Genomic DNA, 288,358 nt, shown 5'->3' with positions numbered 1-288,358 from the left:
CCAAGCATACAGAATTTTGATTTGTTCTATTTAACTCTGATCACTTGATTAAAGCGATGTCTGCCAAAATTCTCCACTTTACAGTTACTCTTTTTCCCTTTGTCATTAATAAGTAGTTTGTAAAGCAGTACTTTGAAACTAGGTAAAGTCTCACCAAACCTTCAAGGTATTCATTTATTAATTTATGTTAATAAGGACTCATGGAGTCATAACTTGTTACAAACATTATTTTGTTGTTCAAACAGTCCCTGTTTTGGCCAATGAGAACTCTCTTTAAATTGACTTCTGTGTCCTTTTAACATGTCCCCACCATTCTTTGAGTATTTCCTTTCTGTCTGGCAGAATAAAATATTCCAGGCTCATCTTTCACTTCCGCTGCACCAACTCTGGAATCAGCCATTTTTATAAGGAGTCCTGATTCCTTTTAGTGGAGAATGGCATGTAGAAGCCAACTTCTGCACCATTGGTGTGCTTGTTGCTATTGGGGAAAGGGGTGCTGCTCTCAGCCAGAATTAGGGAATGTATGTCTCCTATATCTATATTTATTTCCATACCCATCTATATACACTGAAATCCACAAGTTCACATGAATACTTCTAATTCCAATCCATTACAGTGTTCATTCTAGTTTACTCCTTTTCCATACCTGTAACTTCTTTCTCCAAAAAAATGGAAGAATCTGGCACCCATCATCAATAATATATTTCATTATTTTTATGTATTATATTTGTATTTTATGTATTATCTCCCATTGCCTCTGCTGCATGCTTAGCTTGGTCAGGGGATAGAAATAAATCCAGTAGAGCAGGAATGGGAGAATAAAAGGCAAAATGGTAGAAGATGAAATTAGCACTATATCACTAGTATCCTAATATTAAATTTTTGTTCTGATTCCATGATAAAACATAATAGGTATTATATAAAGTCAGTTAAGTTTAAGTTAAGTGAAGAGAGAACTTATACATGGACTCACACATCATCAGACATATACATTTCTTTCTTCCTGTATTTTATCTTTTAAATTATTTTTGTCCTGTCTTTGTATGCTTCATAATACTTACCTAGCACAAAGCAGGTGCCCCATATATTTTTATTATTTAATTTAAAATTTAAAACAATAAATTGAAATTTGTTTTTAAAAACATGATTGAATATTTTTATCTTCTAAATAGGTATTGACTGATTTTTTTTCATAAAGGAAATAATGATCTGCAGTATTTCAGAGGAAACTGGCTTATTTTTATATATTCTTAGCATTTTCTTTTTTAAGTGTTCTATTGTTTTAACTTAAACTCTGAAAAATAACATTTCCTTCCCCTAAATACCAATGTATTTAATTTTTTCCTATTTGGCAAACATTGATTTGGGGCTTCCAAATCAATTGGAAATGGTTATGTAGGTGATGGAGGCACTGATAAGCCTCACAGGGGTGAGGTGGCAGCGCAGGTATTAGCAGAGGCAATGGGATGGGGAGGGCCTACTAGGGCCTAGAGGCCTAGAGGCCAAGGCCAGGACCCCAGAGGACACAGTTGCTCCATAGGAGCTGCAGCTGTAGGAAAGGCACAGTGACTGCTGGAGATATCACCTGAAGCAGAGTGAAAAAGAGAAAAAGACCTTGGCTTCTCCCTTCCTCTTACCTTCCAATCTCTTACCAGTGCCACCTCTTTGGGTGAACCTAACAGGAGCGGTTAGCAAGGGAGCCTGGGAAATGTAATTCCTTGTGATACAGAGCAGAGCAGGGGAGTAGGGAAAAATGAATATGAGAACAAACAGCAAATGTGGCACAGAACACATTTCTTAGCTTTTATTTTCAGGAAAATAAATAAATAGTGACTTTATGAAACAATAATAATGCTTCATGGGATTTAAAAATATAGCTAAAATTAAATTATATAATGATAGCAGCACCATAAGGCAGTAAGAGGGACAATGGAGATCAAGTATTCTAAGGTCCTTCCACTCTTTGGGAAGAAGTAAAAGTTATGATTTGTATCAGATACTTTAAAAGGTCAACAGTGGCTTAACATCACTAATCATTAGGGAAATGCAAATCAAAAACCACAATAGGATACCACTTCACACCCATTAGGATGACTATTACCAAAACAAACAAACAAACAGAAAATAACAAGTATTATTAAGGATATGGAGAAATTGGAACCCTGAGCATTGTTGGTAGGAATGTAAAATGGTGCAGCTGCTATGGAAACAGTATAGTTTCCTCAAAGCATACATTGAAAATGAAGAAAAACTGAGCTAATTATTGGAGTAAACATCTCAAAAAAAATTTAAGGACAGCAAATTAACATCCCCCCCAAATTAGCAGAGGTAAAATAATAAAGATAAGAGCAAATTTTAGAGAAATAAAAAATAACACAGAATAGAGAAGTATCAATAGAGCCAAAGTTGGTTCTTTAAACAACAAATAAAATTAATAAATCTCAGCAAGACTGACAAAGAAAAAAAGACAAAAGTTAAAAGTTACCAAGACTAGAAAACTAAAAAGGACACCAGTATATGCTATGGACATTAAAAAGGCAATGAGAGAATATTAAGAATAATTTTATGACAATAAAATTTTAAATGTAGATGAACAAATTCCTAGAAAAACAATTTTTAAAAATGGATAGTTTTACATCTAATAAAAAAGCTGAATTCTTAATTATAAACCTTCCCACAAAGAAAATTCTAAGCCCCTTTGGTTTCACCAGTAAATTTTATGAAACATTTGGAGAAGAGATAACATATCTTACAAACACTTCCAGACAACAAAAACAGTATATACACTTCCCAACTTGTTTTATGAGGTCAGAAAACTTTCACATCCAAACTGAGAAGGACATATAAAGAAAACAAAAAACAGCCCACAGAATGTCTCTGATGAACTACAACAAAATCCTAAACAAAATATTAGCAAATGAATCCAGCAATATATAAAAAGGATAATACATTATGACCAAGTTGGAGTCATTCCAAGAATGCAAAAATGGTTTCACATTTGAAAATTTATATATGTACTCTACCATATTAATAGAATATAGGAGAAAATCAGATGTTCATGACAATAGATGTAAAAGAAAAACGTTTGGTAAAATTCAATACCCACTCACAATTTTAAAAAAGAGAAACTCCTACAAACTAGACTAGAAGAGAATTTTTTTTTTTTTTGGCTGCACTGTGAGACATGTGGAATCTTATTTCCTTGACCAGTGATCGAACCCATGCCCCTGTTCATGCCCCCTGCAGTGGAAGCGCAGAGTCTTAACCACTGGACCACCAGGGAAGTCCCCTGAGAATTTTCTTAATATGATAAAATATATCTACCAAGAGCATACAGCAAACACCTAACTTAATGGTGAAATGTTCAAAGCTTTTTCCCTGAGATTTGTAATAAATAAGGAAGCCATTCTCACAACTTCTATTTAGCATAGCCCTGAATCCATAACCAGTGGAGGAAGGCAAGAAAAAGAAATAAAAAGCAAAAAGTTTGGAAAGAAAGAAATAAAACACATTTAATTCAAAGATGCCATGACTGTGTATGTAAAAATATCCAAAAGAAACTGCTGATAAACTATTACAATTAATAAAAGAATTTCACAAGGTCTCTGGACACAAGGTCAATATGCATGAATCAATTATACTTCCATATGAGAACAATTAGAAAATGAATATTAAAAATGACACAATACCAAGAATATCATCAAACACACAGAATAAATCCTATGAAGGAAAGACTTTTACACAGAAAACTATAAAATATTCTTGAGAGAAATTAAAGAAAACCTAAATAAATGGAGAGATATGCCATGTTCATGGGTTAGAAGAATCAACATTGCAAAGTTATTTTTTTCCCAAAGAATCCAAAGATTCAGTGCAATCCCTTATCAGAAATCCCGATGGCTTTTTATTTCATGGAAATTGATGAGCCAATTCTAAAATATATGAAGGAATGCAAAGGGCTATTCTATAATAACCAAAAAAATCTTGAAGACAAATTTGGAAGATATATACCCTTGGATATCAAAATAAAGCTACAATAACAAAAACAATGTAGGGATTTCCCTGGTGGTCCAGTGGTTAAAAATCTGCTTTCCAATGCAGGGGACACAGGTTTGATACCTGGTTGGGGGACTAAGATCCCACATGTCGTGGAGCAACTAAGCTGGCGCACTACAGTTAGAGAGTCTGCACACCGCAGTGAAAGATCCTGCATGCCGCAACTAAGACCTGACGCAGTCAAATAAATAAATATATTTTTTAAAAAATGTAGCAATGACACAGAATAGACAAATAGACTGAACAGAACAGAGAATTCAAAAACAGACTCAAACATTTATAGATTCTTGATTTATGCCAAAGCAGCACTGCAGAGTAGTAGGGAAAGAATAGTATTTTCAATAAATGATCCTAGGATAGTGTCATTTAGGAAAAAGTAAATATTGACTTCTACCTCACATTATATACAAAATTAATTCTAGGTGGATTAAAAGTCTAACTATGAAAGGTGAAACAATAAAGTTTCAAGAAAATAACTTAGAAGAATATTTTCATAACCTTAAAGAAAGAGTTCTTGAGTGGGACAAAAAGTGCACTAATGATAAAGGAAACTTTATAATTGGAATACATTAAAATTAGGAACCTGTGTTCATCACCAAAGACAGCATTAAGACAGGGGGGAAAAAGCAAGCCACAAACTGGGAGGAGATATTTACAACTAATATACCAACTTGTATCCAGAATATATGAAGAACTATACAACAGTAAGAAAGAGGAAGAACCTAATAGAAAAATTGGAAAAAGATTTAAGATTTCAAAATGAAGATATTCAAATAGGCAATAAACATATGCAAAAGTGCTCAACATCATTAATCACCACAGAAATGCAAATTAAAACCATAATCAGATACCACTATCACCCATCAGAATGACTAAAATTAAAAGGACCAACAATACCAACAGTTGGGTGAGGATGTGTTGCTGAGAGTAAATTGGTGCAACTACTTTGTAAAATTATTTTGCCTTCTCTACTAAGGTTAAACATATGCATACCCCATGACCTAGCAAATCCACTCCTAGAAATAAATTGATAGGTACAGTAAAAAGACAACTATAAGAAAATTTAGAGGGCTTCCCTGGTGGCGAAGTGGTTAAGAATCTGCCTGCTAATGCAGGGGACACGGGTTTGAGCCCTGGCCCAGGAAGATCCCACATGCCGCGGAGCAACTAAGCCCGTGCGCCACAGCTACTGAGCCTGCGCTCTAGAGCCCTTGAGCCACAACTACTGAGCCCACGAACCACAACTACCGAAGCCCGAGTGCGTAGAGCCCATGCTCCGCAACAAGAGAAGCCACTGCAATGAGAAGCCTGTGCACCACAACGAAGAGTAGCCCCTGCTCGCCGCAACCAGAGAAAGCCTGCACACAGCAACGAAGACCCAACGCAGCCAAAAATAAAATAAATAAAAATTTAAAAAATGAAAACTTACAGCACCATTATTCTTTTTTTTTTAAATTTTTTTTAAATTTTTATTTATTTATTTATTTATTTATGGCTGTGTTGGGGCTTCGTTTCTGTGCGAGGGCTTTCTCTAGTTGTAGCAAGTGGGGGCCACTCTTCATCGCGGTGCGCGGGCCTCTCACTATCGCGACCTCTCTTGTTGCGGAGCACAGGCTCCAGACGCGCAGGCTCAGTAATTGTGGCTCACGGGCCCAGCCGCTCCGCAGCATGTGGGATCTTCCCAGACCAGGGCTCGAACCCGTGTCCCCTGCATTGGCAGGCAGATTCTCAACCACTGCGCCACCAGGGAAGCCCCATTATTCTTATTAGCCCTAATCTGTAAACAATCCAGATGTCCACAAAGATAATAAATTATAATAATAATTATACATTATAACATATATATTAAATATATTTAATATAATAAATTATATTCATCACACAACAGAATATTATATAAATATAACATAAAGAACCAAGCAGTTAAAAAGAACCAACCATTTCTACATGCAGCAACATGGATGAAACAAACATAATATTGACTAAGAGAAACGAGAGACAAAAGAAAACTGTTTAGTTACATTTACATAAAATTTAAAAACAGACCAACAATCTTTGGCTCTAGAAGGCAGGACAGTGATCCCATCTAGGAGAAAGAAGGCATTAGCAGTCAACGGTGGGGAGAGGAGGACACATATCACATATGTGTATTCTTGGGTGCTTTTTTCCTCTGGGTGGTGTTACAGGATGTATTCACTTTGTAATAATTCATTTACATGTGCCTATGTATAATGTAATAAGAAGTTATTAGTAAAAATATATTCAGGTGAAAAATATACTGAAGATGTTCACTAAAATAATAGTAAAGTAGTGTTAGGGCACTGATATTGTGGGTGATTTTTTGGCCTTAGTTTTCCAAATTTTCCATACTGCAGTTATCAGTTTATAATACACTGATTTGTCATAAAACTGTCTCTATTGTTTAAAAAATTATGCTTATAAAAGTGATTGTTTTTTCAAGTAGAGATCAGATTTGAGATATTTGTGAGACAATTTTTAAAAGAACCACTAATGGAAGTCATTAGTTCTATTAAATTTTGAAATCTTTCAAAACAAAAATATGTTTCTCCTAATCATGGTTTGATATATACTTCATTGTAGCAAGTTGCACTTAAGCATTTAAGATAAAAAGTTAAGTAACTCATCCAGATCATTTACTCATAATATGTTTACTTCCTACAAAAATAAACAATTAGGTGCAAAAGGGCAATTTCCTGTCTAGTATGAATTCTTTGTTCATTTTTAGTTGTAACACAAATTTCAGTTTGTTCCAGAACAAATTCTACTCTGCAAAAATTCATGTTGTTAACTCTCTAAAGACTAAAAATGACAATGAGACGTTATAAATGATTTAAAGTGTAGCATTTTATGGCCTTTTCCCCCCCTTCTCAATCTAATTCTGTTCTCTTCTAATAATGTTTTGATTTAACTTTAAAAAATAAAGCCTTCTTTTACTTCCCCAACTTATATCAAGATTCATTCTGATGCTATAGTAATTCAAACATAGGTGTAGGTAAAAGAAGCATAGGCAAAGGGACAGATAGGTCAATGAAACAGAACAGAAAAAACAAAAACAGATTAATGAGTATTTGGGAACTTGGTATGTGATAGAAAAAGCTATGTAGACTAATGGGGAAATTATGAACTATTCAATAAATGATCTTGGGACAATTGGATAATTCACATTTTTCAAAAAGCTATTAGATCTCTACTTCAAATCTTATACAAAAATCAGTTCCAGATGGATCAAGGATTTAAATATAAAAGGTAAAATTTTTAGGAGAAAATATAGGAAAAATCTTTATGGCCTCAGAAGGAGAAAGTTTTCTTAAACATGGTATAAAAACCATAAATCATAAAGGAAAATATCTATAGATTTGACTACTCAAAAATACCTATATGACAAAAGATATCATAAACAAAGTTAAAATACAAGTGACAGCCTCAGAGAAGATATTTGCAGCATACATGACCAGTAAAGGATTAGTTTTCAGAATATTTGAAAACAAACTACCCAATAGAAAATTATGCAAAATATATGAGCAACCAAATCACAAAAAAAGAAACTAAGTGGTCAATAACAAAGATGATCAACTTCACGCTTAATTAGGGAAATACAAATTAAAGTGATGAAACCAACATTCCCCAAGCTGAATGGTCCAAGGAAGCTTTCACTTAAATCCCTTTTTAGGTATATCCCACACTTACACGGACCTTGTGTCCCCAAGTCAAAAATTCTGTTGTTGTTTTTTTCCGTTTATCTTTTGTCCTTCTGGATTTAGGACTTTAAAGCTCATACATGTTTGTATACACTTTTCTATCACTGTAGCTTGTTTGGGAGGAAATGGCTGTAAAACTACATTCAATCAGCTATGTTATCTGTTTCTTTTCTTTATTTAACCTAATTTAGCTCTTTTTTATAATTAATTTTACCCCCAAACTAACCTCATTTTAGATGTAAAATTAATTTTCAAAAAACCATAATACCCTTATCAACTATTAAAATATTTAATAATTTCCTAATATCCTAATTAGTCACAGTATTCAAATTTCAAATTAAACTCATACATTTCTTGGAAATGTTTAATTGTTAGTTAAGCAAATCAGAATCCAATTAAGTTCCACATACTGGTATTGGTTGAGATATCTTTTAAATCTCTTTGAATCCATAGTTTCCTCCTCCACCTCTCATATTTCCTTTGCCAGTTTATGGTTGTTCTTGAAAAAACCAAGTTATTTTTCTTTAAGAATTTTTCATGGTATGGATTTTGCCGATTGCATCCTTGTAGTGTAGTTTAAAATATTCCTTTGTCCTCTGCATTTCCTGCAAATTGGTAGTTGGATCTAGAGGCTTGATCAAAGTCAGGTTTGATTTCTTTTGGCTAGACATCACAGTTTGGGTTGTGTCCTTCCATCAGGAGGCACATATGTCTGATTCCCTTTTTTTTTGTGATGTTAGCAGCAGTTGACGAGCAGCGCTAGTAATTTATCACAAATCACAAAATCATTATATTTTCTTCTTTCTTTTTCATTTATTACCTGGAATATGATAAAGAGAAACCTCCCTTATTTACCATTTAGGTAACCAACAGTAGTAGTTTACATAAGAAAAGTAGGTAAACATATATATTTGATGTGCTTTTCAATCCAGTGCAGTATTTATCTTTATGGATGCCTAAACTTTCCTATCTTTGTCAGTGGGAGCCTCTTCAGTTAGGCTTCTGGGTTCTTCTGACACAATCTTAGCAATCTCAAAACATTCCTTGCAGTCTAAGACAAGATTTTCAAGCCTGTCCTGTACATTCCCTGTCCTATACCCGAAATCAGTTCTTTTCCCAAAGTGTCCTTGTTCTTTTAGTACAAGATACTATTTGGAGATCACAGTCTGGGTGCTAGCAGCACTCATTGCTACTGGCTTGATAAATGCATTTAGGCCTATACAGTGGACAAAGCTAGGTAGCTATCTTTAGGCCACCAAAGTGTATATATAACACATATATAATCTTTGAGCATCCCTATATGTCCTATGTAACAGGATTTCTGAATTTTGTGTTATCATTTCCTTTTTTATGTATCTTTAAACAAGATATTATTTAGTTCTTCATTTTTTTTTAATTTTTTATTTTATTTTATTTATTTAGTTAGTTAGTTAGTTATGGCTGTGTTGGATCTTCGCCTCTGTGCGAGGGCTTCCTCTAGTTGCGGCAAGCGGGGGCCACTCTTCATCGCGGTGCGCGGGCCTCTCACTATCGCGGCCTCTCCTGTTGCGGAGCACAGGCTCCAGATGCGCAGGCTCAGTAACTGTGGCTCACGGGCCCATTCGCTCCGCGGCATGTGGGATCTTCCCAGACCAGGGCCCGAACCCGTGTGCCCTGCATTGGCAGGCAGACTCTCAACCACTGCGCCACCAGGGAAGCCCTAGTTCTTCATTTTTGAAACTTTATATAAATGGAATTATACTGCAGATATTTTGAGTCTTCCGGGAGTTTGTTTGGTCAACATTAAGTTTGTGAGATTTACTCATGTTAAAGCAGTCATCACTTTCATTACTCTATACCATTCCATTCTATGAATATAGCACAATTTATCTATTCTCCTAAGGATGCAAGTTTGGGTCATTTCCAGTAATTTGCTCCAGCAAACAAAGCAGTTATAACCATCTTGTGTATGAGTCTCTTGGTGCACTCATGCAAGAGTTTCTTGTTTCCAATAAGTGAGAAGTGAAATTTCTGGGTTATAGGGTCTACTCTCGCTTTTGTTCCTTCAACTAAAGTGAACACCCTTGTTCAGTTTACCAGAGACCTCCATAGTGCCAGATGGGTAATTTTCTGTTCTCATTGTGCTTGGTTCCTCAGCAGTTTTCAACTCAGCTTTTCCTTCCTTGGAATGCTCCGCCCAGGTCAGGACAGCACAGTCTGCAGACATTGCTCACATTCCAATGGTAGCTCCTTCTAGATCTATTCTGCCAGCTCCTCCTAATCCCCTCTACCCCACCTCTCAGCACTCGAGTTCCTTGGAATCCTTCCTGAGCCCTTTCTTCTTTTCCTCTCTATCCATACTTTCTCTAGGTGAACTCATCCATTTCCATGATTCTAAATGCTATTTATTTGTTCTGGACCCTGATTTTATTGGTCCTCAGCTTTCTTCTCTGAACTCCAGTTGTATGATTAACTGCCTAGATTACTCAGTCATCTCAAATTTAATATGTTTAAGGTGGAATTTTTTCTTTTCCCATATATCCTATTCTACTCCAGACTTCCTCATCCTAATAAATAGGTTACCAGTCTTCCAGTTATTACAACCAGAAGCACTGATGCCTATGAACGGCTGGTTCTACCTCTAAAATATATCCTGAATCTGAACATGTTTCTCTACCTTAATTGCCACCACCCTACCCAAGCTACTATCATCTTTCACCTGGGCCTCTGCAGTAATACCATAACTGATCATAAACATTTCCATTTTTGTAACCCTTCAATTCATTCTTCCTACAGCAGCTGGTCCTGATGCTTCAGTCACACAGGCCTCTGTCAGTTTTTTTACAACATGTCAAGCCTTTTGACTTGTAGGGCCTTTGCACTTGTAGTGCCTCTGCCTGTGTTGATCTTCTTGGGTTTCCCATGAATGGCTTCTTTTCATCATTTGGGTCTCATTTTAAAAGTCTCCAACTCAGAATGGCTATCATCAAAAAGAACACAAATAACAAATGTTGGCGAGGATGTGGAGAAAAGGGAACCCTCATTCACTGTTGGTGGGAATGTAAACTGGTACAGCCACTGTGGAAAACAGTATGGAGGTTTCTCAAAAGACTAAAAATAGAACTACCATATGACCCAGCAATTCCACTCCTGGGTATATATCTGAGAAAAATGAAAACACTAATTTGAAAAGATATATGCACCCACAATGTTCACAATTGCCAAGATATGGAAGCAAACTAAGTGTCCATCAACAGATGAATGGATAAAGAAGATGTGGTAAATATATAACAGAATATTACTCAGTAGTAAAAAAGAATGAAATGTTGCCATTTGCAGCAGCATGGATGGACTTAGAGGGCATTATGCTAAGTGAAATAAGTCAGACAGAGAAACACAAATACTGTATGATAGCACTTACAAGTGGAATCTAAAGAATACAACAAAAAAAAAAAAACAACAACAACAAAAAAAAAAAAAAAAAAAAAAAAGAATACAACAAAGTAGTGAATGTAACATAAAAGAAGCAGACTCACAGATATTGAGAACACACTAGTGGTTACCAGTCGGGAGAGGGGCAAAACAGGGGTAGGGGATTAAGAGACACAAACTATTATGTATAAAACAAGCTACAAGGATATATTGTACAACACAGGGAATAGAGCCAATATTCTATAACTATAAATGGAGTATAATCTTTAAAAATTGTGAATCACTATATTGTACACCTGTAACTTATATAATGTTGAACAGCAATTATACTTCAACTTAAAAAAATACAAGAAAAAAGAAAGTCCCCAACTCAGGACTTCTCTGACACCCTATTTAATTAGTTCCCCTCTGCTATTTTCTTCTCAGTACCCTATTTCTTTCAAAACACTAATCACAGTTTGTAAAAATATATTGTAGAAAGATGTTTACAGTCTGTCTCCACCACTAGAATATAAGGTTCAGGAGAAAGGAAGCTTTGCCAGTCATTTTTCTGTTGTACCCCGGCATCTTGGAAACTCAACCCTATTCTAGATACTAAAAACTTGACAGTTGTGAATAAGACCTCTATCACATCCTCAGATTTGCCAAAGTGAATAATATTTTTGTAAAATATTCATCAGCCTTGACTGTAGATGCCAAAAGAATTCTATGCACATTGTAGTAACAGAGGTGAATTTCCTCAATAAATTCCCGTCTGGCTCCATCTAACTCGTTACTTTGCTTGCTTAGTGGAGGATATTTGGTGGTGGCTTCCGAAATGCCATTAAAGCCTTGTTTAAAATCCTATCAAACTTTTTAGCTTGGCCACACAGCACTGATCAAAAGTTCAATCTTGAGGAAATGAGCAGTCCTTTTTCTTGTCCTGGAGTCCACCTGAACAGTCACCAAGAGTCTCTTTGTTTGGTTGGCTGGGTCCAGCTTGATGAATGAATAGCCCCTTTACCAAAGAACAATAGCATAGAGCTGGGCCACTAACTAGTTGAGAGGTGTTAATCTCCTTGCAGGTAATTATTTCCAGAAATCTAGCAACTATTAGAATGTTTCAATTCCTACCATGGTCCTAGAAATTTAACCAATACACTTAAAATATTTTTAAAACTTTTTAAAGATTTCGTAGTTTTATGCTTTTTAATTTCAGAAATCATGGTTTTGTATTGAAATTGTAAAGTTATAAACATTTTTCTTGAAATTGTTATGAATTTATAGTTTAGAATCTAAGAGATTGATTTCATTCATAAGTTTAATTCACTTTCAACTCTTAAACACAGGGAACAGGTACATTGATCAAATGTGTAGTTCGCCATTAATACCTTTACCTCTCCACCTGAAGTGATATGTAAAACCTACCAAGTCACTGCTGTGACCTGCAAATGTTTACTTCAAGAAGTTAAACATCAGACAGTGTGCAGGGGTTAATCAACAGTCTATTTCTAATAGCTTGCTGACAAAGGCAACCTTATTCTATGTGTTTCTAAAAACCACCATAGTTAGTTACTGTAACTTTACAGTGAAAACCAAAATATTCATGGCCTCAGTGCCCTGAGATGCATGGAGTCCTTAGAAACCAAAAGTAAACCTTGGACTTGATCTTCCTCTAAAATTTATGGTGGCAGGTAAACTGGGGCTCCTCCTCACACCTCCTTATGAATTGGAACATTTCATGCTGAGTAAATTGTGCTTGGTAACACACCATGCTGAATTTAGCTCATACCTGAAAAATACCACAACTGTACTCCATTGTTTGGCCGTATTTACTTTCTGGCTAGAAAGAACTTCCAAAGAGTATTCATTTCCTCTATCTCTTTAGGCCCTGGACCTTTGTTTATTGTGGTATAGCTTTGTGTGGTGGGACATAGGTTGTTTCAAATGCTGAGAAGGGATGATTAGATTTATCTTAAAAATACCTTTTGAAAATACTATCCATATCTTATTGTCTTACTGAATTCATCCCAATCCATTTTTACACAAGATTTCTAGATAAACTGATTTAATGTTTAAGACCTGAGACCTCAGACTCCAAAAAAAAAAAAAAAAAAAAAAACAGAACAGAAAAATCCAGCAGCTTGTCATTTCTTATTTAATTTTGTTATCGTTTAGATACCAGACTCTTCTATTGGATGGGACTCTTCATTCCTCTGTTGTATTGATACCTGTCAGTTTTCAATTAAAGGACTAAACCGCTTCAGGCTTCTAAGTTGGTCTTCAGTTTCCCTTTTGGTGATAAGCAAGGTACGTCCGTTGAGCAAACCAGCTTCCAACACAGATATAGGGACAGCCTTCGCTCTCTGATGAGGTACGCAGTACCTAATATATCACAAGGACATTAGGCAGGAGCAGCCTCCAAGAATGGGTTTCTTGATTGGTAACATTTCACTCTGACATTTCCATTAGTGTTTAAGTACACAGTTTAATTTTTTAAGTTACCTAAATCAATAAAATATAATAAAGAATGAAAAGAAAGAAAACTGTTTCTGTGAAACGTAACTTGAACGCCTTGGAAACACTCAATAAGATCGAATCACGTAAACCTGTCTAGTTGTCAAATTAGATGTAGGTTAAACAATAAAAAGTATAACTGACATTAAAAGGTCTGAGAACAAACACCTCAAGCATGATAGAGCGGCCACCTCGCCTTAAGAGTTAATGTTGTGAGCACCAGGTGAGTCAGTTAGGTGGAGGTCCTTAAAAGAGAGTCTACTTAAATGTTGACTTATGGGCTTCCCTGGTGGCGCAGTGGTTGAGAGTCTGCCTGCCAATGCAGGGGACACGGGTTCGAGCCCTGGTCTGGGAAGATCCCACGTGCCGCGGAGCAACTAGGCCCATGAGCCACAACTGCTGAGCCTGCACGTCTGGAGCCTGTGCTCCGCAACAAAAGAGGCCACAATAGTGAGAGGCCCGCGCACCACGATGAAGAGTAGCCCCCGCTTGCCGCAACTACAAGAAGCCCTAGCGCAGAAACGAAGACCCAACATAGTAATCAATCAATCAATAAATAAATCTTTTAAAAAAAAGGTCTGTTCCCCTTGGAAATGATGACTTTAAAAAAAAAATGTTGACTTATGCCATTTTTATGATATTCCTTATTTTTAAAATATATCATGGGTGTGATAAAGTGTGCCAAAGAAGTGCAGTTGAACAAAGACAGACTCATGAATAACTTAAGAATTGCGATAATAAAAGTGGCAATAAATCATCCCAAAGAAAATGCCATAATCATTTTATGATTATAGAAAACTCAATGAGTTTTTAGTTACAAACAATAGAAACTGAATCTGGATATTTAAGCAGTTTATTAAAAGAAGTTTTGAAAAGATATTGGGTTAAAGCAGATGAATTTTATGGTATGCAAACCATAGCTTGATAAAGCTGTAAAAGAGGATACTGGGTGTCTAACGTGTGTTTTTCAACATCACCAAGCAATTAACTCAATTCTGACACTGTCTACCTGGAGCTAGCATCAGACCCCACAGGTTAAGGGCTCAGTCCTACAAGACAGTCTCATCCTCCCCCACTTCAGACAGCAATCACAAGTCCAGGCTGTCACCTGTGCTTCTGACCAACCAGTTATAGATCAGAGGTTCCCATGCTCCCATCCTTGGGTTCGAGAGATTTGCTAGAATGGCTCACAGAACTCAGAGAAACAACTTCCTTACTAGATTACTAGATTATTATAAAAGAATATAACCCAGGCACAGCCAGGTGGAAGAAACACACGGGCAAGGTATGTGAGAAGTGGCACAGAGCTTTCATGCTCTCTGAGCATGCCATTTCCCCCACAGCTCCAAGTATTCACCAACCTGGAAGCTCTTCAAAGCTCATCCTTTTGGGTTTTTATGGAGGCTTCATTACATAAGCATGATTGATTAACTCACTAGCTGTTGGTGATGGAACTCAGTCTCCAGCCCTTCTCCGCTCCCTGGAAGTAGAGAGGGGACTAGGAGGGCCCCCAACCCTCTAATCACTTTGTTGGTTCCCCTAGCAACTAGCTCCCATCCTTAGGTTATCTTGGGGCTTTCCAAAAGAGTCACCTCATTAACATAATAAAAGGCATCTTTATTGCTGTCATCACTGAGACAAAGACCAAATATATATATTTCTTATTATAAATCACAATATCACAGGTTGGCTCACAGAATCAGTAGGAGGACTGGAGAAAACAGACTTAAGGCTCCACTTCCAGGAACAACCCTGAAAACCACGGTGCAGAACTGGTCTGATGAGCAACCTGCTGCTGCTGGCCCTGCTCTCCCCACTGTGGGAGGGCACATCCTGGCCCTTCTGCCAGGGATTGACCTTACGGTGCCCATACTGCTGGCAGCACAGGCTAACTCCTGGGTCAGAACTCAGCCTTACGGCCACAGCCATCCCTCTGCTTCTGCCCTTGGAGACAGAGCCTGCCTCCTCATGCAGCTTCTGAAATGAAGTCTCAAATGCCTATGCGCTAGCTGCACAGGATCCTGAGGAATTGAGTTTTCTGGGTTTCTATCTTAGAGAAACAGGACTCCTAAAGCCAGACACTCTTCCTAGACATAGCAAGAGTGATCAAAAGACGCTGGCAGCCTGAAAATGTAAGAAATGTCTATTTCAACAGCTTCTAATTTTCAATGGATTTACCCATGTTCAGTCAAATTCTCCTAATCTAATACTTATGATATCAGACCTCTAGAATTCCACATACAATGTGTGGCTTATCAAAGTCTCTGACTTATCCAAAAGAATACAATAATTAAGATTAAAGGTGATTATATGGTTGCCACAATAAGTTTAGTTAACATTCATCATCCCAGATACAAAAGAAAAAAAAAAGAAAAAAATAATGTTCTCACCATAACAACAACAACTATCACAGCATGGTAATTTTGTGAGTTAAAGAATGTGTTCCCTGTTGGTGGGAATGTAAATTGGTGCAGCCACTATGGAAAACAGTATGGCGGTTCCTCAAAAACCTAAAAATATAGTTGCCATATGATCCAGCAATCCCAGTCCTGGGCATATATCTGGACAAAATTCTAATTCAAAAAGATACATGCGCCCCTATGTTCATAGCAGCACTATTCACAATAGCCAAGACATGGAAACAACCTAAATGTCTATTGACAGGTGAATGGATAAAGAAGATGTGATATATATATATATATATATATATATATATATATTATATATATATATATAATGTAATATTACTCAGCCATAAAAAAGAGGGAAATAATGCCATTTGCAGCAACATAGATGGGCCTAGAGATGATCATACTAAGTGAAGTAAATCAGAAAGAGAAAGACAAATACTATATGCTATCACTTATATGTGGAATCTAAAATGACACAAATGGGGCTTCCCTGGTGGCGCAGTGGTTAAGAATCCACCTGCCAATGCAGGCGACACAGGTTTGAGCCTTGGTCTGGGAAGATCCCACATGCTGTGGAGCATCTAAGCCCATGCGCCACAACTACTGAGCCCATGTGCCACAACTAGTGAAGCCCGCGTGCCTAGAAGCCCATGCTCCTCAACAAGAGAAGCCACTGCAATGAGAAGCCTGCGCACGGCAACAAAGAGTAGCCCCGCTCACCGCAACTAGACAAAGCCCACGCACAGCAACAAAGACCCAACCCAGCCAAAAATAAATAAATAAAATAGATAAATTTATTATAAATAAATAAATAAATAAAATGACACAAAGGAACTTATCTACAAAACAGAAACAGACTTGCAGACATAGAGAACAGACTTGTGGTTGCTGGGAGGCAAAGCGGGGGAGGGCTGGATTGGGAATTTGGGATTAGCAGATGCAAAATATTATATATAGAATGAATAAACAACAAGGTCCTACTATATAGCACAGGGAGCTATATTCAATATCCTGTGATAAACCGTAATGGAAAAGAATATGAAAAAGAATGTAGATATATGTATAACCAAATCACTTTGCTGTACAGCAGAAACTAACACAACATTGTAAATCAACTATATGTCAATAAAATAAATTTTTTAAAAAAGAATGTGTTAACTAACCTTATTATGGTGATATGTAATATATATGTGTACCGAGTCATCACATTGTGCACCTTAAACTTACACAATGTTGTATGTCAATTAGTATCTCAACAAAGCTGGGAAAAATGTTGATTGTTGAATCTGGCTGATAGGTATACAGGGCCTCAGAAAAGTATTTACTGTTTTTGTGTGTATGTGTGTGTTTGAAAATTTTTATGATAAAATGTTTAACAAAAAACAATGAATTTATTTTTGAAACTTAAAAAAAGGATTGTTAGGTCCACATGAAAGAATGAAATACTTGTGACATGGACAATTGAAAATGTAGATTAATGAAAGGTAATGGGCACCACCAGTCACTAAAATGTATTGCAAAGCTACAATTACCAAAGCAATGATGGCACAAGAATAAACAGTCAATGAAGAAGAACAGAAACCCAAAACACAGCCCCTGTTACATATAAAACTTGAGTTTTTATAAAGTTCTGATTTCAAAAAAAAAAAAAAGATTAAAGGTGATATACAGACATCTCTTAGAGGTCAAGAGTATGACTGTGGAACCAGACTTACTGGATTCAAATCCCAGTTTTGCAATCAATTAGCTGTGTGACCTTGGGCGATTTATTGTAACATCTCAGTATCTTCAACTGTATACCGCAGATAATAATGGTAACCTACCTCATAGCAGTGTTGTGTGCTTTAAATGAGTCAATATATGTAGAGCTCTTAAAACAGTGCTTAAGTGAGTACAAGTGAGTTATTATTATAGGTAGTACATATGTACTGTAAGGAAATAGGAAGGTACTGAGTCTAGGAGCTATACAGTATGTGCAAAGCTCATAGATGGAGGCTCAAAGGTGAAAGGGACACATGGCCTTTGCATTCTGAGCTGGAAGCCAAGTGTGGAAGATAAACACATAAATAAATGTGATACAAGACAGCTGGCAATAAGTGTACAATATCGGTACACACAAAATACTATGGAAATATTAAGGACGGTGAGATTCTTTCCTGCTGGAAGACCCTTGCAAGGCACTTTGGAGCATGTCAGCTTTGAGCTTTGCTTTAAATAGAGTTTAAATTTGATGGGCAGATACTGGGGTGAGGGAGAGGAAGAGGGCATTCCAAGCAGAAATGGAGCAACTTGAACAAAAGCACAAAGCTAAGAAATGGTATGAAAGGAGTCACCTGTGTTTGTATGGGTTAAATAAAATTTAGCAGGAAACAAGGCTTGAAATAAGCACGGACCAATTTGTGGAGTGCTTTCAATTTTAGGCTAGGGAGATGCACTTGATTATGAACGCAATGGAATCTTCAATTGTTTTGTCTGGTGGGGCGGGGTGAGGTGGAGTTCCCAACCCATGCCAAATCATTCTGCCCCAGACCATTCCATTTTCTTCTCCTTCATTAGTTACCCTCCGATTCCAAGTTCTTTAGAAAGATATTAACTTTTCAAGACTACAAGATAAAATGAATTACATTTATAAGTCAAATTGGAACCTGCTTTGAACTGGCCTTGCTTGGAGTTTTCTAAATCCCCATTACTGTATTCTTCCCTGGGCTGCCTGAATATGGTTTTTGTTATCTAAACAGGCAAAAGCCAGTTAAAGGTATTCAGCGACTCAAGTTTTTCAGCATTTATAAGGTAAAAACATGACCGCTCTCCCATTCACCTCTTTACTAGCACATTATTTCCTTCTTACTCCCTTTGAGAGCAAAGAAAAGGAAATGGAGAAATTTTGCTTAGGTCAAGCAGTTCCTTATCTAAAACGTATTGATACCTCATTGCCCCTTGCCTCAGTGTTTGGTATGTTTCCTCCAGCAACAAATCCAGAAGAAAGATGGATGAGTGACTCCCTGGAACAGCGCTTCTTCACACACTTCCCTCGGGCCTTAAGTCGCTCCGTCAGCCCAGCACTCCGGCACCTCTCGTGCTGCAGCAATTCCTCCACTTGGTGAGCCTTCCAAACGTGCAAACGACAAGTTGACTTATGTAATGTGTTCCTCGGTAAAACATACTTATGGCTTAGACTTTCAATATATATGAGATGAATCTGAGTTTAAAAGTATTCCAAAAGAAATAGGATGTGGAATTCCTAGAGTTAGGGAACAAACATACTACTGTTAAAATGCTGGTGTGACTCTACGTAAGTCCATGCTCCACAAATTTGGTTCTATGACAGACGTGGGGTGTGTGTGTGTGTATGTGTGTGTATATATATATATACACACACAGTGGAATATTACTCAGCACAAAAGGGAATGAAATGTTGCCATTTGCAGCAACATGTATGAACATGGAGGACATTATGACAAGTGAAATGTCAGACAGAGAAAGACAAATACTGTATGATTTCACTTAGATGTGGAATCTAAAAAATAAAATGAATGAACAAACATAGCAAAATAGAAATAGGAGTTACAGATACAGAGAACAAATAGGTGGTTGCCACAGTGGGGAGCGGGGAGAGGAAAGAAATAGGTGAGGAAGATTAAGAGGGAGAAACTTCTAGTTGCAAAATAAATGAGTCATGAGTATGAAATGTACAACGTGGGGACTGTAGTTAAAAACTATGCAATATCTTTGTATGGTGACATCTTAGCTAGACTTATCATGATGATCATTTTGAAATGTACAGAAATATCAAATCATTATGTTGTGTAACAGGGACTAACATGGTGTTGTAGGTCAGTTATACTTCAAAAACAAACAAATATAGAAAAAGAGGTCAGATATGTGGTTACCAGAGGCAGGGGGCAAGGGAGGGGGACTGGATAAAGGCAAAAGGTACAAACTTCCAGATGTAAGATAAATAAGTACTAGGGATATAATGTACGACATGATAAATATAATTTAACACTGCTGTGTGTTATATATGAAAGCTGTTAAGAGAGTAAATCACAAGAATTTATTTAATTCAGTATCTATATTAGGTGATGGATGTTCACTAAATTTATTGTAATAATCATTTCATGATGTATGTATGTCAAATCATTATGCTGTGCACCTTAAACTTATACAAAGCTGTATGTCAGTTATAGCTCAATAAAACTGGAAGAAAAAAAATTTGGTTCTATGACTCAAAACCAGAATAAAAAACTCACTTGTTTCACCACTATTTATCCATTATAGGTCATTTTTTTTAAAGCATGAGGATTTATTGGCCCATAGAATTGAAGAGTCCAGAGGTAGTTCCAAGCTTCAAGCATTGTTGATTCAGGGCTCTGGTTTTCTTTCTTTCTGTCCTTATTCCTTCGTGGCTGTAAGAGGGATCTCAGCAGTAGGGTTACATGTTGGAAAATGATCTTATGATTTCACTGTAGCCTTACTGAATTTTTTTACTTTCCTTCAAAATCTAGCAGGTGCTGCATTATTACACAAATGGCATTTGTGTATTTGACAAATGGTTCTTCAAAGCATCAAAGTGCTGAAGCACCAACTTCTGGCTCTGGACAATGAATAAGGGTTAAGTCACCATGGGGGCTGTGGACATCCACATTGTCCAGGCGCATGTGGTCTCTTCAAGTTGGATAGCTCTGCTGGTCCCACGTCAGGGGAGCACCAAGCCTTTGTTTATTTGGGAGCTCTGGAATTCAGGGCTAAGCTGTCTTGCATTACAGTATGGCCAGTTTTCTTCAGAGTCCTTTCATTACTGGTTATTTTTAAGGGACTTAGGGACTTCCCTGGTGGTGCAGTGGTTAAGAATCCACCTGCTAATGCAGGGGACACGGGTTCGAGCCTTGGTCTGGGAAGATCCCACGTGCCGCGGAGCAACTAAGCCTGTGCGCCACAACCTGTGCTCCAGAGCCCGTGAGCCACAACTACTGAAGCCCGTGCATCTAGAGCCCATGCATCTAGAGCCCGTGCCCCGCAGCAAGAGAAGCCACTGCAGTGAGAAGCCCATGCACCGCAATGAAGAGTAGCCCCCGCTCGCTGCAACTAGAGAAAGCCCGCACACAGCAACAAAGACCCAACGTGGCCAAAAATAAAATAAATAAATAAAAATTTAAAATATATATGCTTTAAAAAAAAGAAAACATTATTTTTAAGGGACTTGGAAAATGAAGCAATGGATATTGTAAAATATTAAGACCTATTTCTATGGACATAGAGGAAGCTTAAGCAATAATGTGAAAATTTTCTTCTAATGTATCATTCTCTATTTATTATTATATTTTAATATTCAGGGCAATTCTCTTTCTGGTCCAATTGTTAAGTAGAGGAGCTAATTTGTATGATGGCCTAAAAGTGCACTAATGACATTTTCTCTATGGGTTAGCCTGTGTTTTTCAGTGTATGAGTCCATATATGTGTGTGGACTGTGTGTGGACGTCAGAGTCAGGGGGATGGTCAGGGAAGTGAGAATAAGCTCCTGCTGCTGAGCTTGGCAGCAGGTAACATAAACTAACCACAATTATGTGACAATCATGGTTTTGAGCATTTTACAGACATTATCTCATTTAATTCTCATAACCACCCAATGATATAATTTCTATCTTGCTCCCATTTACAGATGGAGAAACCGAAGTTCAGAAAGGCAAGTACATTTCTCGAAGTTGCATAGCTAGAAAGGGGCCGAGCTGAGCTGTCTTTCTCCAGAGCCTGAGGACTAAACCGCTAGCTTGAAGTGGTTCCCAGTGCTCTTTCTTCTGAAGTTTACGCTGATGTTCCCTAGTAATGCGACACAAGATGTCTCCCACCTCCATTCTGTGCCCTCTGAGAAGTCTGGAAATTCCATAGGTTTATGGTTTAGAGTCAGGAATAGAAGAGCTAGCCCAAGCCTTTTTTCCCCCAGGAAACATTTTATTTCCTCTAGTACAATGCCTTCTTCTCTTTTCATATAATTCAATATGTTTCAAAACTTAGACAAGGAGTTACTATTTGATTCTTTAAAGTATATTTTTCCGATTGTGACAGAAATACATGCAAATCGAAAACTTTTAAGAGAAAGAAAACATGGAAATATGTGAAGAACCACGTAACTCCTAAGATAACGCTGTTAACATTTCTGTGCATTTTCTTCCAGCATATACAGCTTCACATTTTGTTTTCTTCATGTATGGTAATGTGGTAAACATCTTCTCATAATTCTTGAGGGCAACAACTGTGTTTATTTGGATCAACGTTATATTTCCAGGGCCTAGCACCGTACCTGGCATATAGCAATTAGCATCTAATTAGTAATGTCTAATTATTTGATTTAACAAATATTAGTTGATTGAATGACTGACATTATATATCCTTCCAAAACTTTTTAAAGGCCACATAATTATGAATCTCTGAAATAAAGTGTAACTGTGAAATCACATTAAAATGGTACATAACTCATTTTCTAAAGTTTTACCAGGGAAAGACAAAATGATGTAACACAAAGAACCCTGGGGCAGGAGTCAGGCTGGCAGGCTCTAGCTTTGCTCAGCCATTGTACATATAACAGTACACACTCCATTTTACTTCTTAATGCCTCGGTTTCCTCATTTGTGATATGAAGGGGTTGATTGGACTGCTTGCTGAGATTCACTTCTATTTTTACACTATATCATTTTCTTTCTTTGAAAGGGTGTTACTGTAGTACATAAACATATATATATATATTTTTTAATTTATTTATTTTTGGCTGCATTGGGTCTCTGTTGCTGTGTGCAGGCTTTCTCTAGTTGAGGCGAGCGGGGGTTACTCTTCTTTGCGGTGCGCGGGCTTCTCATTGCAGTGGCTTCTCTTGTTGTGGAGCATGGGCTCTAGGCGCATGGGCTTCAGTAGTTGTGGCACGTGGTCTCAGTAGTTGTGCTTCGCGGGCTCTAGGGTGTAGGCTCAGTAGTTGTGGCACACGGGCTTAGTTGCTCCGCGGCAATGTGGGATCTTCCCAGACCAGGGCTCGAACCTGTGTCCCCTGCATCGGCAGGAGGATTCTTAACCAGGGCGCCACCAGGGAAGCCCTATTTTTTTTTTAAACATTTAAGTAATACAGAATTATATAGAGTAAAACATGAAATTTCCATTTTACAACCACCCCCATCCCCAGTACCACTCTCCTCCCCAAAGGCTACAACTAGTATAGTTTGATGTCTGTAGGTCCTTCCATCCTTTTACTATGCTTTTATATATGTCCAAATACAAATTTATAATTTAAAAACCCATAAATGGGATATTATGTGTATTATTCTGAGAATTGCTTCTCCCCCCTTTCCCCCATTTCCCTACAATATATCTTTAGGGCTCTTTCTGAGTCAGCATACCTAAACTGAATTTATTTTGATAAAATGGTTGTTATCATCAGTTATTTAACAATTCCACCAGCAATAGTCACAGGTTGTTTCCAGTTTTACACTATTGTAAACAGTGCAACGGTAAATACCCTGTACTGCGTGGCATAGCGGTTAAGAGCATGAACTTTGGACTCAGGCTACGTGCATTTGAATCCTGGCTCCACCACTTCATAGCTGTTACTTAACCTCTCTGTGCCTCAGTCTCCTCATTAATAAAGTGGGATTATTAATTTAGAATTAAATTAAATTAATTAATTTAGAATTAAATTATTCAGCATATGTAGAGTTCTTCAACTGTGTCTGGCACATAGTAAGCGCTAAACACTATTATCATTATTATAATTATTATATATAACATCTTTGTGCACATATACAAGGGAACTGATTGCTTTTTTTTTTTTAAATAACTATCTTGGTTTTTTTTTTTTTTTTAAAGACACCAATTGTACTTAAACATTTGTTGTTGTTGTTTTTTTTTTTGGCTGTGTTGGGTCTTCGCTTCTGTGCGAGGGCTTTCTCTAGTTGCGGCGAGCGGGGGCCACTCTTCATCGCGGTGCGCGGGCCTCTCTTGTTGCGGAGCACAGGCTCCAGACGCGCAGGCTCAGTAGTTGTGGCTCATGGGCCTAGTCGCTCCGCGGCATGTGGGATCTTCCCAGACCAGGGCTCGAACTCGTGTCCCCTGCATTAGCAGGCAGACTCTCAACCACTGCGCCACCAGGGAAGCCCCAGGGGACTGATTTCTAAAGATGGAATTACTGGGTTGAAGTTAAGCACATTTAAAATTTTGAAAGGTTTTGCCAAATTGCCTTCCTAAAAGTCTTTAACGATTTCTACTTTAATCCACAGTGGTTAAGAGTGCCTATCTTACATTGGTCACTATCAATTTTAAATATGTTTGCTCTACTATTAGACATCTGTGCACTTTTCAAAACTTAGGCTAATTACCTATTGTCATTCTTAGTGTCCTTTACTGTCAAGACTGAAATGTAAGACTTCTGATGGGTATCAAGGCAAGTTTAGGCCACCAGATTTTTACCAGAGGAGCTATAGTCAGCGGTTTTAGGCTGTGCATTGTTCATATCCTGTATTGCCTCTCTTTAGTGGAACGCATGTGCCCTGAAACATGTTTGGTGCTTCTTTTCTGTGGTTTATGTAAAATGAAATTAAAATCCTGTATTTACCTCAAAAAGAGCTAAAAACAAAAGCAGAACACAAAACAAGTATCAGGGGATAAGCACATATTGTCAAAGTCTGAAGATTTCACAGAACACCACACTTAAGGTTAAAGAAGTGTTAGACTTTAAAGAAATGTGTCTGAGCTTGTCCTTCAGCAAAGTGGTGTGTAGCCTGCTTCTGAGTCAGGGCTAGAGCTGGCGGGGCTAAAGGAATGCTTCAGGCTCCACCCAGCCCTTTGGGATTAAGCAGCCCCAAAGCTCTCTAGTGCCCTCTTCTGGCCAAAATGAGGAGATACATGCTAACCGGAGAACGTTTCCTGTATCCTCCCAATGTTCAGAGTATTTGTTTACAAAGTTAACGTCAAAGAGTTAAGGAAGAGGGAAAATTCAGTGTTTTAAGAGAGAAAAATTAAAGTATTTGGGAATAAATTGCTGACTGCAGTGTTTATTAATATTTATTTTTTCAATTGAGAAAGCCAAAAGAAAAAAAATACAGCTACATTTTACAGCATCCTACTGTGTGCACCTTCGAAACAGTAAAAACCAAATCTCCACCATACAAAACTTCTAAAATTCCTAAATCTTCAGATGCACTCACTTAGTGTTTTCTGACCAATGCCGGCCTTATTTAAATGCTTAACATGTAGAAAAATGTGAAAATAATATGCTAGCAATATTAAAAACTTTATAAAACTGTAGTTACTCCTTATTTACTAGTGTTCTTTATATCTGAACTGCCCTCTGGGAATGACTGAGTGATGGAAAAAACTTTCCTTCCCTTGCAGCTGTCAGAGTCTAAGGTTTTCCTCTGACCTCCTTTAGATCTTTACTCAAAAGTCACCAATGGGTGACTACCCTCCCAACTCTGTATAAAAATTGTATCCCAGCTCCACCCTCTGAAACTCCCCATGCCCTTCCCCCTTATTTTTTTAACATTCTCCATAGTACTTACCACCACTGAATGTACTATAAATTTTACTTTTTCAAATTGAGGTATAATTCACATACCATGAAATTCATTCATTTAAAGCATACAATTCAATGGTTTTTAGTATTATTTTCAGAGCTGTACAACCAACATAACAATCAATTATAGTTATTGATACATTTATACAATTATATACATTCTCACTGTCCCCAAACGAACTCCTGAACCCATTAGCAGTCAGTCCCCATTTCCCCTCAAACCATCCCACTGCCCCTACTCTTAAGCAGCCACTAACTTACTTTCTATCTCTATAGATTTGCCTGTTCTGGACATTTCATTTAAATGGAATCATATGTTATATGGACCTTAGTAACTGACTTTATCCACTTAGCATGTTTTCAAGGTTCTTCCATGTTGCAGCGTGCATCAGTACTTCATTTCTTTCAGTGGCCAAATAATATTCCTTTGTATGGCCATACCACATTTTCCTTTTCTGTTAATCAGCTAATGGACATTTGGGTTCTTTCCACTTTTTGGCTATTGTAAATAATGCTGCTATGAACATTCATGTATAAGTTTTTGTGAGGATGTATGTTTTCGTTTCTCTTGGGAATTTTACTTCCTTTTAAAAAATCATGTTTGTTGTCTGTCTCCCCAACAAGAATGCAAGCTCAGAGATTTTTGAATATTTTGCTATATCCCCTGCACCTAATACCATGCCAACATAAGGTAGATGCTCAATACATACCTGTAAAATGAATGAATTGTTTTCCTCTCTCCTTTTTGGAAGACAATATTTTGCAGCATGGGCTCCCTCAGTTCCTCTTAATTCTGGTTCCAACTTTTCGCCTAAAGTCAGGTGAGTCATCACTAGGAAGAAAGGAAGGTGACTCTGTAGACCTAAATTAACCTAGAAGGCAATAATCAGGCAAAATGTATTTATTTGGGATCAAAAAATTGCAAAGAATGGCAACCCACTCGGTGTCCCACTAGGGAGTAAACGTCAGGGGCTTTTAAAGGCAAAGAAGGGAGTTTTGCATTACAAATACTTTAATTGGTTTGTTAAATCTGCAGATGCAGAACTGTAGAGACAGAGGGTCTACTATAAAGTTAAAGGATTTTTGACTGTGTGGGAGTTGGTGCCCCTAACCCCCAACATTGTTCAGGGTCAAATGTATTTGTTGTTTGGCCCAGTTCAAGAGTTCATGGATCCACCAGGTGAGGATATGCGTAAGATCCACCTCCTTAATGGCCTCCTGGCTCCATTTAAAAAAATCCCTCGATATAAGTGGCTTCATTTTATTTCACATTTCACATTTCCCCCTCTTGATCAATATCTTTCTCTAAAACATTGTTAATCAACTTACAGATTTGCTTTGTCTCACATTGCTGGGATGGACCTGTCCCAGAAAGTCATGTCCTACATTGGGGGGAATTTTTAATCTTCCATGGTTATTTCAAGGAGTCAGTATCTTAAGGGTTAGGCCACATTTGAGCAACAGGGAGATGTTTAAGAAGTGATTCTTAGGCAGTTTCCTTGTCTGGGAATTTCATCAAGTTACATGAAGGTTCAGGTGAATAAGACTTATCTATCATTTCAATCTGTTGAGCAACCATAATCTTGGTTTTCATAGATGTTTTGGAGCAGAACAGAGTGAGGAGTAGCATAAGAAGTTTAAATCAAGCACCCATAGCAAAATTCCAGTAATAAAAGAATGAGCAAAATTTGAAGTCCTGATGTTAGCCAAGAGCCTGTACCTGAAGGAAACCAGCTGAAAACATCAATAGGGAACCAGAGGATATTGGACCAGAGAGGTCTTGTGCTATTTTTCTAATTTTTTTGAGGTCTAATTCAACTTCACCAGAAGCGTTGATTCGGGTGTAGCAGAAGGTGTTGGCTATGGCACAGATACCAACCTGTTCTGCAAGGAGATAATCGAGTGCTATTCGATTATCTAAATGTAACCCTTGTTAGGGAATCCAGGGATCATTGCCATTGAGCCAAGGCTCAAGCGGTAGAATTTTCTAATTTAGCTATGCTTAGGGATAAATTCTTTATCAGCAGGTCATTATGGACTGCACCAATCCAGGGAACAAGTCCTTTGGCAACAGTAATCAATGGAGAGTAGATTGGGTATAAAAAGGGGCTGCCAAGTCTCTCCTTGGATTTTTTCTTTAACAAAAACTTGAAACTAAATTTATGGTATTCCCAAAGGTATTGTCCTGTCATATGCCAGCTTCTAGATATTCATAAGCCCATGGTTCTCCTTTGTAACCACATACAAAGGTGTATACAGAAGAGGCACATAGTATGCTGCCAAGAGTGTGGTTATTCATGTTTTCAGTGACAGGTATGAACTTAGGGATACATTCTAGCCAAGGATCAGTGTGGCCTTTACAGACCATTAAGGGGTCGGCTGACAACCATCTGATCCCAGTATGACAAAAGGCTTGGCATACACTGATGGGATCACATTTCTTACAAATTTTGGTCAGTCATTTGCTTGATGCCAGAGGTAAAGGAAAAAGAGGGTACAGGTGGTAGGAACGTTAGAGGAATAGGGCTTTAGAGAAATGTTTTGTGTCAACTGAAAGCAAGGTGGAGACACCTTATCATATAGTTTTACTCTGTAGACAGTTTTAGGGGCTGGATGCTTAAAATCTACCAGAGTGTTGGAAACCAAGGAGAAATTAATTGGTGATGAGTATAACTACAAAGTCCTTAGATCTGGATGATTGTGGTCTTTGGAGACATACCAAAGCACTCAGAGAGAGGTCCCACAGTTGCTCTATTTTGGGAATAGTTCACTAGAATAATATCTTTCCCATTTTTCAAAAGAAGCACCCTCAGCAAAGGTAAAAACTTCAGCTAAGATTAAATAGATTCCAACAAAATGTCATCATCTTGGACATAATAAAGGAAGTCATTAAGTGATACTCCGAAACCACCAGTCAGTTGAGTGGGCCTTCCTTAGCAACAATGTTGAATTAGTATCATTAAACTCAGTAAATTATTCAGTGTGATAGAGCAGATCTAATATGAAAAGGATCAGTAATGAGGTTAGAGCAGTGTGTATGTATACACTAGCCTGGTCCTGAATCTTGGGAAAGCCGTTAGCATCAGATGTCGTCTGATGATAGTAATTTTTTAAATTAAATTTTAATTTAAAGTTTGCTATAACAGTTTCAGGTTGGGTGGCTTGTAAGGCAGCTGTCCTTGTGTCCTGATCAGCCAAATTATTTCCTTTGGTTCCATCTGAATTTAGTTTTGAACGTACAAGCACCTAAATGATGGCTAGAACAAATGGAAGTTGGATCATCCCAATTTCTATTCTTAATCTGGTTTCCCCCTGCCCCCCATACTTTCCAAAGCATGCCAAAGTCATGAATTATCCCAAAGACATAGTGACTATCTGTATAGATACTCAGTTTTGCCTTCTGCTAAGGTGCAAGCTCTAGTTAAAACATGGAGTTCTATGTGTTGTGCTGAAGTAGCAGTCATCAGCAGAGCTGCCTCAAAATAGCTTCAAAAGATGAGGTGATTGCATACTTAGCACAATATTTTCCTTTGCCATTTTTCAAATAAGAACCATCAATAAATCATAAAATCTCTGCATTAGCAATAGTGGTTTCTTGTAAGTCAGCTCTTAGGATTAATAACTGATCAGTCAGGGTCAGATAGTCATGAGGAGTTTCGTCAGTAGGTAAAAGGACACGGCTTGCAGTGTTAAGGTTGTTGCAGTGGGAAAGAGTTATGTGAGGAGAAGTTAGTCACAATATTTCGTGTGAGGTAAGACAGCTTGCAGAAAGGTGTTTAGTGAGATGAGAATTGAGCAAAGCTTTTATTGCATGGGGAACATAGATGATGAGTGGACAGCCCATAACTATTTCTTCAGTTGATTTTGTAAGCGCTGCTGCAGCTGAAATAGCTCTCATTCATGGGGGAAGACCTCTGGCTATAGGGTCTAATTGTTGACTGCAATAGCCAAGGGGTCGGTGTTGACCTCTGTGCCTTTTAATAAGCACTCCTAAGGCATTCTCCTCCCTTTCCTACACAAAGAGAAAAAAAGGAAGCTGGTAATTAGGATGTCCTAAAGCAGGGGGACTGAGAAGTCTGCTTTTCTGGTTCTGGAAAGCCATAAGGTGTTTTCTTCCCACTCTAAGGGATCTGGTCTTTCGGCTTTGAGCAATGCATAAAGAGACTGGGCAATTAAGAAAAAGTTAGGTATCCAGTTCCTGCAGTATCGGGCCAGACCCCCAAATCCTTGAAGTTGTCTTTTGGTCTGTGGAAAATTTGAGACATTTTGAATCTTTTTAGGGTCTAAAAGGAGTCCTTGATCTGAGATCAAGTGTCTTGGGTATTTGATCTGAATTTGAGTAAGCGGTAATCTCTTTAGAGACCTAAAGACCTTTAGTTACTAACAGCTTGAGGAGACGGATGCTATCTCGCTCACTTGCTTCCTTGGAAGAGGACCAGAAAAGAAGTTCATCAACATGTTGAAAGATGGTAGACCCTTGTGGAAAAACGACATCTGCTAAATCTGCTTTTAGGATCTGTGAAAAGTAGAAAAAGCTCTCAGTATAGTCAGGGGTATCGTTGTCCTTCCCACATGAAAGTGAACAAAAATTGACTTTCAGGATCCACAGGGTATGCTGAAAAATTCACTACAGAGATTTATTATGGTGAAAAATTTACTCTCTGTAGGTATTGCCGTTAAAACGGTATGAGGGTTGGAGACAACTGGATAACAAGAAGGAGATAACGATGTTATTAATAGCCCTCAAATCTTGGACAAATCTCTATCCTCTTCCTCGGGTTTCTTAATAGGGAGAATGGGTATAATACAAGGACTGGTGCAAGGGACTATGGGGTCTTGTGTCTTATATTCCTCTATGATTGGTTTAATCCCTGCTAAGGCCTCAAGATTTAAAGGATATTGTTTAATATTAGGAGAAGGCTTACCAGGGTCAATTTAAATTTGAATTGGGAGAGCTGAATGAATCCACCCAATGTTGGTTGTGGACTTTGCTTGCCCAGAGTTTCTCAGGGACTTCTTTGAGGAGTTTTAAGTTTATGTCATTTTTAGAAGCTTGTCTTAAGGGCAAAAACTGCTAATATGATTGAGGAGCTTGGAATGCCATTAGTTGTTGAGGGGGTTAAATCAATTTCAAGGATAATTTCCCTCTTTAGAGAAAAAAGGATGGCAGCATGATATTTTTTCAAAAAGTCTTTTCCTAGGAAGTTGACAGGAGCAGAATTGACCAATAGGAAGGAATAGCTGTCCTGGGGGGAGCCCAGTTGGAAAGGAAAGTTAAGGGACTTATAAGCTATCAGGGGTTTATTAGATACTGTCACCATTTGAATTTTCTCAGTGCTCTGAGGAAGGGGTTGTTTGAGGTTGGTGTGGTTGAGCATGAATAGTGGGGCTCCAGTGTCAATTAAGACAGTAAGGACTTCATTTCCAATCACAAGGGAAGTTTCGTCCAGATGACTAAAGGGAAGGATTGGAAAAACCCCTTGTTTGTCCTAGGAGCAGGCTCAGCCCATAAGAGGAGCTGAAGGCTTAACATGGGAGGATTGTTTAAAGTGTTTTAGTTTAAGGCAATCCTTTTTCTAATGGCCATGTTTCTTACAAAAATGGCAGACATTTTTAGAGTTTGAAGGCTTCGATTTAGTTTGTTGAAGCCCCTGGAAAGAGGCTGATACCTATTGAAGCTGTAAATTCACGATTTTAGTGGCTTTTCATTTATTTGAATTTTGAATTGTCCAGGTCAATTGATTTGCCAGATTAACCAAATTGGAAGTTACCATGGTTTCCCAATTAAGTTGTGTTCATTTTACTAGAATTGTGAGATCTTCATCTGGGCTGTTTATGAACATGGAATTACAGGCCACCTTAGTGACTCTGCATCTAAAGGGAGTCCAGAGTTTTCCTTAAAAACAGTTTTAGGTCGGTTGTAATAGTTATGCACAGGTTTGTCAGTCCTTGAGTGCATGCTTGGATTTTATTCCAATCAACTGGTTTTGGGAAGGCCTGGGGGATGGCTTCATATAAGGTTTTTGCTGCTTCTTGGGCTTTGGATCAGCTGCCATGATCCACTGAAGATACTCTAGAGGATGATTCCAGCTAGCATTAGCTATCTAGTGTTGGGCCTGACCTTCTCCCACAAGAATGTGGACTAATTATTAAAGATCAGGAAACGCAGGCTCATAGGTTTGAATGACAATGATAAATTCCTTTGCAAAATGGTGAGGGTCTTCAGTAACCTTGGGAAATTCTTTGGCTATAGCTCGAAATTCTGCCTTCGTTCAAAGTGTATAAATTACATTTAAAAGGGTGCCCTGGGAATTCCCTGGAGGTCCAGTAGTTGGGACTACATGCTTTCACTGTTGTCGGCCAGGGTTCAATCCCTGGTCAGGAAGCTAATATCCCACAAGCCATGTGGCATGGCCAAATAAATAAATGGGTGCCCTCATTATTGGGTTCCAATTTAAAGGGCAGAATTTGAAATGGTTTAAATGGAAGATGCTGGGGCTGGAAGATCAAGGGAGGCCTTGGGGTCTTCGGAATAAAATGAGAGTCCAGCAAGGGAAGGGTAAAGGGAAGCAGGAGAGGTGGAGGATGGGTGGGTGGAGGGCAGACTTGAGGAGCAGGAGGGGGTGAGAGAGAAGAATTATGAGTCTTTTGTAATTGAGAAACCTCTTCAGAAAGTTTAGAATTTGTATCTTGGAGGGAAGTGATTTTGGAATCTTGGACTCATTTAGAGGCCTCTAAATACCAATTAAAGTAAGTGCCCCATTCAATTTGCTTAGTTCTGCAGTTCTCAAGTTTATTGTGCCGAAAAATAAGTTTAGGGACTTCAAAAGAACCCCATTGTGGCCAACTGTAATTTTAAATCATACTTGGTGTTATCAGTCCATTGAAAGAGAAATTTATAAAATAAAGAACCAGAGGTTTTGGGGTTTTTTTGTTGTTGTTTTGCTTTGTTTTCTGTTTTTTGTTTGTTTGTTTCTTTTTGGATTTTGGCCATGCTGTGTGGCATGTGGGATGGTTCCCCGGCCAGGGATCAAACCTGGGCCTCTGCAGTGAAAGTGCCAAATCCTAACCACTAGGCCACCAGGGAACTCCCAGGACCATAGTTTTTAAACATAAAACCTGCTTGGGTCCCTGAGGGAAGATACTTGGGGGAACTTAGAAAAGGACAGTCCCATAATTAAATAAGCATGCAAAGAGATCAGAACATTCAGCAGAAGGGAAACCCCTCTAGCAGCACAGCAATGAACTGGCACAGTGAGACAATCATCCCCCAGGGCAACTGCCCACCTGATCCCAAAGAAAGGATCAACCTCAACTTAAAGAAGGGAGGTTGGAGCCTGAGATGACTCACAGATGAAGGAGATGGCAATTTGTGGAAACAGTGAACACAAAAGGGTCTGGGTGTACCACACTGATTCCAGGAAATATCAGTCCTGTGGCATTGAGAGCACTTCAGATCCCACTTCTGACACCCCTCGACCTAAACAAAACTAGAAGGGGATAATCAGGCAAAAAACCTTTATTTGGCATCAAAGAATTGCAATTCAAGGCATGCAAATTCAGGTAGCAACCCGAACAGTGTCCTGCTAGGGAGAAAAAGTCAGGGGCTTTTAAAGGCAAAGAAGGGAGGTTTTCATTACAAAGACTTTTAATTGGAGTTGGAGGCAGAAGCTAGTCTTGGCTAAACATGACTGAATGCCAAGGTTATCACTAGAGGGATGTAAAAGTCCATTACTCTGACAAGTTGCAGGTGTTTTTGCAGAGTCTTTGGACTACTTGTGGTTTGGCTCAGTTCAAAAGTTCATGGTTCTACCTGGTGAAGATATGCTTAACGTCCACTTCCTTAACAGCCTCCTGGCTCCATTTTGAAACCGCTTGACATTAGTGACTCTATTTTATTTCACATTTCACAAATCCTCCAGGTCTCTGCTATCTCTCCAGTACATTCCTCCAATCCCAAAGTTGGTTTTATTACACTCCAGCCCCTATTACATCTCTGTATTTATGTCAAGTGGCTCTGCACTGTTCCTGACTCCAAGTCCCTACTCTATATAATAATGAAATATCAAGAAAACTCTGAGTCTGGGTGGACCTCTGAAATGTCAGTGAGCCTTATCTATTCTTTGTTTTGCTTAGGGCTAGCTGTTATTACTCATCAGTGCTTTGTTCTTTCCCTCTAAGACCAAAAAAGAGAAAAGAAGATCCCAAGGAATTAATGTTCAGGGGCTGCAGGACTGAAAGAATTTACAAGCCTAATTTTTCTACTTCACAGTGACCTAGGAAGAAAAGAAGTTTCGATCAGAAATATTTTTCTGATAAAAAACAATGAGTTCTAAATTTTAAATAAAATTTTGTCATTTAGATGATTTGTATATTGGAAACAGTCTGTGGATTTAACCCAGAGTTCCCCCAGACAGCCCAACCCAAAGAGAATAATAGCATACAAATATTCATATTAATCTAAAAAATTTAAGCACACATGCACTAAGAACTGGCAATGTGAGACCACCGTGCTAAAAAAGTTCTGTAGTGAACATAAAGATGAGTAGAACCTGATCCTGGGCAGCATGGAGGTAATAACCTAAGGGAGACAGACACACATTTCACAATTCAGAAGTTGGAAAAATATTTATTGTACCCCTAGAGTGCTGTAATTCTTAAAACTTTTACTAGTTATGTGCCAAAACTGGGTTAAGTACTGGGGATAAAAACTATAAATGTCATTGTCTTTCCACATAAGTGTTTTCAGTGTATTACAATACTGTGCAAAAAGTGCTCTGAGAGCACAGAAGAGAGGAAGTTTAGTTCTGACAAGGGACATGTATTGGAACCTGGCTTAGAGGAATTTTGACAGGTAGAGGCAAGCAGGAAAGGTATTTCAGGTGAAGAAAAGAGCATGAGCAAGGTAGGACAATGGCTACTGATCAGATCCTTGGGAATGAGAGATAAAGAACGATATCCAGGACCTTAAATTTCTCGAATTCAATTATGCTATAGTCAGGTATCCCCTTCAAGGTCCTTGTGACAAACAAGACAAACCAGGAGGTTTTTGCAACAAAACCCAATGTGGAAACTAGCCCATATATGCAGGGTCCACAGATTCTCTCCTCATTTTTGGCAGACCTGAGCCCTAATCTCTACACAGGCCTGGGAACATCCTTTCCACCTTGGGGCACCACTCAACTATCAAAATCATGCATCTTACCACTACAATGGCAAGGAATATCCAATTCAAGGAAAAGTCTCCAAAAGAGAGGAACTATGCCCCTCCCCACACCCCTTCCCCATGCCCAGTATAGAATAGAGCTGGCCTCATTTAGCACACAAGGCCTTGCTAGTTAGAATTACTAATCAAATGCAAGAATTGTTTTAACTGTTGTAAGAAAGCACGGATCGATTTAACATGGATGGGGTGTACCTCAGGCACTAGCTAAACAGATAAACATATAACCTCATTACCATAAACTTTTTTTTTAAATTTTTATTGGTGTATAGTTGATTTACAATGTTGTGTTAGTTTCAGGTGTACAGCAAAGTGAATCAGTTATACATGTACATATAGGTCATTACAGAGTATTGAGTAGAGTTCCCTGTGCTATACAGGTAGGTCTTTATTAGTTATCTATTTTATATACAGTAGTGTGCATATGTCAGTCCCAATCTCCCAATTTATCCCTCCCCCTCCCTTTCCCCCCTGATAACCATAAGTTTGTTTTTTACACATCTGTGACTCTATTTCTGTTTTGTAAGTAAGTTCATTTGTACCATTTTTTTTTTAAATCACAAACTTATTTAAATCCCATTTTACTGGCAAGGAAACTAAGGCCTTAGAGAGGAGGAGAAACTTACCTTTACATCATAGCAAAGCCACTGAAACCAGGCAGTCTGGCCAGAGTCCATGCTCTTGACCATTCATTATATAATATAACTTTAGCAAAGAAATGAATTGAGAAAAAGTGCTGGAGGAAAGGAAATCTCAAAGACAGGAGATCAGCTTATATGGACATTCAAACTTTTCAAGTCCTTTGCATGTCTCCATTCCTTAAATCCCTTGAGTCCCAGCCTTAGGGAAAGGGTGACTAACACTGTGTAATCCAGTGTGGTTGCCTAATTTTCTATCAGTACCCAGAGCTAAAATTGATTGACTTCCAGACAATAATCTTAAGTGCTGGAACTAACTCTGTCTTTTAGACCAATAGCTCAGATGAGTCAGCATTGAGTCTAATCTTGTAGAGTTCTGTTCTATCTTATATCCCAATTCTGATAACTGCATGTAGTGAATGCTGGAGTGAGCTGCCCAACCCCTCTTTTAGGATGAAGACATTCATTTTCCCAGCTGCTTAGAGTGTTGCCTACTGAAGACACATCTGAATCCCTCTCTGGGAGTTGTCCTCAGCCAAAGGGAACTGCCACCACCACACATCCACTAGAATGGCCAAGATCCGGAATACTGAAAACACCCCATGCTAGAGAGGATGTGAAGCAATAGGAATTCTCATTCATTGCTGTTGGGAATGCAAAATAGTACGGCCACTTTGGAGGACAGCTTGGCAGTTTCTTACAAAGGGAGCTGCCACATCAAGGTGATGCCCCCTCTCTGTGCTCTTTGTGAACAGCTCACATCCAATGACTGGAAGATTCAGGGACACAAAAGGCCCACCCCTTGTCTCAAATCTAAAGGGCCACCCAGTCCAGAGCTGCCAGTGGGAATGGCTGAGGACTCTGTTCCAAATGTATCACAGTTCAGTAGCTCTCTTTGCCCATTCCCACTTCCTTCATTCCCTTACAGATGTTCTTCTCAAAAACACTTCCTCAAATTCTCTTTATGCAAATCATTCTCTCAGATCTTGAATCCCAGGAGACCCAACCTAAGAGAGTTGGTATGGAAGCAGATTATAAGATGATATTTTGGAGCTGGATCACCAGTTGTCAATGAGAACACTGTCATTGGTTGTAGGTGGAATACCGATAGCTCCCAGCAGGTGTATGCAATGGTTAAAACTTTCACTGTGGGTGAAAGGGAAGGGCTTCACTGGTGGTACAATATCAGGAGTTTGAGAAATTTGGTGGAAGAGGTAATTATAAGGACTCTTATGGCTCTTGCTGAGTCTTACTTATTCTATGCACTGGCATAAGACAAAGAAAGGCTGAGGTGATTAATCACCAATTACAGGTGAGAGGTGAGAGGCCTCCACTGCAGCAAATAAAAAGACTCATTTTCTGCAGAAGGGCAGGAAAAAACTGAGCTTCAGGTTTTTACAAAAGTAATGAAGTTTCAGAGAAGGTTGAGTTCTCAGTCAGAGCAAGATTGCTAAATCAAACTGAGGCTCTGATTGGAAAGGAGTGAGAACCTGAGACTTGGGGACATCTTAGTTGACACATTTGAAAATATTAAATCCCCAAGTTCCCCTGAACCTTCTGGGCATACATCAACCCATTAAAGGCTAGTCTCCCTGTGCTTGTAGATGACGCATAGGCTTCTGACTTACATGCACCACTCCTGATGATCTATACCATATTGCCTCCTGGCCACCAGTCCAATAAATAGGGTTAAGATACAACAAAACCCGACTCCCTCTTGCGAGAGCACTAGAATCACAACTAACTGCTGAACAATCATTGACAGGAAGACACTGGAACTCACCAAAAAGATACCCCACATCCAAAGACAAAGGAGAAGCCGCAATGAGACAGTAGGAGGGGCACAATCACAATAAAATCAAATCCAAAAACCACTGGGTGGGTGATACAAACTGGAGAACAATTATACCACAGAAGTCCGCCCACTGGAGTGAAGGTTCTGAGCCCCACGTCAGGCTTCCCAACCTGGGGGCCTGACAACGGGAGGAAGAATTCCCAGAGAATCAGACTTTGAAGATTAGCACGATTTGATTGCAGGACTTTGACAGGACTGGGGGAAAAAGAGACTCCACTCTTGGAGGGCACACGGAAAGTAGTGTGTGCAGCAGGACCCAGGAGGAAGGAGCAGTGACCTCATAAGAGACTGAACCAGACCTACTTGCTAGTGTTGGAGGGTCTCCTGCAGAGACAGAGGGTGGCTGTGGCTCATGGTGGGGACAAGGACACTGGCAGCAGAAGTTCTGGGAATTACTCCTTGGCATGAGCCCTCCCGGAGTCCGCCATTAGCCCCATCAAAGAGCCCAGGTAGGCTCCAGTGTTGGGTCGTCTCAGGCCAAACAACGAACAGGGAGGGAACTAAGCCCCACCCACCAGCAGACAAGTGGATTAAAGTTTTACTGAGCTCTGCCCACCAGAAAACACCCAGCTCTACCCATCACCAGTCTCTCCCATCAGGAAGCTTCCACAAACCTCTTAGATAGCCTCACCCACCAGAGGGCAGACAGCACAAGCAAGAAGAACTACAATCCTGCAGCCTGTGGAACAAAAACAACATTCAAAGAAAGACAGACAAAATGAAAAGGCACAGGACTTTGTACCAGATGAAGGAACAAGATAAAACCTCAGAAAAACAACTAAATGAAGTGGAGACAGGCAACCTTCCAGAAAAAAAATTCAGAATAATGATAGTGAAGATGATCCAGGACCTCAGAAAAAGAATGGAGGCAAAGATGGAGAAGATGCAAGAAATGTTTAACAAAGACCTAGAAGAATGAAAGAACAAACACCTAGAAGGATTAAAGAACACCTAGAAGAATTAAAGAACAACAAACAGAGATGAACAATACAATAACCAACATGAAATATACACTAGAAGGAATCAATAGCAGAATAACTGAGGCAGAAGAACGGATAAGAGACTTGGAAGACAAAATGGTGGAATTCACTGCCATGGAACAGAAGAAATGAAGACAGCCTAAGAGACCTCTGGGACAACATTAAATGCATCAACATTTGCATTATAGGGGTCCCAGAAGGAGAAGAGAGAGAGAAAGGACTCGAGAAAATATTTGAAGAGATTTTAGTCGAAAACTTCCCTAACATGGGAAAGGAAATAGTCACCCAAGTCCAGGAAGCGCAGCGAGTCCCAGGCAGGATAAACCCAAGGAGAAACATGCCGAGACACATAGTAATCAAATTGACAAAAATTAAAGACAAAGCAAAATTATTACAAGCAACAGGGGAAAAATGACAAATAACATACAAGGGAAGTCCCATAAGGTAAACAGCTGATTTCTCAGCAGAAACTCTACAAGCCAGAAGGGAGTAGCACAATATATTTAGAGTGATGAAAGGAAAGAACCTACAAACAAGATTACTCTACCTGGCAAGGATCTCATTCAGATTTGATGGAGAAATCAAAAGTTTACAGACAAGCAAAACCTAAGAGAATTCAGCACCGCCAAACCAGCTCTACAACAAATGCTAAAGGAACTTCTCTAAGTGGGAAACACAAGAGGAGAAAAGGACCTACCAAAAAAACCCCAACACAATTAAGAAAATGGTGATAGGAACATACATATCGATAATAACCTTAAATGTGAATAGATTAAATGCTCCAACCAAAAGACACAGGCTCGCTGAATGGTTACAAAAACAAGACCCGTCTATATGCTGTCTACAAGAGACCCACTTCAGACCTAGGGATACATACAGACTGAATGTGAGGGGATGGAAAAAGATATTCCATGCAAATGGAAATCAAAAGAAAGCTGAAGTAACAATACTCATATCAGATAAAATAGATTTTAAAATAAAGAATGTTACAAGAAACAAGGAAGGACACTACATAATGATCAACGGATCAATCCAAGAAGAAGATATAACAATTATAAATATATATGCACCTAACACAGGAGCACCTCCATATATAAGGCAAATGCTAACAGCTATAAAAAAGGAAATGAACAGTAATGCAATAATAGTGGGGGACTTTAACACTTCACTTACACCAATGGACAGATCATCCAAACAGAAAATTAATAAGGAAACACAAACTTTAAATGACACAATAGACCAGATAGATTTAATTGATATATATCGGACATTCCATGCAAAAACAGAAGATTACACTTTCTTCTCAAGTGCAAACAGAACATTCTCCAGGATAGATCACATCTTGGGTCACAAATCAAACCCTGGTAAATTTAAGAAAATTGAAATCATACCAAGTGTCTTTTCCAACCACAACCCTATGAGATTAGAAATCAATTACAGGGAAAAAAATGAAAAAAACACAAACACATGGAGGCTAAACAATATGTAATTAAATAACCAAGAGATCACTGAAGAAATCAAAGAGGAAATCAAAAAATGCCTAGAGACAAATGACAATGAACACACGACAATCCAAAACCTATGGGACGCAGAAAAAGCAGTTCTAAGAGGGAAGTTTATAGCAATACAATCCTACTTCAAGAAACAAGAAAAATCTCAAATAAACAATCTAACCTTACACCTAAAAGAACTAGAGAAAGAAGAACAAACAAAACCCAAAGTTAGCAGAAGGAAAGAAATCATAAAGATCAGAGCAGAAATAAATGAAATAGAAACAAAGAACACAATAGCAAAGATCAATAAAACTAAAAGCTGGTTCTCTGAGAAGATAAACAAAATTGAAAAACCTTTAGCCAGACTCATCAAGAAAAAGAGGGAGAGGACTCAAATCAATAAAATTAGAAATGAAAAAGGAGAAGTTACAACAGACACTGCAGAAATACAACGCATCCTAAGAGACTACTACAAGAAACTCTATGCCAATAAAATGGACAACCTGGAAGAAATGGACAAATTTTTAGAAAGGTATAACCTTCCAAGACTGAACCAGGAAGAAATAGAAAATATGAACAGACCAATCACAAGTAATGAAATTGAAACTGTGATTAAAAATCTCTGAACAAACAAAAGTCCAGGACCAGATGGCTTCACAGGCAAATTCTATCAACCATTTAGAGAAGAGCTAACACGCATCCTTCCCAAATTCTTCCAAAAAATTGCAGAGGAAGGAACACTCTCAAACTCATTCTACAAGGCCACAATTACCCTGACACCAAAACCAGACAAAGATAATACAAAAAAAGAAAATTACAGACCAATGTCACTGCTGAATATAGATGCAAAATCATCAACAAAATACTAACAAACAGAATCCAACAACACATTAAAAGGATCATACACCTTGATCAAGTGGGATTTATCCCAGGGATGCAAGGATTCTTCAATATATGCAAATCAATCAATGTGATACACCATATTAACAAACTGAAGAATAGAAACCATATGATCATCTCAATAGATGTAGAAAATACTTTTGACAAAATTCAACACCCATTTATGATAAAAACTCTCTAGAAAGTGGGCATAGAGGGAACCTACCTCAACATAATGAAGGCCATATACGACAAACCCACAGCAAATGATATTCTCAATGGTGAAAAACTGAAAGCATTTCCTCTAAGATCAGGAACAAGATAAGGATGTCCACTCTCGCCACTATTATTCAACATAGTTTTGGAAGTCCTAGCCATGGCAATCAGAGAAGAAAAAGAAATAAAAGGAATTCAAATCAGAAAAGAAGAAGTAAAGCTGTCACTGTTTGCAGATGACATGATACTAAACATAGATAATCCTAAAGATGCCACCAGAAAACTACTAGGGCTAATCAATGAATTTGGTAAAGTTGCAGGATACAAAATTAATGCACAGAAATCTCTTGCATTCCTATACACAAATAATGAAAGATCAGAAAGAGAAATTAAGGAAACAATACTATTCACCATTGCAACAAAAGGAATAAAATACCCAGGAATAAACCTACCTAAGGAGGTAAAAGACCTGTACTCAGAAAATTATAAGACACTGATGAAAGAAATCAAAGATGACACCAACAGATGGAGAGATATACCATGTTCTTGGATTGGAAGAATCAATATTGTGAAAATGACTATACTACCCAAAGCAATCTACAGATTCAATGCAATTCCTATCAAATTACCAGTGGTAGTTTTTACAGAACTAGAATGAAAACTCTTAAAATTTGTATGAAGGCACAAAAGACCCCGAATAGCCAAAGCAATCTTGAGAAAGAAAAATGGAGTTGGAGGAATTAGGCACCCCAACTTCAAACTATACCACAAAGCTACAGTAATCAAGACAGTATGGTACTGGCACAAAAACAGAAATATAGATCAATGGAACAAGATAGAAAGCCCAGAGATAAACCTACGCACCTATGGTCAACTAATCTATAACAAAGGAGGCGAGGATATACAGTGGAGAAAAGACAGTCTCGTCAATAAGTGGTGCTGGGAAAACTGGACAGTTACGTGTAAAAAATGAAATTAGAACACTCCCTAACACAATACACAAAAATAAACTCAAAATGGATTAAAGACCTAAATGTAAGACTGGACACAATAAAACTCTTAGAGGAAAACATAGGAAGAACACTCTTTGACATAAATCACAGCAAGATCTTTTTTGATCCACCTCCTAGAGTAATGAAAATAAAAACAAAAATAAACAAATGGGACCTAATGAAACTTCAAAGCTTTTGCACAGCAAAGGAAACCATAAACACAATGAAAAGACAACCCTCAGAATGGGAGAAAATATTTGCAAACGAATCAACGGACAAAGGATTAATCTCCAAAATATATAAACAGCTCATGCAGCTCAATATTAAAGAAACAAACAACCCAATCCAAAAATGGGCAGAAGACCTAAATAGACATTTCTCCAAAGAAGACATACGGATGGCCAAGAAGCACATGAAAAGCTGCTCAACATCACTAATTATTAGAGAAATGCAAATCAAAACTACAATGAGGTCTCACCACACACTGGTTAGAATGGGCATCATCAGAAAATCTACAAACAACAAATGCTGGAGAGGGTGTGGAGAAAGGGGAAACCTCTTGCACTGTTGGTAGGAATGTAAATTGATACAGCTACTATGGAGAACAGTATAGAGGTTGCTTAAAAAACTAAAAATAGAATTACCATATGACCCAGCAATCCCACTACTGGGCATATACCCTGAGAAGACCATAATTCAAAAAGACACATGCATCCCAGTGTTCACTGCAGCACTATTTACAATAGCCAGGTCATGGAAGCAACCTAAATGCCCATCGACAGACAAATGGATAAAGAAGATGTGGTACATATATACAATGCACTATTACTCAGCCATGAAATTGGGTCATTTGTAGAGATGCGGGTGGACCTAGAGAATGTCATACACAGTGAAGTAAGTCAGAAAGAGAAAAACAAGTATCGTATATGCATGCATATATGTGGAATCTAGAAAAATGGTACAGATGAACTGGTTTGCAAGGCAGAAATAGAGACACAGATGTAGAGAACAAACGTATGGACACCAAGGGGGGAAAGCGGGGGTGGGGGGTGGTGGTGGGATGAATTGGGAGATTGGGATTGACATGTATACACTAATATGCATAAAACAGATAACTCATAAGAACCTGCTGTATAAAAAAATTAAATTAAATTAAATTTTAAAAAAAGACTTTATATATTAATTCCAGTATCTGGGTCATCTCTAGGCATACTCCTATTAACTGTTTTTTTTTAAATTAATTAATTAATTTTTATTTTTTTATTTTTGGCTGCGTTGAGTCTTCATTGCTGCATGTGGGCTTTCTCTAGTTGTGGCGAGCAGGGGCTACTCTTCATTGTGGTGCATCTGCTTCTCATTGTGGTGGCTTCTCTTGTTGCAGAGCACGGGCTCTAGCCTCACTGACTTCAGTAGTTGTGGCACGTGTGCTCAGTAGTTGTGGCTCGCAGGCTCTAGAGCGCAGGCTCAGTAGTTGCAGCACACAGGCTTAGTTGCTCTGTGGCATGTGGGATCTTCCCAGACCAGGGCTCGAACGCGTGTCCCCTGCATTGGCAGGCGGATTCTTAACCAGTGCGCCACCAGGGAAGTCCCTGTTTTTTCTATGATGTGTGTGTGTGTGTGTGTGTGTGTGTGTGTGTGTACTTTAATCATATTCTATCTCTTTGCCTAAGAATTTTTTTTATTGGAGATCTTTTGGGTGATTAAAAAAAAAAAAAAAGATACAACATAACTCAGCCAGGGGAGTACTGGGTCTGCTAAGGGAAGACAAGGACACGGAAGGAGTGGCCCATATGTAATGGAAGGAGGTGGGAAAGTTTATATGGGAATGGATACTGAGGGTGCTGGATCAGAGAGTGGAATATAAAGTAGGATAAGGGACAGTTTATCAGTATGGTTAGAATTCAACTCCTTACAGTCATCATATATGTGACCCTTTGTGATATGGCTTTTGTGTGTCTTTCCAACCTGAGGTTTTGTTCAATTTGTCCCCTCTATTCCAGCAATACCAACCTAGTTAGGCCAAGTTATTTTACCCCTCTGTAAAACCATTAACAACTCTCTCTTCCTAGAATGTTCACCCTACTCCATCCCCCATTCTACCCCTGCCGTAGGCGCCTATAGTCTACTTCTATTTCATAACAGCCCGTCTGCGAATCTTATCTGCTAAGTGAAGTAGAAATTAATGCATCCTTTTTGGGAAACAATTTTGCAATACTGAGAGCCTTAAATTGGTTCAGGAATCCCACTTTTCCCTGGGGGTGGTGGGAGGGGATCTGAAATTTTCAAAAATTTATGCACAAAGATATTAAAAATGGCATATTTATTATTATAAAAATTAATGTAACCCAAATATCTGAAAGTATAGGTTTAAGGAAATTATATCCATACAAAAAAATTGTATGTAGCTATTGAAAATGATGTGTTTAAATAATTTGTAATGATAAGAAAATGCTTATGATACACTAAATAAAAAACAAAATGAAGTTAATAGGACCAAAACTTTGTAATAATGTGATAGGAAACAATACTGAAAGAAAATATTACCAAATTTAGCAGCTGTTATTGCCAGGCATTGCAATAAGAAGAAAAAGTTATTTAAAATTTCTTCTTTCTTATGCTTTTCTGTACTGCAAAATTGGCTCAGGGAACAGATATTGCTTTCATAATCAAGATTCAGCTTAAGTATCACTTCTGGGAAGAAAAGTCCCTTTTTCTCACAATGTGGAAAAAAAAATATATATATATACATATATTTGTATATATATATATGTATACTTATATATGTATATATATTTTTATCATGGTCCTTACCAAACACAATCATCTATTCACCTATGTGCACCCTTCACTAGGATTATGAGGATAAGAATTTTGTCTTTTATTTCTATGACTTGGCATTTATGCATTGCCTGGCACATAGCAGATTCCTAACAAATATTTGTTTTCTTTCTCTTTTTTTGGTGGGAGGTTGTTGTTATTTTCGAACTTCTGACTAAGACAAGTGGTCTCTATTATTCTGAACCTAAGAATAAAAAACCCAAATTTTATTCAAAACAAACTTTTTCAAGAGATGCTTGTGTAACTGATTTTACTTTTGGCGAGTAAAATCTACAGTGTGGGATCGTTTTTTTAAAAAATCCAGGACTTCTGACAAAAGAAATAAACTTAGAGTTAAACATGATGAATATTGTAATTATTTCCTGAACTATAGTTACACGATATTAATACTAATGTTTTCCTCAAAATAAACTCCAAGTTTAACACAGTGTCCTTCCAGATCAGGGGGAAGGCAGGCAGGTGTTTTCCCAATGGTGTTCCTCTCCGTGGGAGCTGTCAGCCCCAATGCAGTATTTCACAGCTAGACTGTAAACAAAAGTTATTCCAGTTGGCTCAACGTACATTCAATAGCAAAATCACAGAAACGAATGGTCTCTGTTCTCCAAAGTATTATCTTGAGCAGACTTTTATTGTGAAAGTGTTTATAGTTTGCGCACATTACTCCCAGCTGGAAATTTGCGTCCAGTTTAACAGTTACATAATATAATCTTTCACGTGAGAATTTTAAGCAACACAATAGGGGCATGAAAATAGACTAACCTATCCTTCTTGGCAGAAAGTGTCTTGCTTAAAATGTAAAAGAAATTTTATTTTGGGAATCCTGTGAATATGTTGGAGGAAACCTAGGTCGTTGGATTTGACACTGGAGTTTCCTCTAGTAATAACCAGAAAGTTGTAGTTACCGTCATCACCCAGTATAAAAATAAAGTTTCCTCCAGGCTGTGTTTGTGCAGACACGTGTGTGTAGAGGGTTAGGTCCCACCTACATTCGTTAGGTCATGAGGACCTGGAGGGTGACGCACAATCACCCTGAAAACGTGTGAGGACCCTATGAAAACCCTCCATGGGGAGAGAATTCTGTCTCTGGATGGTTCTGAGGTGAGCAGGGTGACGTTAGAGCCAGCGCCCGCGGAGTGGGCATCACCTAGTGGCGCCCCTCCCCCGCCCGCCAACAGCTGGCCCAGAACCTTCCTTCCCCCCCAGCCCCCGCCCCGTCGCGCCCCACAGTATCCCTACCCACCTCCAAGCCCCAGAACCACCCGCGACACCCGGACCCGCGCCCACCACCCCATCCCCCAACTCCCTCCGGGCGGGCTCCCCTCGAGCCGCCGCGCTCGTTGCTCACCCATTGGCTCGCGAGATCCGGGCGGGAAAAGCGACTAACGGCTGCCGCTGGCCCGCAGGGTGCTGAGGAGATGGCGTCGGGATCCAGAGCCACGGTGCCTGAAGACTCGGACCGAACCGTCAGCCCCGGCCGGCGAGGCGAGAAGGCTGTCTCCGCGCTCACCGGGGACTCGGTGGAGGCGGGGACCCTGAAGAGCGCCGCGTCTGCCGTGCGGTCGGTGGTGGCCTCCCCTCGCCCCGTGAAGGGGAAAGCCGGCCGGGAGGCGGCCCAGCGGCGGCTCCAGCTCCTGCCGGGCTCTCAGGCCGAGGGCCGGGGACAGGGGCCCGAGGAGGAGGAAGAGGAGCCCCTTCTCTCAGTGCCGGAAGAGAATGACGGGAAGGCGCAGCCACTGCCCCCAGTCTGCGTGTCCGCCATGAGGGGGATGTGGCGGGAGGAGAAGGTGGCGCTGTATTGCGACGAAGTGCTGCACGGCTGCAAGGTGAGGAGAAGGAGAAGAAAACGGACGGGAATCCAGCACCGAGGGACTCGGGGCCTCCTCCTGTGCTGACGGGGGTACAGAGGGCACAAAGAAACCCTGCGTTTCAAAAAGTAAATTTACTCCACACTTCCAGGGCTTCCACCTTGTTAGAGGTTCCCAGGCCCTGTTAAAGGAGTTCCAATTCGATTTTCCTTCAAACAGATCACACAGTGTTTTCTGGTTTTCTGAGAGGTTATCAGTGCCCAGGTGTGCATCTTTGTGTTTTCGTTAACAATCTGTGCCCAAGCATAAGGATAAGATTACTTAGCCTTGACTTTTACACTACAATAACTCAAAACGTTTACACTTTAAGGGTGGTTCCCAGCCATCAGTCTAGGATGTGGAATGAGGTTTTGTAAAGAAGATACATACCTGGTAACACTGAATAGAGCAAATATTGTTTTTTCTAACCTGTTTTATTTTTTTAAGTTATAGCAGAAGAATTTGTGTACAAGGATTTCATTGCACCGATGTTTATAAAATTTAAAAACTAGAAACTAAATTTCCAACTATGGGGGCTGTAAAGAACTTGTGGTGGCTTCATGTAATGGAAAATCATGCAGCTGTAAAAATTATGTTTTCAGAAACTATAGATATGCTTATGCTATAATGTTAAGGAAAAAAAATCAGAAGACAAAACATATGCTTCATATTATGGATGAATATATGCATAGAAAGAAGACTGGAAGGCAATGCACCAAAATATCAACAATGGTTATTCTGGCTGTCAGGATTAGGGGTGGTTTTTGTTTTCCTTATATTATCCGTACTTTGCAGATTTTCTGTAGGTTAACCATATTTTATAATCAGAAGAAAAAATTTAAAAATACTGTTACCATAAAACTAGAATGGTATTTAATGACCAACTTATATTTGATATTCAGGGTTGGAGAAGGCTAGACCTCTCAAAGGCAATTGAAAAACATTTATATAAATCACAGTGTCATTAATCAGTCAGGGTCTAATAACTGAGTTTCAAAATAGTTTAGATTATCATCCTGAGGTCGCTGAATTGAAATGTAGAAAATCAAATGGGCAGATATTTCTTGAATGCTTAATATGCTCATTTGTTTTATAGAGTGGATTTCTATTTTAAATTTTTATGTACTGAATAAATTTTAAATAAAGTCAATAAATCTTTAAAGTTCAGAAAAAATCATTACTAAGTTTTTTAACATGATAACTATGTTTTTATATGTATAATTACAGTATACTTTTTGCTCAGTGGATTAATAAAACAAATTACTTAAAACATAATAAGTAGATGTCTCGTCTCTGAATTACTCTATTGAGTGAATAGATCTCTTTTAAATTTATTTTAATTTTTTAATGTTTCTATTTTCCATTAAATATAGATTCAGTTAAAAGTCTATTATTTCCCAGGTTTTTCATTATTTAAGGTTATATTCGTTTCATATTTAAGTAGAAATCAGTAAAAATATATATAAATCTATAATTTCATATATTTATATGTATCTATTTTTTCTTTTGCTAGGCAGAAGATGCTGATGACGCTATGAGTAAATACCTATCAGAAAAATTAAAGTTGAAAGGCACATGGCTTGGAGTCTGGAAAACTAATCCTGAGTTATTCTTTGTGAAATATGAAGAAGCTTCTATTTCTTTTGTTGGTATACTGGTTGAGGTAAATAATTTTCACCTGATCCTTGTTCTTTGAGTGAAATTATCAGTTCTTTTTAAGACCAAAATGTAACCTTATTAATTTGAGGCTTTGATACTTAAAGGCTGACAAAAGTTTACTTCTATTTTAAGTTTCTAAGCAAATTAATAGTGTAAAAAGAAGGTAAGGAGGGATATTAGCACCCATTTACCTATAAACAGTTGTCATTAAATCAAATCTAGTAGTATTATATAATATTTATTAGCCTAGTTTCAATTGCTCAAATAACATAAAAATAACTAAAGTGCATTTCTTAAAATTTAGTAACTTAGGCTTTAATTAACTTGGGCCTTTTTTCCCCCGTCATTTCTCTTTAATCTTCATTTATCTGAATTATGAGGTTTAGTTACATTAGGAAAGAAAAAAATAGATCAGAAAACTATTGGTAAAATTTGAAATATTTTCCTGTGAAAAGTGCCCTTTTAGTATAATACATCCACTTCGAAACCTTTAGCTGATACAATTTTGCTTTTATAGGTCTATACGTTAAATATTGTAGCATATTTGACATCATAAATTCGATTCCCTTAAAGGTTAATTATCCTTGTATAGAAATCAATATTTACAATCACAAATGGTACCCCTTTTTCAGATAGATATTTCAAATCTGTGGTTTCGGTGACAAGAAAAATTTGTCTTTGAAACTCATTACATTGCACACTGCCTGAAAACAGTTCAATTCTGTGTTATATGGAAAAGTAAATTAGTGGTATTTTTACAGTAAAGGATGGCATATTTTCAGTCATAGATGCTACAAAAGAATATGAAAGTCTTGGGATTAATTTTCTAATAATACTCTATTTTTAGTGGTTCTTTGAGGTTTGACCAACTTCAGATTTTGAGTAGATTTTGCCTAGAACTTTCATAACTTCTTTGGACTTTTTTCATGTGGATAAAATAAGAGGAGGTGGACTCTATAGTATCTTAAAAATTTTTTTTAACAGTATAAGTTTGGGTTTTTTCAGTCAAGTTTTATGAGGAAGTCCCACATATACAACATATTAAAGTGGAACATTTCTGATTGAAATGAGGGATGGTATCATAGCAATTGCTTGGCTTCTCTCTCAACATCACATGATAGCCCCTACATTCCATAAAACTTTTCAAGATCCCTAAAGTTACATGGAAACTCACTGGATTAGGTTATCCAAAAATTCTGTCAAGTTCTAAGATTTTACATGCAATATATTTGCTCTCTTCCCTATTCCAAAAATAACAAACAAGATTACACATAATTAGATTGCTTTAAAATCCTCTAGGAAATGCTAAGGTCCTTTAAACATTAGAAAGGTGGGAAGAAAAGCGAGAACAGAAGAAAAGCAGAATAATGTATTGGCAGATTCTAATTCTTTGCATTACAAGGCATTGAGACTAGCTCTTGGGACCTCTTAAGATCGTGCTGCACAATTCAGATTTGGTGGTTTTGTCTGCCTCTACTTCTTTAGTCTTACTTGGATTGAAATATCAACAGTGCTAGATAATGCTCCTTGTTCTGAAGTCACAATAATTTATTCCTATGGACCTCAATCTCTGGCTTTAGCTTTAGATGCTATATTAGTTTTTCTATTGCTGCTGCAACAAATTACCACAAATTTGGTGGCTTAATATAAATTTGTTATTTTACAATTCTATAGGAAAGAAATCTGACATGGGACTAATTGGTCTAAAATCAAGGAGTAGACAGGGCTCATTCCTTTCTGGAAGCTCTAGGGGAAAATCTGTTTCCTTGTCTTTTCCAGCCTTTATAAGTTACCTGCATTCCATGACTTGTGGCCCCCTTTATCCATTTTCAAAGTCCTTCTCACACTATCTCTCCGGTTCCCTACAGTTTAGAAAGGTGCTTCCATTTTAAAAGACTCATGATTAGAATGAGCCCAACTGGGTAATCCAAGAGAACTTCCCCATCTCAATTCCTTAACCGTAATTACATCTGCAAAGTCCCTGTTGCCTTGTAAAGTAATATATTCACAGGTTCTAAGTATTAGGGGACCATTTGAGGGCCATTATTCTGCCTAATACAGATCCATACAACAAAGAAAAAAAGCTTGGAAATATAATATTTGATTGGAAGGAAATCTAGCATATCCTTCATCTTTGTTACAAAGTGGGCCAAATATTAAGGAAACTTTTTTATAACCTCTGTAGAAAGCAGTTTGGTAAAATATATTAAGAACTTTAAAACAGTTTATTTGTTGTAAGTCAGTTATTTCTCAATAAAGCTGGAAGAAATAAAAATAGTAATAAATAAATAGACCCCACTGCACAGAAAAATAAATAAAAATGTTCATTTTATTTCTAGAAATTGATTCTATAGAAATCATAAATGTAGAAAAAGATTTATGTATTTAAGGTAATCAAGTGATATTTATAAAATTAAAAATTGGGGGGCTTCCCTGGTGGCGCAGTGGTTGGGAGTCTGCCTGCCAGTGCAGGAGACACGGGTTCGAACGCTGGTCTGTGAGGATCCCACATGCCGTGGAGCGACTGGGCCCGTGAGCCACAATTACTGAGCCTGCGCGTCTGGAGCCTGTGCTCTGCAACAAGAGAGGCCGCGATAGTGAGAGGCCCGCGCACTGCGATGAAGAATGGCCCCCACTTGCTGCAAATGGAGAAAGCCCTCACACAGAAACGAAGACCCAACACAGCCATAAATAAATAAATAAATAAATAAATAATTTAAAAAAAAATTAAAAATTGGGAAGACCATAAAAGTTTAATAATAGGATATGGATCAAATAAATGATACTATATTCATAAGATAGAATATCATGTAGTTATAAAACTTATGATAACAAAAGAACTCTTAATGATTTAGAATGTGCTCATTGTGTACATAAAGTAAAACAGAAGACACAAAACTAAATATACAGTATGATCCAACGAAGTACATAGGAATAAAACTGGAAGATAAAGAGCAAAAGGTTAACTATGGTTATCTCTGATGACAGAATTTTGGTTGAGTTTTAAAAATTTTGTAAAAAAAGCATGTCTAGTCACCATCAATAAGCTTTCTTGGACAACATGCTTTAAAATTTTGTTTATATCCCTTGATGAAGGCTTAGAGAATCTTTAATTTGCAGATGTTTAAGGGAATTCTCAGTGGATTCTGGAAATTGTTTATTTACCTGATTCTGCTATATCATAGTTGTAAAGAGGAAATAGTAACTTTGAGCTGTGCTCAATATTCACAGCTTGCATCGTGGCTATTTCCACACACTCCCAACTCCAGTAATAGGCTCCTTGGTTTTAAAGCCTGTTTTAAAACTTGGTGATGTCTAGGCTTCCCTGGTGGCGCAGTGGTTGAGAATCTGCCTGCTAATGCAGGGGACGCGGGTTCGAGCCCTGGTCTGGGAAGATCCCACATGCCGCGGAGCGACTGGGCCCGTGAGCCACAACTACTGAGCCTGCGCGTCTGGAGCCTGTGCTCCGCAACAAGAGAGGCCGCGATAGTGAGAGGCCTGTGCAGCGCGATGAAGAGTAGCCCCCGCTTGCCGCAACTAGAGAAAGCCCTCGCACAGAAACGAAGACCCAACACAGCCATAAATAAATAAATAATTAAAAAAAACAAAAAAACAAAAAAAAACTTGGTGATGTCTAGACCTGCGGGACAGCTTTTGGGATCTCCCTCCATCATCATCCTAGAAATTTCTTTCATCATTCTCTTGTGTAAATAACCTATTTCCCCAAATTCCTTTTTTCTTAGTTTATTCTCTCATTTTGGCCAAGAATCTTATCCTAATAGCTTCACGGGTAAGGACACAAAGTAGATAAAATTTTTGTGATACTGTGTGCTTGAAAATATCTTTACAGATCTTCAAGTTTATTTGACAGATTAACTGGGTACACAAATTCTAGGTTTGATTTCATGCCCAGAATTTGTAAAATTCTATTCCATTGTCTTTAAACTTCCAGTGTTGCTGGTTGAGAATCCAGTGTCACTGATTCTTTGATGATATATATATATATATCTCTATATAATATAAATATATATATAGATATAAAATATATGTATATATTTTTGTGGCTGTGTTGAACCTTCGTTGCTGCGTGTGGGCTTTCTCTAGTTGCAGTGAGCAGGGGCTACTCTTCGTTATGGTGCACAGGCTTCTCATTGCAGTGGCTTCTCTTGTTGTGGAGCAACAGGCTCTAGGCTCGTGGGCTTCAGTAGTTGCGGTGCGTGGGCTCAGTAGTTGTGGCTTGCAGGCTCTAGAGTGCAGGCTCAGTAGTTGTGGCACATGGGCTTAGGTGCTCTGTGGCATGTGGGATCTTCCTGGACCAGCACTCGAACCCGTGTCCCCTGCATTGGCAGGCAGACTCTTAACCACTGTGCCACTAGGGAAGTCCAAATGATATATTTTTTTCTGTCTGAAAACTTGTAGTATCTTCTCTTATAGTATTGTCCCCAGAACCCTCCACCAAAATGATAGCAAAGGAATTTTTTAAAAGGTACCCAAGGACAAGAGATAGAAAAGGAGACAATAGCAACACAATTTAGAAGGAGTAAAACATATAAATAAATGACAACTGACTTAGTAGAGCTAAGAAAGTTGAATTCTGTTTACAGCAGGGAAAGCCGAAAAAAAAAAAAACCACTTGATTTACACTGAATTACTCCAAAGGCTTAGGAATTGACTGTACTTAGAACTTGAACTGGGTTGAAGATGGAGCTTGAATTCAAGAAGAATTGCTTGAAAGCTATTTAAGAAACAGAGACTTCCCTTCCAGGAAGATGGAGTAGACAAACTTTTCCCTATTCTTCCTATCAAGTACAGCTAAAAACCCTGGGTTATATGTATAAATAAACATAAGACTCTGAAAGTTGAAGAGAAGGCAGATTGTCTAGGTACCTTGTGACACAAGGAATGACATGATGATGAGTTCCCTGGGCTTTGCTTCTTATATCCTAGACTGTGTACCAGAGGAGCTGGAAATCTGGAAACACCAACAGGTGTAGGAAAAAAAATGAAAAATTCCCCTCAAAAGCCTGCTTTCTCTAGTCAAAGTCAGGAAAGGGACAGCCAAACAATACAGAAAAAAAACTGCTGCTCTTCACTCCCATCTTGCAAGAAAAGACAAAGTGAAGAACCTACACTTCCACCCTTGCCAAGTTGTAACAAGGCACACTAACCCCACTCCCAGAGTGTTGTTAGAGAAGATCTAGTGGGAAGAAAATGGGGAGCTGGGTGATAAGGAACTTTCCCTGCCTCCCATGGTGTCAGTGTAGACTACATGGGAAGCCCAGACTACCACCCCCACTGGTAAAGGGACTCCTTCCACTCCCTGCAAGGATGGTGTCAGAAAAGGTCTAGTGAAGAATCAGAACTTTCACTACCACCCCCATGATGTTAGTGGAGACAACGTAGGGAGCAGTAATGAGGTGCTCTCCTCTCTCTCAGCCAGGGTGGTATCAGTGGAGGCCTAATAGAGAACCTGAACTCCCACCCCTGAATAGCAGTAATGAACAACCCCCTCACCCTCCAGTGTCAACAGAGGCTGAGCAGAGAATCTGGACTTCCATCCCCATCTGGCAGTAACAAAGCCCCTTTTCCATGCCGGATTGGTGTCAGAAGAGGACTGATAAAATAAAAGATTTAAATAAAATCAATACTCTCACAATGTAATACACAAAATGTCCAGGTTTTAATAGAAAATTACTTGTCATCACTCTCAATCACTTCTAAGACCCAGGAAGATCTCAACTTGAATGAGATAAACCAATAGACGTCAACACCGAGATGACACAGATGTTAGAATTATCTGACAAGGATTTTAAAGCAGCCATCATAAAAATGCATCAATGAGCAATTATGAACACATGCGAAATGAAAAAATAGGTCTCGGCAAAGAAATAGAAAGTAAGTAAATGAAAGATATAAAGAAAATGAAATGAAAGACATAAAGGAAAACCAAAACAAAGTTTTAGAACTAAAACTAAAAAATATATAGTAACTGCAATTAAAAACTCAGTGGATGTGCTCGACAACAGAATGAAGACAGAGGAAACAATCAGTAAACTTGAAGGTAGAATAATAGAAATGACCTAACTGAACAACTGAGAGAAAATAGATGAAAAAAACCCCTAAAACCAAAAAAACAAACAAACAAACAAAAAATGGAGCCTCAGGGCCATGTTAGACTATAACAATTCATGTCTTCAGAGTCCTAGAAGAAAAGATTGGGCTGAAAAAAATATTCAGAGAAATAATGGCTGAAATTCCCCAAATTTAGCAAAAGACATAAACCTACAGATTTAAGAAGCTGGCTTGAGAAGCATGGTTAAAGATGGGAGTATCCCAGTGAAAAAAAGATTGTGATACTTCATTGGTACTGAATGTTAGGATCCTCTGCCTTCTACCCTGATTCTCCTTCTATAACACAGGCAGCTAAGGCATATGTCTCTAGGCATTAGAGTTGAAAGATTCTTCTATGATCAGTTCAAAAGAAAAGATCTAAAGATATTGATATATGAAGTTCCCATGGAAAGAGCCTGGGCAGAACATCTTACAGTGGATCCACAGTAGACTTGTTCCACACAGACCTTCCAATTACCTTTATAGTGCTCAACTCTTAAATATGAGCAGACAGCCAAGGGTCACCAGACATTTGAGGAAACTTTAATATCAAAACAGTGGTTAAAACAGCAGAAAAGAAGACATTTGGAAGAAACAGATGACAGGGAGAAGAAAAACACACACACATATATAAAACTATTACTATTCTCAGAAAGAAGAGACAAGCTAAAGCATTCATGAAACATGAACTGGATCCTGTATGATGGGAAAATTCCAAGAAAGAGAGAGCTTTTGGAAAATAAAAATACAACAGCAAGTGAAAAACTGAATAGAAGGATTAGAAGCCTTGGAAGATAAAGTGGAGTAAAATCTCCCATAAAGTAGAGCTGAAGGACTAAGAAATGGAAAGGAAAGAGAGGAGAGTAATTAGGGGATTGGGTCCAACATCCAATTAAATGTTCTAGAGAGAGAAAAGGAAGGAGGGAGGGAGGGAGGAAAGGAAGAGGAGAGGGAGAGAGAGAGAGAAATAGGAAGAGGAGAAAACAAGAACAACAGACAGAGGCAAGAAAATTGTCAAGTTGTGAAAGTTTCCTAGAACAAAAGGACATGAATTTCTAGATTGAAAAGGCCCACTGAATGTCTAGCACATAGTGAAATTTGAGAACACGAGGGCCAAAGAGAAGGTTGAGCAGGATTACAGAGAGAAAAACAATAAGTTCATATAAATGATCAAGAGGCAGAATAGCATTGGACTTCTCAAAAGTAAGTTCTTAACTTTAAAAGGCTATGTAAGTATATTGTCAACAACAGTGATATCCTAACCTAGAATTCTATACCCAGTCACACTATCAGTTAGGTAAAAGAGTAGAAAAAATTTTCTCTTTTCAAGGATGTCATATAGTATATAGCCTTTTCAGGTTGGTTTCTTTCACTTAGTAATATGCATTTAAGGTTCCTCCATGTCCTTTCATGGCTTGATGGCTCATTCCTTTTTAGCACTGAATAATATTCCATTGCCTGGATGTACCACAGTTTATTTATCCATTCATCTACTGAAGGGCATCTTGGTTGTTTCCAAGTTTTGGCAGTTATGAATAAAGCTGCTATAAGTAGCGTTAGGTAAATAAAATCTACTTAAAAATAAACAATTTTATTGGAGATGTACTTGAAAATGTTTAAAATTGATTATTGGAAGTGTATTTTTTTCAGCTTTATTGAGGTATAACTAACAAAATTGTAGGATAGGGTGTATAACATGATAATTTTATATATATATATATATATATATATATATATATATATATATATATATACCCATATACCTTGTGAAAGGATTCCCTTCATTAAGTTAATTAACATATCCATCACCTCACATATTTACCCCCCTCCCTTATTTGGTGAAAACATTTAAATTCTCTCTTAGGAAATTTCAAATATATACTACAGTGTTGTCAACTATAGTCACTATGCTATACATTAGATCCTCAGACCTTATTCACCTTATAGCTGAAAGTTTGTACCCTTTTACCAACTTATGTAATTTTAAATTTTGTGTTAATACTTAGCATAATTTATTAATTTTTAAAGCTACTGTCAACTCAGTGGTTCTCAAGAACTGATTTTCAGACGTGCTGGAGGTTATCACTCTATTGTGGTGAAATGAGACAAGTAAGCACAATATAGTGTGTTGTTTATGAAGCTAAATTTATTCAACCTAAGGACTTTACCTTTTTTTTTCAGGACTTCATTTTTTGATTATGTCCATTCTACTTTTTTTGGTACTTTATTAGCCTTTCTTTTAAAAATAATGTAATATAGATAGTAGGATTTTAAAAAACATACTTTTATGGCAAAATTAGTCCAAAAACTTTTTTTAATACTACTGTTTTATAAAATCCCAAAGTCTGGCAAGTCAAACTTAGAAATAATGTGGGAGATAGGCAATTCCTCTCATGAACCTTAAAATTAATGTTGTTTAAGAATTAGTTTGAAAAATTGTGTTGATATTTTATTCACTATTGATCTATTATTATTATGTATGTTGATTGTTAGAGAAGTCATAAAAATTTAAAAGAAGAAATTTTATGAGTAGGTCATATTTGAGAAAGAATTCTTGTGGTTTACTTTCATTTATAATTACAAATTTTGTAATATTTATCTTAGGTAACTTGTAAACTACGCCAAAGCTCATCATCTTGTTTCAAAGTTACTGTTTCTGTTGCTGAGCCCTTTTCTTCTAACATTGCAAATATTCCAAGGGATTTGGTCGATGAGATTTTGGAAGAACTTGAGCATAGTGTGCCTCTCTTGGAAGTGTACCCTGTTGAAGGCCAAGATTCTGATTTACATGATATTGCTTTGGCCTTGGAAGTTGTAAGGTATTAGAGGTTTTTTCTTCTGAAAGTTCAAGTTCTCATATTCAAAAAGTTAATTTAATATGTAAGTCTTGTTCATATAGGCACTTTATTTAACTTTTACTCACTGCTGAATTCAATTTTTCTATTTTTAATGAACATACTTGTAACTTTTACTTAAAACATTCTCTGTTGTGGAAGTATTATATATGGGCAGTAAGTTTGCTGTTTTTTGATCTTGCATTTTACAAAAATTGAATTTTAAACAGTTCTAGAGATAAGTAATGCTAAATTCTAGGGAATTCCCTGGCAGTTCAGTGGTTAGGACTCAGCGCTTTCATTGCTGGGGCCCAGGTTCAATCCCTGGTCGGGGAAGTAAGATCGGGGAAGCTGCACGGTGCAGCCAAAAAAAAACCAAAATCCAAAAAAAACCCCACTAAATTCTGTTCATATTTAAGCATCTTAAATATATTAGATTTCATTTTTCACATTTAAAGGCATTACAAATACCTGATGTCATCATCCCCATTGTGACTGCTTCTTACAAGTTGATACAATTTGAGAGAAGCTATACGTAAGCATAATACAGAATACTGGGGGCATGTTTTTGTTTTCCTAATGCTCCCCCCAATATAAAAATATGATGATATCTCAAGTATTATTTCTTTGGTAAGCAAAATCATAGCCACAATCTGTGAAATGTGGAACATGAATTTTACAATCCCACTTCAAGAAACATTATCTTATCTGTAGTAACTTGAAATAGAATGCAGATCATCTAATGTATAAAGTTTTACTTTTAATATTAGTTCACTGAAAGATCATTTTGAAATATTTTTCTTAACAATTAAGATTCATATAAAGATATCTGACATCAGAATGTCTTTTTAATTCTAAACATGTACTGGCTGATTTTGATCACTGTCATCTCAATTTGATTTATCATAGGTTTTTTTATGACTTTCTTTGGAGGGACTGGGATGATGAAGAAAGTTGTGAGAATTATACTGCTTTGATTGAAGAAAGAATTAATTTGTAAGTATAAATAGTTAAAAACATTCATCACATTATGTAAGATAAACATTGTAACTATACTGATACTTTTCAGGTGGTGTGATATACAAGATGGAACAATACCTGGTCCTATTGCACAACGTTTCAAAAAAACTTTGGAGAAGTATAAAAACAAGCGAATTGAGCTCATTGAGTATCAGAGCAATATTAAAGAAGATCCATCTGCAGCAGAGGCTGTTGAATGCTGGAAAAAGTACTATGAGATAGTAATGCTCTGCGGATTATTGAAAATGTGGGAAGATTTACGCCTCAGGTAGTAATTTGTTATATTTTAAATGGAAACAAAAAGATTGCATGGTCATTCTTTTATCATATCACTTGTCATATTTGTTAGCCTAATTGAAATGGATTATAAAAGTAGATGTCCAATTTATAAGCACAGGTGCAACTACCAATATTGGAAAATTATTTTTATATTAGCTGAATTCACTGAAATCATTGTTTTGGGTTTTTTGATGAAAAAAATCTCATAAATCGAGTCCTTTCCTTACCTTTCTTCTTTACCTTCTTAATTTTGGCCAAAGCATAAGAAAAGAGTAAGTAGATGTCATCCACATATAAAATGAAAAGTAGAGAGAGAGTTGACTAATTTGGCTGCCTCATAATTTCTTTTCTATCCAAAATAAGTTGATAAGTTTTTTTGATGTTAAATAAAATAATGCAGATTTAACCAGCATCATTCTCCAGAATACTTCAGAATGTATTAAAATATTTTTACATTACTGTGCAGTAAAGTATATATTTCTGTCTTTGTTTGAAATAGAGGGGAAAGAGGAATTCTTGCTCATGACCCCAAAATTAATGGAAAATCTTGATTGGAGCCAAAGGACTTTTGGCTATTTCATACTAAGTTGTTAAGCTCCTTCCTTTGTGTTCCACCTTTACTCATTCTTTGCCTTAGGAATTCTGAGCCATATTTTACTTGTCTAACAACTAATTATTAGCCTAAATATTTTCTTTTTCTATTTTCTTTCAAGTTTGACCTTTTTAAAAAAAAAAAAATTATTTATTTGTTTATTTATTTGATTGTGCCGGGTCTTAGTTGCGGCATGCAAACTCTTAGTTGTGGTGCGCATGTGGGATCTAGTTCCCTGACCAGGGATTGAACCCAGGCCCCTGCATTGGGAGCATGGAGTCTTAACCACTGCACCACCAGGGAAGTCCCCAAGTTTGCCCTTTTTAAAAATCACTAAGAATCTCATTCTAGTGCCCATTTTTGATGTTTCATTGTTATTGGGATTCCTGTGTAACAAAACCTTAGGATTACTTTGGGGAATCAATATAGATAAGATTTTTGAAATCTACTTATCTAGAAATCCAGATTCAATGAAAGTTGAATTTTAATACAAGTTATCATCACTAGACTTTATATTCTAATGGTATAGGGCAACACAGAGTCCTCTCATCTTAAAAGTTATAATCACAGAGAATCTTATTCCAGGGGTGGTGGAGTGAGTTAATTGGTCAAACCCTTCCATAGATAGCAATTATAGTATCTGGCAAAATATATTAAAAGTCTCCAAATATTTTAAGGCACTGTGAAATGGCCAAAAGCAGCAGCAACCAGAAAAGTTTATCCTTGGAATGGGTAAGAAATGGGAACTTGTGGCATTCTGGTCTGAGGGTCATCACCAGTTCTCATAGCCCAGGCAGCAAAAAAAATGGCATCTTACTTTCAAGGTGACAAAGGACAGTGCTGGCAGAGCCGCTGGAAATTTAGTTGGGATAGTCTGAAAGTGAGAGAGCTGCAAAAGGAGTGAGACCCAAAATTTGAGCATAAACTCTGCTCAGATCATTGGCTGTCCGCTAAACTTTGCTAGCAATGGCAGGGGAGAGAAATCTGGGAACTCTGCTAAATAAGGAAGTATAAGAGCGAAACATGGAAGTTGAGAGAACTGAGCAGAGATGTCAGCTGCTACATACCTCAAGGAAAACGTTTTACATTTTGAGGCCAGGCAAGTTAACTGCCTGCTAAAATACAAGACTAACAATCCTCAGAAGAACATAACACAGTTACCAGAATATATTATCCAAAATCTCCAGTGTTCAACCCAAAATTAATAGATATGCAAAGAAACCAGAAATTTAGATCTATCCTCAGGAAAAAAAGAAGTTAATAGAATCTGATTTTGGGTGGGCCCAGATGTTAGATTTGTCAGACAAAGACTTCAAAGCAGCTGTTATAACTATATCAGAGAACTAAAGGAAAGCATAGCGTTAATAAGTATACAGAGAATCTCAACACAGAAATGAAAACTATAAAATAGAACCAAGGATTTCCAGATTCAGCTCTGACATGCAAAGAGCTTGTGAGTTATCATTCCTATCCTTACAACAAGAAAGAAGCTGAACAAACTTGAAAATTACTTTCTTGGAACCATCAGAGAACTGAGGTCACAGGACAAACTGCCACCCTGAAATCTGGAGAAAGGTAAGAGTCACAGCTAAGACCTGCTTACCTTGAGCAGAACCCACTAGAGCCATAAATTGTAAAAGACTTAAATGGTAATTTTGATAGATTGCTGGAGGCTGAATGTTAACGAATATGAGAGAAACTCCTGGGGAGCTGCAGCTCTTAGGGAGACCTCATACCTTTGTGGGGTTTTACCTCCAGGAGTCTCACTATGTTCTCAGGTGAAGAGCCAAGAAAGATCCCATTATGACTGTGGCAGGGTGATGGGAAAAGTAACCATTGTGAAATATACCCTGAGCATTCTCCATAACAAAGATCTATTCTCCAGGGGAAAAGACTTTACCAGAGCTTTTTCCCACCGAGAGGAAGGGCATTTCCCTGACTCTAGCCCCATCTAGCCTTCTTGTCTGGGGAAAGAGGGGACTAAGGAACACTTGTGAAGGTCACAGTTTGGCGATATAGACTCAGTAAAAGCCTGATAATCAATCATAAGAATATAGAACACTTCCTCTCTGCCGAAACTTGAAACCACACCAACAGGATTCCAGTATAACAACTGGATTATAGTTAAAAGAGCTGTAAGACACAGACTCTTCCAAGAGTAGTTTTAAAGGAAGCCCAAAGATATATAGAAGAGACAGAAATATGGAAACTACAGGAATTTGAAGCCTCTGACACCTAAAGCTACAACAAACAAACACAGGCTACCTCCTGGTTGGATTAATATTAAAACCTCACACTAAAAGCCTATCTACCTCACTTCCTATTAGCCAATACATCATGCGTAGGTTTCAACAAAAAATTATAACATATGCTAAAAGGCAAGAAAAAACTAAGTCTGAAGAAGGAAAGCAAGCATCAGAACCAGACTCAAGTATGATTTTGGAATTAACCAAACAGGAAATTTAAAATAGCTACGATTGGGACTTCCCTGGCGGTCCAGTGGTTAGGACTGTGTGCTTCCACTGCAGGGGGCACAGGTTCAATCCCTGGTCAGGGAACTAAGATCCCGCATGCCATGCAGTACAGCCAAAAAAAAAAAAAAAAAAGAGCTATGATTAATATGTTAAGGACTTTAATGGAAAAAAGTACACAACCTTCAAGAACAGATGGATAATGTAAGCAGAAGATGGAATCTGTAAGAACAAATTAAAAGATCATGCTAGAAATCAAAGACACTGTAAATAGAAATGAAGAATACCTTTGAAGGGCTCACCAGTAGATGGGACACAACTGAGGAAAGAATTAGAAAGCTTGAAGATATGTCAATTGCATTGTCTCAAACTGAAATGCAAAGAGAAAAAATAATGAAAAAACAACAAAACATCCAAAAACTGTGGAACAGTTTCAAAGAATGTAGCATATGTGTAATTGGAATACCAGAAGAGAAAAAGGAAATGCAGCAGAAAAAAAATTTAAATTAATAATGGTGAAGTTTTTCCAAATTAAATGCAGACACCAAACCACAGATTCAGGAAGCTTAGAGAACACCAAGCAGGATAAATACCCCAAAATTGTATAAATAGGCATATTATATTTAAACTGAAGAAAACCACAGATAAAGAAAAAATCTTGAAAGAAGCCTAGGGGGGGTAAGAAAACCCTACCTATAGGTGAACAAGAATGAGAATTACAATGGGCTCCTTATAAGAAACCATGTAAACAAGATGATAGTGGAGTGAAATATTCAAAGTGTTGAAAGAAAACCACCATCCTAGAATTCTATGTCTAGTGAAATTATCCTTCAAAAGTGAAGGGGAATAGCTTCCTTAGACCAAAAAAAAAAAAAAAAGAAGAGCAAACTAACAAAAACCAAAGGAATCTGTCACCAATAGATTGGCCTTGCAAGAAAGGCTAAAGGAAGTTCTTCAGGGAGAAGAAAAATTATTAAAGGTCAGAAACTCAGATCTACTTATACAAAAGAAGAGCTTTGGAGGAGGAATAAATGAAGGTAAAATCTTTTCTTTTTCTTATTCTCAATAGATCTCTATCAATCTAAAAGATAACTATTTAAAGTAATAGTATTCATGATGGTATTGGGTGGTAATTGTGTATGGATTGGTTAAATAAGTGACAGTAATATCATAAGGGATGGGAGGGGAGAAATGGGAATACTCTGTTAAAAGGTACCTGTACTATACATGAAGTAGTATAGTGTTATTTGATGGTGGACTTAGTTTAAAATGTATATTGCCATCTATAGGGCAAACACTAAAAAAACTTTTAAAAATAATTGATATGTTAAGAGGGAAGATAAAATGGAATCACTAAATGCTCAACTAAAACTAGAGGAGGCAAAAAAGGAGGTACAACAAATAGAAAACTGTTGCAAGTGTAGTAGATATTAATTTAACAATATCAATAATTACTTTATTTTTAAAAATATTTATTTTTATTTATTTGGCTGTGCTGTGTCTTAGTTGTGGCACATGGGATCTTTTTAGTTGTGGCACATGGGGTCTTTAGTTGCAGCATGCGACCTCTTAGTTGCAGCGTGTGGGATCTAGTTCCCTGACCTGGCATTGAACCCAGGCCCCCAGCATTGGGAGCATGGAGTCTTAGCCACTGGATCACCAGGGAAGTCCCTCAATAATTACTTTAAATGTGAATGATCTAAATACATAAATCAAAAGATAAGAGATTGTCAAAGTGGATAAAAAGACAAGATTCAACCATATGTCATCTACAAGAAACTCACTTTAAACATAAAGGCTTAGAAATGTTCAAAGGAAAAGGTTAGAGAAAGATACTTCATGCTAACACAACCATTAAAAAGCTGGAGTAGCTATATTAATTTCAGACAAAGTAGGCTTTCAGAACCAGTAAAATTATCAGGAATTGCATAATGATAAATGGTTTGATTTTCCAAGAAGACATGGCAATCCTTAATGTGTGTATGCACCCAACAACAGAGAATCAAAGTATGTGAGGCAAAAACTGATAGAAATGCAAGCACAAATAGACAAATCCACTATTATAGTTGGAGACTTCAGCATTCCTTTTTCAATAGTTGATAGGTCAAGCAATAATAATAATAGATCTAGAGGAGAATTCCTCTTATTGAAAAAGAACATTACAAAAACCCTACAGCTAACATCATACTCACTGGTGAGAAACTGTATGCTTTCCCTCTAGGAATAAGGCAAGAATATTTTCTCTAATCACTTATATTCACCATCATACTAGAAGTCTTAGATAGTGCAATAGGACAAGAAATAGAAATGAAAGGTATACAGGCTGGGAAGGAATAAATAAAACTCTTTACAGATGACATGGCTGTCTACATAGAAAATCCTAAATAACAACCACAATAACAAAAAAGTCTGGAACAAAAAATGAGTATAGCAAGTTCACCGGATGCAAGGTTAATATTCAAAAGTCAATTTCTTCCACCCCAATGTCCATAGCAACATTATTTATAATAGCCAAGATATGTAAGCAACTTAAGTCCATATAGATTCAATGGAATAGTACTCAGCCGTATAAAGAATGAAATTTTGCAATTTGCAACAATATGGATGGACCTGGGGGTATTATGCTTAGTGAAATAAGTCAGACAGAGAAAAACAAATACTGTCTGTTATCACTTGTGTGTGGAATATAAAAAATAAAACAAACTGGTGACTATAACAAAAAAGAAACAAACCTACAGATATAGAGAGCAAACTAGTGGTTACCAGTGGGGAGAGGAAAAGGGGGAGACACAAGATAGGCGTAGGGGATTAAGAGGTACACACTACTATGTATAAAATAAATAAGCTACAAGGATATATTGTACAGCACAGGGAATATAGCCAATATCTTATAATAACTATAAGTGAAGTATAATCTATAAAAATTTTGAATCATGTTGTACACCTGAAACTAATATAATATTGTAAATCAATAAACCTCAATTAAAAAGTCAATTGCTTCTTTATATACCAGGAACAATTTAGAATTCTAAAAAATACCACTTACAGTAGAGCCAAAAAAATGAAATACTTAGGTATAAATCTAACAAAATATGTATAGGATCTATATGTGAAAAACTATAAAACTATGATGACAGAAAAGAAAAGGTGATGTAAATAAATGAAGAGATATTCCATGTTCATGGATTGGAAGACTCAGTGTTGTTAAGATGTCAATTCTTTCCAAATTGATCTATAGATTCAATGCAATCCTAATGAAAATCCCAGCAAGCTATTTTGTAGATACCAACTACTTCTAAAATTTGTATGGAAAGGCAACAGCCTAAGATAGCCAACACAGTACCAAAGAAGAATAAAGTGGGAGTATTCATACTACCCAATTTTAAGGTTTACTATAAAGCTACAGTAATCAGAGGAGCATGGTATTGGTGAAGGAATAGACATATAGGTCAATGGAACAGAATGGAGAGTCCATAAATGGATCTACACAAATATAGTTGACTGATTTTTGACAAAGGATATTAAATAGAAAAAGGATATTCTTTTCAACAAATGGTGTTAGAATAATTGAATGTCCTTGTGCAAAAACATGAACTTAGACACAGACCTTACACCTTTCACAAAAAATTAACTCACAGTGATCCGTAGACCTAAATGTAAACAAACTAAGACTTCTAGAATAAAACAGGAGAGGCTTCCCTGGTGGCGCAGTGGTTGAGAATCTGCCTGCGAATGCAGGGGACACGGGTTCGAGCCCTGGTCTGGGAGGATCCCACATGCCGCAGAGCAACTGGGCCCGTGAGCCACAATTGCTGAGCCTGCGCGTCTGGAGCCTGTGCTCCGCAACAATAGAGGCCGCGATAGTGAGAGGCCCGTGCACCGCGATGAAGAGTGACCCCCACTTGCCACAACTAGAGAAAGCCCTCGCACAGAAACGAAGACCCAACACAGCCATAAATAAATAAATTAAAAAAAAAAAGTTTAAAAAAAAAAAAACAGGAGAAAATCTATGTGACTTTGGGTTTGGCAATGAGTTTTTATATACAACACCAAAAGTACGATCCATGAGAGAAAAAGATGATGAATTAGACCTCATTAAAATGAAAAACTTCTGCTCTGTGAAAGACACTGTTAAGGGAATGAAAAGATTAGCGATAGATTTGGAGAAAATATTTGCAAAGCACATATCTTATAAAAGATTTGTATCTAGGGGAATTCCCTGGCAGTCAAGTGGTTAGGACTCTGCGCTTCCACTGCAGTGGGCACAGGTTTAATACCTGGTCAGGAACTAAGATCCTGCATGGCGTGTGGTGTGGCCAAAATAAAAAGAGACATATCTAATATATATATAGATAGATATAGATAGATCTCTTAAAATTCATTCATAAGTAGCAAATAACCCAATTAAAAATGGGAAAAGGACTTAAACAGACACCTTACCAAAGAAAATATATAGATGGTAAATGGTAAATAAGCATATAAAAAGATGCTCAAGGGACTTCCCTGGTGGCGCAGTGGTTAAGAATCTGCCTGCAAATGCAGGGGACACAGGTTCAATCCCTGGTCCAGGAAGATCTCACATGCCACGGAGCAACTAAGCCCGTGTGCCACAACTACTGATCCTGCGCTCTAGAGCCTGTGAGCCACAAATACTGAGCCCGCGTGCCACAACTACTGAAGCTTGCACACCCAGAGCCCATGCTCCACAACAAGAGAAGCCACCATGAGAAGCCCACGCACCGCAGCAAAGAGTAGACCCCACTCGCCGCAACAGGAGAAAGCCCACATGCAGCAATGAAGACCCAACACAGCCAAAAATCAATAAATCAATAAATTAAAAAAAAGATGCTCAACATCATTTGTCATTAGGAAATTACAAATTAAAATGAGATCTCATTATAACCTATTAGAATGGCTAAATAAACAAAACAAAGCAAAAACCTGACAATACCAATTGCTGAAAGGATGTGGAGCAATAGGAACTCTCGTTATTTGTGGGAATACAGAGTAGTACAGCCTCTTTTGAAGATGGTTTGATAGCTTCTTAAAAGCTAAACTTATTCAAACCGTTGGTATTTACCCAAATAAGTTGAAAATATGAACAGAAATAAAAAGGATTGTTAAGGAATAGTATGAGCAATTATATGCCAACAAATTAGATAACCTAGAGCAAATGGACACAGTCTACCAAAACTGACTCAAACAGAAACTGAAAATTTGAATGGACCTATAGCAAGTAGGGAGATTGAATTAGCAAACTTAAAAACTATCCACAAAGAAAAGCCAAGGACCAGATATCTTCACTGGTGAATTCTACCAAACATTTAAAGAAGAATTAACACCAATTTTTTTTTTTTTTCACAAACTCTTCCAGAAAATGAAAAGAGAAGGGAACACCTCCCCAACTCATTCTATGAGGCCACTATCAATCACCCTGATACTAAAACTATAGAAAGACATAACAAGAAAACTACATAAACTATCCCGTATAAATATAGATGCAAAATCCTCAGTAATACTTTAACAAACTGAGTCTAGCAACATATAAAAAGGATCATACATTATGACAAGTGGGGTTTATCCCAGGAGTGCAAGGTTGGTTTAACATATGAAAATAAATCAATGTAATACACAAAAAAGCCATATTATCATCTCAATTGTTATAGAAAAATCATTTGACAAAATTCAACACTCTTTCATGATAAAAATTCTCAAAAAGCTTGGAATAGCACGGATCTTTCTCAACCTGTTTGAGACCATCTATGAAAAACCTATAATTAACATTATACTTACTGATGAAAGAATGGATATTTCCCCACCTAAGATCAGGAACAAGACAAGGATGTCCATTCTTGTATTCAATTGTACTAGAGTTTCTAGCCAGAGCAGTAGGCAAGAAAAAGAAATAAAAGTCATCCAGATCAGAAAGGGAAAAGTAAAATTATCTGTACTTGCAGATGACATGCTTGTATATAGAAAATCCTATAATGAAATACTGTTCCATGTTATAAAGAAATAAATTGCTGATACACAAAATAACATGATGGATCTCAAAATAGTCTGACTGAAAAAAGCCAGACACAAGAGAGTACATAGCATATTCCATTTTAAAATTCCATTTAAAAATTCCAAGAAAGGGAAATCTATGACCGAAAGCAGATCAGTGGTTTTCTGAGAGTGGGTGTGGAGGATTGACTGCAAAGATGCATGAAGGAACTTATCAGTATGATGGGAATGTTCTGTATCTTTATTATGATTGAGTTAAATGGGTGTATACATTTGTGAAACCTCATAGAATGGTTCATTTAAAATGAGTGTCTGTTATGTAAATTATACCTTAATAAAGGTATACTTTTAAAAATCACATATACCTTTAATTTCAAAACTAGGATTGTATGATGAACTACTTATTTCCTGCATGTAGGATGCTTTACTCTTTGAGCAACTAGTAATTAGCTATACGGTGAAAAAAATGTATGAGTAGTTCTCTCAAAATCAAAACCAATTGCTTAAAAAGGTATAAAAATGCTGAATGGGTTTGATTTTGAAATGTTAAATGAAACTTTTGCTTTGGAGGACATTGCTAGTATCTTAAAATTCAAAATTTAATAATTGGTGTCATAAATTCTTAGAAACAGTTTTCTGAAATTTTAAGCTTTACAAAAATATTAACAATTGAAATATAAGCTGAAAAATATTGGTATTAATGCTGCATCCCATTAGCATCAAGCAATAATCAAAGTGCTGCAGAGAACCCAAAAGATTACACCTAAGGAGACTACTGGTAAATATGTTGAAAAAGGAGTATCCCTTTTGGCTGACAGTAATGGTAAAAGTTATACTCAATTTTTTTTTTCTTTCTTTTGATGACACTTAAATGATTGATAGGAACCAGGAACTGTAAAGAAAAGCAGAAAGAAGAGAAAGAATGGAATTAACTAAAAGTGCTGAACATCAAACAGTTAAAAAGCAATGAAGAGGGAAGCTAGAATTGTTCTGCTGGGAGGCCAGCAGCCAACTATATCTATGGAGAACTTAACCTTTGAAACAAAAACAATCTGTTAAATGAACATAGTATCTCAAATTAGGCATGTCCCAAAACATTCTTATACCTCAGTATCACAGACATAACCTATCGCTGCTTCAAGTGTCTACAATTCAGTGGATTATGAAAGTACAATCAAGAAAATTTCTACTGTATTGAAAAGTTGAGATGATTGTAGTGGGTTGCACGCAGATTTTCATTAAAATGAAAAGATTTTAGAATTCAAAGGTTTAAACACTCAGTTATCTAAAAGATTTCAATTGTTCCATTGCTCTCAAGTTGCTCATTGCTCTCAAGAAGCTTAAAATTAGTGAAACCTATTTCTCAAAGATGCTTAGTACCAAGTTTTAATTTTCTAAGTAAGTGTATGTTGAGTCTTCTTCATGTTAATTTAATCATAAATAAATGTTTTCAACTTCAGAGTTCATGGGCCTTTCTTTCCAAGAATTCTGAGGCGTAGGAAAGGAAAAAGAGACTTTGGAAAGACTATAACACATATTGTAGCAAAAGTGATGACTACTGACATGGTAAGAAATACACTATTATTATTTGTTCATTTATATAGCTGCATATAATCAGAAAAGAAGCTCTTTGAAGGTTGGATTCTTATCTGACAGTAATGCCTTATTTCCTCCATTACGTCCAGCTCAGAGATTGGCAATTAATAGGTACTAAATAAATATATGTCAGCAACTATTTACAGAGTACTAGTCTTGTTGCCAGGTGCTGTGCTAGTAGCTACGGGAGACAAATATGACAAATACTGCATTTGAGGGAGATACAGTTTTGAACCAGACCCACAGTCTTGCTTCTTCCATACATTTGACAAGTTTGAATTTATGGTGGAGATATGGACAAGTAAATAGGCTATTACAATTACAACACAAAATGATAAATGCTATGATAGGAGTATGTACAGAAGGCATATAAGATGGGTACATAAGCCAGAGTTAGGAATTCTGGCAGTGCTGGCTGGAAGAAATAACCAGATGAAACCTGAAGGATGAGTGTAAATTTAACCAGCCCAAGAGGGGCAAGTGTTCTAAGTCACAGTAAATATTTCTATCTCATTTGACCTCTCAGTAGCATTTCACAGCTCTCTCCTTGGAATACTCTTTTTCACTGTCTTCTGTTACAATACTTTGCTGGTTTCAGTCACTCTAGTTTTTTATCCTTCTGTCCTCTAAATGCTTGGAACTTATCTTTTTTCTGCACTATAATATCCCTAAGTGATTTATCTGATCTCTCCCCATGACTTCAGTTATATACACTGATAATCTAAAATGTGTATCCACAGCCCACATTTTCGTTCTGAGCCCCAAACCTATATGTCTAGCTGCCTATTACTCATCACCCCTTGATTACCTCACGAGTACTTCAACTCAGATGTCCACGATTAAATTCATGATCTTATCCATTGACTTGTTTCTATTCTGGAGTTCTCTGTTTCAGTAAATGGCACCACTATCTACCCAGCTGATAATTACAATCTTCTGAGAGTTAGCCTAATCCTATCCCTCATCACCTTCATGTACCCTCTTTTATTCCTCATTAATACCATATCCTGGTGTACACCATGTTGTTTCAGAGAGCTACTGCACATCCTTTAGGTCTCAATTTAAATGTCATTTCCGTAGAAAAAGGCTTTCTCAACCTTCCAGAATACATTATACTACATATTCCCATGTACCCTGCACTTTCCCTTATTGGCACTTTTCCTTATCATGACTGTATTAAATACTTTTGTGGCTATCTATTGCATGTCTGTCTCTTTTACTAGAATATGAGCTTCTGGAGAGCAAGGGGTGTATGTTTACCATTCATCCAATCACCTAGCATGATGCTTAGCACGAGGTAGGTGCTGAGCATTTTTTGTTGAATTAGTAAATGAGTGCATGTTTGACAAGAGAGTATGGGGTATATGTGAACAACTAAAAGAAGTCCAGCAAGGATGGTGTTAAATACCTAGGAGGAGAGTGGTTAGAGATAAAGCTGGACTACTAGACTGGTCTTATCTGCTATTCTACCCATTTTTATTATTTTCAACAAAATTTAACTTTCCTTTGATTTGCTTATTAGATCAGATTTTCAATAACATTAATTATTCCACCAATTATATTTGTAAATATCTTTTAAAACATCATTGTAAAGTAAGGTATAGATTTTGCTTTTATCTCCAGCCTTTTAAAATATTTTTATTTTTACTTACCATTTTTTTGGTTTTAAATCTGTTTTTGGCTTTATTTTCCTATATGGCAGTAAGAAATTTCTTTGATTTTTATTCAGTGCTTTGCAACCCTGTCTTCATTTGTGTAAGTAAATATCCATGAACTTCAGAGGACAGGATAATGAGAGGAAGGCTACTCTGAGAAGGCAGTATCATCAACTTCCACTTTGCTTAGATCTTTGATTTTAGATTTACCTTTGAGGTTGACAAAATATTTTAATTTGACGGTAGTCACAGCTATGTACATAAGCCTTTAACAATTTTCTCAACTTTGAAGATTCTTTACTTGGTGTTTTTCCTCCTCTATACTCTCTCCTTAAACAGTTTTATCCATGCCCATCATCTTTATGCTGGTGATCTTCACAAGTAGTATAGCCAAAAGGCATGGACTTTGTAGTCAGGTAAATAGCCTGTCTTGGGCAAGCTGCCTAACCTCTGAACCTCAATTTCTATTTGCAGAGTGCTTTAAAAAGAGAAAAAACTGTGTACTGTGCTGATGAGGAGGATGATCTCTGGAGCCAAACTGCCTGGATTCAGATTCTGGCTTTGGCACTTACTACTTATGTGATTTTCAACAAGTTATTTACCCATTTGTGCTTTAGTTCCTCATTTGTAAAATGGGGATAATACCTCATTTCCTTATTTCTAGAGCTATGAGTGTTCCTTATTTATAGAGCTATGAAGATTAAATGAGTTCATATTTGTGATGTGCTTAGAATAATGGCCAGCACATAGTAAGTACTAAATAAATGTTTTATTACTATTACGGCTACCACCACCACTGACACCTTATAGGGTTTTTTGAGGATGAAGTGAGATGCTATGTATAAAATACCTAGCAGTGTCTGGCACACAGTGGTTTTTCAGTAAATTCATTCCCTTTTCTCTTTCCCTTCTTGCTTGTATTCTTTGCTGGCCAACATTACAACAAGTTCTTCTCAGCATCTTTACCTTATTTCTCACAAACATACAACAATCCTACATTTGAACTTATTAATTTTTTTTAATTTTTGAATTTTATTTTATTTATTTTTTTATACAGCAGGTTCTTATTAGTCATCAATTTTATACACAGCAGTGTATACATGTCAATCCCAATCACCCAATTCAGCACACCACCATCCCCGTCCCCCCGTGGCCTTTCCCCCTTGGTGTCAATAGGTTTGTTCTCTACATCTGTGTCTCAACTTCTGCCCTGCAAACTGGTTCATCTGTACCATTTTTCTAGGTTCCACATACATGCATTAAAATACATTTGTTTTTCTCTTTCTGACTTACTTCACTCTGTATGACAGTCTCTAGATCCATCCACGTCTCAACAAATGACTCAATTTCATTCCTTTTTGTGGCTAGGTAATATTCCATTGTATATATGTATCACATCTTCTTTATCCATTCATATGTCTTTGGGCATTTAGGTGGCTTCCATGACCTGCCTGTTGTAAATAGTGCTGCAATGAACATTGGGGAGCATGTGTCTTTTTGAATTATGGTCTTCTCTGGGTATATATGCCCAGTAGTGGGATTGCTGGGTCATATGGTAATTCTATTTTTAGTTTTTTAAGGAACCTCCATACTGTTCTCCATAGTGGCTGTATCAATTTACATTCCCACCAACAGTGCAAGAGGCTTACCTTTTCTCCACATCCTCTCCAGCATTTGTTGTTTGTAGATTTTCTGTTGATGCCCATTCTAACTGGTGTGAGGTGATACCTCATTGTAGTTTTGATTTGCATTTCTCTAATAGTTAGTGATGTTGAGCAGCTTTTCATGTGCTTCTAGGCCATCCGTATGTCTTCTTTGGAGAAATGTCTATTTAGGTCTTCTGCCCATTTTTGGATTGGGTTGTTTGTTTCTTTAATATTGAGCTGCATGAGCTGTTTATATATTTTGGAGATTAATCCTTTGTCTGTTGATTCATTTGCGAATATTTTCTCCCATTCTGAGGGTTGTCTTTTCATCTTGTTTATGGTCTCCTTTGCTGTGCAAAAGCTTTTAAGTTTCATTAGGTCCCATTTGTTTATTTTTGTTTTTATTTCCATTACTCTAGGGGGTGGATCAAAAAAGATCTTGCTGTGATTTATGTCAAAGAGTGTTCTTCCTATGTTTTCCTCTAAGAGTTTTATAGTGTCCAGTCTTACATTTAGGTCTCAAATCCATTTTGAGTTTATTTTTGTGTATGGTGTTAGGGAGTGATCTAATTTCATTCTTTTACATGTAGCTGTCCAGTTTTCCCAGTACCACTTATTAAAGAGACTGTCTTTTCTCCATTGTATATCTTTGCCTCCTTTGTCATAGATTAGTTGACCATAGGTCCATGGGTTTATCTCTGGGCTTTCTATCTTGTTCCATTGATCTATGTTTCTGTTTTTGTGCCAGTACCATATTGTCTTGATTACTGTAGCTTTGTAGTATAGTCTGAAGTCAGGGAGTCTGATTCCCCCAGCTCCGTTTTTTTCCCTCAAGACTGCTTTGGCTATTCAGGGTCTTTTGTGTCTCCATACAAATTTTAATATTTTCTGTTCTAGTTCTGTAAAAAATGCCATTGGTAATTTGATAGGGATTGCATTGAATCTGTAGATGACTTTGGGTACTGTAGTCATTTTCACAGTACTGATTCTTCCAATCCAAGAACACGGTATATCTCTCCATCTGTTGGTATCATCTTTAATTTCTTTCATCAGTGTCTTATAGTTTTCTGCATACAGGTCTTTTGTCTCCCTAGGTAGGTTTATTCCTAGGTATTTTATTCTTTTTGTTGCAATGGTAAATGGGAGTGTTTCCATAATTTCTCTTTCAGATTTTTCATCATTAGTGTATAGGAATGCAAGAGATTTCTGTGCATTAATTTTGTATCCTGCAACTTTACCAAATTCATTGATTAGCTCTAGTAGTTTTCTGGGGGCATTTTTAGGATTCTCTATGTATAGTATCATGTCATCTGCAAACAGTGACAGTTTTACCCCTTCTTTTCCAATATGTATTCCTTTTATTTCTTTTTCTTCTCTGATTGCCATGGCTAGGACTTCCAAAACTATGTTGAATAAGAGTGGTGAGAGTGGACATCCTTGTCTCATTCCTGATCTTCGAGGAAATGCTTTCAGTTTTTCACCATTGAGAATGATGTTTGCTGTGGGTTTGTCATATATGGCCTTTATTATGTTGAGGTAGGTTCCCTCTATGCCCCCTTTTGGAGAGTTTTTATCATGAATGGGTGTTGAATTTTGTCAAAAGCTTTTTCTGCATCTATTGAGATGATCATATGGTTTTTATTCTTCAATTTGTTAATATGGTGTATCACATTGATTGATTTGCGTATATTGAAGAATCCTTGCATCCCTGGGATAAATCCCACTTGATCATGGTGTATGATCCTTTTAATGTGTTGTTGGATTCTGTTTGCTAGTATTTTGTTGAGGATTTTTGCATCTATATTCATCAGTGATATTGGTCTGTAATTTTCTTGTTTTGTAGTATCTTTGTCTGGTTTTGGTATCAGGGTGATGGTGGCCTCATAGAATGAGTTTGGGAGTGTTCCTTCCTTTGCAATTTTTTGGAAGAGTTTGAGAAGGATGGGTGTTTTCTCTTCTCTAAATGGTTGATGGAATTCACCTGTGAAGCCATCTGGTCCTGGACTTTTGTTTGTTCAAGATTTTAAATCACAGTTTCAATTTCATTACTTGTGATTGGTCTGTTCATATTTTCTGTTTCTTCCTGGTTCAGTCTTGGAAGGTTATACCTTTCTAAGAATTTGTCCATTTCTTCCAGGTTTTCCATTTTGTTGGCATAGAGTTGCTTGTAGTAGTCTCTCAGGATGCTTTGTATTTCTGTGGTGTCTGTTGTAACTTCTCCTTTTTCATTTCTAATTTTATTGATTTGAGTCCTCTCCCTCTTTTTCTTGATGAGTCTGGCTAAAGGTTTATCAATTTTGTTTATCTTCTCAAAGAACCAGCTTTTAGTTTTATTGATCTTTGCTATTGTGTTCTTTGTTTCTATTTCATTTATTTCTGCTCTGATCTTTATGATTTCTTTCCTTCTGCTAACTTTGGGTTTTGTTTGTTCTTCTTTCTCTAGTTCCTTTAGGTGTAAGGTTAGATTGTTTATTTGAGATTTTTCTTGTTTCTTGAGGTAGGCTTATATAGCTATAAACTTCCCTCTTAGAACTGCTTTTGCTGCATCCCATAGGTTTTGGATCGTCGTGTTTTCATTGTCATTTGTCTCTAGGTATTTTTTGATTTTCCCTTTGATTTCTTCAGGGATCTCTTGGTTATTTAGTAACGTATTGTTTAGCCTCCATGTGTTTGTGTTTTTTATGTTTTTTTCCCTGTAATTCATTTCTAATCTCACAGCGTTGTGGTTGGAAAGACGCTTGATATGATTTCAATTTTCTTAAATTTACTGAGGCTTGATTTGTGACCCAAGATGTGATCTATCCTGGAGAATGTTCCGTTTGCACTTGAGAAGAAAGTGTAATGTGCTGTTTTTGGATGGAATGTCCTATAAATATCAATTAAATCTATCTGGTCTATTGTGTCATTTAAAGCTTGTGTTTCCTTATTAATTTTCTGTTTGGATGATCTGTCCATTGGTGTAAGTGAGGTGTTAAAATCCCCCACTATTATTGTGTTACTGTCGATTTCCTCTTTTAGAGCTGTTAGCAGTTGCCTTATGTATTGAGGTGCTCCTATGTTGGGTGCATATATATTTATAATTGTTATATCTTCTTCTTGGATTGATCACTTGATCCTTATGTAGTGTCCTTCCTTGTCTCTTGTAACATTCTTTATTTTAAAGTCTATTTTATCTGATATGAGTATAGCTACTCCACTTTCTTTTGATTTCCATTTGCATGGAATATCTTTTTCCATCCCCTCTCTTTCAGTCTGTATGTGTCCCTTGGTCTGAAGTGGGTCTCTTGTAGACAGCATATAGATGGGTCTTGTTTTTGTATCCATTCGGCAAGCCTGTGTCTTTTGGTTGGAGCATTTAATCCATTCACGTTTAAGGTAATTATCTATATGTATGTTCCTATGACCATTCTCTTAATTGTTTTGGGTTTGTTTTTGTAGGTCCTTTTATTCTCTTGTGTTTCCCACTTAGAGAAGTTCCTTTAGCATTTGTTGTAGAGGTGGTTTGGTGGTGCTGAATTCTCGTAGCTTTTGCTTGTCTGTAAAGCTTTTGATTTCTCCATCGAATCTGAATGAGATCCTTGCCGGGTAGAGTAATCTTGGTTGTAGGTTCTTCCCTTTCATCACTTTAACTATATCATTCCACTCCCTTCTGGCTTGTAGAGTTTCTGCTGAGAAATCAGCTGTTAACCTTATGGGACTTCCCTTGTATGTTATTTGTCGTTTTTCCCTTGCTGCTTTCAGTAATTTTGCTTTGTCTTTAATTTTTGCCAATTTGATTACTGTGTGTCTCGGCGTGTTTCTCCTTGGGTTTATCCTGTATGGGACTCGCTGCGCTTCCTGGACTTGGGTGGCTATTTCCTTTCCCATGTTAGGGAAGTTTTCCACTATAATCTCTTCAGATATTTTCTCTGGTCCTTTCTCTCTCTCTTCTCCTTCTGGGACCCCTATAATGCGAATGTTGTTGCGTTTAATGTTGTCCCAGAGGTCTCTTAGGCTGTCTTCATTTCTTTTCATTCTTTTTTGTTTATTCTGTTCCGCAGCAGTGAATTCCACCATTCTCTCTTTCACTTATCTGTTCTTCTGCCTCAGTTATTCTGCTATTGATTCCTTCTAGTGTAGTTTTCATTTCAGTTATTGTATTGTTCATCTCTGTTTGTTTGTTCTTTAATTCTTCTAGGTCTTTGTTAAACATTTCTTGCGTCTTCTCCATCTTTGCCTCCATTCTTTTTCTGAGGTCCTGAATCATCTTCACTATCATTATTCTGAATTCTTTTTCTGGAAGGTTGCCTATCTCTGCTTCATTTAGTTGTTTTTCTGGGGCTTTATCTTGTTCCTTCCTCTGGTACATAGCCCTCTGCCTTTTTGTCTTGTCTATCTGTCTGTGAATGTGGTTTTTGTTCCACAGGCTGCAGGACTGTAGTTCTTCTTGCTTCTGCTGTCTGCCCTCTAGTGGATGAGGCTATCTAAGAGGCTTGTGTAAGTTTCCTGATGGGAGGACTGGTGGTGGGTAGAGCTGACTGTTGCTCTGGTGGGCAGAGCTCAGTAAAAGTTTAATCTGCTTGACTGTTGATGGGTGGGGCTGGTTCCCTCCCTGTTGGTTGTTTGGCCTGAGGCAACCCAACACTGGAGCCTACCTGAGCTCTTTGGTGGGGCTAATGACAGACTCTGGGAGGGCTCACGCCAAGGAGTACTTCCCAGAACTTCTGCTGCCAGTGCCCCTGTCCCCGCAGTGAGCCACAGCTGCCCCCTGCCTCTGCAGGAGACCCTCCAACACTAGCAGGTAGGTCTGGTTCAGTCTCCCCTGGGGTCACTGCTCCTTCCCCCTGGGTCCCACTGCACACACTACTGTGTGTGTGTCCTTCAAGAGTGGAGTCTCTGTTTCCCCCAGTCCTATCGAAGTCCTGCAATCAATTCCCACTAGGCTTCAAAGTCTGATTCTCTAGGAATTCCTCCTCCCGTTGCCGGACCCCCAGGTTGGGAAGCCTGAAGTGGGGCTCAGAACCTTCACTCCAGTGGGTGGACTTCTGTGGTATAAGTATTCTCCAGTCTGTGAGTCACCCACCCAGCAGTTATGGGATTTGATTTTACTGTGATTGTGCCCCTCCTACCATCTCATTGTGGCTTCTCCTTTGTCTTTGTATGTGGGGTATCTTTTTTGGTGAGTTCCAGTGTCTTCCTGTCGATGATTGTCCAGCAGCTTGTTGTGATTCTGGTGTTCTCTCAAGAGGGAGTGAGAGCACCTCCTTCTACTCTGCCATGGTGGTTCCTCGACCTGAACTTATTAATTTTTTGTACATATCCCGTCCCTAGTCCTCCTGTATTCTCTATTGAGTTAATGTGCTAAATATCCTTCCAGTCAACTACATATGTTAAACCATATATGTTTAACTTTTTAAAGAACCACTAAACTGTTTTCCACAGTGGCTGAACCATTTTACATTCCCACCAGCAATGTTTGAGGGTTCTGATTTCTCCACATCTTTATCAACATTTATCTGTCTCTTTCATTACAGTCATCCTAGTGGATATGAAGTGGTATCTTATTGTAATTTTGATTTTCATTTCGTCTTTTCATGTGCTTGTTGGCCATTTGTATCTCTGGTTTGGAGAGATATCTCTTCAAGTCCTATGCCCATTTTTGATTGGGTTGTTTGTCTTTTTGTTATTGATTATGAATTCCTTGTATATTCTGGATACTAGATTCATATTAGATGTATGTTTACGTATGTTTTCTCCCATTTCATAGTTGTCTTTTCACTTTCTTAATAATGTTCTTTGATGCACAGAAGTTTTAAAGTTTGGTGAAGTTCAATTTATCTATTTCTTCTTTTATTACTCATGCTTTTGGTATCATACCAAAGAATCCATTGCCAAATCCAAGGTCATAAAAATTTAACCTTATGTTTTCTTTTAAGAGTTTTATAGTTTTAGCTCTTATATTTAGGTCATTGATCCATTTCGAGTTAATTTTTGTATATGGTGTGAGTGAGGAGTCCAATTCTATTTCTTTGCATGTAGATATCCAGTTGTCCCAACACCATTGTTTAGGAGACTGTTCTTTCCTCCACTGAATAGTCTTGGCACCCTTGTTGAAAATCAGTTGGCCTTGGTTGTATGGGTTTATTTCTGGACTTTCAGTTCTGTTTCAGATAGTGTCTATCCTTGTGACAGTATCACACAGTTCAATTACTATAGCTTTGTAGTAAGTTTTGAAATCAGAGGTGTGAGTTCTCCAACTTTTTTTTCAATACTGTCTTGGATATTCAGGGTCCCTTGCAATTCCATATAAATTTGAGGATAAGATCTTCCATTTCTGCTAAAAAGGCTATTGGAATTTTTACAGGAATTACATTGAATCTGTAGATCCATTAGGGTAGTATTGCCATCTTAGCAATATGAAAATCTTCCAATCCATAAAAATGGAGACTTTCAATTTACTTAGGCGTTCTTTAATTTCTTTCAGCAAAGTTTTGTAGTTTTTACATAAAGACTTTCACCTTATATGTATGTAAAAATTATTCCTAGATATTTTATTATTTTGGATGCTCTTGTAAATAGAATTATTTCCTTAATTTTCTTTTCAGGTTGTTCATTGCTGGTATATAGAAACAAAACTGACTTGTGTGTTGATCTTGTGTCCTGCAACTTTGCTGAATTTATTAGCTATCATACTTTTTTGGTGAATTCTTTTGGGATTTTCTATGTATATGATATGTAGAATCATGTTGTCTGCAAACAGAAATAGTTTTACTTCTTCCTTTCCAGTCTAGATGCCTTTTATTTATTTTTACCTAGTTGCTCAGGCTAGAACTTCTAGCTAGTACAGTGTTGAATAGCAGTGGTAAAAATGGGTGTCTTTGTTTTGTTCCTGATCATAGGGAAGTGTTACAGGATGAACTGTGTCTCTCCAGAATTCATATGTTGAAGTCTTAATCCCCATACCTCCAAATATAACTACATGTATTTGGAGATGGGTATTTAAAGAAATGATTAAGTTAAAATGAAGTCCTTATGGTGGGTCCTAACCCAAACTGCCTGATGTCCTTATAAGAAGACAAAATTTGGACACACAAAGAGATACCAGGGTGCACATGCACAGAGGGACAACCATGTGAAAAGGAAGCAAGAGGGTGGCCATCTGCAAGCCAAGGAGAGAGGTCTCAAAAGAAACCAAACTTACTGACACCTTGATCTAGGATTTGCAGCCTCCAGACTGTGAGAAAATAAATTTCTGTTGTTTAGCTAATTAAGTTTGTGGTATTTTGTTACCCTAGGAAACTAATACAGGGAGAAAGTTTTCAGTCTTTTATGATTGAGTATGATGTTAACTGTGAGCTTTTTGTAAATTATGTTTATTGTGTTGAGGAAGTTCCCCTCTATTCCTAATTTTTGAGTGGTTTTTATAATGAAAAGGTATTGGATTTTGTCAAATGCTTTTTATACATCAATTGAGATGATCCTGTAGTTTCTTTCCCCCCTTCATTTTATTAATGTAGCATTGATTGATTTTTATATGTTAAACTACCCCTGAATTCCTGGGATAAATCCCACTTGGTCATGGTGTATAACTCCTAAAATACTGTTGGGTTTGGCTTGCTAGAATATGTTGAGGATTTTTGCATTTATATTCATAAGGGAAATTGGTCTGTAGTTTTCTTCTGGTGTCTTTGGCTTTGTTATCAGAGGATGCTGGCGTCATAGAAGGAGTTAGGAGTTGTTCTCTCCTGTTTTTGGAAGAATTGGAGAGAAGAATTGGTGTTAATTCTTTAAATGTTTTGTAGTCGTTACTAATGGAGCCATCTGGTCCTAGATTTTTCTTTGTTCTGAGGTTTTTGATTACTGATTCAATCTCTTTACTTCTTCTAGGTCTGTTCAGATTTTCTATTTCTTCTTGACTCAGTTTTGGTAATTTGTGTATTTCTAGAAATTTGTACACTTCATTTTGTTGGTATGAGACTGGAGCATTTGTTGGTGTACATTTGTTCATAATATTCTCTTATAATCCTTTTTATTTCTAGAAGTTCAGTAGTAATGTCTCCACTTTCATTTCTGATGTTAGTTATTTTTTGCCTTCTCCCTTTTTTCTTAGTTTAGCTAAAGGTTTGTCAATTTCATAGATCATTTCAAAGAATCAACTTTTGATTTCATTAATTCTATTGTTTTTCTGTTCTCCATTTCATTTATCTCTGCTCTAATCTTTATTATTTTCTTTCTTCTGGTGACTTTGGATTTAGTTTGTTCTTCTTTTTCTAGTTCCATAAGATATAAAGTTAGGTTACTGATTTGAGATCTTTCTTTTTTTAAATTTATTTATTTTATTTTTGGCTGCATTGGGTCTTCATTGCTGCGCGCGGGCTTTCTCTAGTTGTGGTGAGTGGGGGCTACTCTTCGTTGTGGTGCGCGGGCTTCTCATTGCGGTGGCTTCTCTTGTTGCAGAGCACGGGCTCTAGGCACGAGGGCTTCAGTAGTTGTGGCACACGGGCTCAGTAGTTGTGGCTCGCAGGCTCTAGAGCGCAGGCTCAGCAGCTGTGGTGCACGGGCCTTGTTGGTCCGCGGCATGTGGGATCTTCCCAGACCAGGGCTCGAACCTGTGTCCCCTGCAATGGCAGGTGGATTCCCAACCACTGCACCAACAAGGAAGTCCCCAAGATCTTTCTTTTTTAATGTAAGCATTTATAACTATAAATTTCACTCTAAACTCTGCTTTGAGCATCCCATAAGTTTTGGTATGTTGTGTTTTTGTTTTCATTCACCTCAAAGCATTTTCTCATTTTTTCTTTGGGTTTCCTTTGACCCATTTGTTGTTTAAGAATGTTGTTTAATTTCCACATATTTGTAAATTTTCCAGTTTTTCCTGCTGTTATTCTTTTTTAAATCAATTCCGTTGTGGTCAGAGAGGATACATTTATTGAAACTTGTTTTGTAGCTTATCATATGGTGTATTCTGGAGAATGTTCCATGTGCAGTTAAGAAGAATATGTATTCTTCTGTGTTGAGTTCTGTGTGTATTAGGTCTAGCTGAATTATAGTGTTGTTCAAATCCTGTTTCCTTATTGATCTTCTGTAGATGTACTAGTCATTATTGCAAGTGGAGTATGGAAGTCTTCAACTATTATATTATTGTAGAAATGTCTAGTTCTCCCCTCAGCTCTGCCAGTGTTTGCTTCATATATCCTGGGGCCTCATTGTTTCCTGCATACGTGCTTATTATGTCTTCTTGATGAATAAATTCTTTTTGGTCAATATATAATGTCCTTCTTTGTCTCTGGTAAAAACTTTTGACTTAAAGTCTATTTTGTTTAATATTAGTATAGTCACTGCAGTTCTCTTCTGGTTACTATTTGTATGGAATGTCTTTTTCTATCCTTTTACTATTAATTTATTTGTGTCTTTGGATCTAAAGTGAGTCCCTTGTAGACATTATATAATTGGATCATGTTTATCCATTCTACTAGTCTCTATCTTTTAATTGGTGATCTTAATCCATTTACATTTGAAGTGATTACTGATAAGAAAGGACTTCTGCCATTTGCCATTTGATTTCTATATGTCATATTCTTTTGTATTTGATGAGTTTTTTCTAGTGTTTTGTTTGACTCACTCCTCATTTCCTTTCCGTATATTTTTAGTTATCGTCTTAGTGGTTACCATGGAGATTACAATTAACATTCTAAATTTATAACAATCTAGTCTGGATTGATACCAACTTAGCTTCAATAGCACATAAACACTCTGCTCTTTTACAGCTCCATTCCTACTTTATGTTGCTATTGTCACAAATTACATCTTTATACATTGTCTGCCCATTAACATGGATTTATAATTGTTTTATGCATTGCTCTTTTAAATCGTACAGGAAACAAAGAAAAGGAGTTACAAACCAAGATTATAATAATACTGGCTTTATATTTACCCATGTATTTGCTGCCTTTGCTGGAGTTACTTCTTCATATGGCTTTGAGTTACTATCTAGTGTTCTTTTCCTTCAGTCTGAAGGACTCCCTTTAGCACAGGGAAGATCCAGCCTTTGTTTATCTGGGAATGTCTTAAGTTTTTCTTTATTTTGAAGGATAGTTTTGCCAGATATAGAATTCTTGGTTGATAGTTTTTTTTCCCCCTTTCAGCACTTTAAATATGTCATCTCATTGGTTTCTGGCTTCCATGGTTTCTGATGAGAAATCATGTTAATCTTACTGCCAATCCTTTGTTCATATTGAATTGCTTCTCTCTTGCTGCTTTCAAGATTCTCTGTTTTGGCTTTCAACAGTTTGATTATAATGTATGTTGGTGTGGATCTCTTTGTATTTATTCTGCATCCATTAAGCTTCTTGGATGTGTTGATTCACATCTTTCAACAAATTTGGAAAGTTTCCAACCATTATTTTTTTCAAATATTCTTTCTGCTCTTTTCTTTCTCTCTTCTTCTGGGATTCCTATAATATCGGTGTTCTTGATGGAATACCACTGGTCCTTTCAACTTTGTTCATTTTTCTTCCTGCTCCTTAGATTCGATAATTGCAATTGTTCTATCTTCAAGTTTGTTATTCTTCTGCCTGCTCAGATCTGATATTGAACCTCTCTAGTGAGTTTTTCATTTCAACTATTGTACTTTTTTGTACTTTTACTGTACAGCTATAGAATTTCTATTTGGTTCCATTTTATAAGTTTTATCCCTTTATGGATATGCTCTATTTATTCATCTGTTGTTCTCTTGGTTTCCTCTAATTATTTATCCATGGTTTCCTTGAGCTCTTTGAGGCTATTTAAGACAGTTGATTTAAAGTTTTGTCTGGTAAGTCCAAAGTCTTTACTGGACTTCCTCAGAGATGGTTTCTGTCAATTTCTTTTTTGCCTGTGAATGGGCCATAGTTTCCTGTTTCTTTGTATGTCTTATAATTTTTGTTGAAAACTGGGTATTTTTAATATTATAATGTGGTAACTCTGGAAATTGGATTCTACCCCATCCCCAGGGTTTGCTGTATTGGTTGTTTAGGACTGCAGTTGTCCATATGTTTAGTGAATTTTCCAAACTGTTTTTGCAAAGGCTCTATTCTTTTTCATGTGTGGCTGCTGAAGTCTCTGTTATCTCAGCAGTTAGTCAGTGACCTGACAGAAATTTCCCTAAACACCTGCAGCTAAAAAGAAAAAAAAAAACCCAAAAAACTCCTTATCTTTGCAGATTAGCTCTGAGTTGAGGCACTCCTTCAAACTAAGCCAGGCTGCCTACAACTCTGCCTTAGTTTTCACCTCCTGCTTGCACAGGGCCCAGTGATCAGCCAGAAGCACAAGCCTAAGGTCTTTACAGATCTCTTCTGAGTATGCATCCATCCCTGAGATTGTGCATTTTACTGTAGATTCCCCAGTATATAACGTAGCTCTTATTCCCCCAAGAATCTTCCTCCTCAGCCTCCTCATTTGTAGGCTTTTCCTTGCCCTTCCTTCATCCTTTGTCCCAGGTAGCTTTGGGTAGAGTATGTCTTTAAATGCTTTCATCAGATGCTACTTATAAAGCTGCTCCATCCTGAGGGAGGTGAAACAAAGGTCAGTTTCTTTGCCAGTCCCTCTCCTGAGATACTGATCATCAGACAGGTCAAAATGCACAGTCACAATTTTTTGAGAATAAGGTCCCTATTTCCCCCACCCCTCACCCATCCCAGTGCCAGCAAAAACAGAATTGAAATATGGGCTGTTGCTATTCACTCAACTGCTGCCAGTCTGGAGAATGGGGTATGGTTAGGCAAGTAAGTAAAAACACCAGAACACTTTCTTACTGAATTTTAACAACCTCTTCATCTAGCACTTCCTTGGCTGCTATGTTTAATTAGATTTCAGAGTTACAAAAAACATTGATTCTGTCAATTTTTGCCAATTTGTTTGCTTTAGAAGAAGAACTAATTCTTGGAGCTGTTTACTCCACTATTTCCAGGATGTCACCTCTTTCTTGTATCTTTCTCTCTGCTCTGTCCTTCCTGAATGCATTGAGAGATGCTCAATTCTGTTTTATCTTAAATAACAAAACAATATCTACCCTAAATACCACATCTTTGTCTCTTCCCTTGCAGAGCCAAACTTCTTGAAATATTTGGCTGCACTTGTCTTTCCTTCTTTCCCATTCATGCCTCTACTCACTGTGATCTGGTTTCTGCCTCCAGAATACCAGTGAAAATGCTCTTGTGGTCATGTGGGACCAAGCTGTGGCAAAATGTAGTAGGAATTACCATCTCTTTTAATCTTTCAGCAGCATTTGACATGATCAACTACTTCCTCCTTTCATGACATCTTGATCTGATTTTCTTACCACCTCTTTGGCCACTCCTCAGTTTTCTTTGTAACATCTTGTTTTTGCCTGTCCTTTAAATGTTATTCCTCAGTGTTCTGTACAAGGGTGCTACCTTTTCCTTTTTATACATTCTTATAGCTAATCTCACCCATTCCCATGCTTGAATTATCATACAAGTAACCAATTCTAGGATCTTTATACCTTGTCAGATTTCAGTCCTGTATTCTAGATCCTTATATAGATGGTCTACTGGATATCTCTGAGTGACTCCACTGGTACCTCAATTTAACTGGCACCAAAATTAAACTCATTATCTTCCCCCATCAAACATTTTTCTCGTGTTTCCTGTTTCAGTGAATAAGGCAAATATAAATGATGGGAATTCCCTGGCAGTCCAGTGGTTAGGACTCTGCGCTTCCACTGCAGGGGGCATGGGTTCGATCCCTGGTCAGGGAACAAATATCCCGCAAGCCGCACACATGGCACGGCCAAAAAAAATTTATATATATATATATATATATAAATGACATGTATTCTAGAGTTCTTCCAAAGTATTTACAGAGGTAGTCCTTGTACTGTCTGCTACAGAAGTATTTAGAGTATGTAAGATGTAATACAAGCACAAATGACTGTATTGGTTTGCTGATTTAGTGAGGATTATAAGAGTTTCATATCTATATCTGGAAAAAAATGTTCACTCCTGCTTATCAAAGAAAATTAAAATGAAGCAGTGAGCCTATTAAAATGGCAAATATTTTTATACATTTAAAAGATACCCCATGATGAACTTGCAGAAAAGTGAGTTCTCAGACCAAGTTTCAATTGGTTAAACTTTCTTGGAGGGTGGTTTAGCAATATGTATCCAAGAGGCTTAAAATGTTTTATACCTTTTGACTTAGTAATTCTCAATCTAGTTTATCCTAAAGAAATAACTAGAGATGTGCATAATTTATTTGTGGTATTATTTTTGTAATATTGAAAAAAATTGTAAGCTATCTAAATGAGGGTAAGAAGATCATAATATAAATTATGACACATCTGTATGATGTATTATTATGTAACTCATAAAAATTAGGCTTTGGAGACACAGACGTAGAGAACAAACATATGGACACCAAGGGGGGAAGGGGGTGGGTGGGATGAACTGGGAGATTGGGATTGACATATATATACACTAATATGTATAAAACAGATAACTAATGAGAACCTGCTATGTGACACAGGGAACTCCACCTCACTTCGCTGTACAGTAGAAACTAACACAACATTGTAAAACAACTATACCCCCAATTAAAAAAAAAAATTTAGGCTTTGAAAAAATATTTAAAGACATGGGGAAATGTGATATAATGTAATAAGAAAAATCAGGATTCAAAACCATATGCATCTATGGTATGATACATTGGTATTATGAATAAATGAATATACACATGGGAAAAAGACAAGAAGAAAATATCTATATAAATATATTTTATTTAGGTTAAAATTTCCATTCTTGTTATGCTTTGTTTCATTTTCTGTTTTTTATAATAAGTGCCTCTTATATAATAAGAAAAAAATATATGAATGATGATGCCATTTCTATTGGGATAAAAGAATAGGCATTTTTTCAGAGTATATTTTTAGTTACCAGATTTTATTTTTAAAGTTCCTCATTCTTCATGGCACTAATAATGAAGTTCTCTCCCCTTTCCTACTCCCAGTGCAAATTTCTGGTACTTTTTTGATTTTAGTTCTAGAATCTTTAATATATAAATTTTTGTTGGTTTACCAAAATTTTAGGGTCAGTTTGAGTTAAAACAAAGTAGTAGTTTCCAGTAGGAAAGAGATCTGGTGTCATCAAGACCTAGATCTAAAACTTAGCTTCACCACCCACTAACTCCGTGTCCGTGGGCAAATCATTTACTCTCACCGAGTTTCAATTTCTTAACATTACAAGGGTATAATAATACTTTACCTCAAAGAACTGTTGTGAGGCTTAGGAGGTAATATGTAAAGGTCAAAATATGACTTCTGGCTGTATTTAATAGCTGTAAAATTACTAGTGATTGTAATCATTCACTAGTGAATATAATTGTAATGAGAAAATCCCTTTTCATCATTCCTTAATTGATGGACTGATACTTTGAGCATTTAATGAACATAAATACATACAGTATTTACAGAGCACTACCTATAAAAAGTAAGTCTTTGGGAAAAGCACATGTTACCAATGAGTTAACTGATTAAAATGACCTGTTTCAGTTTGACCTATTGTTTTATTTCTTTTTTTCAGGTAAAGGACTTATCTTCAGACACACTTCTCCAACAGCATGATGATTTGGATTTGGCTTTGGATAGCTGTTATAGTGGAGATACAGTAGTTATTTTTCCAGGAGAATATCAAGCTGTAAATCTTGCTTTATTGACTGATGACATCATTATAAAGGGTTAGCAAGGCATCCTTTGCAATTTTTTAACAGCAATGTATGCTGGACAAACTGTATATTATAAACATGGTTAATCAGATTACTAGAAATTAGAACAGGGTTTTATGTTTCACGAAAATCCCTTATGTGCCTTTTACAATTAAGATTTTCTCACCTGTTCAGTAGTATATTATCTGTACAGGTGACCTCGTTTGGACATACTGTGCCAGAGCAAATCAATCAATGAGACCACTTTTTCCCCATGATAATGTAGCACTACAAGCAGAGATTCTAAATAAATAATCAAAATCAGAAAAAAAAAATCAGTTCACAATATCTTCTATTAGCTCTATATTTTTATCTAAACTACTTTTTTCTCCTCTGTCTCCATAGCACTTCATAGCACTCTAGTAGGAAAACCTAAATGTGAGGCTATATTAAAATATCCTCAGCATTTTCTCAAAAAGTTTAATTCACATGCAAACTCACTAAAATAGAAGTAAAAAGCAGAGTTTACTAAATTTCTTTTAGGTTCTGAACATATTTAGTGACTTTAATTTTGCCCTTTTACATTAAAGTAAGGTTATTCCCCTTGTCTAGCCAAAAGAAAAGACAGATGACTTAAACTTTGCTATCAATTCAAAAATTGAGCAAAATTTGCACTAGATTTTGATGACTGTAATCAGTTATATTTTGCTGAACTATATGTGTAATAAGGATCATATTTGTAATTTTAAAAATTGGTAGTCTTCTTAAAGATCCAACCCCTTATTTTTGGACTGATGTTAAGTTTAGATGATTGCTCAGACTACTCTAGAACAAAATTATGGATATGATTACATTAATCTTGTAACCTAATTCAAGTCTCTGCCTGTCTTTTTCGTTATGGTAATTTATAATGGTTTTGAAACCAGGTTTTGGTAAGATACTTTTTGTATCTTACACATTTTGTAGATGACTGCTCACTATATAATATAGGGAAATATAAAGTGGAAGGAGTATGTTGAATAAGTACCATAGGTACATTTAGATTGATTATAAACCCAGATTCTTGCATCATGGCATCAAATAAGGACAAAAGACTACATTATAGTTAAGTATCTAATTGGTTGACTGAATAATTACAGATGTTACTTATTAAAAATGTGTGAAAAGAAAAACTTAGTAAGAGCAAGTATTATTGAATGACTAAAGGGCTTTAAGCTTTGGGAGTACTGATTTAATTATGTATTTTTGTCTTTATACATCAGGAATTGGAAAGAGAGAGGAAATTATGATTACTTCTGAACCTTCTTATGACAGTTTTGTGGTGTCCAAAGCTGATAATGTGAAATTAATGCATCTATCTTTGATACAACAAGGGACAGTTGATGGTATTGTGGTGGTGGAGTCTGGTCACATGACCCTAGAAAACTGTGTATTAAAATGTGAAGGAACAGGAGTGTGTGTTCTTACAGGAGCTGCTTTGACAATTACAGACAGTGAAATAACTGGTGCCCAGGTATTTTATTTTATAAAACTTATGGGTTTATTTGGCTATTGATAACTTTGAGTGATCTTAATTTGGAAACAAAGGGTAACAATTATTTTATCTTTGAATTGAATTATAATTAAACTTAGAAACTGATAAAAGTAAATAAAATGAGGACAAGTATAAGTGTGTCATTATACACTTAGTACACTTAGGAAAAGTAAACTGCCTAAGTCCAAAGTAAGAAATTGCTAGTTTTGGTTTATGTGTGATTTTTTTAAAAATCTAGGCATCAGTGGCTGTAAAACAGATCATGAGTCAGTTACTTGATGGTTTACTTAAAAAGATATAAGTACTTATAAGCTATCAGACATTGCTGTAAGGTATTGTGATTAGTTCTGACAGCTTGAGTCTAAAGATAACAATCACAAAGACCATTAAAGGACTAGAAAATTAAATGAAAAAAAGATTAAAGGAAGCAAAAAAATAAGACCTTTTTATAGAATGACTTTTTCTTAGTTCCCACTAAAATGAGGAAATACTTAAGCAGAATTATGAGGGATTTAGAGTATATATAAATGAATTTTTATAACTATTGAAAATAATTGCTTAAAGAGATCTTTGACTCCCTTCTAAGACTTGATTTGGGTAGGAGAGCAATGTTATACGCCATGTGACTTCAACCTTCTAGGCCTAATGATTCTCTGACACAGTTTGTTTTAAACATTATCTCCACAAAATTGTTGTTTGCACTATCATGTATTTTCATATAACTTAGTGTGTTTAGATTGCTAATACAGAATTACAGTTTTCAAATCTAAAGAAAATTTTGGAGAGGTGCATGTGTTTTATAGATTGTTTTATTTGCTTTTAATTTACAGGGTGCTGGTGTTGAACTGTATCCTGGAAGCATAGCTATTTTGGAAAGGAATGAAATTCATCACTGTAATAACCTCAGAACAACTGACAGTTCAAAAAGCACCTTAGGTGGCGTTAATATGAAGGTATTTTCATATTTTTTAACATAGAATTGTTGTAAGAATTATAAATAATTATTAGAAAGATACCGTCAGTCTTAAATTTTAGTCTAAATGTTATTGTTGATTTGGAAAAGTATGGTACAAGTAATTAAAATATGGTTTAAATGATGGTTGATAGGAAACAAGTTTAGTCTTATTTAATAATTTCAACTTAAATTCTTAGTAAATAACTTTGAATATGAGAAAGTAGGGAAGTTCTCTTATAAATGTTTTTTCATTGAGCAGACTTGTAATACATTTTCCAAGGTAAAGCAAATTAAGAGGATAAATATATTAAATATTTTAAGTCTTACTTTCAAACTTTGTAAAATAATTTAAGTTAACCAATTAAAACATTAATAGCAATAATTTATAAGTGAAATGCCTTCCCATTCCTTTCTACTTCTATAAATTCTACCTTTCTAGGTCCCTCTCTAGACTCGTATAGTTAATGAAGTTTTCCCTAGAACACTAATTTACATATCATTAAATTATTTTCATCTTTAGCATTTTCATTATCTGAAATTATTTTCATATTTATCATGTTATATTAAAAGTCAACTTCATGGGATATTGCTGTATCCCCATCTAGAATCAGTTGTCTTTATCAATAATGGATAAAATTGAAAACTCCATTTTTAAAAAAAAATTTTTTTTTAATTAATTTATTTATGGCTGTGTTGGGTCTTCGTTTCTGTGCAAGGGCTTTCTCTAATTGTGGCAAGTGGGGGCCACTCTTCGTCGTGGTGCGCGGGCCTCTCACTATCGCGGCCTCTCTTGTTGCGGAGCACAGGCTCCAGACGCACAGGCTCAGTAGTTGTGGCTCACGGGCCTAGTTGCTCCGTGGCATGTGGTATCTTCCCAGACCAGGGCTCGAACCCGTGTCCCCTGCATTAGCAGGCAGATTCTCAACCACTGCGCCACCAGGGAAGCCCGAAAACTCCATTTAATATTAAAACTTTTTGTAGTTAGTATTACATTAATCCAGTGTGAGGAAAATAATACTTGTTCAAAACTGAGAGATTCAGTTGTTCTAAAGAAATGTGTAAACTCAAGAATAAGTTCTAGAGTTTATGAGATGTTCATTAGTTCATATTTTATTTTTATAGAAATTGAAAAACTAATTTCCTTGAATAATTTAACAGGTTCTTCCAGCACCCAAGTTGAAGATGACCAATAATCATATTTACAACAACAATGGCTATGGAGTAAGCATTCTTCAACCAACTGAACAGTTTTTTATTGTAGCAGAAGAAGCCCTCAGCAAAGGGGCTGCTTCAGGAGATAAAAAAGATGATAATATGCTCTCCAAAGTAATGCAAAATCTGAATCTGGAAATGAATAATAATAAAATAGAAGCAAACTTAAAGGGGGATATCAGAATAGTAACAAGTTAAAGCATCTGGATCTATGTTAAAGTTTTATGTTTCAGATATTTAATAAATAATTCTTGTATCCCACAGAAATGGTAGTTTTAATTAAATTTGAAACTTAATTTAAAAATTTAAATATTTAATGCTCTTTAACTGAATGATTTATTTTAACATGTTTCTTTAAATAAGTTTGAGATATAATTCACATATCATAAAATTCACACTTTTAAAGTATATAATTCAGTGGTATTTAGTATATTTTTAGTATATGGTAACACCATCATCACTAATTCCAAAAACAAATGTGGTTTTTTTTTTTAAATTAATTAATTAATTAATTAATGGCTGTGTTGGGTCTTCGTTTCTGTGCAAGGGCTTTCTCTAGTTGTGGCGAGTGGGGGCCACTCTTCATCACGGTGTGCGGGCCTCTCACTGTCGCGGCCTTTCTTGTTGCGGAGCACAGGCTCCAGACGCGCAGGCTCAGTAGTTGTGGCTCACGGGCCTAGCTGCTCCGCAGCATGTGGGATCTTCCCAGACCAGGGCTCGAACCCGTGTCCCCTGCATTGGCAGGCAGATTCTCAACCACTGCGCCACCAGGGAAGCCCCAACAAATGTGGTTTTAAATATTGTTTTATGTAGTCTTAGTCCAATAAGAAGCTTTAGGTGTTTTATGTAGAGAATTGAAAAAAAAAAAAAAGTTTATGGCCAATATCTGATTCATTCCCATTTATCTGTGCAGGTAACTGGAATAAGATAAGATAGCACTATGTTTAGGCTTAACTATAGGAAACAAGAAAATTCAAAATAAGAGAGGCAAAAAACAAAGAAATGTATTTCTCCCTCAAAGTCACACACATTATTTCAAGTTTCATGCCTCTCTCCAGCTAGAATCTGATCACATGGCTACATCTAACTGCAAATGAAGCTAGGAAATATAATCTTTAAATTGGATGGCCATGTGTCCTCTAAAATAGGGTGTTTGTTTTGTAAGAAACTGGTCTTTTTCACAAAGCTTAGCTTACATTGACTTTAGGATGTAAAAGGAAATAAGCACTCAGGCTTCAGCCCCTAATCTTTCCTTCCACAATTTGACTTTTATTCAATACTTTGTGTTATCTGTAACTTAGCAAAGGTGACCCTGTGTTGCTATAGAGAATCTCTTGAGGCTGAGAGTTGAATAAAGTATAGTAGCTGTTCTTCAGTGTTTCATTGAATAGCTTTTTTTTTTTTAAACACAAGGTCTTCTTAGCCAGGTGACATATAATTCCAGGGAGGAGGCCTTAACAAGAACAATCTCCCTATAATGAATTTGATAAGCTGTAAAAGTGGGGATTTTCCTTCACAATCCTCTTCCTCTACTTCCCTGTTTTTGGCTTTAGGAAGAGTATGTGATGGACAAAGATTGGCTCTTTTGAGTAAGCAGAAAGCAATAGCCTCACATGAGCAAACTTCTCATTCATTGGTTACTTGCCTCCTTTCTGTTGCTGCCATTGGTTTCCAACCAATTACTTTTTTCCCCAGGCCCACTTCAGAATACAGGGTTTTTTTTGTTTTTTTTTTTTTTTTTTCTCCTATTCTCATATCTCTAAAGCATGCACAAAGCATTTTTAAGATTTTCTAAGAAATCTGAACTTTGATAAAGTTATTTTTCTCCCTCCTTCACCCTCCCACCCTTATATTTTTCTCTCCATCATAACGAACTACCACAAATTTAGAGGTTTAAACATCACCAATTTATCATCAAACAGTTCTGTAGGTTGCAGTTTTGGCATGGGTCCCACCAGCCTAAAATCAGTGTTGACAGGGGTTTGTTTCTTTCTGGAGGCTTTAGGGGAGGATTTGTTTCCTTGCTCATTTGGGTTGTTGGCAGAATTCAGTTCCTTGCAGTTGTAGGACTGTTTTCTTGATGGTTGTCAGCTGAGGGCTGTTCCCAGCTTCTGGTGACCAACTGCATTTGGGTTACGTCCTCCTTCCTCCATCTTCAAAGCCAGCAACAATGGATTGAGTCCTTTTTCTGGTTTTAATTTCTTCTGCCTCGTCTTCAGTCTTCTCTCTCTGAGCCAACTCTTCTGCCCCCCCCCTTCCACTTTTAGGGACTCATGATTAGATTGAGCCCACTTGGATAATCCAGGATAATTTCCCCATCTCAAGGTCCTTAACTTGAATTACATCTGCAGAGTCCCTTTTGCCATGTAAGATATGCATTCACAGGCTCTGGGAATTAGCATGTGGACATCTTTGAGGAGCCATTATTCTGCTTACCACTTGTCTTAACCAATTTTCTAGGTCAAGGGAAGACAAATCCTAATTCTACTCCTCAAATGGGATTTAAGAAGTTTCCTCCACCAGGACCAACCAATGCATAGCTTTTATACATTTAAAAGAGATTCTAATTTAGAACAATGGCATACGCCCTGAGAAAACCATAATTCAAAAAGAAACATGCACCACAATGTTCACTGCAGCACTATTTACAATAGCCAGGACACGGAAGCAACCTAAATGTCCCATCGACAGATGAATGGATAAAGAAGATGTGGCACATATATACAATGGAATATTACTCAGCCATAAAAAGAAATGAAATTGAGTTATTTGTAGTGAGGTGGATGGACCTCTGTCATACAGAGTGAAGTAAGTCAGAAAGAGAAAAACAAATACTGTATGCTAATGCATATATATGGAATTAAAAACAAGTGGTACTGATGAACCTGGTGGCAGGGCAGGAATAAAGCCACAGACATAGAGAATGTACTTGAGGACGGGGTGGGGGGCGAGTGGGGAGCTGGGACGAAGTGAGAGAGTGGCATGGACATATATACACTACCACATGCAAAATAGATAGTTGGTGGGAAGCAGCGGCCCAGCACAGGGAGATCAGCTCCATGCTTTGCAACGACCTAGAGGGGTGGGATAGGGAGGGTGGGAGGGAGACGCAAGAGAGGGGATATGGGGATACATGTATGCATATGGATGATTCACTTTGTTATACAGCAGAAACTAACGCAGCATTGTAAAGCAATTATACTCCAATAAAGATGTATAAAAATAAAATAAGAGATTCTAATTTAGAATCTAAAGAAGAGGTGGTTCTGTATTTCTGCTCTGTCCTTCCCATTTGTGCACATATCTGGCTTGCCTACTGGACAGTAATTTTATAGTATAGGCATTGGGTCTTAGTAACCATTATATTCCCCACTGTACTGTGCATTCCAAGTAATAACTGCTGACAGTTTTAAAAGAGACCAATGGGTCTCTGCTTATGCAAAAGACTGAAATGAGATTTACAATCTAGGACTTTTAAGGATATTTCATCACAGTTGCTGGGGATGGAAATGTTAGGATTCTGGAGGTGAGGACTGGACAAATCAAGATTAGAAGAGTGGCCTTGGTGTGGAATGAAAAGGGATGAATTAGAACCCCTTTCTGCCTTTTTGTAAGGAACTGGCAGTAGGAGTGGAGATTTCCTTTGCTCCACTGCAATGCCAGTAGCAGCTATGGTAAAGTCTCAACTGAAGAAAAGAATGGGAACTATAATGCTAGAGCCTCTTGTCAGTTTATTAGAAGCAGTGAAAGTGGCAGGTGGCTACAAACCAAGGGACTGAAGCACTCCTCAGCAGCACAAGGTACAGAGAAGTTGCTAATACAATAGGAGCACTTCCCTGGTGGTTCAGTGGTTAAGAATCTGTGCTTCCACTGCAGGGGGCATGGGTTCAATCCCTGGTCAGGGAACTAAGATCCCACATGCTGCCCGGCATGGCCAAAAAAAAAAAAAAAAAAAATAGGAGCAAGTTACTATTCTTTGTGAGACACCCAAGATGCATGTTATCTTATAGATTTAACAGTTATAATCAGAAAGCAATAAACTTGATGACAGGGGTCTAATTCTTCCAAAGTATTAAAGTAGAAAATGAGAAAATCATACAAATATACTATATTTTCAGTGATTGAATCAAATCAGCCATTCTTAAACTGAAGTACAGGCTCCAAGAGTCTGTGAACTACCTGAAATTTTAAGTAAAAAACTTTGTGTACATGCCCTTTGCTGGAGAGAGTCCGTAACTTTCACACTCTCAAAGGAGCCTCTCAGTCCCCAAAAGCTTAAGCCAACTGAACTAGATAGTATTTAAGTTTCCTTTTACATATTCTTTATTACTACTCAATTGAGGCCTAAAACAGCTTTTAACAAAATGTGTTGCTTTGTCTACAGAATACTCTGATTTATTCTGTAGAAAATTCAGGCAACTTTATATCATTATTTTAATACTAAACATTATGCCATGTGTTTTTTTGTAATTTGGTATTTTTCAGATTTTGCAGTTGCACAGATAAATTTACTATTTCCTAATAAAATTCTGAAGCCATTGGCAGGTATCATTAGAATACTAGGTTAATTTGGAAATGCTTAGAACAACTACTAATGCCCTAAAACTTAGATTTTGTTTAGGTCAGCAGGTTAACCTAAGCCTCTTATGCTTCCTGTTATTTTAAAAAGAGCTAAAATTTTCAATTATTTAAGTTAAAATTACTATAGTATTAAAAATAACCACCAAGTATATATTTCACATTTTTTACAGGTTAACATGAAAAGTATTATACAGGTTTACCAGTTGAGAAACATTAAAATACTGGATTTGTAGCCAAATCCTTTGTTGCCTTTACCCTAAATTTATTTCTATGTTTGAAAGAAATATGCAATTTCAAAGTCTTGAAATTTCTGAAGGATTCCCCCATTAAGGTTAATGTGACTAACTCATCCTAGTTTGCCTACAACTTTCTTTGTTTTAGCATTTCCCATGTCTCAGAAAACCAGTCTGGGTAAACTGGGAACATCTGGTCACCCTAATTAGTTCCTAGGAAATAGATTCTTAAAAGTTAAATTATCACTAAAGTAGTCTGATAAATTCAGGTGACCTCAATCAGTTAATTTTGAGAGATTCAATAGTGCGGGCATACTTCCTTTCATTGCGCTTAGCTTTAACACACTTCACAGATGGGTTTTATACAAATTGAAGGTTTGTGGCAAATCTGCATCAAACAAGTCTACTGCCACCATTTTCCAAAAGCATTTGCTCACTTCATGTCTCTGTGTCACATTTTGGTAAGCCGCGAAATACTTCAAACTTTTTCATTATTATTATATTTGTTATGGAGATCTGTGATCAGTGATCTTTATGTTTCTGTTCTAATTGTTTTAGAGCACCACAAACCATGCCCATAAAAGATGGTGAACTGATAAATGAGTTCAATAACTGAACTGATAAATGCTCCACTGATGGGCCATTCCCCTCTCTTTCCCTTCTCCTTGGGCCTAACCTATTCTCTGAAACACAATATTGAAATGAGGGCAATTAATAAGCCTAAAATGGCCTGCCTCTAAGTGTTCAAGTGAAAGGAAGAGTCACATGTCTCACTTTAAATCAAAAGCTAGAAATGATTAAGCTTAGTGAATAAGGCATGTCAAAAACCAAAAGAGGCTGAAAGCTAGGCCTCCAGCGCCAGTTAGCCAAGTTGTGAATGTAAAGTTCTTTTCTAAAATAAATTACTTAACATATGAGTGTATTCAATGGGAGGGCTTTTTCTTTTTAATTTTTAAAATTAATTTTTGGCTGCGTTGGGTCTTCGTTGCTGCGCACGGGCTTTCTTCAGTTGCGGCGAGCGGGGGCTACTGTTCGTTGCAGTGCGTGGGCTTCTCATTGCAGTGGCTTCTCTTGTTGTAGAGCACGGGCTCTAGGCTCATGGGCTTCAGTAGTTGTGGCTCGAGGGCTCTAGAGCGCAGGCTCAGTAGTTGTGGCGCACGAGCTTAGTTGCTCCGCAGCATGTGGGATCTTCCTGGACCAGGGCTCGAATCCATGTCCCCTGCATTGGCAGGCGGATTCTTAACCACTGCGCCACCAGGGAAGCCCCAAGATAAAGTTCTTGAAGGAAATTAAAAGTGCTACTCCAATGAATGCATGAAACAGTCTCACTGCTAAGGAGAGTTTACTGGTCTTGATAGAAGATCAAAGCAGCCACATTCCCTCAAACCAAAGCCTAATCAACAGCAAGGCTCTAACTCTCTTCAATTCTACGAAGATTGAGAGAGGTGAGAAAGCTAAAGAAAAGTTTGAATCTAGCAGAGGTTGGTTCATGAGGTTTAAGAAAAGTAGCTGTCTCTGTAAGAGTGCAAGGTGAAGCAGCAACTGCTGACATAGAAGCTGCAGCAAGTTATCCAGAAGTCTAGCTAAGATAATGAGGGTGGCTACGCTGAACAAGACTTTCAATGTAGACAGAACAGCCTTATGTTGGAGGAAGATGCTAGAGGAGGAGCCAATGCCTGGCTTCAAAGCTTCAAAGGACTAACTCTCTTATTAGGGGATAATGCAGTTGAAGACAATGCTCATCTACTATTCTGCAAATCCAAGGGCCCTTAACAATTATGCTAAATCTACTTTGCCTGTGCTCTAAAAACAGAACAAAGCCTGGGTGATAGCACATCTGTTTACAATGGTCTACTGAATGTTTTGAGACCTACTGCTCAGAAAAAGATTCCTTTCAAAATACTACTGCTCACTGACAATGGACCTGGGGACCCAAGATCTCTGATGGAGATGTGCAAAAAGTTAATATTGTTTTCATGTCTGCTAACACAACATCCAGTCTCCAGACCACAGATCAAGGAGTAATTTCAACAAGTCTTACAGATAGTGATTCCTCTGACGGATCTGGGCAAAATAAGTTGGTATCCTTCTGGAAAGGATTCACCAATCTAGACACCATTAAGAACATTTGTGGGGCTTACCTGGTGGCGCGGTGGTTAAGAGTCCGCCTGCCAATGCAGGGGACGTGGGTTCAAGCCCTGGTCCGGTAAGATCCCACATGCCACGGAGCAACTAAGCTCGTGCGCCACAACTACTGAGCCTGCGCTCTAGAGCCCACGAGCCACAACTACTGAAGCCCGTGAGCCTAGAGCCTGTGCTCCGCAACAAAGAGAAGCCAACTGCAATGAGAAGCCCGCACACCGCAACAAAGAGTGGCCCCCGCTCACCGCAACTGGAGAAAGCCCGTGTACAGCAACAAAGACCCAATGCAGCCAAAAAAATAAATAAATAAATTGATATATATAAAAAAACATTTGTGATTCATGGGAAGAGGCCAAAATATCAACACTAACAAGAGTTTGGAAGAAGTTCATTCCAACCCTCATGGATGACTTTGAAGGGTTCAAGACTTCAGTGGAGGAAGTAACTGCAGCTGTGGTGAAAACAGCACGAAAACTAGAAGTGGAGCCTGAAGGTGTGACTGGATTGCTGCGATATCATGATAAAACTTGAACAGAGGAGGAGCTCCTTCTTATGGATGAGCAAAGAAAGTGGCTTCTTAAGATGGAATTTACTCCTGGTTGGTGAAGATGCTGTGAAGATTGTTGAAATGACAACAAAATATTATATATATGAGTCAACTGCTTTCAGACATTGGACAACAGGCAATGTAGAACTGTGATCCCCAAAATAAGGGAAAAAATTAGATGAGCCTAAGACCAGCCTGACTTTGTGTGGAGGCACTCTGGATCATGACAGAGCGAGAAAGGAACAAGCAGAGAAGAGCAGTCTCAATGAGTTAAAAGACAGACACTGGAGTTTGAGGAGGGTAGTTAAAATTTGTGGGGCAGAATATAGGACACAGGTGCAGAGAGAAGAGTTCTAGAAACCTGCATAGCAACTGCCTTAGGTTTCTTCCTAAATTCTGAGGTAGAATTTAGAATTTTCTGAGTTTAAACTATGCCTCCCTGAGTGGTTCTTTCAAGCTTCAGAGAATGTAATTTGATACCTCTTCTGGCCATTTTTGATTTCCCATTTCTAGTTGAAGAAGTTGGAGGAATACGTTATCAGTCAGGTGAGGCATTACTAAATTTATACGTTTTATGGAGTTTTCACAACATGTGCAAAGGACACAAGAAAGCCATTGATAGAGGCTGGAAATTCGGTGTGGCTACTGAATGGAACTGAGTGTAGGGTAGGAGTGAGGGGATAAGAAGGGAGCTTAGCCTTTACCCCAAAGGCAATAGGAACCACTGGCTTAAGCAAAGAGGGGCGTGGTGGTGACCTTAGATTTGTATGGGAATGTTAATCTAACTGCAGTGTGGAGAATGGACTGTAGACAGGCAGGACTAAACAAGCAGGAAGATCAGTTAAGAGGCTGCATCAGTGTACATCCAAGTTAATGACAGCCTGAATAGAACACAGGCAGCTCGTTTAGAATAGCACAACTGGAAGGTGTTCTGGAAGAAGAATTGACTAGATGTGGTGATATTTATGGCTTTGGCTGAAACTCCTATCTGTGTTTAAACAAACAAACAAAAACCAGTTGAACAGTGAACAGAGTATATACAGCATAGGATGAGTTAGGGGGTTTTCTTCAGTTTGTATAGTACTTAAGTTTTTTTATTTCTGGACAGAAATGTATGTCCAGTAAGTAGTTGTTTACATAGGTCTGATGCTCAGAAAGAAAATCTCAGCTGGAGATATAGATTTGAGAGTCTGTAAACTGGACTAATCAGCTTATCAACAGTAACTGCTAAAGGTGATCTAAAGAACATACGTATAATGAGAAGAGGATTTTGAAAAGGACATTAACACAAAATATAAGTTGCCCAAGATCATTCACGTGTCAGCAGTATTAAGATATGAGCTCAGTCCCGTCTCATCCAAAAACTTTGTAATCTCTACTATACTGTGCTATTTCTGAAATTAGAAATGTGAAAATTCATTGGAAACTATGAAGTGTTATAAGCGTATAAACATCTCCACTAAAATAAACCAGCTTAACAAATATCCTTTGAAATACATGTTAATGTAGAGTTACTTGTCAAATATCTAAACTTTATGCATTGGTGAAGCTTCTTTGCCTAAATATAATCTTTATTCAAGGGTTACGTAGATTAATTTTTAATTTTGATTAAAATTTTAAAATAATTTTTACACTGGAAACTAACTTAAGAAAAGAGAATGCTGACCTTGGTCTTAGATTTTTCAAAGACAAAGCTTGGGAAAAAGTAAAAACGTTCAGCCTTAGGTCAAAAGTTTTATTCAGATACAGAGGCCCATGTCAATTGTGTACTGGCCAGTATTTACTGCAAGAATAACAACTGCAGTTCAAGGCTATTTATTCTAACTACTGTAAGTAATAACCATCAATTGGTATACTTGTGAAACAAAGTACAGTTTTTCCTCTAATGTTTAAAACTAACAGATGTAATTAAGTGCCATTGTAAAATTTTTCTAATGTGTAAGATCAACAATTAACTACACAGCCAGTATTCAATGTAATACTTTATTTCTATTGTATTAAACTAAAATCAAGAAAATATCAAGTTCATTTTAAAGGCAAATCTTTACTCCTTAAAGAAAAAATACAAACTGTAGTACTTTTATAATAGAGCATGATATTTTACATAATATAAACAAAATCACTAATATACCTAATATGTTTAGTTTCCTTAAACTACAACAAACCACAGAATGGGTGGAATGGGTTTACTTACTGGCAGCACATAAACAACTAGGGAAAAGGGGTAGCATGCATTTTTTTTTTTTTACCTGTCTATGCACAGGCACTGACATAAGCAAGCTTTAATAGCCACCACCTCCTCTTCCTTGTCCAAAGTAGCCACTCCCATAGCCCCCTCTGCCACCTCCTCGCTGGAATCCCCCAGATCCTCTGTAGCCTCCTCCACTAGACCCTCTGTAGTCACCTCCATAGCCACCTCGGGAACCCCCTCTATAGCCTCCCCAGTAGGAGCTGGAGCCGCCACCATAGCCACTGCCACCGTAGCTTCCACTACCCCCGTAGCCTCCACCACCATAACTTGAACCTCCCCTTCTATATCCACTTCCATTGTCATATCGAGCCATCTTGGGAGGACGTGGACCATCTCCATACCTAGCAAAAGCACAAAACCACCACTTTAGCAAAGCATCCTTAGTACTTCTCAACTAGTCACAAAATATAAACATTTAGTCACATTCGAAAATTTAATGCATAAAGGGAACGAAGCCAAATGCACAAATACTGAATACATCATAGACAGATTAAATATTAAAATGAGTTAGTATCAGAAAAGCACTTAACACAGTGTGGCACACCCTAAGTACTACGTTTCATTAGTTTAAAGAAGTCGTTAACTCAGTTATAGGCAAAATGGGAAGCCAGAATCCACAAAGCACACAGCACTTCTATACATTAAGATAACAGTTTATAACCAAATGCAGTAAGCGAATCTTGATGGGAGATTAAAGAATATTTTTGAGTGACTAAAAAAAATTTTAATAATTGTATATTAGATAGTGTTATTGTAACACATTTTTGGGGTGTGAACTAGTATTGTTTATGCTATGTTCTCAAAAGATACATGAAGCATACTGATGTAAAATGCAACTTAATCACCACAAACGATTAAGCAAAAGAAGTGTGTAATATTTATATGAAAGCAAGTGTCACAAAATGCTGACAGTCAGTGAAACCTAAGAGACTATATGGGAGTTCACTGTTCTGCATTTTCTGCAGGCATCAAGTATTTCCAAAGAAAAAGCTGTGGGCAAAGAAACTTTTTGAAGGTGAAAAAAACTGAAGCAGATAAAACATTTTAAGAATTAAGAGGAACTACATACTTCTTTACTTTTAGATACCCATGTTCCTGTACTTCCCTAAGATAAACCCGGATGCTTTTCACCTAAGAACGAATTTAGCACCTCATCATTTTTTCTTTGGAGACGGCAAGGCAGTACTGTGGGAAGAGGACTGTCTGGGGTCTCTCACTTTCCTGTCATGTGACCTATCCTGGACTCTATATGTACTTTTAAGATCTCTTTCTATCTCTAGCACGCACTGGTGTAATAGATCATTAACACAAAAGTAACACCCTTTTTTCTCAGTGTGCTAACCAGAACTAGACTTCATATTCAGCATTTGTCTAGAACTGTAACTTAAATAACAAGGCCTCTATTAACTAACTGTGGAAATTTTAGGCCAGTATAAGATTACTGTACTCTGCTTAGTTCAAAGAGAAGTTACTGTGGTACTCACCGTGTACTGCCAATCATAAGGTTGATACCAGCAGCTGAGGGCCTAGAGATTTGGCGGATTGTGTTTAGCATATGTTCATTAACGGGGTCCAACTGGCTGATGATATCAGGCTGCTGGGTTACTTCAACAACCAGAGCCTCCATGGCTGCCCGGAGAGCAGTGATACAGGCAGCAGCTTCATGAGATATTTGCAGTCTGATCCTAAAATAGAGAAAAATGACTAAAAATGAGAGGTGGTACACACAGAAAAAGACTATTATCTTTCAATTTCACACATGGCAAGTGACGGGACAAATTTAACTTCTTTCCAAGTACCAATACTTTCAACTAATGTAATGGCCCCAGAATTAGGCAAACACAGGTAGGAAGAATAATCATCTAAGGTAACTTCTTGAAATTCACTGCTAGCTATTGGCAGGAGTTGTGAACCACAAAGTCTATCGAGCAAAATACTCTTAACAATACAGATCACTCAGCCTCCAACAAAAGAATGAAATAAGACACTAAGATTGTTAGTTTTGCAAGTTTTCAAGAATATGACTGAGCCTACTAACCATTCATTAAAAATTCTATCAATTTCTGCCAAGTGCTTACTATCCACTCACCACTAGTCTCTAAGTACTATAAAGTATACAGAAAAAAGAGGTGCCCAAGCTCCAATTAGACTCTAATTCCTTAGTGTAGTATTCATGGTAGTGGATGCAGCTCCAATGCCTAATGCATCTGCTTCTGCTGGTATAATCAATTTAAGACTTTACTACCAACTATGAACCATACTCCTAAGATATACTACTCGCCAAGAAAAGACAGTGTTATACAGCATCTCGTTTGTGCCATCAAATTTTGCCATGTTTCACAAATTAAGTTAGATTAACAGCTGAATCCCATTACATTTCAATTTAAGAATTCAGTTGAGTTCACATATGAAAATCCATACCAGTCATCTACCAGCACAATCTGTCCATCAGATTGGACTTTCTTGGAGGCAAAGAGAAGCAGCTGCAAGGGGGTGACTAAGGTCATGCCTTTAGCAGAGATGGCCCGGGTTCGAATCTGAAGACAGAGAAAGAGGCAAGAAGAAATAGTTGACATTCCAACTGTCAATCAACTACCATATAATGATAATGAACTATGCTTTGACAATTAAAACTCATGTTCCCACTGCACATTAATAAGTAAAGATAATTTGGATTTTAAATGTAAACTTTTCTAAACTAATCTTTTCTTACCTTTTCACCAAAAACAAAGAAGGGAGATGGGTACTTCATGTCTTGGCTGCTAAAAGGACAATTAACAGATGACTTGTGGATAAGCGCATTACGCCCTTCAGTGGTGAGAATCTTTCTCTTTTCCTTATGATAGCACACATTGGGGTACACGCCAAAGGCCAGGAGAGAGATAACAACATCCAGATTATTGTCTGGTCCAGTGTTAGTAAACACTTGTGTCAATAAACACTCTGTTAAGAGGAAGGAGATTAAAAAAAAAAAAAAATCAGGTATCTGGTTAATCCTCACATTGCATGTAAAGTATTTACCGGAATTACATGACAATTAGAAGAATTAACTCCTCCTCCACCCTCCTTTTTCAAATAACCTGTCTAACTTCCTCTCTTCTCAGAACTCTTGCACTCAGATTAAGTGCAAGGAGAAATTCTGCTGAGTAGCCACAATAAGAAAATTAAAATGTCTATATTCTCATACAGACTCAACAAAATATAAGCTTGGAGTAAGTATTTTAAAAAATCGCCCAAAAACCATCTACTCTCAGTATAAGAGCTAGACTGATATGACCACAGTGTTCCATATGCTGTTTTTAAAAAGCTGTTCCTTCTACAGAAGATGGAATGACAACTTAAGAGGAACCCACTAGAAGGTGGCGGATGTCTTCACCCAAACTATGCTTTAGGCACATGGAAAGTATGACGGTAAGAGAGCGGATATACTTTGTTCTAAAAAACCTGAATCCTAGTCTTATAAACTTCCTAATTGAGTCTGGACACGTAACTTAAGCTTCTGTGTCAGTTTCCTCATCTATAAAATGGGGTAGTAATATGTGCATCTCAGGACTGTTGTGAAGAGTCTATCACACAAAAATGTTTTTCTCTTTTCCTTTGATTTTGATTAAAAAGCTACGAATTGGGAAATCCCTGGTGGCGCAGCAGTTAAGAATCCGCCTGCCAATGCAGGGGACACGGGTTCGAGCCCTGATCCAGGAAGATCGCACATGCCACGGAGCAACTAAACCTGTGCGCCACAACTACTGAGCCTGCGCTCTAGAGCCTGCGAGCCACAACTACTGAAGCCTGTGCGCCTAGAGCCTGTGCTCCGCAACAAGAGAAGCCACCGCAATGAGAAGCCCACACGCTGCAAAGAAGAGTAGCCCCCACTCGCCACAGCTAGAGAAAGCCTGCGTGCAGCAACGAAGACCCAAAACAGCCAAAATAAATAAATTAAAAAAAAATAAAAATAAAAATTTAGTCAGTTTACAACAGAAGAGAATTACTTTAGTTATCTAGATACTGCCCAACTACCTTCTGTCTCTCAACTAAACAGCTCTTTCTGGTTATGTGTTCCAATTTTCAATGTTTCAGGAAATAACTCTGTCTCTTAATCTAATTGGAGAAAAGTACAATAGTTCAAATTCACACAAGAAATGAACAGCTGGATTACTATTCCTATATCAGATATCAAAGTCCTCTGTAATTGTCCACTAAAACCTTATTTAAAGCCAATTAAAATTTAACACGGTAGAGTTTACTTTATATCTAAAACTGAACAGATGGGCAAATTAATAAATCACTTCACAAACCACTACTTGAGGTATTTCAACAAACTGTTCATTCAAAAGATGCTAAAAGCTAGACCTGTGTTCTTCACAAGTGGATGGATTTAAAAAATCCTCCCATCTAAAAGAGTGGGTATGTGTATAACTGATTCACTCTGCTGTACAGCAGAAACTAACACAACATTGTAAATCACCTATACTCCAATAAAAATTAGTAAAAACAAAAACAAAAAATCCTCCCAAAGTAGCACAATTCTCAAAAGGTCTATTAATCATCTCTGTACTAAATTACAATTTGAACATTATAACCTTTTGCATCCTGTAAAAGACTGAATTAATGTGAAAAACTGATTATCACCAGAGTTCAAAGAACTAAGAAATAGCCAGGAACATAGAAAAAGCAAAGGGTCTAATGTTTGAAGCTAAAATATACTGCACTGTCAATGTGCATGTATTACATTAAGGTTACTTCAGATATGTCTTAAGAATGTGAGAATCTTACCTTCTGGAAATCCAGAATTAATCAGAATCTCTTTGAGCTGAACTTTGGCTTCCCAGGTCATTCTAAGTGTAGCCATATTGAGTCTTTTGTGCTCACAAAAACGTATCTCTGCTTCTTCTCCACCCATTCTAAAACAAATAGGTTGTTAAGAGTCATTCCCAAAGCCTAAAGAACTAGATACAGATTACAAACTAGAGACAGTTCACCAGAATCTTGTAACTCTCCTCTTTCAAGCCCATACCTAGCATCATCCCAAGCTTGGAATACTGATAAAAGGGCCACATGATCAGAAAATCTGTTTCCAGCAAAATTTCGATGGATATAACCCAGTCGCTTTCCTTCACTGATGAAAGGCTCCGGAAAGCAGGTGGCAGCAGAGATGGTACAAACAGCATCTCCCACACTGAAACAGAAAGGAAAATTCAGTCTAGATCACATTCTTGTTCCAGCAACTTGGGCAGTACTGTCAACTGTGGGTCAGTCTTTATTGGCTATGATATTGTTTTAATAGCACTGAAACGGGCTGAACAAAAAAAATTTTACAGCTGCTCTCCAGAGGCAAAAAGGGGAAAAAAAAATGAGTTCTGATATTAATGGAAGCATATTTACCATAAACTGACCAAGTATTATATTTTTCCTTTCCCATTCTCCCTCATCTTACAAAATCTCTTAATCTTCAAAACCTTCTAATAACATATACCTGTTTTCCTCATCTTTCTCTTTCAAGGAAAACTACTTAACCTACTTAACTGCACTTCTCTTTTGAGAAGTCTGTATACTCTTTCCCCCAGAAAGTTGGGCCCAGGTGTCCATCCACTGGAACTGTTTGTTCTTCTCATTTCACACTTTTCTCAGTATCTAAAGTATGCCACTTCTCTACTGAAGAATATTTAGTTTTTTCTTCTATTCGAGCCCATCCTGTTTTTATTGGGAGGGGGATAAAATTCTAAAACTGTTTTACCATTTAACTATCAGCAATAAAACAAAGCACTTACTAGAAAATACACCCCATTATCATCATTTTGCCAAGACGAGGCTCAATGGGGAGTTTAGCCAGGATTCGTCCCAGAGGAGTCAACTCATCATTGGTATCTAATGCATCAAGCTCTGTGGGGAGATATTTCTTCGTTAGCAGAAACAGTAATGAACACCCCTTTAACCTAGGCAAAGATGAAACATTTGTTTATAGATTAAGGTTCAGATACTGCACTTAAGTTTTCCTCATCTGTCAAGTCAACTGCCAGCACCATGCCCATAGCCAACAATTCTCTTCACTCAAAAACAGAACAAAACCAAATTCTAGAGCACCTAACATGAAGAAGGTACTAGAATTAGGCCCTGTAGGCTGTAAAGCTGAGTACAGTCCATGAGAAGTCTATAAATACAGTAATAACTGTAATAGCAGCATAAACAGCTACATGCTCTAACAAGTCTGACAGCATCCGTTGATAATTTCTAGAAAGAAATGAAATCTGGAGAATAAAAGTCTGAAGTTCACACAGCAGGTGAGCACGAGATTCAAAATTCAAATTCAGATCCCCCTGGACTCCAACGCCCTTATTTTTTTCCACTATACTACACTGCCTCTGTAAATGTGATAAGAAAATGCAAATAGATGTTCTATGAAATGTACATGAAACACTGTGGGTATCATGAATAATTCACGTTCCAATCGTTAACCACTGGTTAAGAGAGAACGTGTGCCTTTTCTCCATTTTTTCCCCCAAATAAGACTCACATCATCCCTTTCTTACCTTACGTTGCTCATTTTATACACTGACCACACTAAGTACAATTAAGCAACACTGGAAGCTTTGCTGTCACAGCCCTGTGGACTAGATCCTCTTCTTGACTCATCTGTTAAGTGTTACTTGCCAGGACAAGACAGATGGTATAACTAGCATGTGTTAGGCAGGTCTGTATTTGTAGGTACCTCTAAGTGTGTGCTCTGCTTCAATCACAGCATCCAAAGGCGGAGGTTCAATTGCCTTGGCCAGGAATTGGCCAATTCCTCCCAGACGCAGAAGTTTTATGCTCAAAGCAATTTCATGCAATGGTGTTCGGAACATCTCTGGGGTCATGTGGGTTTCGAGTCTAAGAGAAAATAAGCATAAAATAACCATCTTCTCTTGTGTACACACACGTTTATTTAACAAAAAACGTCGCAGAGAGATAATCAGGAATATATAGAGCTGCCCTTCCCTCATCCTTTTACAATTACAAAAGAACGTTTTATATTTACTACAAAGACTCTCTGGACAAGACCTTCTTAAGTGGTTGAGTAGTGGCTTACGACTTTACCCTTATAGCTTGAAGGCATTTTCAGCTGAGTGAAGGAGGATGAAAAATTATCCCAAATCTCTAATGTTATTACCCCCACCCATGGCTTCTTCAGGTCTGGCTGCTGACAAACATGGGTTAAAAATGGTAGCAAGACCTTCTGTGGGAGATGCAGGCTAATACTAATATTTCCCTGCCACCTCTTCCCCCACTTCCTGGTCTGTATAAATTTAGTGCCACTGGAAAGGATCTTACAGATTATCTAACCCTTTAAAATTTTAGTAATAAAAACTATTAATATAAATCAATATTAACAATAATAATAATAGTTAACATTTACTGAGAGTTTACTATGTGCCAAGTATTGTTCTCAGTATTTTCCATTACTGACTCACTTAATTCGCAAACAAATCCTATGGGATTAGTATTGCATTACCTTCTTTTTTCAACTGAGGAAAGAGACACAGAAAGGTTAAGTAACTCAATTTCATTTTGTAGAATGGGGAAACAAAGGCCTAAAGAGTGTAAATGTTGGGCTTCCCTGGTGGCGCAGTGGTTGGGAGTCTGCCTGCTAGTGCAGGGGACACGGGTTCGAGCCCTGGTCTGGGAAGATCCCACATGCTGTGGAGCAACTAGGCCCGTGAGCCACAACTACTGAGCCTGCGCATCTGGAGCCTGTGCTCCGCAACAAGAGAGGCCACGATAGTGAGGGGCCCGCGCACCGCGATGAAGAGTGGTCCCCACTTGCCACAACTAGAGAAAGCCCTCGCACAGAAACGAAGACCCAACACAGCAATCAATCAATAAATAAATCTTTAAAAAAAAAAAAAAGAGTGTAAATGTTTAAGATTATGTGATACATTAGGCACAAATAGTATTAAAATCCAGGTCTCTACATTTCCAATTCAGGCTTATTCTATATAAACTACTTATAATGAAGACTCATAGCAACCATTTAGAGGTGAATTCCAACACTGCTGGTAAGACCTAGATCAGCTTTAATCAGGTTTACATAGATGCATATAGCATATCTATTCCTCATCCTACAGAGAAAAGAACAAAAATCCCTTACAGATCTATTCATGCTGTTAATTAATTAGGAGCTGGTTTTACTCTAAAATGTTAGAGTATAGTACTTGTTTATTCAGGTCAAGGGACAAGCCAACCTTTAAAAAGAAATAAGTGTCTTCCAAATGTTGCAGCCAGTCTCCTGCATTAACTTCTGATGCTCAAATAAACCAACATTTGTAATTACTAGGGAGCCATATGTTACCAGTATAAAAGCAAATCAAAGCTTTGACCTTTCTTCAGTGTGCTATATACATCTGGTCACCTAAATTAGTCTGTCCCACAATCCTTCATTGTGGTACACACACACAAACACACCTCCTAACTCCACCTTTATTATCAACTGGTTAAAGCTAATGTACACCACACTGATTTCCAGAAACATACAACTAAATACATATAACTTAAGTCTGTAATTCAGAGAGAGAAGTATTTTTTATTTTTTAAATTGGGGGGTGAGTGGGAGGCAAGGAATAATGACTTTATTTGGAAAGCTAGCAAACCGAGAAGATGGTGAGCTAGCACCCCAGAGAAGTATTTTTTAAACCAATTGGTCTCATCCACATTCTCCAAAAGGATCTGTGGTATAAACGGAAATGGCCAAGGTATTAACAGACTTGGATTTCAGTCCTGGAGAAGTCAGCTAAGCTTCTTAAGCTTTGGTTTCCTTACCTAAATAATGCCCTCTGTTTCTCAGGCACATAAGGAGGATCATATGACAGAGGTGATGTGCTAATGGGGGTGGAGGTGGGGGAGGGTGTCTATAAATACAAAAGTATTGTTATTTTAACGTTATTTTTCAGAAACGTTAACCATTCCATAAATATCAGTAATCCCAAAGTGATAAAGATGTGTGGTATAGAAAACATATGTTATGCTTTTAAAAGATTATTAGTAAATAGTTAATCGGTATCAAACATGCCACCATTGATAATTTCTGATTTCATCCTTACCACAATCTCACTATCTAAGCTAAGTTTCCTCCAATTAACTGGAAGCACTTACGTTCTGAGTTCATTAAGTTTATGTCAGGGCAGAGAGGTGTGGGGAGGGGGGTGTGTGTGTGTGTAAAAGGCTAAAAAAAACCCAACTTCATTCTTTACTCAAGAATTGGTCTTACCTCTCAAAACGAGCTCGGCTACAGAGGTGAAAGCAGAATCCAGGCCGTACGCGGCCAGCTCGTCCTTTCCGCTGCTCGAGGTTTGTTTTGGATGCCCAGACTGTAGCGTAATTGGTCATATTGTTGTGAGCAGTGAACAGCTTCACTTTTTGCCTGAATAGGAAAGAGTGGTTAATTCTAAAACTCACGTGTACTATCAATACATAACTGTTACATTTCCACTAAGTGGCAGACGCTTTCCAGTCATGCCTACTTGTGATGTCTGTTTGTAAACAGCACCGATAAGAATTTGACTGTGCACTCTTTAGGCTGCCAACCTGCTAGGAGGCAATATAATATACATGTGCCACTTGCCAGATGGATGATCTTGGCCAAGTTACTAATCTTTCTGTGCCTCATTTTCCTCATCTGAAAATGAGTATAATACTATCACCTACCTTGTAGTGTTTTTATTTATAAACATTATGTGAATTAATGAACGTATAGCACTTAAACAGGATCTGGCACGTGCAGGTAAGTGAGTGATAATTATTCAAAGCCAACTCTATTCCGAAGTTTAGTTTAACTTTTAGGCAATCTATGATCTAAAGGCTATGTGCTAAACTGGAACATGTGGCACTTCTGAAGACCTCACCAAGTGGTGTTGGCATGGTCCTCTTGAACCCCTAAGCAACCTCAGAATTTGTCAATGTTACACTAGGCAGCTGGCACTAAATGACTGGGACTGGCACAAAAGAGGGGCATGCTATTCACCATTCCCTAAAGTGGGCATTGGCAAATCTTCTTCAACTGCCAGGAAAGGCTTAGGGACTACAGAGAAGACATGGGGCACAAACTGGCTAGACAGAACAAAGTTTCGACGTTTCTGTCCTCTCTGTGTATCAATTAGCGTGTAATTACTTTACCTATACACAATGCCTCCCTGTGTATTTCCCAGGGTATCTCATACCAAATATGAAGTCTTAATTCTTAAGTAGTGTCCTACAAATAGGACACTTCTCATGAGCTAAATATTGGACATCTTTATACACCAAAGAGCATGCCATTGTATGGCAGTGGTCAATGGAAACACCCAACGGGAAATGAGCAGAACACCAGCAGACAAGAATAAGTGGGAAGCAGTCAGTAGTGTTAAGCTTCGTCACTTTCTACCATAACTGATATGATGATCAACACCAAGAATCATTAATTACACTATAACTCAGTACATACAGATGCAGCACAGTAATTCTGACGGTAAGAGAACACAAGAGTTTTAAAAATTTAAAAATAAGGTGTTTTTGATTCTGTTAATTGATTCTAGACACTACATGGAGTATTCTAAAGATTTACTGTATTCAAGGCAATGGGTTCCTTGGGAACTTACTTGCAGGAGTCAATGACATAAACAACATCATTTATGGTAATGCTTGTCTCAGCAATATTTGTGGACAAAATAACCTGTGAAGAAATGGTATTAAGAAAAATTACACTTCAGAAAATATTTTCCTATTACGTACTTAAAAGGAATGATCTGCTTATGTAACAAATGACAACAGAATTACAGAAATCTTCAAATAAATCACTCATTCACTGACTGGATAATTGAAAAACGTACTAAGCTCATGAAGAAAGGACCCCTTTTTTCTTCTTCAATTCAGATGGATTACAATTTTTTTGGATAGCTCTTTGAAGGTCTGTAATAGTTGTCTAATATCTTCGTTAATTCCAACCCCGTAACTGTAATGTTTACTACTTACCTTGGTTACTCCACCTGGTACTGGATCAAATACTTTGCGCTGTTCCTCTCGAGGAATCTGAGAATGCAGAGGTAGAATCTGATACCTATGGCTTCCTATAAAAATATGGAAAAGTTAAGGTCTAAAAATAGGAGTCGAGTTTAAAACTTTTCTACATTATGCATATTTTTAATCAAAAATTGATACAACACTAAATTTTATTTTCATATATTGGCTAGGGTGCAAGCAAAATCATTCATTTTTCACTCTCAAATAGTTGAGAATTCAAAAAAGACTCATACCAAAATGTGGATTCATTTCCAAATGCTTCTGCATAGTATAAATCAAATTCCAGCCAGGCAGAAAAACCAACACAGCTCCAGGAACATTAAGGGTCTCGATGTACTTAAGTAGAGCCTCGATGAGTTCAAAAGGAGTTTCTTTCTCATTCAGTTGAGCCATGCTCACCTTTGTTTCTGGACCATATTCATCACCACAGATCAGGTTGCAATTTGCCTGCAAAAAACAGGGAGACATATTTTGGACTGTCTCAATTAGTACAGCTCATGAGTTAAGTCTCCTACATTTGTTCTTAATGTTCACATGACACCTAATATCCTTATTGATTCTAGCTGATTAGTCGTATCTGGCATATAGAAGAAATTTAATTTTCAAAAACGTAAAACCACTGCACGTTGACATACTGAATTTTTCTACTGAACAATACTTCCCATAGGATGTGACTAAAATTCAAGCACAAACGTTTAAATTTGACTCTAAAACTTCTAACGGCTCCTTCTACAAAGCTTATTTCTCTCTTATGACTATAAACTCTTGATTTTTCAAAAATATTTTCCTTACTGATTAATAAACTGCTCCTATGATCCTCTCTTTGTATCAATTATCATATAATTATATATACACAATGTCTTCCTGCGTAATTCCCAGGCTCACTCATACCGGAAGACAGGGTATTTGACCACCTTCATCTACATCTGAAATAATCCAAAAAGTCTGCCTGAGAACCAATGATAAACCAAACCTTCAGTAATGAGAAATGAAGTTGTTACAATTGATTTTTTCCCCCCAATAAACTTTGTAATTCATCGGATTTGAGGATATAATTCATAATATAATTCATTTATATCCTCAAATCTGATTAAAAATACCCTTTAAATAAAAAAAAAAAACCCAATCCTAGGTTATGTTTATCATATTCTGCATTGCTGGCTGCCTTGTAACATTCATTCTGTTCATGCTTCCAGATTCAAGATGCATTTTTAAATATCACTGGTCCAACTCTGAAGCACTACGAAATAAGTGTCACTTTTCTTTCCTGTTTCTTAGGAAATCCCTCATCATCCCCCACTTCAATACTCTCTCCATCTGCTAATGTCATTACCATACAGTCTCTGTAACCTAGGACTGTAGCTGCTGTTGCTTAAACTTTATTGTACATATGGGTCACCTGGAGATCTTGTTAAAGTGTGGATTCTGATTTAGGAGATGTGGGGTGGGGCACAAGATTCCACCTCTCTACCAGTTTCCCAGGTGTTGTGGCTCATGGAAAACACTCTGAGCAGCAAGGCCTTACAAAATGGGAGTTATTAATTATCTTACTCCTTCCTCTTTTTTTTTTATAAATTAGATTTTTTTTTTTAAGAGCTCCTGACTTACTTATTTATTTATTTTATTTTTTGGGGCTGTGTTGGGTCTTCGTTTCTGTGCGAGGGCTTTCTCTAGTTGCGGCGAGCGGGGGCCACTCTTCATCGCGGTGCGCAGGCCTCTCACTATCGTGGCCTCTCTTGTTGCGGAGCACAGGCTCCAGATGCGCAGGCTCAGTAGTTGTGGCTCACGGGCCTAGTTGCTCCGTGGAATGTTCCCAGACCAGGGCTCGAACCCATGTCCCCTGCATTGGCAGGCAGATTCCCAACCACTGCGCAACCAGGGAAGCCCCTTCCTCTTTTTTTTTAACCTTTATGCCAGAGATGATTTAACTCATGGTATGAAAAGCGCTTTTCACTGAACATCGAATTCTTTGGAGTGAAATATATCAATTAATTCAAAGATAGACATTACAGTCAATTTTTAGAAGTTTTTTGTAATGCTAACTTATTGCATGTTTTTACTAAAATCATTCCCTGCGATAACAATTTTGCCCACAATGAAAATTCTTCACGAAACTCACTTACATCATCGTCTTCACCACTATCATCATCCTTATCCTTCTTCTTCTTGTCCTTCGGTGGAGGAACAAAGTGGGTCATCTGAATACAGTCTTCCAAAAAATATTCTGCCAGGACAATCCAGTCAGGTAAGTACTATCAACTTGCAGAATGGAGCAGTCTTTAAAACTCATCTTCTAACTCATAATTCAAAACTACCTTCATACCCTTCAATCTGATTCTTCACAACTGCCAAGAAACTTCAGTGTCAATAACCTCTTTTTCCAATCAAACTCAGTGTGTTTCCATCTCTTGGACCTTGGAGGAGGGTGAGGTATCTCTTATATATGTTCCCACAAAGCCAGTCAGGGTATCCGCTATATACAATATTCAATCAAACATTCATGGGATGCATATTGTGCTCTATGCTGTATACTCCCACAGTGTGGGTGTTATATATGGGGAGAAATTACTATCAATACAATAATATACCATAGTCCATCCTTCCTCTATTAGGATGTACAGATAAAAATGGGTTCCTTTTAGTTATTACTCTTAAAAAAGGACTTCAATGCGAAGGTTGGAACATCTACTGATCAATTATGCTCCTGAGGTTCTTTGAAGTGTTCCAGAAGTTTCAGAAGTATCTCATAATCTAAACACTTCCCCTCTATACCCTTAGAGCCCCAAAGTACCATTCTCATCTCATTATATCAAAGGTACACACTATCAACATGACTCATCACTGATGATATTAAACTTGATCAACCTGAGGTAGTGTTTGCCAAGTTAACTCCATCGTAAAGTGACTCGTTTCCCACTTTCCATACTCTACTCTTTGGAAGCAAATCATTAAGCACAGCACACTAAAGTAGTTAAGCATCACTTTTCTGAGGTAAGAGAGAGTATCTACATAATTTTTTTCTAGTTCTTCCATATGACAGCTTTGTCTTTATTACCCACTTATTTATTCAACCACCATATAAATTCATGGGTATCTGTTTTATACTTCAGGTTATAATCCAATACTATGTTTTCTATTTTTTTGTTCCAACTATTCCATTTTTGGCCACTGAGAGCTTTCATGTTGACTCCTATGTCCCTTTGTCCCCTTCACTGTTTTTTTTTTTTTTAAAAGCACTTCCTTACTTTCTGTCACTACAAGATGTTTCAGGCTCATCTTGTATATTCCCTGCCTCAGCTTCAGAATCAGTCATTTCTTCAAGGGCGTCTGGTTCCTTTAACTGGAGAATGGTATTGGAAACATGATCTGGGTGTTGGGCATGATCCTTGCTACTGGGATGTCATTACTTCTAGGCCCGCTCAGCAGACAGAGCTAGGAAATATATCTATGTATGCAAATCCATGGATCCATACACATGTATATTTAGTTTTGTATCTATCCATTTCTATCTAAACACGAGTTCAACTGTAATCCAGTACCACAGGGTTCATTCAAGCCTTCCCTCATACTTACCTGTAACCTCCCACTCCAGCAGTAAACCTGGTTCCCACTGTCTGTCATCCATTTAATTATCTTTTTCAACGCCAGTATGCATGCAAAGCAGCTGCAGGATTATTAACCTGCATCCTCGTGAGATATGAGTGCACTGATTTTTATTTCAGAGCTACCCTCAACTTCTGAATTTCAAGTTAGCATCCTGACATAGCCATTCATTTCATATGTACACTGAAAAACTTTTAGCTTATTTTCATGCCCTCAATTAGACTGTGCTGTAATTAATTTTTAAAACCAAACTATTAGATGACTATTCTAGAAAACGGTGATGACAAAATCTTCTAAACAAACTCTTAACAATCAGAAATATTTGACCTTGAAACACTCACCTTAATCTCATTTCAAAATCTGCCTGCTCTGGCTCTAGGAAAGATTGATTCTCTAGTTAATTTGACCCTGGCTGCTTAAACTTTTAACAGTATTTCCCCATGAACATCTATAGGCATATTAATTAACACTTGACTGTAAAATCTTAAAAGTTAACTTTACCTGTAAGGACAGGAAATTTACTGGATATGCAAACTCCTCAAGTTGTAAATGAAACTCACTACTGCTTGACTAAAACCCCAAGAATGCTATGATGCATTTGATACCCTGATTTGGATTTTATTTTAAATATCCTTTAAACTATTACTCCAATCTCTAGGATTAAGAAAATCCACACACTACAAAAAATGTTCACCCTCCCATCCCACCCCCACGATATTTACCTTGAACTGGGTAAGTCCTCCCATAAACTTCAATGATTGGGCAACTGAAGAAATATTCACAGAACATGCTCGTATCAATAGTAGCAGACATGAGGACAATGCGAACTTCAGGATATGCCTGAACGACATCACGCAACACTACCAAAAGGAAGTCAGTCTATTAAAACACAAACACAAATGGAAAAATAAATGCATTGAAAAGTCCTTGCTCACAAGGTACAGCTAAAAGATTTCTTGTGTTAATAAGCCACAAGATATCAGTGAAATTCAGTTTCTTGGGCAGCTTGTAGAAGTAAGATGAAGGATTACAGTGGGATACGGTAACAGTATTTTTAAGAACAGTTGTAGCCTACTCGTTGTGGGAATTAGAAATGAGCGCTACTAGGGTAGGGGAAGGGAAGGGAAGAGAAAAAAAAAAACATTAACGAGAGGAAATTTTCAGTGAAATTTATATTTTCAGTTGCACAAACTACTAGAGAAAAGGGGAAAGCCATGATGAGCCAAAAATCAGTTTTCCAATCACCTGTAAAGTGAATCTTACAAATGCTGAAAAGGCTATATTTAGTCCATTCAAACAAAATAATGGTCGAGACATTTATTATTTAATAATGTAAAGTTTCCATCAACCCACCAAACAACAACATGAAAGCTAGAACTCTGATAAAACTTTTCTCTGGCTATGGGGTCTTCAAGTCCATCACTCTGCCTCCCCAAACAGAGAAATCCACCATCCTGAATCTTTTATTAGTCCTTTTCATATACCTTTCCTCTGATCTATATGTGTATCTAACTAGACACACATACATATATATGCATGCATACATATATTTTAAAATTTACCTATTCTTAACTTTATGAGAAGGTATGATATTTTATGTAATCTTTGGGGATTTCCTTTTTCACATCCTATAGCACTGCTAAGACTCACCCACGTGTGAATCACCAGAGTTATTCTTTCTGATGACTATTTAAATATCCCAATGTGTGTATGTACCCATTAATTCACCAGTAGATTTCTGGTGGTAACTACTGCAGGTATCTGGGTTGTTTCTGGGATTTTACTCTTCCAAACATTTGCTACTCTGAACATCCTAGTTCATGTCTCCTACGGTACATACGCAAGTTTCTGTGGGTAAGTGTAGGTATGGAACTGTACTCATAGGGTGTGTAAATGTTGAACTTTTGCAGATAATGCTCAACTATTTTCCTAAGGCATTTCACCAGTTCATAAACCACTATGAGCAATGGATAAGAGATCCTGCTGATATCTATATTCTCCAATACTTGGTATCATCACTTAAAATTCTATTAATCAAATGGATATAAAGTAGACGTACCTTATTATGGTCTTGGTGTGTACTTTCCTATTCACCAATGAGACTGAACACCCCATCATGTGTACTAGCCAAATATAATTGCTCTTTTGTAAAATGCCTATTTGTATTTTTCCTTGTTTTTCTACTGAGTCATCTGTACTTTGCTTACTGACTTGTAGGAGGTGTTTGTATTTTCTATACTAATCCTTTGTTGGCTATATTGGCATCTTCTAGCTTGTGGTTTTCCTGAAAGTATCTTTTGAATGAATACATGCTCTTAATCTTAATATAGATGAATACCTCAAGTCTTTTGTTTCATGGTTAATGCATTTCATGTTCTAAGAAATTCTTCCAGAAGGCCTAGAACTATGTTGCCCAATATAGTTGTGGCTACTGAGCACATAAAATGTGCCTGGTCTAAACTGAGATGTGCTCTAAGTGTAAAATACACAGACAGATTTTGAAGACTTAATATGAAAAAAAAAAACGTAAAAAACGTTGATATATTTTTATATTGACTACATGATGAAAATATTTTAGATATACTGAGTTAATTTTACCTGTTTCTTTTCACCTTTTAAAATATGATGCTAGAAATTTAAAAACTGCATGTGTAGGCCACATTATATTTCTACTGGATAGTGCTGTCTAGATGTCTACTTATATATTCTACTCAAGAGTTTTAAAACTGCTTTGGCATTTAAGTCCTTATCTATCTGGAGTTGATTTCTGTATCTGGTTATAAGGTAAGGATCCAAGTTCAAGTATTTCCTTATGGATGACCAATTGTTTCCAGCTCCATTTACTGAATAGTACATTCTCTTTCCACTGATCTGACATGCCATCTATCACTCACTCTATTATACCGAAGCTGCACGCAACACACAATCTGTTTCTACACTCTGTATTATTGTTGGTCAAACTGTCATCTCATGTACTATACTGTCTAATTATTATAGGTTCAAATTAAGTCCTGAGATCTATAAAGCAAGACCCTTCATTCTGCTCTTCTACAGGAGTCCTTGTTATTTTTGGCCATAAATCTTCCCTATAGGTTTTTATAATCAGCCTATTAACAAAACCTACTGGGAATGGATTAGAATTCTATTCAGATGTGGATCAACTTCAGGCAATCTGACATCTATATTATATTAGCCGTGAACACAATCTGGTCTTTTTTAGTGTTTTGTAATGAAGTTTTATTTTTCCTGTATAGGTTCTGCATGTCTTTTTGTTGGACTTAAGTCTTAGGTGTTTGACATTCTGACTAGTGCAGTGGTGGTGTTTGACATTCTGACTAGTGCAGTGGTATCTTTAGTTGTTTTCTAGCTGTTTGTAATGTACACAATGCAACAGACTTTTGTATATTAACTTTTTTTCCCAGCCATACTGCTAAATGTTTCTTTCTTTTGGCCGTGCGGCATGTGGGATCCTTATTCCCCGACCAGGGATTGAACCCATGCCCCCTGCAGTGGAAGTGCACAGTCCCAATCACTGGACTGCCATGGAAGTCCCCTATTCTATTTTTCTAATAATTGGTCTTTTAAGTTCTCTTGGGTTTTCCCCGTAAAGTGACGTTTAGATAAGGTTCATCTGAAAGAGAACATATGTTTCTGCAAAGGTGTTTTTCCATTTTTACTGTGAATAATACATTAATATAGACCTGACAATCTTTCAAGAAAAGTTGACCAAAGCCACTTATTTTGGGGGAAAATAGTAATGATGACCTATGATGTTTCTAGTGTGACCTGGAATAATTTAAACTCTAAGAACATTGGTATGTTACCATGCTAGTAAAGAAAATACTGAAACATTTATTTTGATTAAGTTAATTGCGGGGGGGGGGAACATTAGTTTTCAAAAGATTCTGAATGACAAAAGCAGCAAAAATTTTATCCTATGGAATAGATTTGATTTAAAAAGGTCATCTGAAAGACCATGCAAACTTTCTTACTTGCTTTAGCTCAACCATAAAGATCAAAATTTTGCTAAAACTAAGTATGATGAACAACAACGGCTACAGAATTATTTTCTAAAGAGGAGGAGCTCCAACGAATGTTTTAAGTAACAGGAGCTTGGAAACAGTTTGAATGACATACTGTCCACCCACTAATACCTTTGTTTGGATATGTAAAACAGTGCCATAAAAACAAGTCACTGATTTATGGTATCATTCTTTGAATTATACAATTGTATAATAAGTTAATTCTATACAAGTTTTGCCAAGGACCAAATGAGGATAGGGTGTGAAAAAAATTCTAGTTTTTTCTTAATTCTGGCATGATTACCATTAACGTTGGAAAAGACTAAAGCTGCAAACATCCGAAAACACACCATTAACTATATTAAATTTAAAATTGTGGAAATTCCCTGGCTGTCCAGTGGTTAGGACTCGGCGCTTTCACTGCCATGGGCCCGGGTTTGATCCCTGGTCAGGGAACTGAGATCCTGCAAGCCAGGCGGCGGGAGGAAAACAATGTAAAATTTATCACAGATAAATTTTCAATTCAAAGAAAAACTGATTATTAAAATTCCATCAGCTATTCAGTGATAAATCATTAGTTCAGTTGCTGAATTATGCTAACTTAATGATCACTGCAATTATACTTACTTTACAATAAGAGGTCTTTCAGAACTCTGTGCTTTAACAAAGGAAAAAAAAGGGTTTAATGGCTTTGCTAAAAAAGGTGTCCAATATCTTAGTGACTGAAGTTCATAATTTTGATAGAAGTTGTAAGCTATGGGAAAATGGAAATAAAATAAAGACATTCTACTTCATTTCTCTTTATTCAGAATTTTAGCACTGGTACCTTACCATCACTCTCAAGTTACTTACATTTATGTCTCTTTCATGTATTTCATCTACAATTACATGACTGATTCCTCGAATGCCTGCTTCTAATTTTCTTAGGAGTACACCTTGAAAAGAAAATCAGAGTAAACACTGGCGATGAGTTTCTATGTTAAAGTAGGGAGGTAAGGAAAAGTGCAAAGAAACCAATTTCTAGACAATCAACTATGCTTCAACTACTATAACCCCAGCGTTTTAGGAAAGAAATCATCACTGGTATATTTAAATTATTAAAGAAGTGATCATGTAGTCTATAACACATTTGTCTAATGAAAACATTTTTAACAGTTCCAGCAACCTAAGCTGATTTCATTTGCTCTGCACTACAAAAGCCAGCAGGTACATAACACTCTCCATGAAGAAAAAAACTGCCAAAAGTTCTATTTAAACAAGAATTCTGAAACTGGGTTCTTGATTTATTATTTCCAGTCACTCTGTGCTATTATCAAGTTTTCTTCACAAACAAAATGTAAACCCCAAGTGAAAGGCCAAAATAAAACAGATTACTGACCCACAGTACAAAACATTATACTGGCATGAGGGCGGGGAAGTACAGACTCAAATCGAACACTATAGCCACAACTTTTTCCAGGCTCTTCTCCTCTCTCATATGCAACTCGCTCTGCCACAGAAACTGCACTGATTCTCCTGGGCTGAGACAAAAAAAAAAAAAAAAAGTGATTTAAAAGCTACAAAATTAGTTACACTTGTTTATTAGGGTTATTAAATGACTGTAGTAAATCTGACCCATTGCCAGCTCAGTAATCAACAGAAACAATAATAGTAGTGATAACATTTAGGAAGCGCCAAAGTTTATTAAAAAAACAAAAAAAATTACCACTTAATTCTATGGTAGACAGTTAAAAATGCTGTTTTTCACTTTGTATATAAAGTGATTCCAAGGTTTTTATAGAAAATAAAATTTCTTCAACATTGGCCCTAACTCTTAATGGCATCAAGTGATTTTCCAGTAGGGAAGCAGACAGATCACACGTGGACAGCTTGTTCTGGTAACTTCCTACCACAGCACAGGCACATGTTTAAAGAACTATTTAACTGAGATGTACGGGTTATTAGGAAGGTGAACAACCTCTTTTGCCGTATCTACGATTCATTCACTTACTAACTCATAAAGTAAGCAGTCATAGCATATCTGTATTGATATCAGGTGCCACAAAAGGTGCTAGAGATAAAAAAACAAAACACAACACCTCAATGAAATCACTCCTGGTTTTGATGAGCTTATGTAGCTGAGAAAACTGAGTGTATATTACCTTTTCCAGCAATATACATGCTGCTAGCAATAAATATGCTGAACCCTAAGGACAATTATGGGTTAAAATTTTAAGTGTTGGACCTTAACTTTTATGAAAACTTCCAAAGTGTCCCCTGTCTTCTAAGTACACAAAACAGCATTTACTTGGTGGATACCATGGCTATTACGATACCCTGAATGTATAGCTATGGGGTACATGCAGATTTAGACTAAATGCTTCCAGGTTGCCTTGTATTTGACTTTGTCAAAAAGTTCCTGATGATAGATTGTACTTTAGTTCCTAGACTGAGAAATTTTTTTCCGAGTTCCATATTTAGTTAAGTACCTGTATGATTATACCCCAGGTTATATGACATGACCATTTAGGAAATCAGAGGCTAATACAATCTTAAAAAACAAAAACCAACCAAACAAAAAAAACCCCAAACCAAAAAACCAGTAGCTTCACTAGAGCTATCAACATCCTTTGAATTAATATAAAACACGATTTATTAATTTCTATATCCCCTAACACAAGAGTCCTTTATGCTATGTGGCTAGTAACACATATAGGTGAAGTGTACAATCACCTAGTTCATATTTATCCTGTCCAGCAAGGTAAGGGATTAAAGGATGCCATCTTGAACATACTGTACATTTTCCTGAGCTTATATTCTTTCTGGTTTATATGCCTTGTTTCGCTGAACAATGCTAGCTTTTAATGACCACTGCTGACCAGTTCTCTGTACCTCACTAACTCTGAATAAAAGTGTTACATGAAGGACTGAGTTATGCATTTGTCCATAAAGAGAAGAGTTCTGCTATATACTTATGTCAGGGAATGTGAAGATGATATTCCACTAAAGGTATAAAATATAAAGTATTTTGGGCATTTTCAAGAAGTTCTTTGTATTCTACAAAGAACAGGTAAATGCTCAACACTATTATCGCTTTTCTCTCCTTTTGTCTTTCCTACAGTTTTCAACATTTCTACTAAATAGCTGGCTTCTAGAAAAACGTCAACTCAATTAGGATATCTGACTCTTCTGAGGTGTATTCCTATGCTACTGGATACTCAAGGATTGCTTTTACCAGCTTGAGGCTACTTTCAGGTCAATCACCTTTGTAGTTTCCAGCCTTTTAAAGTGAATATGGACAGGAGACGGCATATTCCGTAAGCAGCACTTACTGTAGTTCTTAACAGTACAGCCCTCACCTCCCAAGCCATCCATGACAGAGGCTGTTACAAATTAACACAAGAAGTGCTAAAACAACCATCTTCAGAAGCCCTACTGGCCAAATTTCCTTGAGTAAAAGCAGAAAACCTCAATATCAAGATGACTATTCAAACAGCAAAGAAACAAATGACCCTACAATCTCCTTTCCATGTTTTGTATGCTTCTCTAACTTATCGCCTTCCTATTTCAACAGCCCTGACTTCAAAAAAAACATTTAAAATACATATTAAAAAGAGAAGTGCTTCTTTTATTTGTAACTGATCCAACTGGAAATCAGTATGATTTTTCCTGAGGGGAGTACGGCAAAATGCATAAAACTTAAAATATGCATACCCTTCGACCCAACAATTCCATGTCTAGGAATTTATTCCAATGAAATAATCCAATGAGAGTATAAAATGTATGTACAAGTATATTCATCCCAGCATACATAAATACCAAAATATTAGAAACAATCTTAAAGTATCTCCACCATTTAAGAATAAAATAAACGTATATGCATAAAATGGAAAATTATGAAGTCATTAGAAAATGATTCCGTTGCTTTAATAGCAGGTGTGCTGTTACACAAAGGGGACAGGTTAGGATGGTGTACATACGGTATATGTACACGAAGTCTGAAAGGATAAAGGCCAAAAGTAAAAATGATTACTTCCGGATGGTGGGATTCTGTGTGGGCTTTGGTTTCTTTTAAAATTTACTTTATTTTCTAATTTTTTTCCCAATGGGTATATAATACTTTTAGAGTCAGACAAAAGCAACTAAAAATAAAATCTTATTCTCAGTATAATTCTTAGCTCATTATAAATATCCACAGGATAGGCATTTTGTGTGGGAGAACAATGCTTAATGTAAAAGACTATTAATGTTTAAACACTTCTCAGACTGCATGCTACCTGATAACCTATAAATAGGTTGCTCTATTTATCCCCTGAATAATTTCTCTCTTTTCCCTTGGATAGTCAATAACTGTTTTACATACTGCCCTACAATGAATACATACAAAGCAAGGTCCACCTTCTTTCTACACCCGCAGAACTACCTCTCCACATATGGTTTAACTTATCCTCTCTTAAATATTCTATAGTATATAGAAATATTCTATGTTCTATAAATAAAGATTCAAGACTATAGAGACCCCACAGAACAATCATAATTAACATCTGCGTAACAATAGTAAAAACCATGACTGCATGTACTATTTTATTTGTGCTTCAGAATAACAGTGAGATTTTTTTTTCCATTCTAACAGATAAAAACACAAGTTCACAGGTAAAGGTATTTTGCCTAAATTCATATACATGACTTTAGATGTAATACAAATTTTCTTTACTCCCAACTAAGCCTTTTCCCAATTACTCTGCCTCTTGTTGTAATTTTATGTTGTATTTGGATTAAATAACAGAATAACCCGTTTAAGTGAAACTAGTTAAAAAGTAGTGGTGATGAAAGCAAGGGATAATGTTAAGTCATTCCAACAGAATACTTCAAATTATCCTCCAGCATATGAGCTTTTCTTTACATTTTCATTGCATATTTATCTGCTCTCATTTGCTCTGTAGAATCTTATTACTCTTACCTGGAGACCAGCCATAGTAGTAGTTAGTTCTAAGTGATTACCTCTTCTTCACAATTCTATGTTCACTTTAATTAATTAAAACAGCTAATATTACCGGTAAAACTTTCCATACCACAAGCAGCTAAAGACCTGTCTCAAAGTGTTCTTTTGCAGTATTCTAAAATCTGGGGGCTTCCCTGGTGGCACAGTGGTTGAGAATCTGTCTGCCAATGCAGGGCACACGGGTTCGAGCCCTGGTCTGGGAAGATCCCACATGCCGCAGAGCAACTGGGCCCGTGAGCCACAACTACTGAGCCTGCGCATCTGGAGCCTGTGCTCCGCAACAAGAGAGGCCGCGATAGTGAGAGGCCTGCACACCGCGATGAAGAGTGGCCCCCACTTGCCACAACTAGAGAAAGCCCGCGCACAGAAACGAAGACCCAACACAGCCAAAAATAAATAAATAAATAATATTAAAAAAAAAAAAGAGTAGCCCCCACTCGCCGCAACTAGAGAAAGCCCACACGCAGCAACGAAGACCCAACTCAGCCATAAATAAATAAATAAATAAATAAATAAAATCGAAAGATGATACAACAGTGATATTACTACAAAAATTATTAATGCTGTCTCAGACTGCCTTAACAGAAGTACTATATAATATCACAATTATTAAGAACTGTATTCTACAATGACCAATCAGTATGTTCAGGCCTACCTTCTCAGGTAGGATGCTGATGCTTCAAATGTGCTTAACAACCTTAGACTCTATCTTCATGGCTGAACCATAGCTGTTTATATAAAACAAAGGAGATACACTAGGACACTATACAAACTTTTGAAGACTTATTATAGGTAAGAGAAATCAGAGACTGATTTGGGGACAAGCACTAGGACAAAAACATGGAAGCCACAGAATGTTGATTTCATGTGACAGGTCAGTCATCTGTCCAAAATCAGAAGACACAGGCTGCACCTCCACACAACGGGAAATTTTCAAGCGGAAGTTAGGTAACCATCTATTATAAACATTCCACCCTGAGTAGAAGGATGGAATAATTCTGAAGTATCTTTCGATTTCATGAATCTATCACTTTATGAAGGAATATAAATAAAGAACTAGTGGATAAGTGAAAGCTGTTTTATACGCAAAAGAAGTAGAATAACATTTGATCCACGCTTCCACACTGTAGCTTCACCGCTCTTACGTTTGTTACAGCCTACATATAGAAATCTGTTCATTTTACAGATGAAACCACCAGAAATGTCCAAATTATTTGGGAAGGGACACAAGTTAGTAAGCAAATTATACAAAGTTGAAGACCACAGTATAAAAACTATTTTTGTCTGGAACAAACAGAAGCCATTTTTGTCTGGAACAATCTGGATTTGATAAGTCAGACAGCAGGCGAAAAAAATCACTTCTCAGTTGGGCGGGAGTTAGTTTTTTTCATACTCATGACATGCAAACAACTTTTTTTTTTAATTTATTTAATTTACTTATTTTCGTCTGCGTTGGGTCTTCCTTGCTGAGCGCGGGCTCCCTCCAGCTGTGGCAAGCGGGGGCCACTCTCGGCTATGGCGCACGGGCTTCTCATTGCGGTGGCCCCCCTCGTTGCGGAGCACGGGCTCCAGGCGCGCGGGCCCCAGCAGCCGCGGCATGCGGGCTCCAGAGCGCAGACTCAGCAGCTGTGGCGCAAGGGCTCAGCCGCTCCGCGACATGCGGGATCCTCCCAGACCAGGACTCAAACCCGCGTCCCCCGCATTGGCAGGCGGACTCCCAACCACTGCGCCACCAGGGAAGCCCCGCAAACAACTTCTGAGTGAGACCACAGGTGTTCAGCTCATTTGCTGAATTCAGCATTTCTGCCTATATGGCTGAACTGTTTTGAATTTAAAAATGGCGAGTGGTAGTAAGGAAGGAGGGCAGAGCTCAAAGTTCTTCTGTAAAATGGCGCCCTCCTGAACAATACACCTCCTGAAAAATCAGATAAGCATTAAGAGCAAGTATATTTTATTGATGTACTTGAGGTTGGAACTTCTGCTGCGAGACAAAGAAATCATAGCCAGTTTTGGGAGTGAGAAGGGCAATCGAAGAACATTTTGAGAAGAAAGCTAAGGGTCCTATCCCAGAAAAATGGAGATCTATCATATTTGTTTCAAGCTTAAAATATCATCCATTTTAAATGCATTCCTTCAGTCATTTTTTGAAGGCCCCCCCCCAAACCCAACTCTCCTATAAAATATAGAGGCCAATTTTTAAGACATACTTCATTTCAGACATGTTAAAAAAATATGGTTTGCACATGTCCACATAAATGCATGTGTACAAACATCTTTTGCTATTTCAAGATTCATGACTCTCCCCTGAGTATCAATTAAGCTTCCCCGGTTAAGAATCCCTAAGTCAAGGTCTGGGCCAGCCTGAGAGGTAGTATCTGGCTACTTGCAATGCTCTCCTTTCAAGTGCCAGAAGTACAGGGTTAGAGCTGACAGGAACTGCTTTAACCTAAGAAGACTGCTCTTCCCTAAGCACTGCGACAAACTTGCAGGCACTGCTTATTGCTAGCAAGGTAACAACAGAATGTAGCAGTCAAAAGGGGGAATACTGAAGGCCGACTGTTTGGTTATGAATCCTAGTTTCAACAACTTCCTGTGTTAACCTTGGACAATTTTTAAGTCTCTTTGTGCCCTAAGTTACTAAAAGAGAAATATTAAATAATATAGTACTTACATCTTAGCGTCATAAACTTTAAATGAGTTAAAAAAAAATCAACTGTTTAAAACAGAAGCTGGTGTATAGTAAGCATTCAGCTGAAGTCAACCATTTATCTGTTTTTCTATCTTGTCTACTCTTGCGCTGACTGGTTTTTATTGAACATTAAGGTGATAAGATAGAGAGAACCAAGGTTTGGATGTAAACTTAAGGAGAAAGTACTCTGTTTTGTTCAATTCTAGGCCCAAAGACTCCCTCTAGCCCAGACAAAAAGAATCCTCCACATGGTTGTTTAGCTTATTGGTGAGTTATACTGGAGATTAACATAGACTTAAATTCCTTTCATGCCTTTCTTTTCCTTTTTTTTTTATTTAAAAGGGCCTAATGCTCTACCACTTTCAGAATTTTATGTCACTACAAAGGGGAGTTGATCAAAGAATTAGGAATGGTCAGGCTTCTAGGTGTTTCCACCTCTCAAACCCTATCCACACCAGGCACGTACCTCGTAAGCTGGCTTGCTACTTACCTGAGTTACTACAATATTACATCCTGCTGCTCGGTCATTCTGGATAAAGTCATCTAGAATAAACTGGGGAACTTGTGTGGTTTTACCACATCCAGTAGCGCCTCGGATAATAACAACTGGATTTTGACTAATTGCTTCCAGGATTTCACTTTCAAATTTCTTCACAGGCAGTAACTCTCTCTCTTGTAAGATCTGTATTAGAAAAGTTACACCTCAAATTTCTACCAATATACATATTAGAAACAACTATCTTAATTCTAAAAAAAATTTGCCATCTCTATAAAAAGTTATTCCTTTCCACTGGCTGAGTACTCAAAATATACTTTTTCATAAAAGAATGTATATATTTATACCTCTAGTTGAACGGTCTCTTTCCATTAAATTTCTGAAGAATCTATCTTTTGGCCTTATCCACCCCCTTATTTTCCTCCTTTTCTCCCTAGACATTACATATACATTCCCTTTCTTCTAACATTTTAAGTTGTTTCATTCAGAAAATACCAAAAAACTACCAAAAAAGAAAAAAAGTTATTATCCCACATCTTCCACTTTAAGAATTACAGGCCCTTAACTCACAACAACAACCCTCAGAGGTAACTAGGATTAGCAGTTAGGTTAGTATCTTTGCTCTACCTTCCTAGAAAGGGCAAAAACATTATTCGCTGTCTTTCTGCCCATACCTAGAAAGTTCTCAGACTGTGAGCACCTTACGTCTAAATACTTCACAGACTTACTGCTTGCAAATCATGATCCTGTTCCAGCTGATACATTAATTCACTCTTGAGGTCCATGCTTATTTGTTCTGGAGTAGCCTGTAAAATGAGAAGGCAACAGTCACACAAAAGCATAATTCAGCTTCAAAATGAATCCATTTTTAATCTAGATATCCTAATTAAATATATTCAAAAGTAAAACACAAGAGTCTGATCTCAAAAACAATGTTGCACTCACGTAAGCCAGGGGCCCCTCATCAATGTTGCTACTGGTCCAAGGATTCCAGTTGGACTGTGGAGGTGACCAAGGAACCACGCCCACTTGGTTCTGCCTCTGAGACGGCTCAAAATGAGCCAGTTTGCCAAGGTTGAGTACAACAGGCACAGAAGGATCATCAGGCTATTAAAAATAACAGAAAACAAAACAAAACCAAAAACCAATACCAGTTGCTTGTCTGGCTAGAGAAGTTCAATACAAAGGTAAACTAAATAGCTGTATGCTTACTAGGGGCACGATCTCAAGATTTAGCTCTTGAATGATGTTCTGCAGCTGATGCTCCAAATCTTGAGAAAGGTTAACTTTGTAAGGCTCCACCTACAGAAAAGGGATGGCCATGAAAATCATGTAACATACACACGAACACTACTCAAATCTACTACAGCAGGGTTAAGAGTATGCAGTCGACGCTAGGTCTACAATAGCCCTAAAGCCAACAAGTCAGTTCCCTTGTGAAAGAATTACTTAATGATGATTAGTAGGGCCATTTCCATTTCTTGAGGCGAGAGTCCTAGAACTACCAAACTTCTTTAGCCAAATATTAAACAGAAGCTAAATTGAATCTTACAATATCTCTTTGGGCTACTAAGTCTAAAGACTCACTGTCTCTCCTTCTTTCTTCTTTGTAAGTCCAGAGTAAGCTTCAATCACTCCAAGGTGGTAGAGCTGTCTGACAAGTGACAGCGCACAGGACTGTGCTGCCAATTTTTTATTGGATCCATGTTCGCGTGCAAAAATCCCTACAATTTAAGGTCAGGATTACCAAAGACAGAAGAATAAATCGTCTAAGTAAAGAAAACATCTCAACATAAGCAACTAGGAGGCTAGGTACAAAAGCTGCCCTAAAATACAGAGTACGTTATGAGTTCTAAGTTCCTTTTCATTCTAACTGCTAACCAAAAGCCATACTTTAACAGCTTATCAACTAAATAGCCAACCATCTTGATTACAGGCACACACTAAGACACATACAAATCATTATAAAAGCAAATAACCTATTTCAGCAAAGCTGTCATTATTAACATCATTTGGCATTAAAACAGGGGAAGAAAAGAGAGTTTAACTTCTGAAAAGTAAAGGATCAAAAAGCAAATCAAAGGAAAGAAAATGGGCCAAAGGGCCTAGACCAGGAGACACCAATCTTCTTCTATAAAGGGTCAGATAATAAATATTTTAGGCTTTGCAGGCCACGTGGTCTCTGTCACAATTACTCAGCTCTGTCTCTCAAGTGTGAAAGCATTCACTGACAATACTTAAACTAGGGTTTGACAAACCTATGGGCCCAGGAACTAAAAATGTTGTAAAATTTTTAAAGAGTCATAAATATAAGACAGAAATAATGTGTGATATATGTGACCCACCAAGCTTAAAATATTTATCTGGACTTTTACAGAAGTTTGCTGTTCCCTGACATAAACAAATGACTGTAGCTGTGTTCCAATAAGTTTAAAATAAACTCCCATTTACTCAGAGTAACTTATCTTTAAGGTCTAGGATAAAAAAAATCAACATCATCTCCTCATGATTCATTCAAAGGCTTGATTCTATTAGAAGTCTTTGATATACTAAATTTAAGTCATCAGAGTTAGTTGCAGAATTCTCAAGCTGCAAAGAATCTTTAGCCATTTCTCCCAATTTTTAGTGAAGTAAATTGAGTCCCAGCAATGTAGGTGTGATTTATTCAGAGTCACAATACTTGCTAGTAACGAAAAGGGCTATTCCTTACTTTCAAGCATGACACACCACCTGCTTTAAACTTACTAAGAATAAAGGTAATATATCTTTACCTTTCTACTTCCTTTATGAATAACCCCAACCTATTCCTTAAGTGCTTCCTCAGGGTAACCTTCGCACCTTTTCTTCTTGACTCTGTGACTCTTAAATGCTTACATTCACTTTTAGGCCTCCAATCCTATCATCTGATTAACTCCTTTCTAAATGTCACCTAGCTAGCCTTACCCAAAGGATTGTATCTTTTATGTAGAAAGATAAAAAAAAACATTTTAGGGCTTCCCTGGTGGCGCAGTGGTTGAGTCTGCCTGCCAATGCAGGGGACATGGGTTCGAGCCCTGGTCCAGGAAGATCCCACATGCCGCGGAGCAACTGGGCCCGTGAGCTACAATTACTGAGCCTGCGCGTCTGGAGCCTGTGCTCCGCAACAAGAGAGGCCGCGACAGTGAGAGGCCCGCGCACCGCGATGAAGAGTGGCCCCCGCTTGCCACAACTAGAGAAAGCCCTCGCACAGAAACGAAGACCCAACACAGCCAAAGATAAATAAAATAATTAAATTAAAAAAAATTTTTTTAAATTCTTTGACAGTGGCAGATTCTTCAGTAGTGTACCACCTCTTACCCTTTGAAATGTACACTAGCACAATCTTTCTTTTCACATGCAAAAATGGGAAACTGGGCCTTCTAATATTCTAAAATACCCTAAATGCTACCTTATATCATGGACTCCATCAAATTAATAAAGCTTACATATATGTGGCTCAAGACTTTAAAGCGAATACTACTCCACTATACAAGGCAAGGCTCAGAGTATCAGGGAAGCACTTACTTCTGCCCAGCTGCTTGATATAAATGGTCATTTCTGCAATAAAGCTCCTGTAACAACATATATAAACAAGGTTAGAAATTTCGCTCTTAGAAATTATTAAAACCAGGACTCCCAAATCAGGCAGGCTTTCCAACTGCTTAGGCAAATCAAAGCAAAAAACCACTGTAAACATTTATGTCTGTTCAATCCTAGAACAAATGAAGTACATAAACTTCAAATAATGCACAACATGGCACGAGACAGCTGTAATCAAAGTTGATGAGCCAAATGTTCAAGAAAAGAAAATGTTAGGGTTTTTGGTCCTATATTTACTTACTTTTAACTCTTATTTCACAGGTTGCAGTCTGAATAGTTAGAATACATTCAGTAAAAAGGAATTTTCCACTCAGCTTGAGGCCGAGAAATAAAATAGGCCTAAAACTCCTTAAATTATAATTGTGATTGTTCTAAGATTCCTTTGCATGGGCCACCCACTAATGATTTCAATCTGCTAAGATAAGCTAAATATACGCAGGTACGCACACATACACGTGGGTGTACAAACACTGTGCACATGTCAGTGGTTCCTGAGGCGGGGGTCTGATATCTGCCTGCAGTTGGAAGCAGCCCTTGATAACAAAACATTTAGCTTATTTATATCACACTTTATTTAAATCAGGTCCTGGAGAACAAAATATTTTTGAAAATTATAGCTAAAATTGCTAGCAGATTCTAGGGAATAAATTTAGGTTTTAACAAGGGCAAAACTGCCCTTTGAAAACTATGCTCTCTGATCCTTCCACTACTCATGTACATTCTAACCTCGACTTCGTGCTGTGAATAAAAGGTTAGGTGAGACTTTAGAAAAAAAATAAATGTTAGATTCCTTCCTATACCTCTTGTGAACTGACCTTCAGGCACAGCGGCTTCAGGGGTCAAAGGCCACTGGCTTTCAAGGGAACAACATCCACCCTTTCATTAATGACACCGATGCCAGTATGTTTCTCAGCCAGGCTTAAAGTCAGCACTCAATCTCATTCTCCTCCACCTAGGGGGAACAGCAACACCAGAAATCAGTTTACAATAGTTTCCCATGTGATTGCTTAGTTCAGCCTAAGCAGCAGCACATGTGTGTATGAACACAGACCTCTGGTGTTGCTGTCTGTTATGCCTTTAAATAAAGGACATATAAGGAGCAATGCTGTCCTAGCTCCCCCAACTGTCTCTGCCTTCCTGGTCATAGCCTGAATTCTTCAACTTTGTATCAGAAGTCAATTAAGACACTTAAAAAAAAAAAAAAGTTTACAATAAGCTTCAGGCATACTTAAATTATCTAACTGTTCTTAAAGTCAACAAGTGCTACTAAGCCCAATCAGTGCAGAAAAACAAAATATTAAAAAAAAAATCATCAACAAATCAATCTTTTCCTTTATGATCTTTGAGGGTTTAAAAAAGTCTGACGTCAAAATTAAGTATTTGAGAATTCAGGATAGAACAAAACAGTGGGAAGCAGGGGGAACCATGCTCTGAACACCATTTTGACCAGTGTCAAAGTTTTTCGTTAGTTATAATTATTGTAGGGCTGCTAGATGCAACCAAAGAACCCTTTGACTTTCAAGGGAAAAACTTTTGATGTATTTTGAATAATTTATTTCATATAAGGACAGCAAATTAAATCATCCAGATTTCCATTATAACATTCCCTCCCTTCCAATAAAATACAGTGCCCCCAGAAGAGTCTAATCCATATGAGCCTTCCTGGGAGTAATAACTACTACACCCTGGAATGCTCTCAGGAAGAACAGCAAGCAGGCTGAGAAACATACTGTCACTGTTAGAACAACCTCCTCCCTTTATGTGCAGTTTTATACATTATACAGAATAAAAGTGTGCTAATTTGACTCACATACAAAGACTGAGGCTCTCCTTCAGCTTTACAATAAGCCCTTAAAACTTCAATAATAGGACTCAAGAGCTGGCAACTTTCCAAGCTGATGGGAAATTTGGATCTAGATGCAATGCCATCTACCTCTGAAGACTCTAAACTTAAGTGTCTAACTTGACGCATTGAAGAAATAAACATTATAACTGCCTCTAATATCACAGTGAACAATAAACTCACTACCTCTGGCTGATTTCTAAGTCAATTATGGACAAACCACTACTTGTGGCTACGAGTTTTGCCTCTCAGATTCATACGAGAACCTGAAAGTCTAGCAACACAAACAGCAGATTTTTGCAGAACTTCTTACACAGCTAAAATCACACTCCTAAGTGAAAACCATGGTAAACTGCACATTACAAATCAATGACAATTTTTCTTGGGCAAAGTAACATATCTTTTCACAATCTGCTGCTAATCCACAAACTGAACCAGATAGCACATACAAAAATAGAACAATGACTATATAAAACCCTAACTTACTACAGAAGGCAAAGAGTGAAACAAGCAAACCTGTTGTGATCAGGACCCACTTGGGTGTACTTATATTCTCCTTGGATCTTTTCTTTTTGGAAATATTGGTTCAGACGAGCCTTAGCATTTTCCAAGGTCCAGTTTCCATGTAGCCCAGCATTTAAATCCACTTCTTCGGATTCAAGGGTCTGTTGAATCAATGATAATTAAATTTGGCTGCACTAAGTTTAGTTTAGTTATGTACACTTAAGGCACAAAAATTTATAACAATAACTTTTTTGTACCATGCTTTATAATGCAGAAGTTGTTTTTTTTAATAGTTTCTAATCCTAGTCGAAATTGAGCCAGAATTTAGTCTTTACTCCATGTGGTGGCCCTATTGTATAAACAATCTATTAGTTAATGTACTGTATTTAAACTGTTCCAAAGAAACCTTTGACAAAACTTTTCACGCTGGTTTTAACACTTGCATACATCAAGTGGAAAAGTAAGTGTTCTGTCTTATCAAAACGCTTTTACTATGAGTGCTCATGAAATGAGGTTTACTGAGGCAACTACATTTCCTACAAAGCAGATGAAGAGATCTTTTATTAACAACATGAAAAACTGTTTTATTTCACAGGCAATTCTAATGACCAGATTTAACAGGCAGCTTAGGTTTATGGTGTTTTGGGTGAACAATCAGTCTCAAATAACTACTTAAAACAATCACCAAATTATTAAGTTGCAAATATCTTAAACCTTGCCATGAACCAAGTCTTAAATCACATTCCAGGAGGTGTAACACAGGGTTACAGCCTTACCGCTTGTACTTCTTGTTCTTCTTTTCTTGAGTAATAATCCTTCAAGTTGGCTCCTCGATCCCAGGTGGGCCCAGGAGCACCATAGCCAGAGGCCCCAATTCCAGAATTATTTTCTATTACGGGAAGAAAATGATTGTTCCCTTGATAAATCAAACTGTACGAGGATCCTAAATATTTTAAGAAAATACTCCTAATTTAGATTTTAGCACTCCATTATTAGAAATCCAACGTTTCAGTTATTTGGAAGTGGGCCTGAAACCTCTATGACTTACCTGAAAAGTGTTACGTGACTGAATACAGGTCTAAATTGCTAATTCCAAAGATGGTATACAGGGGGGTGCTACAAGTAATGATCATAAGTGACTGATAACCCAGCATACGTTATCAATGTAGCTTTAAGTTGTTGCATATGTATTGGGTTGGCCAAAAGGTTCGTTCAAGTTTTTCCTGTAAGATGGCTCTAGTAGCACTTAAGTTGTCTTTAACTTCATTTAAAACAATTTTGTTAGACTGTGACAGCTGTCATATCAGCGAGCATTTAATAAAAGACTTATCAAAATTGGTGAATTTTTGTGTAGCCATTTTAATATTGAAGATGGAAGGAAAAAAGCAACATTTTCGGCATATTATGCTTTATTTCAAGAAAGGTGAAAACGCTACCGAAATGCAAAAAAAGATTTGTGCAGTGTATGGAGAAGGTGCTGTGAGTGATCGAACGTGTCAGAAGTGGTTTGTGAAGTTTCGTGCTGGAGATTTCTCCATGGTCAGGCAGGTTGAAGTTGATAGCAATCAAATCGAGACATTAATTGAGAACATTCAATGTTATACCACATGGGAAATAGCTGACATGCTCAAAATATCCAAATCAACTGCTGAAAATCATTTGCACCAGCTTGGTTATGTTCATCACTTTGATGTTTGGGTTCCACGTAAGTTAAGCAGAAACAGCCTTCTTGACCGTACTTCCACGTGTGATTCTCTACTTAAACGTAATGAAAATGTTCCGTTTTTATTTATTTTTTAATTATTACTTTAAAATTTATTTTATTTATTTATTTTTGGCTGCACTGGGTCTTCGTTGCTGCGCACAGGCTTTCTCTAGTTGTGGTGAGTGGGGGCTACTCTTAGTTGCAGTGTGCGGGCTCTAGGCGCATGGGCTCAGTAGTTGTGGCTTGCTGGGTACAGAGCACAGGCTCAGCAGTTGTGGCGCACGGGCTTAGTTGCTCCATGGCATGTTGGACCTTCCCGGACTAGGGCTCAAACCCATGTCCCCTGCACTGGCAGGCTGATTCTTAACCACTGTACCATGAGGGTGGTACAGGGTTTAAAAATTTGTTTTTAAAACAAATTGTGACAGGTGATGAAAAGTGGGTACTGTACAATAATGTGGAACGGAAGAGATCATGGGGCAAGTGAAATGAACCACTACCAACCACAACAAAGGCCTGTCTTCATCCAAAGAAGGTGATGTTGTGTATATGGTGGGATTGGAAGGGAGTCCTCTATTATGAGCTCCTTCCAGAAAACCAAACCATTAATTCCAACAAGTACTGCTCCCAATTAGACCAACTGAAAGCAGCACTCGATGAAAAGCATCTGGAATTAGCCAACAGAAAACGCATAACCTTCCACCAGGATAATGCAAGACCACATGTTTCTTTGATGACCAGGCAAAAACTGCTACAGCTTGGCTGGGAAGTTCTGATTCATCCGCCATATTCACTAGACATTGCACCTTCAGATTTCCAATTATTTAGGTCTTTACAAAATTCTATTAATGGAAAAAATTTCAATTCCCTGGAAGACTGTAAAAGGCATCTGGAACAGTTTTTTGCTCAAAAAGCTAAAAAGTTTTGGGAAGATGGAATTATGAAGTTGCCTAAAAAATGGCAGAAGGTAGTGGAACAAAAAGGTGGATACGTTGTTCAATAAAGTTCTTGGTGAAAATGAAAAATGTGTCTTTTAATTTTACTTAAAAACCAAAGGCACTTTTTGGCCAACCCCGTAATAGCTGATAAAATGATAAAACGGTTTCTTTGCTAAGTATGATCCTGAAAGAAAGCTAACTACTAGTGCTAGAGACGGAAATAAGGAGAAGCTTGAAAGGTGTTGAAAAGTGATGAATCTTGATGAGAAAGCAGAATAACTAAAAATAATAGTTAATACTGACTGAAACTCTACCAAGTTTATTATATGCTTTTTAAAAGTTTACTCTTCATAATAATCTTATAAGTAAATACTACTGCTATTCTTGTTTCATAAACACTGGATCTGAGACTTAGGTAATTTGACAAATATTCCACTTAATCTACCCTACAGTGGACACACTAATAAAGTTTTGGTATACATAGAATTCAGCAATGACTGGGATACATAAGGCAAACAAACAAGCCGACAATATATTTGGTAGAAATAAGTTAGAAACAAGAAAGGGCAGTGAATAAGACCCCTTTAACCAAATGTTCTAGCCTGTGCAAAATCTATCCAGAGATCAAAAACTAGTAAAAGCTAATGACAGCAAGGAATTGAGCTGTACCACTTTATAAAAGAGATTAAATAATCTGGTGGTATTTGCAAGCTTATGTAGTTCTTGGGTTCTCTGAAAATTATGAGTTTACTATAGTTATTTCTATCTATCCAAGTGAGAAAGAAAGATGATGACCATGCAAGATCGTGTATCTTATTCTCAGTCATGTGCACACATTCAAGTCCCTTACCTGCCTTGAGAGCCAGATGTGGAAGAGGTCCTCCTTCACCAGTATCTGCTGTGCTGTCAGGTGCATCAGTAGCTGGGGGCCGAGGGGGTGCTACCTGCAAGAGGAAAAGTCAAGGCAGTGTCAGTAATTTTGCCTTCAGAGACTATTAAATTCTTTTATTCTTAGAGGAGGTCCACGTGTCACCCCTCCTCTCCTCATAATATTAACATCTTTGTTTTTTCAGTATTATAAAACTATTATGCTCTCATTTCAGGCAGAAAAGGATAGGGTAGTAAAAATATTCATAATTTTCCATCTGGAGATTACATAATTATGTAGATGAATACAGTTTTTCCACAAAAAGTGGTATCAGTTTATGCTGTATAGTTAATTTACCTTTTCCACTTAATATCTTTTTTAAAATAAAATATTTATTTATTTATTTATTTGGCTGTGTCAGGTCTCAGTTGCAGCACATGGGCCGTTCTCTAGTTGTGGTGCTCGGGCTCTAGAGCGCGCAGGCTCAGTAGTTGTGGAGTGCATGGGCTTAGCTGCCCCGCAGCACGGGGGATCTTAGTTCCCCGACCAGGGATCGAACCTGCATCCCCTGCACTGGAAGGCAGATTCTTAATCCCTGGACCACCAGGAAGTCCCTCCACTTAATATCTTTATAAATATGTTCAACTTCCAAGAAGCATCTGTTAAGAGACGTCTACGTGGTAGACATTGTTATGGGTACTGAGGATAAAATAATGAAACAACCACATGCTCTGTACTTACAGAGCTACATTCAAACAGCTATATTCTAATTCTGTATTCTTACAGAGCTAAATAAACAACAAATAAATACACGGTATGTCAAGTATAATACAATACTACCAGAAATGAAAAATAGGGATTGTGGGAGATCAGTCTCCATGTTAACAGACATTCAGATTGTAGCCAATCTTAAATCATAAAACAGCATTGCCATAAACTCTTTGTATTTTGGCTTATTTCTTTTGGGAAAAATTCATGAAAGGGAACTCCTGGGTTAAAAGGCATCAAGATTTAAAAAAGCACCACAGCGCTCTACAGAAAGGCTGACTTCCACGCTTGCACTCTATATGAGAACCTACTTCCCCACAGCCTCACCAATCCTCGGAATTACAGCATATGTCTTACAGCTTTACCAGTTATTAGTTTTGTTTTGTTGTTATGGCGACCGGTTATTTTCATTTACATTTTCTTTGCCCATTATTCTATCTGGATAATTCATCATTCCCACTAATCTCTAAGAATTTAATATTTCAGTGCTATTCACTGTGTCATACAAGTTGCAAAATAATTTGTCCTTTTCCTTTTAACTTTGTTAAACGCTGCTTAACGTTATTTTGTTTTTGTTTCCGCAGTCAAATCTAGTTTCTGCTGTGACACCTCAGTAAAATGGCCTTTCCTATCCTGAGACCGTTGTACGTTATTTGCATACACACGTAGGCACATGTATGCATATACCACCCCTCTCCATCTTGAAACTAGTATCATGCAAATTTAGTTTCTGCAAATTAAAAATAATTAAAAATCTTTATTAATATATTATTAATTCTTTATTAAATCTTTATTAATATATTATTAATATATATTATTAATATATTATTAATATATATAAATATATATTTATTAATATTATTAATATATAGTAGGAATGGCTAATACTTTGAACTTCTTCAAATTCTTCAGCAATAATTTTTCCTAATTACCCTTTTCCTCTAATTTACGAAATATTATGTTAAATTTATAGAACTTACGCAGGGAGAACGGACTTCCTGACAATGAGCTGGCTGCTGTCTTACAGTAACAGCCCCACCGGCAGACAACTTCCAGCAACACGCCCGCCCAAATACATGGCTCTACATTTCATCACTCTTCTATCTGCTGAGACGGTTCCCCACAGGTATCTCATGCTTCTTCAGGTTTTATTTAAACATTTTTTCAAGGATGCTTGGAGACCAAATATACTTGCAAGATGAAGACAATATCTTCCTCCAGGGTAGGACGCAGGTTTGTTTCCTAACAAGGATGATAAAGATAGCTGGCAGGTTTGCCAGCAGCCCCCCAACACTGGGGGCTTTCCTAAGCTCAAGTGCCTCAGCTGTGACACAGACCCACTGTGTCCTCAGCATCCACCTGGACCTACTCCACACCGTCCCCCAAGGGGTTCAGGGACAAGGGGGAACTGAGGCAAACATGAAGAGTATGGTGCCTACTATCCCATGAGTAACAACATCCTTTGTCTCTGACTCAGAAGTCATGTATCTTCTGCCAGTATCTATGAAACTGTGGCAGTCTGAATTGTTAGCTTGCAAGTATGGTAAAATCTCAGACTCTTAAAAGAGTTCTTGATTCTATCCTTCAGTGAAAATCCACTGCACTGTTCTTACAGGTCTTACAAACTACATATGCACAAGTTCTTTATAATTTTTACTATTATAGTAAGATATTTGTCCAATTAAATTCTTTATAACACTTACACCTCATTTCTTTCTACATATTCCTTTTATTCCTTTCTATTTACTGCATTACACTGAGTAATGGTGGTGACAGTGGACACCTTGGTCTTGTTTTAACTTTACAGAAGTTCCCCTAGCGCAGGGCATCTCGAACTATCCGTGATGAAGAACTGGCTTTGAGTTTTTTCCCCTAATCCACTGGGAACAATATTTTCGTAAAATATACCAAAAATAAATTCCTAGAAATATGAAATAGAAAAACATAAAACACAAGCCCAAGTTTTCTAATTATTAGATTCAACAAATACAAGTTTACTGTCAAAACATCATTAAGTATTTCTAAATTCTTACTCATTTCTGTATTTACCTCCTCACAAACTGTAACAAACACTTTGAGCAGCACTTTGTTTTTAGTACAGTGTTCACTATTATTTTTTGATGATACCTTTTAGCATGTCTAGGAAGTATTTTTCTACTCCATTTCCTAAGTACCTTATTGGTAATAAGCACTTAATTGTGTCAAATGTGTCTTTTAAAACCTCTATTAAGTTGATCACTGAGTAGATATTTCTTCTAGACTCATCAATGTGATATAGTAAAAAAGTCGGATTACAGGGTTCTGACTCAGATCTGCTAGAGGTGTCATAAAATATGGTATGTGCACCAAATTACTTTTCTCAAATATGAAACATGCTGCATTCTCAAACCCATCTAACCACGTGAGTTTTTGATAAAGGACTGTGAATCTATTTACTTTTTTCTTAATTAGACTTGGGATGGACTATTTATCTTACAAAGAACATCAAAAATTCTTACTTATCACTTTTTTTTTAAATCAGGTCTTTTTTTAAAATTTTTTATTTATTTATATTTATTTTTGGCTGTGTTGGGTCTTCGTTTCTGTGGGAGGGCTTTCTCTAGTTGCGGCAAGCGGGGGCCACTCTTCATCGCGGTGCGCGGGCCTCTCACTATCGCGGCCTCTCTTGTTGCGGAGCACAGGCTCCAGACGCGCACAGGCTCAGCAGTTGTGGCTCACGGGCCTAGTTGCTCCGCGGCATGTGGGATCTTCCCAGACCAGGGCTCGAACCCGTGTCCCCTGCATTGGCAGGCAGATTCTCAACCACTGCGCCACCAGGGAAGCCCCACTTATCACTTTTATTGATACTTTTTTCCTTTCTAATTCAGCAATTTCTGATTTTGCCTTTATTAATTTCTTCCTGTTTTATCTGGTGTATCTTCCTGAATTGAAACTTATTAGCCCATTCATTTAAAAAACTATTCCTTGTATAAAAATAAAAGCATTCGATGACGTTCCTTTGAATAGAATATTCCTCTGGCACTCCAGAGTTTTGATAGACAATGTTATCTAAACAGTCTGTAATTGTAATTTTAAATTTTCACTTAGAACTAAGAATTCAAATTTCCAAGTGTTTGGAATTTTTTGGTCCCTTTGCCACTGTCTCCCATTACCATCTTGGTTTTACCAATACATACATTAGTATTTCTAATGCTAGACAGACTGATACACTGTGAATTGATGTTTCTTTGTCTTTGCTGCTTCCTTCCTTAAAGTTTGCTCTGATATTAATATTGCTACTCCTACTTTATTTTGTACTTCATTTGCCTGGTACAGCTTTATTTATGTCTTTATTTTCAATCTTTTTGACTGAAAGATTCCTTTATACAGATAGCATAGGGCTTGAGGCAAAGTACAGCCTACTCCTGGGACACCGTTAATAGCCAGGTCCCAGCAAAAAACCAGTGAGCAGCACTGGTGCCACAATGTTCACTTGTCTTTCCTCTTTCCACCACCTTGCCCACTCCAGGGCCACAATTCCATTCTACCTCGCTCTCTATCTACATCAACTTAAGAAAAAATTTCTTCAAGATTGAGGTTTTCTTAGTGGGACAACTTCCTACCTTCCAGTGATGGGGAGTATTATGGATTAAACGCCTGTGTCTCCCCAAAATTCATATATTGAAATCCTAACCTCCAATGTGATAGTTACCAGGAGTCGGGGCCTATGGGAGGTGATAAGGCCATGAGAGTGGAGCCTTCCTGAAAGGGTACAGTGCCCTTATTAAAAAAAAAAAAAGCAAAGCAGAGAGCTCTTTCACCAGACACTGAATCAGACAGAACCTTTATCTTAACACTTCCCAGCTTAAGTGTGATAAGTAAGCCACTCAGTCTATGGTACTTTGTTATAGCAGCACTAAGACAGGAAGGATTTCCTTTTTTACATTTACTGATCAATTAAGATTAAGATGCAGAAAAGGGTATTAAAAGGCGTGTCACCGTGCATAAACTTGGCTCTGCCCTAAGGAAGGTTTAATGACACGAGAAAATGTTTATTATATTAAGATAAGCGAAAAAACGAGGTTATAAAATAGTATACGCAAATTGTATTCTATCATGTTAAAATACACATTTAAATATCTAAATAAAAATACATAGATTTTAGCGACACTGGAAATACTATGGTTTATTTATGTTGTCTTTTTTATAATCTTTATGTTTTCTAAAATTTCTGCAATGAACATGTATTACACACTGTAAAAAAATGTTATTTTTTTACTTGTAGAACTGATAGTAAAACATGAACTACCAATAGATAAGCAAATAGACAATTCAAATAAAGAAGTTAGAAATAATTAACATTTAGAACAAATGGTCTACTTATTAATAACGAAAGAAACACAAATTAAAACACTATCATTTTTTCTCTTAAATTAAATAATTTTTAAAAAGACTACCAAAACTACTAAATCTATTGATATAGGTGATACATTGAAATGTACAAGGGTTCAAGCATTCTGATAATCTTGCAATATTACATTAAGAATTCAACATAGACTCACCTACAGATTGATGTGACCAACCCCCCACCCAACACAGGTGACAAAATAGGTTCATTATTTCAGAGGGCATATTGTTCCTATGAATAAATCAAACAAAATCCCCATTAAAAACCAGTAAGATTTTCATCTAATAGAAGGAAGCAAGGCCAGAAAAACTGTTCACTGTACATAATTTAAAAATTCAAGTTCAGGAAAAGAGACAAGTTGTACAGGGAAGTTTCATAAATTCTCACTGCAGTCACTTTCTTGGGGAATGCCTGTTTGTTTAAAGTTGATCTATTGAGGTGAAAGGTTTTGTTCAAGATAAAGAAATATACAGCTCCATGTCAAGTGATATCAAAAGATTAATTATGGTTTAGTCTAAGTAAAAGTTAAGGATTGATGCATTCATTACAAAAAGATTCAAGTACCAATACCTGATAGAATGCAAAGCTGACAGAGTAGTATGAACAAAGGATGGGATAACTATGGTATGGAACACTTAAGGGTATGGGACCATACCCTACTAAGTGAGGGAATGATAGAACACAAAATTAAGGAGCAGTTGGAGAGACAGGAAGAAAATCACGAAGACTGGGTAATAGAGAAGACAAAGGAAGAGTGTGTTGAGATGGAGGATGTGAACAATAAAGCTGAACACCGATTCGGTAAAAAAAGGGAGGGGTGGGGGAGTATTAGTTTACATTAAGAACATTTTTTTTGGTATGGCAGAAAATACCACATGCAAAATCAAAGATATAAAGGACAAACTGGAAAAAAAAATATTTGTAACATATCACAGATAAAGGATTACTATTGCTAATATGCAAATAACTTAAAAAATAACAGAAAAATGGGTAAAATATATGAGCAAGTTCATTGAAAAAGAAATGCAAATGGCCCTTAAATGCCAAAAGATCTTCAACTTCACTAAAAATAAAAGGAAGGCAAATTAAAGGTATACTGAGATATCTACCACAGACTGACAAAAATAGAGCAGTGGTGAGGTGGTAGACTGAGGTTTCTCTACCCTGACACTACTGACATTTTGGATAGTTAATTCTTTGTTGTCGGGGACTGTCCCTGGCCTCTACCCACTAGATGCCAGTAGCAGCCTACCCCCGCCCCCTTGGTCAAAAATGTTATCTATATATTGCCAATGACACCCCACCCCGGTGGGGGGCAGCTGCCCCTGTTGAGAACCACTGGAAATGACTGAAATGGTGAAAATTGCAAAATAATACAATTCCTATCCTATGGAGAGAGAAAACTGTAATAGCTTGCAAAATCACACGGGCATATATCCTTTGACCCAGCAATTCCATTTCAAGGAATCTCTCCCACAGACAGATTAGCAAAACTACAAAAATTCATATGCATACATATGCATAATACATAGGCTATTCATGTCAGCATTATAAGTAACAGTAAAAAGATAGTACAAAATTCCATCAATAGAGGCTAGTTGAATAAACTATGGTACTATGGAAGTGAAAAACACGTAGGCAAAGAAAAAGAAAAGTGTACACAATAAGATAGTGTTAATTTAATAAAGAGTTGCGGTAAGGGATATTAATATATATACATTTTTTTCTTTGCTTATAGTTAGAAAAAGGTTGACCAAAAACTATATAACAAAAACAAAAAACTGGAAGACAGGAAAAAGGATGGAGGAGGCAGGAACAGAAGCCAGACTTTTCTAAATATACTTCTTTTGTTAATTTAACATCAAAACTATGTAACTATTTAATTTGGTTCTCCAATTTTAAAAAGGTGATCCCTAAAAATCAAAAGCAAAATGAAACAGATGAACCTGAGTATAGAGATGACAGTATGATCACAAACAGGAATTATTTCAAACTTTAAAGTGCAGTAATTTGTATGTCTACAGTAGGATACACCCTAAATATGAAAAGAATTGCAAAAAATGTTAAACTTTTCAGTAATCGTATTATTGGTGGTAGCAGTGGAATTTATAGTGTGAGACTGTTGTACATGTATTACTGAATAAAGCAACAGAGTAATTATGTTGGGGCACTGCAAGGAACCATGATTTTTGGATTGGGGGAAAATGGACATACAGGTCTACACTAAAGTTAAGCAAAAGCCCTGCAATTCTGAATTTAAACTGGAAGCATCAGGTGGAACTCAAAATATATCTTGTCTTGGAAAAATTTTTCCCAAGCTGTGTACACTGAAAAAGCTAAAACAATGACCAATTTAGCAGTAAATTCTGGCACTCAGTTTGTGGCCTCTAAAAATCAACCCCCAGTGAAAAGAACCAGGGATCTTAAGAAATGGCTGATTCCAGATCTGAGATAGGAAAATTCAAGTTGAGCCAAACATATGGCATGCCACAAAGCATGAAAGTGATCAAAGACTAAGGGGTAAGGTTAAATGAACTTAGAAATCAATGTGAAGAGGGACCTACTGGTCCAAAATGGGACAACTTAAAATAAACATCAACAATAAAAATAATGGATTAAAATATGTTATATATTTGAACCAATGAGTTCATAATAATTTTGGGAAAAAACCTAGCTGGTAATAACCTTTGGAAGATGCTAGGGACAAACTTATTTCTTTTCATTGTTAAAGGGAAAGAATCATAACATTTATCTTGCTTTTTCTGTATAAATTATACCTCAGAGTGACTAAATTATTGATAAGGAGAGGTTCTGTTTTTGTTTTTTTAAGGCAGTTTCTTGTTATAAAAGTATTCCAGCTAAAAATCAAAGGAATGTGCTAATGAAATAAATCTACACGGTGATATCAATGGCTGCTAACATCACATCATGCACCTCCTCCTGATGGAAGTACAGACCATCATCTTTGGAAATTTCTTGCTCCTGCCCCTCTACCCCAATCAAATCTGAATCTGATCAAGTCTCTAATCTAACTACCAAATATGGGAAATAGAGGAACAGAGAAACATGTTTTATGATACCAGAGGGATATAGCTGCACAATCTAAACTGTGGGAAACTAAAGAATAAATAACATGCTTTCTTCAATAAACAAATTCCAAAGAAAAATTAGAGACAAAGGAAGAGGGAGAGAGAATCTAATGATTAAAAGACTAGATATCAATCAATTGTAGTATATGAACATCATTTGGAGCATGATTTAAATAACCTATTAAAAATGGATTTATGAAACAATCAGGAAAATCTGAATACTGAGGGTATTTGGGAATATTAAGAAACTATTCTTCAATTTTTTTTTTTAGGTTTGAAAATGGAATTGCTATGTTTTTTAAAGGATTATCTTTTAGGGATACAAACTGAAACAGTAACAGATGAATGACAGGATGTTTGGGATTTGCTACAAAATAATCCAGAAGGAAGAATATAGATAGAAATTATAGAGATAAATCATGATTGGCCATGCTGAAAAGTGTTACAACTGGATTATGGGAACATAGGGGTTCATATCATTCCTATACTTGCTTTGATACACATTTGACATTTTCCGCAATAAAAAATTTAAGTATCCTTTGCATTTAGAAATAGGTCATTTTTGGCAAGTGCATTCTGTTGAGTGAAAAGGCAAGTGAAGTGACACAAACAGGGTTTGGCAGGGATGGGGAGGTGAAATAAAGATGGTATCTAAAAGTAAAGACTGGCTTGTGATATAATATTTTTCCAAATTCATCCATTCATCATTCATTCATTCATCTAACCAAAAAATATTAAATGCCTGCTATATGGGCCAGAAACTATTCTAGATGCTAGAGACACAGCAATGAACTAAAAACAGACAAAAAAATCCTCTGCTCTCATGAATTTAATTCTAATATGAGGATCTAGGGGAAAAAATTAGGTTAGAAGCGGGTTTTTCAATCTCAGTATAACTGACATTTTGGGCTGGATAATTCTTTGTTGTAGGATGCTCTCCTGTGCATTGTAGGATATTTGGCAGCGCCCCTGGCCTCTACCTACTAGATGTCAGTGTCACCACCACTCCCTTCCAGTTGTAACAACAAAAATGTCTCCGTAAATTGCCAAACATCCCTGCGGGACAAGATGACTTCCAGTTGAGAAGCAGCGGGCTAGAAGTTAGTAAGTGCTATGAAGAAAAATGCAACAGTGAAAGGAAATAAGAAGTACCAGGGTAACAGCAGATTTGCAATTTTAAACAGGATGGCTGGGGAAGAGCACTACAGGCAGAAAGAATAGTTAAGTACAAAAGTCTTGAGGTGGAAAAGATGCCGGCATATTTGAGGAACTGCAAGAAGGCCAGTGTAGCTGGAAGAAGTGAGGGAGAAAGCAGAAAATGCATATTCAGAGCATTTAATGGGAAAAATCTGAATGTGCCAAAATGCTAACAAGAAAAAACTGTAAGTAGGATATTGTTTATGGTATGACCAAGTAAGCTCCTACTAGACTGACTCCTGCAGATAACATGAGCTCTAGGAAAATAAAAACAAGAACTAGAACACCCCTAAAACCCCCTCGACTATACACAGGCACTAAAAAGTAAACAAAAGCTGGCAGATTCTGGAAGGATTTTGAAAGGAGAAAGCAAGAAATAGCAAGGGTATAATTCCTGTTTATTATGCCTTTTAGCTCTAGGGAAGACCATGTGAGGCAGCTAAAACTCAATAGAAAACCTAGTCTTCCTGGCCTGACATATCAGAGGATAAGAATTTGGGGAAACCAAAGCTGCTAAAAAGTGGGAAAGGAATCCTGGAAAGGAAAGGAGGAATCTCAAATTCTGTGTATAAACTCTCCCCAAATCTCTGGCTAACCCCTGAACTACATATATACAGGAAAGACTCCAAGCCTCCTAGCGTAGGATAAGAAAACTGAAGTGAGATTTGAGCTATCACTCAAAAGACAGTGTTTGCAGTTTGAGTCCAACTAAATTAATTGCTTAACAACACAATAACAAAATAAATACTCTTTGGAGGAATAACATTATTTAGAGTCTCCACAGCATAATATTCACAATGCCCAGGATATAATCCAAAATTACTTGACATACAAAGAGGAGAAATCTCAAGAGAAAGCACAATCAACAGAGCCCAAACCTGAGATGGCCCGATGTTAGAATTAGCAGTCAAGGTTTTTAAAGCAGATATTATAACTATGGTCAATGACATAAAGGAAATTCACAGTCATATTATGAACATATGGTTATAATGAATGAAAAGGTAAGAAATGCTACCAGAAAAATAAAATCTGTTAAAAAAAAAAAAAGTGATAATTCTAGAAATGAAAAACATATCTGAAAAAAAAAATCACTGATGGACTTAACAGCAAAATGGAACTGAGAAAGCAATCAGTGAACCTGAATACACTGATTATCTTCAACATATATTGAACATACATATATATGAAATCATCTAATCTGAAGAGTAGAGAGAAAGGAGGAGAAAAAGAAGAGAGCCTCCAGGACCTTTGGGATAATATTGAAAGTTTAACATATACGTTAACATAAGAGTCCCAGAAAAAGAAGACAAAAAAATGAGGCAGAAAAAAAATTTTTTTAAATAATAGCCAAAAGCTTCCCAAATTGGGTGAAAGACATAAATTTACAGATTCAAGAATTTCAGCAAACCCCAAGCAGGATAAGTACAAAGAAAACCATGCCTAGTTATATCACAGTGAAATTGCTACAAACCAAAGATAAAAAAATGAAAGCAACCAAAGAAAACATTACATATAGGGGGAAATGATTTGATTACTGCTGACTTCTCATCAGACAACAATGGAAGTAAGACAACAACAGAATGTTATCTTTAAAGTGCTGAAAGAAAAGAAAACTGGCACCTCAGAATTGTATATCCAGTGAAAATATTCAAGAAAGAAGGTAAAATAAAAATATTTTTACATAAAAGAATTAAAGAGAATTTGCCACAGGCAGATCTACACTACAAGAGGGAGGAAAAGGCTAAAAAAAAACAGAATAGGTCATAACAGATGGAGCAAAGGCCAATAGCCTCCAACATTTGAAAGATATTTGCAACATTCTTTTCATAGCCAGAAAGAGCCTTCAAGGTCATCTTGTCCAACCCCTTCATTTTATAGATGGCTCAACCAATCTAATTAAAAATCCTGTAATTATCTAGTGGTACAGTAGACTAGAAAGTAAGACTCAATTTCTGGGTAAAAGCAATGGAAGGAAAAACACCATGTATTTTTACCTTTATAACCAAGTCAGAATACAAAAACTCAGTGAAAAGTGTTAAAATTGATAGATTATTCCTAAAGGTTTTATAAAAACTGGACCTTTCATGTACTACCTAAGGCATCTACTTAAATCATAATGTGAATCTTTTATAATATCAACAATACCTGAATTTTTGTGAAAATTCAAGTTTTCATTTTTTAATTAAATGACAAAGTTTCTTTTTTTTTTTTAATTTTATTTATTTATTTATTTATATTTTTGGCTGTGTTTGGTCTTCGTTTCTGTGAGAGGGCTTTCTCTAGTTGCAACGAGTGGGGGCCACTCTTCATCGCGGTGCGCGGGCCTCTCACTATCGCGGCCTCTCTTGTTGTGGAGCACAGGCTCCAGACGCGCAGGCTCAGTAGTTGTGGCTCACGGGCCTAGCCGCTCCGCGGCATGTGGGATCTTCCCAGACCAGGGCTCGAACCCCTGTCCCCTGCATTGGCAGGCAGATTCTCAACCACTGTGCCACCAGGGAAGCCCCAAAGTTTATTTCTTAAAAACAGTACTAGAAAGGGGTTTTTGCTGCATACTCCCAATATAATTAAAATGATCGTGGTATCAAAAACACAAGAATGATATTCCATTGCACCAAATACTAATTTGTCTCTACTATCTAAGGGAATGTCAATAGGAGGAAACGTATCGTAAAATGTTACTGACTTGGGGCTTCCCTGGTGGCGCAGCGGTTGAGAGTCCGCCTGCCAATGCAGGGGACACGGGTTCGAGCCCTGGTCCGGGAAGATCCCACGTGCCGCGGAGCAACTGGGCCCGTGAGCCATGATTACTGAGCCTGCGCGTCTGGAGCCTGTGCTCCGCAACAAGAGAGGCCGCGACAGTGAGATGCCCGCGCACCGCGATGAAGAGTGGCCCCCACTTGCCACAACCGGAGAAAGCCCTCGCGTAGAAACGAAGACCCAACACAGCCATAAATAAATAAATAAATAAAAATTAAAAAAAAAAAATGTTACTGACTTTGGGACTTCCCTGGTGGTCCAGTGGTTAAGGCTCCAAGATCCCAATGCAGGGGGCCCGGGTTCGATCCCTGGTCAGGGAACTAGATCCCGCATGCCCAACTAAGGATCCTGCATGTTGCAACTAAAGATCCCACATGCTGCAATTAAGACCCGCACAGCCAATTAATAAATATTAAAAAAAAAGTTACTGATTTTTATATTCTGTTTAAAATGTTGTCTTTGTAAGTGCACAGAATACAACAGGCTCTGAAAAATCAGTTTTGAATGAATGAAATACATAAAACCTTAAGACATACAGATTAAAGGGATCTCCCAAGCCCACAAGTCAGGTACATAATGAGAATAAAATCCAAATCTTCAGGAAATCATCCTAGTTCTCTGAGAAAACAAAATGCCAAGGTTCACTCTGGAACACATTAATATACTATTTGAAAACAACACTGAAAAATTTATCACCCTGGGCCTCCATACATACTGGATTAGCATAACCTTATAACATATGTCTCAAGTGCTTGGCCATACTTACCCCAATAGCTGGAACTTCTTCACTCTTCACTTCATTTATTCGAACCAAATAGTTAACAAAGTCTCTGGCAGCATTGCTCTGTGCATCCTTTTTATTGGTGGAATTACCCATGCCAGTGTAATTATATCCTTCCACTCGAACCTTTAACAGTCAAGAAAAAAATACCTTGAGAGACTGACCTGCGTAATTCTGGTATTTAAAAAATTCATAATGCACTAGTCCATTAAGAGACTACAGTTAACTGTTGGAAATATACTCTATAAACACACTGAAAATAACACACTTAAGAGAATTCACCAGTTGTCTTATTAAAAAAAGCTTAATTCATGTTGTCTAGTAATAAACTAATTCAAAAACAAGAATGTTAACTTATGTGGCTCAGATATTCTCTTCTCACGTAACAGAATGTTCCAGTCTATGGCCATTACCATCCTGAATGCGCCCAATCTCGTCTCATGTAACAGAATGTTCCACATTAAAATCTGACTTTGTAAGACCCAAGAACAAGCTCTCTATTTGTATTTATTTTAAAGTACTCTGACTTGAAGCAATCAAGAATTGATCTACTTTCCATGGAAGCAACCTAAATGCCCACTGACAGATGAATGGATAAAGAAGATGTGGTACATATATACGATGGAATATTACTCAGCCATAAAAAGGAATGAAATTGGGTCATTTGTAGAGACGTGGATGGATCTAGAGACTGTCATACAGAGTGAAGTAAGTCAGAAAGAGGAAAACAAATATCACATATTAACACATATATGCGGAACCTAGAAAAATGGTACAGATGAACTGGTTTGCCAGGCAGAAACAGAGACACAGATGTAGAGAACAAACGTATGGACACCAAGGGGGGAAAGTGGGGAGGGGCGTGGTGGTGGTGGGATGAACTGGGAGATTGGGATTGATATGTATACACTGATGTGTATAAAATGGATAACTAATAAGAACCTGCTGTATAAAAAAATAAATAAAATAAAATTCAAAAAAAAAGAATTGATATACTTTCTACTGGAATTAGTAAAACTACAAACAGCTGGTCCAACTTTTCTAATCTGCACTACTGGTACTGTGGAAGCTGTGGAAGATTCACGTTCTAATTAGAATAACTTACCTATCAGATTGTTTTAAAAGTAATGCTCAGGGAATTCTCTGGAGGTCCAGTGGTTAGGACTCTGCACTATCACTGCCAGGGGCCCAGGTTTAATACCTGGTCGGGGAACTAAGATCCCACAAACTGCGTGGTGCAGCCACAAAAAACCCAAAAAACAGTAATGCTCACTTGAAAATGATTCATAATGAAGCAGACGTAACAGGCAAGTCACAGTAAAGAAGATTCCTCAACGTACAACACATTAACATTTTCAAACAGAAAACATTGTTCTTTTAATAATAAAATAAGCCTCAAAAGTCACATAAATGTAAACTGTATTTTTTTAGTACCTCACACATGAATTTCTGCCTGTTTTTGTTCCCCACTGCTCTGATTTCATAGGTTGGGGTCATCTTCCTTTTGCCACACCAGGCATACAGAAAATTTTTAACGTCACCCATGATTCAAGTGTCTTCTTCAGACCTAAGAAACAAGTTAGTTAAAAACAGCATTATTTATAAGAACAAACACTGGAAATTACCAACCTGGAATTTACTGAAAATCTAGGTTAAGTACAGGCTATTCTATCATGCTGCTATTAACACTGCCTATGAAGAAATTTTAATGACATAATTGGAAAGTCTATGACATGTTATAAGAAAAAGCAGGATACTAAAGTATGATCTGAACTACACAAAAAGTATGCATAGGTAAATCAAGACTGGAAAAGACATATCCCCCCAAGCGTTATCTTCAGGTAACTACAATCGGTTTTTATCTTTTCTTGAAAGACATTTTATGTAACGTCCTACTTTTTACAAGAGGCACTTTATGTGTTTTATCTAATTTAATCCTTACAACAATGGTAGATAACATTATACACAGTAGATCCTACTATATCATCTTTTTACAGAGGAAGAAACTAGGGCATAGAAAGTTTTAGTAACTTTTCTAAGTTATCCACTGTGGAGGCCTAAATTCAAACCCAAACTACTATATTAAAAAATGGTCATCAATCATTTTGTATATAAATCCAATAGTTTATCCTCATTTGGATTATGTCTCGTAACAGACTGCCCTCAAAGTTGTAGGCAATATATTATGTTACTAAGTCCAAACACAGCACTTAAACTGGAAACAGTAATCAACGAACTTAAATATTCTGTGCCAAATCTCTCCTTTAGGCCTTGTTATTCATTAAAATTTGAGAATATTATGTCTTCTTTAAGTGCAACATACCATACTTGTTGGCATTCTCCCTCTACTCCAGGTTATAAGATAGCAAAAGAGGGCTTCCCTGGTGGCGCAGTGGTTGAGAATCTGCCTGCTAATGCAGGGGACACGGGTTCGAGCCCTGGTCTGGGAAGATCCCACATGCCGCAGAGCAACTAGGCCCATGAGCCACAATTACTGAGCCTGCGCGTCTGGAGCCTGTGCTCCGCAACAAGAGAGGCCGCGATAGCGAGAGGCCCGCGCACTGCGATGAAGAGTGGCCCCCACTTGCCACAACTAGAGAAAGCCCTCGCACAGAAACGAAGACTGAACGCAACCAAAAATAAAAATAAATAAAAAACAAGGGTATCTTTAAAGAAAAAAAAAAAAAAAAGATAGCAAAAGACATGGAGCCTGAGTCTAAAATCTGAGTCTGAGTTACAAGCAAGGTATGTGAGACTAAATTAAGAACCAGAGAAAATATGCTACGAATTTAGTTTGCTGTGATGTGAGAAGAAACCCCACTGCTAGCACTGTCTCTGTCTTCTGTTAATGTTTAGTGCATTTTGTTAGCACCTAAGTCTTGTGTCATCCAACCTGACCCTAGTATAAAAAACTTATTCTGTAGTCACAGGTTAACCCTGGGGACATTCTATTAATGAAAAGCTGTGGAACACTGATGATGTCTATCTACAAATTCCAACCATGAATAATTACAAAACAAGCCCTCAGCGTGAATGAGTAGCACGAAGTATGAAGGACTACACTATCAAATTCCTTCCTCCCTCGGTAGTCTCATCTAACTCCATAATATTAAATATCAACTATATGCTAATGATGCCCAAATATATATTGAAAGTTCAGTCTTTTCTCTTTAAGCTCCAAAATGAAGCTCATCCAACTGCAGCACTAACGGACCCCATCTGAATGCTAACTTGGCATCTCAGTTAAAACAGAATTTTAAATTTCCTCCCAAACCTGTTCCTCTTCCCGCCAATCCCAGTGTTCCCATCTCCCTAAATGGCACGGCCATCCACCAAGTTACTCACGTCACCATTTGGGAATTTCCCCGTCCCTCAAGATCCTCCATAGCTATCCCTTGTAGAGCCCTTATTATGTGCCAGTCGGCATCCTTAAAGGAGCATCTATGTGAACTATTTTACTTAACCCTTACAACACTGTATAGATAAACATTACTATTATTCCCTTTTTTACAGGTGAGTAAACTGAGCCAAAGAATAACCTGCCCCGGGAGACAGAGCTCCTAACTGGGGGACCCAGGATTCCAAGCCAGGTAGTCCTGATCTACTACTGATTCACTGCGCACTTCTGCCTCCAAAACATGTCTCCAATCCATTCGCTTCTCTCCCTTCTCCCTGCTACCACTACTGCCCACCTGGAGTAGAGCAAGAACGTCCTAAATGATGCCCATTTCCACTCTGGCTACCCCTAAATCCATTCTTCTCTTAAATTCTCACCATACTCCAGTCACATGGCCTTCTTTCAGTTTCTTTCCAATCCCTGCCAGTAAACACTAACTAATCCCTTCTGCCTCTGCAGTTCTGCTTTTCCTCCGCGTCTTCATAGCTGACGCATTCTCCGCCCGATGGCCGAGATATCGGCTCAGAGGTCTACCTCCTCCGAAAAGCCTGCCCTTGCCACCCTATCTAAAGTAGCTCCCTCCCTTTACACTAATTCCTCATGATCTTTTTACCGAAACCTGCAGACATTTGTTTCCCTACTGCCACCCCCGCGCCACGACCGCAACCTCTGGGAGGGAAGGGCAAGGACTGTGCCTAACCTGTTTACTCTCTGTCTACAGCACCCGCAGGACAGCACCCAGTATTTGTAGCATGGGCCCTAGGCATGGGTGGCGCCTCGACGGGCTCACCCTCAGACGATTCATCCCCTTTCACTCTGCGGCGACGGCGACAGCGCCACCACCACGAGCAGGGCGGAGGAGGAAGTGGGGTCTGGCTGCTCCGGAGACGGGACCGTGACCAGCTGCGCGGAGAACCGGGGGCCACCTCGCGGCCCCGAACAGCGCAAGCGCGGCGCGGCTAGCAGCACGCAACGCGCAATCCGGGAACCCGGCGGGGCGGCTCCCCCTCCCCCTCCCCCTCCCCGCCCCCGGCAACAAAGCCCGGCTGCAGAGCCGCGGGGCCCACCGGGTGACAAGGATGTCTTTCCCTTACCGGCGTCCGCTTCCTGGTACCCGAGAGCACAGCCCTCTTAGGACCGTCCGTGGCTTCGGCCTTAGCGACGGACACACAGCGAACGCAAAGCCACACGCACGAAGTCGGAGGCTGCAGCGGCGGCGGCGGCGAAATGGCTCCGATCGCGGCGCCAAGGAAGGCGGGGTCAGTGCGCTAAGCATGCGCAGAAAGCGAGCTTGGGACAATGGGCGCCCAGAGGGAGGAGCGGGGCTGCAGCTACCAAGTGGCGGGTAGCGTCTCGTCGCCTGGGAGATCCGCTGTGCCTGGCCCCGGGCGCCCCGGCCCTGCTTCCTTCTGTAGTGCAATACCTACTTCTGAAAGTTTTTTGCGAGTTGGGGACCTGTAGCATTTTAATGCAGCAAAATGTTTTGCAGCTTCTGTCGTAGGGACCTGTGGTAGATGAGGTGCCCTTCGAAGACAGAACTGGAAATCTCAGGTGCTAACTTTATAGGGTTGTTGAGGCAATTAAACAGGATGGCATGTGAAGGGAGCTTATCATGTGTATGTGGCACACAATAGGTGTTCAGTAGGTGGTGGTGTAGTGAGTCAGATACTCTAACGTGAACGTCTCCTGAAAGACATAAACTCAGTGAAGGCAGGAACCCTGCCTGGCTAGCTCGCTGCAGTGCTTGGTACATCCAGAGCTCAGTAAAAACTAGTTTAATGAATAGACAAAAACTGCAAGGTTGTTTTTGCTCACATTGGATAGCCTCTTGTCTTCAGAGTCTTTGGAATAATTTGGATTCTTAACTATTGTAGTAGTCACTGTTAAGTTTTTGAACTCTAGTGCTTCCCACGGAGGCAACAATACAACACATTTCAAACTGGGGTTGTTCCACAGAATCCAGACTAATCAATTATCTGGCCCCATCATACCTACCATCCTTATATTTCACCTCTTCCACTACGTTTTTTCCCAACTCTTCTACCTTACTGTGATTAATCCCTTTAAAACTCTGTTGCTCCTATGATCAGAATAACACAGCATTCTCGAGCATTACTCATTCTTTTATTTTCTCCATGTGTTTGCTCTCTTCAACTAGGAACAAAATCATTTGGGGAAACACGTTAATCTTTCGTTTCTTTGTCCCTTCCAGGGTGCTTAAAGCAGCAGGGTTTTTTTTATGATAAGTGAAACCCAACTAGCATAAGTGAATTGCAAGTGTTTTGTAGCAGATAATGAACACAGCATTTTTATTACCAACTTTTTGAATTGTCTGGTAGACTGATTACATGTTTCATTATTTTTTCTGGGGTTTTCTCTTGCTCTTTCAATTGAGAGTAGTTCCTCTGTCTTTCCATTTTACTTAACTTTCTCTGTCTCTATGAATTTAGGTGAAACAGTTATCTGTTGTGGTCTTGAACAGGTGTTTTTATGTGGGAGCATCCCTATGTAGACTGTGTGCCCAGTGTCTCTGGTGCGAGGACTGGATTTCACGTGGACACCAGCCACATCTTTTCTCAGCGTGTGCTGGCCACGATCACCTTGATAGGGGGTGTGACTGGTGCTGGAGGAGCTAGAGCCTGTGCACGGTGTGAGGTGGGACTTCCTCTCTGTTCAGTGGCTGTCACCACACTATCAGGGGTGGGGTCTGCTCCCAGTTGCTGGAGCGGAAGCCCTGAGGGTCAGCCTCAGGCTGGCTTTGTTCTCTTTATGTTTTTACTCCTCCCCGCACTGAAGCCTTTGCCTCAAAGGAGGGGAGTGGTGAAGTAAATGGGGCTCGTGTGCTTACAGAGGTTCAATGTGCTGCCTTTGTAGGCATCTACAGCTCTGCTCAGAAGCAGCCCAAAGTCATGTCTTTTCCCCAGTTGTGGCCATCCCACATCTAATGCTAAGTTACAGTATGGAGTGGTTGGGGCCAGTGCATTCGCCAGGCTGGGACTGAGGGTCATAGTGGTTTAAGTGGCTGGGCTGCCATGAGAAGTCTGGACTGCTTCTGTGGTGCTGTTTGAGTGAGTGCCAACAATGGCCACTGCTGCCCCACCTGGACCACACCCCAGGCCCCTGGGTTACCTATGCATCCCTAGATCAAGTCTTTTCCCAGGTCCTGGCTGCCCTAGGTCCATTGCCAAGCTGTGGTGTGGAATAAGTGGGGCCAGGGTGTTCTCTTAGCTCAGACTGGGGAGCATAGCAAGGAGGCAGCCGCTAGGGCAGACCTCTCTCCACCGTGTCTGATGGCAAACCAGCACCTGCACACTCCTCACGAGTGGAGTCTAGGCTCCTCCAGCCTTTGTATCTGTCCCAGTGGTCCTCCAAGCAGCCAAAGGGGCTTATCCTTCTGCGTAGGACCCCAGGACTGGAACGCCCAGTGTGTGGCTCGACCTGAGCCACTCCTCAGGGCTAGTGTCCACCTGTGCGATCTCCCTTTTCCTTAGTCCCCTCCCAAAGTCACAGGTCCCCACCCGATGCCTTTCTTCCCATCCTACTGTAACAGGGAAGCGCCAACCCTGACTCCACGTTGGATCTGCTTCTTTACTTTAACCTTTGCTTTTTGTTGCTAATTGTTCACTAAAAGGATACTGTCTATACATAATGGCCTGCCTCTGGGAACCCTGCCCCTCTGCCTGAATGTTAAACCAAAATGCCTTTGTTCAGGGAAACATCCGGACCCTGTGCACCTGTGAATGGCTGCTAGAAAGAAGAAATTACGCACCCCCTCCCCGAGGCTGGCCATTCCAGGGGATATTTGCAAAACTTATGGCCTTTTTACTTTACTTCCTCACCTCCTCCCCTTCTCTGTTCTATAAAAGAAACTGGCATCCAGACCCCGATAAGATGGTTTTTTGAGACACTAGTCTGCCATCTTCTCGGTCTGCCGGCTTTCCGAATAAAGTCGTAATTCCTTGCCTCAGCACCTCATCTCCCGATTTATTGCCGTGTCGTGCGACAAGCAGAGCGAGCTTGGACGCAGTAACACTACCTGATTACATGGGAATCTTTCTTGCCGCCTTAGTTGTACAGGAGTTCTTCTGCCAGTTCCGGTTAGTTTTCTGTGAGCCTTGTTCCACATGTAGATGTGTTTTTGATGTATTTGTAGGGGGAGGTCAGCTCCACATCCTCTTACTCTGCCATCTTGATCCTCATCCCATGGTGGGAGTATCTAACCATAGAAATAGGCAAATGCTACAAGTCTGGGCCCTTTCCCCCGCATCCTCTGCCAGAGCCAGTTGTTAACCATTTACCAGCTCACCACTGGCCTTGGTCTGGGCGGGTGCTTCAGCTGCCCTGGGTTTAGTCTTCCCTTCCCTTGAGCCAGGGGTGGGGTGGATGCTGGTCTTCCAGCTCCAGTCTCCTGCCCTGCAGCTTGGGAAGTCGATGGTGAGTTGTGCTGCTTCTGAGCTGCCCTAGAGTCTGTGTCCTGAGCAACAAGGTGGTTGGGAATGGAACCTACATAGTACCCAACTGCTGAGGTTCCAGGGCTTTCCACACTTCAGAGAGGCCTTCAGCGGTGGCTGGGAGACCCTGGTCCTTTGGGGCTGGTGACATTTGCCAGCTGCCCATTTTCCTCTGAGCTTTGCATTCTCCTCTAAGGATAAGACTCCTGAAGCAAATCTTCTCTGAGCATCACCACCCCTCACATTTGAGGACTTTGGAGTTCCTCCGAGCACAGCTCTGCTCTCATGTCTCCGATCAGTCCATCTCAGACTCCTATGCAACTTCCTCTGTAAGCACACCAAATGCCAGTCATGCCCAGGTTCTGTTCTTAGCACTCTATATATGCTCTGCCTGGACAATCTTATTCTTCCCATGGTTTCAACTACCATCTATGTGTTGATACCCTCTAAACCTCTATCTCCTATCCAAACTTTTTGAACTTCAGATCAATATATATAAACGCTTGGTAGGCCTCTCTACATGATGTCCCACAGGCTTTGATTCCTGGGTGTCGATTCTGATTCTTTTATTTTTGTGGTAGGCAACGTTCAACGCGGCCAACAATGATCCTCTCCTCCTGGAATTCATTCCCTGTGTAGTCCCATCCTACACTGTACTAGGGTTGTCCTTTTTGACTAATAGCATACAGAAGGGGAAGGTAGGCTCCTTCTGAGATTGCTTTAAAAGACTGTGGCTTCTATTTTGAGCTCTGGCTCACTTGTGTGCAATCTCTCTCTCTCTCTCTCTCTCGGATCTCTCTCTCAGATCTCCCTTTCTGGGCTAAGAAAGCTGCCATAATGTTGTGAGAAACTGAAGCCTCTGGCCAAGAGCCAGCACGGAACAGAGGCCTGCCCACAACTATAGGTAAGTGAATCTAGAAGCAGATTCTCCAGCTCCAATTGAACCTTGAGATGAGTAAAGCTCTAGCCAATAGCTTGACTGCAACCTTGTGACAAACTCTGTGCCACAATCACCCAGTTAAGCTGCTCCTCGTTCCTAACCCTCAGAAATTGTGTGGATTTATAAATGTTTCCAGGTTTAAGCTGCTAAGTTTAGGGGTGTTTTGTTACATGAAATAAAGAACAAAGGCGGGCTTCCCTGGTGGCGCAGTGGTTGAGAATCTGCCTGCTAATGCAGGGGACACGGGTTCGAGCCCTGGTCTGGGAAGATCCCACATGCCGCGGAGCAACTAGGCCCGTGAGCCACAACTACTGAGCCTGCGCTTCTGGAGCCTGTGCTCCGCAACAAGAGAGGCCACGATAGTGAGAGGCCCGCGCACCGCAATGAAGAGGGGCCCCCGCTTGCCGCAACTAGAGGAAGCCCTCACACAGAAACAAAGACCCAACACAGCCAAATAAATAAATAAATAATAAGTAAAGGTGCTAATAATTAAAAAAAAAAAAAAAAAAGAACAAAGGCAAGTACAATCGTCCCTCAGTATCCACAGGGGATTGGTCCCAGGACCCTTGCAGATACCAAACTACACAGATGCTCAAGTTCCTTAAATAAAATGGCATAGTATTTGCATATAACCTATAGGATATCCTTCTGTATACCTTAAATCATCTCTAGATTTCTTATAATATCTACAATGTAAATGTTATGTAAATACTTACCAGTATGTGGCATATTCAAGTTTTGCTTTTTGGAACATTTTGGAATTTTTTTTTTTTTTTTTAATATTTTCCTTCTGTAGTTGGTTGAATTCTTGGATGTGGAACCCGCGCATACAGAGGGCCAACTGTATCTTCCATATCTAGGTTCTGTTGATCCTTTCTAAATATTTTTCGTTCCATTCCCTCCCCTCCATCCCTGCTGCCACTTCCTTAGTGGCTCTACCATTGGTTACCTATCATAATAGGCCACCTAACGGTTTACCTGTTCCCAGTCTGTCTTCCAATCTACTCATCACACTGCTTCAAGAGTGACATTTTTAAAACAAGAAGTCATGTCACATACCTTCCTATCCCATACACACATAAATACTTCAAATCTTTCAATGATGGTGACTTTTTTCATCTATGCCTCTTTGACCTGCTTGTTCCTCTGAAATCACTTAGCGAAAGTCATTCTCTCATTTTGTTTGTTCCAAATAGTGATACATGGATCATTCAAGAACCCACAGATATTTTCCATTCCCCATCCTCTGCTGTTAGAAGCACAGTCAGAAATTCCCAACCTACGAAAAAATCTTTGAGGGTGGCACTATGATCTGGACTCCAGTAATAATAAATGCAAACTTCAATTTCAATTCTTGGGTTTCATATCATTTTCGACTTTATTTTGGCACCTATTGAGTTAAAAGGTTTAGCAGCAATGTAATGCTTCCCTCTGTTGTATAAAGAACACACACCGAATGCCTTGGACAGCTATAAAAACTAACAATAACTAACACTTCACTCTGCCTAAGATGTGCCAGACGCTATTCTAAGACCGTCTTCATACGTGTGACCCTCATAATAAGCCCAGAGGATAGATGTTATCATTCTCATGCTATCAACGCGATAAATGAATGGCTGAGAAGTTAAATAACACGTTGTAGGGACCTCCCTGCTGGCGCAGTGGTTGAGAATCTGCCTGCCAATGCAGGGGACACGGGTTCGAGCCCTGGTCCGGGAAGATCCCACATGCCGCGGAGCAACTAGGCCCGTGAGCCACAACTACTGAGCCTGCGCGTCTGGAGCCTGTGCTCCGCAACCAGAGAGGCCGCGATAGTGAGAGGCCCGCGCACCGCGATGAAGAGTGGCCCCCGCTTGCCACAACTAGAGAAAGCCCTCGCACAGAAACGAAGACCCAACGCAGCCAAAAATAAATAAATAAATTAATTAATAAAAAAAAAAAAAATTTTCTCTAAAAAAAAAAAAAAGAATCCGCCTGCCAATGCAGGGAACACGGGTTCGAGCCCTGGTCCGGGAAGATCCCACATGCTGCGGAGCAACTGGGCCCGTGAGCCACAACTACTGAGCCTACGCGTCTGGAGCCTGTGCTCCGCAACCAGAGAGGCCGCGATAGTGAGAGGCCCGCGCACCGCGATGAAGAGTGGCCCCCGCTTGCCGCAACTAGAGAAAGCCCTCGCACAGAAACGAAGACCCAACGCAGCCAAAAATAAATAAATTAATTAATTAATAATAAAAAAAAAAATTTTCTCTAAAAAAGAAAAAAGAATCTGCCTGCCAATGCAGGGAACACGGGTTCGAGCCCTGATCCGGGAAGATCCCACATGCCGCGGAGCAACTAAGCCTGTGCGCCACGACTACTGAGCCCGTGTGCCACAACTACTGAAGCCCACACGCCTAGAGCCCGTGCTCCACAACAAGAGAATCCACAACAATGAGAAGCCCGTGCGCCGCAGCGAAGAGTAGCCCCCGCTCGACACAACTAGAGAAAGCCCGCGCGCAGCAACAAAGACCCAACTCAGCCAAAAGAAAGTAAATGAAATAAAATAATAAAATAAATAAATTTATATTAAAAAAAATAATGCTGTAGTCACACAGATAGTAAGTGGTGGAGCTGGGACTTGAACCCACACAGCCTGAGGTCAGACATAGACGCATAAGGCCAACCCTGCCTCCCACAAAACCATGTTATACTGTTTGCTATTTCATACTATATTGAACCCAACTCTCTACTACTCCTTGGACTGGGATCTTATGGATAACACTGGCTAAGAGGTGCTGCTGGACTCAGTAACAAAACCAGTCCCTGAAATCACTTTGACCTCCCAACCACCTCCAATGAACTAATCTCAGATTTCCACCTTGGAAAAGATGTTAAAAATCAGCTTTTAGTATTGTGATAAATAAGATATTTCACGTCATTACTTTAGTTTTAACATTAAAAGCTAAATTCAAAGATAACAATGAATTCATAATATTCCAAAATTTTACTTTTGTTTAAAGGCATTATTAGCAACCCACTGCTGTATAAATAACACTCATTCGTTTCTTTTTTTTTTTTTTTTTTAAACCAAAGGCACTTTTTTTAAAAAAATTTATTTATTTATTTATGGCTGTGCTGGGTCTTCGTTGCTGCGTGCGGGCTTTCTCTAGCTGCGGCAAGCGGGGGCCACTCTTCATCGCGGTGCGCGGGCCTCTCACCGTCGCGGCCTCCTCTTGTTGCGGAGCACAGGCTCCAGACGCGCAGGCTCAGTAGTTGTGGCTCTCGGGCCCAGTTGCTCCGCGGCATGTGGGATCTTCCCAGACCAGGGCTCGAACCCGTGTCCCCCGCATCGGCAGGCAGATTCTCAACCACGGCGCCCCCAGGGAAGCCCCCTTTTTTTTTTTTTTTTAAAAAAAAAAAAACCTGAAAGTTTTCTAATGGTTTTCCTTCCTCTAGAAGGCCAACACAAACAAATTAGGGTGACGTGGCTTGCATTTAGGTGCACTCCGCACAGGCTTCCCAGTAATGTTGCCGAACACCTTTCCCTATTTTCCATTTATACCTTCTTCAAGGTGTGCTGAAGTGTTGTTTAATAAGGGACCCTAAACAGAGGGTGTCCTTTCCTGAGCTTCTGGCACATCCGTATGTTCAGGTTCAAGGTCATCCAGGTAACCAGGTGGCTAAGGGAACCACTAAAGAAATGAAATACGTGCTGGGCCAACTTGTTGGCCTGAATTCTCCTAACTCCATTTTGAAAGCTGCTAAAACTTTATCTGCGCACTACCTACAGTGGTGGTGAAAGTCATGATTCCTGTTCATCATCCAAGACTTTGGGGAAAAAAATGGGGAAAAAAATGATTTGCAGCTACTCATAAACTGTCAGGTATCACCTGTAAAATATACTGGACTGTTAGACTCTTGAGTCTCTGTGGAAATCTACTCCTGAAGACAACTTCACTCTGAAATGTCATTGGCAGAAGAATTCAGTGGATTATCCTCAAAAGAAAACTGTAAAAAACCACTCATGGCACTGTATGTATTAAACTGTAGAATGGTTTTCTCTTTTGCGCTTCCCTGATTGGTTGCGCTGGGTCTTAGTTGCAGCAGGCCGGCTCCTTATTTGCGGCTCGCAGGCTCCTTAGTTGCGGCATGCATGTGGGATCTAATTCCCAGACCGGGGATTGAACCCAGGCCCCCTGCACTGGGAGCACGGAGTCCCAAACACTGCGCCACCAGAGAAGTCCCTTGTTTCTACGGAGTTGGATGTTAAAATACATAGAGCTAAACTCAGCCCTTGGTCATTTTGTTTAACTATCTTTGTGTTCACAAGATCTCATTAATCATGATAAAAGCTCTCCAAGCACTAATTTCAGAAGAGCAAAAAAGGAAAAGCAGAGTTCATTGCTTAGTGGATATACAATATTTATCTTCACTGAAAAATTAATTTGTCTTTAGTATCATTAAGTAGGGATATGACATCCTCAGAACCAAAGACTAACAAAAACCTCACTTTTATTCTTTCAGGAAATTAATGGCTATAGAGAAAAGTTTCAGTGAGGTAGAATATAACCTCACATAAGCCATTGTGGTTCATTTTCTAATTCAGATACCTTACTCCTAAAGGTGAGAGAAATATGAGAAAACAGTGTGTGTTATTCCTGGGCAAAAAAGGAGTGAGGAGATATAAAGAGAAGGGTAGCAAAGATAATTAAATCCACTGATCATTTCAAATTCTCATTTTGCAAACATTTTCTTTTTGATTTTTAAAAATTAAAAAATAGAGTAAACTGATATGAATTTCAAATACTTTCCCTCTGCCAATGAGCAGACTAATTAGATAAGAAACAAAATAAAATCTTAGGTAGTCATTAGACTGGATAGTCCAGTTTAAAATCACTAAGGATTGACCATCAGTACACTTTGTTACTAGAAGGCATGCACCAGGGTTTGTTAGAGAGGAGAAACTGAGCAGCCAGTTATATAGTGCAGAGAAAGAAAAAAGTAAAGAAGGTGTGTAGAGAAAGTTAAAGTTAAATCTTGGGGTCCTCCCTAAATCTCTTATCACTGAAAAGTGACTGTGTGAAAATGTGACTGGGAAATAACAGGAAGTAGCCCCTGGGCTCACGGCAGAAGGGACGCTGGCTTTCACTTCCAATAATTCAGGGCACTGTTGAGGGACACTTTCTTCTCAGTGAGGAAAGGGGAAGTTTGTGGTGCCCAGAGCAGAGAGCTCTTTGGTTCTTTGAAACTTTGAGAAGTTCTCTATAGCAACAATTAGAGACTTGAATTCATTCTTTGGGGAAGACCTTTCCTTTGTTATGTGAAAACCACCCTAATGGCCCTTTAGTTATAGTAACTGAAGCAAGTCTTCACCTAACCCAATGTTTTTGGGGAAAATTGCGACATCGCACTCAATTAATCCGAAAGCAGATATCCTAGAGTTAGACTGAGCAGCCAAGTGAACTGGTTTGTTAACAGTTGTGCATAGTTGAGTCACACTGTAATTTGGCATTGAAGTTAGTATGTCTGCCTAAATGCAATAGCTCAGAGTTGTCCTAGATTCCAAATGAACATTTATTAAAATGAAAGTACATTATGGTGGTTTAAAATTAGAAAACTTTAAAATAGGATTAACAACCAGAAATCAAGACAATTCGAGCTCCCAAAGGCAGATGGAATTAATCAATTACAATTCTCCTCTTGATTCCATCTTATCCATTTATGCAAAAACTCCTCCACCAAAATTCTGTGAAATATTGAATGACTTAGGGCTCATAACTCCTTTTAGAGTTTTTGCCCCTTCACAAATTAAAACTTTTAAAAGATCATAGTAGGTATTTAAATACTTGTTGATTGATGCAAGATTTCATTTGCTAGGAAAGTTTAGTTCAAACTCATTTAAAAAGTTTTTGAGAAATGAATGCACTATTCAAAGTGGATTATATCTCAACGTACACACCCTGATTTGATAGAGAGAGGCGCTAGCTACAAGCTTCCAAGTTTCCATCCTTTAAATCAGTGAAAGAAAGGAAATCTAGGCTTTTCAGTTTAGCTTCTGCATTATCAGTAAACTCCCTGGAGGCTTTCTGTAGTGGAAGCCGGGGTGGGCCCATTGGAATCCCAGAGACAAGAGTCATGATGGCTTTGGTCTGCGACACTCCAAAACCTAGACAGGAAAAAATAAATGAGGAAACATGGCTGGCACTGTCCACTTTGCCACAAACACTCAAAAGAAGAGATCATATTCTTACAGTGATTACTATAACAGGATAAAGTGGAACTAAAAGATGGGAACATTTCTTGTCAATATGGCAGACTGAGCAGATGCAGGAAATCCCCATTCCTGCTTTAAACATATAGAAATGCTGGAAACTTTTTAACAAATTGACAAACTGTAAAACAAAACAAAGTGAGACTCAAAGTCAACCTCAGAAGCAAGAAGGAGGAACGACAAGTATCAGGAATAAAGAGGTCAGAGTGGTAAGGAGGAGCTGAAGCCAATGGTCCATGAGGATAATCTGATTCAGGGATACACTGTCGTGGATTGAATGATGTAGGACTTGGTCACTAGGTCACAATTTAGTTCAAACACATCTAAGAAGTCCCTGAGAAATGCACTATTTAAGGTAGTTTATGACTCAATGCTGCTGTTTTAGACTAGGGCAGGAATGCAAGATGAAGCCTTGAGTCTGTACACAGCAAGGAGCTGGAATTAAACTCCCCATATAAAATTGGTAGCCAGCCTTCTACGAAAATCAATAGAAAAAAAACTGGCCCACTGGCCTGAGAGGCAAGGAAGCATGACTTCTGCCAGGGTGTGGAAGGAAAAAGATCATATAAATGAAATCCCAAGCCTGTGTCATATATGAATGCTGGATCCGTATTTGCATTATGTGCTTGGTACAGGAACCATACTAAGAAATATACCTAAAGACTGGTTAGAACTGATGAAACGATAGTGTCCTAGCAGAGGCAAATGTAAAATCATTTGATAGGACACCTCACAACCTAGAGTACAATGGATTCTCCAGAAAACAGCTGTCTCTGAAGATGAAATCAGAGTTAAAAATTACAAAGCACACGAGGAAAAAGAAGCTGCATGAGAGACAGCAAATGCACAACTGACAAATTTTACATCCTGAGAAAAGATGATACAAAATTCTGAAAGAGGCTTCACAGAAATAAACGTAAGAATAGCAGCCATAGGCTAAGAGAAGGGCATATAAATAAAGAACAGGAAGATCTGGAAGAAAAAGCCAAAAAGAAATGCTGGAAATTAAAAATACATAATCAGTAAAACTAAACAGTGGAAAACATAAAGATAGAATTAGTGATTTTGAAGGTAGATCTAAGGAAATAATCCAGAATATAGCACAGGAAGATATTTGTTTTCTTAACTGGCTATTGCTCTTGGATCAAAGGTACGAGAAGTAACTTTCTTTTACTAAGGTAATTTGGTTACAGTAACAATTGAGCATTGGGAAGAAAAATACTAGCTTGGCTAAATATATAGAATATACTTTGCTAAATGCAAAATGGCCCTCCTAGGCTTATTATGAATGGTGGAAGACTGAGAGCTACCTTCATGATAAGGCTTTATCATGTTTATTAAGATTAAGTCTCTCTTATATACAATGGAATATTACTCAGCCATAAAGAAAAATGAAATCTTGCTGTTTGTGACAACACAAATGGACTTAGAGGGTATTATGCTAAGTGAAATAAGTCAGATAGAAAAAGACAAATACTGTATGATTTCACTTATATGTGGAATCTAAAAAACAAAAAATGAACAAACATAATAAAACAGAAACAGAGTTATACAGTGCTGTGTGTCAATTTTATCTCAAAAAAACTGAAAGAAAAAAAAAAGTCTTTCTTTGACTAAACCATGGAAACTCCAACCCCCAAGGAAGTCTGAAATGAGCTCTCTAAAGATACATTCTTTTAGATCATAAAAACTGTCTTCAAGAGGCCTCTTTTAAAATGCCAAAAATCTGGCAAAAGAGTAAATCCTGGCAAAAGAGTAAACCCTCAGAGAAAGTCTATTTCCTTTACACTCTCCAGTAGGAGACAAAGTGGGAAACTTACCTAGTTTGACCACAAAGTTGATAAATCTCTGAATACAAAACTGGAAAGGAACAAACAAATCTATAGTCAGTATTACTAAACTGTGATAATTTAAAGAATTTAGAGGTCAAATTGCAGAAGCCCCAAACTAAAAAGTCCACACACCTTAGTTTTCTGAAGGTCTGTTGGAGTGGAGAAGAACAGCCAAGTGAGGATGGCTGAGATCTACCCAGGATAAGGTAGGATCTTTTCATATATATAAGCTTTATGAAATGAGCCCATGAAGAAAAGAAGCTCCAATGAAGGAATTGTACAATAGAGAGTTAGGATGAGGAAGGTAACCTTTACCCACCTAGGTTACAGAGGTAAACTTATCAGCTAGTGCAGTTTCCAAACTGGGGTACTCTAACCTCTAGGGTACTTTCCAAGATACCTCAGGGGCACTTGGTCAAGGCTAAGATATATGGCAATTTCTAGACCCTCAACTTCCATAAGTGCTATTTCTAAAATTGATCAGAATAAGAATTTGCACATAATGGAGGTGTAGCTTGTCCTTTTATATTTCCCTTTTCACAGTCCTTCTCCTACTTTTGAAAAAATAAAGACATACCTCTTATATCGCTGCCTTGGGACACCTCTGGGAACCAAATAAAGGAGCAAATCAAAATGTTGGTATTGGCATTAACAAAGAGAGCTAACAGAGTGATTCCTTTAATTAATGGATAACAAGTCCTCTGAAGAATCATAGGGTTTTCAATTTTTTCCTTTCAACTTTGCTTTTAATGTTGTGATTCAGGTTGTCAGTTGAAAATCATTAAATGATCAAGCATATGACTCAAAAACTGCTCAAAGAACTGAGTGACATTGCTATACCTAAGTTTCTTCCATTCTTATCTACTAATATATATAAACAGGGTTTCACAGCACTTATTTCTATAAAAACAAAAAAACAGAAATAGTATTGATGCTGAACTTTAACTCATCTTAGCATTAAAGGATATTCATCCACAAATTCATGAAGCAATTCTTAAAAAAAAGATTCCCATTCATCTCATCAAGAGATGCATTTTCAATAACATTTTACTTTTATGTTGTTTTAATCAATTGTATACTAGTAATAAAAAAGTCAATGCAGAATAGAATTTTGATATCAAGCCTTACAAACATATATGCACATGTTCTTTTTCTCCCTAACACACAAAGTATAGCACATTACATTCAGAAGTCTCTACTTCGTTGCTTTTTTTACACTTAATATATCATTGAGATCTCTCCAGATGTGTGCATATAAAAGTATCTCATCCTTTTAAAGGACTGTATATAATTCCATTAAATAACTCAGACATAATGTATTTAACCATTTCCTTATGGGTGGATATCTGGGCTGTTTCTGTCTTTTGCTAGTATAAACAATGCTATGAGGAATATCTCTGTACATGTGTCATTTCACTTTGTAAATATAACAGATGGCATTTAAGTCCATGAGAATGATGGACTTCCCTGGTGGCACAGTGGTTAAGAATCTGCCTGTCAATGAAGGGGACACGGGTTCGAGCCCTGGTCCGGGAAGATCCCACATGCCACGGAGCAACTAAGCCCGTGCGCCACAACTACTGAGCCCGTGTGCCACAACTACTGAAGCCCGCGCACCTAGAGCCTGTGCTCCGCAACAAGAGAAGCCACTGCAATGAGAAGCCCGTGCACCGCAACAAACAGGAGCTCCCGCTCGCCGCAACAACGAAGACCCAACACAGCCAAAAATAAAGTCCATGAGAATGAGTAAGTTTAGCCCTAACTTTTTACTTATATGTTTCTTCACTTGACTGCAAACTCCTTTAGGGCAGAGACCAGTTTTATTGAAATTATACATTCAGTTTAGCCCATGGTATATTAATAAGTGAGTAAATGAGACCTGCTCACACTTGCTTTCTGTAAGAACAACCAGAATGTGGTAAACTAAACTGCTTACCAATACTGTTTTGGGTGCGATGATTTATTTAAGTAGGACTAAAAGAAAAAAAAGAAAAAGAGATGGAAATTGAATCAGCCAGTAAAAGAAACCACTAAGTGGAAGGTTCCGTATCACAGCTGTTTCACAGTTTACTCTATCCTATGATTTTCACATCATTCAGCTCAGAACAGGTTGAAATGTTCAGAAATAATTTTTTCTGGGAAACTTAGGAAAAAGAAAATCGTATATGAAAAGAGATGGCAGGGACTTCCCTGGTGGCGCAGTGGTTAAAAATCCACCTGCCAATGCCGGGGACACAGATTCAAGCCCTGGTCCGGGAAGATCCCACGTGCCGCAGAGCAACTAAGCCTGTGCACCACAACTACTGAGCCTGCGCTCTAGAGCCACGAGCCACAACTACTGAGCCCGTGTGCCACAGCTACTGAAGCCCGCATGCCTAGAGCCTGTGCTCCGCAACAAGAGACGCCACCACAATGAAAAGCCCGCACAGCGCAACAAAGAGTAGCCCCCGCTTGTCACAACTAGAGAAAAGCCCACGCACAGCAATGAAAACCCAAGGCAGCCAAAAATAAATAAATAAATAAATAAATAAATAAATAAATTAACTAATTAAAAAAAAAGAAAAGAGATGGCAGAGTCCACACAATTCAGACTTCATATCTTAATTTAAACCAAAGTCTTGCCAAAGTTTAATCTAGTTGACATAGCTTCCTAAGTCCTTACGCTGTTCGTGCTTTCAGCTTCACCTGGTCTGGGGCTGAATAAAGGTGAATATTAAATAAGCTATTTAAACTTTAAGTTAAGTAGGAAGTAGATTTAGGCTTGCTCAGTGTTCAGGGCTAAAGAGTAGGGATGTATTTAATCACTCCTGGCAACTGCTTCCTCCTGTTCTCTTCTTGGTTGGAGCTCAGGTTACTCCCTCAAACCTCCAGGATGCTTTGTGGCTTCTGCTCTGTAATTTCTGATTGCCCTGATGGTGGCCTGTCCTGTTCAAAAGATCCCTTATCTAAACTTACTGGGACTGACCACCTGCTCTGATCTTCCTTATGCCTTTCATTCTCACTCATTTTCTTGGGACACTCCTCTCAGTCACTTTTTTTTGTTGTTGTTTATTTATTTATTTATGGCTGTGTTGGGTCCTCGTTTCTGCACGAGGGCTTTCTCTAGTTGTGGCAAGCGGGGGCCACTCTTCATCGCGGTGTGCGGGCCTCTCACTATCGCGGCCTCTCTTGTTGTGGAGCACAGGCTCCAGACGCGCAGGCTCAGTAATTGTGGCTCACGGGCCTAGCTGTTCTACGGCATGTGGGATCTTCCCAGACCAGGGCTCGAACCCGTGTCCCCTGCATTGGCAGGCAGATTCTCAGCCACTGCGCCACCAGGGAAGCCCCTTTTTTTTAAATTTTTATTTATTTATTTTTGGCTGTGCTGGGTCTTCGTTTCTGTGCGAGGGCTTTCTCTAGCTGTGGCAAGCGGGGGCCACTCTTCATCGCGGTGCGCGGGCCTCTCACTATCGCGGCCTCTCTTGTTGCGGAGCACAGGCTCCAGACACGCAGGCTCAGTAGCTGTGGCTCATGGGCCTAGTTGCTCCACGGCATGTGGGATCCTCCCGGACCAGGGCTCGAACCCGTGTCCCCTGCATCGGCAGGCAGACTCTCAACCACCGCGCCACCAGGGAAGCCCTCAGTCACTTTTATGATCCTGAAAGTTCCTGGGCCTCTCGGCCTCCAGAAGTCTCTCTGTAGTGCCTACCCTATTTCTTTCCACCTTATTCTGTTTACCTAATGTATACACACTACCAGCTGTGGGACTGGTTCTACCCTTCGGTGAGGCTCTTCCTTCTCTGGACAGCTAGGCTGTCCTCCCTGTAACATTAGCAACAGCCACCGTTTCCCCCAGGGGTCTTCCCTGGAACACTTCAGATCCTGCTGCTTTTCCCTTCCTGTTTCAAAGCCATTGTCTCCTTTTGGATCACCTACTCGGCTCTTGTTTCCTGCCTGGTGAATGTTTTCAGTTCTCAGCACATTTCCAGGGCAAAGAGGACTGACCTGCTCTGACTTTGGATTAAGTCTTCCCTTTTTAGATCACTAGCCTCATAGCTTCTTTATATACTCTGGTGACTCAGGTGTGAAGTTCTCAAGGGGATGGCATGTGGTCATTTCCCCAAAAGTCTATCACCATTATTTCCCAGTCATAAAAATACTTTGAATGTAGACTAAAAATAAGATCATTTCTAGGAGGAACAGAAAGGAGTCATTCCTGTATGGGGCCTGTCCTGATGAGACATGCAGGAAACATGGATAATGGGGACAGGTTTGGTTTTAAACAAGAAAAGTAAGAAAAAGAAGGAAAATACAGAAAGCAGCAGCTAGGCAATCTTAAGGAGGGCAGGTGTGGTAGGAATGCTGATGAGAGAAAATAAGAATTCTCAAGTGGGAAAGAAAAAAGGCTGTGATTTATGTGAAGGGAAAAGAAAGCTAACCTGATGGTTCAGGGCCGAGGAGAAGTCCTTCCGTTCAAAAGCCTCCAACATCTGGTTTGTCTTTTTTCCCAGGTAGTTATAGGTACTGGAAAGAAAACAGCACATCTGCAGGATCAATAACTTAGCGAGAAGGTCCAGCTCTTCAAACCCCTCTAATGCTCAAAAGGGAAAAATCTACCAAGCCTTCCAGAAGTCTATTTTTAGGCCCTAATCTATTAAAGGATCAGGTGTCTTCAGTTCTGAGTTTTCCAGCAACACTAAGCAGTGCAGAGGAGGCAGAGAACATCAAAGGGAATAAAGAAAAGGGAGAAAAATAGAAAAAGGGTAAAGTTAGAAAAAAGAAAAAAAGTGAAAGACAGAGGTGTATATGCCAAGGAGTGATTGAGGGTAACATCTGGCCCAGGGCACACACAGAGGTGCAATGCTAGGTCAGAACTGTGGATAAAATGTAGTATCTGAGGTGGGTCCTAAAAACCCTATGCTGAGAAACTGGGTGAATGTAGCACCACAGTAAGAGAGGCAAATACTAGCAGATAACCTAAATTGTTTGCCAAGTTATATGTTACCCAGAGACTAGTTTCTAATAATAATATTAATACTGATAATAATAATACGAGGACCATTTATTGACTATTGTATTCCGGGTGCCTGACATAAACCATGCCTAAATCCTCTCAAAGCCCTGTGAGGTAGGTGTGGTTTCCATTTTGCTGTGAAGAAACTATGTCTCAAAGAAGGGCTACAGAGTTGTCGAGAAGCTTTCCATCCCTTCATACTGCTTATTCTATTACATTTCAACAAAAATGGAGATAAGAATGTTATTTGATCTCATAAAGTGTTCTTGCTGACTTAGAAAAGAATCTCTAACTCTACCAATAAAGATAAATATTTTAGACTAATCACTGAATTGTTAGAGAAACCAGCAAGGTAGAAGGTTCTAGAAATTCAGAACAAAGATGTTTCCCCAGTTTCTAATGACTTCTCCTACAGTAACTCAGGATCAGAAGAGTTTTATCTTGGTGTACCAGGAACAGAATATTGTTGGTACTTCATAAATGTAGTCCCTGGAGTCAATACAAGGCATTCCGAGAATGTGAAGTTCACATTATCTTCTGGTAAAAAAGTAGGGAAGAATAAAGTATAATCATTGAGATAAGTTACCTGCAGATGTGAAACACCCAAAGTCGCAATATGTGCGTGAATGTCTAAGGGGTTTCAGAATACTCTGATTTGAATCCAGGGGTCTCAGATGTATCCTCATTTAGAGAGGAATGTGATCATAATTAAGGAGAAATGAAGTGTAATCAAATGTATTTTGCTTTCAGATTCTGTTGACAGAATAAAAATGCCTAGTATGGAGGCCAGAAAAAAAAAAGTCTAAAAAGTAAGAATTTCCAAGGTCAGCAGATCCAGGCATTCAGGTTTCCTTGGCGGAAATGGCCTGTAGTGATGATGGATGTTGCAGGCATCCTGGCTCAGTGAACAAACCATTACTTACCATTACATCTAACCCAACTACTCTTCATCAAAGCCATGCTCACCAAGATATGCTATATTACTTTGCTTCCCCTGTACTTTTCCCACAGGGAGGAAATACACTTTCAGTTAATGTAAATAGTTCAGTCAATCTGCTTGCAGGCACACTGCTACTGAACTAGGTTAACATGTGCAGTGGACGTGCTAAATTGAACGTCCCTAGGCCTTCTGCTGAGTAGACATCAGGCCACATGATTCTACCTTCCTAGCTGCAGCTGATTGGACCTTGCATGCACACCTGACTTGGCAGTGCTATCTAGTGATATCCTGAGATGCCCCATTTGGGCACCATGACTGGCCACGTGCATGCTGAAGAAGAGAAAGCCCATCTGGAGAGAAAGGCAAATAAAGAGATGTCCAAAGGACCACAGGTGGAGAATGATCTGCCTTGGCTGTTGAGAGCTTTGCAGTTTTAGGTTCTCATCTTCTCTGAGACCTCACTGCACTTCCTCCCCTTGGGTTTTATGAAATTTCCCAGTATTTTATAATAACTGACCTTCTTTCCCATAAGCTAGTTTGAATGGCTTTCTGTTATTTGTAACCAAATAATTTCTGATAAAGAAGTTCTGTGCATGCTCTCAGCTTCTGTGCCTCACCCCTAACTGCAACAGATGCTTCTTATAAGAGTGACTGAGTTGCTAACAAATTGCTAAGCCCTAGTTCATTCCTTTTCACTACGAGAATGTGGCAAAGAAAGGCAATTTCTATTAGAAAAGGTGTACTTGGAAGAAATACAACTGCGCAGGCGATGATTGCCTCTGTGGGGGATTTTACACTAATAAGCATTGGGGAAAATGAGTCCTGCTTACCTGCCCACTGCTCCAGTTGCTCCCATCACCAGAGCACTCAACAGTTGCTGATCGGAAACAGACAAAGAGTATTAACTTTGATGAAAAAGAGAAAAGATGCTACTATATAAGCGGCTACATCAATTGTTGCAGAGGGAAACTAACCTGCTGGGATATGCCAGGGGGAAACTTACCTCATCCACCCCAAAAAGGAAAGCAAACTGCTGCTGGCGATTCTGATCAACACATTGCCCGAAGTCTAAGAGATCTGTGTCACTGAATTTCAGCCCTTGGAAGGTGGGGATCTTATCCTGAATTCCATCCAACAACTCCTCAGCACGAACTGTTCAAAACAATAAATGTCTCATTCACCTGTACACCCCCAGAAAATATCAGAGAACATCTCATCCAGCGCCACACATCTGCACTGAGCTGCCAGGGGTTGCTCTCAGCTGCAACTGGCTGCAGATTGAACATATTGAACATAATCACTTGCCCTTGCCTCCTAGTTCCTCTGTACTTGTCAAATTGTAACCCTAAATCTTCTGTTCCTTGAAGACAATAGATGGATATTTATAAAGCACAACTCCTATTTTTTCTTCTAAGGAAGTTAGAAAGGAATGGGATTTAAAAAATAACCTCCTAAGAAATTTCATCTAACTGTAACAATCTTCTTGCTGGAGAAGTACGATAATGATAAAAGAAAACCTAAAAGAAAAGTGAGAAGAGATCGGAGTACCTTCCTGCGTGCCAGGTGCTGAGAACACAGTAGGGTACAAGGTAGACCCAATCCCTGTCTTAGTGGGGCTTACAGGCTATGTCTTCCCACGTAAGACGGAGGGGTGTGTGTGACAGACACAAGTTGTCTGCTACAAGTACGAAGGGGTCAACTCGTCTTTCATACTTAAAAATCTTCCATTATAAGGTGGTGTCAATGACTGATAAGGGCTGACTTATTTTTGATAAGAGTGACTTATTTTGGAGCTGTTGGAACCATCTAGTCAACAGTCTTATGCTTTCATGATACAGGGTGAGGTGGGGTGGAGTCTGGGTTTCTTAGTGAAACAGGGTATGATGTGAGAGGTGAAGGTGAAGGAACATGAAAAGAAGCGGTACTTACTCTTCACCCCTGTCAAGGCAGGAATGTGATAGTAGTAAAACGGCAGCGCAGGGGCCGCTGCGGCCACCTCCTTTAGGAAGTTAATCAGGACATCTGAAAGAACAGCAGGAAAAGTCATGGTGTGAACAAGTGTAAAACACTGGCTTTGCCCAGTAAAAACTGAACCTTGGCACTTCCCTGGCGGTCCAGTGCTTAAGACTCCGCGCTTCCAATGTAGGGGGCGTGGGTTTGATCCCTGGTCGGGGAACTGAGACCCCACAGGCCGCGCAGGCAAAAAAAAAAAAAAAAAGAGAGAGAACCATCTAATGAAATGCAACCATCCTTTTGGGAAGCCAAACATTCTTGACCACTCTTACCACCTCTGAGACTGCTACTGCAATGTCTTTGCAATTCACTTTATTCAAAGTTTTATTTTCCTCTCTGTACAAAGGCCAAAATAAAGAGGATCACTTTCCTACCATACTAAAGAACTATTAAAAAACTGGTGCAAATCTTCCCACATATTAAGAGAAGCTCATGAAATACTCTTACAAAAATCAGAAGCCCGGGCTTCCCTGGTGGCGCAGCGGTTGAGAATCCGCCCGCCCATGCAGGGGACACGGGTTCGAGCCCTGGTCTGGGAAGATCCCACATGCCGCGGAGCAACTAAGCCCGTGCGCCACAACTACTGAGCCTGCGCGTCTGGAGCCTGTGCTCCGCAACAAGAGAGGCCATGATAGTGAGAAGTCCGCGCACCGCGATGAAGAGTGGCCCCCGCTTGCCGCAGCTAGAGAAAGCCCTCGCACGGCAACGAAGACCCAACATAGCAATCAATCAATCAATCCATCAATCTTTAAAAAAAAAAAAAAAATCAGAAGCCCATCAGGCAGGATCCTCTTCCTCTCACCCGGAAGGGTAAGTGTGGTCAGTGAACAGCAAAGACTTTGCATTAAGATCAGAATAAAGTTGTAACAGTAAATTCTACAACAAACAGATAAACAACGTCTGCTCAAAATGGGAAGTCATAAAAGTAGTAGCACATCTCGACCGGAGTTTGGCACCTTTCCCTTTCGGACAGAAATTCAGATATATCAGAAGAGGGTTCACTCTGGTTTACTGAGGAATTGGGATTGTCTACATCATCCAATTTGAGCTTCAGCAGCAACATTACTACAGATGATAAATAAATCCAGCAGAACTGCTTACAGCTGGATGCCACTGAATAGTGGGAGAGAAGCTTATGAACACATTTGAATACTGTGATAATAAATATTGTGACAAAGTTATTGTGTATTATTTGTTATTTTTCCCTTGTCTTATGCAAAACATATTTATGCAAAATTTTTTAAAACCGTGTGAAAAACACTTTAAAAATGTTCACTCTAAATTTCCCAAATAGCAGTATTTAAATTATTTACCAATATTAACAACTATTTTACTGATAACAGGTCATATTTCATGATAATTTTGACCTGTTACGCATTTAGCTATGGATTTATTTAATCATGCATACGAATAACATCTTGTCTGTTTTTAATCCTTTTAAAATTTGTACTGCATTTTTGCTAATCAAAAGGATTAAAAAGACTCAGTATACCTGGAAACCAAAAATAGTTTCCATAGAGAAAACAATAATTTGATATTTTGGAAGACAATGGATATTTCTGTGAAGTCTCTTTTCAAATTCATCACTTACTAAAATTTGAAGAGTACATGTAGTCTCAAAATGCCCATTATTCCTCTTTTTTTGAGAAAAATGGTCTCATGCTTTGCCATGTGACTCTGACACACTATGCAACTGACTGGCCAAAAGTGGACACCTGACCCAAACACGGCACCTGTAGGTTGATCCGGGACTTGGTGGATGACCTAATCAGATTACTTGACAAAAGAGCTGAAGTCCTTTAATGGAGTCTTTTCTTCTCTTTTATGGGTCCAGGGAGGCTGAATATTCCGGAGAACTACTGTACCATTGCAACTTCATGCCTCCAGTCCCTAAGACTTTACTTTCATGAGTTAAATACAACCATTTGGAATGGAGGCATAAAGAAGTGGACCATGTACAGCACCGTGCGTTTTGACCTATCTACCTACCTTTGTTCCACGGCTTGAGGAAGAAAGGTGCAATGACAGCGATGCCATCGGCTCCTATTTTTGCTGCATGTTGGGCCTTTAAAAGAAGAAAGAAGACCATTGGTCACAATTCTGATGTGTGTGAATGTGGGTTTTTCTCCACCTCAAAAGGCAATTCTCAAGCACCAGCTGGGTTTCCTACAATTCAACTCAACTCTGACACTATCTAACTGGAGATACAGGTTAAGGGCTCAGTCCTACAAGACTAGCTCCCTACCCCCATTTCAAATGCCAGGTTATATCACCTGTGCTCCTGACCTATGGGCTATAAATTAGAGGTTCCAACAACCCCCTCCTTGGGTCAATTAGTTTGTTGGGGGGTGCTCACAGAACTCAGGGAAACATTTTACTTAACGAGATCACTGGCTTTTTATAAAAGGATATGACTCAGGAACAGCCAGATAGAAGAGGTGCATAGGGCAAGGCATGGGGAAAGGGCACAATGCTTCCATGTAAGCAGGACTCATTTTTCTTCTCCCAGTGTGAGTGCACCACCCTCCCCAAATCGCCACATGTTCACAAAACTGGAAGCTCTTTGAAATCCGTCCTTTGGCGTTTTCATGGAGGCTTTACTACATAGGCATGATTGATTATATCATTGGCGATGGGGGATTGGTTAAAATAGGGTTGATTATATCAACCCTAACTGAAAGTTCCAACCCCCTAATTCTCATGCCTGGTACTCTTGGCAACCAGCCCCCATCCTTAGGTGCTTTCTAAAAGTCACCTCATTAACATAACAAGAGACACCTTTATTGTTCTCATCTCCGGGAATTCCAAGGGTTTTGGAGCTCTGTGCCAGAAATGGGACAAAGACCAAATATCTATTTCTTGTTATAGATCACAATTTCACAACCATCCTGGAGTAAACGATTTGTTATATTCACCTACAGCTTAGATACTAGAGGTTAACAACAAACTCTTCAAATTTGCCAACAGATGTACCACTAGAGAGTGGAAAATTACCACATTTAATGATAAATGTCATTACCAGGAAAATCCCAGGTTGCAAAGTAGAGACCCCTGGTGGAAGTGAGCTGTGTACTTAATCTTATTCTTCTGCAGACTTTGTCAGTACAAAAAAAACTTGCTAAGGAGACATGAGCAGTTCATTTTGATAAACTATAACTGTTAAATATAGAGAAACTTGCAGATGTCATTTCTCTTCTAGTGTTCAGCCCACTGGATGATACTGTCTTTCCTCTCCAAAGATATAACAGTCATATTTTAAAATTTATATTACAGATTGGAAATGCAGTTGAGAAAGGCTGAGAAGAAAAAGATTATACATATCACAGAAGATACATTGCACTACTCTTCTGATATTTACTCACACTCCTTCAGAAAAAATGAACATTTCCTCCCACTGGGCCCTCATAATATTTTTTATCTATTTCAAGTAGAGTACTTAAACCTAACACATTGTGAGGTAGTTGTGTATCGTTACTGGTCTCCAACTAGAGTGACTTCCCTGAGGGCAGAGGTCAGATCTTATTCACTCTTGTGTTCAGGTCAATCATGGTGCTGAGCACATAGCAGGACTCAGTAGATGTTGTTGATTGCTTTGAAACATGCCCCGCTACCTAAAAGGGAAAAACGGCTTTCCTCTGAGACTTAAGCTAGTGATATCTATATCTAATAGATGTGATTAACTTTCTGCAGAACTAAAGTAGGAGAGTCAAAAAGAGATTGGGATATAGCCCAAAGAACAATCAAGACATTGGATAGGATTTTATTGACACAGGATTGGAATGTGATATATTTGAATCATTTATTTAGCACCTTGTTTAGGACAAGAGTAGTAGGGTAACCTTAGCTGAAAGGAAGGAAAAAAACCCACTTCAGAGACAGTTGATGGCAGTGCCCATTCAGCATCATCCAATGGAGAGTTATGTCTAAGCAGATATCAATATTACTGTCTCCTTGGCAAGATTATCCCACAGCAGGGGATTATCCCTAGAGCAGGGGATTATCTCTATATTAAGATTATCTTTATACTATTCTAGTGTTGAGCCCCATGGTTGACACTGTCTGTCATGTCATGACACAACAATATTTTAAAACTCACATTATGCATAGAAGAAAGCAACTGAAAAGAGAAGGGGAAAAAAAAAAGATTTCCTCCATTACGCTACCATAGTTGAAAGACCTACTGTTAAGAAGAACAAATCAAGTATACAAAGGATAAATCAAGTTTCCAAGTTCTGATTCTAGGCTTACTAAGCAATCATCTAGTAACGTCTTCCCTAGTGGCTTGCCTAACAGTGTTGAATTGCAGTTTTGCAAGCATACCGTATACATTCCATTTCTAAATTCAATTAATAGGAAACAGAATCAAACAAAACCCACAAGAAGATGTTGGGGTTAGATCAAGTCACTGCGCTCTTTGGAATTAGAATATCTAAATTCTGAGGACATGGTTATGTGGACAAAGAACGTCCCTGCCAGTTCAGTAAACAGAGGATGCTTCGGCCAAACAGCCATCAGCCACTGCAGGCACCAGGTCGGTGTGACCTAAGGGGAACTCAGGATGGAGAAAAACATGCATATCAAAGGAATGCTTTCAATAAGCCCGATCTCTTGCCCTTTCCCATACAAGAAAACACTAAAATCATTAACCTGAGATGCACGTTTTTGTGATTAGCAATAATCTTTTGATGTTCAACTACATTTTTTTTTTTTCCAGCCAAAAACTCCTACACATCCAGGCTCCTCCCTTACCTCTTTGGAACAGTCCCTCAGAGCTCGCTGAGTGGCTGTATCCCAGGCTTAAGTCCTCAGTAAGTCTGCTGAATAAAACATAATTCTCAACTTTTAGGTTGCACATTTTTTTTCAGTCGACAGTCCAGGCTACAAGATCTTTGTGCTTTCTTTTCTTACTTGATCCACAAAGACCTCAAAACCACCACATGGTTTACTTTTCTGCTAGCAACTTTAACTCCTTCCTCCCTCGCCACAATATTACTCCACCTAACCTGCTCACCTCTAAACCCAGAGCAATCCAGTCTTTGCGTTCTTGTTCCTATGTTCTGGTTGAAGAGTGTACCTAGAAGAAAATCTCCACACCTGTGTGGAGTGGTGGTATGACAAATTTATGACTTACAACTTTGGTTGGTTTTTAGCACCACTGGGGCAATCCTTTTAAAAAAATTAATTACTTTTAAATTTATTTTTCAAAATTGTGACCAAGAAAAACACAACATTGGGAGTTCCCTGGTGGCCTAGTGGTTAGGATTCCGGGCTTTCACTGCCGTGGCCTGGGTTCAGTCCCTGGTCGGGGAACTGAGATCCCGCAAGCCACGCGGTGCGGCCAAAAAATAAAAATTAAAAAAAAAAAATCACCATCTTAGCCATTTTTAAGTGTACAGTTCACTGCTGTTAAGTATATTCACATTGTTGTGAAACAGATCTCCAGAACTTTTTCATCTTGCAGATCTGAAAGTTTTGGAAGGAGCTGTCAGCAGGAACTCCACTTTATACTTTAGGGCTCCATCCTGTTAAACTGTGAACTGTGCTGACCCCGCTGACTTAAAAAAAAAAAAAAAAAGAAGAAGCTATCTGTTGAGAAAGGCATCCTGCGGAACTGTGCAGAAGTGTGCCTTTACTGATAATAAGTGAAACACACTTGATGAGTCAATAAATTGTAACAGGAAAAAAAAAAAGAATACATACCTTCCAGTCACAACTCTTCACAAAAAACTTTTGGAAACTAAGTGTGCTTCTCTGTTTTCCTTTAAAAACTCCTGCCTTTTGTTTCCCAGAGGGGACACTGTTCTGGTGGCTGCTGGAATCTGTGCTCCCTGAATTGTAATTCTAAGACTCCAAATAACCATAAATTTGTTTTGTATGTCTGTGAGTCTGTTTCTGCTTTCTAAATAAGTTCATTTGTATCATTTTTTTAGATTCCACATATAAGTGATATCATATGGTATTTGTCTTTCTCTGCCTGACTTACTTCACTTAGTATGATATTCTCTAGGTCCATCCATGCTGAATTAACAGATACACACTACTTTATACAAAATAAACAACAAGGACTTACTATACAGCACAGAGAACTATATTCAATTATATATATATATATATACACACACACACACATATCTGAAAAGAGAAAACACTGTTGCATCACTTGAAGTTTATAGTAACACAAAGGGCTGCACTATTGTGCTTTACGCTGGTTTTAATAGTTAGCTAATATCTAATCTCAATCTCGGCGACTTCCCCGGCGGCGCAGTGATTAAGAATCCGCCTGCCAATGCAGGGGACACGGGGTCGATCCCTCATCTGGGAAGATCCCACACGCCCCGGAGCAACTAAGCCCATGCACCACAACTCTTGAGCCTGTGCTCTAGAGTCCACGAGCCACAACTACTGAAGCCTGCGCACCTAGAGCCCGTGCTCTGCAACAAGAGAAGCCACCACAACGAGAAGCCCATGCACAGCAGCAAAGAGTAGCCCCCGCTCGCCACAACTAGAGAAAGCCCACGAAGCAACGAAGACCCAATGCAGCCAAAAAAAAAAAAAAAAAAAACTCAGTCTCAAGACTACTAAATTCTACAGTGGTCTACTAAAAATTAATCTAATCAGGGATTTAAAAAAATGTCCAGGGAATAAAATTTAAGGTTCAACCAAGCAATAGAATTTTGAAGGCAATAACTGCTTAATCTATATATCTATATATCTGTATCTATATACATATATATCAATATAAAACTGAATCACTGCTGTACACCAGAAACTAACACAACACTGTAAATCAACTATACTTCAATTTTTTAAAAAAGACCCCAAATAAATGCATTTCTTTGTTTTACAGCCTGCTTCTTTTTCGCAGACAACAAACTCTATTCCCATTAAACAACTCTTCTTTCCCTCTCCCCCTAGTCCCTAGCGGGACTAACTCTAATTCTGTTTTTATGAATTTGACTACTTTAGATACCTCATAGTATAAGAATATAGTATTTGTCTTTTAGTGACTGGCTTACTTCACTTAACATAATGTTCTCAAGGAGATTCATCCCTATTGTAGCATGTGACAAGATGGATTTGCTTCCTTAAGGCTGAATAACATTCCATTGTATGTATATACCACCCTTTCTTTATCCATTCATCTGTCCATGGGCATTTGGGTTGCTTAGACCTCATGAATAGTGCTGCTATAAACATGGGTGGGGACAATCTTTTTCTGTTTAAGTTTTTTCTTCCATTCTCCAGGCAGCGATTCTCAGTTTTTACCACTTCTCATTTTCTGAACCCCATTTCCATCTCCTTTATGCCCAGCAGATGGCCTTGCCTTTTACTTCCTAGAGAAAACTTAGGTTGGCTCAAGTTCTGTTCCTTACCTGCAAACTAGGTAGCTCTATACCCATCCTTACTTTGCCCAAAAGAAGAGGTGCCTCTGTCTCCTATTCAACGCTCTGCTACAGCAGTTATCACCTTGGGCTACTCTTTATGGCTCTGTGTCGGCTTCCCTGCAGTCCTACACCTTATACTCTCCAGCATCCAATATTTAGCAAAAATGATATTGATTTTAACTCCAGCATGAAGATGGAGGCCCCTCAAGTGGTCTCTCCCAGATGCACCCACATACATACCAGTTCTTGTGACTCCTTCAAGCTCAGTGCTCCCACATGAATTACTATCTGATCCAACCTGCAAAAGAGAAAACACTGTTGCATCACTTGAAGTTCATAGTAACACGGAAGAGCTGTGCTACCTTGGTTTGTGCTGGTTTTAGCAATTAGCTAATATCTGACTAATCTCAATCTCAAGACTACTGAATTCTACAGTGGTATACTTAAAATTAATCTAATCAGGGATTTAAAAAAAATGTCCAGGGAATAAAATTTAAGGTTCAACTAAGCAATAGGATTTTTTTTTAACATCTTTATTGGAGTATAATTGCTTTACGATGTTGTGTTAGTTTCTGCTGTATATAAGCAATAGGATTTTGAAAGCAATAACTGGTTAATCAATCAATACTCAAGTACCTTACTTTGACTATGCATTGTTAGAGATGCTGCATTTGATGGTGACCATGTGCATGAAGATAGGTGTAAAGCTGAGATACTTTTGGTTGGAGATAAAAATAAAGAGGTTCCTCAAAGAGTACAACCAGGAACCAGCCATACGAGAAAGGAATTCACTGTGAAAAGTTTTTTCCTATCTCTTATGTCCTCAGAATTTGGCCATGAGTGAGGTTTTCTCTGAGACCTCAGTGTTCATCTTTGGAGGTGCTCCACGGGGCCCCGTGGGAAGAGGCCACACTTAGACTGGTTTGCTGAGAGTAGGATCAATAAAACTCAGCTGTGAATGCAGTCATGCTGGCGAGTCTTCCAGGGACTCGGAGTGACACACATGCTGCCCTCATGGGATGGACACACCACATCCCCGTTAAGGCCCGAGCACTGAGTCCTCCTGTGATTCTTGACTTGTTCTGGCTTCGGTAAAATGGGACCTAGCTGGGAAGCGCTACGATCAGGTCTGCATTTGTTAAGGATAACAGAAGACTTCTGAAAGGAGAAAAGGTGGCTGGCTGGTCTGCTTTACCCTCACCAGCAGCTTTATTGCATGACCTCCTTAAACCTTTCACTACCCCTGTCTCCTGGCTTAGGTTAAAACAATCATGCATCCCCTCCTCCTCTCCACCCGGCTGCTGGGTCTGTGGCTTTAGTACAAACTCGTGATTTCCCAATTCAGGAGGACGAGGCCACCAAAAGCCTTCTGGTCCCCATGACTTACTTTCCTCTCCAAGTCACTGCAGCAGCTGCTCCAAATCTTGCCTCTTCTCCCCAAGCTCTGAATTCCACCCAAACCCTTGTTCTTGGCAGATGTCCTCGCTTCCAAGACACCAAAGATAAAGATTCTTCCACACACAGACTCCCTCCCTTCACCTCCTCCTCACCTCTGTGCTTAGCTGTGTTACCTTCTATGCGTTCCTCCCAGCTTCTTAGCTGTCTCCTAAAGCTACTCTGCTTACATTTGGGTTTATTTCAAGCCCCCGCCGAGACCTGCCATCAAAGGCATCAGTTCTCCACTCTCTTTAATCTCTTCTCCAATGGCAGTGTCCTTTCAGCGAGGAAACGTGCTCATTACTTCCCTGCTTTAAGAGAAAAAACTACCCTTCTTTTAATCTTGCTTCCTCTGCTCTAATCCATGATTCCTTCTCTCCTTCTCCTCAGCAGCAAATCTTTGTGTGAGAATAAGCTACCTTCACTGGTTCCCCTGCCATGTGTCTGCTGCATTCTAACCTCACTGCAGCTGCTTCTGTGACAATGACCCGACTGGCTCTGCTCTCTCTGAGGTTAGCTGGTCATTTCCTACTTTCTCAATCCTACTGACTCTCACAGCATCTAATAATTATTATAACACATGTTATAATGAACACAGCATCCACTGCAAATAACTACAGTGAATTCTTATATAATACTTAGTACTATATGTGTGGCACTGCTTGAATCCTCACCACCGCCTCACAAGATAGGTACTATTAGTATTCCTATTTTACAGACAAAGCACAGGGCATTTAAGACCTGCCTGAGTTTACAGAGCTAGAGGCAGACTCAGGACCCAACTCAGGCAGTCCAGCTCTCCAGGCCCTGCTCTTAATTTCCACGCTCCCCTGACGATCTCTGAAGCCATCCTTCCTTCCACGACAGGATTCACACCTCACCTCCCTCTGACCCTTCTGACGGTTTTCTGTCTGTGCCCACTTCACTATCCCTCCCGGTTCTGGTGCTTTTCTTGATGTTTACCCTTAGCCTTTTTCTTTCCTCACTCTGCCCGTGGTCTTTAATCTTTTGGGGCCCAGGATCTGACTGAAAATCAGCTGAAAACTGAAGGTCACCAGAAAGTGCATACGTGGACACGCATTCACATTTGGCGTATAATTTCAGAGTATCCAAGTTGCTCTAAAGCCATTTAAGGGTCCCCAAAGTGGGCAGGGGCTTTGCACTGACAACCTCTGCTCCAGGCTCACTTGAGACTAACCTCCGATCTTTGCCTCCACCTAAGGCACCGTCAATCACCCTTCTCTGATCCCTGTTTACACTATTTATCGGAAGGATCAGTGTTAGTTTTCATGGTCTGACATCTCCATTGGATGGTAAGCAACCTGAGGGCAGAGATCCTGTTTTGTATCTCCAGTGCCAGCGCAGTGCATAACACACGATGCATAACAGGGCAGAAGAGACCACAAATCAAGCTTGGTTAATTGCCGTGCTTATTGAACGGATGCTGTCCTATTTGTTTCACCGTGGCACAAATTGAGTGTTATAACCAAATACATTAACTCACTGAAGTGTAGCGGGTGCAGAAAGCTCCCTAAGACTACAAGAGGAAACACCACAAAGAGCATGCTGAGTCACACGCGGAGAGACTTGTAAGGAGGCAACAGGCTGACGTAACCACCAGGAGCCACCCTACGACCGGAAGGAGTAGGAGCTGCTCAGCAGAAGGGCCAGGAGCCCAGCAGCCAGGCACCAGGGCCCTCCTCCACATCCCTTCGGGCCCGGGACAGGGAACCGGAGGGACTGGCCTGGTAGATAACACAAGAGGCGGTTTCCAGTTTCCCGATGGGATCTCTGGGAGCCGGCTGCGTCTGGCCGCCCTGCCACACGGAAAGGAAGGGCGCTCCTCTGCCTCAGCTCCTCTTCCCACGAGCTGCCCTCAGGCCTGGCGTGTGGTCGGAGAGCGGGGAGGCTGCGTCCTCTGGGGTAGAGCTGTGGTCTACGCGGCTCTTGCAGACGTGCGTGTTTATCTTGATGCAGCCACTCACTTGTTCCTCCCTTCTGTCACCCACTCCTCCGCGACCCGGCAGCGCTCTGAGATGCTCAGGGACAGGCCTTCTCCTGTCGTGCCATTCACTGTTCCGAACAGAGAGTCAGTCAGTGGGACCAACCGATACCTTTCGTTCTTCCAGCACCAACGCTGGCAGTGCAGGGGCAGAAATCCCTGCTCAGGAGGAAGGGACACGGAGAAACACCAGAGGACAGAATCTGGGTGGGTGGGGTGATGCCACGTTTCCATTTCCACCTCAGACTCAGCCTTTTTTCCATCCTCACCTCGTCAAAAGGAGTGGGAAGGTTAAGTATGACTTGCAATTTACCAATCTCGTTTTCAGGGATAGAGAGTATTTTAAATGGAGACAGAGGTAACTGCCCATGTTTCAGGCGAATCTCCGAGCACGCCAGCCAGTTCTGTATTTGGGCTTGAATGGCAGGAAAACCAATACCATTCAGTACTGGGATGTCAAGGTGGTCATAAGTGGCGGTTACTTATGAAGACAATGGTGTGTACTACAGATCTAAAATGACCTCTGTCTATAGACCTGGGTCCCCGGACTCTTTAATCAATAGAAATTGATAAGAGGCCAGATGAGAATTCAGGCAAGGCTTTACTGAAGCTCCTGCTGCGGCATGAGGGAGGGGAGAAAAGAAAGAGGTGTCCTTGCTCGCTCCCCAAGGTGGCGAGCTGGTTCCTTAAAAGGGGTAACAACAGGGGCGGGTCTGTGGGTTGGGCAGGAGGTGTAGCTTAGGTGGTCTACCCACCCCCTCGGTGCTGCTGGGTGCAGGAATCCTGCGCGGTACCCTGCATGCTCCCAGTACCTTAGAAGTGGCAGTTGGCTTGTGGCCTTTTTGAATCTTATTGTTCATAATTGCCCCCACTGCTCATGTGTGTAGTGATTTTTACTCCCTAATAGTTTCTTTGTAGTCTGTTGCTCTCAGAGATGTTTGTCCAGGTGTAAGCACTCCGGTAAAGGGTCCCAGGTCCCAGCCTATCTCAGGTACGCTACCAAATTATATAATCTCCTGATCATCTTTTAGGTCTGAAATTGATGAGACTAAAAATCCACAAATTTTACATGGCTTAGCCAGGCTCAACCATAACCTGTGACACAATAACACTGTGACCTCCTAGCTAGTAATCTGGTGACAGCTACTTTCTAAGGACTGAGCTAGAGATATGTAGAGATATGTATATCTCTAAAGATGACTTACCAAAGATATTCTTCACTCCCTGTTCTTCTACAAGATAATCCACATACCGACCAATGACTGAGAAGTTGATTTCTCTGAAAGACATAAAGAAAAAAAATTAGAAAAAAAATGCGTATTTATTCTTTTCTAGATTATTCAATTCATCCCCACAATTATAAACTGCTCTCTCTAGTTAATAGTTATTCAAATCCACCTAAGCAGTCTGAAATTCTTAGCCTGCTCTGAATAATGCTTGGGTTTTTTTCTTCCCTTGAGTCTGGTGGTTTCTCTACTCAGCCATACGTGCCTCACTTATGTGAGAAAAGCACTATTAGTTATCCACAAAGGTTTTATGTTTAAACTTCATCACAAGTAATACTTAAAAAGTAGTTAATTATCTTTTGCCCTTTGGGGGCGGAGTGATGGCTGGGGGCATGGTTAAATGAGAACTTAACATTTTCCATGTGGTGAGAAGCAATCATTTCTTAGGCTTACAAAATAAGAAAATTCAAACTTAGTAATTTAAGAATTTTAGCACTTAATATTTGTCACAATAAATGAAGGCTTAAAGCCATTTATATGTGTTAGTGTTAAACTGAAGAGGGATAACAGTTGAAAAGGAACTTTGTCATCACTTTGCCTTTCAAAGTGTTATCTGCGGAACAGCAGCATCAGCATCTGGGGGAATTTGTTGGAAATGAAGAGTCCCAGGCCGCACACAGTTCTCCTGGTCAGAATCTGCACTGTAACAAGACATCCATGTGATCTGCATGCACTTTGCCGTTTGAAGAGTACTGACCTTGCAAAGATCTGATGCTTAAAATCATATTGAGTTTAAAAACCTAGAAACTAACTCACAGACAGATCAGATAAAGTGACCTGTTCTCAATCAAAATAGAGGTGGGGGGACTTCCCTGGTGGCGCTGTGGTTAAGAATCCGCCTGCCAATGCAGGGGACACAGGTTCGAGCCCTGGTCCAGGAAGATCCCACATGCCGCGAAGCCACTAAGTCCATGTGCCACAACTACTGAGCCTACGCTCTAGAGCCTGCGAGCCACAACTACTGAAGCCCGCGTGCCTAGAGCCCATGCTCCGCAACAAGAGAAGCCACTGCAATGAGAAGCCCGTGCACCGCAACGAAGAGTAGTCCCCGCTCGCCGCAACTAGAGAAAGCCTGCGCGCAGCAACGAAGACTCAACGCAGCCAAAAATAAATAAATTAAAAAAATTTATAAAATAAAAATACAGGTGGGGAGGATGGAGGATGGAGAAGGAAAATACAAAGGAAAATGGTGGGGCAAGTGTGTGTTAAATGTTGCCGAATGCATGGTTGCCAAGAACACTAAGTACTAGTTGGCTAGTACTTCTGTATTTTCGTCAGCGGGGCCAGAGAATCCTAATGTAAGTTTAACCTTATTAACATTCTTTTCATCTTTACTAATTGTATTCCTTAAAAAACAAAATGGAACCAAAATATCAGATGCATATAGAAAACAAAGACATCAAAGCATATATGTCAAAGGGAATAGGAACAATAGAGATAAAAACAAAGAATGCATAGGCAACCACTGCCCACAAACCTCAAAAGACAACTAGTCCAAGCTGCCACTTGGGGAAAGGTAGGTTTTAATGTAGTTAAAAGGCCTGCAAGGGGAGCAAACTCTCTCCACAACGGCTCATGCCTGAAATATCATAACACTGCCCCTCCCTGTCCCACTTGCTCAAATGCCAAATCTTTGCTTATCAGTCTCACTGAGCAAGACTCCAAGATGGGGGAGTTAGCTGCCTAGACAATCATCTCAGGACCTTCAGTTAGGTCAGCTTGAGCCGCTCAACTTCTTGAAATCTCTCTGCCTCAGATATATATATCTGACCACTTGGGACCACACCTTTACACCACACTAGCCCCCTGCTGCTTCCATCAGCTCTTCCCCACTTGGGACAAGCCCTGAGATGCAGGAACAATTAGCTGGGGCTTTGTTTGTGTGACACCAACTTTGGTTTTGACCAATGATGTCCATCTACTCGTGCAAGTAACTTTCCAATCACAGATTGGAAACTGGGAATAAAGTCTCTGGGCGATAGCTTGTGTTGGGGTCACAGATTCAAACACAGTGGCTCCTGCACACTTTCACTGATGTCTTGACACTTTCCCAGTCCCACTCTGGCCACATACTCAGACACTGAGAGCAGGCCTGGCCTTTTCAGCAAGGAGGAGCCTGCAGAGCTCCAGATGACTGAGGCCTGGTAGGCACTGTACTCACTTTGATGTGCTTTCTTTTGGTTTAATCGAATGTTTTCTTATTTGGAAAGGGAAGCTAGAGAGCTTGTTTCCATTGCCAGAAGTGCTTAAGGAAGAAATTTAGTCTTTTAGGGTGCATGTGTGTATCCCCAAAGTGGACTCTAAACTCAGCAAGGACCCCCACTACCAAGGGGCCCCTCTATCGGCCAGTCCAGCACAAGTGCTCAGCACTGCACCTGGCTTCAATTAAAGGCTCAATCATTATTGCTGTTATTATTCCTCAGTGACAAGTTCCTCACAGCCTCAGCAAAGTTCATCTCTCTATTATCATGAACATCACTTTGTAAATTGTTTATGCCCACCCTCCAGTCTGGAGCAAGAACCTCCTGAAGGCAAGAACTGTGCCTTTTATACCTTACAATCTCTCATCCGCACCTGGTACAGCACAGACACTCCACAAAGGCTAGCGAAGGAGCCGTGATGCAGGAATTCACAATGATGATGAAACAGCCATAATCTCTGCTTTAAAAGCAGATTATCTCCACACTTGCAGGATGTGTTTACATTTCACTACCATATTAACTGAGCAAAGAAAATAGCATATATAAATAACTAAAATATTGAGAAAAATACAACCAAGGCTGTGATTGGTTAGAAGGTGTATAGAGGTTCAGCAGGGGACTGATAATTCCACTTAGGGAGGCTGGGAAGGAGACTTCAAGGACGAGGTGGATCTGGAATAAATAGGGTGAAATCCTATGATCCTCTTTCCCTCTGACTGTGTTGAGAGCTGCTATTTGTCTGGCCCTACTCTGGTGTCCTCCTTCTAGAGAGCTGGCCACACCCTCAGGCAGATCTAGGCCAGCATGTGAACCCTCCAGCTCCTTCTCCTTCCTCAGAGAACTCCACGCTGTTTTATGGCATCAATGTAGCAGTACTTTTGTCTACACTCCCCCCCTCTCCCCCACTCCTTTAGGCCTTGCTGGATGACAGCTACGATAATTCCACTCAGGTTAGGGGTGCTAATGGGTGATACATCATCTATTCCTTCAAGAAAGCAGTTTGCTTTTTCTTATAAAATGTCCCTAGCCTATAGGAGTGACACTAATGGTGGAATTCAGGGGCAGTGGCAGAGCCCCCCACAATGTCCTTGGACTTATGGCCTTTTGGAACTACCAAATCTCCTTAGAGAGATCAGAGGTTGAAGAGGGATGGCTCCTATACATGTTTCGTTTGACTTTCACAACGTTAACATTTCTTTTCATGTTAAAAAAAAAAACAAAACCTTTGTTTGAAAAGCCAGACAAGGGAAATGCAAATATAAACCACAATGAGATATCGCCTCACACCTGTCAGAATGGCTATCATCAATAAGAACACAAATGTTGGCAAGGATGTGGAGAAAAAGGAACCCTTGTACACTGTTGGTGGGAATGTAAATTCGCACATCCACTATGGAAAACAGTATGGGGTTTCTCAAAAAAACTAAAAATAGAACTACCATATGACCTAGCAATTCCACTCCTGGGTATATACCTGAAAAAGACAAAAACACTAATTTGAAAAGATGCACGCACCCCAATGTTCATAGCAGCATTATTTACAATTGCCAAGATACGGAAGCAACCTAAGTGTCCATTAACAGATGAATGGATAAAGAAGATGTGGTATATATACGATGGAATACCACTCAGCCATAAAAAAGAACGAAATGTTGCCATTTGCAGCAACACAGATGGACTTGGAGGGCATTAGGCTAAGTGAAATAAGTCAGGCAGAGAAAGACAAATACTGTATGATAGCACTTACATGTGGAATCTAAAAAATATAACAGACTAGTGAATATAACCAAAAAAAAAAGAATACTCGCAGATACAGAAAACAAACTAGTGGTTACCGGTTGGAAGAGGGAAGGGGAGAGGGGCAATTTAGGGTTAGGGGATTAAGAGGTACAAACTATTAGGTATAAAATAAGCTATAAGGATACACTGTACAACAAGGGGAATATAGCCAATATTTTATAATAACTATAAATGGAGTATGACCTTTAAAAACTGTGAATCACTATATTGTATACCTGTAACTTAGATAATAAAAAAAAGAAAACCCGGATGATCTAACAAGGCCAGGCCCACATTTCCATACAGCACCAACTGGCTGGGAAGAGCAGTGGCTGTCTGCTTTGGAGGCACAGAAGCCCCCCAGGTCACCTCAGAGATTTCAGATACCTGCCTGACTGTAGGTGCGAGGTTTGCAGCCCTTGACAGAAGATGCTCAGGGCTCCAGTCACAAATGGGCCCAGGGAAATCACCCAGCGGTGTTACCATATTTGTCACAAAGGCACCCCAAATAGCAGGGCTAGGGTGGCAAGAGGATGATAATTCTCTCTGGGGACTCTGTTCCCTTCCCTATTTTCCCACCCTACGCTACCTCCCTAGGGTGCCTGGGTTTATATTCATTATTGCAGGCACTGAACCCGTTATTGCGCAGTCACTACAGAGAGTGGAAAGAATGAGACTGGGTAATTATTCTCCCCACTGGCTGGCCGTTTGGGGCTCGTTGCTCCTGGAAGGTGAGAGATAGGCCAGTTCACTGGGAAAGGCTCCACTGGCTCTCCACTGCCTCATCTCTTCCGTCATGAGCCCTACAAACACCTCTTAGCACCTACGGGGAGAGTGGCCCAGAACCAAACTCCATGCTTGCTGTAGACATTCTCATACTTGTTGTTTTGTAAACGTGAACAGATTTTTAACGCTTTAGTTTTGTTTGGTTTTTTGTTGTTGTTCTTCTTCTTTGGCCATGCCACATGGCACATGGGATCTTAGTTCCCCCACCAGGGGTTGAACCTGCGCCCCCTGCACTGGAAGCGCAAAGTCTTAACTATGGGACCATCAGGGAAGTCTTAACTACGGGACCATCACACTTAACTCCAATGTAATGTCTTAATTTCAGTTCTCATGGGTTCAGATTCTGTCTTAGGACCACGATTTTTTAAAAATAAAAGTACTTGACTTTTTTCATATTACAGAAGCTATATATTTTAGAAAGTACACACAATAAAAGAGAAAAAAAAAACCACTCAGGATCTCCCTAGAGATTATTACTCTCATTAGTTTGATATTTTTCTATTCACAAATACACAATATAGTATTTTCTTAAATAAATGTAGTCATATTGTACATAGTACTGTAATATTTTTTTCACTTAGCATTCCAAATTGGATATTTTCCCACATTCTCAGATATTGTTACTATACTGGCTGCACAGCATTTCATTGTATGGAAGAAGATAATTAATTTAGCTAAGCCTCTATTCTTGGACATTTAGTTTACTTCCAAACTATGTTAAGAGGGCGGAACATTTATCAAATGATTTTTGCCACAAATTGAGGCCTAGAGTAGGTGAATTGTGAAACTGCATGTAGATTATATTTCTTCTCTTAGCGTATAAGGATAATAGAATTTTTCCGAAGCAGCTTTTCAGAGAAAAATCCCTACTGCTATACATTTCTTCTCCTGGTGCATCACACACGGTGAAAGACTTTCACTTTATTTGAGAACGCGAATCAACAGGACAGGTTCTTTTCATAACTGGCATGAGCTGGCATGCGTATCAGAAAATCTGACGTTCTGTCTCTTCGCCCATTATATGTATACTTCAGCATTCAAAATCAGATGGAAGTTATGTGCCCTTTTTGGCAAAATAACTACTTGGTTACTTCAAAATTCCTTTGGCAGAGAAGCATGCAGGGACGATAAGTACCCCACCTTGCCAGAGGTAGAAAACATCCTGTTCTGGAAATCTGGGTCGTTTAGTCTCCCAGAACAGTTACAAAGACAATAATCTATACAACTCCGAATCCAGCAGGCCAGGCCCTTTCTGACTGGTTGGGTAACAGGCTTGTTGTTACTAGAGGGTGTTGTGAAGATTCCCATGGTGAAGTCAAGGGCATTTGAGGGAGAAAACACAACTTTTTTCTAGACATTTTGGCCAATCTGAAATGGACTTTCTGTTCTAATGACTGTGAATGTACCCAAAGGAAAGTGATTTCTTGAAACAACTAAGGAATGCAGAAGTCTTTCACTCTAGTGTAGAAAAAGATGGGAGTTGGGATGGGTAGAGACAGACCTTCCTTTCCAGCTATGTGTTAATCTTTAGGATCTTGGTTTCATCAACTGCAAAAATAGAGATAACAGCTCTTTCTCACTGAGTTGCTGTCAAGATTTAAGTGGAATATGTCCATGAAAATGCCCAGCATGAAGACTGACACGTAGTCTTTAGCCAATCAGTATTAGCTTCCTTTCCTCATGAAATAACAAAATTATTCACTCATGAAATAACCAAATTTACCACACACTGTGCGAGATGCTGAAGATAAATAAGAAGATAAATAAGATATGTGCTCAGTCCCCATGTATGGTCTGCATAAGGTTAAGCAGCTCATAGCCTGTTGGGAGAGACAGGCATGTAACAAACAGTTATTGTAACAATTATCATAAATAATTGTGATGTAATGTGAAAAGGTAGGCACAGGATACTATGGGACCACAGAGGAAGGACTCTATACTGCTTTCTATGGAAAGTGGGGAAGAATCATCAGAGGATGGTTTTGATGGATGAATAGATGTATTCAATTGGAGCAGAGAATGGAGAGGGTGATGGCAGAAAAAGGCAGAAGAAACAATGTGTAAAGGCAGAGGGAAGAAAGGGGATGAGGTGTTTGGGGAAATAGAAACGTAGCAGGAAAGGTAGACTGTAAAGGACTTCCTATGTCAGCCCAGGCTCCTGGGCTTTAACCTTCAGACCAGTTCATCCCAGACTTTTATGTGCTAAAGAATCATCCAGGGACACCATTAAAAGGCAGGTTCTGGTTCAGTGGTATGTAGCAGCGCCTGGGTTTCTGCATTTCTAGCAAGTTCCTATGTGATGCTGGAGCTAATGGTCCATGGTCTGTACGAGTAGCAAGGCTTAGACAAAAGGGAATTCAGATTCTTAAAGAGTAAATCTAACAAATGATTAGATTTATTTAGGAGGACTGGACTACAGTGTGGAGGACAGATTGGAGTTGCAGGTACTCAGGCATTCTTACTTAATGGAGATCACCACAATATCCCTAATAATATTTAACATCAGAGGACTTCAGACTCTTAGCGTTTGAATGGGCCTTAGAGATAATGTGGTTGAACTCTGTCTCTTCATAAAATATGAGAGAATTTACAAGGTGACAAGAGCTCCCCAGGGTCAGACAGCTAGTGGTATCAAAGCTGGGGGTCAAGAACCCAGATACTCTAACTAAAATCTATTTAACCATGTTTTTGCTGACAACTTCCCCACTCTAGGACATCAACTTATATTCAGAGTTGAATCATTAGAATTATGAAGAAAAAATGTTCAGCCATTCTGAATTACGGAGGCCATGGTTTACTCTAAGAGCCAGGTTAGGAAAACTCCTGTGATGTCTGGTCACCAGGCAGAATTTCCAGGTGTTAGATTCCATGTGGCTCTTCTTTCTGTCCTGTCTCTTAGAAACATGTCAGAAATGCAGATTCCCTTGTGGGCGAGTGGGTTAATGGCCACCTGCTATTGGTGGGTGCTCCAAACCTGCTTCATACCTATAGGAATGTTTGGATGGAGCAGAAAGATGGAGAGAAAAGGGAACTAACAAAACTTACATGTCTACTATGTGCCATGTACTGACACACATTTTGATTTAATTTAAATTCTTACAAGGCCCTTATTAAAAAAATGCATTTTTATTTTTATTTCACACCTTAGGAAAGTGAGGGTCCTAGAAAAGAATTCATGAAAAAAGAGGAAATTGTGTAATGGAGGCAACAGGGCCAGAGGTATTTGGGAAACAGAGAAGGATCCGGAAAAGCAGAGTCACTTCAGTTATATCTAATATGCGTGGGTCCTGGTGTCCCAGGAAAATGGCAGGATAGAGAAAGCACAGTGACACTCCGCAGGTCCCAGATGAACAAACAAGACTTAGAAGAAGCCACTTCTAGGCTAAGACGGGTCTGATTAAAACGGTTAAAGTAGTATCAACCAGATGTAATGTTTTGAGCTTGCAAACAGGATCTTACTCCATAACAGGAAGTAAATCCTGTCTGCTCACACAATCACATGCCTTCTGTTTTATCTGCCCAACAAGTAGCTGACACATTGAGGAAGAGCTGACTTCAGTCTTTCTTAGGGCTTGTGGAAATGGAGAAGCAACAGAAAAAAAAAAATTGCTATTAACCATTGAATAATTTACATGCCATCTCAGCAAGAATTTTATTTAGACCGAGTAAAGATGTGATTTTTCAAGAATCTTAGAAGCCAGAAGTCTTGAACTCCAATGATCTAAGGGAAAACTGTGATATGGTCAACTTTGAATGAGAATGGTAAAAGTCATAAGAAATTTCATCTACTTTAAAGGGGTAGGGTTAAGGTTTACAAAATTCAGTAACAGAAGACCAAAAATGTAAAAGCCTTATTTAAAGATACCTTAAATACCTCATCTTCCGTTTACTTCTTATGCCACAATAGCAATTCAAACTTATTGACCTAAGCACATACTGACCCTGTGCTAAGCACTGTTATATGGATTATCCCATTTTAATACTCATAACTCCATGATGTAGGTATGACTCCGTTTAAGTTTTACAGAGGAAGAAAGGAGAAGCTTAAAGAAGCCAGAATTCTGACTGTTTTGGCAAACTGACTCCTCTAACAGGTTAAAACACTTAGATCCAGATGGTGGATAAATCCCCAACTTATTAATGGCAATGTCCAGGGGGGGAGTTACATATTGCTCATGGATGCCCGGGGCACATGACCACTAACTGCTAGTACCAGCAAAGGGACTGCCATAACATTCACTGGAAAATGCTTGCTTGGGTAACAATTTCTCAGCAATCATCTGTTGTTACCTCCCTCTTGCAAGCTCCCCAACATTTAACCAATGTTGAAACGTGACTGTAAGACATGCCTAAGGGGGCCGTCTGGCAGCTATCTTCCCCACTTCCCTCAGGGTAGGACATTTTCATCACTTCCATGGACAGTCTAGAGACAGGATCTAGAGGCCAGAACTCGATATCAAATCCTGCTAAAATGAGATTCTCCTCACCCAACTCCACTGGCCTTATTTGGGAAGGCCAGGGCTCTGCTGAAATGCAAGGAGAATTTGCTTTGTGGGGCTACAGACACTGGGAGGAAGGCAAGCTGCCATATCTTACCTCTTCTCCTTCTGCACTGTTTGTGATATAGAGACCTCTTCTCTGACTTGGGGTCAGAGACAGTGCAGGGGCAGAAGCTGCAGAGTCTAATCGACCGCTGCTATAGAGACCTTCTGACCATTGGGGTGGAGGGAGATCCCTTTAGTCCCAAACCATAGTTACCCATGCTCAGTCATTGGCGTGATGGTCGCAGCAACAAGACCTTGAAGTTTCTTCTTCGGGGAGGCCATTGAGCTGCTGAAAAAGTCTGGAAAACATACAGCGTAATTCCTCTCCTTCTTCTAGGAATGTCAATTAATGATAAAACTCGGGGGCAAAGTCTGTTCCCACAAAGTTTAGAACTGTGAAAAATGCTTACAAGTATACAAACACACAGAGCAAATGAGAAGAATGTAAAATGTGACAGCTTCATTTTTATAGAGGAGGAAACTATATTTTAAAGACAGGAGATTTGGAGACAAGAAGAGCAATGTTCTGGGAAAACACCATTGGAAAGGCCTCCTGTTTTATCTATATGGATGACTGAGGCAATCTGAAACCTCAGAGAGCAGGGGTGAATAGCAGCAGAAGAAAGAATATGAACCTAACTCAGTGAGGTCGAATATATAAAAAATTACTTATTGCTCAAGTTGAAATATGGTCAGGAGAAAAGGGACATTCTTATCTCTTTCTATATCTTCATACTGTTAAGCAAGAATCTCCTCTAAAATCAGTACTTAAGTCTTAAGGCTTCAGTGTGATCTACAAGACTATCTTCAGATTTGCCTAACTATCCTTTCATATGCTGGTTTTGACCAGTTTTTCCCTGTTTTCCTAGCTCTAGTAAATCGCATCACAAACATTTATTCACCTCTCCCCCACTAGACCAAGCCCCCCCCCAGGACAGGAAACAGATTTCATTTGCCTTTGCTTTCTCTGCACTGAGTGCTTTGCTGGACATCTCATGTTCAATTAAAAGGTGATGAATATATGGGTGATTGAATGAGGTGTTCAGACTGTAGCTCGATGATGACTTCCACAGATGGGGAGATCGCTGCTGAAACAGTGAACCTGGCAACACTCATTTGAGGCAAAAGCATCCCTCACCACCTGGCGAGTGTACCTGTCCACAACCAGCGTAAAAAAAGCCAAGAAGTTGCCCAAAACAGGCAATGAGAGGCAACAGAGCATCCTGGTTAGTAGCCTGCATTCCATAGGTAGACTGCCTGATTCAACCCACAGCTCTGCCACTTAAGTAGTTATAGAAGCATTGTTATTTTTTGAGCTGTAGGACATGAAAATTCGAAGCCACAAATGCAAAGTCTAACAATTGAAGAAGAAAATAAAATATAATCAGACAGTATTTGGTGACAATTGTACAAAAGATGTTTGGCTTAGAGAAAATACAAGAGAGGGTATATTATAGTTCTGAGGTCACTGGCACATTTAAAAACACAAATGCCCACTAGCAACTTACATCTTACCCACATAATGTAATAATTATGAACTATCTCATTTTGTTTGTTCTTTATAACTGTTAATCTCATCTCCCCACATAGGAGTATAAACTTCCAGAGTACAGAGATCATTCCTTCTACTTTTTCTGCATCTCCCAAGAGTCCTGGCTCAGGTGAGCCCTTGAAGCTAGAAACAGGGCAGAACAAGGACAAAAACATGAAAGGGTACAGTGTGGCAAAACTTATTGCTTTTGTGAAAGGCCAACGGTGATACCTCCCCTTATAAACAGATACGTCCCTGGGGAGGCTTGCTCCTGAAATTAAGCCCAAATCCTTCAAGTAGCTTTGCTCTGTACTGAAGGGCAATAAAGGGGAACCTTATCAGATATATAGGATACTAGGGTTTCTCTGACTTTTCGTAGTTTGAAGATGAGACTAACTCCTGTTGGAAGTTTTGGAAGAGAAATGTAATCACCTGGCCCAATGGGGGGAAATGCAAGGCCAATAACACAGGCCCAGTCTACCCCAGAGGAAGGTCTGAGCATCAAATGAGGTTGATGTTGTGCCCGCTGCACATCTTCACCTGGCCTTCCTGCATGCATCTCAACTCGATAGCCCAAAGCGAACCTGCCACCTGGCCTTCTCAACAATTTCTTCCTTTGCTCCTGACAGTACAGGGGTTAGAGCACCAGCTCTGGAGTCAGACTTCCTGGGCCTGCATCCTGGCTCCATCACTCACCAGCTGCGTGACTTTGGGACTGTTATTTAACCTCTCTGTGCTTCAGTTTCCCCTTCTGTAAATGGGGATAACAAGCATCATATTTCACAGGGTTGTTGAGAGAATTAAATTACTTAATTCTTGCAGAGTGATTAACAGCAGTGCCAGGCACATAGTAAGTACAGGTTCAGTCCCCTCCATGAAGTCTTGTCTGCTGACCACAGGACATTAGCAAGTAGCATTCCTTTATCAGCACACTCTTTCCTGTCATCTCAGCTCCACTGGTACCCCCCTCCCCAACCCTGGCTACTCTTTCCTGTTCAGAGACTAAGTCATTTCAGTTCCAACTGTTATCTTCTTTCCCTGCAATCCTCCTCTCCCACCTTACTGCCCCTCTCCTAACTTACCCTTTGTTACTTCTTATCTAGACCAATGGGCACAACTCCATGTCCAAGGGGCCCGTAGGGACTCAAGAAGGTTCAAGTGATAAGAGTCCAGAGAGCTAGGTTCCACATTAAAAGTCTCCTATATTGAAAAGTACTAGGCTGTACACCCTAGATTTCCATATTCTTGTGCTTTGGGCTGCATTTATTTCATATTTAGAGCAGTTATAAGAATATTCTTAGGATGGTCAAAAGCTTGGACTGGCAGATAGATAGATAGATATAGATATCCATATATCTCAAATTAAGTGCACTTAAATACAGTTTGATTGGTTAAAGATATGGGGCCTGGGAATCACTGTCCTAATCCCAACTCTCTTCTTCAAAATAGTCAGGCTGCCAGAGTAACCTTCCAGTAGCTCAGACATTTCTGATCTTGCTTTTGCCCTGCTGGAAAAAGGCCAATTAACTTCTTCCTGGCTTCCACAGGACAAATACCAAATTTCATGGTCTGGGTCTCCGTACAGATGTCTTCACACCTGAAGTGCACTAGCCCAACTGGTCCCCACTGCTACCTACCTTGTGCTGGCTTGTCCGGCTCTGCCACCCGGAATGGCAACATCTCCCACTTCAGCTCCTTCAGTATAACCAACTTTCAGAACTCACTTTAAAAACTAGAGAACATTCTCTGATGCCCTAAATGAAAATAACTTCTTACTCTTCAGAATTCCCTCAAACATTTGCTTTTCATTAAAAACTTTACATCAGAGATATTAGCAAGGTAGTTTTGGCTCGTCTAGAGTGTAAGCCATCAGGGGGCAAGAACAGCTTCAAAAATCTATCTTTGCACAGAGCAATACACTAAGTAAACGAGCAAAGACTGCTGGCTTTGTAAACTGTGAAACTGCTACAGGAAGAGATGGGTTAAAAAATCACAACAACCGTAACTGAGAATGATCCAGATTTTGTAAATTCGAGTTTTAAATAAAAACTGGGCAACGTGATGCTTTCAAATTCTTCATAGCTTGTATCAAAAACAAATAGAATGTTCTCCAGCCTAAGGCTTAATGTGAATTTAGAATGTTACTACTGAAACACTTGGGCAGGGCCTATTACTCTCGAAATCTTACACCTTTATCCACAGACAAGAACCCTTAGTGCAAAGAATTCAGGTTGCCTAAGTCAAATTCTCTTAAAAGGGAAAAGTTAAAAAAAAAAAATCTCTGGGGAAGGTGGAGGAGGAGGATGCAGCTCTGGGCATGAGGAATCACTCGAGAGAGAAATATTAATACTTGGAAAGGAAGAAACAAATAGAGAACCTAAACAAACAAACAAAAATGCAGAAATACAATTTCCCATCAAATGAAGGGATTGTATCACACTTAATCACTAAACTCTCTTCCCCCCAGTGGCTGCCTCTGATCATTTTGAAAAAAGGATCCTTAGGGCCCGGCTCTGTGGTCTGGACAGAATCCAGGGGAGTGGGTCCCTCTGCTCCGTCCGTACAGAGACACTCGCCCGGGCCGGGAAGGTGTCGCGTTCACACTTCCTCTGGCTCCATTTCCCAGCTCCCCTGCCTTGCCCTTTGCGTCCGGCCGTCAGCGCCTCGCCCACCCCCGAGTCCAGTGCCCCGGCCCTCTACCCCCGTTCCCTGACTGTCGGTCAGTGTCCATCCGCCCGTCCGTCAGTCCACGCCTGCGCGGCCGCGCTCACCCACTCGCCGCGGGTCCACCTCTGCCGCTCCGCGCAGCGCTCCCAAGCGCGCTTTTTATCGCCGGGGCCGCGCACCACGTGCCCGCCCCGCCCCGGGGCCTTGGGGCTGTAGCGCCGCCCCGCGCCGCCCCGCGCCGCCCCGAGCCCCAAAGCGTTAGGCAAAGGTGGAGTTCCCTCTTTCTGCGGGGTCCCCCGAACACCGGGGCCTGAATGAACGTGGGCGCGCAGTCCCAGCTTCCTGACAGCTGGGAGCATCTGAACTTGCACTTGGGTGCCCGCAGCGCGTGCTCACCCGCGGCGCGGCTCTGCTGCAGCCCCACTTACTCTGCTTGGCCTTTCCTAGCACTTCCGCGTCCTGGGCTCCTTTCCGTCTTAACTTTTCTTCTGTCCACGGCCCTGCAACAACAGGTATTTTGTGGTCCACTTGCAGGAACGTCAAGAGTTTATTTTCTAATAGCAAGTGCTGTGTTAATCAGAAACACAGCCATAAACAAGTCCTCAGCTTTCTCTTGCTGATGTGAATTAACCTCAATTTTCCATACAAGGCAATGGCTGATGCTTGTTTCATTTAGAAAAAAATGAATTTCTCAAAGTGCTTTCTGGTTTGCAAAGTGCTTTTATATCCATTAGGATAATTCTTTCATTGCACACAGCACCAGAAATTAATTCATTAATGAATTCGTAAAACAGTTCTGTGTGGTGGGTACTATTTTTTTAATTCATATTTTACAGATGAAGAATTCTCCCATTTTATAGATCAGAAACCGATGTTTAGAGAGTTAAGTGATTTGCCAAAGGCCGTAGAGCCAGTGAGTGGTTGAGCCGTACTTTGATTTCAAGTAGTCTGGGAGCTGTTACTATTAACTGCTATTCTGTTATCCTGCAAAAAAGGAAGGAAGGAAGAAAGAGTCCTAGTTACATCTGTTTGTTTTGTAGTGTTAAGAATATTATATTCCAATGGAACAATGTTAGTATTTTTTTCAGTCACACTTTAATATATGCAAAATTAAGTATTTCAACACCCCAAAGATATAAGCCATTAGGGTTAATATTGTCAGCAAATAAGCCAGTATTCTGAATATATTTTATATAATATTTTATAAATAAATACATGTTTATATAAATGTTTATATAAATTTGGTAGTACGCAGCAGTTCCTTATTATAATGTGTTAGGATTTGCTAAGAAGCAGATGCTAAAATGGGAGTTGATGTGCAGGAGATTTTTGGGGAGAGGGAGCCGGAAAAGGCAGGGAGAGCCTTTAGGTTGTCATAGAGGGCTGACACCTGTGGAAGGAGAGATGGAAAGAAAGAGGGGAGGGTAGAAAGAGTCTCATTAGAGTGGGGGGCGGTGCACATCCCAGTATCCACTATCTGCCCTGAAGAAACTCACAGCCTCTACTGTGAATTGTGGGAAAGGCATTTATTTTAAAAAATATATATAGACCTGTGCAAAGATGCTAAGAAACCCTGAGGGGAGAGTCACAGTGGGCTAGTTGAGTGGGTGTGTGTTTATGTGTAAGTGTGTGCATGATGAGGCAAGAGAGTGTTTCAGGAAAGTCTTCCTGTGGGGGGAGGTGACACCTGAGTTAAGTCTTAGACAATTGAGTAAGCCTTAGAAGAAGGGAGAGCCAACAAAAGGCTCACTGCTGACCTAAAGTCCTCTGACACTTTTCTGATGAGTGGCAAGGGCTCTGTGACAGTTCATCTCTTGTTAGCCAGTATTATTTAATCACCTTTATTAACTTTTCATGCTTTTGTTTCCTGCCCCCTCACACCACTGTGAGGTGCTCCAAGCAGGCACCGGCTCCTATTTCTTTGTTTTTCCCACAGTGCAGAGAGCACAGCGTCTGTCCAGCTGCAGGCCAGGAGTGTGGGGTTTGGAGGCATTGACTCCCTTCAACTCTCCTTTGTTTTTTAAGAAATTTTGGGGTTCCACATCGTATTTTGTTCACTCTTAACTCAGGTTTGAAACTCGGTGATGTAGAGGAAAGAGCTTGGGGGATGTAGAGCACTGGAATTGATCAGATTGGCCCCATGTTCCATCCTTGGAGCGGGATGTGACGCCCCATCACAAGGCACCTGAACTGGGGTGAAGGGTGGTTTCCCAGAAAGGTTGCCCTCACCTTCTTGTGAGGTTGCTGAAAGGTTCTAGAACCAATCTGAATGTGTATGTGTCAGGGAGGGGGTTTTCCCACACTAACAAGAAGCAGTTCCCTGACACCAGCTGGGTATCCTGTAATTTAACTCACTTCTTACACTGTTTACCCAGAGCATCAGATTCCACAAGGGTTCAGTCCTCCCCTCCACTCCAGCTGCCACTTTAGACCCGGGTTGTCACCTGTGCTTCTGACCAACTGGCTGTAAATCAGAGGTTCCCATGACCCCCTCCTTGGGTTGGATTAATTTGCTAGAGGGGCTCATAGAACTCAGAGAAACATTTTCCTTACTAAATCACCGCTTTATTATAAAAAGCATACAACTCAGGCACAGCCAGATGGAAGAGATGCATAGGGCAAGGCATGGGGAAAGGTTGAGGAGCTTCCAAGCCTCCCCAGCTGACCACTCTCTGAGTGAAACTGAGCAGGGCCCTGTGGGCCTCCAGGGCACGGAGGCCTCTTTTTGTCCCCCATTTCTTATAGGCCAGACTCCAACCTCCATGACCTTCCCTGAATTCCAAAGGGCAGATTTGAACAGTTGCTAATCAAGGGAGAAGCAGCCAAGAAACCACCTGAGGCAAGATTAAAGGGACCAGAGAAGCTCATCAAGATCAGGAGACCCGACCACCTGAGGCCCTGCACACACCCTAATCTTGTCAGCAGCCCCACCCTTGGGAAGTATTGTTACAAAACTCCTCATCAAATCCTCCTGGGTGGGGACACATAGTTTTTCGAGGCAGCAGTCCCCTGTGTCCCCCTTTGCCTGGCAAAGTAATAAAGCTGTTCTTTTTTACTCCTCCAAAGCTGTGTCTCCGCATTTCTATTTGGCGCTGGTAAACAGAGGCCAGTTTTTCAGCAACACCAGCACCTCCGTGTGTTCACCAACACGGAAGGTCTCCAAACCCTGTCCTTTGGGGTTTTTATGGAAGCTTCATTACACTGGCAAGAATGATTAAATCATGGCTATTGGTGATTGAGTCAACCTCCAGCCCCTCTCCTCTCCCTGAAGATCAGGGGGTTGAGACTGAAAGATCCAACCCTCTAATCACAGGTTTGGTCTCCTGATAAGAAGCCCCTATCCTTAGGTGCTTTTCAAAAGCTGCCTCATTAACATAACAAAAGACACCTTGAGAAATTACAAGGTTTTAGTCACTCCATGCCAGGAACTGGATGAAGACCAAATATATATTTCTTATTATAAATCACAGTATCACAGTTGCCCTTATCAGAAAAGAAGAAATGGATTTCAGGCAGCTAAAATACTGCTACATTAGGGCACATTCATGAAGGAAGGAGAGCGTAAGTTGGATCTTGAAGTGTTGCTATCCATTGTGGACCAGAACAGGTCTGTCCTTAGGTGAGCCAGAGTTGTTTCCATTCAGTGTAAAGAACGTATAACCAGATTATAGTTATGAGAATTTCTCTTGGAAATTCTGGCCATGCAGGTAGAGGGGCTGGTAGAAAAGCTGGAGTTCATTTTGCATCTTGTCAAATGCTTGTTCTGCATCTGTTGAGATGATCATATGGTTTTTATCCATTTTATTAATGTAGTATATCACATTGATTTGTGGATGTTGAACCATCCTTGTGTCCTTAGAATGAATCCCACTTGATCATGGTGTATGATCCTTTTGACATTTTGTTGAATTTGGTTTGCTAATATTTTGTTGAGGATTTTTTTTTTTTTAAAGACTTTTTTTTTTTTTTTTTTTTATGGCTGTGTTGGGTCTTCGCTTCTGTGTGAGGGCTTTCTCTAGTTGCGGCAAGTGGGGGCCACTCTTCATCACGGTGCGCGGGCCTCTCACTATCGTGGCCTCTCCCATTGTGGAGCACAGGCTCCAGACGCACAGGCTCAGCAATTGTGGCTCACGGGCTTAGTCGCTCCGCGGCATGTGGGATCTTCCCAGACCAGGGCTCGAACCCGTGTCCCCTGCATTGGCAGGCAGATTCTCAACCACTGCACCACCAGGGAAGCCCCTTGTTGAGGATTTTTGCATCCATGTTCATCAGAGACACTGGCCTGTAATCTTCTTTTCTTGTGTTGTCTTTGTCTGGTTTTGGTATCAGGGTGATGTTGGCCTCAAAAAATGAGTTAGGAAGTGTTCCCTTCTCTTCGTATCTTTGGAATAGTTTGAGAAGGATAGATATTAAATCTTTGAATATTTGGTAGAATTTACTTGTGAAGCTGTTTGGTCCTGGACTTTTGTTTTCTTGGGAGCTTTTTGATTACTGTTTCGATCTCTGAACTAGTGATCAGTCTATTCAGATTTTCTATTTCTGATTCATTCTTGGAAAGTTGCATGATTCTAAGAATTTGACCATTTCTTCTAGGCTGTCCAATTTGTTGGTGTATAGCTGTTCAGAATATTCTCTTATAATCCTTTGCATTTCTATAGTATCTGTTATTTCTCCTCTTTCATTCCTGATTTTATTTATCAAGTCCTTCTCTTTTTTTCTTAGTGAGTCTAGCTAATAGTTTGTCAGTTTTCTTTGTTTTTATGAAGAACCAGCTGTTAGTTTCATTGATCTTTTCTATTGTCTTTTTAGTCTCTATTTCATTTAATTCTGCTCTGATATTTATTATTTTCTTCCTTCTAACTTTGGGCTTCGTTTGTTCTTCTTCTTCTAGTTCCTTTAGGTGTAAAGTTAGATTGTTTGAGATTTTTCTTGTTTCTTGAGGTAGGCCTGTATTACTATAAAATTCCCTCGTAGTACTACTTTTGCTGCATCCCATAGATTTTGGAATGTTGTACTTTCATTTGTCTTCAGGTATTTATTGATTTCTCCTTTGATTTCTTCATTGACCCAATGGTTGTTTTGTAGCATGTTGTCCAGTCTCCACATTTTTGTGATTTTTCCAGCTTTCTTCTTGTAGTTGATTTCTAGTTTTATACCTTTGTGGTTGGAAAAGATGCTTGATATGATTTCAATCATCTTAAATTTGAGACTTGTTTTGTGTCTCAACTTATGGTCTATCATTGAGAAAGTTCCATGTGCACTTGAAAAGAATGTGTATTCTGCTGCATTTAGATGGAATCTTCTGTAGAAATCTATCAAATTCATCAGGTTTAATGTTTCATTTAAGGCCAGAATTTCCATGTGGACTTTCTGTCTGGATGATCTATTCATTGATATAAGTGAGGTGTTAAAATCCCCTACTATTATTGTATTGCTGTCAATTTCTTCCTTTAGGTCTGTTGATAATTGCTTTATGTATTTTGGTGCTCCTATGTTAGGTGCATATATAATCACTGTTACATCTTCTTGATGAATTATCCTCTTTATTATCATATACTGTCCATTTTTGTCTCTTGTTACTTTTTTTGGCTTGAGGTCTATTTTGTCTGATATAAGAATGGCTACACCTGCTTTCTTTTGGCTGCTATTTGCTTGGCATATCTTCCATCCCTTAACTTTTAGCCTGTGTTTATCTTTAGGACTGAGGTGAGCCTCCTGGAGGTAGCATATAGTTGAGTCTTGTTTTTTATTCCATTCAGCCACTCTGTGTTTTTTGATTGGTGAATTCAATCCATTTACATTTAGGGTGTTTTGGGTTTTTTTTAACATCATTTGGAAGCTTTTTTTTCCTTAATAAATTTATTTTATTTATTTATTTATTTATTTATTTATTTATTTATTTATTTATTTTTGGCTGTGTTGGGTCTTTGTTGCTGCGCGCGGGCTTTCTCTAGCTGTGGCAAGTGGGGGCTACTCTTCGTTGCAGTGTGCGGGCTTCTCATTGTGGTGGCTTCTCTTGTTGTGGAGCACGGGCTCTAGGTGTGCAGGCTTCAGTAGTTGTGGTGTGCGGGCTTGGTAGTTGTGGCTCGTGGGCTGTAGAGCGCAGGCTCAGTAGTTGCAGCACACAGGCTTAGTTGCTCCTCGGCATGTGGGATCTTCCCAGACCAGGGTTCAAACCCGTGTCCTCTGCATTGACAATCTGCATTGATTCTTAAGCACTGCACCACCAGGGAAGCCCTAGGGTGATTATTGATAGATGAGGAATTAGTACCGCCATTGTATCTTTTGTTTTCTGATTGCTGTATACTTCTGTGTGTTTTTGTCTGTCATTTTGGTTTGGTGGTTTTCTGTGATATTTTTCTCAGTTTCTAGAGGGACATCTCTTGAAGGGAGAAAAGTCCTGTGCGTAAACTTGGTTTCAGAGAACCCTCGGGGGTCACAGGAAGGGAAGGTGGTGAGAGCAGTCATGCTCAATGTCTCCTGGCTCAGTCCTTTGGTGAACATCCACTGGGTTCCTAGGGAGAAGGAGCTTGAAGGAAAAAAATCAATTGAACAGAAGAGATGTACTTCCATACTTGTCCTTCTTAAGTGGGGATCTGTGATTCCAGTTTTTTAAAATAAGAGTTTTATTGAGATATAATTTAATAGTATACATTTCACCTATTTTAAGCATACAGTAGTTCAGTAGTCTTTACTATATTCAGAGAATTGTGCAACCATCACTACAGTCAATTTTAGAACATTTCCAACACCCCCCAACAACCTGTACCCATTAGTAGTCACTCCCTATTCCCTCCCTCCTCCCTGCCCCCAGCCCTAAGCAACCATTAATATTTCTGTTTCTATAGATATGTCTGTTTTGGACATTTCATATAAATGGAATCATTACAGTATGTGGTCTTTTATGTCTGGCTTCTTTCCCTTAGTGTAAGTTTTTAAGTTTTCTCCATTTTACAGCATGGTTCAATTCTTTGTTCCTTTTTATGGCCAAATAATATTTCATTGCATGGATATACCACATTTTATTTATCCATTCATCAGCTGATGGAAATTTGAATTGTTTCCACTTTCTGGCTATTAGGAATAATGCTGCTACTGTGACTTCAAATTTTAACCTCCTCGAATTTTATGGTGTCCTTTTCCCAGTAGAGTTAGTTTACAGTTTATAGTCAGTGTATAACTGGCCTCTGTTTAGTTCCTTGGAAGCCCCAAGTTCTTACCAAGATCAAGGCTTTTACAGGTGCCCAGGATGTTCTTCATCTGGCTGATTCCTACTCGCCTTCAGATCACGGCTCCAATGTAACTTTCCTAAGACTTAGCTCATGCAGGCCCTCCCCATCTAGGTGATGCCTTCCTCCTCATAACCCCCAGTGCTTTCCCTTCCCATCACAACTTATTAGTATGTTTAGTTCTCCCTATTAGTCTGTAAGTTTCTTGAAGACAGTAGTCTGTCTGTTCTATTCCCTGGGACACACATAGTACTACACATAGTGCTACATGGCAGACACTCAACAAATAGTTGAAATAGTATGGAATGCAGAATGGATGTTGGTAACCGAGAGCAGTATGCTAGCTCTATGCTCTGAACACAGACTTCAGCACTGATGGGAAGAGGCTGCCTCCTTGTTGACTGGTGTTGATTCAATAGTCGGGACCCTTGTAGCTAAGAGGGATGGTGTCAGCACAGAAGATGTGAAACTAGGGAACACCAAGGACACGGGAGCTGGATGAAGAGGACAGTAATGCCTCTCTGAGAGTGAGAAGAAGGGGATTCCTGGCATGGATTAAACCAGGGGAACATTGCCTTGTTGCTGACTTGGAAACCCTCTGACTGATATGCCAGTGGGTTTTACACATTGTTTTGTCACCACCTAATAATAGGAAAACCCTTTGAAAATTTGGGCCTCGTTTGACTACTAGCAAGGGTGAATCATGAGAGTGCTATAGGTTGAAAACAGAAGCGAAAGTTAATAATATTAATTTTACTTGGCTGGGCTTCTTCGACAATATTCAAATAATTACAGAGGCAAGACTTCCTTTTGAAGGATGTTCAGCCTGCATTAGCTGTTCCCTACATGAACCTTAGGCCTTTGGGAAACACACAAGTGAGTCTATTCTACTTGTGACAAGAGTCTGTAAGGTTCCCCAGAGATCTCAAAGAGAAATAAGCATGTCTTCCGAAGCATCCCAAAGCCCAGTAGCTGCTTATATTATGAGTAAGGTAAAAACTCACCACTAGGTGACAGTCTGTCAGCAGAAATTGCTTTCTCTTTTAATGAATCCTTTCTGGACTGAAAGCTTCTGGGAATATCAGTAAACAGTAAAAATATTAGCTAATCTTTTCTTTCTCCCATTTCCCCATCCTCCTTTCCCCCAAATCTATGCAGATTACATCTTTAATTTTAAATGTTTTTAATCCTTGTTTCTTTCATTAATTTAAAAATAATGAAAAAAAAAGATGTATAGAAACACAGACACTAGACGTGGAAAATTATGTTTCCCCACCCCACATACTAGCCCTTTGGGTTTTGAAGATGAAGATGACTCTAAGAAGAGGTATATTCAGTGGTCTTGACCTTTTGATATGTAGAGGATACTTAAAAATCTGGTTCAAGTCTGTAAGTATTTTCTCTCTCATGGAAAAAAAAAAAACGCTATGCTTCCTTTCAGCATTTGAGGTGAAGATGGAGCAATTAGGAGAAATACATTTCGGTTCTTTTATGAAGAAAGTTTATTACATGTACCTTTTGAATGAAAGGAAACTCCCTGGAAGGAATTCATTGAGGTAAGTGCAGTTTGAAATTTTTTACCCAAGGCTGGTTTGATTCTGGGTAACATCTGAATTTAGGTGCTAATAGTTCAGGCTCAGGAAGGCTTAGGCCCCCTCTGTCAGCTGGTAGCAGGGGCAGGAGCCCAGATGGCCTCTGGAGGGGGACTTGGAGAGGTTTTGCTGGTCCTGTCCCTCCTTAATCTTTCTATCCAAGCCGTCAGGGCGTCATTATCCTGGTCCAGCACTCTCAGATTCCAGCTTTCAGTGGTATTTCCACTGTCCCCATTGGTCAAGTTCTTCTGAGTCTACTGGAAAGCTCCCATAAGTAATTCCAAAGTGTTACTCTTTATTCCTGTGCCCCATTTCTCAGGTTAGGTATCTTAGTTATAGCTAAATTATGTTAGCTCTGAAAGTAATACATACAGTCTATTTTTGGTCATGCATGTAAAGGTGGCCAAAGTAGGTAAAAAAAGCAAAACACAGAACCGTATTCAATTCTTCCATCTGTATTAAAAGAAGTAAAGGTGTTCGTAGGGATATACCTGTATATGCAGATAAGTTATCTAGAAGGAAAACAGTGATGTTCAGAATACTTAACAACCGGTTCAGCATTGGGAAACAGGGGTGGCTGCTGGCCTTCGAGTTGGAGGGATGCTGGAGACCCCCTAGTATCTAAGCTTTAACTCTTTAATGATTGATTGAAATTCTGGGCAGGCAGCGCTCCACAGGCTCAAAACAGTGGCTATTTACCAACCTGAAGGGAAATATTTAAATATTTTCACAACCTGTGGATTATACTAGTGTATGCCAGCAGCTATCAACTGTTTCTCCTAGGAAAGGGGATTGAGGGAGGGAGGGACTTAATTTTCAACATGCCTTTTAGTTCTGTTTGAAATTTTTGTTTGTTTCTTCTTTCCGTTGGACCATGTACTTGTGGATAGAATTTCATTTTGTTCAGCTCAGAAGGTAAGTCTTTTCTTAGAATTTGGTTCTAGACATTTCTGTCTGGTCATCTGACTCCAGTCTGTCTACAGCCTCGGGGCCATCTTCTTTAGTTCCGTCTTGCTGGAAACTCCTCCACCCAGAGCTTTGCATAAGCCCCTCTGCTTGCCTGGCTGAACTCCCTCTCACCATCACCCAGTCTCCACCCCCGTCCCCAAAGTTGGTGTCTGAATCCCATTTTGTTACTTTTCTTGGACCTCCTATCTCTCCACCTACCAGACCTCAGTCCCATCACTAACTAGTGTAGGTATCACTCTGCTTAATCTTGTGACCAGGAAATAAGCACTTTTTTGTGTTCATACAACTTTTGTGTATGTAGAACCTGTGTTTTCTGAAGCTGTACCTATGCGTCAGCACTGCGGGTAATGGTTATTATCTTAGTGGTGATAACTCACGTTGCACTGGCTGTGCCTCTGCCTGCCTGTGGAGCGGACACCCCCGCCTCCAGCTCTCCCCCAGTGTTCCTGGGAGGCATGTGGTACCTCTGCTGTGTTCCCTCCCATCTTTCCCTGTAAGACTTGCAGCTCCTTGTTGGTGTCCCCTGCCATGAAGCCACTGGGGGGCAGTGTCTCATCTCAGCCACTGTCACAGCCACTCTCAGCCAAAGTTGCTCTCTCCTGGGGCCTAAAGACATGGAGAGAAGCCCCTTCTCTTCCACTTTACCACAGTTTTTCACCCAGGTCCCAAAGCGGCATGACTTGTACCCAGTGTCTCACTGAGCCCCTTCCCTCTCTACCTGCAGGCTCTCCATCCACAGGCTCAGACATGAGTCTATGGGGCTTAGGCAGGGAACCAAAGTCGGAGAGGAGATTTTTGTGTTTCCCGTGCCCCTTTCCGCACCCCAGGACTATTCCTTCCTATCCTTTCTCCACCCCCAAGGCTGTCATAAAAGCATCTTCAAGCCGTCCCTTCCCTTCAGTCTAATCAGCTCCTAACCAGGTCCACTGCTCCCTTAGATTTATCAGACAGAGTTGACTCATAGTGGTGGGCACCACTGGGCTCAAGCTGACAGCCTGGCCGCACACATTCTATTCACACTTACCTCCCTGTGTGGTAGTTAACTGTTGGCCCCGTCAGACTGTGGGTTCCTCAAGTATGAGTTTCTAACTGTGAAGTAGCCACCTTTGTCTCCCCGGCTCCCAGGCCCTGCCTGTTTACACGGCAGACCTTGAAAAATACTTTTGAAAGAAAAATTGAACACAGTCATTTAGCACAGATACCCAAAAGAAAATAGCTCATCTTTGCCAAAGGGAGAGTCAGGCAGCCCACCCAAACGGAGGAAAGCTATTCTTAAAGGGTGTCCTCTATCCTACGAAAGTACTGCTTCAAAGCTGTTTAGGCTCCTTGCATTCTCAGGTGGAGAAGATCCAGGGTTAGAGCAGTACTTTCGGAGAGGCTTAAAATGATCTTTTTTTTCCTTTTTATTTTTTGGCTGCGCCCCGCAGCATGTGGGCTCTTAGTTCCTCGACTGGACCGCTAGGGAAGTCCTAAACTGATCTTGTTTTAAGAGAATAATATGTTGAACAACTATTTGACTAGTTACATTTTATTGTGTACTTGCCAATCGAAAAAACAAAGACAAAAACAGGAAAGGGCACAGTATGGCAAAACATATTGATCAGAAGGGGGAAAAGCAGATGATACACAGGGACAGAACATTTTATTTGTATCATTTCTAGTTCAGAGAAATAAGGTTAACTCAATGCTCCTTCACCTACATGTTTATAGCGGAAGTGAAAGTGACAGACTGAGGCATGGATTTGTTAATGCTGGGTATCAGGTGTTTCTTCGCTTATTATTTAGTTGAATAAGTCTGATGTCATGTGATAGACCACTAAGCATAAGCGATTCTTCAACCAAGAAAGAGAAAGAAATTGTATAACTATCTGACTTTGTTCTCTGAGAAGCAAACCCATGATTCACCGCAAAGGCAGACACTCTTCAACTGGTGTGTGAGACAAACAGAGGTATTCATTATATTTATTACGATAATAATAATTCTTAACACTTCCTTCAAGGTGTGGCATTTGCAGAAATTGGAAAAAATAAGAATATTCCAGCAGGCTTAGGACACTCAGTGGTAATATCACAAATAATTACAGTCATTGAAATAATTTCAGAGATGAGAATGAGAGTTTAGTTTGAGAGAGAGAAAGAGAGAGAGAGATTTATTTAACAATCTGTTAACAATCCCACAGCTCGTAAGAAGTCTCTCTAATTCCAAAGCATGACCTCTTTCCTCTACACGGCAATGCCTGCTCAATGGGAGAATGCTATCATGTAAAATCTTCAGATGAAAAACATCACGTGATTTTAAAAATGGTATTGTTTGGTGACATGTTTTGGTTTCCCTGTTCTATATACATAGAAAAACTTAGGTAGAGAGAAACGAAATGACTTGCTAGGTGATGAGGCAGGTTGGACTGAAGGATAGTGGCTGGAATGACCACGGTGCCAAGTGTTCTGTTACCCAGCACCTTCTCTGTTTTCTACTCCATGTTCTAGATAACTCAGATGCTGGCTTAAAGCCCATCAGAAGATCAACCAGTCTCCCAACCCAGCCACCAACCAATAAACCAGCCAGCGTTTGTCAAAGGCTCACTTTGTTGTTCTTGGAACAGTGTTTGTTTGGTGCTGTGGGAAATGCCGAAGCAAGACCAGACAGGGTCCCTGCCACCCTGGTGCTTGTAATCTACATGGGGAGACAAGACAAAGAAAGCTACACGACACAATTACAGAATCTGACAGAATATAATAAAGTGCTAAATTGTGTGGTGTAGGCAATTAGAGAACAAGACAGTATATAATAAAGTGCTAATTGTGTGGTACAGACAATAAGTATAATAGGAGTTCAGTGAAGGGATGGATGAGTGTGGGCTGTAGTCTTCAGGAAAGGCTTCTCATCATGTCAGGCTGCCGTGTTTATCCAGTGCATGATGGGAAACTGAATATGAAATAGAAGATGGATTAAGAGCAGAATAACTGTGCTGTACCATGACATCTCCTCTCAGTCTGGGCGAGGACAGAAAGAGAAGGAGTTCTTTGACAGGTGGCATTCCCCATTAAAAAAAAAAAAAAAATCAAATGGAGAAAGGCCTTATTTTCTTTATTAATTGTGTTACAGAAAATTTCCTCTGAAACTTATTTTAGCAGTTTTAAAAAAAATTTTATTTATTTATTTTTGGCTGTGTTGGGTCTTCGTTTCTGTGCGAGGGCTTTCTCTAGTTGCGGCGAGTGGGGGCCACTCTTCATCGCGGTGCGCGGGCCTCTCACTATCGCGGCCTCTCTTGTTGCGGAGCACAGGCTCCAGATGCGCAGGCTCAGTAGTTGTGGCTCACGGGCCTAGTTGCTCTGCGGCATGTGGGATCTTCCCAGACCAGGGCTCGAACCCGTGTCCCCTGCATTGGCAGGCATGTTCTCAACCACTGCGCCACCAGGGAAGCCCCTGAAACTTATTTTAAATGGAATAATGTGTTACGTACACTAGGAGAGTTCAGTGTTTAAAGAAACTATGTTGTAAGTCCTTTTCATTAATGAAGAATACTTTTGCATAATAGATAATCACTTCCTAGTTTACACAAGATTCCTTAAAGCAAGTAAATAGATACTCTTGAATACTACTGGTGGGACTGACAAACCTATTGCAAGGTAATTTGGCAATGTGTACCTCAAATCTTGAAAATGTGCATATTCTTCAGCTTGTCAATTTCACTTCTGGGAATTTATCCTAAGGAAGTAATCACGACTGACTGCAAGAATAACTTTTCTGCAAGGGTAATTATCACAGAGTTGAGAGAAACTGGGGACAACCTGAATGCCCTCAAATAAAGGACTGATGAAATAAATTAACACACATTTAGAAAATGGCATGTGTAATTACTAAAATACTGTAGAAAAATATTTAATATAGTGGAAAATATTTACAAAATGTGGGTAAGTGAAAAAAGCAAATTCTAAAACTTGTCGAGTATGATTTCATTTTTGATAAAAATATGTTTTATGCAGAAAAACTTACCTGAGTGGTGAAGATATATGGAATTTCCATTTCTTTATGCTTTTGTGTAATTTCCAAATGTTTCCCAAGCTACACAGTTTGCTCTGTAGTAACACATGTATTAAAGTCCTATGGTTCTCTGATTTGGTTTGTTTTGAGAGTTTGAGTAGTCATACTCTAGACTGTCATCGGATGAGTTTTCTTAGAGTGGGGTAGGCCTATCCTATAGGGATTCCTACAGACCTAGCAGCTGGAGGTGAAAGTGGAGGTGGTTGGAACTGAAGAACTCATGCAACAGAGGAGTTCTGGGCTAAGAGACAAGCATCAGAAGCACTGTTCCATTCTCCTTTGAATTAGAAACAATTCCTATTTAGCAGAATATATACCTTATTTCTTGAACTCACATCAGGTAGGAGATGTTTTAGAGGTATACACATTTTTTAAGGCTCACACAACATGAATTTTTAATAGCAAAGCCTTTCAGAGGGGGGCAGAAAGCCCAGGACATGAATCAATTTTTAAGACGTCTGGAATACTAAAAAAAAAAAAAAAAAAGCACCGAAACAGAGTTTGAGAAGTTGTATTTTAAACCTTTGTCTTGAACACAAGAACAGAAAGTAAAACTTCATTTGGAGATTAGGTCAGAAGCCTAAATTTGAGATCTCTGGTGAATGTGGGCTCAAAGACAAATCAGGCACTGCCTTGAAACCACATGAGGATGTGGAATCACTGAACAAAAACAACCAACGTCTGGAAAGGATTTTGGAATTTTTGGTCCACGGGATTTTCCATGTCTAAAGTGAAAACAAAATACTCTTTTTCTATTCTAAGGACTTGATTTAGAACTATTTTGAAAGGGGCCTTTCTCTGAAACATTTCAATACAAAAGTACTTTATTTTCTCATCCTATGACTCAGTGTCTTACATTTTTTAGGTTTTGACTAATCTAAGGTCTTCAAATATATTTGTTTGAACCCCTTTTCATTAGTAATATTCTATTTTTACCTCACCATCTAGCTTCTCATCTTCAGTTGGCCCAGTGAAAATAAAACACAGCAAAGTCAGAATTTTACTTCCTTTTTTATGTTTCCCAAATATAGAGGAAATCCTTGGATACCCAGGTTTGGGGGAAGTCAAACCTTAGCTAAAACTGGGGCATGTCTGCCACCCTTTTGAAGAATCCATCCTATAGGAAAAATTCTGTGGGCAGCATCCCTGGAGTACAAGTGAGGACTTGTCCCTGCACACTCCTTTGTCTTCCCATTACTTTGGGTTAATTAACCCTCTGTGCTCCAGGCTTTCCATTGGGTGGCATTGCACAGTGCTCGGCTGAAGGATGAGTAGCGTATAGCAAGTAATTAAAGCATTTCTGACAAATGGCAGACAGCTGACATGGACAAGCCTTCTCTCCCACTACCTGTATGTAGAAGGCTGGATAAAACATGGCAGCAATTGAAAAGATATACAACCAGTATTGAAAAAAGTAAGGGAAATAGTCTAGGTCTCAGTGTGAAAAAGGAACTCAGAACCAGTGTGATAACTGTAGCTAAATGTTGCTGGACCTGAATGTGGGTCCGAGAATCTGGGGGCTGGGGTGTTGAGGTCCATGCAGAGACAGGATACGTGGCCTCAGGCCAGGTTTAGGCAGGGCACTGTGACTAAGCTTGTCAGATTTAGCAAATAAAAATACAGAATGCCCAGTTACAGTTGAGTTACACATAAAAAAATGAATATTTTTTTTTTAGCATAAGTATGTCCCAAAAGTTGAATGGTGCATACGTAAAGTAAAAGATGTTTACCTGAAATTCAAATTTAACTGAGTATCCTGCCTAGAAATTGTCATACTGAGTGAAGTAAGTCAGACAGAGAAAGTCAAATATCGTATGAGATCGCTAATATGCAGAATCTAAAAAAAAATGATACAAATGAACTTATTTACAAAACAGAAACAGACTCACAGACTTAGAGAAAGAACTTAGGTTACCAGAGGGGAAGAGTAGGGGGGAGGGATAGTTAGGGAGTTTGGGATTGACATGTACACACTGCTATATTTAAAATGGATAAACAACAAGGACCTACTCTATAGCACAGGGAACTCTGCTCAATATTATGCAACAACCTAAATGGGAAAAGAATTTGAAAAAGAGTAGATACATGTATATGTATAACCGAATCACTTTACTGTACACCTGAAACTAACACAACATTGTTAATCAACTATACTCCAATATAAGACAAAAAGTGAAAAAAAAAATAACTGAGTGTACAGTATTTTGTCTGATAACCTTGTGACAGAGTTCTGTCAATAAATCCTGGAGTCTATGCAGGGTGCCTCATCCGTGAAGGAGGGACTAGAGAAAACATTGACCACTGTTGTGAAGAAGCAGGAAGCTTGTAGTTAGTCTGGGGCCATGGGTAGGAAAATGTAAATGCCTCCCAGGCCTTACCATGAATAAACATAGAATTTAAATTTATACAACCTAAGGGACGTAGAAATGTCAACCTGAGAAATTACCATAGAAACTGGTCCAGAACCTTTGAACCCTCAGAATTTCACTGGAAACAAACTAATGTGTTGGGGGTATTTCTTGAACTTAAACACACAGGGATCCATTGGGATAAACAGCCCTGCTGAAGGTGAAGTCTTAAAAAAAAATGACAAACCAAATGAAATGAATCACGCTGAAGGGCAACCCAAAGATAAAATAAACAGGAAAATTAGCCACTTAAGAATTGAGCTAACTTTGAAAAATTGTGAATAGGTTTCTTTTAAATGCCAGAGAGATAAAGGAAAGAATAGAATGAAAGAATAGTTTATTATGAAAAAAAGAATAGGTTTGTTTGAAAAAGAACCAAATGGAAAGTATAGAAATTAAAAATGTACTTGTTGACATTAGAAACTCAAGGGGACATGTTACATAGCACATTAAACACCTGAAGAGAACAAGTGAACTGGAAGAAAGAACTAAGGCAGTCACCCCGAATGAAGCACAGAGAAATAATGAGGCAGAAAAATACGAACATGAATAGCAGAATTGGAGGTTAGAATGAGAAGGTGATGAATCACAACATTGTAAATCAACTATACTTCAATAAAATTAAAAAAAAGAAGGTGATGCGTGCATGGACACACACACACGCACACACACACACGGAAGACATAAGGAAAGTGGAGGGTGGAGAGAACAGAGGTACAATTGTTAAGACATAATAGAAGTTGCTTTTAAAAAAGACACCCTAAAACACAGAAACTTATTTCTCTCCCATATAAGATGTCAAGGACTGGTAGAGTGGCTCTGCTATTTTCAATCTGTGGCTTCTATTTCAGGATCCCACATGGCTTCTTTAGCCTTGGCCCTCAGGTCTGTATCCTAGGCAGGGGTGGTGGTGGGGGGGGGAGTTTGCAGGGAAGGGAGAAGGGGCATGCACGCCCATTTCCTTAAAAGCACTGTCCAGAAAATACACACATCACTTATATCAGAAAGCCATTAGGGAGGCAGGGAGAGGTTCTATCCATATCCACCCTTTTTTTTTGATGAAAAATAATGTTCAACCTAGAAATCTATATCCAACTGAATTATCATTTGAGAATGAGGGAAAAATATTGGCATTTAATGATAAATAATTTAAAAACTAGACTCTTGCTAAAGAACTACCAAAACATATACTTTGGTAAGATGGGCATTGGATATAGAAGGAAGGTGTGGGATACAAGAAACAATGATAATAGCCTCCCTGTATGCCTTGAACTCAACTGCACTTAAAAATTCATCTTGAAATGTATAAAGCAAAAATATGATGGAATTATGAAGATGAGAGGTACCTTGGAAAACACATCAGATCAGAAGATTTGAGTTGTGACCTCTGCTTTTACACTTTATTTCTCAGAACTTCAGGTTAGAACTAGGTATTTCTATAATTTATTCTAACATTAAAAAACAACAGTCACTCAACTCTGATTCATCAGTTTTACGTCCTTGTGGTGTAACTTTTCTGGTTTACAATGTGGGTTTTGGATTATGACAATCCTGGTTCAAATCCTTGCTCTGTCGTTGATTAACTTTGTGATCTTGAGCAGTGTAACCTCTTAAAGCCTCAGTTTCCACATCTGAGAAATAGAAAAATAATTGTTCTTGTGTTAGAGTTCTCTAAGCAGTAGAAGATGACTCTTGCTGAATAAGAGGAAAAGCATTTTATTTAAAAAATATTGGATGAATCACAGAAGAGTTGAGTGGACTGTAAAACTGGGCTTGAAGATAAGCCTGGTGGAACAATGCCACAAACCAAGCCACAGATCTAATGGAAAATTGCTGCTGCTCCACAGCTGCTACTTCTGCATCAGAAAATCACCACCGCAATCCCTGGGAAACAGCCACCACTGCTGCTGCCACCATGAAAAACCAGACACCTCTGCCTCCCCCTCACCAGCGAAGATGCAAAGATGGAATGTCCATGCACAACTTCTTTCCTTGTTGCTTACTTCTGAATCAAAATCTTACGATGGCATCCCCGATTGGCAGTCACTAAAGCACGTGCCTGAATCCTAGCTGCAAGGGAGGCAGGAAATTTGCATTCTCACTTCTTTTTTTAAAATTTTTTAAATTTATGTATTTATTTGACTGCACCAGGTCTTAGTTGTGGCATGGGGGATCTTCGTTGTGGCATGCGGTATCTTTAGTTGCGGCATGCGAACTCTTAGTTGTGGCATGTGAGATCTAGTTCCCTGACCAGGGATTGAACCCAGGCCCCCTGCATTGGGAGCGGGGAGTCTTATCCACTGGACCACTAGGGAAGTCCCGCATTCTGTTGGAGTGATAATGACTCAGAATTTGGATATTTCCCCAAACATAGGAAGGAGACTCAAAAGATGATAGGCTGTCGTGAATAGGATAGATGCCCACGATCATCATCATATTTACTGTCCTGAATTTGAACTCCCTCCTATGTTTGGGGAATTTACCTTTTTGTAAGTCTTGCTAGGTGGAAGATTTTCACCTACAGCAGAAGCCAAAAAAAGACCAGATACTGGTGTGCTTGAAATTTTGACATGAGACTTAAGCTCTTGTCCTATGCTTTGTGACTGTAAGAGTGACGCAGAGAAGCAGGGGCAGTTTGGTAGTGTCAGGGAGGAAGAAATTTTCCTCTACCCTTCTAGGTTCTTCTGGTTGGTCTAAAAAATCAAGTTGACAGGAGACAGATTAACAGGAGACAATCAAACAAAAGTTTAATAACATGTATACATGGAAGAGACCCAGGAAAACTCAATAACTCGCCAAAATGGCCAAAGCCCTCATCTTAAATACCATCTTTAGCTAAAGACAAAAGAGGATGTTGGGGGTAGTGGTTTGGACCTACAAAGGGGAGGAAGGCAATATACATGGAGATGGAAAAGCAAATGTTTGGGACTTCCCTGGTGGCACAGTGGTTAAGACTCCGTGCTCCCAATGCAGGGGGCCTGTGTTCGATCCCTGGTCAGGGAACTAGATCCCACACGCATGCTGCAACTAAGAGTTCGCATGTCACAACCAAGGAGCTGGTGAGCTGCAACTAAGGAGCCCGCCTGCTGCAACTAAGACCCAGTGTGACCAAATAAATAAATAAATAAAAATATTAAAAGAAAAAAAGAAAAGCACATGTTTGATAAATAAATGTTTGCTTGGCCACGCATAGACAATGGGATAAGGAGAGGAATCTGTATGAACAGAATTTCTGAGGTTCCTCCCTAGTTCATACTATAGGTGTCTATGGTGATAACTCCTTACTGGAACAGGTCCTCTGTCTACTTCCCTTTAGGCAGTTAGAGGGAAGGTCAATGGTTCTTCCTGAGTCTTTTGGGCTTCAAAAATAATCAGCCTAAATTAATCTTCATGCCAAAGAGACACAATTTGGGGTGGCAGATTTTGCTCCCCTACAGTAGTCATTCTAGTGGCAGAGTGTTGATGGCTATGACAGTCAGTGTCCAATAGCCAGTAGCAGTAATGACAATAGGGTGCAGAGACCACAGCTCTAATGATCATGAAGAACATCTTTTTCCTCATCTGAAAATGGGTACACCTTACTTTAGAGGGTGCATGTAAGAATTCATTGAGAATTGCATGTGAGAAAGGCCTCTAAAAGCATCAAGGGCCTTCCTTATACAGGCAAGGCATTATTCTCTTCCCCTGTCACAGCCTTGGGAACATAGCATAAAGTTTGGAGTTCTAGCAGAAAAGGAACAATCTATTTAAACTTTAAGAGAATAGATAAAACATGTAAGAGAAAACAAAGACTATTCATTCATTTGACCGTTATGTTTTGAAAGGTTATAAATGCAACACTACATAATTTGTTAACTGGAATAAATAACAGATCACCTATTTTGAAAAGCTGGCTACTCCGTCATTACATTATACTCAATGTGCAATTGAGGTGTTTGAATTCCAGCTGTAATATGTTTTTTGAGTATATTCATTTGAAGCTCCAGATAAAGCTGATTCAAAATTCTCTGGCATATTACAGTTACCTCTCAGTTAAAAAAAAAACTCAAGACATCTCATTGCCAGAATCTCATGTGATAAGAATGTACAGTTGATATAGCAGGGGTTTTCATTTTGTTTTTGTTTTTCAATCCTCATTGTGTGGTGTCCCTGTCTAATATTTGTGTGTGTGGTTGCAGTTTCCTTTTTGTAGCATTTGGAGTGGAGAGTGATAGTGGGGGGAATCTTGAGTCCTTCAGTCAGTGGTGTGCTGGTCAGCCAACTTTTGGAGAGAAAAAAAAGCCCAACAACTAATTTATAGCATTTGTTAACTGCCAGGGTTAAATACATCCACCATGGCTAATTTCAGGTTACCAACGTGGTGTCACAAAACACGAATTTGGGAAGAGATGTGCAAGATAAGTTCTTGTTAACTAGAGGCAGACAGCTCCCAATGCACTCCCCTGGCAGTTTGCATCTTAAATGTTTGCTCTTAAGGTAAAAATCTTCATAGGCCATAAATCATACCATATAGTTTCATATATTTTAAAGGTAAGCTGGCCAAAAAAGGGGATTCCTAATAAAAAGTTTTATCCCAAGATAAACCCTTTAAAAGCTTTAAGCCTCTTGTCCCTCTAAACTTTTTAAAAAGTTGCTAATTTAAGTAAAACGGAGGCAAAGACATCTCTTTCGACCCTAGAGTGGTGAAGGGGTTTCTGTTCAGGGTGGGAGCCCTTTCCATGAGTTTCTGTGTGAAGGGCCTTTTCCAACAATATTGAATCATTTCTTACGTTTATCCAGCACTTTGCAGTTTTTTCATTTGATTCTCCATTTTGAAGAGGAGAAAGTTTGCTCATGCAATGGAAGAATGGAGATTTGATTTCTTTTCAAATCTGGTGTTTTCCCGGCGGCTCCACACGTGCCATCCCCCAAGATGGCCAGAAACTTCCCCGGTTCCTCTCTTGACATCCAACTCAGACAGGATGTTTTCTGTTCAACTGCCCGGAAACTCATTTCCTCACCCCCTTCTCACTTTCATAGGAGGAAATTCCCTTGGCCTTCGATGGGCTTGTTATTTTCTGTGTCTCCTTGGATCACATTCCTGCCAAGGTCCTGCTCCACTTGCAGATCGTCCGTGACTAGCCACTCCCACATCTCCACTCGGGACTGCGACTGGTCCCATGTCCCAGCAACGCCGTAGGGATGCAGTGCTTGAGAGCTTCCCAAGGAAACTTTAAGGCTCATCTCTAGAGACAGCGTGCTAGGCCGAGTCATTCTGCCGTCTCAGTAATAACATTAATCCACCGTTATTAATGGTGCTGAGAATGAATTTTTATGATACCAGTGATTATCATACAAACTCAAAACCGTACCTCGTTTGACTTTCCAAGCAGCCCCAGAAACAGCAGCCCTTCAACAGTTTCATACAAGGAGGGGAAAATAATGACTGCATAGGAAGCCTGAAAAGCTTAAATAGCATTTAACTAATGCATTCATATGTTAACCAAATATTTATTGTGCATCTCTCATGTTCATGGCTCTGTTGAAAGTCCTGAAGACTTTCGGGGTCAAATGATGGCGTTTGTATTCCTCACGTTTTTGCAGAGTGGCAAGGCAGTTGTAATTGAAGGTGATAGATACTACGGTAGAGAAAAGTGCAAGCATGGAGGAGGAGGTGTGTTACTTTGCCCAGGGGAATGAAAGAACCTTCACAAGAGTTCCAAGCTGGAGCTAGGATTTGAAGAACAAGAATGACACCAATTATGTAGTGCTTACTATGTTCCATGAACTGTCCTGTTCTAAGCATTTGCCATATATTAACCTATTTAATTTTCCAAAAGCCCTACAAGGTTGGTACGATTATCATCCCCATAGGAACCTGAGAAATAGAGAAGTTAAATAACAGGTTCAGTGTCACCTACCTAGGGAGCTGTGGAGCTGGGATTTGTAAATTTATTTATTTAATTTATTTATTTTTGGCTGTGTTGGGTCTTCGTTGCTGCGCGCGGGCTTTCTCTAGTTGCGGCGAGCGGGGGCTACTCTTTGTTGCGGTGCCCAGGCTTCTCATTGCGGTGGCTTCTCTTGTTGCAGAGCATGGGTTCTAGGAGCGCGGGCTTCAGTAGTTGTGGCTCGCGGGCTCCAGAGCGCAGGCTCAGTAGTTGTGGCGCACAGGCTTAGTTGCTCCGCGGCATGTGGGATCTTCCTGGACCAGGGCTTGAACCCATGTCCCCTGCATTGGCAGGCGGATTCTTAACCACCGCACCACCAGGGAAGCCCTGGAGCTGGGATTTGAACCCATTCTGTTAACCCCTGATTTGCTGGGATTATGGGGGTGAGTGGGGAAGGGGGGTGTGTGGAGGACATTCCAGGCTGAGGGAACAGCATGGGCAATGAATGACCCAGACACATGAGAGAACATCCCATGATTTTGTTTTGGGTTTTGGTGGGAAAGCAACACAGAGCCATTGATCATACATGCATCATTTTTCTTTCATCACAGAGGTTTTTCCAGAGGATGTTAGGAAAGGAATTTGTCAACACCATTTCTCAAAACCTGAATGCTTTTAAATGGCTGCTGTCCAGCTGTTCACCCTGCCGAGTTGTTGGCTGAGGGTTCTAAATACATCCCCAGGAGAAGGATACAAATTTCTTGATTTCCCATTATTCTTGAAATTGATTTATTCTAATGCTACTTGAGGCTAAAATTGCAAGATTTATTCCCACATAAGGTAGCATTTCTGGGAGAAACTTATTGGGGATAACCAGGAAGTATATTCCTGATCATGGCTGAAGTTCTTGCCAGTGTCGGCTGTGGATCACCAGTGACGCTGTGTGTCCCATGCAGTATCTCACCGTCACCTCAGGATAGATGACAAGCACTGAATGTGTGTGCTTTAGCAGCAACACTAAATGTAGCAGTATTTGGCCTAGAACAGCCCTGAATGGAGGGTAATCTGGCCAATTCCATATTTCTTGGGTAATTTTCTGTTCTTAATACACTGGAGGGTAGGTCATTCATTCATTCATTCATTCATTTATTCACTCAGCCTTTTCCAAGTGCCTACTATAGTAAAAGCTAGTAGTAACGGTTATCATTTAATAGAACTTACCATGTGACAGGCGCTGTGCTAAGCACCTTAAAGCTATTATCACATTTAATCCTCACAGTAATCCCACGAAGTAAGAACGTTATTATCCCCCCATGAGAAAACAGAGGGATTAGGAAACCCGCTCCACATCACATAGTTCATTGGGCTGGCAGAGCTTGATTTCCATCCCAGATAGTCTTAGTCCAAAACCTGCCGTGCCACGTCATCTCCTTCTGTCCGAGGTTATGTAGTAAGCCTGGTTAGGGATGCAAACAGCAAACTGTAATCAAGTCAGAATGAGACAGGTATAGAGCACCAGTTCTCAGCCTTTTGCCCACTGAAACATATGCCAGCTAATGTGCATGCATGAGATGCATTCTCTGGGACAGCACCAGCATTCTGCATAATCTCCCCCCACCACCGCCCCCGAACCCTTTTACTCCACCCTCTTGCTCCAGGAAAGCATATTAGAATACACATGAGTAAGAGTGGCATTATTATAGTAATGACATTGAATCGGAGCTAATTACGAAGGTGATAAATCCTTTGCACTTTTTCCTGTAAGAAGACAGTGGGTATAAATCTCTGGACACAAATAAAGCTATTCAAGAAATATGACATTTCTTTTGTTTCCATAAATCAACTTAATTTTGACTCTGGACACCCAGCCTCTTGGACTGACAGAAAATTTCATTCTGGGCTAACCTCTCTCACTTCCCATGAGTGTGTCAAGGTTCTGAGGTCTTATGCAGGGCCAACAAATTGCGTTGGACAGTTCTCTATACTGGTTCCACTGAGACTACTGCTGTCTTGAACCCACAGGATCCCTTTGACTCTTAGGACCCTGAAACCCATGAGGCATCTGGGAGCCTTGTGTGAGAACACGGCCTCCCAGCTTCCCCCAGGCTTCACATGGCCTTTTTCTCCAAGGTCCTTAGATCTGTCTCTCTTCCCCCTAACCCAGGGCTGTTTCTTTTTGTTGTTGTTTTTTTTGTTTCTTTTTTCTTTTTTCTTTTTTCTTTTTCTTTTTCTTTATTTAGGCCCTGATGTGTGGCGTGTGGGATCTTAGTTCCCTGACCAGGGATCAAACCTACGCCCCCTGCATTGGAAGCGCAGAGTCTTAACCACTGGACCACCAGGGAAGCCCCTGTTTCTTTTTCTTGGAGGGAAGTCCCCTCCCCAGTTTCCCTCTGAGACTTTTATTCTTTCATCAAACTCTGTTCTCCTCAATGGGTTTTGCTCTTTGGGAAGAAAGGAAAGCTGGGAAGTTAAATATCTTTTCTGTTTTCTATCTTGCTGCTAACCTCTTGTAAGGCAAGTAAGTGAGAATCTGCTTGAATTAGAGGGGGAAAATAGTAATTCCAAGAATAATGGAATTATTGGTCATTAGAGTGGAATTTACCACTCTAATGGTAAATTTACCATTCTAAGATAACTGGAAACAGTTATCTTTCACTTCTTTTTCTCCTTCTCCTCCTCTCCCTCTCCTCTTTCTTCTTTACAAAATGTAAATAAGTTTGTTTTCAATTATGAAAGATGCCATTGAGCAAATTAAGAGTAAAGATAACTACAGTTTGGCGTATGTTTTTCAGACCTTTTTTTAAATAATTAATTAATTAATTAATTAATTGGCTGCTTTGAGTCTTCGTTGCTGTGCGTGGGCTTTCTCTAGTTGCGGTGAGGGGGGCTACTCTTTGTTGCGGTGTGTGGGCTTCTCATTGTTGTGGCTTCTCTTGTTGTGGAGCACGGGCTCTAGGCATGCAGGCTTCAGTAGTTGTGGCACGTGGACTCAGTAGTTGTGGCTTGTGGGCTCTAGAGCGCAGGCTCAGTAATTGTGGTACACAGGCTTAGTTGCTCCTCGGCATGTGGGATCTTCCCGGACCAGGGCTCGAACCCGTGTCCCCTGCATTGTCAGGCGGATTCTTAACTACTGCGCCACCGGGGAAGCCCAGACTTTTTTTTTTTTTTTTTTTTTTTTTTTTTTTACTATGCATACATTCAACAATATTTAAGAGAGATTTATTGAGTGCTTACTATGCCTTGTAAGCTTGGATAAGGAGGTTGGATTTTATATGAAGTATCAACCCCTTGGAGAGTTTGAAGGGCAGTCACCTAGTCTATAATAGTTTTAAAGATCATGCTGGCTGTCCCATGAAGGGTGGATTTTGAGGACAAGAGACTATTATAGAGTCCAGATAAGAGATGATAGTGCCTGGGGTAGGGTTGGAGCCATGGAGGTGGAGAAATGAGTGGAGATTCTGGATCTGGTTGGGAGGGTGAGTGGGCAGGACCAGCTGGGGACTGGATATGGAGGGAAAGGGCAGGGCAGAATGGAAGGTGTTATCTAGGTTTGGGGCTTGAGCAGCTGCGTGAGTGGTACCATCTGCAAAGGTGGGAAAGACTAGGGGAGGCTGATGTCTTTCATTTCCTAAAACTCTCCTCTAGCAGAGCGCTTCCTAACGTCCAGGACCGCCTGTAGTCTTGAGCAGTAAACCTAGGGGTTGAACCCTGACCAGGGGAGACATAGAATAACCCAGTGGGCTGCAGGAAGAACATGCAAAGTTTCTATTTAAACGTTCCTTCTCATCCTTTTTAATGTACATTTCTGTGTATGCTTTACAGCATACATATTAGCACAGTGCTTTATACATATATACACGTATGTGTACCATTTATAAATAAATAAGAGTGACTGAAGAAAGGAAAGAATAAACAGAGTTATGGCAGACAGTTAGCTGTTCACCAAAATATGTCCTTTCTTTCAGAATGTACAGAAGCTGGGAAGCTGCTGCCCAGCCAGAGGCAACTTGCCCAAACCCCTTGTAAGTAGCTGTTCCCAGTTCTCCCCAACGGGAGGTAAGTTGAGGGGATATATATCAGTTATGGACCAAGGGTTCTGAGAAGCAGGCATGCCTCCTTTGCACTCTTTCCCCTTCTGCTGGCTTAGATGCAGGAAATGGCCAGGTCCTGGGGATGTTGGAAGACCAGATGGAAGGACCCTGCATCCCGGAAACATTGCTGGGAGGGTGGCCACTCACTTACAAGGAACATCCACCTCAGGCTGTTATCAAACGAAGAAAAAAACTTTTGTGTATTTGAGCCATTGTACATATTTGGGTCTCTTTGTTATTACAGCCTAGCATACAGGGAGCATGCTTAACATTTGGTGGGGGGATGCCTGTGAAAAATATTGGGAGGCCACTAGTTTTTTTGGTTTGGTTGGTTTTTTTATTTATTTAATTTATTTATTTTGGCTGCGTTGGGTCTTCGTTGCTGCGCTCGGGCTTTCTCTAATTGCGGCAAGCGGGGGCTACTCTTCATTGCAGTGCGCGGGCTTCTCATTGCGGTGGCTTCTCTTGCTGCAGAGCACGGGCTCTAGGTGCGTGGGCTTCAGTAGTTGCAGCATGTGGGCTCAGTAGTTGTGGCTCATGGGCTTAGTTGCTCCGCGGCGTGTGGGATCTTCCTGGACCAGGGATCGAACCCGTGTTCCCTGCACTGACAGGCGGATTCTTAACCACTGCGCCACCAGAGAAACCCCGAGGCCACTGGTTTAAGGACTTGCTAAATGCAAATGAAATAGTCAGGGTTGTTTTGTCCTGTCAGACGCAGGGTACAGCAGCTCACCATTTCTAAGCCATCCCCTCGCATAATCAAAAGCTGTAATTATCACGGAATGATGGTTAAGTCAGCTGAGTTTTTTTTTCGAAGAACTGAAAGTAGTTTTTGAAGAACTGAAATTTTTAGGAAGACTCACAAACTCAGGTTGCCATTAATGATAAAAAGCGACGAGCCTTATTGGTAATCCAAGGGTCGTGTTAGAAAATGTGGAAATACTCAATGAACATTATTAGAAGAAATCAGTGAAATTCAGCAAGATGGAACATTTGTTTGGCACAGATTTTGCTAACATTTGCAAATACTTTCATGTCCTCAGATTTTAGCTTAAATCGTCTTCTTTCAAGGTCCATGGACTTTTAAGACCCAAGTGTTTTCCACTTACCTTTGCAAATGAAATAAGAGTTCTCTGCATTCCTTCCAGAATCTACAGTTGTCAGTGGGATGTAGTCACAGCTTTCCTCTTTCCTGGGGTTTAGGTGGTGAGACTCAGAATGCCTTCCTTAGAGCATTTAGCACAGAGGAGGAATAGAAGGTGGCATCCAGGCAATATTCCTGAAAGCTGAGATCCACAGATAGTGGTTAAAGTCAGCGTGCAGTTATATTGGCTGAGAATGTCACGCCAGCTGCTTCTAAATCCCACAAGATGATGGATGTCTTACTGCTATCCCTACTGCTCCCCAGAATTTATCAGCACAAAAGAAAAATGGGGAAATGTTAGAACTCCCAGAGAGAATTCCAAAATTCTTTTTCCAACAGTGAGCAATGAAGGCTTAGGTGTCAGTTATGAATGAATCACCGGGCATTTGTGTGACGGCAGGAAGGAGTATCGAAACCTTGGTATTGTAATCAAGAGCAGCAGAAACACCTGGACAAGTGAGGGGCCAGTGAGGTGGTCAGAGGGCTCGCATGGCAGAGCCTTGTCATTCTCACCTGTGAATTTTAGCCAGTTGCCATTGAGGGAAAACGCACTGTTAATATTAGGGACACAAAATCCTACGGCCCTCTCACTGTGGAGGAATAAATGGTTCTAGGGCATGGAAATCCTGCATGGATTCAGGAGTGAGTTGCCGAAGTTCTGGTGCCGTGGAACTGGTCAAGGGCTGTGTGGGTGGGAATCCAGGGGCAGCTAAAGATGGGTTTGAATCAGTCATCTTGGGTTTGAACGCTAGTTTCCTTCCTTTCCCCTTCCTTCTCCTTTCTCCTAGTAAGGGAGCTAAGAATAAAAATGCTGGAACCTGCTGTTTTATTTTTCACTCAAGAAACTGATTAATGAGGGCTGCTGGGTTTAATCAATGGTTGTCTATTTCAGCTTAGAAAACACTATTTTGGGGAGTGGAAAAAATATTGGCAGTCATTCACCTTACGGAGAGCTGCATTATGTGGCAAATGGTTAAAGAAATAGACCTTGGAGAAGCCTGGGCTGAGATACTTGTTCCTCCAGCTGGTTAAGATATTCAATAGCTGTGTGACCTTGAGTGGTTCCCTCACTTCACCTGAGCCTGAGTCCCTTCACCCAGGAAATGGTGTTAATAATATTACTCGCCTCTTAAATTTGTTCTGAAAATTGAGCAAGTGCCTGATATGTTGGATAAATGTTAACTCCCTTCATTATCTACCTATCCTCCTTTCATCTTTTCAGAAGTAAGATAGAGGCTGCATTTGTTTATGGGTGCTTGGGTTTTGAGCCCCTGCTCCTGGTTAAATTTCCTGCTGAGTGTTTTCTGAATCCCTGCTCATCATGGTGGAATCTGGAGAGTTAACATCACCCCTATTCATTTCTGTCTGGAGCCCTCCCCTCTCTTTCTTGCCTTAGGAAGTGAAAAATGAACAGATAACAAAGGAAAGTTTGCTTTAATTTCCTGAAGAAAAGCTGTAGAATAATAATTTGAGTACTTACTATTTGTTGAGCCTGGTCAACGTTGGGCACCCTCGCATAGTTTGTGCAGACACGGTTTCATCGTACTTCACTTGTAATTCAGTGAGAATCCAATCAAATGGGAAGTCATGTGAAAGTATGCTGCAAACTGTAAAGTCCTGTGTAATATCAGGTGTTATTGTCCTACATAGTGCCTTACATGTAATAGGTACTTTTAATATTTTGCCAAATTTGTTTTTATCATTCTCTCTCTCTATATATATCTTTCTCTTTCTCTATCTCTGTATATATATTTCATATATATATTATTTATATAGCATATCTTCTTATATTTATGTATTACATATATTTATATTTTTTCTAAACCTCTTGGCAACCTTTCAGAAACCATGTCCCTTTGTCCCTAAATACTTCAGCATATATTTTCTAAGAAGAATATTCACTCAGGATATTTAACAATGAATACTATCATCTAATTACAGGTCTCACATTTTGCAAGTTGTTTCCATAATTTTTTATATAATTTTTTTCACAGTGATGCTTTTTTATCTGGTCCAGAATCTAATACAGAATCATACATCTGGAATGGTGTTCTGGCCTTTTTTTGATTTTCATGACATTGACATTTTTGAAGAATTTAGGCCAGTTATTTTTTAGAGGTCTTTCAAACTGGGTTTTGTCTGATGCTCCCTCATGGCTAGAGTCAGATTACGCAGTTTTAGCAGGAATATTAAATAAGTGGTTAATGTTTCTTGAGCTAAATAGAAGACACGATCTGACATAGATTCTCATAGTGTGAATAGTGTGAATTGTCAATCACTGGATGGTGTGAAGATTACCGGACAGGGAGTCAGCCCAGTGTAGAATCCAAAACCCAGTGTGGAAGCCAAGTTCTGCTATTAACCAGGTGATATTGAGTTACAATAATAAAAATGATGATGGTGGTAACAGTCATAATAACAACTTTACTTAGCAATATACAAAGTGATGTATTTTGACTTATGGATGAGGAAACTGAGGCTTGGGAAGATTAAAGTTCCTTGCCCAAGGTCACACAGGTAGAGAAGGGCAGAGGCAGGGGTCAAACCCAAGTCTCAAAACTAGACTCTAAATCGTATGCTTCTAAACCGACGTGCTGGCGCAGAAGTCACATTGCTTGTTGGGAACTCATCTCTAAAAGGAGAAGAGTGAATTAAACAGAATGCATAAGATGGTGCTTTCCAGCCTTGTGGATTTCAAGAACAATAAAAATAGTTTTAAAAATTGGGGAACAGACACAGGGCTTTACAATACTTTATTCTACCAAATAAGAATATTAAAATATAAACAAAGTGTTATCTAATATCAGTACTGATTGTTAAAAAGGACATTTTAGTATAAAAATATAGAAAAGCCATAATTTGAGAACAAAGAACATTCTTTGAAATTGGATATGTTAGTGTTGTAACATACTCAGTACCTTGTCGTTAATTTTCCCAGTTCACTGGGACCTTGTGAAAGCTCTGCCCAGAACAGCCGCATCTGTGGCTGGAATTTGGGGAGTACTGTATGATGCTGTCTTCTTGCTCTGTCTTCCAGTGGCTTTATTCTATTTGGTCAGGAGAGTGAACAGTGCACAGTGAGATGGAGCGGGGCTGGAGTACGGCAGGGAGATACAGCATTCGGGGGTGTGGATGTTGTCAGCCCCTGGGATTTATGGGTTGCCTTTGATTCTCCTTCCTCCTTACTCCAAAGTTCCTTGTTCACTACTCCCTGCCCTTAGCCCTCACTTTCAAGAAATAAGAAAGTTGGCAGGAGACCAAATATAACGTTACCATTTGGGTAGCGTACGAACAGAATATCACCTGTCTCATGTCTGAGGGCTCAGGATGGAAGGTCTAGAAGGAAGCTTCTGTCAGTTAAGTTAGACACTTATCCTGGCACAGAGTGCATTTATTTTATATTTTATTTTTTCATTCTATTATATGTTTTTTATTAATATATTAAATAACCAAAGCTTGAAGTGGGTCTAATGACTCCTATAATGTCAAAGTAGTAGTGATGACTGTAAACAACATTTTGCAACATTATATCAACTGTAGTGTGGTATTAAAATAGCTTTGTCATAGGTGACAAAGTAATAGGCGCTGCTGTTACTACCTTCTAAGTATGACACCTACAATCATAATCTAAGGAAAGGCTAACTTTCAGTTAAAGGTGAGTGAAAATCAAGATGCAATTTTTTTTCCATTTCAAGTTCATGGATTCCCTGAATTCTATCCATGGATCCCTTGGTGGGAAGAATCTGTGGACCCCAGATTAAAACCCCTGGTTTAAAGTCTATACTCCCTGCCCACTTCCTCATTTTCCATTCATCTCTCAGGTTTATGATTCCTCAGATATCTATTGAGTGCCGACTGTGTATAGGGTAAGCAATGTTTTGTAATCTAGCTTTTACTCCCATGGCCCATGGTCCCTCTTCTCACCAAAGTCACAAATGTCCCCTCCAATTCAAAGGATGTTTTTCCATCTTCATTATTACTCCATCTCTGTGCAGCCTCAGAAGCCAAACCATTCCCCTCCTTGGAACTTTCTCCTTCCTGGGCTTCTGCAATATTCCTCATGTCTGTGACACAGTGGTTTTAAACCCTCATAATGGCAGAACTCACACAGGGAGCCTTTTCAAAATGTGGGTCTGGGGCTCTGTTCTCTGGATATTCTGAGAATGTTTGCAGGAGGATCCAGGCTACACAGATAATTCCATTTTGTATCAATGGTTGAGAATCACTTCCTAAGTGATTGATGAGTGCTTAATGTGTGTTTTACACCCACAGCTATATAAAAATAATCATCATAAACATAGCTATCACCTTAGACACGTATTTTTCTTTCTCCCACTGAGTTTCAAAGCACAGGTCTCAATCTTTTCTTGGCTTCATTTCCCTCTTTAAAAGTGAAAACAAAGTAAAACTCCACCTCCTTCAACAAAGTGATTTATGTATAAATGAGGAAATGTCTGCAAAATGCTTCTGGAATCAAATGTATTTTGTAAAAATAAAAATCATACTTTATTTTGGAAGCAAACTGGGAGAAGGTAGAGATAGATGATAAATTCCAGGGGTGGCTTGTGAAATGCTAATTCATTGACAATGGTAAGTAAGCAATGTTAGTCTCTGTGTGAGAATGTGGGACAGGCAGGAAGTGAACTTTTGCTGGTGTGAGGTTTATAACTAGCAGACCTAGCGCAAGGTCATAGAATTTTAAAGAAATACTGACTCTTAAAGTTGGAAGGAACCTTATGGTTCCATTCTTTATCTCATGCTTGAATCCTTGTGAAAACATCCAGTCAGGGCCACATTATCACTTTCATGAGTCCCAGGCATATTTGCTTTGTAGGCCTTCTGCTTCATAAAAAATATTTAAAATTATATTTTATGATTCCATTGGAATAAAACCGACTATAATCCAGGCTGGATTCATTATTATATATTTATTATTATCACACATTTTTCTTATGATTTTAAAAGAAATCAAAATTAAAAGATTTTTGTGGGCCCTTAAAAGAATCACAGGCCTTTGGTAAGTTCTGTACTTTGGAGAAGTCCACCCTGCTTCCAGAGAGGGGACTCATTCTTACAAAGCAGCCTATATATTCCGTTTAAGGATGATTTTATTTGATAGAAAGTTCTTTTTTATTTTGAACTGAAGTTTGCTTTTTTTCGTTAAAGACTTTTATTCTAGTTCTTTTCCCTAGAAATAGTCTCTTCCTTCTTCCTCGTGTCCTGAGTACAAGAGCTTGGCTATTTGAAGTGTGAGCCATAGACCAGGAGCATTGACATCACCTGGAGGCTGATTAAACATGCAGAATCTCAGGTCTCACCCTGTATCTACTGAATCAGAATCTGCATTTTAAAAGCTCTTCGGGTATTCACATTATGGAGAAGCACTATACTGGCAAGAAAAACAATAGCAAATGTTTATTGAGTGCTACTCTATGCTGGACACTATTTTAAGTGCTTCATGTGGATTGCCTAATTAATACTTTCAATAACCTTATTTATTTTTCCATTTTACAGATGAGCAAATTGAGGCACAGAGATGAGTGACTTGCTCAAGGTTTATCCAGTAAGGAAGTGATGTGCAGGAATTCAAACCAAGCGGTATGACTCCAGGACCTATTATGCTCGTTTTTTTTCAAATTGAAGTATAGTTGAAGTACAACTGGAGCAAATGTTATCAGATGTTCAGCTACCGACCTGTCTCTCCACCTTCTTCCTGCCTGTAGTGAGCAGGGGACGGTTCCAGAGCTGAGGTGGGCTGGTTTGTCCTGAAACAAGTCTGAGGAGAAAAGGCAAGTATCACTCGAGCTGGGAAGGCATGACCCCAAGGCATGACCTGTTATGTTACAGGTATACAATATAGTGATTCACAATTTTTAAAGGTTATACTTAATTTATAGTTATTATAAAATATTGACAATATTCTCCAAGTTGTACAATATATCCTTGTAGCTTATTTTATACCTAATAGTTACCTCTTATATGCTCATTACCTCCGTGCTAGTTTGCCCATCCTTCTGTGCTTCTTTCGAGAAAAACTTGTTGCTGCCTTGCTCATAGCCCAGATTGCCAGGGCAGGGCAATTTTTTTTAATACCACTTAACCCCACCCTCTTGCTATAGCTGATTGGAGGAGAGACGAATCCCTGATTCATAGCCAGGCAATCTATAACTAGACTATAACTTACCACTTGGGTGGTCTGCTAAAAACCAGTAATTGATAAGCTGGGCTTTGTTAAAATTAAAAAATTCTGCTCTGTGAAGACAATGTCACAAGAATGAGTAGACAAGCCACAGACTGGGAGAAAATATTTGCAAAAGACACATGTGGTACAGGATTGTTTTCCAAAATATACAAAGAACTCTAAAACTGAAGGATAAGAAAACAAACAATTTAATTAAAAAATGGGGGCTTCCCTGGTGGTGCAATGGTTAAGAATCCGCCTGCCAGTGCAGGGGACACGGTTCAAGCCCTGGTCCGGGAAGATCCCACATGCCATGGAGCAACTAAGTCCGTGCACCACAACTACTGAGCCTGCGCTCTAGAGCCCGCGAGCCACAACTACTGAGCCCGTGTGCCATAACTACTGAAGCCCACGAACCTAGAGCCTGTACTCCGCAACAAGAGAAGCCACTGCAATGAGAAGCCCGCACACCACAACAAAGAGTAGCCCCTGCTCACTGCAACTAGAGAAAGCCCGCACGCAGCAACGAAGACCCAACGCAGCCAAAAATAAATAAATAAAAAATTAAAAAAAAAAAGAGCCAAAGACATTAACAGATACCTCACCAGAGAAGATATACAGATGGCAAATAAGCATACAAAAAGATGCTTACATCATATATCATCAGAGAAATGTAAATTAAATACATCTATTAGAATCACCAAAATCTGGAACACTGAGAACACAGAATGCTGGTGAGGATGTGGAGCAACAAGAACTGTAATTCACTGCTGGTGGAAATGCCAAATGGTACAGCCACTTTGGGAAACCGTCTGTGGTTTCTTACAAAATTAAATGTACTCTTACCATATGATTCAGAAATCTTGCTCCTTGGTGTTTATCCAAAGGAGTCGAAAACTTATGTCCACCCAAAAATATGCACATGGATGTTTATAGCAGCTTTATTCATAATTGCCAAAACTTGGAAGCCACCAAGATGTCCTTGGGTAGATGAGCGGATAAATTAACCGTGGTTCTTCCGGACAATGGAATATTACTCAGCGCTAAAAAGAAGTGAGTTACCAGGCTATGAAGACATGGAGGAAGCTTAAAATCGTATTATTTAGTAAAAGAAGTCAACTGAAAAAGCTACACACTTGGAATTATATAGTATGACTCCAACTATATGACATTCTGGAAAAGGCAAAACTATGAAAGCAGTAAAAAGATCAGTGGTTGCCAGGGTTTGGAGGTGGGAGAGGAGAAATGAATAGGCAGAACACAGAGGATTTTTAAGGCAGAGAAAATACTCTGTATGATACAGTAATGATGGATCCGTGTCATTATACATTTGTCCAAACCTATAGAATGCGCAAAACCAAGAGTGAACTCTAATGTAAACTATGGACGGACTTAGGGTGATTATGATGTGTCAGTGTAGGTTCATCAGTTGTAACAAATGTACTGCTCTGGTGAGGGATGATGATGATGGGGGAGGCTATGCATGGGTGGGGAGAGGGGGTGTATGGGGAATCTGTATTTTCCTCTCAATTTTGCTGTGAACCTAAAACTGCTCTAGAAAAAGGAAGTCTTTTAAAAAAAGTAAGTCAAGCCACTGAGATTCTCACTCAATGGTATTTAAATGCAGCAACTTGGAAAGCATTTGTTAGCTGTTAGGGGAAGAAGCAGATGGGGCCAGATGAGTCATGTGAAAGGTGACTTTTCTATAAAAAGGCACTTGAGCTTCTGCTCCTGTAGTGTCTAGACCACCTGAAGTTCAAACCCACTCTCCCACCATTTTTCTAGGAGGCCCAAGCCTATTATGGTTCCATCTCTTGAATATCCCTAGGAGTCTCCTTAGAAGCTCTGTACTAATCCCGTTTTACCTGAGCTAGCTTGAATGAGTTTCTGTTGTTTATTATCATAAAAACCAAACTGCAATGACACGCAGTCACGTACTTGAAAACTCCCATGCATCTCCTTGAGAGATCCCTCTCTAAGCAAAACACCCCCAATTCAATCAGTTAATCTTCATCCCTTGTGTTTACTCCCTCTCTTGGTCCTTCCTCTCTGGACCATAGAGTTGTAGTCTTTAAAAATGGACTATCATGAAGGCTGGAACGGGCAGCTACTTTTATGGAGCAATTCGAAGGGAAAAAGTAGGTCCGCTAGCCTCCAAAGTTCTTCTTTAGCCCCTAGCAAGACTCTTCCCCAGAGCCTTAAAATTGGTTCTGTTTACAAGAGGGTCTTTAAAGGGGCTACAGTATAACTTGCTGAGAGTGAAGCCCTGTGCCAATGAGTAGGAGTAGTTCCTTTGAAGAAAAGCAGTGAAAATCAAGGGTGGGGAGAAGGGCCAGAGAGAAGTTTTTCCTAAGCCTGCTTTGGCTTGAAGGTATTTCAAAGGAGAAATCCTGGTGGAAGACTGTGTCCCCCAAACTCTGGGGAAGGAACAAGTGTGCAAACTGGCAGGTGACTGGTTTGCAGCAGTAGAGAGAAACTGTGGTCTCTTCCCCCTTGTGGTTGTTATGTTCAGGTCAGTACTAACTTTAGCCCTGCAGTCCTCAAATGGGGACAGTCCACTAGTGGATTAAATCCTCCTTAAATGACTGAGAAGCTTTTAGCCAGAGATCAGAAGTAAGGAAAGGAAATTATTTCATCTATTCTCTGCCTGGTGTGTGATGATTTCAGGGGAAGCCGGTTCTCCAGTGTTTTGCATAATAATAAACCTTTCTATTCATGTAGCATTGATCTACCAGGAGCTTGAAGTCCTCCATAAGCATTTTATCAGCTACTCTCACCGGGGGTACCTGGGAAGGGGGAGGAAGCAGGACCTCGGAAGGAGAGGGTGGGGGGGAAGCAAACCCAAGGACTTTTTCATTGTATAAATTGGCTCACAGTATTGCCCCTCTACTGGCTTCATGCTGGCTGGGTGTCCAGTTACCCAGTACTGTGTAATTATCCTCATTCCATCATTTATTTGCCTCATTTCCACGTGGGGTAAATATCCTCATTCTTGACTGGGGAAACCGATGCACAGAGAAGCCGTGCAGGATGATTGAGTTCTCAAGCCAGGCCATTGACAATTCTGGAGCAAATGTTATCAGATGTTCAGCTACCGACCTGTCTCTCCACCTTCTTCCTGCCTGTAGTGAGCAGGGGACGGTTCCAGAGCTGAGGTGGGCTGGTTTGTCCTGAAACAAGTCTGAGGAGACAAGGCAAGTATCACTCGAGCTGGGAAGGCATGACCCCAAGGTGGCTGGCTGACCTTCAGACGTGTGGTCCTTAGACCCACATCCAACACTGTTCTCATCAGATCACGCTGCCCCTGTGGGGCTCGAACATTTCAAAAAAGATCTGAAGGGTGTTTCAAATGGTGCTGGGACATAAATAGCTATTGCAGAAGAATGTTGCCTCAGTGATATGATGACTGAATCAGCACCACGCGGAATTAGCAGCAATCTGGTTTTCAGGGTAATCGAGTGATGGTAAATGAACATTATTACATTTTTACCCTGTGAATGAGTCCTTAGGAAAAAGACAAATAGCTTCCAGGTGTCTTGCCACAAGATTTAAACAACCAAGTCACTCGAACTTGACGGAGGAACAAGTGGCAGCATAGAATCTCCTCATGATTCAGCGGCTGCCAACTTGGACTGTCCCCAGTTCCAACTTTAGCATCTTTCTTTAGTCACTCTGCCGTATAGTCAGTTCCCTTCTGTAGATGCACAATAGGAGGAAATTCTAATGAAGGAGACAAAGCTGCCATTGTCCCGTCTGACCAAACGTCCCCTGAGACAACAGGCCACCCATTGCCAGGAAAGGCAGTTCCTGAGAGGAACCACCTGGGGATATTCTGTGTCAGGGCCTTGAATCGTTGGCCATCCCTGAGCAGGCCTGATTGATGTGCCGCCACCTCTGGTTGCCAAGGAAGCAAGGTAATCCCTCAAGAATGTCCAATCAGGGACTTCCCTGGCTGTCCAGTGATTAAGACTTTGCCTTCTAGTGCAGGGGGTGCAGGTCAAGGAGCTGAGATCCCACATGCCTCGCGGCCAAAAGAACCAAAAAACGTAACGCAGAAGCAATATTGTAACAAATTCAATAAAGACTTTAAAAAAAATGGTCCACATCAAAAAAAAAAAAAAATCTTTGAAAAAAAACGAAAAGAGTGTCCGGTCAGGTGGCTCAGCCCAGACTCTGTTGTGAGGGCAAGAGGTGGGACAGAATGGAGGGAGTATTGTCCTGGAAGTCTTGTCTCTATGTTAGCTAGACTTTAGCCTAACAGATGACATTAGGCGGGTTGGAACTCTCTGGGTCTTAGTTTTCTCATTTGTGGGGCTAATGACCTAGAACGGCTGGGCAGGAATTAGAGGATAAACTCACTTAAAAGCATGGACTATATGGCCTATTTCATTAGCATAAAGGCATGCAGTGCATTTGTGTTGACTGATAAAACTGAGAGTCTACGAACTTATGGTTACTGGGTGGGGAGGGACGGATTGGGAGTTTGGGTTGGACATGTACACACTGCTATACTTAAAATAGATAACCAACAAGAACCTACTGTATACCACAGGGAACTCTGCCCGATATTCTGTAATAACCTAAATGGGAAAAGAATTTGAAAAAGAATAGATACATGTATATGTATCTTTGCAGTACACCTGAAACTAACACAACATTGTTAATCAACTATACTCCAATATAAAATAAAAATTTTTTAAAAATGGAGAGTCTACATTTATTTACTGATGGTGGATTTCCAGGGGGCTATCAGTCCACAGAGAAGTCCCCAAAGAGATGAGTTTGGTGGAAGAACAGGATACTCCAAGGAAAAAATGTTACCTCTTGTGAATGAATTTTAAAAAATATACTTAGAAAACCTTTGGAAGCGATTAAGCCTAATCTATAAAGAATGCTTTGCCAGTGGGCTTAAGTATCTTCCCATTGATTATAAAGAAAGAAAAATCCTCTGTAAAGTCAGGGGTCTGAAACTACTTGTTGATGTCAAGATGGTAGTGTTACCATGACAAGTGCCAGAGAAGGGTGTTGGTCTTCACAGAGCTTAAAAATAGAAAATTTGGTAAGTGTCACTATGTCTTCTTTGTTATCCAGGAAAGAGGGCAGGCCATTCTAGCTGACTGGTCCCAGTTCTTTAGACAGAGTGGAAAGGGGACAATTCATTAAGCTCTTACAGCCCAAGAAAAAGAGCCGTTAAACATATTCCACATTCTCTGTTGTAATTCTACTTTCAGCAAACAACTTTGTGATCTGTAATTTGTTTATTAATCACTCTTAATGAGCACCTACTATATGCCTGGCCCTGCTTACTACATACATTTCATGTGCATTCTCATACATGGCTCCTCACAGCAACCTTTTAAGGCAAGTATTGAGAACCCCATTTTTAGAGGAAGAAGCAGACTAAGGGTGGTTAAGTCACTTCCTCAGAGTTACTCATCAGCAATGGTAGAGCTGTGATTTAATACTGCTTGGACTAACTTTCAATGCCTTCTTTCTTTTCTGCATGCTGCTGCCTATTGGAAGGAAACTGCGTGATGCTTCTGGTTTTCTAATCTTGCACCAGAGTTGTCTCCCTGGCTGGAAATGAAGGAGTGGCCACAGTTGGTGAGACTCAAGCCTCCCACACTGGTTATTTGTGGGTGAACTTGTTATTGTGTTTGAATGGATAGGATGGGACCAGATCAGACCTTGAACTGCAGTATTCTCATGAAGATAGTGTCTCTGTGGCCCTGACAAAAATAGGTTGTCAGTTCTTCCCCTTATATTTTGGCACTGATTACCCTCTGGAAGGACTTGTGAAGACACAAAACATTTTCTGTGTGGCATCCTTAAATGGGAAGCACGCTGAAATTTACTTTTTCTCCTCAGGAAAGCTCCAAATTAAATGGATACGAGTAGCTTGGTATTATTGCTTTTGTTTTCACAGCTGCTGAAATAGCTCTGGCTTTCCTGGTTTGATTCATGATAACTTTGGTTGAAATTACATGTGTCTAAAGATAGGACATGCAGGTCAGAGCTCCTGAATGGATATTGTCCTTTGTTTAAATGGGATCTGCTCATTTTAGCTCAAAGCAGTCCTTGACCCACAAATGAATATGAAAAGCCCATAGAAGTCCCTCAATATGGATAATTTTATCTGTATGGTCTCAGCAATTCATATATATTGTGTTTGCATTTAAGAGGGTATTTCAGCAATGAACATGAGGCATGTCTGACCCCCTTTTCATTGGGAAGGTTCATAGTTAGGTGCCTATATTGCATATTTGTACTGACACACAGCAATGAATTGCTTCAATGGTGGGTGATCAGAAAGATGAAGGTGGTGGGAGGTGGCAGCAGACAGGAATCTAAAAACCACGTTGTAAGATGGCCTGGGGGTTTTTAGCTCAGGGAAGAATTCTGAAGGAGGCAAGCTGTCTTCAGATACTCAGGGGACTCACTTCCCTGGGCAGAAAGAAGTCGGCTTCCCCTCTTTTACCCTAGGGGGCAGAACTTGGACTAAAAGAAGGTAGATGAAGGAAAACAGTCATGTGGGGAAAATCTTTAAATCAGGATGCGTGGAGAGTTTACTATAAGGAACAGTGCTTGGGCATTAAAGTTGTTTGGAATGATGGAGGGGGATACCTCCATACCTAATGATATGCTCCCTATCACTGGGATGCATTCAAACCAGGGAAGCTACGGCTTGGATTCCAGCACTGGGTGAGAGGTTATACCCAATGACCGTAAGTTCCATTCCAATTCTAGTTCACGGTTTGATTGAGACACTGATGTCAGTTACTCTTACGTGAATCAAATATGAGAAATCATTTAACAGTGTACGTTGGAGAAGAGCGTATTTATGCACTAAAACTTCAATAATTTAAAATAATTGAAGGGGAAAGCCAGTTTGGTTGGTGAAGTTGTTTATGAAATGCTTGTAAATAATAAAAGGCTATTTTACGACTTTCAGGTCCATGGATGTGTGGAATTATGTCTACCTTAGTTGCCTGATAAAGGTCCTGCTTTAATGAATAGGGAATGATTTGTAATCAGCGTATCAGAGCACCAGACTTGCTGGCCTCTGCTTAGATTAGAATCAAATCATTTGTAATTCAGAATGTTTGAAAACAGTTGGTCTCTTAAGTAAATAAAGAGGCCCCTCAGATTTTCATTTCAAGTATTTATTTGCTGTCAGCCTTTCCTTTTTTTCTGTTGATAGCGCAAAGGGAAGCTTATATCAAAATGTCACAAGTAAAAAACAAACAAAAAGTGCACTATGAATAAATGAGGATTTTTGCTATATTTTTGCCAGACGAATTCTGTTTCTTAGGTTGGATAATAGATTGCTCAAAACTCATGAAACTTTCTGAGGAGTTACTGATATCTAGAGGGTGTGGCAAAAATTGGATTTAACATTGTTTTAATTCACTCATCAAACTTTAATGTTCAGAAGATCACATATTATATGATTCTATTTACATGAAATGTCCAGAAATAGGCAAATACATAGAAACAGAAAGTAGATGGGTAGTGCTTGGGGATGGAGTGCGGACTTTGAGGGGAGGAACAGAGTGACTGCTGATGGATATGGGGTTTCTTTTTGAGGGGATGAAAATGTTCTAAAATCCGTTGTGGTGATGGTCACACAACTCTGTGAATACACTAAAAACCACTGAATTTTATACTTTGCATAGGTGAATTGTATGGTATGTGAATTATACCTCAAAAATTATGGAGCTGTATTATGAGTCAGAAACTGCTCTGGGCACTAGAAATAGAATGTTAACAAGACTAAGTCCCTGCCCTCAGAGAACTTACATTCCAATGGGAGAATCAGGTAATAAATGTGTGAGCAAACATGTAAAAACGTAACTTTAGGAAGAGATAGCATGCTGAAGAAAAATAAAGCAGGATAAGGAAATAGAGAGTGATGTGTGTGCATGCATCTGTGTATATGTGTTTGTGTGTCTGAGTGTATAGCTATAGCATACCTGTCTGTGTGCATGTGTGTATTGTGTGCATGTGTGTATGCATGTGTATATGTGCACATTGTGTGTATGTGTGTGTCTGTGTGTGCACACATGTTCTCTATTTTAGATAGGGTGAATAGGGAGGACCTCTCTGGATCTGCCCAGAATGAGCCATCCAGATGACTGGAGTAAGTACATCTCAGGCAGTGCACACCCTAAGGCAGGAATATTTTTGGCCTGTGCAGCCAAGAAGCAGAACAGGGCACTTGTGGGAAATAAAGTTGGAGAGGTTGGCAGGAGTCAGGTCATGCAGGGTAATAACCATGATAATAATATCTGTGAATTATTTTAAGAGCTCAGTCTTAGCATTGATAATCACTACTAACTTTGCATGCCTTTTTTGTAGTCCGTAAGTCCTTCTCACAACCATTATCTTGTCTGATGCTCACAACAAAAGAAGTTGCAATTAGTCTTCTCAGTCTAGAGGTAAGGAAAATGTGAGAAATTGTCCACAATTCTTCCTGCTCCATGAGACTGTGACCCCACTTCAGAACATGACCCATGTCTGGGAATTCCTGTTTTCTCAGGCCCTACGTCAGCACTTGGTGCAAGACATAGGCCCAGTGAGTGTTTATGGAATTGACTTCTTTGAGGTCACAAAGTGAGTGGCCAACCAAGCCAAGACTGAAGTTCTGGTCATCTCATTCCACACCCTATTCTGTCTGCGCTGACTCATGTGGCCATGTTACTTTTCCCATCGAATCACAGAATAATGCGGATGACAAAGTCCTCAGGGGTTATCTTCCCCATAGGTTGATGTTTACGTGTTCTGAGGCCTGTGGGAGTTTATGCAGTAGCTTCACAGGACTCCGCTAAAAGGGGTTGATCAGCCTCTCTTATAATTACACAATCCCACTTTAACTGAGGAGCAAGTTTTGATCAGTATATTCTATTAGGTGAATTTAGCATAATTAATTTTTATCCCTGACTTTTGCAGTTTAGTAATTTTCGTCTCTGCCTTACCATCCAGCCAGGCTCCCTCTTAGCAAATCCTACAGTCTCTCACCTTTTAGCTACATAACAAGGTGATGAAGGACATGAGTTCAAACACTGAATTGAGCTCAAATCCTAGCCTTGCTCTTAATAGATGTGTGACATTTGACAATTAGTCATGCTGAGCTCCAGTTTCTCCATCAGTAAAATGGAGATAATGATATTATTGATCTCATAGGACCGTTCTGAAAGTTAAAGGTGCTCAGAGCAGCACCTAGAACAGAGTAAGCATTCAGTAAATGTTAGCTATTGTTAGCTAGTATGCTTATCCACTTTCACCTCCCCCCGACCCAGTACCACTCACCGTAGAATTGTGGCTAAGGAGGCAAGACATGAGATAATTGCTTGTCAGTGCTTCTCAGTATGCAGAATTTAGGATGCCATCATGGAAGGACAATTAGGTGGTTCCTTGGATTGGAACACAGCATGTGCACAGATGGAAACTAGGTTGATTAACTCCTGAGCATTCTACAGGGGGTTTAAGGGAGGGTGTGATTACTGAGTCTACCCAAGTACAGTCTTCCATATGAATCTCTGCGGCTGTTATTAAACTCTCCAATTGGAGGCTATTTTTACCAGGTGATGATAGAAATTGGGAGTTGGGGATTCAGGAGAACAGCATGGGCGGGGATAAAAAGCCATTGATAAAAAGAGCCATTTGCCTCCCTTCTCTTTTCCTCTTTTAGATTCTGGAAGGAACTGCTCTTTCTGGTGTCCGCTGCTGTTTTGTCTCCTGTTCGAAGATTGTCGCTGTTGCCAGGTAACTGCTGGCTCCTGCAAAGGCTTCTGGGGGAGCGGCCAGCGCTTGGCTGCCCGCTGGCTGTGTGACTGGGAGGGAGCTGCAAGGAGGCAGAGGTCAAGGCTGACAGGAAAGGAAGCATCAGTGCCTGCACTTATAAACCAGGGCTGCTGAGACGGCCTCTAGGCTTATGGAAGAAGGGGAGGCCTGAAAAACACGTAGATAACAAGGAAATCCTCAGCACCTCCTTTTCCCATGCATATTCATCTCTGGCACAAATAAAAAGCTAGTGAATATAAAATACTTTGGAAAAGGAATAAACAATTTGACTTATTCTTTTCTTTCTCCTTTAAAAATAAGTCCCCCCAAATTCCAGAAAACGTGTGTATGGATGTGACTGTTGGCGCTATAATACCCCCGTCCAAAGCACATCAGTCCTTCATCTCAGTACTCTGAGTACAGTACTCATTACTCAGTACTCAGGACAGGTCCGCTGGCCCAGTGACTCTTACCGTCAGCGTTAGGGGGAAGATAAATTGTCTTCCCAGACTCTGCAGAGCTCCTTGGAAAGCCATGTCTCAGGGTCTTTTTCTCTCACATATTAAGCACTGATTCTCTTCCTAAATGAGTAATAACTTACACCAGAAAAAGAGCAGAAAGTGAAGCAGAATAGCAGCTGACTGTCCCCAGCGTATTTCAGTGTTCATCGGTAAGCTGAGCACATGTGTGAGGGAATAATCCATTTTCACATGGGCAGTGGCCGTGAATGTCAGCTAGAAGGGACCTGGGAGATGATCCAGATGATTCCTTATTTCAGGGATGAGGAGAGAGCAGAGGTTAAGTGCTTATCCAGTTCAGGGATGAGACTCCAGATTAAACCTTCCATGAAAGAGAGAGGATGTCCATTTAACTCTCTAGCTTTCACATTTTTCAGTGTCCCCTATCATTAACCTTCACCCTCTTTCCCCACAGACTGCTTCTGAGACTATCTCCCTGGCCCTCCAAGGCATGTTACAGCCTCTTCATTCTGACCCTGCCACCTAAATGGACCTGCCATCCATCTCTGAACAGTTTCCCAGACTTATACTTGGTTTCAAGGTCCTTTATTAGTTTTCTCTTGGTGAGTGATTGCATCATCTCTCTCTGTCAAGAAATGTTTCACTGACTCCAGCTAAAACAATTTGGTCTTGATTTCTTTATCTCTTCCATTTCCTGATTCCATATTTTATATTAATTATTTATAATGTTTCAAACAGGATCAACCATAAAAAGGGTGCTCAGAGTACAGCTGGCATGGCCTATGGAGATGAGAGAACACATCATAGGAGATGTTAAATTTTTTTTTAAGTAACACCAAATAATTGGCCTTGGAGAAACGATTATTTCATTTAAAAAGTTTGAGATGATAAGTCTAAAATATATTTAATTCTATTTTGTTTTAATATATATATTTTCTTTCTTTTTTAAATTAATTAATTAATTTATTTATTTATTTTTGGCTGCATTGGGTCTCCGTTGCTGCACGCGGGCTTTCTCTAGTTGCAGTGAGTGGGGGCTACTTTTCGTTGCAGTGCACAGGCTTCTTATTGTGGTGGCTTCTCTTGTTGCGGAGCATGGGCTCTAGGCGCGCGGGCTTCGGTAGTTGTGGCACGCGGGCTTCAGTAGTTGTGGCACACGGACTCAGTAGTTGTGGCACGTGGGCTCTAGAGTGCAGGCTCAGTAGTTGTGGTGCATGGGCCCAGGTGCTCTGCGGCATGTGGGATCCTCCCAGACCAGGGATCGAACCCATGTCCCCCACACTGGCAGGCGGATTCTTAACCACTGCGCCACCAGGGAAGTCCCAATATATATATTTTCTTAAGGCATATAAAAATAGTATAGGCTGCTATTTATTGAGCACTTACTATATGTCAAAGTATGATCCTAAAGTAGAGGCTTTACATATGTTATGAAATATTATCAACAACATTATGAGGAAAGTATCATTAACTCCATCTAACACAAATGGAAACAAAGTCTCAGAGACCTTGCTTAAGGTCATGCAGAAGGTGGGCTTTTTCCAACTCTATAGCTTGTGGTCTTAAGTTGCCTCCATTAATAATATAGTTTTGGCTTGATTGTCACCTTAGATAGATGTGAATACAATGTAATGAATTGGCATTTTACAGGCCTTGAGCAAAGCAACTGTTAGTTATCTGTTGCTGTATAACAATACCCTCAAGCTTAGTTGGTTACAAAAGCCTTTATTATCTCACAATTTCTGTGAGTCAGGACTCTGGGCACAGTTTAGCTGGGTTCTCTGGCTCAGGGTCTCCACAGGCTGCATTCAGGGCTTCATCTGGGCTGCAGTCATCTCTAGGCTCGACTAGGGAAGAATCTGCTTCTGAGCTCACTCATGTGGTCGTTGGCAGGACTGAGTTCCTCACTGGCTGTTGAACTGGCCTCTGTAGTGGGTGGAATGGTGGCCGCCAAAGATATCAGGTCTTAATCTCTGGAATATGTGTATGTTACCTTAAAATTAAAAAAAAATTAGGGCTTCCCAGGTGGCGCAGTGGTTGAGAGTCTGCCTGCCAATGCAGAGGACACGGGTTCGAGCCCTTGTCTGGGAAGATCCCACATGCCGCGGAGCGACTAGGCCCGTGAGCCCCAATTGCTGAGCCTGCGTGTCTGGAGCCTGTGCTCCGCAACAAGAGAGGCCGCGACAGTGAGAGGCCCGCGCACCGCGATGAAGAGTGGCCCCCACTTGCTGCAAATGGAGAAAGCCCTGGCACAGAAACGAAGACCCAACACAGCCATAAATATAAAAATAAATAAATAAATTAAAAAAAATTAATTGTGGTAAAATACATGACATAAAATTTACCATATGGTAAAGTTTTTAATGAATGAGATTAAGACTTTTGAGATGAGGAAATTTTCCTGGACTATCTGGGTGGGCCCTAAATGCCATCAGAAGTATCATTATAAGAGAGACGCAGAGGGAGATTAGACACAGGAAAGGAGGGGGCATGTGACCACGGAGACAGGAGTGATGCAGCCACAAGTCAAGGGATGCCGGCAGCCACCAGAAGCTGGAAGAACTAAGGGACAGATTCTCCCCTAGAACCTCCAGAGGAAGCACAGCTATGCCGACACCTTGATTACAGCCCAGTGAAACTGATTTCAGACTTCTGGCCTCCAGAATGGAGTGAATACATTTCTGTTGTTTTAAGCCACGAAGTTTGTGGTAATTTGTTACAGCAGCCATAGGAACTGCTATAAGCCCCTCAGTCTCTTGCCACATGGACCTCTCTGTAGGGCATCTCACAAAATGGTAGTTTGTTTCATCAGACTGAGCAAGCAGGAAGAACCAGAGAGAGGGCATCAGCAAGATCAAAGTCACAGTTGTAGAACCTAATCTCAGCTGTACCTCCCATTACTTTTGCTCTATTCTATAAATTAGAAGCAGGTCGCTAGGTTCAGACCACACTGCAGGGGAGGGGATCACACAAGGGCATGAATACCAGGAGGCAGGCATCACTGGGCACCATCTTAGAAGCTTCCTACACAACAACCTACAATATTTGGTGTGAGATAAGGAGAAACCAGAAAGTATCTCAAATTGCAGATGGGTCCCTGTTGAGGTTTTTCTGTCTCTGGTTTGCTTCATTTGCCAAGGCAGCATTTACCTGGAGGGCTTTTGTTGGGAATGACTTTATTTCCTACAGGATCCATTCTGATTCATTACAGTTTGTGGGAAAAGTCCAAGCATATAATCTCTACCCCTCCTTTTTACACCGACCTTAAATCTCACATCTTTCACGTAAACTATCATGATCAAGTGGAAGTTTTATATAGATTCCCAATACCCTAAACATAATAAACACATGACCTTTATCTTTTCTGAAAGAGGGAAAACCCAAGACACCCACAGAGAGATTCCATCTAGGGCTGATATATATGATTTATTTATAACTATTGAAGTGCTTTTGTTGCTGGGTTTATACTGAAGGGAATAGATTGTTGCATTAAGCTCTGGTCATATTGAAAGGGACCTTCCACAAAATAGGGAGTTGATGGAGCTGATCTTCAGATCCCTCCCCTCTCCTCGTGCATCTGTTCTGTATTAGAGTCCCGCTGGTCCCCCAGGGTACTGTTGTCCATGACATAGCTTCACGTCTCTTACTGACTTGTAGTGCTGTGTCCCAGGATTTTTTGCATGCTTTGCAGACCAATTAAATCCTAATCACCTGAAGAGTTTGATAAAAATGCCTATATCTACACCCAACCCAGTTCTGCTAAATCTACAAAATCTGATGTGGGACCCAGAAACCTATATTTTAAATAAGCTTCCCAGGTGATTCTTAGGCACAATAAAGATGAGAATGCTACATAAAGCAAATTCCCTGCTCAAGCAGTTTTCCTAACTATTTATGAATGCTGTATCTGCTGTATGATATTCATGTTTTTGCAGTCACCTTTTAAAGTATTTGGAAATACTTAACCCAGTATTTCCTAATAAGTGGTAATTTTACCACTGGTGGTAGGCATGATGATTTGGGGGTGTTACATATGTGACCATTTAAAGTGTGACAGTGGTATTTGTTATCTTTAGAGTATTTATGGCCAATTTTATAGGTTTTACTTTTTGGTAGTGATATAGAGTTTCTTTCCTTCATAAGATTATTTCTGTGAGAAAAAAAAGGAGTTGGTTTAAAAAATACATATTAAATAAGTAATAGAACAGGTGGTATACAGACCTGGCAGAAACAATGACCAACATAATCAAACGGTTGAAGTTTGAGAAACCCTCTCCTTACCCAAAGGAAGGCTCTCTGTGGATTTCAGGCATCACAGTGGGAAGTGGAGGAGGCATTTGGGGTCAGAAAGGGCCTTTGTAGGTCACTGCCCATACTTTTGTGTGGGGTGGGCCGTGGTGATCTGCATCAGTCATGAAGTGAATCAGAATGAGTAGATGAGCCTCGCTTTCAGATGTGTCTTCTTGTGAATAAAGAGAGCCAGAGCAATAAATAATTGCAAACTGGTGCAATAAAGCTGTGTAGAGCCATAAAACTCTTCAACATCAGGACTGGTTCTTGGCAAAATGCAGTGGAGATGAAGCCCCTCCCATGCCCCCACCCCCCCCACCCCTGCCCAGGTCCTTTCTTTGTCATTGTCAAAGCGCCCACTGCTCCCTCCTTCCTTACGTTTTCCCCTTCCTTCTCTCCCACCCTGCCCCCATCCATTTTGGCTCTCGGTTTTCATTGTTTTCAGAGTTGTATATGACCCACAATATTCCAAAGCATTGGTCTTCAAATTCTGTTGGGTTGACGCATTCTACCACAAAAATTAACTAATTAAAAATTAACTAATATCTTCTTAATTTGGAAACAAAAAACCCTTTCTTCTTCTTTTTGTTTAACAATAAAGCAGTGACTACTTACAGTACTCTCTAAACAGTGTAATACAATATATGTTAAAACAATTTGATGTTTTTGAAAATTTGATTTGTCATACAATACATTCAATAAGTGTTTTTTTTTTCTTTTTGAATTTCACTACCCATTTGAGGTCTTAGGACTCTGTTGCCCTTACGGTAGCCACTAGCCACATGGAGCTATTGAACACTTGACTTGGGGCTAGTCTGAACTGAGATGTGTTGTCAGCGCAAAATATACACTGAATTTCATCAACTTGGTGTAACAAAAGAGAATGTAAAATATACTATTAATAATTTTAAAATATTGAGTATATGTTGAAGTGATAATATTTGGGCTATATTTTGTTAAAATATACCATACAAATTAATCTCACTTTTTGTTTTAACCTGTTTTAATGTGGCTACTAGAAAATTTGAAATTACATATGTGGCTCATATTAGCATATTAGTGGTTCACATATTTCTATAGACAGCATTGCCTTAGAAAATACCAAGTTCAACTTGCAATAAATCCTGACCTTTTATGGACTTGACACTAAGTGATCATAGGCTCTGAACCTCCTAACATCCTCTGAGTGCTGACAATACAAAATAAGTCTTTGTTTCCTATCTTGGATATTTAGGTCTATTCCCTTACCTCCTTAGTTAATATTAGTAGATTCTATTACAGAGAGATCATCGTGGTCAAGCCTAATTCTTACAAAACCATACCTTGTAATGAGACAACATTAAAATACATGAAAAATTATTCGGATCAACCACAAAGTCAAAGAAGGATGTAGGAGTATCACGTTATTGAAAATATATTTGTAACAAGCCCAAGATTCCTTCAGTTATTTTTCCTGTGGCTTATTGATGAGAATCTTCCAATCTTTTTAACTGGCAATATCACCTCTTCTCAGGTGGGATGTTTAGACCTCATAAAGCTCTTTCTGCTGCATGTATCATCAATCAGGCATTAAAAATTATAACCATCATCATTATGATTGAATTCTTTAGCTTCCAGTCAAATCAGTACCTACCTATGAATGTAGAGAATCAGATTATATTGTGACTGACCTGTTTTTTGTTTACCTAAATCTGAAGCTAAAATAAATAATTTGGTATTCAGGCTGTGTCTTTTGTTCTAGCCACGCCATTAAACAAAATACTATTGGCTTTATGTGTCTCTGTTAGTCTGTTGATGTTGTGACTGTATATATTCCTAATTTTATTGGACAGTGTAGATGAACACCTGGTACTGGAGGTAGATCTGACTTCATTACTCTCCTCCTTACCTTGAACCCTGGCTGACCCTTGACATCATCCTTAGCAATATCTGCTTTGCTTCCTTAATCTTCAAGCTGTCTCCAGCCTCCTGGTGCTGTATTGTGGCCTCAGCTTAGAGAAATGCGTAAGACTCGCTCCAATGCGTTGTCCCAGTCCTGTCCTGGCCCAAGCTTGCACCTGGGCCCAAATCCCAGTCCTAGCTTAGCTCCTGTCTGCTGGCTATATTTGTCCTATCCTGCCAATATTCTTTACACATTTGATACCTGATGTCCTGTGTCAGCTAACAAGTTTAGGGAGTCAACAAAACCAACGAAAAAATAGCAAATGGATATTAAAATTCAGCATCATAATTCTACAGTCGTTAATGAATGCCCCCAGATAATTAATTTCCTAGAATATTGAGCATGGCATATCATTTCTTACCCAACACACTTGGGACTGTCTGAAACACAGGACAAATAATCTTGCCACAAATTTGTACTGAGATTTAATTAACAGAAAGCACTATATAACACATGTATCAGACACTATGAGGAGTCACTGCTTATATCTACAGCATTTGCATGCTGAGCATCCTCTGTTGTTAAATCCTTTTTTAGAGCAGACTATTGGAACCATGAGATGTACTTGCTTCGGAGTTCAGGTTTCCTATGAAAGTCCCATATATTGGATATTTTAAATTCCCAGAGTGACCTTTCAACTTGGTTATATTAAGCTGTTGATGGCTTCACTTTGTGATTTATGGGAAGCCACAGTAACACTTGGCTGTCTAGCCAGGACTCTACCTGAGACATGCACCACAGGAAATCATCTTTGGAGTTGCCAGGGTGAGGAAACCTTGATTCTTTTCGCTATGGCTGCCATCTTGCTTTTGTCATCAAAGGCTTTGGTCCAAGGATGTCTATTCAAGCAGCCTTTCTTTTTTTCTATTATAGCACATCCATATTTGTCAATCTTAACCAACATATAACATTGTTTCTAATAATAAAATTATTTCTAGCCCAGGTGCTTCACAATGAACATCAATCATCACTTGCATGTTCTCTGCCATCTTGGTAAGTCTGAGAATACTTTTGCTGAAGCCATATCTTCTCCTGAGAGATTTTGGCCAAACGATTTAAATTCCATTGTTGACATTTTAACATTAGCCATCAGAAGAAAGAATTTGGAATGAGTGGTATGAGTCCTTCCTAGACTCTTAAAATTCCACCACCTAGTTGTTTCCTTATTATTTACTAATTCAAAAAATAGTTATTTAGTGCCTGCCACTGGACAGGTTCTGACTGAGGCACGGGTAATGTAGCATCCTACAAGAAAACTTAGAGCACTAGGACAGCCTAAGTACTGCCATAGGGCTGAGTGTGTTTATGTGTATGTGTGTGTGTATGTGTGAAAGAGAGAAGAGAGAAAGTGTGAACTACAACAGACTTTTACTCCTAATTTCATAGGGGTTAGGAGTTGTAGAGCCAGCAAATATTATTCTGGAATAAGATTTATCAGGATTTCTTTGCTTACCTTACAGCAAAATTTCCCAAATGTCTTCAAAGATGGAATCATAGTTTTCACAAAACACCAGTTAACATCCTGGGAGTATAGTTGGGGAAAACATCCAGGTTAGTCACAAATGTCGATTCTTCCTAAATTAGTCTTCTGGAGCTAGCCCTTTTCACTCCACTGCTGGTAATCTAATCCCATCCCTTATCTGCTCACAATGGGGCCATTGCAATAATTTTCCAACTCATCTTCCAAACTTCAGTGTCTCCCAATGCAGTACCTCCTCTGTACTGTACTAATATTGGCAGCCTTTTATTGAGCAATCTACTTTAGTTGGAAGCGAGGCTCAAAGAGATTAGGTACCACAAACATGGTCACATAGGCAACAAGTGGCAGAGATAAGAATTCTTTCTATTATACTGGTGTTTTCAAACTGTGATCTGTAGAACCCTGGGAGTCTAAAGACATTCTCAAGTAACTTTCAGAGGATTTGTAAATTATATGTTTTCCTTTAAATGGCAATCTGTTAACCATGAGAATATGCTAGACCACCTGAGTAACTGTCTCATAACTGAGGACTGGGACACAGTTTCAGTGCCTGTGTTTGTGCTCATTGTAATGCTGAGAACAAGGAGTGCTACTTTAACTGGGATGGATTTGGGGGAAAAAAGCAGATTGAGGGGTTTTTTTTCAGCAGTAATTTCAAGAACCTCCATCTGGAAGAAGACTTTTCCATCTTTTCTCGCTCTAAGGTAATGGTTTAACTATAGTTGGTGGGTTTACCCTCTTTCTTTGAGGTAGGTTGGGCACAGATGGGTGACACAAGGCTTGGGGAATAAGCAAAAGGGAATGATTTTATAGTATCCAGTAAACAAGAAATAGGATGGAAGCCAACTGCCAATCAGTCAACCAACAAGCAACAATTGGAGAAATTAAAAATACTAGTGTGGCGCTATGTCTCTTAGATGAAGGATTATTGGGTTAGCTCCTATCTAGATCTCCAGAGGCTACAGGTGTCTCTGAGTGTGTGGGAAGGAGCTGCCAGTTTGCAAGAGGATTAGTGCCTGTGATGGGGAATGAAAGGACAATTAAGGATCCTTGAGAATTTTTCAAAACAAGTCATGGGTGAGGATGGGAAGATAGAATGCAGGACAGAGAAATTCTTCAGAAAACCTGCCCTGGTGGATTTTCCTGCAGCAGAGAGAAGTGAAGGTTTCTCTAACCCCTTTGTCTTTTAGTGTAATGCAGTGATTTTCTTTCTTTCTTTTTTTTTTTAAACATCTTTATTGTAGTATAATTGCTTTACAATGGTATGCTAGTTTCTGCTTTATAACAAAGTGAATCAGCTATACATACACATATATTCCCATATCTCCTCCTCTTGCATCTCCCTCCCACCCTCCCTATCCCACCCCTCTAGGTGGTCACAAAGCACCGAGCTGATCTCCTTGTGCTATGCGGCTGCTTCCCACTAGCTATCTATTTTACATTTGGTAGTGTATATAAGTCCATGCCACTCGTTCACTTCATCCCAGCTTCCCCTTCCCCCTCCCCGTGTCCTCAAGTCCATTCTCTACGTCTGCGTCTTTATTCCTGTCCTGCCCCTACGTTCTTCAGAACCTTTTTTTTTTTTTTTAAGATTCCATATATATGTGTTAGCATACGGTATTTGTTTTTCTCTTTCTGACTTACTTCACTCTGTATGACAGACTCTAGGTCCATCCACCTCACTACAAATAACTCAATTTCATTTCTTTTTATGGCTGAGTAATATTCCATTGTATATATGTGCCACATCTTCTTTATCCATTCATCTGTCAATGGACACTTAGGTTGCTTCCATGTCCTGACTATTGTAAATAGAGCAATGCAGTGATTTTCAAATGTGGGTCAGGAGATGGGTTATGTCAGACTTGCTTATAGTGCTGGGTAAACATGCAGCTTTCTGGGGCTGAATCAGAATTTCAGAATTTCAGGAATGGGGCTGGTCGGTTGTAGCATTCCAGAAAGTTTTAAAGCATGTTAAAAATTTGAGATCTTCTGGCCTATGGACTTTCTCTGCAAGGTAGGGAGCAAGTTGCTGGAAGGACTCTAAAGTTTTCTTTTTTAAACCTGGCCATACTCTTTGCAAGAAAAGGTGATTACTGATGGGTATGATAGGGTATACATGTTTTAAACTTTACTACTGCATTGTTTGGGCTTTTTAAAAATGTAAAGCCCACCTAAGAGGGATAACTCGTTTACTCCCTACACATTAGAGTGAATGAGTTTCTTATGGACAGCAAGAGGGACCTGGGTTCCATCATGAGTCAGGGTTGAAGATATTGGAGGACAGCTCATGTTAAGAAAAAGATATTAAAAGAAAGGGTGGGGAAATAATATTTCAATTTCTTGGGCTTGCCCATATTTTCCTACTTCTGAAGCCTTTGCATATTGTCCTCACTCACCATCTTTTCCAAACCTGACCCTTATATGCTGTTGCCTTTGCTTTCAAGCTAGGGAAACTTTTTTTTTTCTTCATCAGCTCTTTTTGGATGTGTTTGGAATTTTGCCTAAGCAAGGTCTGCCAAACCTGCTCCTGTGTTATTTTTAGTATCTCCTTTGCAGACATGCCCTAAGGAAGTGAGATCCTCTGTGCATTCTTTCTTCTGATGAATATTTGATTGGCAACCTTAAAATTTTTCTTTGTGTTTAAATTATAAACTCACTGCAAGCACAAGGCACCTTTCATAGTCTTTTAAACTACATGTCAATATGTGTTCTTGTAGAGCTATAATTACCTATTATTTCATAGCTTTCCAAATTAAATATTCATTAAACAAAAGCTGAAAATTGTGTTAAATCTATATACAAATTTTGATATGCAAAATTCACTGATCAGTATGTTAATGTAGCTTTATCAGGGTTTGACTTATGTGGCAAGGAAGGACATTATATTTTTTAAGAATGCTTTGCTTCTTGAAGCCATTCACGTTTACAGACTAATGCACATTTTCATGGAATAATGAATTATTATGTGACTGAGGGAGTTACGAAATGTAAATGAGAAACAATTTCGCTGTACTGTCTTTGGAGACAGGATGTGATTTTAAAATATAAATGGAAGTTTCCCACTTTTGCCCATAATCAGAATTAACATAGCTAGTGAAAGGGAGCAGACTGGACGGTTGTGGCAAAAGAGCTGCCTTCTGATATGGAAGAAATCTGTCACGACCTCACCCACCCAGACCACTTTCGTTCATCTCAAGGTATTCTGGGGTGAAGAGAGATGAAATTACAACAAGCCAACATCTTTATCATCTGTGCAGACATAAATGTCCCAGGGGAAGAAAGTCTCTAGTACAATTAGCCATTTCATGTAAAGTTTTTTATCCTGGTAATACGTGAATCTTGAGTTTTAAAGGATCATGCAGAAAGCCTTATAAAAGAGGCCACGGTGTCTTGCCTCATCCCATTCCCACCTCCCAGAGGCAACCATCTTTAAGTGACTCTGTTTTTAGTGTTTTTGATAGTTACCTTTCTATTTCTAAATAATACACTTGCCCGCTAATTTTTGATTGGTTATTTTAGGATATATCTATTGAGTACCCTCTATTAAAAAGGAATATTACACCATTCTCTTTTTCTTCTAATTTTAATGCAATTATTGTTAGTTCTTCTGTTGGTTTCCTTTGTTGAATCTTTATAAAGATTATCCTTACATCTTTTCTGGTTCGGTCAACTTTAGACACTACCTCTTGATACCCTGCCATGTTAGATGAAGATTTTAGCACACTTACCCTTTTGCTTTTTCTTCCTATTTTTTAGCTCCATTAAGTTTCAGCTCTTGGATTTCACTGGTACTCTTTGTATTGCCCAATGTTTACCCTTATGCCAAATTTCCTTTACCTGTGCTCACTAGGGTGAGTATTCTTCAGGATCTAAAGAGAGTTCAAATGGAAATGATCTGGATCAGATTATTTATATAATTAAATATACTATTTTCTTATGTACTCTGATGCTATCGTGAGCATTTTCTCATATCTTTAAGTTTTAAACTATCATCCTTCATGACTGAAGACTATTCTAATGTATTAGAGACACACTGAAGCCTTGGCTTTGGTATTTAGCTAAACATGCTATTCACCTTTGGTTCAGGTTTAGTCTCTGAAGCCCTGATAGATGAATGTCGACTTCAGTATCATTTGTGATGTCTCTGAGCTTGTGTGTGAGCAGTGGTTGTGTAATCACTTATTTACCATCATAAAATATCAGCATAACAATATCTGTAAAATGAACACGTCAGATTTTTTGGATTTGTTGTTAATGTTGGAGTATCAAGATATTGGAACATTCAAATAAAGGTAAGTTTTATTCCAGATGTGACTTGGAGTAAAAAATCTCTTTGTGTGCTTTATTCAGTTAAATCTCTCAGTCAAATGAAGTATAAACATATATTTATTTTTGCAAGAGTAAAATTCTGAAAAAACTAACATGACTGTGAGAACTATAATTTTATACATAAAAACAAAAACATAAAAATTTCTACTAAGAAATTTCACATAGTGAAAGAATGCCAATATGTATAATAATGGGACATATTAGCTAAATTACTTTAGAGAAAACCATGTGCTTTCAGAACCTACAAATATTTATAACATCAAATAAATTATAATACAAGGTAGAGAAATATAGAATAGATGATATCAGAATTCCAATTTTTGTAGAATTATTTGGTGTTCTAAAATTTGTAACATTAAACAAAATAGCCTGTAAGAACTGTATTTATTAGTTTTTAGTTGTTTAATTCCATTTAAGTCATGAGTCTCTCAAGTAAAGGTTCTATTTGGAAATTGTTCACATTTTATGAGAATGAATAAAAAGCAGAATGTCAGTTTTACTGCCTTGAAATGTCATGAAGAGAAAAACTCCAAATCATAAAATACAAAATTCATCATAAACCATCTTCAGTCCAGAAATATTATTAATCCAATACTTAAATTGCTCTGCTCTACATACTTTCTCTATAGTAACTCACTTAGTTCTCTCAATGGTCCTACGAAGTATGGGTATGATTAGCCTATTCTACAGATGAAGATGCTAAGGGTCCAAGAGAATAAGTCATTTATCTAAGGTCACACAGCTAGGAAGTGGTACAGCAGGACTTGAACTCAGACAATTTGACTTGAATTCATGCTCTTAACCAAGGTGTCATTTCTTAATGAGATATACCTGAAAATTACTTAGGTGGGGTTCCTGGCACACGGAAAGCATCCAATAACAGTTAGCTCTTATCTTCAGTTGCTGGGTTGGGGTGGGGGATGCTGGAATGAGAGAGAGGGAGGAGCCGATGAGAGATTCACCTTTTACTGTTCCAACTTCTAAAGGAAGGTACATGGTCTCAGGTAGCCAAGAAGCCAGCTTCAGCCAGGAGTGTCCAAGATAACAAATGCCCCTATTAAAAGCCTCATGCTTGGCTGTAGGGCTCCTGGAGGTCAAGGACCTGCTGCAACGCACAGGCTGCTATAGCTGGGTTCCTTCACCAGGTTCCTTCTCACTTTGGAAGAGTGACCATGAAAATGGCTGCAACATTAGTTTCTTTAACATTGAGTGCATTACTTTCTGGCTTTGTTGGGGAGGATTGTGATGGAATGGGAATTTCAGTGGAGTGACACGTTAGCATTGGCCTTGGGGCGCTTCATAGACTTAGCTCTACCCTTAGATGAAAAGAGGGTTACTTAGGGTGGATACTTGTAAGCATTCTGCCGAGAAAGCTTAGTAAAACCCGAAGCCATTTTCTTTAAAACAAAGGTTTAGAAACCTAAGGATTTTTCTGGGATTGGCATTGCATAGGCATAAATGAAATTCTTTCCTAAGGGCAATCAGTGCCAGCTTACTGCAATTAACAAAGAACTGCAAACTGCAAGCTACTGAGAAGCCCCTGAGTAGGAGTATCAGGCCCAGATGTTAAAGATCCAGAGGAAATTCAAGCAGTGCTAATAGCAGTTGTGGAAGCTGAGACAGCTGTTTTACTTGTACCTAAGTGTTCATAATTTATTAACTACCCTCTCTGTAGTGCAGCCTTTAAAATGTGTGCAAATGTTAGTTACTCATGAATTGTTAACATTAAGGTTCTGTTACTTTAATGGGGTTATATGTTATTTATTTATTTATTTATTTATTTATTTATTTTAAATATATATTTATTTATTTATTTTTGGCTGTGTTGGGTCTTCGTTTCTGTGCGAGGGCTTTCTCTAGTTGCGGCAAGTGGGGGCCACTCTTCATTGCGGTGCGCAGGCCTCTCACTGTCGCGGCCTCTCTTGTTGTGAAGCACAGGCTCCAGACGCGCAGTCTCAGTAGTCGTGGCTCACGGGTCCAGCTGCTCCGCGGCACGTGGGATCTTCCCAGACCAGGGCTCGAACCCGTGTCCCCTGCACTGGCAGGCAGATTCTCAACCACTGCGCCACCGGGGAAGCCCATGTTATTTATTTTTAAAGCTCAATTAATGTGTCTTTCTTTTGCCTGGGACTGGGGAAAGCCTGGCTGATTGAGGCACGTGACCTTAGCTTCGGGCATCGCTGTGTAGCTGAGCCCACCAGAGTTCTAGACATAGAACCTAGGTGAAAACACACGACTTCTGGAATACCAGCCATACAAACTCAACCCTGCAACATGGCACCATATATCGGCAAGTTGCGTTTTTATGTCCTCCCCACTCCTGGGGTTCAGGGGGTTCCGTAGCTACCCTAGCACCTCTTATCGCTCCTCCTCATATGAGGGGCTGTCGGATCCCAGACCTATCACTCACCCGAATTCCTACCAGCATGTCCCTTCTTATGTGTTCTTTCTCGGGGCTCTGCTGGATGACCAGCCGGTTTTCCTAGTTTTGAAGCTGTGGAAAGGTTCAGATATTCTTCTTGGCCTAAGAAGTGTGCAAAGAAGTGTTAAGACACATCCAGTCTGGGCCTACAGAAGTTAGCAACAGCCCTGCAGGGGAGTATAGTGAGCATCTGGTATATTTTGGGGTCTGTATTTGTAATTAACTTCATGACACACCTCCATGATATTTTAAAATTTAGAATCGTCAATAATTCCAAATAAAGTGCAAAATTAATCTGAAATTAAGGCATCCAAAGGAATAACTTACATACATTTAAAAATCGTCTCATGATATTTATTGGGTTGCATTACTATTGTGGCTGGCAGCCTCCAACATGGCCCCCAAGGATCCCAGCCTCCTGGTTTTCACGCCCTTGTGTAGTCTTCTCCCACATTGGGTCAGACGTGGTCTGTGGGACCAATAGCATCCAGCACAAGTCGTGGTGTGTCGCTTTTGACATTAGGTTATAAAAGATTGCAGCTTCTGCCTTGGGCACTCTCTTACTCCTTTGCTTATATTCTCCCTGTCTTTCTGTCTCTGTCTCTCTCTCAATCTCTCTCTGATCACTACTTTGGGGGAAGCCAGGTTCCTTGTCATGAAAAAACTCAGGCAGCCTATGAAACCAAGCCCATGTGGTGAAAAACTGAGGCCTGAGGACTGACAGCTGGACTGTAACTTTGTAAGAACCTGAGTCAGAACCATCCAGATAAACCACTCCTGGATTCCTGATCATCATGAAACCAGGATGTGAAATCATACATATTGATCATTTTAAGATGCTAAGTTTTGGAGCGTGTAATTGGTTGAATAGTGTTTCCCCCAAATCATGCCAACTCAGAACCTCAGATTGTGACCTTATTTGGAAATAGGCTCTTTGCAAATGTAATTAGTTAAGATGAGGTCATACTAGGGTAGGATGAGTCCTTAATCCAGTGACTGGTGTCCTTATAAGTAGAGGAGAGGACGCACAGAGACACAGGCAAGAAGGCCATATGACAATGGAGGCAGTGCAGTCATCCTGTTGGATATTGAGTTTCTGAGGGAGGGGGTGAGGATGGTGCTGAGAAGGCAGGGGGCAGGGTGAGCCCATCTCTGAGAGCTTTGAATGACCAGTTGAAGAACCTGGAATTTATTTGGTAGCTAGTGAGGAATCAATGGATGATTTTTGAGCAGAGAAATGAGATATTATCCCTTCCATGGATAGTTTCATTTTAAGAGAAAACCCAATGCTTAATAAGAATATACTCTTACATAATAGGAATTTAAGGTCATAGAGCAGGTTAGTGAAGATATCTGTGAAAGAGCTTTCAACAGTCTCAAATTACACCATGTAGGCCCACTGCTGTCTTATGACTAGTCATTTTCCTGTGATAATCTGAGGTTAAATTCACTCATTTCTCAAAAACCTATTTGCAACTTTTGGGACTCTGAAATAGAAATTATGAAGGCCTGAAGGGAGGAAAAGGAAAGAAAAACAAAAGTGAAGAAAGGCGTTTTTCTCTTCAGGTCTCCTTTAACTTTTGGAAAAATGTTAAATGATGAATAAAATATTTAAGATAAGTTTTCAGCAATGATAAAACTATCAGATGATTTAAAAGAGAAACATCTGAAGAAGCAGAAATTGCGTGAATAGCACAGAAACTAAGACCAATTATGCCTACTCTGATTGGAGCCTGGGGTAAGTGAAATAAATTAGACCAGAAAAAATAGGGTGTGGTCAAATTAGACAGGGAGATTAGAGGGAAAAGACAATTTTGTGAGCAATCCAATTAGAGTATGTAACATTTTATACCCTTATTAACAACAGTGGCTATAAATTGTAGAAACATATCCTTTTAGTTTTGATTTCTCTGCAACATGTTTTTTCCTCTTTCCCCAATCTACGTAAGTGAAAAAAAGCTTTTTCCTTTGGATTTTGAAATTTTCAGAAACTATATTTCTGGTCTCAAGGTATCCTGCTATTTCTCCTGCATCTATATCAATTTTCTTCTTCTTTTTGTGGTATCGCTTGTAAAAATGCATTTCCTTTTAGTAAATGAATTACTAGAAAGAATCTAATTTTTTATTCTCTTCTCGGAGGAAATTGTTTTCTCTGGTTTTGATTTCTGTGGTAGAGGAAAAATGATCCTAAGTGTTAATACTCTCTTCCCAGGAGGAAGGCTGCTTGGTGCTGCTCAGCTCCTGGCCTTGATGGTGGTGAGCAGGAAAGGATGGAGACAGAGAGAACAGAGGGCTGGGTATAATAATGAGACACCTGGGCCAGATGGGAAATGAAGAGGAAATGTTGAGACGAGAGAACCTGGGTTGGTGGGACACATGGGAACATTTCAGTCACTGCCAGAGGAATCTGGAGTGGGGAAGAATGATTTTTTAAAAGCAATTTTAAGGAAGTTTTGATTTGGGATGAAAGGTATCACACCTACCTCTGAATCCATTACACTTTCCCATAAAAACATCTTATTTCCATCTGATGCTTTTACAGTCATATTTGTGAATGTGCACCTGTTTTTCTAATTTGTCAATATGTGGAGATTGGATTCAAGGTGAGAGAAGGGTCCCTTAAGATGGCCCCGTTTTATTTGGGTCACTTTATTTTTATAAGTACACCATAGTATGGCGATTAAAACTATAGAAAGAAGACTTTCTGTAAAAGAGAGCCATGACAACAGCTATAGAACAGTGTTTTTAAAAAATTTTATTGAAGTATAGTTGATTTACAATGTTGTGTTAATTTCTTCTGTACAGTGATGTGACTCAGTTATACACACACACACACATATATATATATATATATATATATATATATATATATATATATATATATATATATTCTTTTTCATGCTCTTTCCCATTATGGTTTGTCACAGGATATTGAATATAGTTCCCTGTGCTATACCATAGGACTTTGTTGCTTATGCATCCTATATATAATAGTTTGCATCTCCTAATCTCAAACTCCCATTCCTTCCCTCCCCTACCCCTCCTCCCCCTTGGCAACCACAAGTCTCTTCTCTATGTCTGTGAGTCTATTTCTGTTTTGTAGATATGTTCATTTGTGTCATATTTTAGATTCCACCATATGAGTGATATCATATAATATTTGTCTTACTCTGTCAGACTTACTTCACTTAGTATGATAATCTCTAGGTCCATCCATGTTGCTGCAAATGGCATTATTTCATTCTTTTTGATGGCTAAGTGATATTCCATTACATATATATATATCTCACATCGTGTTTATCCATTCATCTGTTGATGGACATTTAGGTTGTTTCCATGTCCTGGCTATTGTAAATAGCGCTGCTGTGAACATAGGAGTGCATGTATCTTTTCGAATTATAGTTTTGTCTGGGTATATGCCCAGGAGTGGGACTGCTGGCTCATATGGCAACTCTATTTTTAGTTTTTAGAGGAACTTCCACACTGTTTTCCAATGTGGCTGCACCAATTTACATTCCCACCAACAGTGTAAGAGGTAGAACAGTGTTTTTATTCTTTAGTCCCTCTCATATTGTTCTGGGGTTCCAGATTCTGTGTTGTTTACCATGTACTCACAAACTAGTCCTCTCAGCTGTCATGTGGGATCCACTGGTTTTCTCCTTTCTAGTAAGTTTAGGTGATGTCTCTGGCCACTGAGCTATCACGGCCACCATCATGTCAAGGGTGTCTACTCAAGGCTCCATTGCTGGTATCCCCCAAGGTGTGGCTGATTTGGAAAATGCTGCTAATGTCAAGTGAAGACTTTGCCCCTATTACCTTATGAAGGTGTCTCTAATATCTCTGAAGGGACCATGGTGCTGCCTGTATTTGATTATCTTATCTTTGGCATTTCCCATTACAGATGCAGTTGCTCGTCCACCTCACCAACTGTTGAATCCATTCTGTTCCCTTTTGGTTTTTACCTTAGTCCACTCTCTCTAGGACTCAGATATGGGACTATGATTGTAGGACACCCTGGAAAGCAGAACCTGGCCAGCCTCAGAAATACTCCTTCAACACTGCTTTGTCCTGGGATCAACTCTGCCTTACCTTAAGACATGTTCTGTCCCCAGAGGTGCTTTAGCCCCTCATGTGAGGCTTGTCACAGGCCTGGTCATGCTTAGACTTGTCCAAATCTCAGTTTAGGCCCTCATCCCAGCTTCATGGATGACAATTTTCACAGTCCTTTCATTTCTACTCTCTCCTTTGTTGAAATGTTAATGAGTATACCATTAGGATAATAGGTTTCTGTCTCACAGCTGATAAAATTTCCAGTTTTGAAAGAGAGATGAGCTTGTCTCTTATTTAAATACCCATTTATATTTATTTATTTTGTTCATTCAACACATATTTATTTATTTTTTTAACATCTTTATTGGAGTATAATTGCTTTACAATGGTGTGTTAGTTTCTGCTTTATAACAAAGTGAATCAGCTATACATATATATATATCCCCATATCCCCTCCCTCTTGCGTCTCCCTCCCACCCTCCCTATCCCACCCCTCTAGGTGGTCACAAAGCACTGAGCTGATCTCCCTGTGCTATGTGTCTGCTTCCCACTAGCTAACTATTTTACGTTTGGTAGTGTGTATATGTCCATGCCACTCTCTCACTTCGTCCCAGCTTACCCTCCCCCTCCCCATGTCCTCAAGTCCATTCTCTACATCTGCGTCTTTATTCCTGTCCTGCCCCTACGTTCTTCAGAACCTTTTTTTTTTTTTTTTTTAGATTCCATATATATGTGTTAGCATACAGTATTTGTTTTTCTCTTTCTGACTTACTTCACTCTCTATGAAAGTCTCTAGGTCCATCCACCTCACTACAAATAACTCAATTTCATTTCTTTTTATGGCTGAGTAATATTCCATTGTATATATGTGCCACATCTTCTTTATCCATTCATCTGTCGATGGACACTTAGGTTGCTTCCATGTCCTGGCTATTGTAAATAGAGCTGCAGTGAACATTAGGGTGCATGTGTCTTTTTGAATTATGGTTTTCTCAGGGTATATGCCCAGTAGTGGGATTGCTGGGTCGTATGGTAATTCTATTTTTAGTTTTTTAATACTGTTTAATACTGTCTATACTGTTCTCCATAGTGGTTGTATCAATTTACATTCCCACCAACACTGCAAGAGGGTTCCCTTTTCTCCACACCCTCTCCAGCATTTATTGTTTGTAGATTTTTTGATGATGGCCATTCTGACAGGTGTGAGGTGATACCTCATTGTAGTTATGATTTGCATTTCTCTAATGATTAGTGATGTTGAGCATCCTTTCATGTGTTTGTTGGCAATCTGTATATCTTCTTTGGAGAAATGTCTATTTAGGTCATCTGCCCATTTTTGGATTGGGTTGTTTGTTTTTTTGATATTGAGCTGCATGCGCTGCTTGTAAATTTTAGAGATTAATCCTTTGTCAGTTGCTTCATTTGAATATTTTCTTGCATTCTGAGGCTTGTCTTTTCGTCTGGTTTATGGCTTCCTTTGCTGTGCAAAAGCTTTTAAGTTTCATTAGGTCCCATTTGTTTATTTTTGTTTTTATTTCCATTTCTCTAGGAGGTGGGTCAAAAAGGATTTGTTTTCTGTGATTCATGTCATAGAGTCAGCACATATTTAATTAGCAATCACTCTACGTCTAGGGATTGAGGACTTACCAGTGATCAAGACACACAGAATTCCTCCCTTCTTGGAGCTTTCTGTCTCATGGGGGAGGCAGACAATAAACAAGTCAACCAACATTGTAATTTCAGATAGTGGTAAGTTCTTGGAAGAAAATACAACAGGAAAGGGACTCAAGAGTAACAGTGGGTGGGGGGCACTGGTTGAGATAGGGTGGTCCGTCAGGGCAGGTCTCTCTCTCAGAGTTGCTGAAATACCAGAATTTTAGTGCTTTTACTGTCAGGAAACTCCCGTCTGGGGTGTTGTCAATGAAACGAGCTGGAGAGCTGATTCCATCTGTGTGCTGAGGTCAGAGGTATCATTTTATTTCACCGATTTCAGTTCAGAGTCATTGACACGTAAAGGGAAGGAGACACTGTTGGTTTCAGGAAGAAAGATGGGCCTGACTCTTTTCCACAGGGAAGTTATTGATGTTTCCAGTAGCCTTTTCTGCACCCAACCATCCTCCCCCCAACCTCAGCCTCAGCTTTCTCCTTCGGTTGAGGGTGAATTTGAGCATGATTTTCACATTCTTATACCAATACATCACGTGGCCCTCATTTAACTATATACAACTGTATATATTTAGTTATTCAAAGAAAAAAATGCACCAGGCATTTTCTCAGCACTTACAGAGTCTTCCTAATTCTGTACAGATGAGTGTCCTGGGTCACAGGGCTAGTAATAGTAATGAGAGCTACTCAGAGTGACTGCCTACTATGTACCAGGGGTAGAGAAAGTATTTTACCAAATATTCACTCCAGTTTTCCTGGGGGGCAAGCATTAGCGTGCTCATTATATATTGGAGGAAGTTGACTTTGGAGAGAGAAAAAGACTTAGCCGAGTCACTCAAGTACTAAGCTTAATCTTCTGCCTGACCCCAAACCACATTCATTTTCCATTAAACTATGATCATTTCTAAGGTGAAAGCAGATGGTGGCCTGGAGCCTCTGTTATCTGAGGAATGAAAGAGTAGCAGGGCCAGAATTCAAACTCAGGTCCCCAGGTTGCCTCGCATTGAAGTGCATGGGCCATGGGGGTCACACAGATTTAGGTTTAAACCCAGGCTGCAGAACTTTCTAGCAGTAGCACTATGGGCAATTTCTGCAGCCTTTCTGATTCTTGATTTTCTGGTCTATAAGTGGGCATGATAAATACCTACCTCAAAGGATTATTTGGGAGAGTTGTATAATGTATATTCCAGGTTTAGAGCAATTTTGGTACATATGAATACATTCTAGCTATTATTATTCTGTTTCACTACGGCAGACCCTAATATTGCCAGCCTACAGCTACTCCCCTCTTGCTTGCAAAGAAAACCATGATTCCTGTATAGCTCTCAGGCAACCAAGGTCCCTTGCAGGCTTGTCCCCCTCACCATCCCTGGTAGGTAGTTCATAAGTGTTCTCAGCCAGAGGTTTTCAGATGTGGTCCCAGGATGAGCGGCATCAGCATCGCCTGGGAACTTGTTATAAATGCACAATTTTAGGCCCCACCCCAGATCTATTGAATCAAAGGCTCAGGGTAGAGCCCAGCAGTCTGTTTTCACAAACCCTCTGGATGACTCCGATCTGGGCTAAAGCTTAAAAACCACTGATCTAAAGCAATTGTGTTAATCTTATTCCCCTTTCCAGTAATTGAGTTAAGCATGGACATTTGACTCAGTCTTGATCTCTAGGGCTAGAGAAGTGACTTAGGGAGGGGAAGAGCGCTGAAGTTGTCTTTGCCAATTTAAAGAGCTGCATGGGAATAACTGCCTTCTTTGCAGGATGCTATTTGTTGTGTCTGTGACACCTGGTCCTATTCCTATTGCTTTGAAACTCTAGGAAGGTGTTTTCTAAGAAAGGCAGAGCAGAAAGGTAGAAAACACTGGGATCTCTGTTGATGCTGCTGAACTGCTGAATTAGCCAGCCTCCAGACTTCCCCTTATGTGCGGTACTGAAATTATTGATATTTAAGTCATTTTCAGTTGGGTTTTCTCATTTGCAGCTGAAAGCAGACTCACTGATATTCCCACATAACAGTTGTCTCTTATGTAAGCCAGTGCTCTTTGGAATGTAGAAAGATTATGGTGCACTGAAAATGTGGGCTTTAATCACGGAAATTATTTATTTTCGTTTTCTCTAAAGCTATCTATATTTATTTAGTTTTATAGGTGGTGGTGGGACAAAGCATCTGTTTCTTATTTCCTTTGGACTCTGAATGAGCCAAGAAGATGGCAAACACCTGGATGAAAGGACACTAAATTTCTCATATGTGTGCAATGATCTGGATGTTTGGCTTCTGAAAATGAAACATCTGGAGCACAAAGCAATGTTTTCACTTTTCAGAAATATTTTGGTATTATGTAGAAACCATTGTTAAGCAAAACCAGGAATAAAGAATTTACATAAGAAATAGGATCACCCAAGGGCATCACTGGCAAGCTGTCCTGACCATATAGCAATTCATTCATTCGTTTTTTTCATCATTCAAAAGAATTGAATATGTGCCACGTTCAGGACATCGTGTGATAGGGATGTAATTATGACTTCATAGGTAAAAATGAAGTCGTGGACTTAAAGACAGTCTTTGTCTTCCAGGGGCATACAGTTAAGTGTGAGCAACTGGTATAATAAAATACGTAAGTTGACGCGGTAGAGGTTAGTAAGGTGTTAGTGTGGGTACAGAGAAGGGAGCTGCCATTCATTAGTTATTAAACACACATTCATTGTGTGTTTGATGACACTAGATGCTGTTTCAGGTTTTGGGGTACAGCTATGGTTCCTACTTTCATGGAGTTATCAATCTAATGGGAAAGATGTGGATGTATAAACACACAAATAAATATACAATTATAAATTCAGGTACTGTGACGAAAGAAAAGGACTGTGTTATCAGAGAGAGTAAGTGGGGGTGATGAGTAAGTGGGGTGATGTAATTTATATACTTTGGGGGGGGGTCTGGAAAGGACTGTCTGAGGTTATGACATTTAAACTGAGACCTGAAGTGTGAGTGGGAGAGAGCATGATTAAGTTTGGGAGGATGAGGGGGAGAAAAGGTTAGAAAAATCATCTTACAGGAAGTGACACTAGAGTTGAGTCTCAGAAGTCAAATTGGTGTGGTAGAAAATGTCTGTATTTGCGCATATAAAGAAGACTATAAGGAATATACTGAAAATGCTAACAGGATGTTATCTGTGGGCAATGGGATTATACTTCTAGTTTTCTTGTTTCTGTCTTTCTTTACCATATTTTCTGTGTGCTTTTTAAAAAATAATAAAACGTTACTTTAAAAAAGTAAGGAAGGAGGGATAAATGGTTGTTTTCGTACAGGCAATGCTGGGTTGAGATTGGGGTGTATGGATATGGCTGGGCAAGGTAGTATGGCCAGGCAACAGCCTGGAATATTTAAAGAATTGCTAGCCACCGATAGCTTCTTACAACCGCAGCATGGCATTGGGGGTGGGGAGTGAGACATGGGACAGCAAAGTAGTCAGGAGGTCAGATCAGGAAGGACATTGTGTCATCAGGAAGAGTTTCAAGTCCATCCAGTTATCATTGGGGAGTAACGTGATCAGATCTGTATTTTAGAGACACCCCCCTGGTGACAGTGTGGAGATATGTAGGACACCTGCAGCCATCAAGGTGAGCAATATCCGGTGGGGCAGGGAAATGTTGTCTTTTTAAAGCAATCCATTCAGTGAAGTGACCTGAGGTTTATTCTCAGCTATTCTCCATGGCTTGCTGGTAAATCTGGCAGTTCTTGTCTGTACAGACCAATACGGCTGAGTTGACTGATTAAAACATTAATTTCAAATGATTAATTTGACCAGTCTGATGCCAAATAACTGGGTGGGTGCAATTGTTTCTTTCAGCTGTTTATTTCCCTGTAGTACAGACCCAGTCTCCCTTTATCATGGTCTTCACCACGGTTCCCTTGTGGATCTTGAGAGGACGGGAGTACCTGTCCTTTTCCTACCTTAGTGAGAGATCAGAATGAGGTAACGTCTGTAGAATGATTGATTTCCTCAGACACAAAAGCTGCTGAAATATAAACTGTCATTATTATTTGCTCTGATACCAACTTTTTGTGCAGGTTTTAATTTTGTCTGTTCATTTTAACCAAATTTGAAGTCTCCATGACTACAATAGAAGAACAGAAGGAAAAGAATGCTTCTCTGTTGGAACATCCTAAATGGTATCATTTATTGTAAAATGTGGATATTTTAAAGGATGCCCACATTTTAGAAAGGTGTAAATGCTGTTCTTATGGTGTTCCAAGCCAGGAACACTTTTATGTTCTAGCTGTGGGTGATAACATGAAAACCTTGAAAAGATATATCAATAAGGACTCTAGAAACAGACTAAAAAGATAGCAGGATTTCATGGTAGAATTCAGATGGCACAAGATATGTTTATTTAGTTTCTAGGGCAGGGTCTGACTCTCTGAGACCTGAGTAATAAGGTCAAGTGTGGCCATGAATTGACGTCCAAGTAGTTTACACATTCTGAACACCTGAGTAAAACTTTTGGGAAAAACTGTCATGTTTTCATGGATCCTTCATGGGTGTATGGTTAGCCTTTACAGCGTGATTAGGATATGATAATAAGTTAGCACCCTTTTTCAAGAGGCAATGAGTGTGTTTGAGGCTTTGCAGTTAGATTTGAGTTCCAGCTCTGCCACTGACTCTCCGAGTGACCTTGGACAAGTCCCTTAACATTTCAGACTCACCTGTTTAGTGGGAGTAACAAAGGCCACCTTGCACGGTAATTGTAGGGGAGTAAAGAAGATAATATTTACAAAGCGCCTGGTATTTGATAAGCTCTTTAATTGTTACCCTTACTGTTGTTATTATGTGCACTCTTAAATAGCAGAGAGCTGTGCTTGCAGTTACTCAAGAATTTTGATTTCTAAACATAAAACAAATGAGAATCGCTAGGGTGATGGGAAGCAAAGGAGGAAAATAGGGATTGGCATGGTGGAAAGCCCAAGTTAGGATTTCTTGGCGCTCAGGGAGCTGAGATCCCAGGTCCTGTGCAGCATCTGGGAATTTGGGGAATTTAGCCAACATCTGGGGCCAGCATATCCCCGGCTGTTGATGCCAATGCCAAGTGCTTGGCACACAGAGATTAGGGTGAAACTAGGCTGTGGCCATCACTTAGCTAGGTGGTCCCAGAGCTCAAGCCAATGCTGGCTGACCCTGGTCCACTGAGCAGCTGTCTTGATATTTGTCACTGGTGTGTGTCCCCAGCCACTGCTCAGTCCTCCTTTCCTCCCTCCTGGGTCTTGTCCTAGTCAGGTGTTCCGCTTCCAGTCAGGTACCCAGCCTGTGTCCTATTTTGGTTCTCAGCTTAAGGAGAGCAAAACTCCGCAAAGGTGAGGTATTTGCTAAAAAAGGTGGGACCTGTGTTATTTTGAAAAAGACTCTCAGAAACTCAGAAAGAATGACATTTCAGACTCTCAGAAAGAATGACATTTTAGTGGCAGAATGATAGGCAACAGGTTGATGTTTGGGGTCGGGGGCTCTGTCTGGCATTTGTGATTAGGATACGTCATCATGCACTGGCTACGCATTCTGCTCAGAAGGCCAGTCCGTTGCCAAATGTAGTGTTTTTAATAGTGTTCCTCTTACTTGGAGGACGTCAATAATCAGGGGAGTGGCTCAGTGCAGGGGCGGTATTGGTTCATCACCTGTTCCCTTCCCGCCGGGTGCAGTGACATTACTTGCAGAGCAAGGTGCTTGTATGATGCCCTACTGCCTTGTCCGTCGGCTCAATTCAGGAATCCCAAGCAAGGGGGTTTCTGCCAGTGTCTCTGCACTTCCTGCCTTGGGACCCACACCTGTGGTTGCCTTAACGATGCCTTTGGCTTTTTGGGCGCCTGGTGCTCTGTACTGTCATGAGGTGCTGGGAATACGTCTGGAGAGGGGGGCAACGAGTACTCCATAAACATGGAAAATGCTATAGTAGGAGGTTTATTTTCAGAGACTTTGTCGATTTCCATGACAATGTGGAAATAATGTTACTACTGCCTACATTTTCAGGATCACTTCCTGGTTTTCAGGCCCTGTGTTAAGCACTCTTCATGATGTACTGGGCACCTGTTGTTTTTGTTGGACCCGCATTCCTCCTAGTCTCTGGTAACAGCGCTTGACTTTCCTCTTGGGAACCACCCAGCCCCTAGAACATGTAATCTTAGGGGCCTGTTTTATTTGCCTCCCCTTTACTCCACTGGTGAAGGAGGGATTCTCTCCAGAGCGTTATGGGGGTGGATGGACACATGACTCCTGACACTGGACAGATGAGATTGACAGAAGTTTATGAGTCACATGCTCTCGCAGGCTGGGGGAGGAGGACAGCACAGGCCACACAGGGTCACATGGGGGCTGCATGTGGGAAGAAAGGGAACAAGCAGAGGCTGTGGGAGGCAAACTTTGTAGTATCAGGAGTTTGGGGTGCCCCCTGGTTTCCACATGAGGATGTGATTGGGTTGTTTGAATAATTCCATGAGCTGGCAGGGAACTGAAACTAGCTACTCAGGGATAGGCAGGACTTGCACTTGGTCTGTTTGATAAGGAGGGTCCTTTGACTAGGGGGCCCTATTTGCAGGAGCAGAGAGGGAGGAGAATTTGTGGTTAGGCCATTCGAGACCCTCCCAGTTTTCCCCAGATGTCAAGGCACACATGATACTGGGTCTGAATTTTAGGCTTTATACCACACCTGTAAATCCACATTCTGTGCCCTTCACTGGTAACAAGGATGGGTGTATGACCTTTGCTAGACCCATCAGGCTCTCTCTTGGAAATACAAAACTTGAGTTGAGTGAAACAAGATGGGAACAATGAATGGAGTTGATGAATCCCAATAGGGCTACCCTGAGGAAATTGTTCCTTTCTGTAACCTGGAATCTTGGTGTTTCACTGCCTTTTCCGGGACCTGAGCATTCATTTTTTTCTCTTGAGCCTAGGCACTATCTTGTTAGTTAAGTTGTCCAGAGTTGGATTGTTGTAGATGTTTCCTATAGATTGGATACCATGACCCTAAGGGATACGTGATTTTTGTTATCCTTTTTTTAAAGATGAGGAAACTGAGGCAAAGGAATGTTAAGGTTGCCTGAGCTCGCAGAGCAAGTAAGGGGCAGTGGTGAGATTTGAAAAAATAAGAATTAACTTGACAATAGTTTGCAACTCAGTATCTTTTTCTTTAAGACTGGGAATAGGTAGCTTGTCAGAATTTTAAATCCCAAGTGGGCAGGGGAGTGCCAGTGAGATACAGTGTTATCCAGTGCCAACACCTGGTCATCCCATGGTATGTCATCCAGTCTTTGGCCCTATGGAGCAACTTACAGTTCACCAAGAGCTAAGGAAATGCAGTCCCTGGATTCTAAAGGTGATTAGGTATGCCACATTGATGTGGAGATTGTAATGAGAGAGAGAAAGGTCATCGTCTTCTACTGGCTTGGGTGGGTTTGAGCCAAGCATATATTCTGTCCCAAGTGGGAAGGGTGTGCACGCGTGTGTGCGTGTGTGTGTGCACACGCATGTGTACGTGCTTCATAGTTCAGATTCTTGAGTTTTTTTCCTCACTAAGCACTTAGGCCTGGCCTTTGGTGAGCAGAGAGAGACGAGCTGAGGAGAGAAAAATTGGTTATAATGGAAATGATGAGCGCCTAGGTTTTCCCACTAAGATATAAGACCCATAAAATTAGGGAAGTGAGAGAAAACTGGACAATATCCTATAAAGGATAAAAACCCCTGCACACACATAAAAGCACATTGGCAGAAGTAGGAGGAAAATCAGGAAAAAGAAGAGCCACTAAACCCAAAGAAAGAAAGGGAGGAGAAGGAGTGCGGTTAGGTCCCTCTTTCTTTCTAGGTCAAAGGGTGCTGGCTGTCCCAGCGTTCCGCACAGGCGGGTCCTTCTTTCCCCTCTGCTCCGCCTGTGTAGAGCTGCTTAGGGGAGCTGTGTGTCAGCGAGCAGATGCTGGGAGCAGCAGCGTCCCCTTGGATGTTCAGAGGCCGTCACTTCAGGACACACGGCTCTGGGGCATGGGGAGAGAACCGGTGGTAGCCCTGAGCCTTGCTCTCCACTGGGCCCCCAACTGACTCCCCAGAGTTTGCAGTCTGTGCTTCTTAACCGGGTCTGAGGGCCTTGGTGCAGAAGGACACAATGGGCCTCTGTCTGGAGCCAGTCGGGTGGCAGGAGAGATGGAGCTGTGCTAAGGCACGTGGAGCTAAAATTATCCTGTCCGTATTTCCGCAGCTGAAAGACACATACTGTGAAAGTCATGGGTATTATGCTGTCAGTCCGTGGATGGCTTCACACCCCTTGTCTGAGCCATGATTTCATCTCAGGGGTGGGGAAGCCCAGGCACGCCTCCTTGGAGACGGCTGCTCTTCAGTGCGGGGCTGACAGTGGCTGTGAGCCACGTCCGTCTCTCCTTCATGCATCTCCTTGAAGGATGCCTTGGGGCCCAGGCCAGGGTTTCCTTTCCAGTACCACCTGGGAGGTAGTACGGGCAGAAAGTCTTTTGTCAGGTCGCCTTGTGCAGGGAGGAGGCCAGAGTGGACGACACACAGAGTGCAAAGCTTTCGCAGTTGATCACGCCACTAACGAGTACTTCTTCCCAAGTGTTGCCGCTGCTGGAGTTAGACTACCTTCGGTGAATCCCAGCTGCACTACTTACAAGCCCCGTGACCTTGGCTTAACCTCTCAAGCCTTGCTTTTATCATTGGACAATGAGAAACTTACTTCATAGGTGGTTGTGATGATCAAAAGAAATAATCCACGTAAAAAGCTTAGCACGATGCTGGCGGAGAGAAAGTGTCTAATAATATACATGTTCCTTATTGATGATGATGATGGCCAGATAGTTGTCTTAGGTGCCTCAGCCCTTGGACTTTTCCTGGCCACAGCATGGAGATCATCTGATCCCAAGTTAGGGGGTTATTGGAATGATTATCCTGGTGGTGTTGGTGGGGGGAAGGGGAAGACAGGAAAAGGAATAAGGATGGTTGACAAATATTAAAATCAAGTGATTGATGCTTCTGGGCATACCCTATCCTGCTTTGTTCAAAGCCAATCTCAAATGACCAATGTTCTTAGAAAGCTGGTTCAAACCACAGTGGCTGCAGTTTCTTAGTGGGCAGAAGGCCATGTTCCTCAGCTGGACCAGCTCTGAGCACCGTGAAGTAGAAGACTGTCTTTGCCTCTCCAGCCTCCTTCCTTGAGGCCCCTTTTTTACAACGATGGTATCCTCAAAGCCACATGGGGTTGTCCTGTTCTTTTCTTGTTCTTACCAATACCTGATTTTAGAACAGGATCTGAAACAAATTCACACTGAGATGTACATGATGGACAGTCTAAAGTGTTACCTCTTCAGGGGAATTTGGTTTTTGAAATAAAATATACTTAACTCCCACATTAATCTTAAGAGTGGGGAAGGCATTCTGGGGGTATCAGGTCTTCCTACTTAGGTGGTTAATTACTTGCTCAATCTTGGTGTTCAAATCTCCACCTGCTCAGTTTAGCAGGTGGCATGGTTAGCACCAGTTGTACAGGGGAGTCAGAGTCTTTACAAGATGTATTTTTTTAAAATAAATTTATTTATTTTATTTATTTTTGGCTGCGTTGGGTCTTCGTTGCCGTGCGCGGGCTTTCTCTAGTTGCGGCGAGCGGGGACTACTCTTCGTTGCGGTGCGCGGGCTTCTCATTGCAGTGGCTTCTCTTGTTGTGGAGCACGGGCTCTAGGCGCACAAGCTTCAGTAGTTGTGGCATGTGGGCTCAGTAGTTGTGACTCGCAGGCTCTAGAGCGCAGGCTCAGTAGTTGTGGCGCATGGGCTTAGTTGCTCTGTGGCATGTGAGATCTTCCTGGACCAGGGCTCGAACCCGTGTCCCCTACGTTGGCAGGCAGATTCTTAACCACTGAGCCACCAGGGAAGCCCCTACAAGATGTATTTTTGAAAAGTTTCTCAGGGACACTGGGGCACTGAATCTCCTGCCCTCTCTCCCTCCCTTTCTCCTGAAACTCTTCAGTTATAGGAGAAACTATAAAGTAGGTGGCTGCTTTTCCCTTGCTGAGTGATGCTTTACAAGAGGCATTTCTGGGAACTTGAAACCCATGGCAAGAATTGGAAGGGTCCGCCAGCTCCCTTATACACAGCCTTGTCTTGAGAGGAACTTCAGGGACTTCCCTGGTGGTGCCGTGGTTAAGACTCTGAGCTCCCAATGCAGGGGTCTGAGTTCGATCCCTGGTCAGGGAACTAGATCCCACATGCATGCCGCAACTAAGAGTTTGCATGCCACAACTAAGGAGCCCACCTGCTGCAACTAAGGAGCCAGTGAGCTGCAATTAAGGGGCCCGCCTGCCACAACTCAGACCCAGTGCAACCAAATAAATAAATAAAATATTTAAAAAGAAAGGAACTTACTCTCCCTTGTCCTTTTATTTATGTTGTCAATGCTTGTTCACGATGCAGATATTTACTCTTACCTTAGTACTGATTCTGTGAGTATTAGGGGATCATTTCTCAGGCTTTTGCTTCATGCTCATCCACATCAATACTGAATGTCCTAGATAGAGTAGTTTTTTAAAAAAATCGTGATACAGAGTAAGAATATACCTAATGTATGTGTCATTTCACATAACAGTTCTTACTTTTACTATGTGTAAAATATGTTGTTTGACCTCTGAAACGAGTTCACTGATTCCCTAGGTCACCTGCAGTGAGGAGGCACCTACCTTGCACGTGTACAAGCGAGCCTGTGTTCTCAGTGCCTCTGACCTTGGTGCTGATAATGACCAGGTAAGCCTGGCTGGAGGTGCCTTCTGAGAATGCCTCACTCATCGCTAACAGGAGGCCACCCTCTCTCCCACAACACACCAAGGACAGCTTGGGGCCCAGATGCTCTCCCAGCAGTGGGGGCAGTGAGGGTGTGTCTGGGATTCACACACTGCAAGCGACACACACGTAATCCACCTTACCAGTTCCTCTTGCCATCGTGGAAATGGCAGCGAGGGCGTGGAAAGGAATGTTTTTTTTTTTTTAATTTTATAGCTACTTTATTTATTTATTTATTTATTTTTGGCTGTGTTGGGTCTTCGGTTCGTGCGAGGGCTTTCTCTAGTTGCGGCAAGTGGGGGCCACTCTTCATCGCGGTGCGGGGACCGCTCTTCATCGCGGTGCGCGGGCCTTTCACTATTGCGGCCCCTCCCGTTGCGGGGCACAGGCTCCAGACGCGCAGGCTCAGTAGTTGTGGCTCACGGGCCCAGCTGCTCCGTGGCTTGTGGGATCTTCCCAGACCAGGGCTCGAACCCGTGTCCCCTGCATTAGCAGGCAGATTCTCAACCACTGCGCCACCAGGGAAGCCCAGGAATCTGTTTTAATGGGAGAATCTGGGTGAAGGGTTAGTGTTACGGAGTCACACCTTTGTCCCACTTCACATGTGGGTCCAACATGACTCTTGTCCTCTCACCTGCTTTTCCCAAGTTGACACACTTGACTTCCATGGATGACTGAATTGGGGAAGGCTCCTGCCCTTTGAGGGGCAGTGTCACAGATTCCAGGCCTAGGGGTGCAAACCAAAAGGAAGGCTGTGACGGGCTTGCCTAGAAGCGGCTGAACCGAGAGCATGTGACACACTGAGTGTTTGCTTCCTCAGTGATTAATTTATCAGTAAATTCAGAAATGCTGTCTCAAGGGGAAACCTCTGCAACCCATTATCGTGAATGCTCGTGTACCCTGGGAAGTGATTCCTCTGCTATTTTCTACAAGCTGAGAAACGTGCATTTTATGCAAGCAGAGAAACACAGAAAATTGCAGTATGGTTCTTAGAGAAAACCCTATTTATCTGAGCCTTGTTCGATCAAAAGCCACCTAGGTTCTGCTGATATTTGTGTTAAAAACAGGGCTATTTAGGCTCATATTTAAAGCTGTAGTGAAATTTCAATTGTATAAACACCAAGTGTGTGTGTACACTTCCTGAGAAGAAGGCAGACGCTGTATCTCATTCCTACTTTCTACCTCCTGCAAAACCAAGTGCCGTACTGCACCATTTCTCGCCGTTCAATAAATATTTGTTAAATGAATGATGCAATTTGTGGCTTAACTCCTACAAATTTTAATCTCAAATCAGCTTTTCTCAACACTCAGCCCACTCCCTGCACCCCTCCCTGACTTCCCCATCAATGTGTGCTGAGGAAATGCAAACAAAACATAATTAGGAAGGTAAATGTACTTCAAGATGCTCACATACAAACAAATGTAGGCCAAAGGCAAATTTAAATAGTTTTTCAGAATTGTCTGTGGTTATTATCCCTGACCCTCTGCTGGCCCAATTTTAACAGATAATCAGGTTAGAGCTGATATTGGTTCTGTATTTCCACTTTAGAGCAAAGGGGAAAGGCAGGAGGGTGCTGTGAGGATGGATCAGGAGAAAATAAAGTTAGAAAAACCCCAGAGTTGTGTTGAGCCGAAGACTCAAAAACAAAAGGGGTAGTATTTTTATTTTATTTTATTATTTTTTTTAAATTAATTAATTTTTTTAACATCTTTATTAGAGTATAATTGCTTTACAATGGTGTGTTAGTTTCTACTTTATAACAAAGTGAATCAGCTATACATATACATATATCCCCATATCTCTTCCCTCTTGTGTCTCCCTCCCTCCCTCCCTCCCTCCCTCCCTATCCCACCCTTCTAGCTGGTCACAAAGCACAGAGCTGATCTAAAAGGGATAGTATTTTTCTTAGCTGAAGCCTATGTCAATTTACATTCAGGCTACCCCTCTGCAAGCTGTAATTCTATGTGTTCTCTCATCAGGTTCGCTCAGGGCTGAGGCTGGGAATGGGTGGCAGGTAGGGTTTGTGAGACCAGAGCAGTTTGTTAACCCAGACTAGTGTCATCTCCTCTGGGGATGATAAAACTTTGCCAGCCCCCCAGGGAGCAGTTCTGGTTTATGCTTTTGCCACCACCCAAGCAACTCTCCCAGAAATTTGGGTTGCAGGAGAAAGTGCTCCTTCCCCTTCAGAGGGCAATTTATAGAGGCTGAAGCCTGGAGGGCCAGGGATTTTTGCAAAATTTAGGTCAGGGCTCTGGCTGGAAATTGTATACTCAGTCTGGACCATTCGGAATCCCTCTATCTTGTCCAGCATTGCCGGGTGCACGGCACATAACAGATACTGAAAATGAATGAATGAATGGGTGAGTGCATGAATGAACTTGCTGGAAACAGAGTGCTCCTGCCTTTTTGTCATTGGCCTGCACATTCCAATGACCCAGTGTACTCCCATTTAGTGGAGGTGACTTGCCGTGTACTTGCAGTTAGTGGACTGTGTTATATGTTAGGTGGATACGTATTTGGTGTAAATCAAGGGACAGAAGTTTTTAATCTCCTTCAAAATATTGGGTCATCTCCCAATGATCTGTTCCTTTGACCTGGTCTGAAATTCCCATCATGATTACCACTTAGGGGTTAGATAACAAAGCTGAATAATTGAATTTGTTTAGGAAGTCACTGGAAAAATGTAACATTGATTTATTTAAGAAGTCACAGATAATGTAAATATTTTACTTAGGATTGGACTTTTAACTCTCACTCAGGTTAGCTGGTTGATCCCTTTGTTAACAAGTATATGAGAGGGACTTCCCTGGTGGCCCAGTGGTATAGAATCTGCCTTCCAGTGCAGGGGATGTAGGTTCGATCCCTGGTCGGGGAACTGAGATCCCACATGCTGCGGGGCAACTGAGCCTGCGCACCCCAATTATTGAGCTCTCACCCCTCAACAAGAGAGCCTGCGTGCTGCAAACTATGGAGCCCATGTGCCCTGGAGCCCACGCGCTACAACTAGAGAAGAGAAAACCCACATGCCGCAATTAGAGAGAAAACCCAAGCACCGCAACAAAGAGACCGCGTGCTGTAATGAAAAGATCCTGCATGCCTCAACAAAGATCCCGTGTGCCAAAAAAAATAAGGAAAATAAATAAATAAAATAAATAAATATTAAAAAAAACAAGTATATGAGTTATAAGGCAAGAGCTTTAAAAGCAGAGAATCCAGCAGTGACGAGGAAGGATCTAAGGGTGGACGACTGCTCAAGGTTTCAGCTCAAAGGTTGACTGGACTCCGAAGGGGAGACCTTTGCCTCTGCCTCTTTGGATAGAGGGTCCTGCTTTCCGATTTTATCCAGACCTTGCCCCATCCCCAGCTGGAAGTTAAGATCCTTTGGAAATAGCACTCAGTTTTCCAGGTTGCTGGATATGAGGGATGCATCTAACGAGTAATCTCGATGTCAACCCTGTAATCTTAGCTCCTCTCAGGAGCAGTCGCTACCTCCAATGTAAGCGTTGCAGGAACCTTCTTTATGGTACACTTGGAGGGGCAAGAAGTTGCATTTGTCCCAAGGGAAGATTGGAATATGGCACGAGAGAAATGGTAACTCGGATCTGCTTTTCCTTCTGAGTCTGACACCTTGCTGCTGGATGAAATTTGCTAAAATGCAGCTGTTATGATGTCATAATTCTGCTCAAAGACATCCAATGGTTGTTTTTTGTCCATCAACTCAAACTCCTCCTATTCTACTCCATGACTTCAACTTCACTTTTTTGCCTTATTTGGGACAGAGCAACAGGTAGGGGAAGAAGAGGCCTAAATGTCATGTTGGACATACTTAACAGGTTTTCAAGAAAACATGACAGTATAACCAAATCACTCTGCTGTACACCTGAAAATAGCACAATGTTGTTAATCAACTGTGCTCCAATATAAAATAAAAAATTTAAAAAAAGAAAACATGACAACCACATTGAGTCCATTTAAATGACAAATGTCTTACAACGATTCACAATATATGTAATTTATTTATTAGAATTGGGAAGCTTGGAAAGAATATTTGACTGGGATTGGGAAAACTTGAACATGAATCCCAGCTCTGCTCTATTACTCACAATAAATCCTTAAATAATTTAGTTTCCTTCTGGTATCTCAGTTTCCTCAAAGATACTTAGCCCACTGGGTCGTTGTGGTGATCAGAGTAGACGGCTGCAAAAGAGTCCTTTCAAATGCTAAATTTTCAATTCAGAGTTCTTTCAAACACAAAATTTCATCAGTTAACAAAAATTAGAGATTTCATTAATTTTTAAGTAAAGTGTTATTCAGGTTTTTTTGTACTTAATGAAATGAGAAAGCTAGTAAAAAGACTTTGGTCTTCCTGAGACATCTCTGAATCCAGGAGCTCTATTTCACGGAGGCTATGGAAATTAGAGGGCGGACGATGCATCCTGCATCATCTGCAGGCAGAATGCACCTGAGGAGGGACCTGGGGTCTCGGCTAGAATACCACCCTGGACTGGCACCTCTTTCTCTCAAAAGGGAAGCCAAGAAGAATGATGCTCTTGGTTATATTTTAGGGCAGGAATGCTAAGGGATCAGAGATTGGTGTGCTTATTAAAACACACAGGGACAGAGTAACCCGATGATTTGTAGAGTGTATGTAGGGGCGCTGTTTGGGGGGGGTCAGGTTGGGGTGAGTGGTTACACCTGCTTCCTTCCATTTTCCAGGGCAAATGGCTTCAGCTGCTGTCCAGCAACAGCCAGCTCATCAAAGCCTTTGAGAACAGCTTTGAAAATGTGTTAGCCAATAGCCGGGCAGGACTGGCCTGGCAGCTGAGGGACCCCCTCGCTGGAGCAGAGACTTCCGAAGGAGCAGATGAAGGCCTTTCTCCCCCTGGCTGGCTCTCAGGGCTTGTAGGCACGCAGGACTCAGACGCTCAGACCAAAGCAGCTTCTTAACCACGTTTTTGCCCTTGGCCCACGGCTCCGGAAGGAGTCTTATACGCCCCTCTGCCGTTTTCCTTTGTGGGGTGTGAGGTGCCGGATCTTATCCAGGGCAGTCACCCTGCAAAGGTTTGCTCTCCCATTAAATGTGCCGTGAGTCTTCTCACGTGTCATTAATCAAGCAGCTGAACCGAGCGGGCACTGCTGGAGCACAGCATTCATTATAGTCCCCAAGGGATTCCTTTCACTAGATTCCAGATCTTTTGGTTCTTGGAATAGAGATATCCGTGCTGCCAGGAAGGCCCACGCCTGCAGCACGTTGCAGGCCACTCCAGGGACTTTCCCTGTGTCCTTGTCGCAACCCCCAGGGTTCTGTGAATCCCCACGGATTCTCAAGGTCCCTGCAGCAAGCAAGCTGACTTTGGGAAGCGGCAGCCCAGGGAGAAGAGCCTCCAACGGGGCTCTATATGGGAGTTTCTGAGGACACAGCCATGTGGCACGTATCTAGCCTGTTCTGTAAAATATTTTCCACTTTCCCTGTGGCAAGTGCTGGGTTGATTCTGCCCTTTTCTTCTTCAGGACTGGTGCAATTTTGAACACTGGAAAAGGAGTTTGCTCAGTTAGCAAATTCACCCTCACCTAAGTAACGTTGCTGGTTTTTTTTCATCTTCAAAAAGGAGAAATCTTGGGGAAAGGTAGATGTGGCTTTAATCTTAGAGGGAAAATAATTATGCATCAGGGAAGTACTTAGGTTTCTCCTAGGACTTTGTGGAAATGTCTTTTGGCTTTCCAGAGAGAAGGGATCATTTGTTCTTCAAGGAAATTTCAAGGAGATAATAATAATAATAATAAATAACTTTACTGAGCATTTCTGTCTGGCAGGCATTACCGTAAGTATACTTAGTTATGATAACTTTGATGGGTATAAAAACAGGCACAGCAGGGTTAAGTCACCTGCCTAAAGTCACACAGCTTTTAAGTGGTGGAGCTGGGATTCAAACCAAAGCAGTCTGGCTCCAGAGTCTGCCCTTTTAACTCCTATAATGGACACAATAAAACAAATAAACAAACAAACAAAAACCAGACAAAGAAACCATGTAATGATTAGATGATGCCAGCTCCTTATTCAAAGGTTATCCACTCATTTGTAGATTTTCATGGCTTTTTGGCTTCTTCTCCTTGATTTTGTATTTTTCTCCATTCTATTGTCCAGCAGCCCCTGTGCCAGAGGGAAGCAGGGGAAGGGAGAGACAGGGAACTCAAATCCATCACTTTCAATCATCATTAGCCATTCTAGTAAATGTCAAGAGAGGAAAACAATCGGTTAATTTGTGTCATCCTTTCCAGTAGTACCTCTAATTCCCTGAATTAGAGATGATAACACGTTGAAGTTTTTGGAAACCGTATCAGTTCTGAGGCCTTACTTTTCTCTGACTTCATTTGGATCATTTTCATAAGCAATGAGGGGTGGTGACCCACAACAACGTTTTCTCAGTTGTAAGATTCCATCCCTCAATTGAAAGAGGAATTATGTTTTTAATATAGCTTTATATTTTGAGGGGCATTGATGGGAGTGGCGGGGGGATTACCAGTCTTACCACATTATATGTACCTGCTGATTGTAAGACAACTTAGTTACAGAAATGTTAAAATGTGAGAAAAAAATGTGTTTTAGAATTGAGAAAATATAGAGTATTCTATTCCTATCATTCAACAAGGAATAGGCCTTGTTAAGGTAGCATGTTGTAAAGATTCTTCTTACGTGATCTGCCCTCTCTGGGTATCCGAATTTTGATTACAGTTGTCAGCTGGAGTTCAGCCTTGTTCAGATATCTATTTTTAGCAATAGCTGAAGGTTTTTTTTTTTTTTTTTTCATGACAAGAGGAGGATTACTTAAGAATAAGAGAACTGACTCATGGAAGGGGTCTGAGTTTCTTTCTTGTTAGGAAGGGGCTGGCTTCAGGGGTTGCCCCCGTAATGGGATAGGAATTGAGTGGAGATTCTTATCTGAGGCAGAAGAGTTGGAAAAGTCGGAGAGGTGAGCCAGGTTTGAGATCAGGGAAAGCAGAGAGATTCAAACTCCAGAAACAAATTCAAGCACCAAGACTGCAGTAGATTTGTCATAAAAATGGCCCCATTCTTCTATTTTTCCCTATATTCGTGCCTTTATAATGTGACTTTGCAGCTCTTCTCATCAAGTGTGGGGTCTGTTTATCTAGCTCTTGAATCTCTGCTGGCCTTGTGACTTGCCTTGGCCAGTAAAGTATGGCAGAGTAAAGTTGTGGCAGTACCAAGCCTGGGCTTCAAGAGGTCTTTGCACTTCTGGTCTTTTTTTTGGGGACCTTACCTCTACCATAAAAAAGCTTGGCTAGCCAGATGGTTGATAAGGGACATGTGCCCTGTCACTCTAGCCAACAGACATTCAAGTGCCAGGCATGCCGGTGAGACCATCCTAGACCAACCAGGCCCTGCTGACCCACCAGTTGACTTTGAATTCATGAACCAGCCTAGAGAAGATCAGCCAAGCCTGGCTCAAATCAGCAGAACCAGCCAGATGACTCAGAGATACATAATCAATAACAAATGGTGATTATTTTAAGTCACTAAGATATTGAGTGGCTTTTTTCACAGCAATAACTAACTGACACAAAGACCAAATACCGGATTGAAATTAGGGCACCAGACCTAAGGGTTTAGAATAAGGCAGAGACTAGGTTTGGAGCAACAGCTGTTCAAAAACAAAAGATGGGCCTAGAGGATCATTGTTGAGAATGGCCTTGGGATGTCTATGACTTAACCTTCTTGAGTAGCTGGTCGATTCTTAAATTAGATGTTTTTTTTCTTAAATTTATTTATTGTATTTATTTTTCTTTTTGGCTGCACGCGGGCTTTCTCTAGTTGCAGCGAGTGGGGTCTACTCTTCGTTGTGGTGCGCGGGCTTCTCACTGCGGTGGCTTCTCGTTGCGGAGCACGGGCTCTAGGCGTGTGGGCTTCAGAAGTTGTGGCACGCAGGCTCAATAGCTGTGGCACACAGGCTTAGTTGCTCTGCGGCATGTGGGATCTTCCCAGACCAGGGCTTGAACCCGTGTCCCCTGCATTGGCAGGCGGATTCTTAACCACTGCGCCACCAGGGAAGCCCTAATTAGATGGGTTTTGACACAGGGCAGAGGCAGAGTAGGGAGAATGAAAACTAGACAAGAAACCAAGATTGTTTTGTTTATAGAAGTATCCCTAGCATTGGTATCCTTAGCACAATGCCTGGCCCTAGGAGGTGATAAATAAATACAAGTTGATTAGATTAATAAGTAAATCCTCTCTCTCCTAGAAATTTCCTTTGTTCATTCATTCATACTTTCAACAGATTTTATACTGAGCACTATATATGGGTGTAGATGCTCATAAGTGGGCAGACATATGGGCACAATTCTGCACAGGTTTTGAAATTCCATATCTACCAGACGCGGAGTGTATGTAAACAATTTACTAAACATTCATCTTAAGCATGTGCATATATACATCAAACTGCAGTGTATTCTGATATTTACCTCCATATCTCTCATATCTAAGGACTGGGTGTGGACTAGGAAATGTCTCTTCTGTTCAGGCTAGAACTCTCTTATTCTTTCTTCGACTTCTGCAAAGTCTATTGACCACATCTGGGTCTCAGGACATTCATGTCAGATATTAGTCTGGGATGTAGGGAATGCTTTCTTAAATAGCTGTTTAAGAGTGATTATAGGTAGTTCTGCAGTTGCACAAAATTCAAATAGGATTTCTGAGCTCCAAAAGCTGCACAGTTCTGAGTGTGCTGAAATATAGGAAAGTTTGTTTGCCTTCAAAGTGCTCCATAAAATGTGAGTTGTAGCTAGTTATTGCACGTCTATTTTTGTGGTGCTGCAAATATGTCTCACTTGGATCTACTGCCAGTGATGGGAGGGGTCAGGACCTGCTCCAGGACAGGTTTCCAGAGTCAATGTGAAAAAGGGCTAATCCCGTTAGCAGAAGTAATGAATGCTGAGATATCTCCTAGGTGTTCTTATCAAACACCTTCTCTGATTATGGTCTTTTATTATTCTACCGAGTATTTGTTTCATGTATGCAATGATGCAGGCCAGTGGTTCCCAAATCCAGTCCAACTATAGGTCCCAGTCAAAGATAAAGTTATCTCTAACCACAAAAAATGAAAGAAAAAGCTAACATGATCCAGTGTGTACGTGTGCATGCGTACCTGTGCATATGTATGTGTATGTGTGTATATATTTCTTTATATCAATTTCTAAGTACCTAAATGTGGATGCAAAGTTTCCAGCTGGGCTTGCATGGGAAGAATTATCCTTCATTCTTAGATTATGTCCTTCATACTCTTCTTGGCATTAAGATTATTTTATAAAATAATGGCAACAGTAGATAACCACTTTTAATGTTCTTATTTGAAAAAATAAAGATTGATGATCCTGTGGTTGCTGCCTGGGAATTTTATAAATTTACTGGGGCCATGATTTACAGGTCTGGAAATGGCTGAAAGGCTACACTAGGCACTGTGAAAGACAAAGAAGGATGACTTCTTGCTCTCCAAGAGTAAGCAGTTCCTGTGGGACAATTAGACATTAGGACAAAACAGCTGGCAAAAAGTTAACTTCCAAAGCTGTGTTCAATAAATGGACTGTGTCATGATAGGTGAGTAAATTAACATACCTATTATATTCAAGAAAAAATTAACCAATCTGAGGCAAAGAAGGGTTGACGAAGGTTTCAGAAGAAACAAACACAAGTCAGCTTTCTCATAAAGCTGGGATTTTATTAGTTGCCAATGTCAATTTTACTCATTGATTTTAGAAATGAAGTTGGGGTGGTGGATACATTAAAAATGGCTGGTGTGCAAGGAAAGGAGCTGGAAGTACCCAGAATGGGTTTGAAATCTGGGCTACTCCAGGATGTATGAGTGAGCTTTTGCTGTGTAACAAAATATCCTAAAACTGAATGGCTTAAAACAACAACCATTTATTAGGTCATAATTATGTGAGTCAGTTGGGCAGTCCTTCTGATTTGTACTGGTTTAGCTAATCTTGGTTGGGCTTGCTCATGTGTCAGTAGTCAGCTGGTGGGTTGGCTGGTGGCTGGATTATCCACTATGACCTCACTCACATGTCTGGCATTAACTGGCTATTGGCTGGTTGGCTGGTACAGTAGTAGTGACTAGGTCACATGTTTCTATTCATCCAGTAAGCTAGTGCAAGCTTCTTCACATGGAGAATGTAGGACTCCAAGAGCAACAAGATAGAGCAAGCCCCAATTTACAAGTGCTTTCCAAGCCTCTACTTACATCCTATTTATTTCTGTATCTCTACATTGTTTCATTCCTTAAGCCAAAGCTTCCCAACTTGTTTGCCTAGTGTATACTGCCATGTACTCAGATATTCCTTCCCTCAGCATTTGGGCAGAGTGGCAGAGCCATGGACCCCACTTACTCCAGTGTTCCATAAAAAAATTTATTTATTTTTTTAAAACAAAAACAAATATATGATTTATTTCAAATAACCTAGAGAAATTTACCAGTGTAACATAATCAAACCAGGAATAATCTCTTGCAGGTTGGAGATAGTATTGAAACTTTTCAGAAAAGAAATCCAAGAGAAAAGCGTTGTATTTTGAATGCAAATGTGATTCATTGTTCTCATAAATTGCTACTCAATCATGCAAAATCTGAGATTCAGAAGGAAAAAAGTCTTGGGAAAGTTATGAACTCTTTTAGCGATCTTTTTGTTAAATAGATCCATCTTTAAAATTTTTTATTGCAGTATATCTGACATATAACATTAGTTTCAGATGTACAACATAATGGTTCGACATTTGTATGTATTGTGAAGTGATCACAACAATAATATTTTAAATCCATCACCACAAATAGTTACAGTTTTTTTTCTTGTGAGGAGAGAACTTTTAAGACTTCCCCTCTTAGCAACTTTCAAATATACAATATGGTATCATTAACTATAGTCACCATGCTGTACATTACATCCCGTGACTCATTTATTTTACAACTAGAATTTTGTACCTTTTGACCCCCTTCACCCATTTCACTCAACCCCTACCTCCCACCTCTGGTAACCACCAATCTGTTCTCTGTATCTATGAGACTTTGTTTGTTTAGATTCCACATACAAGTAAGATCATGTGGTATTTATCTTTCTCTGTCTGACTTATTTCACGTAGCATAATGCCCTCAAGGTCCATCCATGTTGTTGCAAATGGCAAGATTTCATTCTTTTTAATGGCTGAATAGTATTCCATTATGTGTGTGTATACATATATATATTTCCATTCTATTATGTGTATATATGTATATATATACCACATTTTCTTTGTCCATCATCCATTGATGAACATTTGTTTCCATATCTTGGCTACTGGTTTTTTTTTTTTTAATTTTATTGAAGTATAGTTGATTTACAATGTTGTGTTAATTTCTGCTGTACAGCAAAGTGACTCAGTTATAGATATATATTCTTTTTAATATTCCTTTCTATTATGGTTTACCACAGGATATTTAATATAGTTCCCTGTGCTATACAGTAGGACCTTGTTGTTTATCCAACCTATATATACTAGTTTGCATCTGCTAATACCAAACTCCCAGTCCTTCCCTCCCCCATCCCCCTCCCCCTTGGCAACCACAAGTCTGTTCTCTCTGTCTGTGCACATCTTAGCTATTATAAATAGTGCTGCAATGAACATGGAGGTTCAGATATCTTTTCAAGTTATTGTTTTATTTCTTTCAGATAAATATCCAGAAGTGAAATTGCTGGATCTCCTGGTAGTTCTATTTTGAATTTTTTGAGGAACCTCCATAAATGTTTCCCATAGCAGCTGCACCAGTTTACATTCCTACCAACAATGCAAAGGTTCCCTTTTCTCCTCATCCTCACCAACACTTGGTATTTCTTGTCTTTTTGATAATAGCCATTCTAACAACCGTGAGGTGATATCTCACTGTGGTTTTGATTTGCATCTCCCTGATGGTTAGTGATGTTGAGCACTTTCATGTACCTGTTGGGCATCTGTACATCTTCTTTGGAAAAATGTCTATTCAGATCCTCTGCCCATTTTCTAATTGGACTGTTTGGTTTTTTGCTACTGAGTTATATGAGTTCTTTGTTTAGTTTGGATATTAACCCCTTATATGATTTGCAACTATTTTCTCCCATTTGGTAGGTTGCCTTTTCGCTCTGTTGATGGTTTCCTTTGCTGTCAAAAACTGTTTTCTGTGTTTGCCATGATATGTGAAAATCTGGGCAGTAATACTCTAAGCCAGTAGTTGTCAGGTGTGGTCCTAGACATGCAACATCAGCATTACTGGGAATTTGTTAGAAATGCAAATTCTCAGAACCCACCCTAGACCTACTGAATGGGAAAATCTGGGGGTGTAGGCCACAGTTTATTTTTTCAAACCACTTTCTCAATGGTCACCAATTCAGCCTAAAATTCAAAGTCTGCCACCATCTTCATTTCAGTTATCACTCACTTTGACTTCTCCAAGGTATATGACACCTGCGTCTCAAAAGCTCATCTTTCCTGTCTTCTATTACATTTCATTCCTCTGGTTTCCTTATCACTCACTCTGATAATCTCTGATTGACTCCTCTTTCTCTCCTCCTCTTTTAAATACAGTCACTTCTCAAGGTTCTGCCCTCAGCCCCTCTCTTGAGTGATTTCATCTACTCCCATCTCTTATCTTCAAGGAGAGGGCTCCCAGCTTTCCACGCTTTTGCTGAGATCAGCACTATATTTCCATCTCCTCTTGATCTTCTTCCCTAGTAATAGTAATAGTTTAATAGCTCAAACAATCCCAAACCAAACACATTAGTTTTCCTGTTACCAGCCTACATCTGCTCTTTCTCTTGGGTCCCCTAGCTTTCAAAGCCTGTTTTCAAATGTAAGATTATAGATCCCATCTCCCTCCCATCCTTCCCCATTCTGAACTCCTCCATCCCTCACTTCAAATCAAGACCTGCTGATTCAGCCTTCACATATCTCTGTACTTTGTTCATCCCCTCTCACCCAGGGATTTATAATAACCTTGATTGGCTTCATTTTCCTCCAGTCTCTCTCTACTCAGTATCTCCTTAAGACTCAGATCTGGAGATTGGTTCAAGATGACGGAGTAGAAGGATGTGCACCCATCCCTCTTGCAACAGCACTGGAATCACAGTTAACTGCTGAACAATCGTTGACAGGAAGACACTGGAACTCACCAAAAAAGATACCCCATGTCCAAAGACAAAGGAGAAGCCACAATGAGATGGTAGGAGGGGTGCAATCACAATAAAATCAAATC

At 39.6% G+C, this 288,358-nt stretch overlaps 3 protein-coding genes and 2 long non-coding RNA genes across 10 annotated transcripts; 3 read left to right on the top strand and 2 right to left on the bottom strand.

Moving 5' to 3' along the window:
- Positions 1-45,755: 45,755 nt before the first annotated feature.
- SHCBP1L (SHC binding and spindle associated 1 like) lies at positions 45,756-91,320 on the top strand. Its single transcript, XM_007175196.2, has 11 exons — positions 45,756-45,858; positions 46,164-46,583; positions 48,118-48,267; positions 56,979-57,193; positions 58,118-58,204; positions 58,278-58,496; positions 69,037-69,142; positions 87,029-87,182; positions 88,412-88,662; positions 89,514-89,636; positions 90,797-91,320. The coding sequence occupies exons 1-11, from the start codon at positions 45,811-45,813 to the stop codon at positions 91,046-91,048; spliced, it is 2,025 nt and encodes a 674-aa protein (XP_007175258.2). The 5' UTR covers positions 45,756-45,810; the 3' UTR covers positions 91,049-91,320.
- A 9,002-nt stretch (positions 91,321-100,322) lies between these two features.
- Positions 100,323-154,512, bottom strand: DHX9 (DExH-box helicase 9). Of its 2 annotated transcripts, XM_007175193.3 has the most exons (28): positions 154,370-154,512; positions 151,313-151,445; positions 149,864-150,004; positions 136,882-136,975; positions 134,165-134,277; positions 133,401-133,549; positions 130,967-131,013; positions 129,011-129,147; positions 128,636-128,725; positions 128,369-128,530; positions 128,152-128,229; positions 127,418-127,609; positions 120,636-120,777; positions 120,110-120,192; positions 115,958-116,114; positions 113,756-113,856; positions 111,866-112,079; positions 111,585-111,679; positions 111,212-111,285; positions 109,846-109,998; positions 107,311-107,471; positions 106,373-106,484; positions 105,619-105,780; positions 105,378-105,505; positions 103,318-103,547; positions 103,026-103,141; positions 102,089-102,289; positions 100,323-100,945 (listed from the first exon to the last, which is right to left on the bottom strand). In XM_007175193.3, exons 2-28 carry the CDS (start codon positions 151,421-151,423, stop codon positions 100,636-100,638), a joined length of 3,753 nt encoding a protein of 1,250 aa, XP_007175255.2. In that variant the 5' UTR covers positions 151,424-151,445; positions 154,370-154,512; the 3' UTR covers positions 100,323-100,635. The 2 variants fall into 2 exon arrangements, with proteins under 2 accessions (XP_007175255.2, XP_007175257.2); XM_007175195.3 differs by lacking the exons at positions 133,401-133,549; positions 134,165-134,277; positions 136,882-136,975; ... (1 more) ...; positions 151,313-151,445; positions 154,370-154,512 and adding an exon at positions 131,857-131,993.
- On the top strand, positions 154,411-181,462 carry LOC130707626 (uncharacterized). 3 transcript variants are annotated; one of them, XR_009007588.1, is made up of 5 exons: positions 154,411-154,534; positions 158,532-158,630; positions 166,886-166,954; positions 168,182-168,494; positions 176,529-181,462. It is a non-coding gene; the product is annotated as an uncharacterized LOC130707626 (long non-coding RNA). The 3 variants fall into 3 exon arrangements; XR_009007589.1 differs by lacking the exon at positions 166,886-166,954; XR_009007590.1 differs by lacking the exons at positions 166,886-166,954; positions 168,182-168,494.
- Positions 164,202-200,543, bottom strand: NPL (N-acetylneuraminate pyruvate lyase). Of its 3 annotated transcripts, XM_057543462.1 has the most exons (13): positions 200,417-200,462; positions 199,283-199,399; positions 196,329-196,413; positions 186,724-186,797; positions 185,502-185,589; positions 182,320-182,377; positions 176,684-176,759; positions 174,611-174,703; positions 173,685-173,833; positions 173,512-173,558; positions 171,167-171,251; positions 166,737-166,776; positions 164,202-164,811 (listed from the first exon to the last, which is right to left on the bottom strand). In XM_057543462.1, exons 2-13 carry the CDS (start codon positions 199,323-199,325, stop codon positions 164,627-164,629), a joined length of 1,023 nt encoding a protein of 340 aa, XP_057399445.1. In that variant the 5' UTR covers positions 199,326-199,399; positions 200,417-200,462; the 3' UTR covers positions 164,202-164,626. The 3 variants fall into 3 exon arrangements, with proteins under 3 accessions (XP_057399445.1, XP_007175252.1, XP_007175253.1); XM_007175190.3 differs by lacking the exon at positions 199,283-199,399 and having other exon boundaries at positions 200,417-200,543; XM_007175191.3 differs by lacking the exon at positions 166,737-166,776 and having other exon boundaries at positions 164,639-164,811; positions 200,417-200,461.
- An 86-nt stretch (positions 200,544-200,629) lies between these two features.
- On the top strand, positions 200,630-214,043 carry LOC130707627 (uncharacterized). Its single transcript, XR_009007591.1, has 4 exons — positions 200,630-200,824; positions 208,983-209,097; positions 210,024-210,048; positions 212,590-214,043. It is a non-coding gene; the product is annotated as an uncharacterized LOC130707627 (long non-coding RNA).
- Positions 214,044-288,358: the final 74,315 nt, after the last annotated feature.

This window comes from Balaenoptera acutorostrata, chromosome 1 (genome assembly GCF_949987535.1).
Source record: "Balaenoptera acutorostrata chromosome 1, mBalAcu1.1, whole genome shotgun sequence".
Lineage (NCBI taxonomy): Eukaryota > Metazoa > Chordata > Mammalia > Artiodactyla > Balaenopteridae > Balaenoptera > Balaenoptera acutorostrata.
The sequence above is the reverse complement of the archived record's forward strand: the minus strand, read 5'-3'. Positions and strand labels throughout refer to the sequence as shown.

Bases quoted from the DNA above. Each gene is read 5' to 3' on its own strand.
- DHX9 (XM_007175193.3), bottom strand. From the start codon at position 151,423: ATGGGTGACGTTAAAAATTTTCTGTATGCCTGGTGTGGCAAAAGGAAG. The intron at 136,976-149,863 runs GTAAGTATGGCC...TTCCTCTTGCAG, and splicing joins AAGAAGTTCCAGCTATTGGG to GTAGCACCCCCTCGGCCCCC. The intron at 134,278-136,881 runs GTAAGGGACTTG...TTCCCGTAATAG, and splicing joins ACATCTGGCTCTCAAGGCAG to AAAATAATTCTGGAATTGGG.
- NPL (XM_057543462.1), bottom strand. From the start codon at position 199,325: ATGTTGCCATTCCGGGTGGCAGAGCCGGACAAGCCAGCACAAG. The intron at 196,414-199,282 runs GTAGGTAGCAGT...TATGTTTTCCAG, and splicing joins GCCGGACAAGCCAGCACAAG to ACTTTTTCAGCAGCTCAATG. The intron at 173,559-173,684 runs GTAAGTTTCCCC...GTTTCCGATCAG, and splicing joins TCCTTTTTGGGGTGGATGAG to CAACTGTTGAGTGCTCTGGT.
- SHCBP1L (XM_007175196.2), top strand. From the start codon at position 45,811: ATGAAAACCCTCCATGGGGAGAGAATTCTGTCTCTGGATGGTTCTGAG. The intron at 58,497-69,036 runs GTAGTAATTTGT...TTTCAACTTCAG, and splicing joins TGGGAAGATTTACGCCTCAG to AGTTCATGGGCCTTTCTTTC. The intron at 89,637-90,796 runs GTATTTTCATAT...ATAATTTAACAG, and splicing joins TAGGTGGCGTTAATATGAAG to GTTCTTCCAGCACCCAAGTT.